The sequence below is a fragment of the Salvelinus namaycush genome, chromosome 29, assembly GCF_016432855.1.
Source record: "Salvelinus namaycush isolate Seneca chromosome 29, SaNama_1.0, whole genome shotgun sequence".
NCBI lineage: Eukaryota > Metazoa > Chordata > Actinopteri > Salmoniformes > Salmonidae > Salvelinus > Salvelinus namaycush.
The window spans coordinates 22,579,183-22,867,540 of NC_052335.1; the positions used below are offsets into that span (position 1 = coordinate 22,579,183).

At 43.9% G+C, this 288,358-nt stretch overlaps 2 protein-coding genes and 2 pseudogenes across 2 annotated transcripts in view; 3 read left to right on the top strand and 1 right to left on the bottom strand.

Moving 5' to 3' along the window:
- Nucleotides 1–1,930: 1,930 nt before the first annotated feature.
- Nucleotides 1,931–45,384, top strand: LOC120024033 (rho GTPase-activating protein 18-like). The gene is made up of 15 exons (XM_038968124.1): nucleotides 1,931–2,049; nucleotides 32,647–32,849; nucleotides 35,151–35,374; nucleotides 35,718–35,778; nucleotides 37,469–37,635; nucleotides 39,444–39,609; nucleotides 40,329–40,420; nucleotides 40,601–40,678; nucleotides 40,918–41,077; nucleotides 41,447–41,529; nucleotides 41,630–41,836; nucleotides 41,947–42,093; nucleotides 42,579–42,706; nucleotides 43,029–43,084; nucleotides 45,224–45,384. Exons 1-15 carry the CDS (start codon nucleotides 1,931–1,933, stop codon nucleotides 45,316–45,318), a joined length of 1,986 nt encoding a protein of 661 aa, XP_038824052.1. The 3' UTR covers nucleotides 45,319–45,384.
- An 11,074-nt stretch (nucleotides 45,385–56,458) lies between these two features.
- LOC120024008 lies at nucleotides 56,459–207,462 on the bottom strand (annotated as a pseudogene).
- Nucleotides 207,463–231,183: 23,721 nt separating this feature from the next.
- LOC120024010 lies at nucleotides 231,184–233,081 on the top strand (annotated as a pseudogene).
- Nucleotides 233,082–270,046: 36,965 nt separating this feature from the next.
- The window catches only part of LOC120024070 (receptor-type tyrosine-protein phosphatase kappa-like), a 196,268-nt gene continuing 177,956 nt past the window's right edge, over nucleotides 270,047–288,358 (top strand). The window contains exon 1 of the mRNA XM_038968181.1: nucleotides 270,047–270,218. Within this exon, the coding sequence (XP_038824109.1) occupies nucleotides 270,146–270,218 (73 nt within the window). The 5' untranslated portion in view covers nucleotides 270,047–270,145. The remainder of the gene's footprint in view (nucleotides 270,219–288,358) is intronic.

Sequence of the window (288,358 nt, forward strand, 5' to 3'; positions counted from 1 at the left end):
TTATTCATCTAATATCAAATTTATATAAGGGTTAAAGTCTTAAGTAACATGCCAAGAATATAAATGTTTCTGTTTAGTGAATTGACACAAGGTTTTGTTATATGCCTACTTGTATTTCAAACACTTGATCAGAGTAATAGTAGTATTAGTAGTACTTATTAGGATCCCCAGTTAGCTGCTGCTGAGGCAGCGGATACTCTTCCTGGGGTAAAAAAGGAATCAAAACATAACAAATAAAATACATAATATACATAATATACAGTACATAGCACTACATGGGCCAGGAGAGATAGAAATGCATGTTATTGACATTCGTCCTCTGTGTCCATCAAAGTGCAATACGTGCTGGTCTGTCCTGGAACAACTGAAATTTGCCTATGTCCTTCTTTGCCGCACCTGACCACATAACTGGGCAGTAGTCCAGATGCGACAAAACTTGGGCCTGTAGGACCTGTCTGCTTGACTTAGAAGTCAAGGAAGCAGAGCAACGCATTATAATGGACAGACCTCTTTACCAGCAGTAGATTTAGCAGTAGACTTACCATCAGATCCATTTTCTAATCTGACTATGACTATGAAGCCATGATAAACACAAAATACATGGCATAATTCGTAATCCGAAAGGTCAACTGCCTGACCAGTCCTAGCCAAACAGTCCATGTATGATGACTGGTACCAGAGGTATACACAGCCATTACCATGTAAAATTCAATACCAACAGTAACACTTAATTTAACCTACTGTGATATTATTTTAAGTTAGTTTGCTTAGTTTAGTGGCTATTAATTATTCAATTGCGATTAATACTGCCCACATTTTGTTCTATTCACTCCCACTGATAGGCGTTATCGCAGCAATGAACACAGATCGTTTTTGAGCATCATTACCAGTGATTCGAAAACAAAGGGATTTCCTCTGCTGCACCCAACAGACACAGAACATGTTGTAACCGAGCACCAGATGGCAGTATAGAGGTAGCCCACTAACTTACTGTATTATGGGAGACCTTTATTGTAATGGCCAAAGCTGCTCAGATGTCAAACCTATGAGGCGTGTTGGAGCTGGTCTGATAACTTATCACACCAGGAGAAAGGTCTTCCGATTCAGCCTGCTAGGCTAATACATATTTACTAATTGATTGGAACAGAATGCAACAGTTTGTAAGTGTAACATAATGGATTTTTCTTCTGGCACGCACAAGAGCCCCCACATAGTTTCTTAATCAAGATATTCTAATTGGAGATATGGACATTTACATAAATCACACAAAATACACAAATTAAATAACTGTTGTACTGCAGTTATTACAGCATTACAACACAGCTATAAGAGTAAGATAATGCAGGCTTAAAAGCCATGAATCCATAACACTAGGCAATAGTCACAGAGGACCTCAGATCAATATCAGGATCAGAATGGTGAATTCCAATTCACAAAGTACAGGTGAAATGAAAGGGAATACTTCATTATATAGCATTATAATGCATCCTGAATCATGATTAATATCAATGTAGGCCAAGGTTGAGCTATAACATACAGTAACTTGGAATATTAGAGCAGTAAAACATGATTGTGCTGTTTTCAGGTCAGTGCCCTGTTACTTGACAAATGAATTCCCCAGGTAGGATATTAGTAGTGCTGGGGCCAATTGCTGGTGGACCATATAAAGTAAGTAGATAAGATATAAGGCTGGGATAAGAAAAAAAGTGATCTTTCATAGGTTTATAGGAGTGGCTCAGCCCAAATTACACGACTCAGCAGTATTCTGGGCGGTGCTTTCAGGCAGCTGTTGATTATCCATGTTATCGGGGAGGCAGTGAGTGAGATCATTGAAACAGCTCCCCTCTCACACAGCGTTACTACCCCTAGAGCTGTGTACATTCTAAGTTACCTGCGAACTGCAACAATAATGCAGCATGAGCCGCGCAACATGAATCGCCAGCAGGACGCCAAGGGAGTAATCTTGACGGGGTATTTTAGCAATAGTGAAGTTTTACCTCCCGCCTCGGGTGTCAATAATGCCGAAGAGATCGAGTCTTCATCGTTGAGGTGAGCGGATAGTCTGTTATTGAACATAGCGTACTGTATGTAACATTGCCGCTTGAATAGTAACGAGAGGTGCAGTTGCCTAGCATATTCTCTTTTTAGTCAGATATGGCTACCAGTTGTCCAGCTTGTAATCTGACCTTTAACAGAAAATTTAGTAGCCGTCAAGCCACCGCTGACTTTTCCATGTGTTGATACATTGTTTTCTATGATGGATATTTTAAATCGAATGAGTTCATAGACTAAACAAGCAGTGAAGATACACCCGAGCGTATGACAAGGGAAGCAGTATAAATACCAAGTGTAGCCTAACATGCTGATCAGACCGGACACGTCGCGTGCGCGAGCGTCGCAAAATATATTTAGAAATCCATGTTATTCAATTATTGCACCCACACTGCTCGCGCGCGCCAACGAGCGTCTGCGACGCCAAGGGCTAAAATAAAAGTCTTTCCTATTTCTGACACAGATCTCGCTGCAAGTCCTGCCTCTCCCATCTCCTCATTGGTTTATAGAAGCAGGTACCCACTGGGTGATTGAAAGACGAACTGTTTTGCCGGTAGTCGTGGTAATACAATGAAAGTTTAGATGCGATCACCATATAAGTTAAACGATGAAAAAGCCTGGAAGGAGGAGAGATGACTAGAAACGATTCGGTTGGCCGTTTTATGTGTGGATTAATTGTCGGAGTAGAGGTCCTTGTGCATTTCAGGTAAAATAACAACTCAATGTTTATATCCGAGGACAAATTAGCTAGCAACAGCAAGCTAGCTAAATAGGACAAATTAACGTTAGCTATCAAGCGCAAGCTAACTAGCTAAATTACCATACTTGTTTAATGCTTTTCGACCTGTACCCAAATTAATGTCAATGGTTCAGAGTTTGTTTTGATATTTTAACCTGCGTGTTGTGATCGCGTTTGGTGTGGGGGGCAAAATACATTTATGCACGATAGCGCATGATGGCACACGAGCGCAGCCGGTTTGGGTTCCGTGTAAACTAGGCTACGTCATTATGCCAAAATTCGACTGTCCATAACCCCACTTTTTATTAGACTACAGAAAACTTTAGAGAAAGCCCTTACGGCTGGACATACTGCCAAATTCTCTAAAACGATGTTGGAGGCAGCTTATGGTAGAGAAATTAACATTACATTCTCTGGCAACAGCTCTGGTGGACATTCCTGCAGTCAGCATGCCAATTGCAAGCTCCCTCAAAACTTAAGACAACAGTGGCATTGTGTTGTGTGACAAAACTGCACATTTTACAGTGCGCTTTATTGTCCCCCGCACAAGGTTCACCTGTGTAATGATCATGCTGTTTAATCAGCTTCTTAATATACCACACCTGTCAGGTGGATGGATTACCTTGGCAAAAGAGAAATGCTCACTAACAGGGATGTAAACAAATTTGTGCACACAATTTGAGAGAAGTAAGATTTTGTGCGCATGGAACATTTCTGGGATCTTTTGTTTCAGCTCATGAAACGTCGGACCAACACTTTACATATTGTACATATTTTTGTTCAGTATAAAATACATATATTTTTGTTATACAAACATTGTTTGTTCTGCAAATGTTTAAATAACAATACCAAACCCCACACATAGGCTACAGAGGACATACACACACACACAAACCTAAACCTAACCCACATTTGTTTTTGCCCTTTTTCTCCACAATTTCGTGGTATCCAATTGGTAGTTACAGTCTTGTCTCATCGCTGCAACTCCCATACGGACTCGGGAGAGGCGAAGGTCGAGAGCCGTGCATCCTCCGAAACAAAACCCAACCCAACCAAGCCACACTGCTTCTTGACACAATGCCCATTTAACCCAGCTGTACCAATGTGTTGGAGGAAACATGTACACCTGGCAACCGTGTCAGTGTGCACTACGCCTGGCCTGCCACAGGAGGCGCTAGTGTGCAATGGGACAAGGACATCTGGCTGGCTGCAACAGAGTCTGGACTCAAACACAAAGTCTCCAGTGGCACAGGTAGCACTGAGATGCAGTGCCTTAGACCACTGCGCCACTCAGGAGGCCCCCCTAACCCTAATTCGAACCCTAAACCTAACCACTAAGCTCAAAAATAACCTCTGTACTCGTGGGGACGTGGGAAAGGTTTTTTATTTGTCATATGCACATGGTAAACACCATCCAATGAAATGCATACTTGCAGGTTCCTTCTCGACAATGCAACAACAATAAGAACTAATAAAATATAAGAATACGAACATAATGGCTCAGTAGAATAGAATAAGCATTTAAGCATAAGAATAATACACGAAAGCACACTTTATAGAACAATATTTACACGTGTCAAAGAAAGGGGAGATTGGGGGGACAAGTGTTTAAAGGCCCAGTGCAATCAAAAATGTGATTTCCTGGGTTTATACATATTTCCACTCTAAGAGGTTGGAATAATACTGTGAGATTATGAAAATGATGGGGATTTTAGTGTAAGAGCTGTTTGAGCTGTTTTGCTGGGATGGAGTTGTAGCCTGCCTGCTGACATCACCAATAAAAAAGAGAGTTTCAAACCTCTCTGCCAATAACAGCTAGTTTTAATTTTCACTTCCCCACTTACACCACTCCCACAGTCCCAGCAAAATTCTTGCTTGATAAATTGCTCTTTGCTAAGAAGCATTTTTTTTTTACCATTACTGTTGTTGTTATTATTATTAATAATAAATATATATTTTTTTTTAAATCACAGTAATGTACTTAATTGTTACCCAGAAATGATTTGATATTGAGATAAAAACGGCTGCATCGGACCTTTAAATTGTGCAGTATTAGCAATAGTAAATATGATTCTGGCAGCAGCAATTGTGATGTGTGTGTGTGTATATGTGTGCTAAGGTGTGGAGAGTCAGTGCAGGGGGTCAGTCCAGTTCAAGTGTTCAGCAGTCTGATGGCTTGTAGATAGAAACTGTGTCTGAGCCTGTTGGTATCAGACCTCAGTCAGTGTCTACCCCACGGTAATTGTCTGCCTGACGGCATGAACATGAACAGCTCATGGCTGGGGGGTCCTTGATGATTCTGCAGGACCATTGCAAGTAGATGCTCTGGATGAGTGGCAACACGGCCCCAATGATGAACTTGGCCATCTTTATCACCCGCTGTAGGGCCTTGCGGTCATGGACGGAGCAATTCCCGTACCAGGCTGTGATGAAACCAGGCAGGACGCTCTCGATGTTGTAGAGGTAGTATTTGGAGACCCGGTGGCATTCCACATTTCTTCAGCCGCCTTAGGAAGTAGAGACACTGTTGCGCCCTCTTGACAAGAGTGGTGGTGTAGTTGGTGCATGTCAAGTCCTCAGTGATGACAACGAGGAACTGAAAACTGCTGACTCTCTACTGCAGTCCCGTTGATGTGGATTGGGGTGTGTTCCCTTCTCTGCTTCCTGAAGTTATTTCAAATCAAATTACATTTTCACATGCGCCGAATACAACAGGTGTAGTAGACCTTACCGTGAAATGCTTACTTACAAGCCCTTAACCAACAATGCAGTTCAAGAAAGAGTTAAGAGAATATTTACTAAATAAACCAAAGTAAAAATAGTTAAATAACAATAATGAGGCTATATACAGGGGGTACCGGTACTGAGTCAATATGCGAGGGTACAGGTTAGTCAAGTTATTTTGTACATGTAGGTAGGGGTAAAGTGACTATGCATAGATAATAAACAGGGAGTAGCAGCAGTGTAAAAACAAAGGGACGGGGGGCGTGTCAATATAGATAGTCTGGGTGACAATTTGATTAATTGTTCAGCAGTCTTATGGCTTGGGGGTAGAAGCTGTTAAGGAGCCTTTTGGTCCTAGACTTGGCACTCCAGTACCGCTTGCCGTGTGTTAGAAGAGAGAACAGTCTATGACTTGGGTGACTGGAGTCTTTGACAATTGTTTGGGCTTTCCTCTGACACTGCCTAGTATATAGCTCCTGGATGGTAGGAAGTGATGTACTGGGCCGTACGCACTACCCTCTGTATTGCCTTACGGTCAGATGCCGAGCAGTTGCCATACCAGGCGGTGATGCAACCGTTTCAGGATGCTCTCGATGGTGCAGCTGTAGAAATATTTGAGGAAAGGTGTTGTCGTGCCCTCTTCACGACTGTCTTGGTGTGATTGGACCATGATAGTTTGTTGGGGATGTGGACACCAAGGAACTTGAAATTCTCGACCCGCTCCACTACAGCCCCGTCAATGTTGGTGGGGACCTGTTCGCACGCCCTTTCCTTTAGTTCACCATCAGCTCCTTTGTCTTGCTCACATTGAGGGAGAGGTTGTCTCTGACCTCCTCCCTATAGGCTGTCTCATCATTGTCGGTGATCAGGCTTACCACTATTGTGTCATCAGCAAACTTAATGATGGTGTTGGAGTCGTATTTGGCCACGCAGTCGTGGGTGATCAGGGAGTACTTGAGGAGACTAAGCACGCACCCCTGAAGGGCCCCAGTGTTGAGGATCAGCATGGCAGATGTGTTGTTGCCTACCCTTACCACCTGGGGGCGGCCCGTCAGGAAGTCCATAATCTAGTTGCAGAGGGAGGAGTTTAGTCCCAGGGTCCTTAGCTTAGTGATGAGCTTTGAGAACACTATGGTGTTGAACGCTGAGCTGTAGTCAATGAACAGCATTCTCACATAGGTGTTCCTTTTGTCCAGGTGGGAAAGGGCAGTGTGGAGTGCGATTGAGATTGCGTCATTTGTGGATCTGTTGGGGCGGTATGCGAATTGGAGTGTGTCTAGGGTTTCCGGGATGATGGTGTTGATGTGAGCCATGACCAGCCTTTCAAAGCACTTCGTGGCTACCGACGTGAGTGCTACGGGGCGGTAATCATTTAGGCAGGTTACCTTCACTTCCTTGGGCACAGGGACTATGGTGGTCTGCTTGAAACATGTAGGTGTTACAGACTCAGTCAGGGAGAGGTTGAAAATGTCAGTGAAGACACTTGCCAGTTGGTTCGCACATGCTTTGAGTATACGTCCTGGTAATCCATCTGGCCCTGTGGCTTTGTGAAGGTTGACCTGTTAAAAGGTCTTGCTCACGTCGGCTACCGAGAGCGTGATCACACAGTCGTCCGGAACGGTTGGTGCTCTCATGCATACTTGAGTGTTGCTTGCCTCGAAGCGAGCATAAAAGGCATTTAGCTCATCTGTTAGGCTCGCGTCACTGGGCAGCTCGCGTCTGGGTTTCCCTTTGTAGTCTGTAATAGTTTTCAAGCCCTGCCACATCCGATGAGTGTCAGAGCCAGTGTAGTAGGATTCAATCTTTGTCCTGTATTGACGCTTTGCCTGTGATGGTTTGTCTGAAGGTGTAGCGGGATTTCTTATAAGCGTCCGGATTAGTGTCCCGCTCCTTGAAAGCGGCAGCTCTAGCCTTTAGCTTGGTGCGGATGTTCCCTGTAATCCATGGCTTCTGGTTGGGATATGTAAATACGGTCGCTGTGGGGATGACGTCGTCGATGCACTTTTTGATGAAGCCGGTGACTGAGGTGATATACTCCTCAATGCCATTGGATGAATCCTGGAACATATTCCAGTCTGTGCTAGCAAAACAGTCCTGTAGCGTAGCATCCGCGTCATCTGACCACTTCCGCATTGAGCGAGGCAATTCGAGGATTTAAGTTTGATAGAGGATTTAAGTTGGCCTGCATTAAAGTCCCTGGCCACTAGGAGTGCTGCTTCTGGATGAGCATTTTCTTGTTTGCTTATGGCTTTATACAGCTTGTTGAGTGCGGTCTTAGTGCCAGCATCGGTTTGTGGTGGTAAATAGACGGCTACGAATAATATAGATGAGAACTCTCTTGGTAGATAGAGTACCTCATGATAAGCTGTAGACCACACTATCTCAGGCGAGCAATACCTCGAGACTTCTTTAATATTTGAAATCGCGCACCAGCTGTTATTTACAAATAGACACATACCCCCACCCCTCGTCTTACTAGACATGGCATGTCTGTCCTACTGATGCATGGAATACCCAACCAGCTCTATAGTATTCGTGCCGTCGTTCAGCCACGACTCAGTGAAACATAAGATATTACAGTTTTTAATGTCCCATTGGTTAGGATAGTCTTAATCGTAGATCATCCGTTTTATTTTCCAGTGATTGCACGTTGGCCAATAGTACGGATGATAGTGGAGATTTACTCACTCGCCTACGAATTCTCAGAAGTTAGCCTGTCCTCCGCTCCCTTTTTCTCTGTCTTTTCTTCACGCAAATGATGGGGGTTTGGGCCTGGTCTCGAGAAAGCAGTATATCCTTCGCGTCAGACTCGTTAAAGAAAAAATCTTCTTTGTCCAGTTTGAGGTGAGTAATCGTTGTTCTTATGTCCAGAAGCTCTTTTCAGTCATAGGAGACGGTAGCAGCAACATTATGTACAAAATAAGTTACAAACAACGCGAATAAAACAACAAAATAGCACAGTTGGTTAGGAGTCCGTAAAATGGAAGCCATCCCCTCCGGTGCCATTATTATTTTACTGACGTGGAGGGAGAGGTTTCTGTCTTGGCAACACAATGCCAATTCACTTACCTCCTCCTTATAGGCTGACTCGTCGTTGTTGGTTATCAGGCCTACAACCGGGATGTCATCAGCAAACGTCATTGAGTTGTTGTCGTGCAAAGCCATGCAGTTGTTGTCAGGGTGTACAGCAGAGGGCTGAGGACTCACCCCTGTGGGGACTCCTGTGTTAAGAGTCAGAATGGAGGAGGTGTTGTTGCCAATCCTTACAGCCTGTGGTCTGCCTGTCAGGAAGTCCAGGATCCAGTTGCAGAGGGTAGTGTCGTCCAGTAGTGATGCGTGCGTTGACTCATGGCTGGTTGAATAAAGAGAAAAGAATTGCATAAATGTATTATTCTTGCGCAATTTTATATCTATAGGCTACATTGAGGATTTTCTTTCATTATTTTAGGCTATCTGGCATTAGTGCGTAAGCCTAAGCTTTAGGGTCTAACTGTATGCGTGCCAAATAGCCTACATGCCAATCGCCAAAAGCTTTTGGAAATGGGCAGAAAAGGGTAACGTTGATCCAAGGGACAATGTCATAATTTAATTCAATAAGAGAAAAGCTGCAAAATGGAGAGTTGAAAATAAAGAGAAGGGAAGGACAGAGAAGTAATGTTTGGGAAAGATTTGGTGATATTGCATTTTCTCCCCGGTCCCTAAACATCTTTGCACCACGAAAGAAGCAGAGATGACGGATTGAACTTTACAGATGTCAACTAAATCAAATCACATTTTATTTGTCACGTACATATGTTTAGCAGATTATTGCGGGTGTAGAGAAATGCTTGTGTTTCTAGCTCCAACAGTGCAGTAATATCTAACAATTCACTACAATACACATAATACACACAACTTAAAAGTAAAAGAATGGAATTAAGGAATGTATAAATAAATAAATATTATGATGAGCAATGTCAGAGTGGCATAGACTAAATACAGTAGAATAGAATACAGTTTATACATATCAGGTGAGTAAAGCAAAAATATGTAAACATTATTAAAGTGACTAGGGATTTCAAGTCTATGTATATGGGGAAGCAGCCTCTAAGGTGCTGGGTTACGTAACCGGGTGGAAGTCGCCTAGTGATGGCTATATAACAGTCTGATGGCCTTGAGATAGAAGCTGTTTTTCAGTCTCTCAGTCCCAGCTTTGATGCACCTGTACTGACTTTGCCTTACTCATGGTAGCAGGGTGAACAGGCAGTGTCTCGGGTATTTGTTGTCCTTGATAATCTTCTTGGCCTTCCTGTGACATCGGTGTCCTGGAGGGCAGGTAGTTTTCTGCAGGTGATGCGTTGGGCAGACTACACCACCCTCTGGAGACTAGATTAAAGAAATCATTTTATTGATTTATGACATTCTGGTGAGCAAGGGTTTATTTAGTTTTCTGGGGCAACATATAATGACATAAGAGAAGCTGCATGTATCTAATTATAAAAAAGTTGACTAACAAATAGCCTACCAAAACATTGAAAATTATAAGCAGAAACATATCTAAATCAAGCAAAAAAAATCACGCACCTTCTATCAAAAAATATTTCAGCTGTTCTGACTGTAGCCTAAAGCACATTTTCTATATTTGCGGGTTAGGGTCAGGTTCGGGCCTCATATTTTCACTTTATCACTGGCCAGTAGCGGATGGGTTATTAGCAATTGCGGGCGGGTGCAGGTGAACAAACTGCTGACCCACGCACCACTAGTGTCCAGACCCAGGGCTCTGAGCTTGGAGGGAACAACAGTGTTGAACCGTAGTCAATGAACAGCATTCTCACATAGGTGTTTCTTTTGTCAAGATGTGTTAGGGCCGTGTAAATAGCGATTGAAATGGCATCTTCCGTGGATCGGTTGGAGCAGTAGGCAAATTGGAGTGTGTCCAGTGTGCCTGTCATGCTGTCATGCTGTCCTTGATGTGGGCCATGACCAGCCTCTCGACACACTTCATGATGACAGGGGTGAGTGCAGCGGGGCGATAGTCATTTGGGCGTGTCACCTTAGTTTTTCTTGGTCACTGGGACGATGGTGGTCTTCTTGAACCATGTGGGGACTACAGCCTGGGGACAAGTGGATGATGTCAGAGAAGACACCCACCAGCTGGTCACCGCACACTCTGAGGACGTGGCCAGGGATGCCACCTGGGCCGGTGGCTTTGTGAGTATTCACTCTTTTGAGAGTTTTCCCCACGTCTGCATCAGAGAGCAAATGCTGGTCATCCGGAGCAGTGAGAGCCTTTCTGGATGGCTTGTTATTATCTGCCTGGATGCGAGCATAGAATGTGTTAAGCTCGTCTGGGAGGGATGCTTCGGTGTGCACCACACAGCTAGATTTGCCTTTGTAGTCCGTGATAGCCTGTAGTCCTCGGCATCCATAATATTTTTTTGCGTAGCTTGTACCTGCTTGGGTTGTATGTGTCACAAGCCACCAAGTATCTAGTGTTCGTTCTGCTGACATTGAATGCCACAGTACAGGCTCTCAGCAAGGTACGGATTTCTCTGTTTATCCAATGTTTTTGTTTGCGGTACATTATGTCCGGATTGTTATTGTGGGTACAACATCAACACATTTCCTAATGAACCCTGTGACTGACAATGTATATTCCTCAATGTTGATGGATGAGTCCTGGTTGGATGAATCTTTGAACATATTCCTATCAGTATTCTCAAAACAGTCCTGAAGCATTGAGTCTGCCTCCTCTGTTCAGCGCCTCACTATTCTTTGTGTTGGTGGCTCCCTCTTGAGTTGCTGCTTGTAGGCGGGGAGTAGGAACAGAGATACATGATCTGGTTGGCCAAAGTGGGGGCAGGGGGCGGCTTTGTACGCGTCACGGATGTTTGCGTAGACATTGTCTAGCAACGTGTAGCCACGTGTAGGTAGCTGGTAAGACATGATTCTATAGATTACCACAGTATGACTCATACCCATAAAACCTTGCGGTCAAACAGGGAAATGGTTCCAATTGTTTTTCCACCATTAATTTTTCCCATAGGGGTTTTTAAAATCACTTACAATAAGGGTAGTGTTCTGTGTAGGCTTACCCTGGCGTGACGTTTTGATAACCGGGTAAATCTCTCTAGGACAAGATTAATTTTATCAATATATTCGCTTGTATTTACCCCCCCAAAATGAAATGCTAATTAGCTGCTAATATGGCTATCATAAAGAACTAAAAATGCCATGATGATCTGGACGAGACTGCCGAATCAAGGCAAAGGTAAGAATCTCTGTATTAACTCTTTATTAGCTAAATGTAGAAATTAACAAATTGGCTACATTTTTTAAATGGACAATTCTGTGAACTGTCTTGTGCAAGTTTTAAATTTACACAATACCTGTTAGCGAAGGTGTCAGCTAGAGATGACGTGCAGGAGCTTGCAGGGATTTGCATGATGTCTTGCATGATGTTTACTTGGATGCTAATTAGCATTTTCGAATAGAGCCAAATATATTGATAAGTCACTTTGTCCTAGAGAGACCTCTAGGTTTTATGGGTATTATGACACCTCCACTTTTGGGCTCTATAGAGAATACCAGAACACTGCAAATTCCTGGAGTGACAATCCATGACATTCTAGTAGGGATGCACAATATATCGGTGAACATATCGGAATCGGCTGATATTAGCTAAAAATGCCAACATCGACATGATGTCTAGTTTAACGCCGATGAGTAAAACCGATGTCAAAGCTGACGTGCATACCTATATAACATATATTTTTTTGCGCTACACGTGCAACACAGAATTCCTAACCTAGCCTACAATGTCTGCTGTGTGGATTGAGCAGTCAGCAAGTCGAGCAGTCATTTGAAAGAGTAAGACCATTTCAGCGAGACAACTCAAAGGCGAAATCCATTAACGCCAAGACAATGGAATTCATTGCCCTTGACAATCAACCGTTCTCTGCCGTGGGTGATGTTGGCTTTCGCCGACTGGTCGAGTACTGGTATACCAAGTCCGCTATTTTTCAGATGTTGCCCTACCGGCGTTACACAGTAATAGCGTCACTGCTATTAGCTTCACGACTGACATGTGGACCAGCGATATCAGCCCCATGAGCATGCTGAGTCTGACAGAACAGTGGATCGTCGAGGATTTCGTACTGAGGAAAGTCGTATTGCATGCTTATGAATATGCTGGATGTCATACCGCTGCTGCCATTTCAATGGCATTTGAGAACATGTTTGAAACTTGGAAATATGAACACACTAGCTAGCTCCATTCAATCAACTGACTTGAGAAATAAGCTCATCAACTGCGCCTGCAGCAGACGTGATATCCTGTCGCGGCATTGAAACGCCTGCTCAACATAACTGCCAACACAGGCTGTGAACAAGCGATTCAGTGGCATTCTCTCTTTACTGTGTCACTACCATGCTCGATGCTATGTACAAGGACCGCTTCTTCGATGCAGACAAGAAACAGGGTTTACGTGAAATGTTACATACACAGCTGGACAAGATGGAAATGGACACAGTGACAGTGCGCACTGAGGAAGAGAGGCCACAGACAAACAGAAATCCTGGTTGAGAATGAAACGACTAAACAAATGAACAACGAAACAGCACAGCAAGTAAGTGAAAGAAATAGGTTTTGATTATGTTTCAACAAAATGTAGTGATGTACGGTGGCCAGAATATTCGCATTTACCCGGACTACACTGCGACAGTCATGAAGAAGAGGTCAGCCTTCAACGAGGTGAGGGGGCTCCTACACCGCAGTCTGGACACCAAGTTCGGCATTCTTTACCCAGCTGTACTGAAGATCACTACTCCCTCCGGCGAGCAGAAGACATTCTTAGACCCAACCAAGGCCAAAGAATACATTGTCGCGCACCTACACTACCGTTCAAAGGTTTGGAGTTACTTAGAAATATCCTTGTTTTTGAAAGAAAAGCAATTTTTTTTGCCCATTATTAAAATAACATCAAATTGATCAGAAATACATTATTAATGTTGTAAATGACTATTGTAGCTGGAAATGGTAGATTTTTTTTATGGAATATCTATATAGGTGTACGAGGCCCATTATCAGCAACCATCACTCCTGATTTCCAATGGCACGTTGTGTTAGCTAATCCAAGTTTATCATTTTAAAAGGCTAGTTACAAAACCCTTTTGCAATTATGTTAGCACACCTGAAAACTGTTGTGCTGATTAAAGAAGCAATAGAACTGGCCTTCTTTAGACTAGTTGATTATCTGGAGCATCAGCATTTGTGAGTTCGATTACAGGCTCAAAATGGCCAGAAACAAATAACTTTTTTCTGAAACTCGTCAATCTATTCTTGTTCTGAGAAATGAAGGCTATTCCAAGCAAGAAACTGAAGATCTCGTACACCGCTGTGTTCTTCTCCCTTCACAGAACAGCGCAAACTGGCTCTAACCAGAATAGAAAGAGGAGTGGGAGGCCCTGGTACACAACTGAGCAAGAGGGCAAGTACATTAGACTGTCTAGTTTGAGAAACAGATGCCTCACATGTCTTCAACTGGCAAGCTTCATTTAATAGTACCCGCAAAACACCAGTCTCCAGTTTAAAGATACTGGAGGAGTGCTTGACACCATCTGTCAAGCATGGTGGAGGCAATGTGATGGTCTGGGGGTGCTGGTAAAGTGGGAGATTTGTACAGGGTGAAAGGGATCTTGAAGAAGGAAGGCAATCATTCCATTTTGCAACGCCATGCCATACCCTGTGGACGGCGCTTAATTGGAGCCAATTTCCTCCTACAACAGGACAATGACCCAAAGCACAGCTCCAAACTATGCAAGAACTATTTAGGGAAGAAGCAGTCAGCTGGTATTCTGTCTATAATGGAGTGGCCAGCACAGTCACCAGATCTCAACCCTATTGAGCTGTTGTGGGAGCAGCTTGACCGTATGGTATGTAAGAAGTGCCCATCAAGCCAATCCAACTAGTAGGAGGTGCTTCAGGAAGCAGGGGATGAAATTTCTTCATATTTCCTCAACAAATTGTCAACTAGAATACCAAAGGTCTGCAAGGCTGTAATTGCTGCAAATGGAGGATTCTTTGACGAAAGCAAAGTTTGAAGGACACTATTATTTCAATTAAAAATCATTATTTATAACCTTGTCAACGTCTTGACTATATTTCCTGTTAATTTTGCAACTAATTTCATGTATGTTTTCATGGAAAACAAGGACATTTCTAAGTGACCCCAAACTTTTGAACGGTAGTGTGTGTGTATATACGGTAGTGTGTGTGTGTGTGTAGTGTGTATATATATACACGTTTTAAGTCATCCCAAGTGGATGGTGTAAACTTGATTATGTTCGCCCTGAATAGAGTTATACTGAGGTTCAGTTTAACATGGTAGCATTTTGCTCTAGTTTAGGAGAGGTAGATGCAGCCTTCCAACAGGGGGAAGGCCAGCATAGGGGTCCAAGGTTTTAGTGTTCCTGTTGTATTCGGAGCATTTGACAAATAAATTGTGATTTTTTTCTTTATATTTTATTACTCTGACCTTTCAGCACAATGGCCATGTGATTATACTAACATTCATTTCTGATTACTATGACTATGATTACTATGGCTAATTCACATACTCTAGGCTCCACATGCTTAATCAGCTTGAACGTGAAAGGAATTAACCAGGTGGTCAAGTGTAGCCGAGTGTCATCTTAAGTCTTTAAGTCCGAACATTGTTTTTCTCCAAGAGTCCCATCTCTGGTCCAGCGACCATGATAAACTAAAGAGAGGATGGGTAGACCAAATATTTCACTCCAACTTTGGTGCTAAGGCCAGAGGGGCAGCCGTCCTTATCAGAAAAGGCACCCCGTTTGTCTCCTCCGAAGTAATTTCAGATACTAATGGAAGATATATTACAGTGATGGGGAAATGGTTTAGCACACAGGTTATTCTGGCTAACCTCTATGGTCCTAATTAGGATGACGCTCAATTTTTCTCTGACCTCATCGCAACACTTCCCAACCTTAATTCTCATCATCTGATATTGGGTGGAGATTTCAATTGTGTATTGCATCGAAGTCTAGACAGATCCAGACCGAAGCCCAACAATGTAATTTCAAAATCAGGCGCAGTAATAAACTACTTTCTAGAATCCTATAATTTGTCTGATCCATGGAGGAGGAGCAATTCCACTGCTAAACAGTACTCCTTTTTTTCTCCAGTCCACCTCTCATTCTCTAGAATTGACTTTTTCCTTTTGTAACTGATAGCCAATATCACAGCATCGTTATCTCAGACCATAGCCCTGTCCAGCTAGATATCCACTTTCCGGACAGTACTGTGTAACATGAAGTCCTATGAGTGTCATCTGATGAAGCTCATCAAAGGTTAGCGATTCATTTTATCTATATTTCTGCTTTTTGTGAATCCTCTCTTTGGCTGGAAAAATGGCTGTGTTATTCTGTGAATAGGCACTCACCTAACATAATCGTTTGGTTTGCTTTCGTCGTAAAGCCTTTTTGAAATCGGACACTGTGTATCGGCTGTCTAATGCCTCCTCCTCGGATGAGGAGGAGCATGGATCGGACCAATACGCAGCGAGGTATGCAGACATAAAGAATTTATTAACAAGACGAACACTGACACGAAATACACTTGAATAGAATACAAAAACAACAAAACGACGTAGACAGACCTGAACTTGAGAACTTACATAGACACGAAGAACGCACGAACAGGAAAGACTAGCCAAACGAACGAACAAACGAAACAGTCCCATGTGGTAGACACAGACACAGGAACAATCACCCACAAACAAACAGTGAGAACAGCCTACCTTAATATGGTTCTCAATCAGAGGAAACGTCAAACACCTGCCTCTAATTGAGAACCATATCAGGCAACACATTTAACCCAACATAGAAACACATAACATAGAATGCCCACCCCAACTCACGCCCTGACCAACTAAACACATACAAAAACAACAGAAAACAGGTCAGGAACGTGACACACTGTGGCTGGATTTACAACAAGTGTATCTTTAAAATGGTGTAAAATACATGTATGTTTGAGGAATTTTAATTTTGATTTCTGTTGTTTTGAATTTGGCGCCCTGCAGTTTCACTGGCTGTTGAAGAGGTGGGACGCTACTGTTTCACGTACCCTAGAGAGGTTAAACATAAACACTCCTGGTGCGCACTAAGCAGGATTTCATAAGGTGGTCGTCTCTTCCCATTTCATTAACAGGTTGCATTCATTCTGTTAAGATGACTGTACTGCCTAGGTTTTTGTACTTATTCCAAATGATTCCCATTTTTCTGCCAAAGTCGATGTTCAAACAACTGGACAGCTACATTTCCAGCTTCATTTGGAATAAGTGAAATCCACGAATGAGAAATGTATATCTAGAGAGACCTAACCCCGCAGGCGGGCTGGGCCTTCCCAATTTTTTACACTACTACTGGTCAGCAAATATATCTAAATGTGTTTATTGGGTTTCTATATTTGAAAACAAGGCCCAACTTGGGCCATCATGGAGTTACAGTCAAGCCTTCCAACTTCTCCGGTCTCACTCCTGTGCTTCCCAATGCCCATGAACCTTGGCACCATTGTTTTGAACCCCATTGTTAAGAACTCCCTTAAAATCTGGTCCCAATTCCGATGTCACTTTAGCCTTAAACAAGCAAGCGGCTTCTCTCCATTAACATCTAATCATCTCTTCCCAGCTTCGTAGATGGACACAACATTCCAGTTCTGGCATAGGAACGGTCTGGTGTTTTTTTGTGACCTATTTATTGATAACACATTCGTCTCATTCGATACTCTGAGGGTTCACCATAATATTCCCAATACCCACTTTTTTTAGATACCTGCAAACTCGCAGTTTTGCCAAAAAACATTTCCCTTCATTTCCACTCGAGTGTACTAAATGTCCAGTTCGAGAGGTGCTTAGATTTTAACCCTTATCTGAAGGGCACAATCTCCAGATTATACGACATAATACAGAACATTAATCCGACTTCCATTGCAAATACAAAATCTGCATGGGAGCAAGGCATAGGTGGCGAACTACAATATTATACATGTCAACAAACTATTGAGCTTATCCACACATCATCATTTTGCATAAGGCATGGGCTTATTCAGTTTATGGTTTTGCACCGTGTCCATCACTCAAATGACGGATTGGCAAAAATATACCCAAATGTTGACCCCAAGTGTTTGAGATGCAACTAGAGTCCACCGACTGTGGGACACATGTTTTGGTCATGCCAATCTTTGAGTGGCCTCTGGGACCCCATTTGAGGCATTCTCACATATGTGTAATACAACTGTTAGCCCCAACACGGTCACTGCCATTTTTGGGGTACTTCCCCTAGACCAGAATGCTCGCCGCATTGTCCTCTTTCACTGGAAGTCTGCAAAGGCGCCCTCCTTAATGCAGTGGGTTAAGGAGGTGATGTCATCTCTGCCTCTGGAGAAGGTTAGATACACTGTGCATGGGTCCCGACAAAAGTTTGACTTAACCTGGTCCCCATAAATACACTCAGCAAAAAAAGAAACATCCCTTTTTCAGGACCCTGTCTTTCAAAGATAATTCGTAAAAATCCAAATAACTTCACAGATCTTCATTGTAAAGGGTTTAAACACTGTTTCCCATGCTTGTTCAATGAACCATAAACAATTAATGAACATGCACCCGTGGAACGGTCATTAAGACACTAACAGCTTCCAGACGGTAGGCAATTAAGGTCAGTTATGAAAACTTAGGACACTAAAGAGGCCTTTCTACTGACTCTGACAAACACCAAAAGAAAGATGCCCAGGGTCCCTGCTCATCTGCGTGAACGTGCCTTAGGCATGCTGCAAGGAGGCACGATGACTGCAGATGTGGCCAGGGCAATACATTGCAATGTCTGTACTGTGAGACGCCTAAGACAGAGCTACAAGGAGACAGGACAGACAGCTGATTGTCCTCACAGTGGCAGACCATGTGTAACAACACCTGCACAGGATCGGTACATCCGAACATCACACCTGCGGGACAGGTACAGGATGGCAACAACAACTGCCTGAGTTACACCAGGAACGCACAATCCCTCCATCAGTGCTCAGACTGTCCGCAATAGGCTGAGAGAGGCTGGATTGAGGGCATGTAGGCCTGTTGTAAGGCAGGTTCTCACCAGACATCACCGGCAACAACGTTGCCTATGGGCACAAACCCACCGTCGCTGGACCAGACAGGACTAGCAAAAAGTGCTCTTCACTGACGAGTCACGGTTTTGATGGTTGGATTCGCGTTTATCGTCGAAGGAATGAGCGTTACACCGAGGCCTGTACTCTGGTCTGGGGCGGTGTGTCACACCATCATCGGACTGAGCTTGTTGTTATTGCAGGCAATCTCAACGCTGTGCATTACAGGGAAGACATCCTCCTCCATCATGTGGTACCCTTCCTGCAGGCTCATCCTGACATAACCCTCCAGCATGACAATGCCACCAGCCATACTGCTCATTCTGTGTGTGATTTTCTGTAAGACAGAAATGTCAGTGTTCTGCCATGGCCAGCGAAGAGCCCGGATCTCAATCCCATTGAGCAAGCCTGGGACCTGTTGGATCGGAGGGTGTGGGCTTGGGCCATTCCCCCCAGAAATGTCTGGGAACTTGCAGGTGCCTTGGTGGAAGAGTGGGGTAACATCTCAGCAAGAACTGGCAAATCTGGTGCAGTCCATGAGGAGGAGATACACTGCAGTACTTAATGCAGCTGGTGGCCACACCAGATACTGTTACTTTTGATTTTAACCCCCCCTTTGTTCAGGGACACATTATTCAATTTCTGTTAGTCACATCTCTGTGGAACTTGTTCAGTTAATGTCTCAGTTGTTGAATCTTATGTTCATACAAATATTTACACATGTTAAGTTTGCTGAAAATAAACGCAGTTGAGAGGACGTTTCTTTTTTTGCTGAGTTTACAATAAGTGGAGAGCCTGTCTTACTTAGTGTAACTTTGTATAGTTTGGTAAGCAGTCATGTCTGTCTAGTGGCCATTTGTGCTGATAAGAATTTTTATCTAACTTGTTTTCCATTGTTTTTGTTTCTATTACTTTTTGTTTCTGTTTTTCTTTCCTATTTAGCTTACTTTTATAGATGCCTTGGCGGGTGGGTGGAGGGAGTGAAGGGTTGGAGGGAGGGAGGTGATGGATGGATGGATGGATGGATGGGAGAATGAGGGTTTGGGGTTGTACTGTTTTTGTTGTTATATCTGAAAATCTATAAATAAAGTAAAAAAAACAAAAATAAAACTTTAAGGCTACCCAATCTCTCAATGTCTCGCTTCCGAAGCAATTTGAGCTACTACGTAGTTATACATGTTGTTATTTGCCAGAATGTTAATTTCTATGCTGCAGGGACCAATGGCCCTCCTGCCACAGCAGGAGCAATCAATGCTGTCTCTGAACCACTCGCCCCATTCATAGCCTCTGAAATAGTGATATTGGAGGATCTGAATCTCGATTGGCTTACACCCTCGTCTGATTGTCTTAAACCTTGTGTAGTCATGTGTAACATTCTGTATACTCCCCTTGGCCTTCACTAAACCCCTAAAATAAGCAGCTTAATTGAATTTTAAACCCAAAATCTATTTTGCATGAAGAAATAACCTGTCATTCATCACAAACTTTGTGAATATCTTGGTTTTCCCTCTTCACAATGCAGAAAGACTGCATTTAATCAGTGGACATCACTCGTTTTTATTACAACACACCTGTCATGATAGTTTTCTTTACTAAAGTAGAGCTCATCACTAAGCTAAGGAACCTGGGACTAAACACCTCCCTCTGCAACTGGATCCTGGACTTCCTGACGGGCCGCCCCCAAGTGGTGAGGGTAGGTAGCAACACATCTGCCACGCTGATCCTCAACACTGGAGCTCCCCAGGGGTGCGTGCTCAGTCCCCTCCTGTACTCCCTGTTCACCCACGACTGCATGGCCAGGCACGACTCCATCACCATCATTAAGTTTACAGACGACACAACAGTGGTAGGCCTGATCACCGACAATGACGAGACAGCCTATAGGGAGGTGGTCAGAGACTTGGCCGGGTGGTGCCAGAATAACAACCTATCCCTCAACATAACCAAGACTAAGGAGATGATTGTGGACTACAGGAAAAGGAGCACCGAGCACGCCCCCATTCTCATCGACGGGGCTGTAGTGGAGCAGATTGAGAGCTTCAAGTTCCTTGGTGTCCACATCAACAACAAACTAGAATGGTCCAAACACACCAAGACAGTCGTGAAGAGGGCACGACAATGCCTATTCCCCCTCAGGAAACTAAAAAGATTTGGCATGGGTCCTGAGATCCTTTAAAGGTTCTACAGCTGCAACATCGAGAGCATCATGACCGGTTGCATCACTGCCTGGTACGGCAATTGCTCGGCCTCCGACCCCAAGGCACTTCAGAGGGTAGTGCGCACGGCCCAGTACATCACAGGGGCAAAGCTGCCTGCCATCCAGGACCTCTACACCAGGCGGTGTCAGAGGAAGGTCCTAAAAATGGTCAAAGACCCCAGCCACCCCAGTCATAGACTGTTCTCTCTACTACCGCATGGTAAGCGGTACCGGAGTGCCAAGTCTAGGACAAAAAAGGCTTCTCAACAGTTTTTACCCCCAAGCCATAAGACTCCTGAACAAGTAACCAAATGGTTACCCGGACTATCTGCATTGTGTCCCACCACCTGCCAACCCCTCTTTTTACGCTACTGCTACTCTCTGTTCATCATATATGCATAGTCACTTTAACCATATCTAGATGTACATACTACCTCAATAAGCCTGACTAACCGGTGTCTGTATATAGCCTTGCTACTGTTATTTTCAAATGTCTTTTTACTGTTGTTTTATTTCTTTACTTACACACACACACACATACATTTTTTTTCGCACTATTGGTTAGAGCCTGTAAGTAAGCATTTCACTGTAAGATCTACACCTGTTGTATTCGGCGCACATGACAAATAAACTTTGATTTGGTTTATTATTATTATTATTATTGTTAAAGGTACTGCATAGGTGTAAACATAATTTGTTTAGCAAGAGATAGCACTTGTATAACCTAAGAAAGTAGCAGAAATGTGCAGAATATAGTTTTGAATGCATTTTATTGAAGGGAAACAATAACAGTCTTGAACTTTTTTGGCAACATAGTGATATATTCTTATATACTGTACAATGAGGAAATAAACTACAAAATACTAGTCTCCTCCTATTTTTAACCATTGCCCACACCCACAAGGTGTATAAACAACAATGAATAAGAATAAGATAATAGACACAAAACAAAAACATGAAGAACATAAATCAATCAACTCTAGTTAGCACATGTAGGACAGTATGCAAGTGTGTGTGCATGGACTTTGCAGATGTATTTCTCACATGTGCAGCACATAGTATTTGTTTTACAGTCCTTCTTTGGGTGGCAGAATTGGGATCTCCTCCTCTTGCCTGCCCCAGCTGCAGCCTCAGGTGGATCAGGACAAGATTCAGCCCCCTGAACAGCTTTCACAAGCGCTGCAGAGGCTGCTGTGCAGGGAAGGCACTCCCTTCTTTGAATGTGTGGGGTTACAAGTGCCTTTCTCAGCTGCTCCAGGAACACCCTCCTCTTGTTCCGTTTATCAGGCATCCAGGTAGGGTTGATCTTGTTCCATATCATGAAGGCATTGTATGAGGACACATCAATGATGTTATGGAAGATGACCAGGGGCCAGCGGGAAGTCATCCTCCTGCAGCTGTAAGTTCCAATCACTTTGTCCAGGTTGTCCGTGCCTCCTTTGTTGTGGTTGTAGTCCAGGATTATGGCGGGTTTCCTGTCCTCACGATCACTGATCTCAACCGTTTTGTGCAGTGTGCTTAGGAGAACCACATTCTTGTTCATCTTTGGAGGTAAGTAACTAGAGTGGTGGTGGGGGTGAAGGCAAACTTTGATGAGAAGGCCCCTCTCCCCCTTGCGAGGAGTGCAGGGGGGAGCTCAGGCTTGTTCTTTCTAACTGCCAACCATGGTGATCTTCCTCTTCAGGAGCTGCTGGCTGAGTTCATAAGAGGTGAAGAAATTGTCAGATGTGACATTGTGCCCCCTCAGTCTATCTGTCACATCAAGCACAACCCGCATCCCCTGGGTTTTCTCCGGGCCTCCACGGGTCGGCTTCCCTGTGTAGACTTGCATCTTCCAAGCATAGCTGAATTGTGTGTTACAGGCCACACATATCTTGATGCCATACTTTGCTGGCTTGCTGGGCATATACTGCCGGAAAGGACAGGGAACTTTTGACAAAAGAGATTACTATCAGTTATTAGTATCAGGGTCACAGAAAACAATCACATAAATCAATGATATTACAGCAATACATAATAAAATTAACAGTGGAAATCACTTATATTACAGATATGAAAATAAAAATGTACCTCTGAATGGAACCAGTTGCTCATCCACTGTTACTTCAGGCCCAGGGTTGTAGAGGTATGGCAGACGCTCCACCCACTTCTCCCAGACCTCTCTTATGGCCGCCAGTTTGTCTCTCACACGTCTTGCAGGTCTTGACTCACGGTTATCAAATCGTAGCATTCTTGAGAAAGTGTGAAAGACTTTCAGTGGCATCGTGGCACAAAGTGCCCTTCCACTCGCTGCATCCCAGAGACTACATGTAGCCTCGCCTTGGGACCTATACTCACCTGCTAAGATTAACAGCCCTATGTAGGCATGCGGGTCAATCTCATCCATCCTTTACCAGTTGTCTCCATATTTACGGAAATCCTCCAAATTTGTCATCTCCAGGGTGATTCTTTTAATGGCTGGTGTGATGAACATGTAGAATGTTGAGGCGATGTCCTGGGCATGGGCAACTGCATGTCTTGTGGGCCCTGGGGTCATCCGTATGACATTTTGTGCTGCCATCCTGCCCTGGTTGTCATATGGTGACAAGGACCATGTTATCCTCTTAGTGCGCAAATCCCTCTAGAGGGATCAAATTCGACAACATCTGGTGAAATCAGAGCGCGCCAAATTCAAAATACAAAATCGTAATATTAAACATTCATGAAAATACAAGTGTCGTACATCAGTAAAAAGCTTAACTTCTTGTTAATCCAGCCGCTTTGTCAGATTTCAAAAAGGCTTTACGGCGAAAGCATACCATGCGATTATCTGAGGACAGCGCCCCGCATACAAAAGCATTACAAACATTTTCCAAACAAGCAGAGGCGTCACAAAAGTCAGAAATAGCTATAAAATAAATCACTTCCCTTTTAAGATCTTACTCTGTTTGCAATCCCAAGGGTCCCAGCTACATAAAAATGGTCCTTTTGTTCGATAAAGTCCTTTATATCCCCAAAAAGTCAGTTTAGTTGTCGCGCTTGATTCAGTAATCCACCGGTTTCCCTCGTTCAAAATGCATACAAATGAATCTCAAAAGTTACCAATAAACTTCGTCCAAACAAGTCAAATAACGTTTCTAATCAATCCTCGGGTTCCCTAATATGTAAATAAAACGTTCAAATTTAAGACGGAGAATAGTATTGTTCATTACCGGAGATAAATAACGAAGTGCGCGCTCTCATCCATGCGCGCCACAATACTATAGCCAAAATGGGAGCCACCTAGAAAAACTACAAATTGAAGCTCATTTTTCAAAAAACAAGCCTGAAACTCTTTCTGAAGACTGTTGACATCTAACAGGAACTGCAATATGGGAGGTATTCCTTTGATATTCCCATAGACAGCCATTATAATGAGTAGTGAGCTCAAATAAAATAATTCCCGGATGGATTCTCCTCGGGTGTTCGCCTGTTATATAAGTTCTGTTATATATAAGTTTTGGAAACTTTAGAGTGTTTTCTATCCGATACTACAAATTATATGCATATCCTAGCTTCTGGGCCTGAGTAACAGGCAGTTTACTTTGGGCACGTCAGTCATCCGAAATACAGAATACTGCCACCGACCCTCAAGTTATTTTGCTGTTCTTTGACAAAAATGTCTCTTTCAGCTTGGGGGATTTCTTCTTCATCTTAAGATGATGCATCGTGCTCTGGGTTGTATTCTTTCCCATCTTCTTCTTCAGATACCTCCTCCTCTTCTAAGTCATTGTTCCTCCAGGACATCTGAAAAAATCAGATCTACTACCTGTTGGGCACTGAAACGTGCACTCATCGCTTCACCAAAGAGAGAAATTTGGGTACTGTTATCTGCAGCACCTTTTATAGCCTCTGACTGCATTCCCCATTAGTAAACAATGCCTTCAAGAAATGTTTATTTTATTTTCTGACATTTTGTTTATTTTGTCTGTGAACTTGAGTCGTGTGGGGTCATGGAGGGAAGAGGCTGCACATGCACAAGAAAGTTTTAGTTTTGTCTGAGTTCAATCAGTAGCACACAATCTCAGTGTGTGTGTGTGTGTGTGTGTGTGTGTGTGTGTGTGTGTGTGTGTGTGTGTGTGTGTGTGTGTGTGTGTGTGTGTGTGTGTGTGTGTGTGTGTGTGTGTGTCTTTGTGGTGTGTAAATTATTTTATAACTGCCGGGTCAAAAATGACCCTAAGACAATCTTTGTTCCCTGGTGGTGTACAGCTTTCATGGAAATATGAACAAAGGCGATGTTTCACTTTTTCTAATGTTGGGGTCACTCTAGGAAAAGTAATCAAATTTCAATGTGAAAAAATATCATTTAGGGGGTTTTCTCTGCTTTTAAACTTAGTGGCGGGTCATTTTGGACCCTTAAGACAACACAAGGGTTAATTCAGCATGTATTGATCTGAACTGATTTCAGAGCCCACTCATTTGAATGTAAAAGTCCTGCTAAATCAACTCTGAATGATCTCATACTTACAAATAACCCTCATAAATAGTCAACTAGTAGTGTTTTGATATGGACCTCAGTGATCACTGTCCCATAGTCTGTCAGAAACACAAGATGTCTAAAACTAAACCACGCCTTGTTATTAAAATAAACTTTAAACACTTCCATGAGCAAGGGTTCTTACATGACATTTACCATTCAGGCTTACTTAGTGTTAATGACAGTCCGGACTTGGAACTTGCCCTTTAACGATTCTCTAGTATGTTTATCTCTGCATCTGATAAACATGCTTCTATGAAGAGATTAAGAATTAAAGATAGAGCCAACCCTTGGTCAATGCCTGAACTTGCTGAGTTAATTCAGCTAAGGAAGAAAGCTTGGTCTGAAACAAGACACACTGGTAGCTCTGCTAACTGGCTCACCTTCAGACAACTTTAGCTTCCATAAAAAGGACTAAATCAATCTATTTCATTAATTCCATTCCTGACCCTTGTGACTATTCCGCTATGTTTTGGAAGGCTAATAAATTGCTAAAAAGAAGCAGCCACACCTCTCTGCCCAATGAGGTTCTATTTAACTCCAATACTATAACAGACAAAACTGAAATAACTGACGCTTAATAAATAAATAATTGATGTTTAACCAACATTTTATTGCAGCAGGCCAGTTATTTGAAAGGGGAAATAGCAGCAATAAGGACAACTCTGAAAAGACTGTTCATGATACAAGCTCATCTCTGATACACCCCTGTTTAATCACAGACTTGCCTGCTACTGTAAATGGTAACACTGTTCTCTTTTCTTCAAGTCACAACTAGGGAAGTTCTGGATGCTCTCTTAATTATTGATGTAAAAAAATCCTCTTGGGCAGACATGCTTGACCTGTGTCTTCTACGGCTTCCTGCACCTCTGATTGTGGAGCCTTTGACACATTTTGTATCAATCCATTCTCTTGGGTATTATTCCTAAGGTGTGGAAGGTGGCCCTTGTTCTCCCGCTCCACAAAGGTGGTGAGCCCTGCGATCTTAATAATTATCGCCCAATTTCTAAATGTTCATGTCTAGCGGAAATATTAGAACTCTTGATACGTTCTCAACTGCAGTCCTTTTTTAGATGGAAAATGTATTCTGAATGCTCACCAGTCAGGCTTTAGGCCAGGACACCAATGTCATAGTTATTAATAAATTACATATTTAACACACTATACAGGAAACAGCACTGCTCTGCCCTCTGATTCAGAGGGGTTGGGTTAAATGCGGAAGACACATTTCAGTTGAATACATTCAGATGGACAACTGACTAGGTATCCCCCTTTCCCTTTATATTGATATGTGGAAAACATTCAATACAGTTGATCATGCACTGTTGCTACGGAGACCATCCAACATTTTTCAAGACCAAGCGGCCTGCGGCTGGTTAAAGAAATTACCTGCACGACAGAAGTCAATGTACAGTATATCTGCTGATGGCGTTCTCTTAAAGGTCCCAAACAGTCATTCTGATTACCATGTAAAATTGCCTTTTGAGTGACTAAAATATCTCCCATAATATTTTATGGGGATAGAAAGGCATTTTGTAAATAGAAAAATTACTTTTCCTCTCATGGCTAACTACCAGGAAGTTTGAATAGATGGACATTCATCAGCTTGACGTGACTGACAACTCTTTGAAACGCCTATGTCAAGTAACTTGGTTGCAGCAAAATCATTTCAAGTAAATTTGGTAATGCACAAATCAAATCATCAAATCAAATGTTATTGGTCACATACACATGGTTAGCAGATGTTAATGCGAGTGTAGCGAAATGCTTGTGCTTCTAGTTCCGACCATGCAGTAATATCTAACAAGTAATCTAACAATTTCACAACAACTACCTTATAGGAATGAATAAGAACATGTACATATAAATATATGGATGAGCAATGGCCGAACGGCATAGGCAAGATGGTATAGAGTACAGTATATACATATGAGATGAGTAATGAAGGGTATGTAAACATTATATAAAGTGGCATTGTTTAAAGTGACTAGTGATACATTTATTACATCCAATTTGTAATTATTAAAGTGGCTAGAGATTTGAGTCAGTATGTTGGCAGCAGCCACTCAATGTTAGTGATGGCTGTTTAACAGTCTGATGGCCTTGAGATAGAAGCTGTTTTTCAGTCTCTCGGTTCCAGCTTTGATGCACCTGTACTGACCTCGCCTTCTGGATGATAGCGGGGGGAACAGGCAGTGGCTCGGGTGGTTGTTATCCTTGATGATCTTTTTGGCATTCCTATGACATCGGGTGGTGTAGGTGTCCTGGAGGTCAGGTAGTTTGCCCCCAGTGATGCGTTGTGCAGACCTCACTACCCACACCAGAAGAGTGTCATTGTCTCTTATATAGTTTTAATGGCTGGGAGTCTCTGACTACCAGAAGGGCCCAACATTGACTATTATTCGTATATAAAGCAGTTCTCCAGAATATCCCATACTACCTCACCTCACTTCTAAATTGGAAATCTAGTAATTATAAGACTCAATACTGGTTGGTACTAGAGGTTCATTAGGTCTCCTCTGAGTTAGGGAAGCCTGCTTTCAGTTACTATGCCCTTCAGTCCTGGAATGTCTGACTTGCCTGACTTGTTTGACTCATGTGCCAGTTCAGTTGGTCTTGCATCTGTGCTTCTGCATGGGAACAGAAAGAAAAGACAAAAGGACTGACTGCAAGGGGCGGCAGGTAGCCTAGTGGTTAGAGTGTTGGGCCAGTAACCGAAAGGTTGCTGGATCGAATCCCTTAACTGACAAGGTACAAATCTGTCGTTCTGCCCCTGAACAAGGCAGGTTCTGTTGATGGCCTACTGTTCCCCGGGAGGCCATCATTGTAAATAAGAATTTCTTCTTAACTGACTTGCCTAGTTAAATAAAAAGTTGTGGTCAATGAATGTTGTTCAGTTTGTTGGAATAATAGCCTACAGTTAAAAGTTCAACAAGAGACTTTGCCACCAGGTTACTGAGTCATTCTGGTCTTACAGTATGAACAAGTCATGTAGACCAATAGAAACGGCGGAGTACATCACTTTTAATTAGTTGATAACATAACAGTTCGTGTACACAAGTACAAAGAATGTGATATACAGATATGTGTTGGAGCTTTGTGTTATGGGGATGTGTGAAACTTGTGAAACTTACTACTCAGCCTGAACTGTCCCCATTTGCGCAGCTGAATGTTAACTTTTCAGTGGCGCCGACTGGTAAGACCGATGCTTCAGGAGAGCGTTCACATGTGCTAGCAAGGGAGAGGTCCTGGGTTTCGAGCCTTGTGGGAGCTGAATCAGGAGGAAGTGGTAGTCACTAAGCAAGCAGTGTGATGTCCTTTATATTTTTATTCTTACTGTATACATGTTCTATGGATGATGCATGAATCAATAATTGATCAAGTTCTTTGGAATTCTTTACATAATGTGGTGGGTCAGGTTATTATACCAAATCAAAGCCAGTATTATGTTAGCTGATAACTCCAATTGGAGTTTCTAATGTTCAAAACAGCAGGGTTAGTGGGTTCAAGTCAAGTGCCAATGAACAGCCTGTGTTATGATTATTTCCTTCGAATCAGGTGAGCATCTGAGTTTAAAATGAATGAGATATAATATTAACTCAGGGACCACCTGTCTTAAAATACCTCCAGCAATGTAAACATGAGTCAGTGCACAGAATCAACATGGGTTATCATCATGGTGTTAATGCCGCTGTTTGTGGTTTTATCGTTTTTACATTGACACAGCAGCACTCTCTTTACATTTCCTGTTGTTCCCTGGTGTTGGAGATTAGTAAAGATTATTGTTACTTGTATCTCTTTTTACATCCTTTAAAGGGGAAATCTGCAGTTCAACAATAAACAAAGCAGCCGCCCCACCACCTTTTTGGGTAAACTGCTTAGGGATGGGGCTGGAGGAATGTCTACTATTTACTAGTTAACAACAAATCATGTATGTTATATAAAATATATTCACCCCACCGAGTATTGTAATCAAAACTTACCAGAAAGCATGTAGTCCTTGGCTCAGACAGTATAGTTGTGTGGGCTCAATAGCATCTCATTAGTGTGCAAGATCTTGAGAATCAGCTGTACATGTGATGGAAGAGTGCACTGTGCATGCAGAGGGTTGCAATTCCATTGAATTGGTGATAGTTTAACCAAAATATGCCACAAGACCTAGAATTGCCTTATGTGTATCCCACAAAAAAAGGTTCACTGTTATAAGCTAACTTGTTTGATGAATTTAAGCAAAATTCCCCAAATTCCCAGGCTTAACTTCCCATAGAAAAGTTCTGGAAATTTACCGGAGTATCCGGCCCTTTTGAAACCCTAGTTTTAGCCATGTTTTGAAGGTTTACAGTGTTTGTTTACAATTTACAAAGAATGGAGTGTAACAACATAATATTTAATATTTCTGATGGGGTTAAACAGACTGTAATTAACTGCTACTGGTAGTGTTTGAGGAATACAATCAAGCAATTATTTTTACACAAAAGAACATACAGTATCTCAAAACCCAACCTCCCAAAACCCATCACTGGGGGCTTTCCCATGCAGTCTGTCCAATACAGCTTTGCCTCAATTCTTTGGAACTGTTTCCATGGTGCATCCATTCACTAGGTACTACAGTATTTGCCGCCACATGTTATCAGTAGTAAACCCAGCCAATTCTCCAGTCTTCTGGAAATTAGATGTTCTCTGAAAGTGTACACTACAGAAGAGTGGAGGGCCAGACAGATAGAACCCCAGCAGTAACATTCCATGTCTCTGTTGGGGTTGTCACAGTAACCAACAGGCATAGGCCCTTGTATTAACAGTAGTGGATGTTTGAAATGTGTATTATGAGTTAAGTGAAACTTGATTGCTAGTGCATGTGATTGATAGTACTGTAATTCCCTGTTTCTGTGCTAAAGCATGCATTTTCTGTCACTAGGTAGAAATACTTTTTTACTACACAGTCTCAGATTTAGTAAGCCTCGGAGGGGACAGTATACCTGTGTGCCCCTAACCTGACCTGTACTGTCAGATCTTCTGTATGACTGTATTACTATGGCTCCTCCCATTTGTGTCTGTATGCAAAATGACCAGGCAAAACTCTAGAGAAAGACTAAATTGTTTCCCTCTTTGTCCTTGTGCACTGGCAGTTTGTCAATCTTGGAAACAGCAAAATAGCTGACCTTTCAGTGGAATGGGGCTGGCTGTGGGATAACGTTGGTGCTGTTTGCATTGTTGGGATACTTGGTTTCCTTCCTGGTCATCTTGAGTGGCTGTGTTCAAACCTTGCATCATTTCTCCTAATGGGGGAGATGCCGTTTATAGTTCTGTCTTGGGATGGAATACTAACTAACAGTGAAACACTTTCCTCTTTCTCGCTGCATTTTCTGGTGGTTTCTGGTGTTTATTAAAATGCCCCTCTAAACCAAATATGTGTGCTGTGTTTTGGGTTGTTCCCCATAAAAGGTAATTACATGGCTGAACATTTGAATAAAAAACGTTACAGCACTTATTCTTTTAAAATTGAAACATGGTGGAAATATCAAAGAAAACTACAAAGAAAATAGACAGAGCAATTGCTTTGTGAGAGCATTTCCCCAACACTCCCTGAATTTCAGATTTGTGCAGGTATATTTATCCAGGGCCAGAAATGTCAGGTATTACTGATATCCTGTCCTGTGGTTAGGAGGGAGCTGATACTCATTTGACCACCTCCACAGACCTTTAGGTGAGACCTAACAGCCTTACAGGCCTGCAGCTCATTTGTCTTCCGTCCTGTGTATGACAATTCACTGCAAGAAAGACTGTATACCTCACAGCCGTGAAGAACACTAAACTGGAATTATCTTGGCTAATTTGTATTGAGGTCATCACATATTTCTCCTTGCATGCTGACACCTTGGTAGTGTAAAACAAACAAACCCAAACCTGTATTTAAGCCAAGGTGTAGCCTGGCATGACCCAGATTGACTGTGTTTAGTATCGAGTGTATAAAGCAGCAGCAGTGATTAAGGAATGTAAAACTGCTGAGGTTTGATAAAATATTTGCCACTCTAGGCGTCCCTTTAAGTGCAACCACCAGAGATTATAGGGGGAGGGGAGGTTAGCCGCTCTCTGATGCCCATCAGGAGTCCTCTTCAGTGTTTCCCCTTCAGTGTTTCCCCTAGGATTTTTTCAGCAGAGGTGGCAAAGTAAGCATGAGGAGCGTGGCCAATAGCGCGGTCTCCGACCAAACATTTTAGAGACCGTCCTCTAGGCCGCAGAGCCAAAAATGTTACAGTTTTGAAGCTAGTTTCTTACAATTATACACATTTGCCATGGGGCTGAGAGAAATAATGGCAGTTATAAAGCTAATTTCCTGCATTTCTACAAATTTTGAAGTTAAGAGGAATGGTTTTAGTTTTGCTGATGATCTTATTTTTTTTATATATAGCTCCATTATCTTTTCTACATACTTTATATCTGTTTTTAGACCTTTCATTTTACCATGAAAATGTTTCCCCTATATTCATTTTTTAAATCATATCTTTTGGCCCACCTCTGCTAAATGAATATAGAGGAAACATTGCCACTTCCTCTGGGTTTACTCCATAGATATAGAATGAAGTTCATTCTATTTCTATGATTTACTCACTCCCGGCATCTGGAGCAAGCCAAGCCTTCACCAAGTCATCACAAACAATCATGCAGTATCCTTAAAGATGGAATCCGCATTAGTGCGAATTAGCGCCACTGTCCGCCCCACGGTCGTTATTTAAAAAATATATATATATATATTTTGTATGTACTGTACTGTATACTGTACATACAGTATACTGCTTTTTTATTCAAATGAAAGTTTATTTGTCACGTGCGCCGAATACAACAGTAAGTGAAATGCTTATTGCATGTGCAATTTAAAAAAATACTGTGTTCGTTGTTTGCTGTAACTTTGTTAATATAGGGGCTGGTCCTGGGCCAGCTAACAAGCAGCTAACAGCAGGGGTGCACAGAACTACGTGTTTTAGTGTGACTCGGTCAGAGGAAAACTGTTCTGCATTGAATGACTGAAGTTAGTTAAATCTTCACGTTCATGCTAAACTAACTAACTTTGTGGAAAATACAACCATATGTGACAACACAACATTCATAGAGTTGCAATTAAAACATATTTACCGGACAACCACAGTTGGTTGTTTCATTAGAGTTCAGATTGGAAATTCAACACCTTGTTGTATGGTATGGCTTGTAGTATTCATAACTCACTTGAACCCTAATAAAATTCACACTGAACTAGTCCTCATACTTTGTCCCTCTTTCTTCCTCAGTCGCAGGACAGGCCGCTACAGTGTCCAGAGCCAGCCCACAAATGCCTCAGGAAAGCCCCCATACCACCGCTGTAACTCCCAGGACTCGCTGGACGAGCTGCTCATGGATGAATACTGGACGGAGGTGGAGAACATCACCCTTAGCGGCGAGGGAAAGGTGGATGTAGAGCCACAGGAGGAGGTGCAGCTGAAGGTGCCTGATGGTATGGAGCTCTACACTATAGCAGGAGTGTCAATTGAAGTAGAGATGAGATGGGGTTGTTATAGTGGAAGGTCTATATGCCCTGCTTATTCAAAGTAACATTTTAGACCAACCTGCTGAAACAAGACCGAATGAGAGTGATGAGCTGAGCAAGGGGGGCTCGAGCGGAGAAATAATAATAAATACATATTTTTTTCATTATGCCCAGCTTACGAGGCCACTTGATGCAATTGCCTCATCTGCCTAACGGTAAGTCCGCCAGTGAGTATGTACTATGTACATTAGAAATATAATGAATTCATTCTATTTCTATGGTACAGTATATGACTTGTGATTTACCTAGATCACTGTCTGAAAGGATTCTTTTAGTAGAGCACATTCAGTACACACTGGTCTGTTGTAATGTCATAATGATAACTAATTTCTTTCATCCACAAAATACAATAGCCTGGCTTGATCCTACAGGGTCAGGAAATGCCTATAAAAAGCACTGCTGAAGTTTGTTTATAAAGTCGAAATGCATTGTTTTGTCTGAAGCACTAAATGTAGGAACTTCCTTCTGTTATTTTTTATATCAAGAATGTTGGTGTATGACCGGTTAAGGCAGCGGTTCCCAAACTAAGGGTCACCTGATATGTAAATTGGGTCGCGAGAGAATTCCCCAAATTCTGAAAAACAACAACCCCCAAAAAATGATTATAATATAGTCTATCTCAAAATCATTGTAATGTGGTTAACCTTAAAAATCTAAATTAAAATTATTAAATTCAACCAGAGAGCGCTCTTAGATCATAGGAAAATGCTGCACTTGACCGTTGCACTTGAATCATTCCTACGGTGAATGGCTAGGCCTGTTACACTATGAAACCACACACTACTGCAGAGACTTTCATATTACCAGCCGCAATTGGTATGGTGAAAACAATGTGTGGGGAGACAGAGCCACACAAACTCACATCAATACCTTTGTCAGATAACATTGTTAAACAAATAATTGATGCTATTGCTAGCAATCAAGAGGAAACTCTGACTGAACGACTCAAAATCCCCAGTTTATGATCTCCAAATGGACGTTAGCTGTGAGGGCCGAGATGCCCATGGATTTACCTTTGTTCGCAATAAATGTTGGGGGATTTTTTGCATTGACAGAGGAACTGTCATTCACAATGGATGTAATGAAAATTAAATGTCTCCTTGCCTATGTAACCAACATACAGTATTTGGGAACGAACTGAACGCAAGCATGCAGGGAAAATACAAAAACATTCTACAGATGATCAGTGGATTCAGAGGAAAGAATTCTTATTGGAGAGAGAGTTTTTCGAAAGCGAACCATGCCCCCTTCCCTCAGCTGTGTATGTTTCTAACAGAAAACAGCATCAGTAAGTGTCCCACACGAGTGAACAATGCTCACCTCCAACGCTTGGAAGACCGCTTTGGGATTACTTCCCAATCCGTTTGAATGGCTCAGTTGACATGCCGTTAAGTGAAGTCGAACAGCTGATCGAGCTGTCATGTGACCGAATGCTGCAGACAACACATTCACGTGTCACTACGGAATAATTTTGGTTCCTGACTCAAAGGGAATATCCTGCTGTCTCCCGTTTAGCATTAAAACTCATGGTACCCTTCGCCAGCTCATATCTGTGTGAAGCTGGCTTCAGTGCTCTCGTCTGCGTTAAAACCAAATGTCGATCCAGGTTGAATGTGACCGCAGAGATGACGTGAGTACTGTCGACCGCGCCCCCTGACTTTGAGAAGCTCTGACAAAACAGTCATCAAGCACAACTATTTCATTAGTGGTGGTGAGATAAGACACATTACGTCAGACTAATTTGCAATTGACGGTCATAGCCCCACATTAAAAGTATGTGATGGTGAGTTGAAGACAATCAGAAATACTGTTAGAATGTTTTTTCAATTGACTGTCATAGCCCCCCCCCCCAATTTTTTTTTTTTTTACATTGGCTGTTAAATTACACATGGTTCACATGGGTTGCGAATTTTTTTAATCAAAATGGGGTCGTGGGACAAAAACGTTTTGGAACCCCTGGAGTAAGGGGTTAGGAGTGAGACATCCTTCCCTGTTTCATGTCCTTGTTTGTTTCTATTCCCACTCCTCGGTACAGAGAAATTGCATAATATAATAGTAATTACACAGAAATAATCTATGAATTAGTTTGTTTCTTTATTATTCAGTCTTTAGACCTAGACTTTACCATTAACATACTACAGCTCTTTTGGTTTATCATCAACTGATAAGACTCAACCTAACTGAACTTGTGCATCTGTCTGTCTGTAGAGGGGGAACAGGAGAAGGCATGGCTGACTGAGGCAGGGCTGGCCACTCTGTTTGACGAGTCGGCGTCGGACCCCGAGGACATGATGGGGCTGTTGTTCACACTGACGCGCACACAGGCTGCCGCCGTAGAGAAACGTTTTGAAACCATCAGGAAGAGGAACAAGCAGCACCACATACCTGACGTCAGAGACATCTTCAAACTCCCAGGCACACTGGAGTCAAAGGTCAGCCTACCACAGGTCCTGTTAACACGCACAAACCTGGTTTTAGAACTCAATCATGCCTGAGATGCTTCACTGCAGAAAGAACCCATTGACTTGTTTACCACAGTCAGTTAACATCATTACTAATCACATGGAGATTGTCTGTTAATGGACACCAGAATGTGAGGTAATAGGTAACTGGATATCTTATCCTAATGTTTATTCTGTTCACAATTGGTAATAGAAACATATTGACTTTCTACAATATCAGCAGTTACATAAACTTGTTTGATTCATTAATTGTGCAAAATAAGCTATATTGAATTCTGATGAGAGCCTGTTTTTGTTCTGTATTATGTTGCAGGAGGATGAAGCAAAGTCAACAGAGAGAAGTGAAAACAGAAAAAGGAATATTACGACAGATGGTGTGTACCACAAGTTCTAGTAGGCGCAAGGGTCAATTTCATCATGTAAAAACTGGCGCACTGGCAATATTTGAGGTGTGTCCTTAAAAACAAGCGCAGAAGTGAACATTTCATGCAGCACTAAAGGGAAGTTTTAAGACCTCCAAAAAGCAGGTCTTAACGGTAATGCAGTTGATAATGGCATTGATTTTGAGAGAGGCAGCGCAGCCTGTCCAGCCGTGACGCTCAGTGCCCATTGAAAGAGAGGTGTGCCTTTTTGTGCTGGTGAATCTCGTATTTTCTAAACATAAAAAACTATTGGTTTCCCCCATTTACACAATGATTGGAAGTCTATGAGTATCTGCTAGCATGCTAGTAGATACTCATAGACGTCCAGTCATCCACAAGTTCACCTGAGTCTGGGGAAATAGATAAAGGGACTCATTGCCAAAATCCCAAAGTATCCCTTTAATCAAGGCTGGTTTCACATAGGTGCATCTTTTTATTATGTTTTATTGTCACATACACCAGATAGGTGCAGTGAAATGTGTTGTTTTACGGGGTCAGTCATAGTTGTTCGGAGCAAATGAAGGTTAAATGCCTTGCTCAAGGACACATACACAGATTTTTATCCTTGTCGGCTCCGGGTATTCGAACCAGAGACCTTTCGGTTACTGACCCAACGGTCTAACTAGACTACCTGCCACTCCATTAGCCACGTTTTGAGTAAAGGGGTCTTAAATGGTCTACTGAGAGTGCCTTGAAATATTTTGGAGGTTTTTGCCCTCATGCTTTTTCATGATTCACAATTCACATACCTGCATACTTCATTTTGCTTGTTCAAGTAGACTATCCATCCCCATTTTCAAAAAGCACCCCTCATCCGATTACCAAAGGCGTGATCCTCCAAACTATTCAGTCCTATAATGCCATATCAACGGCAGATTATATTGAGAATGAATAGGCAACGATACAATTGACAGGAGCGTAGTATTTTGTAAAGACGTGTAAATGTTATGAGTAAAGACATTTAGGCCTACGTGTGCACACAGTGCCAAGAGATGCGATTTATGATATCATGCTTCTGACCCCATCCTATTTAGAAATGTTGTGTTTTAAAAAACAGATGGCTTGTTTTTCATTTGATTAAAAGCCAGTTATAGCCTCCCCTCAATGAAGGCTGTTTTTTTGTCATGCCAAATGCATTCGCCAAATAGCAGCATATCAATAAAGGGTTGAAATAAGACTGCTTTGAAATAAATATGAATCACCAAAGCTTTATCAAAAGATCAAGTTTGGAAGCAGCAAAACAGTGAGCGAACCTCCCCTTTTTATCATTATTTTAGCCTGCACTCGTTATTCATTTGGATGGTCGTAAAAGCCTCCATAGTCTACCTTAATATTATATGCCCACGGGGAGCAATTATGGTACCTGTAACGGTATTTTGACATAGTCTATATTAAAACAAGTTGTTGTTTCATTTTGATTCAAATTGTATTATAATTATTCACTCTCTTTTTTAAAAGTCTTATCAATAGTGAATTCAATCTAGCTTATTGACAACGTTTGGCATGTCCATGGCTCAGATTCATGTGTGTGTGTGTGTGTGTGTGTGTGTGTGTGTGTGTGTGTGTGTGTGTGTGTGTGTGTGTGTGTGTGTGTGTGTGTGTGTGTGTGTGTGTGTGTGTGTGTGTGTGTGTGTGTACACAGGTCAGGTGGTGGGGCAGGGGAATGGGGCTGGCCCTTCTGAGCAGAGTGTGTCTGAACCTGAGACTGACATCAACCTAGAGCTGTCCTTCTCTGATCAGGCCCTCGGCTATAAGGAGGGCTCAAAGGCCAGCAGTCAGGCTCTGACGGACACAGACGATAAGCTACCTGTGAGTAAACATTAACACCACCACACAGATTGACTGAGCCTCTGAGCTGGAGTAAAGTTTACATGTCAAAACAGGAAGTGTCACTCGTCAAAAATATAAACACAACATGTAAAGTGTTGGTCCCATGTTTCATGAGCTGAAATAAAAGATCCCAGAAATGTTCCGTATGTACAAAAAGCTTATTTCTCTCATATTTTGTGCACACATTTGTTTACATCCCTGTTAGTGAGCATTTCTCCTTTGCCAAGACAATCCATCCACCTGACGGGTGTGGCATATCAATAAGCTGATTAAACAGCATGATCATTACACCGGTGCATCCTGTAATGGGGACAATAAAAGGCCACTCTAAAATGTGCAGTTTTGTCACACAACACAATGCCAAAGATGTCTCAAGTTGAGGGAGCGTGCAATTGGCGTGCTGACTGCAGGAATGTACACCAGAGCTGTTGCCAGATCATTTTATGTTAATTTCTCTACCATAAGCCGCCTCCAACGTCGTTTTAGAGAATTTGACAGTACGTCCAACCGCCCTCACAACCGCAGACCAGTGTTTTACTTGCTATATTGTATTTACCTTTGTAAATTGTATTTAAGATTCAGTGTCTATTTCTTTTATCTGCCAATAGGTGCCCTTCTTTGTGTGGTATTGCAAAACCTCCCGGGTCTTTGTGGTTGAATCTGTGTTTGAAATTCACTGCTCGACTGAGGGACCTTACAGAAAATTGTATATGTGGGGGACAGAGAAGAGGTAGTCATTCAAAAATCATGTTAAGCACTATTATTACACACAGAATGAGTCCATGCAACTTATTATGTGACTTGTTAAGCGAATGTTTACTCCTGAACCTATTTAAGGTTGCCATAACAAAAAGGATGCATACTTATTGAATCAAGATATTTATTTTCATTTTTTATTAATTTGTAATTTATGTAATTTATAAATTTTTTAATTAATTTGTAAACATTTCTGAACAAAACATAATTCCACTTTGACATTATAGGGTATTGTGTGTAGGCCAGTGACAAAAAATATATATTTTAAATTCAGGATGTAGCACAACAAAATGTGGAAAAATACTTCCTGGAGGCATAGTATGTCGGCCTTACGCATCCGCGGTAGAAAGTGGCAGAGCTACAGCAGTGTTTGTCAGACCAGGAGACATCCTGAAAATCGGTCCTCTCACGAGAACGAATGTAGCGTCCCAACTAATATGACCACTGTATGGAAAGATGAGACTCCCACGAACACGATGGTGTTCTCCGTTTTGCCCATGACTCCCATGAGCCCCATGGGACTCATCTGAAGTCTGTACCGCCGATGTGCCAACTTCTGTCTGTAGCATCCGAACCGTTTGAGCTACAAACGAATTAAACCTCAGGAACAAGACGGTGTTCTCTGTTCTACTACCCTCACAGGCGTCACGGGAATCGTCTGAATGTAACCCGGTATTGGTTTAAAAAATGAATGGAACTATGGAAGTAGTTTTTTGCCCAAAGAAATGTCAACAACAAAAATCCTGAGCTTTCTTATATCTTGTTTCTTATATCCCCCCTGCTTGTGTACTAGTGTAAGTTTTATATGACATTGAATGCTGCCGTTTGCACAGATGATCAATCAGAACCTTTGAGTACTTTTTGTCTAATACATTTTACAGTACAAACTATTCTAGCAAATTGTGCATTTTAGTCTCTGGCTCTAGGGACACCTGGTGGTGACATTAAAGTATAACCACAGATACTAAAATTATGTCGGGTTTGCTAACTTGCCTATGTTAACCTCTGCTTCTCTCTTCTCTGTGTGACAGAACTTCAAGCTAAGCAGAGACAAGACTGGGCTGACCAAGATGGGGGACCTGTCCCCTCAGGATATGAAGAAGGTGCACCGCCTGGTACTGATAGAGATGACCGCTCTGTTTGACACGGCAGGCATCGACCTCAAGGCCCACAAAGCAGTCAAACTCAAGGTCAAAGGTGAGCCAGTATGCTACAACTGTTAGCATGGAAGTACTATATAACAGTATATCTAAGTGCCCTAATAACTATCCCTTTAACTATCCCATTTTGAGCTATAGTTCGAATCAGAGTTTGATTATTTGTTACATTGTATTTTTTTCATTTGGTCCGGTTGGTTTCACATTGCCAAATGTCAAACAAACTAAAATGCCTGAACAAAACCATGTGTTCATGCAGGTAATTTGTTTATTGGAGAAAAATGCTCACGTTAAATCCATCTACGATTATCAAGAAGCATAACTGTGTGTCCCAAACTTCATAGGCCTAGTACTTTCACTTTGGTTTTCCAACAACATATGGAGGGAAACAGCACAATAATCATAAATGCGCTGCTACTCACATAATGTTTCAGGTATATGAAGTTATTTAATCCAATGCTCGCATTCAAGCAACCAATAATACCTGTGGTTCTTTCCCTGTATTTGGTCCGGACTGTGTTCTCACCTGTAGCGAAATGCACCATGGTATGAATGGACCACCCTTTTTGAGCGAACCATGGTGTATTGTTTAGTGCGCTCCCGAGGGCGGATAGAGTGTTGACACCTGTCCAAACGAACCGAACTAAGGGGGAAAACACGCCAGGGTTTGGAAAAAATGCTCCAAACCAATTTGGTGTGAAAACCCTCTTAGTCTCAGGAAGCTCTGATGAAATTATGTTTGTTGTGTCTGTGTTCTAGAGTCTGGCCTGTTTGGAGTTCCCCTGGCCACCCTATTGGAGCAGGACCAGAGGAGACAGTCAGGGACCAAGGTGCCAATCATACTGCAGAGGGTGAGCAGCACAACCTCTCAGTAACAAAGTCAGGGATCCCGGTTCACTTTAATCATACAGTATGTCTAAATGTGTGCCTTGCAGTAGAAATCTCTGCAGTTTGCTGTAGTGGTGATGGTATTATCATATGTGCTGTTGATTTGGTGGTTAAAGCTTATAAGAGTGTTCTATTGTTTCCAGCTCATCTTTCACATAGAGGAAGAGGGTCTGGACACAGAGTGGCTTCTACGGATACCTGGATCAGCCACAAGAGTCAAGGTCATTGTTCATCATTGTTGATAGATGTTCTCATGGTTTATGCCTATACGGTGTCTGGGCAAGGATTTGCATGCTGTAAAATCAGCATAATGTAGCTATAGAGAAATTAACATTTGGCTAACGGAAGGGCTAGTGTGGTGACAGACTGTGTGGAATTTATGATGAGTGTTGTACTGTAGGCTTATGTGATGAAGCCTACAATGTATGTGTGTATATTAACATATGTGTCCTGCTGGCAGGCGGTGCATGTGGAGCTGGAGGGGAAGTTCTATGAGGGCCTGTTCTCATGGGAGAGTCTGAAGCAGCACGATGCAGCCAGCCTGCTCAAGCTCTTCATCAGGGAGCTGCCCCACCCACTGCTCACTGTGGAGTACCTCAGTACTTTCATGGCAGTGCTCAGTCAGTCCCATTATATACTGCACTACATTATGCACCAGACTTTCCTTATGCTACACACGTTCTCACAATGGTGCACTATATGTATACTCTACAGGAGGCTGCTGAGGGAAGAACGGCTCATAATAATAGCCGGAATGGCACAAATAGAATGGTATCAAACACCTGCATGTTGGATGTATTTGATACCATTCCACTAATTCCCCTCCAGCAATTACCACAAGCCCGTTCTCCCCAATTAAGGTGCCACCAACCTCCTGTGGTATACTCGTTCACAAATGTAGCTTGATTCACATTGAGTTTTATCATATGTTGAGTTATGCGTTAGTAAACCAATCCATTGTGGTTGTGATTTGCTTGCTTGCCTTACAGAACTGCCCACTAAGAAGCAACAGCTGCAGGCTCTCAACTTAGTGGTTCTGCTACTTCCAGAGTCCAGCCGTGATGTACTGAAGGTAGATAGAACTGCTTTCTCTGTGCTAGTTCTCTAGCCAATACAGTGTAGACTCATGGTGTCTGTTGGACACAATGTAATGTATCTTATGATGGTTTCAGTCACTGATGGAGTTCCTTCAGAGGGTCATAGACCACAAAGAGCAGAACAAGATGACCTTGAACAACATTGCCGTGGTGATGGCTCCAAACATCTTCATGTTTAAAGGCTTCCGCAACAAGATCAGTATGCAGCAGGAATTATCCATGGCCACAGAGACCGCCAACATCGTCCGACTGCTCATCCGATACCAAAACCTGCTCTGGACGGTACGCTCTAATCTTCTACCTTTTTATCATAGATACTTTATAGGCCTACTGTAGTTGAAATTGCACTTTGGTAGCATATTTGTAATGTTATTATACATTTTTCACTTCAGATTCCTAAATTCATAATGAACCAAGTCAGGAAACAAAACACGGAGAACCAGAAGAAAATTAGCAAAGACCGTGCCATGAGGAGACTCTTAAAGAAGATTGCTTACGACCGAGAGAAACCCGAAAAACAGGAGAAACCCCCCTCAGAGGTGAGAGCAGCAGAAAACAAAGGAGGACGTCTGTCTAGCACCTGTGTATGGTAAATGAAAAGCAGTTATGGCTGAGGGAACACCCATGCTCCTGAGTGAATCAAGAGGATAATATGTGAATGACTCAACTTAAATGCCTTCTGCACTTCCTGGTTCAACTGAGTTAAAAGGGAATGGCTCCCCTGTGACGCCTAGTGGACATATGTAGAACTGCAATGTTTTTGTTTGAAAAATTACTTAATAATGAAGAAACTGCATAATGTTTAATATGGATTTATGATGAAATTGAATAATTTAGCATAGAATTTGAATACCTTCAAAGTATATTGATATTGAAGTGCAATTTTCAAGAAACGCTTGATATGTTGAATAAGAATATTGCTGCTGTACAGTTTGTATTGGTGTAGTATGAAGTACAGTAGCTACACTATAGTGTGTACACTATTATGATGGTTGGAGGAGACATGTCTGTTGTCTATCCTTAGGTGGACAGTAGTTCTCAGGGCTTCATCAGGGTCCAGGCCCCTCAGTTCTCTAAGGTCTCCATGGCTGTCCAGTTGACTGAAGAGCTGCAGGCGTCTGACGTCCTCAGCCACTTCCTCAGCCAGAAGAGGTGAGACCAACACCCCTCCCTCTCCCCTGTCCCCGTCCTCCCTGGGGAACTACTGTCATGCCCGTCATACACCAAAGGATTGCATTCTGAGTCCAGCTAAATTACAGTACAGAGACATTTACACCCTGTGTGTGGTATAACTGAGCAGCCTATGGAGACTGTTATTTCTGCTCCAACTCAGTTGAGTGACACTGGCTCAGATTTCCCCACATCTGTTACATAAAACTAAAATGTCATAGCTCTGACATTGTATTGGAATGTCACTCTATATTTGTAACATGGGTTTTTATTTATCCCTCACTATGTCATCTGTGTGTTCTAGCTCTGTGTCTGTGAAGAGAGAAGACCTGTGCCTTTATGAAATAGGGGGCAATATCAGTAAGTTTTCCATGGTGGTGTGCAGTCATTCAACACAAAAACCATCTCAAATACACTGAGTGTACAGACTGACCAGGTGAACCCAGGTGAAAGCTAGGATCCCTTGTTGATGTCACTTGTTAAATCCACTTCAATCAGTGTAGATTAAGGGGAGGAGACAGGTTAAAGAAGGATTTTTAAGCTTGTAGATAATTGTGACATGGATTGAGTATGTGTGCCATTCAGAGGGTGAATGGGAAAGACAAAATATTTAAGTGCCTTTTGAATGGGGTATGGTAGTAGGTGCCAGACGCACAGGTTTGTGTCAAGAACTGCACCGCTGCTGGATTTTTCCCGCTCAACAGTTTCCTGTGTGTATCAAGAATGGTCTACCACCCAAAGGACATCCAGCCAACTTGACACAACTATGGGAAGCATTAGAGTCAACATGGGCCAGCATCCCTGTGGAACTTTTTCGACACCTTGTAGAGTCCATGCCCCGATGAATTGAAGCTGTTCTGAGGGCAAAAGGGGGTGCAACTCAATATTAGGAAGGTGTTCCTAATGTTTTGTACACTGTGTATTCTGTGGCATTAATATACAGTACCAGTCAAAAGTTTGGACGCACCTACTCATTCATGGGTTTTTCTTTATTTTTACTATTTTCTACATTGTAGAATAATAGTGAAGACATCAAAACTATGGAATCATGTAGTAACCAAAAAAGTGTTAAAACAAATCAAAATGTATTTGATATTTTAGATTATTCAAAGTAGCCACCGTTTGCCTTGATGACAGCTTTGCACACTCTTGGCATTCTCTCAACCAGCTTCACCTGGAATGCTTTTCCAACAGTCTTGAAGGAGTTCCCACATATGCTGAGCACTTGTTGGCTGCTTTTTCTTCACTCTGCGGTCCAACTCATCCCAAACCATCTCAATTGGATTGAGCTCGGGTGTTTGTGGAGACCAGGTCATCTGATGCAGCACTCCACCACTCTCCTTCTTGGTCAAATAGCCCTTACACAGCCTGGAGGTGTGTTGGGTCATTGCCCTGTTGAAAAACAAATGATAGTCCCACCAAGCTCAAACCAGATGGGATGGCGTATCACTGCAGAAAGCTGTTGTAGCCATGCTGTTTAAGTGTACCTTGAATTATAAATAAATCACATACAGTGTCACCAGCAAAGCACCCACACACCATCACACCTCCTCCTCCATGCTTCACGGTGGGAACCACACATTCGGAAATCATCCGTTCACCCGCTCTGCTTCTCACACAGACATGGTGGTTGGAACAAGATTTCCACCGGTCTAATGTCCATCGCTTGTGTTTCTTGACCCAAGCAAGTCTCTTCTTCATTTTGGTGTCCTTTAGTAGTTGTTTCTTTGCAGCAATTCGACCATGAAGGCCTGATTCACGCAGTCTCCTCTGAACAGTTGATGTTGAGATGCGTCTGTTACTTGAACTCTGTGAAGAATTTATTTGGGCTGCAATTTCTGAGGCTGGTAAGTAATGAACTTATCCTTTGCAGCAGAGGTAACTCTGGGTCTTCCTTTCCTGTGGCGGTCCTCATGAGAGCCAGTTTCACCATCCCCCTTGATGGTTGTTGCAACTGCACTTGAAGAAACTATCAAAGTTCTTGAAATTTTCCGGATTGACTGTCCTTCATGTCTTCAAGTAATGATGGACTGTCATTTCTCTTTGCTCATTTCAGCTGTTCTTGCCAGAATATGGACTTGGTCTTTAACCAAATAGGGCTACCTTGTCACAACACAACTGATTGGCTCAAAACGCATTAGAAGGAAAGAAATTCCACAAATGACCTTTTAACAAAGCCAAGAGCGTGCAAAGCTGTCATCAGGGCAAAGGGTGGCTACTTTGAAGAATCTCAAATGTAAAATATATTTTGACATGATTCCATATGTGTTATTTCATAGTTTTAATGTCTTCACTATTATTCTTCAATGCAGAAAATAACAAAATAATGAAAAATCCTGGAATGAGTAGGTGTGTCCAAACTATTGACTGGTACTTAAAAAAATTAAGATATGACAACATCCTACAGTAGACTGTATTCAGACCATATTCAAAGCGTCACCTTCCCAATATGTCAGACAGTACCTGATTAGTTCTTTGCTGTGTGTTGTTCCTGAACAGAGGAGCGCTGTCTGGATGAGGATACCTATATGAAAGACCTGTTGGAGCTGAACCCCAGTGCAAAGTGGGTCATCAAGTGGGTCATCCAGAGATAGATGCTCACACCCTGCCAGCCATGTCTTAAAGGTCCAATGCAGCCATTTTTATCTCAATATCAAATCATTTCTGGGTAACAAATAAAGTACCTTACTGTGATTGTTTTCCATTAAAATGGTAAAAAAGAAACAAAAATAGCTTATTTGCAAAGGGCAATTTCTCAAGCATGACTTTTGATAGGACTGTCGGGTCAGAGTGAGGGGCCTGATTGCACGAGCCTAATGGGAGGGATATGTAACCTGATAACTAGCTGTTATTGGCAGAGAGGTTTGAAACTTATACCGCCTCGTGATGTCGCTAGGCAGGCCTCACTCCATCCCACTGAAACAGGCTGACATTTCAGGCGGTCTTTTCAAACGGCTCTTACACTAAAAGGGCATTATCATAATTTTTACAATTTCACAGAATTATTCCAACCTCATAGTGTGGAAATATACATTCACTGTCCAGTTTATTAGGTACACCCATCTAGTACCTGGCCGGACCCCCCTTTGCTTCCAGAACAGCCTGAATTCTCTGTGGCCTGGTTTCTACAAGGTGTGGCATTCAAACGTTGCTCAATTGGTATCATGGGTCCTAATGTGTGCCAGGAAAACATTCACCACACCATTACACCACCGGCACCAGCCTGTACCGTTGACACCAGGCACGATGGGTCCATGAACTTATACTGCTAACGCCAAATCCTGATTCTGCCATCAGCATGATGCAACCGGAACCAGGATTCGTCAGAGCAGGCAATGTTTTTCCACTCCTCAATTGTCCACTGGAGCTGCTTTATGTTTTTAGCTAAATAGGCGTGGAACCCGATGTGGTCGTCTGCTGCAATAGCCCATCCGTGATAAGGACCGACGAGTTGTGAGTTCCGAGATGGCGTTCTGCACACCACTGTTGTACTGCACTGTTATTTGCCTGTTTGTGGCCCGCCTGCTTGCGCGATTCTTGCCATTCTCCTTCGACCTCTCTCATCAACGAGCTGTTTTCGCCCACAGGACTGCCGCTGACTGGATGATTTTTTCGCATCATTCTTGGTAAACCCTAGACACTGTCGTGCGTCAAAAGCCCAGGAGGCCGGCCGTTTCTGAGATACTGGAATCGGCGCGCGTGACACCGATGATCATACCATGCTCAAAGTCCCTTAGCTCACAAATGTTTCCCATCCTAACGTTCAATTGAACCGTAACTGAATGCCTCGATGACTTTCTGCCTGCTTTATATAGCAAGCCACGGCCACGTGTCTAATTGTCTATTGGTGCGATGCATCTTTGTGAACGGGGTGTTGTACCTAATAAACTGGCCAGTGAGTGTATATACAACACAGGAAAATCACGTTTTTGAGTGCACTGGGCCTTTAAAGGATAATGGACTGGGGTAACTTTAAGGCTGACTACTGGACCCAGCGGGACAGGTATTACAGAAGTGTTAAAGTTGTTGTCCTTTGTGGTGCTGTAGTTTAGAATACAGTTTAAGTAGATGAGGGCTCTTCCTCTGAAATGGATGCCCTGTGGTGTGTTAGGTCCACATGTGTACAGGGTACTTACTGTTTGGGATAAAGCACTCCCCTGATTGACATGTATGCTACTGGAAGTCCAACTGTCAAGAGCTTGAGTTAAGGAGAGCCACTGAACAATAATCTGTGGTGGTAATGATCAATACAGTAAATGCCCCAAACCAAGAAAACAACAGTTGAGGAAACAGTATATTGTAATGGATTGCTCTAAAAATTACGACAACAATGTTTTTACATTCAATGATAGACATTTAAGACATAATTGAAACACTAATAGGATTTTCTTTACTCTGCAGCTTATTCCCCATTTGTAAGATAATTAACACGTAGCATACAGGCCTCCCCAAACTACCAGGGTCAATTCTATTCTATTTCCGTTTCAGTCAATTCAGGAAGTACTCTGACATTCCAATTCTCTTCAATGCTTTTCAATTGGGAATAATTGGAATTGGAATTTGGTTTACTTTCTTAATGGACTATAATTTAAATGGAATTGACCTCAACCCTTCTAGCTAAAATTGTGTTAATATGAATATGTGTTGGGTAGATGTGTTGGGTAGAACCGGTTCTCAAGCTGTGGTCCTAAGCTAGCATTCCAGGTCGCTTCCTAATAACATTAACATGTGTAGTTCTCAAAAGGTACTTTCGATGGAGGGATCCGTTTTGAATAATGCAATGTATGTCCAATCATTTCAATTTAGAAAACATGAATAACATTATTTCAGATATGTACTGTATTTTATACACTTTATACACTCTACCTGCCCTTATGTTGTTCTTGGTACTGTGAATATGACTTGAAAGATGTCCCATTTCATGTTGTATACTGTATGTTATACTGCTTCTGAAATTACCACTAAACTTTTTGTAAATAAATGTGTAATTGCTCCTATTTAGTGTGTAATGTTCTCATTTATACACAATAAAATACATTAAAAACAACAATAATAGAAAATCAAAGGGAATATATTTTTCCCAAAGGAGAATATTGTGTTCTGTTTTGCTTGTGCCTACATGAGTAGTCCATGTTTCCTTTGATGGGCCTGTATCGTGGCCTGGAGGGCTTGGCTGTAGTGGTGGAAAGGGACTTGGACAAACTGAGGTGGCTGGTGCTGGCTAGACTTTACTAGGCCACACACAGAGGTCACCATGGCCTGCAGGGGACACACAGAGAGACATGACGCCACATGGTCATATTTTGAAAGTCAAAAGAAAATGTGTGCACTTGTGGGTTGGAGTGAGCTTTGTGCAGCATGCTAACCTTTACTGTTGTTTCTTTTCCACGGTGTCATCCAGAATACTTGTCATGTGATGTTCTTAAAAATAACAGATTTCTGTTGGAGAGCCAAAGAAAACAGAAATGTCAAGGGTATACTGTAAGCAAGGTTACGTTTAGTAGTCTACAATTTACAGGACAATTTGTGAATCATTGGAGATTATGTTGAACATGACAACAAATGTGAACTCTGCCTGGGGGGGTCATGCGCAAACATCTGAGGGAGCAAAGTACATACCGTAAGAGAATGTTGAATTTAAACACCTTTTTCTTGCAATCTAGAGACATAATAATTTTTCAAAATTCGATGTAATTTTTAAATATGCAGAAAAATATCTAAGCATACCTCCTGAGCTATCTGTATCCTCCTGACTGCCTCTGTCCTCCATGTATCTTTAAACAGAACCCCACCTAAACATTGCCACACAATGATGTCCACAACACAAATACAAGATTATAAGAGTACATGGCTATTTAGGCCAGATCGTTCTTCAAGACGTTCAAAGATGACCAGCAGGGTCAACAGTTCAACACCTCAGGAGTAAAATCAATTGGCTTTCATAGCTGAGCATTCAGAGGTAGAGAAAGAGAGCGGTCAAGAGAGAGAGAGTTGTTCTCACTTTGAGCTATGTTATCATGTGCGCTCCAGCTCGACTCCACACACATTTAAGACATCATACCTTACTTGACTGGGTCATGGTGATGTCCACGCTGTCTGTACACCAGTGCTGAGCTGGAGTGGAGCTGCCGTAGAGCTCCAGGGTGGTTCTCCTCTCTCTCTGCCCCAAGGAGAGCACTCTTTCCTGGGTCAGTCTGAACAGAGCCCTCATCATGACGACCGATACAGAGCAGTACAGGATGGATGAATCAGTTCTACTTCTACACTGGGATGTAGTGGTACACTCACTATAATCTCACTTCCTTAAACCTGATAGTCCTAATAGACTGGGAGGCTGAAGAAAGCGTGTGACCCGGCCGAGGTTGATCAGAACCCGACTTGTGTCCAGGTGGCATAACGCTGCGCCCCAAGGATCTCCTCTCTTGATCCAGAGGCATATTGAGGCTTTTTCAGCTGCCTTGATGTTGTTGCTGATGGCTCTCCTCCGCTGTTCCCATAGAGAGCGATGCTGCTAAAGCTTCTGGACAACCCCAGCCACCTTTGGAGATGGTTGCTGACATTCCTCTCCAAGTTCTTGACTGTGGAGATGGTGACTTCGTAGATGAGCGGAGGCCAGAGTATCCTCAGGAGGATGCCATGCTGATACATCCACGCCTTGAACTCTCCGGGCAGTCCTGACCGGTCAACCGCTCTCAGCCAGGTCTCCAGCTCCTGACAGGTGGACTGGATTGATGTTGTGTCCTCAGTCTGCTTTTAAACACCTTGCCAAGGCTCTTCACTGACTTTTTCGAGACTGTGGGGATTGGTGTTCCTGCGATGACGAAGCGGAATCTGTCTACGACCTTGACCTTCTTCAACAACATCAACCTCAATTTTGTTGGCTTGAAGCTCATTCTCGCCCATCCAATCAGCTTCTCCAACCATTACAGAATCCACTTGCTTCCTGGTAATGACTCTGTGGTGTCTGTCAGGTCGTCCATAACGGCTCTGATTGTTGTTGGTTGCACCCCAGCTTCAGCAGACTTCACGATCATGTTCATCGCCAGGGCAAACAGGATCACAGAGATGGTGCAGCCTGTGATGATTCCCACCTCCAGTCTGTACCACTGATGTTACTGACCCTGATGAGACTCTCATGCTGTGCCTGTTATAGTAGTCCAGGATGAGGTCTGCCACCGTCTGGGACATGGTGTTTTGTCATTGTAGTCTGCACCAGCTTAAGAGGGATCAATCTGTAGTAGTTGGCAAGGACAAGCTAGAGCACTGCCAAGTCACCCTTGTCCTCTTGCGCTTCTCTGATGAGCTGGGTCACCAAACCTGTGTGCTCCAGACACCTAGGACCCTTTTGGACCGATGTACCGATGTAGCCATTCTTAGAGAGGAAGTCTTCCAGCCGCCTGGCTACAATACTGAAGAAAATCTTCCCTTCGACACTTAGCAAGAAGATGGTCCTTAATTGGTTGATTCTCTCAGAATCCTATTTCTTTGGGATCCAACTCCTTCGGCGAATCTCTACTGCTGTACAACCTTGCCTCTCCTCCAGATGACCTTAATGATCTCCCAGAGCCGCTTGTGTAACAGAGGGCAGTACTTGTAGACCTTGTAAGGGACTCCACTTGGTCCAGGAGCTGAGCTAGACCTTGCACTCGTCACAACTTTCTGTACTTCTTTCAGGAGTAGCTCCCTGTTGTCAAACTCTGTGACCGGTGCTGGTGGGTGTATCAAGATGTTACACTGACCCAACTCCTGCTCCTTGTCGGGGTCACTGTATGTGCTCTGGATGTGCTGGTCAATCTCCTCTTTGGAACAAGCCAGGTTCGCACTGAGCTTCTATCCTAGTAGCTGCTTTGTGAAACCAAAGGGATTGGCTATAAAGGCAGTCCGCTTCCTGGCTCATTCTTTCCGCCATCTTCTATGCCATTCAGCCCTACGCATCTTTCTCAAGATGCTCCTCACTGGCTTCCTTGTGCTGTTTCTTTGTTTCTTGAGGACCTTCAGTTCCTGCCTGATCTTGTGGATTTTCGCAGCTCTCTAGTTCATGGTGTACGTTGTTCTCGTAGACTTCTGCTTCACTGCGCCAAACTTTTCCGCTGCTAGGCTGACTAAGATTGTTGTTATAGTTTGTAGCCTCCTGTCTGCGTCTCCCTTTGCTGTTGCGTCCAGCACCTTGTCTGTATTCTCGATGAACTGTTACCACACTTGTCTTGCAGGTTTGCGGCCACTTGATGCAAACCTTCTCTGATGATCTTTCAGGAGGGACTTGTTGCAATGCATGGAGGCTCTGGGCTCTGTGGGGTAACTCTGGGCCTGGCTCCTCCTACTTCTCACCAGGTTTGCTACCTGTGCGTTGTGTTGCTACTTTCCCCTCCAAACATTTAATCCAGATTTAATGAATCTTTAGGCCTTGGGCATTCCTGCAGACCTTTCCACATACACATTCCATGCTCGTAGTCGGTTCTCCGTTTCCATGCGTCGTTAGCCTTTGGTCCGTCAGATTGGGGAGCTCACCACCCCCCAGGGGTGTTTCCCAATACAGCTCATAAGAATGAAATTAATCAGAAACGGTAGTTGTTGTAGCACTGAAGACATTTGTAGAGCTGAATTAAGCTCATACATCATTCATACATCATGGTATTACAATAAAAAAATGCACTTCCCAATAAAATTACAAACATGTGTTGCTTAGCATTTTATTTTCACAATACTTCCCATTTCAGTCCAGTTCACTGTTTGCTGCATATATATTAGACATAGCCTACTGTAGAATATACATCAAATAAAGTGTGTGTACCAGAGTGACAGTAAGAGTTTCTTGCTTCAGAAGGTTAGGAAGAGCAGCAAACTAAGGCAGTTCCTTGTTGGAGGAAATGTTGCAAGACGAATCTATTGGATATGAAGCAGATGGAAATCCTCAAGATCCCAAGTGTAAGTTAAAGGCCATGGTTTGACATTGTAATAAAGACAATACAATTATTTGATTGCCTTCAAAGCATGTATTTCAAAATGCTGGTTGTTGTTAGAGTACAAATTCCAACCACAACATACATACGGTATGCTACATCACATGTAGTTTAGACAGACAGACACAGGAGGCTTAGTACATACAAGACAATATAAGAGGATCTATAGTCCTTTAAATGAACCATGATTTTATACTATGTCTTCCTAAAGTTTCCACTCACTTGTATTGTATACTTCACACTCTTAAAAGCAATCCAAACCCTTGGTCTAAAGCTGGTTGGCCCGCTGATCCAGAATGAGGGAGAAGTTACAGTCCTGTAAGTTGTGTTTCCATGTGTTTTGGTGCTGCTGCTGTACCTCTGGCAGTTTGACAGGCTTTGGTAGTCTGTGTTTAGGCTGCATTGGCTGGGCAGGTGAGGGGTTGAACCCCCTTGAACTCCAGGCCCTTGTTGAATTGAACCTCCAACACTTTAGATGCCTTTGTTATCTTCAGGTTGCGCATGCAGCCTTTGAATGAAGTGCTGGTAGTCAGGCCAAACTGCTTGAGCCCTTCTGGAAAAGAGATAAAAGACAACAGTTGATTTATGACTGTAATTTTCTGCCCCGTTAAACAAATTCATGATTCTATTTCATGAGTCAGGAAGCCGATGACTGCTGGAGGTTATAACTTTGATTATCTCCTGAGGTTTAGATAGGAAGTAAATCACAAACATCTTCAATGTTGTAGTGAAGCATGGTTTGGCACAACTTTAATGTCCCACACAGTATCCAGGGTCATGTTCAGGAGTGATTCCAGAGGCATGTCGGTTCTACATGATGTTCTACATCACATATGTCAGAGTCAAGGCCCGCGGGCCACATCCGGCCCGCGAGAAGGTTTTTTACGGCCCCTGGGATGATCTTGATTTATTATTAGAACCGGCCCGCAGACCGCAGCAAGCCGGCAGCCCGCAGATCTTTTACACGCACCAATACTACATTTCCCACAATGCAACGGTGACGCACCGAGCAGTAGGCTGCTTCATTTCAATATTTATTGGCACAGCAGTCGTCAGCATCACAGTAAAATTAACTTTCAGATACCCATCAAAAATGGCAAAACGGAAGGTGGACACTGAGAACCGGGGGTTTCAAACAAGGTGGGAGTCGGAGTATATGTTCACGGAGGTAGCTGGAAAACCTGTGTGTCTTCTGTGTGGAGAAAGTGTGGCGGTACTGAAAGAGTATAATCTGAGACGACATTATGAAACGAAACACGCGGACAAAAACAAGAATATGGACATGGAACAAAGGCTACAAAAGGCAGAGGAATTAAAACGAGGCCTCAAATCTCGACAGGCTCTGTTCAAAAAAGCCAAATCACAAGGCCAGGCTGCTGTCAAGGCCAGTTTTATTTTGGCAGAAGAGATCGCTAAATCAGCCCGGCCATTTACGGAGGGGGATTTCATCAAAAACTGCATGATTAAAGTTTGTGACGAAGTTTGCCCAGAAAAAAGGCAACTCTTTTTAAATGTGAGTCTGAGCAGAAACACCATTGCCGAGAGAGTAGACCAGTTGTCCATCAATCTAAAAGAGCAGCTTGTGAAAAAGGGAAAAGATTTCATTGCATATTCCTTGGCTGTGGATGAGAGCACCGACATTTCTGACATTGCCCAGTTGTCAATTTTCATCCGCGGAGTGGACTCCAGCCTAAGCGTGACAGAGGAGTTTTTGGCTTTACGTCCTATGCATGGCACAACTACGGGGCATGATTTGTATGAAGAGGTGTCAAGATGTGTAAATGAGATGGAGCTGCCTTGGGAAAAACTCGTGGGTTTGACAACCGACGGAGCACCTGCGATGTGTGGACACAGGAGCGGACTGGTGGCGAAGATACGGGAAAAGATGCAAGAGGAAAACGCGACAGGTGAGCTGACAGCTTATCATTGTATCATACACCAGGAAGCGTTGTGCGGTAAAGCCTTGAAAATGGAGCATGTAATGAGCATCATCACGCGCACAGTTAACTTTATCAGAGCCAAAGGTTTGAATCACCGCCAGTTCAAGGCATTTCTGACGGAGTTAGAAACGGAGCATGGTGATTTGCCTTATCACACAGAGGTGCGATGGCTAAGCCAGGGAAAGGTGCTTCAAAGATGTTTCGAGCTTCGTGAGGAGATTTGTCTGTTCTTGGACAGCAAAGGGAAAGACACAACACAACTCCGAGACGAAATGTTTCTGTGTGAAATGGCTTTTCTGTGTGACATTACGAGTCATCTGAATGCAATGAACTTGCAGCTGCAGGGTCGGGATCATGTCATCTCTGATATGTACAGTACAGTGAAGGCATTTAAAACCAAACTGACTCTGTGGGAGACGCAGATGCGGAAAGAAAATTTGAGCCACTTTCCCAGCTGCCAGACCATGAAAGAGAAGCTCTCTACCAGTGCGTTCCCGAGCGCACAGTTGGCTGATAAAATAGGTATGCTTGCCGCTGACTTTCGACGCCGATTTGCTGACTTTGAAGCACAAAAAAGCAGGTTGGAACTGCTCGGTAACCCATTTGCTGTTGACGTGGAAAGCTCACCACCAAACCTCCAAATGGAGTTGATTGACCTCCAATGCAATGATGCACTGAGGGCAAAATATGCGGCAGTGGGTGCTGCGGAGTTCGCCCGTTTCCTCCCCGACACAATGCCCCAGCTGCGCATCCAGGCTGCTCAAACGTTGTCTATGTTTGGCAGCACATACCTGTGTGAACAACTGTTTTCTTTGATGAACCTGAACAAAACATCACACAGAAGTCGACTTACTGCTGAACACCTCCACTCAATTCTGAGGATTTCCTCAGCTCAGAGCCTTACCCCGAACATTGATGAACTTGTGGAAAAGATGGGACACCACCAAGTATCACCCTCAACCTCAAACAAGTGAACATTACTGTGCAATCACATATTTAGAGTTTTTACTCAGTTCAAGTTTAAAAGTTAAAGTTTAATATTTGTTTTCACTGCATGTTACTTCTCCTTAAACAAAGTGTTGTTTTTGATTAATAGATTTTTGCACTTTATTTTATTGTATTTCAATCCAATTATATTTTAAAAATATTTCAGTTGAGTGGATGATAGAAAATTGCTATTATTGTTTTTTTCTTTGAAGTAAATTTAGCCCACTTTTGCTAAAATAGAAAATATAGGCTACTGATGGTGCCTTGAATACCGGTTTCTTTCATTTAATGTTCATGTTATGGGGATTTTTATATAAAGGAAATTTGTCTTTTGTGTCTGTTGAAAATTAAAGATTACTGACAGAGCCATAAGAAAATATTGCTTTATTTATCTGATCATATTGGAATATATTTGTTAGGTTTTCAGTAGGTTCAATTAGGTTCACTAGACTATATGCGTCATTTAAAAATTTTTCAATGAACATTCGAACAGTCCGGCCCTCGGCTTGTAGCTAAATTTTTTATTTGGCCCTCCGTCCATTTGACTTTGACACCCCTGTTCTACATGATACAGTTCTAACTGAATGTTTAATGTTCCACAACGGTACCTCTACTGAACACGTCCCAGGTGCCTCTACTGAACACGTCCCAGGTGCCTCTACTGAACACGTCCCAGGTGCCTCTACTGAACACGTCCCAGGTGCCTCTACTGAACACGTCCCAGGTGCCTCTACTGAACACGTCCCAGGTGCCTCTACTGAACACGTCCCAGGTGCCTCTCCTGAACACGTCCCAGGTGCCTCTCCTGAACACGTCCCAGGTGCCTCTCCTGAACACGTCCCAGGTGCCTCTCCTGAACACGTCCCAGGTGCCTCTACTGAACACGTCCCAGGTGCCTCTACTGAACACGTCCCAGGTGTGATATGCTTGGTGAGTGCTGTCGTATCATGTACCTGTCCCAGATATCAGTGGTGTTGGACCTGGCGTTGGGGCTCTCTGCTTCCTCCTTCCTGCCGTCCATCTATTTTTATTTCACCTTTATTTTGACAGGGAGTCATTATACTGTCATAAAAATTTGATCTGTGAAACTTGTGTACAAGGAGTTATTATATTCTGTGATTGATAGGATATATTGCATTGTGGGGTCAGGAGTTTTTCCTGACCAGGATCTTATAGTTATGTTACTATAGCCTGGTCAGGAAAACCCCAGGATCTTATAGTTATGTTACTATAGCCTGGTCAGGAAAACCCCAGGATCTTATAGTTATGTTACTATAGCCCGGTCAGGAAAACCCCAGGATCTTATAGTTATGTTACTATAGCCTGGTCAGGAAAACCCCAGGATCTTATAGTTATGTTACTATAGCCCGGTCAGGAAAACCCCAGGATCTTATAGTTATGTTACTATAGCCTGGTCAGGAAAACCCCAGGATCTTATAGTTATGTTACTATAGCCTGGTCAGGAAAACCCCAGGATCTTATAGTTATGTTACTATAGCCCGGTCAGGAAAACCCCAGGATCTTATAGTTATGTTACTATAGCCTGGTCAGGAAAACCCCAGGATCTTATAGTTATGTTACTATAGCCCGGTCAGGAAAACCCCAGGATCTTATAGTTATGTTACTATAGCCCGGTCAGGAAAACCCCAGGATCTTATAGTTATGTTACTATAGCCCGGTCAGGAAAACCCCAGGATCTTATAGTTATGTTACTATAGCCCGGTCAGGAAAACCCCAGGATCTTATAGTTATGTTACTATAGCCCGGTCAGGAAAACCCCAGGATCTTATAGGTATGTTACTACGGCCTGGAGTCTTTCCTATAGTTATAGTTCTATGTTTTGAGTGTCAGAACGTACCTGCTTTAACATATCCAGTGCCATCGAAGTAGGTTCTCTTCTCAGTGCTGATGAAACAGCTGCCCTCTTGGTGGTTGGAGGTGGGCGTGTCCATGTCCAACACAATACCCAGCATCTTAAAGTTCCTGATGCAGCCATTGATACTATACAAGACCTAGAAGAACACAACACACCTTTAACTATGCTTTAACATATGACTTAACACTGAGAAGTTTGATTTACTGTTGAATCTATCCCATAAATTGTAAATGATTACTTCTAACATCAACCCTTTCAACTGATCATATGTAAATACATACAATTACAGTAATACAGTGTATAAAGCTTTGTGTTTTACTTCCTACAAATGAAATGTGAGGAAGCGTGTATGAACGTACTGGTCCGATCCTCTTGGTGGTGTAGTTGACGGGCAGGCCACCTATGTACAGCATGCCAACCACATCCAGGATGTCAGCCTTCTTGGGGCTGGTGGTGTGCTTGGAGTAGCGATTGTCTATCACCAGTACACCTCTCTGTTTCTCTCTCACCACCCGGATCTGAGACAGCAGAAAGGGAAACATTCAGGGGTAAATAAGGACAATAACAATACATATCTTTAATACATGATGGAAATTAAAAAACTGTAGTTCCTGATTACTTTGCTTGCCTCCTGTTTTGGTCAATGAACTAGTCAAATAGAAAATTATGTGGTTTTGTAGTTGTGTCATTGTGACACAGTATTTAGCTGTCTGCTCTCACTATCTAAACTCACTCAGACAGTGAAATAGAACGGATGGTAACTGTCAACAGACTGTACACCCTGCTAAATTACTATTATGATTGTTTCCCCGACTGGCTCGAGAGGAACATTAGGTGATCCCAGACCTTGTGCCAGTGTCCGTCGTTGATAATGCGTGGCATGCTGACGGAGGTGTTGCCGTGGCCCAGGTCGTAGCCGAGGTGGGCCATGCCCTCCTTCACCTGAATGGTGGCGAAGTCAGCGTGGTTGATCCTCGGCATGTAGAACACCAAGCCTGACTCTGCTGTGATCTGCAGCTCAAATGATTAGCCTGTAAGCAAACAGATTCACAACAGTCAGTCCAATATGATATTTACAGAACTGACTATTACGCATGATCTAGAAAAGAAAGGTCTCATTGGGACTTTTCAAAGCAATGAAAACTCTATATACCTGTTCTTGACCTTTGTGTCATCAAATTCAAATGCAACATGGCTGATTTTGGAAAACCCAAACTGTTTGGCTTTTTCTAAGACCACTGGAGATTCCTCGGCAGCACGGGAGGCCTGTAGGGGACGGGGGAGTAGCAGTCATCTTAAACGATTCATATTAGCTAACATGATCTCATTCAAAGAGTGCATTAAAAACACAATGCAAACATTCATTTTAATATGAATATAGTTGACCTGCTTTCTGTTTCTAGATGAAGTGCTATTCTAACGTGCCAATAGATGGTGCTATTGAAAAAGACATGGATTTGCTTTTGAGACTATCAGAAAATGTACATTTGTTTTTGCAAGGCCAACATCTGAATCACTTATTTTGTTCTGTTCAGAACATGAAGACGTCCCTATTCCTCTGACCTTGCCTTATACAATCTCTGTCAATGTAGAATGGTCCTTTTTTTCTATATTCTTGTTGAGCCACGAAGGCTCCCATTGCTTAAAGAGACATTTATTTTACACTGCATACACTTATTTCACACTGCAAACGGTACAGCATATATCATATATAGCCTGTTTATAAAGCAGAACTACTACAACCATATTGATTTACTTAGAAAGAAATGATCTTCTAAGAAAATCCCTATTGAAAGTCAAATGTCTTCTGGCAATACTACAAATATGGACATGGAAAGTTTGTGCATGTATATTTCACGAGCAACACATCTTCACACAGGAGGCTTGGTGTTGAAGGTCTATGGCTGAAATCCATTAAAATGAAGGTTCCACAGACACACGTCTGATGTCACTGATGTCATGAATGGCGAAAGTCAGCACAGCCGGTAGCTAGAGGAACAGTGCTAAGAAAAAGATTACAGTATGATTACCGAAATGCACATCAGTTCTACAAGAAAATGTTGTACTACCAGTGGCAATACTGTAGCAATCTATTCATTTGCCTACAATGATACATACCATGGAGATATATCAAGAGAATATTTGAGGAAAATACAGGTGGTGTTGGCCAATGCAAGGCAGCTTGGTTAGCAAAGAATGAATGAGTCTGGAAGGATGGATGAGAGAGAGCGAGAGAGAGAGCGACAAACAGAGACAGAGCGAAGAGGACTGAGAGATCGAGACAGAGAGAGGACAGAAAGAGAGAGAGCGAGGAGGACAGAGACAGAGAGGAGGAAAGGGAGAGAGAGAGGAGGACAGAGAGACAGAAAGAGAGAGGAGGACAGAGCGAGGAGGACAGAGAGACAGAAAGAGAGAGAGAGCAAGGAGGACAGAGCAAGGACAGAGAGAGTACTGCTACAGTACCTCAGCTGTCAGCCAGAGAGGATAGATGGAGCAGCGGAGCTATGAGAAAGAGCCCTGTCAACACTGCAGCTTTACCTATAAAGCAGACCTAATGGATTGGAAAACGGCCCATTCTTTATTCCAGCCACATCAACCTCTCTGATGGTGTATTTAGACTCAGGGCCAACCGGTCTGTCTGGCTGAGCTGTGCTGGGGACAGATGACAGCTCTTTATGGGGATAATATATCACTCCATCATAGGCTGGGAACTTAGTCCTTTAATGTGACTTTTTTGTCTTTTACTCCCTGATACCCATAGGAGTGGGACCTATAGTGGGAGATGAGAGGGTCTGTCTGGTGTCGGGGTGGGTGGTGGAGCCTCAGGTTGGACCGTCTGGGACACGTCTTCTACCTTGGCCTTCTCTTCCTCATCAGGCTCCTTCTCTGGGAGGGGAAGCGGGGGAGGGGGAGGGGCCAGGTTTTTACACTGGCCGATCTCTGCGTTCTCAAAGGCCACGGGCTGGGAGAAGTCTGTGAGGCTGTAGGGCATGCACAAGCAAACAAACACACACATGGATGTGCACACACAAATACACACACACACAGAGAGAGAGAGAGAAAGAAAGTGTGTTAATGGGTGATGATGTGTAATCAGTTGAATTATGAACATAGTTATCACAGAGGATAGCCCCATTAAAGCCAACTAAATATGGGTTAACTGTGTTTAGTCCACTGGGAAGCGAGAGAGAGCCCTGAGCCCAATGATAGGAATGTATTATCATCCATAGACAAAAACAGTCAAAACAGGTCAAGGTGTCAAATGACTGCATTTACAACCTGTTTAACTGGGAGAAGCCAACGCACCATGAAACAGCTCACAAATACTTCACATGTACAACACTTCCCACATAGCCTTCCATTAATAACATCTACTAATAATGAGACAATATCTATGATCAGGATAATTAATCGTTATATGGAGATAATAGGCGCTGCTGAGAGATGTACATGGTATTGATCATGAGGTTCCAGATGCAGCCTTCGAAGGGGACGTTGGGTCTCTGGGAGCTGAACTCTACGTCAGCGGGGATATCCCCGATGAACAGTCTCTTGACGCCTATTAGCTGGTCGTTGGGAAGGGCCTGCTCCCTCTTCAGCTCCTCATCCACCTGGACTGCAAATGACCTGGACAGAGACACGCAGTACAGTGAGACATTTTGAGCCAGCTCTGTGTAGAAACAGCTAAAAACAAATGGCTTGAAACTAGTTCATTAAGACACAAGTTATTGTGCAATATGAGGCTGTTCAGTGTATAGCTGTGTGTGTGTGTGTGTGTGTGTGTGTGTGTGTGTGTGTGTGTGTGTGTGTGTGTGTGTGTGTGTGTGTGTGTGTGTGTGTGTGTGTGTGTGTGTGTGTGTGTGTGTGTGTGTGATCTTACCTGCCGCCCAATCTCTCAATGCGCAGGATGTGTTCTCTCCCGTCGTGCAGGATGCCCTGGTCAGGCTTGCGGACCACCTTGCGTGGGCTGTGGCTGCCTGTAAACACCAGCACCTCCAGGGCCCCTTGTTCAGCAACACAGCCAGGAAGGGCTGCAGGGGGCAGGGGAGAAGAGAGGGTGCGTGAGGGGGGACCACCCAATCTAAATGACCAACACCACCTCAGCACAGACTCAGGGACACAGGGTTATACAGAAAATCAATACATAAACACACTCAGTGCATAAAGCCATTGTTTAGAAGACACAATATGGAGCAAGTCAGGACAGGTTTCACACAATCTGGAGCAAGTCAGGACAGGCTTCACACAATCTGGAGCAAGTCAGGACAGGCTTCACACAATCTGGAGCAAGTCAGGACAGGCTTCACACAATATGGAGCAAGTCAGAATGGGCTTCATACAATATGGAGCAAGTCAGGACAGGCTTCACACAATCTGGAGCAAGTCAGGACGGGCTTCATACAATCTGGAGCAAGTCAGGACGGGCTTCATACAATATGGAGCAAGTCAGGACAGGCTTCACACAAACTGGAGCAAGTCAGGACAGGCTTCATACAATATGGAGCAAGTCAGGAAGGGCTTCATACAATATGGAGCAAGTCAGGACAGGCTTCACACAATCTGGAGCAAGTCAGGACAGGCTTCATACAATATGGAGCAAGTCAGGACAGGCTTCACACAATCTGGAGCAAGTCAGGACGGGCTTCATACAATATGGAGCAAGTCAGGACAGGCTTCATACAATATGGAGCAAGTCAGGACAGGCTTCACACAATCTGGAGCAAGTCAGGACGGGCTTCATACAATCTGGAGCATGTCAGGACGGGCTTCATACAATCTGGAGCAAGTCAGGACAGGCTTCATACAACCTGGAGCAAGTCAGGACAGGCTTCATACAATCTGGAGCAAGTCAGGACAGGCTTCATACAATCTGGAGCAAGTCAGGACAGGCTTCATACAATATGGAGCAAGTCAGGAAGGGCTTCATACAATATGGAGCAAGTCAGGACAGGCTTCACACAATCTGGAGCAAGTCAGGACAGGCTTCATACAATATGGAGCAAGTCAGGACAGGCTTCACACAATCTGGAGCAAGTCAGGACGGGCTTCATACAATATGGAGCAAGTCAGGACAGGCTTCATACAATATGGAGCAAGTCAGGACAGGCTTCACACAATCTGGAGCAAGTCAGGACGGGCTTCATACAATCTGGAGCATGTCAGGACGGGCTTCATACAATCTGGAGCAAGTCAGGACAGGCTTCATACAACCTGGAGCAAGTCAGGACAGGCTTCATACAATCTGGAGCAAGTCAGGACAGGCTTCATACAATCTGGAGCAAGTCAGGACAGGCTTCATACAATCTGGAGCAAGTCAGGACAGGCTTCATACAATCTGGAGCAAGTCAGGACAGGCTTCACACAATCTGGATCAAATCAGGACAGGCTTCACACAATATGGAGCAAGTCAGGACAGGCTTCATACAATCTGGAGCAAGTCAGGACAGGCTTCATACAATCTGGAGCAAGTTAGGACAGGCTTCATACAATCTGGAGCAAGTCAGGACAGGCTTCATACAATCTGGAGCCTTGAATGTTCAAAGACAATAAGAACTTTATGCCCAGAAACATTAAGAAAAATCTGTTCAATAATGATGAAACCTCAGATACTTTGAGAAAGGAAGTCAACTTTACATAATTGCATACCGATATGCTTTTCAACCCTGAGGGCCTGTAGCGTTTATGTAAGTCCTCCATTTTTCTACACGCCTTGATTGGATTCTGTTTGGGCAGAGCTTCAAAGAAAGCGCAGCCCTCTCTGAAACATACTAGACGAGAAGTAGATTGATTTAAGTGCCTCTTGTTATGATTAAATTCTCTGTAATCAGTCCAGCGAGATGGTGAGCACATCCCACCACAGTGTTGGAATTGCAGACTAGCATGCACAGAGGGAGTTTGCCTGGGGAGAGTGAGGGAGAGTGAGGGGAAGTGCTACTGATACAATAACTATGGTCTGATTCAGCACGCGTTCCTTCTGTCCCCTGCGCAAATTGACAGAATGAACGACGAGGACACAGAGACAGACGAGGCCGACGTGTACTCATTCGAAATGACACTCACTTAATTTACTAGGTCTAATGATTTTTAAAGGTGACGGTCTGGACCTTTACCAAGGGTCATCGTTAAATTGGACGTGATCCATCAGAGGGCTGTTGTATAATGTATTTCTTACTAACGACACTTGCAGGGAGAATGTTAGAGGTTAAACCCACTATCATTTCCTGCAGCCACAGGCACTAATTGATGTGGTGGTCTGCAGATGAAGAGAAGGAGAGAGAGATGAAGGGTGCCCTAACAGAGACGTAGAAAGTCATATTTTAATCAAAACTGTCATCGCAAATCTCCCAGCCTTTAGCCCTCTGTGAAAGATTATCAATTTTTGTTTGCTGTCGGGTGAAAGTATAATCATTAAACCTCACAGGCAATCCATCTCTTTTATAGTTCGTTTAATAAGGAGCCTCGCACACAGCAGGAGTTGATTATCAATGTGCTGTTAGTTTTTCAAAGCAACTCAGCCAGACAGCACAGTGCTCCTTATTCAATTACAGGAACCAAGAAACACCTCCAACAGCCATTCCAGTTCTACTGGGTAATAGGATCCAATGACTTATAAAGAACAAGGAGGTGACATTATAGAGGACTTGGTGCTGTGTTAGAATGCTTTGATAGTTGTAACACTGAAGTGAGTGTTTATATATATACATATATATATATGTGTGTGTGTATGTGTGTGTGTGTGTGTGTGTGTGTGTGTGTGTGTGTGTGTGTGTGTGTGTGTGTGTGTGTGTGTGTGTGTGTGTGTGTGTGTGTGTGTGTGTGTGTGTAGTGTATGTATGCGTGTGTGTACGAGTGTATGCATGTGTGTCTCTCATCCACCTCCTGTTACCTCCCTGTGTCTCCTCTTGGGGAGTTGGAACTGGGAGCTGGTTCCATTGGTGCCCCCACTGCCAAACAGGATGATGCCCTTGTCACTCTTGGTTGCGAAGGACAGGCTGATCTCCGTACCAGCGTCAAAGGACATGGACTTCAGTTCCACGTGGCCTGGCTTGGAGAAGCTCACTGTATGGAGGTTATGTTGGCGAGAGAGAGACCAGTCATGATGTTCATTCACAGCACAATCAATTGAAAGTCATCAGTAATTGGCAGAGTTCTTTTTATAATCTGAATACTGTATAATAGTACAATATAATATAACACTGTGTTGTTCTGTTTATAATGTCCATATCAATTTCAGAGTTATATCGAACATAATAATAAACCTTGTCTGTTAGAGTGGAGTTTGTTAGCACAGTATGCATTTTCAGATGCATCGTCAGACACAGGGTCCACAACAAATGGATATAGGCCTACTGAAGTGGTGGCGCACTGCTCCCGGGTGGCGCAGTGGTCTAGGGCACTGCATCGCAGTGCTAGCTGCGCCACCAGAGTCTCTGGGTTCGCGCCCAGGCTCTGTCGCAGCCGGCCGCAACCGGGAGGTCCGTGGGGCGACGCACAATTGGCATAGCGTCCGGGTTAGGGAGGGTTTCGCCGGTAGGGATATCCTTGTCTCAGTATGTAAAAAAAAAAAAAATGTAATAAAATGTATGCACTCTACTGTAAGTCGCTCTGGATAAGAGCGTCTGCTAAATGACTAAAATGTAAATGTAAAAAAAATGTAAATGTAAGTGATTGTGAAATCTTGCAAACATTTTACAAACACAACTGAACACAACTGAGACGTACAAACCAGCCGTTGCTGAATTAAAAATGACTTCTCCCACTCAATTCTTTGCTACACTCTTTTACATTCTGTGTCTGTGGTGTGAATGTGTGTATAAATATTCTCCCCTAACTAAAATAACAACTTCAGAAGCAGCGATTTCTCTGTTATTTATATGCCTCACTCGTTTTTATTATTCTTGTTTTTTTCCGCAAAATGTTTGGCCATATTTGATGAGTCTGCCTGTACCTCTGAATAATGAAAGGGGTGATGAAAAGAAGAGGGAGATGAAAGAGGAGGAGTGCTAAACTGACCTCTACAGAGCAGCCTTTGGTCAGGCCGGTGTAGTCGGCGCTGCTCAGCAGGTTACAGGGGGATCTGGAAACCTCAATGTCTCTCATACAGCCAGCATACCTCTTCTTGGCAACCTCTGACCTGTAAAGAGAAGAGAGAGTTGTCTCAATTGCAATTTGGACTTCCATTCTGTTCATTGTGGAAGCGCTGTCCTAGTTTTAGGAGCCAATGACTATGTGAGATAAACACCAAACTAAGACTGTATTCATTCTAAATTAATAAAGTCAGGTTTCTGTTTTAAGAACAATTATTTGGTATACCTTTAATCTGGCGTTATTCAAAAACTATGAACCTTTATCTGAACAATCAGACACTAGCTTCTGCGAAGCAGATATAAATCTTCAGATAGGGCCTCATTGTTAAAGGCTAATTTGAAAATGTCAGCAATTTACCAGTAAATTCCACAGCATGCAAGAGAAGTAGTGGGGTGACAATATAGCAGTAGCTACTGAATGAAAAGGAGTGGAAGCTGTAGCCTATTGGTCCCCAGAATATTGTACATTTGGACAAATATCTAAAACCATTGAGAAATGGAGGGTTGTTTACTGACTCAATTCTGCTGACCAGCGTATATTGCATTAAAGCATCTACAATATATATATATATATATATATATATATATATATATATATATATATATATATATATATATATATTTTAATTTAACCTTTATTTAACTAGGCAAGTCAGTTAAAACTTCTTATGGCTGCAGGGGCAGTATTGAGTAGCTTGGACGAAAAGGTGCCCAGAGGTGCCCAGAGTAAACTGCCTGCTCCTCAGTCCCAGTTGCTAATATATGCATATTATTATTAGTATAGGATAGAAAACACTCTGAAGTTTCTAAAACTGTTTGAATGATGTCTGTGAGTATAACATAACTCATATGGCAGGCAAAAACCTGAGAAAAAAACCCAACCAGGAAGTGGGAAATCTGAGGTTTGTAGGTTTTCAACTCATCGCCCATAGAATACACAGTGGGATATGGGTCAGTTTGCACTTCCTACGGCTTCCACTAGATGTCAACAGTCTGTAGAACCTTGTCTGATGCTTCTACTGTGAAGTGGGGCCGAAGGAGACGGGAATGAGTAAGGTCTATCATTAGCTGACCATGCGCGTTCACATGAGAGGGAGCTCTGTTCCATCTGAAGACAATGGAATTCTCCGGCTGGAACATTATTGAAGATTTATGTTAAAAACATCCTAAAGATTGATTCAATACATCATTTGACATGTTTCTACTGACTGTTACAGAACTGCCTGCTTTAAGTGAACGCGCTTCCTGACTTTGAATTTGTTTACCAAACACGCTAACAAAAATAGCTATTTGGACATAAATTATGGACATTACTGAATAAAACGAACATTTCTTGTGGAAGTGGGAGTCCTGGGAGTGCATTCCGACGAAGATCAGCAAAGGTAAGTGAAGATTTATAATGCTATTTATGAGTTTTGTTGACTGCACAATTTGGCGGGTAACTGTATGGCTTCCTTTTGTGGCTGAACGCTGTTCTCAGATGATTGAATATTGTGCTTTTGCCGTAAAGATTTTTTGAAATCTGACACAGCGGTTGCATTAAGAACAAGTGTATCATTAATTCTCTGTAAAACATGTATCTTTCATCAAAGTTTATGATGAGTATTTCTATTATTTGATGTGGCTCTCTGCAATTTCTCCGGATATTTTGGAGGCATTTCTGAACATGGCGCCAATGTAAACTGAGGTTTTTGGATATAAATATGAACTTTATCAAACAAAACATATATGTATTGTGTAACATGAAGTCCTATGAGTGTCATCTGATGAAGATCGTCAAAGGTTAGTGATTCATTTTATCTCTTTCTGCTTTTTGTGACTCCTGTCTTTGGCTGGAAAAATGGCTGTGTTTTTCTGTGATTTTGCAGTGAGCTAACATAATCGTTTGTGGTGCTTTCGCTGTAAAGCCTATTTGAAATCGGACACTGGTGGGATTAACAAGAAGTGTATCTTTGAAATGGTGTGAAATACTTGTATGCTTGAGGAATTTTAATTATGAGATTTCTGTTGTTTGAATTTGGCGCCCTGCACTTTCACTGGCTGTTGTCATATCGATCCCTTTAACGGGATTGCAGCCATAAAAAGTTTTAATATCAAATTCTTATTTAGAATGAGCTAAGTAAGCATACTTTTGTGAAGTAAATGCATGGTAACTTGTATTATAAAACCAAGGTACCAGGGATGCTTTAGAGAGTAATGGGCTATGCTAAGTACATGCAAAAGGTGATACAGTAAACTTTAACAGTACATATATTACCTTGCTTTAATACTGTAGGAGCAAAAGATACAAGTATATGCATATTAAGACAAGTATGACACACGTAGACAGAAACTTAAAAAGTATATTCAGTTCTCCATGTGTGATTTAAAAGGGTTACCACTTCTATAAGACATATAGAATATACTTCTCATACTGCCGAAGACTGTGAAGGTCATATCTACATAACCTATTGTTACTGTTTATGTGACAGTTCCAAAAGAGTTAACACCAGAGAGGCCAGCGACAATGTGACACTGACTCAAGGTCCGGCAGCAGACAGAGGTGTTCTAATGGACACTCAAGTCTTTGTTTGTTTGTCCGTCTGTTAATCTGGCTACCTATATGCCTTGTCAAAACCCTCAACTTTATGGCCAAACGTGACAATATGAGAAGAACAGGAACAAACACTAACAGAATGTACAGTACTGAGTGTCTGAGCAAAACACGGAGCAGAGGTGTAAACAAAAGCTATCCGAGGTATACTTTAGTTGAAGAAAGTTCCGAATGACCATATTGGGATTTCTTACAGACCTTTACACATGTTAACCCAAGTGAGATTGATGATCAAAGGTAGTGTTCAGTATGCAGACCCAGAGTGAAGTGTGTGTGTGTGTGTGTGTGTGTGTGTGTGTGTGTGTGTGTAAAAACTGAATTAGTAGTATTAAGCCCTACTGTGGAGGTGATTGACCTCCTACAGAGTACAGGACATACCTGTCATTTCCAATGGTTGGCAAACCACCAAAGTAAATCCTCTCATCTTCCTTGAGGTTGAGCCCAGTGGCAGAGCCTTGAGATGACAAAACCAGCTTCTCCTCTTCATTGGAGTATATGTTCACGATGGCCACCGTAGCTGGGGTGGGAGGAAACCAACAAGGGTAAAGGTATTACTTGCTTGTTCAACAATATCCTCCATTTGGCAAATCTGACCATAATTCTATCCTCCTGATTCCTGCTTACAAGCAAAAACTAAAGCAGAAAAAAAAAGTGACTCGGTCAATAAAAAAGTGGTCAGATGAAGCAGATGGTAAGCTACAGGACTGTTTGCTAGCACAGACTGGAATATGTTCCGGGATTCTTCCGATGGCATTGTGGAGTACACCACATCAGTCACTGGCATCATCAATAAGTGCATCGATGACGTCGTCCCCACAGTGAGTGTACGTACATACACCAACCAGAAGCCATGCATTACAGGCAACATCCACACTGAGCTAAAGGATAGAGCTGCCGCTTTCAAGGAGTGGGACTCTAACCCGGAAACGAATAAGAAATCCCTATGCCCGCCGACGAACCATCAAACAGGCAAAGCGTCAATACAGGGCTAAGATCGAATTGTACTACACCGGTTCCGGCGCATGTCGGATGTGGCAGGGCTTGCAAACTATTACAGACTACAAAGCGAAGCACAGCTGCGAGCTGCCAAGTGACACGAGCCTAACAGACGAGCTAAATTACCTCTATGCTCGCTTCGAGGCAAGTATCACTGAAACATGCATGAGAGTATCAGCTGTTCCGGATGACTGTGTGATCACGCTCTCTGTAGCCGATGTGAGTAAGACCTTTAAACAGGTCAACATTCACAAGGCCGCAGGGCCAGATGGATTACCAGGACGTGTACTCCGAGCATCCGCTGACCAACTGGCAAGTGTCTTCACTAACATTTTCAACCTCTCCCTGTCCGAGTCTGTAATACCAACATGTTTCAAGCAGACCACCATAGTCTCTGTGCCCAAGAACACTAAGGTAACCTGCCTAAATTACTACCGACCCGTAGCACTCACGTCTGTAGCCATGAAGTGCTTCGACAGGCTGGTCATGGCTCACATCATCACCATTATCCCAGAAACCCTAGACCCAATCCAATTTGCATACCTCCCCAACAGATCCACAGATTGCACTCCACACTGCCCTTTCACACCTGGACAAAAGGAACACCTATGTGAGAATGCTATTCATTGACTACAGCTCAGCGTTCAACATCATAGTGCCCTCAAAGCGTATCGCTAAGCTAAGGACCCTGGGACTAAACATCTCCCTCTGCAACCGGATCCTGGACATCCTTACGGGCCGTCCCCAGGTGATAAGGGTAGGTAACAACACATCCGCCATGCTGATCCTCGACACGGGGGCCCCTCAGATGTGCGTGCTCAGTCCCCTCCTGTACTCCCTGTTCACTCATGACTGCATGGCCAGGCATGACTCCAACACCATCATTAAGTTTGCTGATGACACAGCAGTGGTAGGCCTGATCACCAACAATGACGAGACAGCCTATAGGGAGGAGGTCAGAGACCTGGCCGTGTGGTGCCAGGACAACAACCTCTCCCTCAACGTGATCAAGACAAGAGATTGATTGTGGACTACAGGAAAAGGAGGACCGAGCATGCCCCACTCTCATCGACGGGGCTGTAGTGGAGCAGGTTGAGAGCTTCATGTTCCTTAGTGTCCACATCACCAACGAAGTAACATTGTCCAAGCACACAGTCGTGAAGAGGGCACGACAAAACCTATTCCCCCTCAGGAGACTGAAAAGGTTTGTCATGGGTCCTCAGATCCTCAAAAAGCTCTACAGCTGCCCCATCTAGAGCATCCTGACAGGTTGCGTCACTGCCTGATATGGCAACTGCTCGGCCTCTGACCACAAGGCACTACAGAGGGTAGTTTGTACGGCCCAGTACATCACTGGGACCAAGCTTCCTCCCATCCAGGACCTCTATACCAGGTGGTGTCAGAGGAAGGCCCTACAAATTTTCAAAGACTCCAGCCACCATAATCATAGACTGTTCTCTCTGCTACCGCAGAACAAAACATAAATGTATTGTATAACATGATGTTATAAGACTGTCATCTGATGAAGTTGTCCAAAGGTTAGTGATTAATTTTATATCTTTTGCTGGTTTTTGCGAAAGCTACCTTTGCGGTGAATAAATGTGTTTGTGTGTTTGGCTATTGTGGTAAGCTAATATAATTCTATATTGTGTTTTCGCTGTAAAACACTTAAAAAATCGGAAATATTGTCTGTATTCACAAGATGTTTATCTTTCATTTGCTGTACACCATGTATTTTTCATAAATGTTTTATGATGAGTATTTATGTATTTCACGTTGCTCTCTGTAATTATTCTGGCTGCTTTGGTGCTATTTTTGATGGTGGCTGCAATGTAAAACTATGATTTATACCTCAAATATGCACATTTTCGAACAAAACATAAATGTATTGTATAACATGTTATAAGACTGTCATCTGATGAAGTTGTTTCTTGGTTAGTGACTAATTATATCTCTATTTTGTCGGTTTTGTGAAAGCTACCCATGCGGTGGAAACATGGTGAAAATATGCGGTTGTGTGTTTGGCTATTGTGGTTAGCTAATAGAAATACATATTGTGTTTTCGCTGTAAAATATTTTAAAAATCGGAAATGATGGCTGGATTCACAAGATGTTTATCTTTCATTTGCTGTATTGGACTTGTGATTTCATGAAAATTATATTATATGATATCCCTGTCCCGTTAGGCTAGGCTATGCTAGTCAGCTTTTTTGATGAGGAGGGTCCCGGATCCGGGAGAGAGAAGCGGTAGAGGTTATTAAACTACACAGGCTCTAGAAACGTCAACTTGAGGGAAATGTTCTTTAAACTACACAGGCTCTAGAAAAGTCAACTTGAGGGAAATGTTTTTTAAAGTACACAGGCTCTAGAAACATCAACATGAGTAAAATGTTTTACTGTATGTATTATGATGAGTGTGAGTGTCATCTTGTTTCTTCATGCGGGCCACAGTGAAAGATTTCCACCTGCCGTCGTTGTCTCTTGATGCTGAAGACCGAGCGGATGCCTGCGCCCAGGTCAAAACTCACCTTCACACAACCATCACTCAACTCAGCACTCATAAAGTCCTTCTGTCTGAGAGAGCGGGAGAGAGGGGAAGAGAAAGTGAGAGAGCGAGAAAGCGAGAGAGAGAGAGACCGAGAGAGAGAGTATATTGATCAATATTGATAAATGCTTTATATGTAACACATATTTAATAGTCTTCATTACTACTGAAGTTCAACAATTTGCCAGTCCTCGTTAAGATACAGGTGTGTGTATATGAGTGAGGTTACCATATTCTTAGTGACAAAGTACATGAGCATGGAGTCGGTGGAGAAGGAGTGGAACTTGAACATGACGGTGGAGAAGTTGGGGTTCCATCTGGTGGGCTGGCTCACAGCAGCATAGCCCTCCCCATCAGACTGTACCGTCCCCTCCATGTCTGATGGCTGGGGGTGGTGCACACACACCCAAACACTCAGCAACAATCAAATCGAAATCAAATCAAATTTGATTTGTCACATGTGCCAAATACAACAGGTATAGTTCACCTTACCGTGAAATGCTTACTCACAAGCCTTTAACTAAAAATGCAGATCAAGAAATAGAGTTAAGAAAATATTTACTAAATAAACTAAAGTAAAAAATAAAGTAAAAAGTAACACAATAAAATAACGAGGCTATACACATGGAGGTACCAGAACCGAGTTAATGTGTGGGGGTACAGGTTAGTCGAGGAAGTTCACTTTTAGTACATCAAAGATTGTATAGTGAACTTTAGAGTGAAAGGTTTCTGAAAGTATATGAGATCTTTTAAAAAAGTGAATCAAGTCCATACACTATAAGAGTGTATTCAATGTGATATGATCATACAGACCAGACCTACTTAACCACACATCCTTTGCAGTCTCCTTCTCTCTCTCTGTAGTTCCACAGGCTGATAGGTTTGTTGTCCAGGTATGTCACTCCCATACACCGGGAGAAAGTAGTGGTTTTGACCGCGTCCATTTTCTACAGGACAAACAACGAAACGCATAGTGAATACAATTGCATCTACCAAAATAGAAACGGGTAAAAATGACTAAATGGCTCCGGGATAAACTACTGTATGACAAAGTGATATCAGCTACCTTCACACTGCCCAATATGCAACCGACAAACAGGTAGGCATTCTGGTCCACATCCAGGATAGTATAGCCTTCAGGGGAGGTGCCACTCTTAGAGGTGGGCATGATGCCAGCTCTGGGACCCTCCAGTGCATGGACAGAGATGGTGCCATTAATTCCATTCCTGGGACCAAAACAGAAAACATCAGACGAGAAGTCTGATTTTTGAATAAGAAGCTTACCTGGCACAATCAATGCTAAAATATGAATGAATTAATAAATAAACTGATAGACAAATCTCTCTATCCCTGTATAATCTTTGCTCTGAAAAATATCTGGTATAGAAAATCAATAACAATGGTATTCTACCGTGAGGCCTCGATGCGATGTCAGTTGCCGTAGTTTATAGTCATGTCAGGGTACTCCACGTTACCCATTCCGGGTAATGATGAGCCAATAAGATGCAGCACTGCAATCTCCTATCTGATAACATTACAGGTCCATTACTATTCTGTCTCTCTTGGTTGCTGTAGTGTAGTGTAGGTAGCACAGTGCAGGAGAACAGAGCAGGACACATTAGAATAAGATACTGGGGAAGAATCACAGGCAAATCAAGAGATGAACAACAGTAGTGTGATTTCCCCAGGGAAATCAGTGATGAAGACAGATTAAATAGTCCGGTTTGAACTGGCGGCTAATTGCTGTGGCTGCTGTTGCAGTACATAGAGGCAATATCACCTACTCTCTCCTGGGGATCACACAGGGAAACAAATAACCTTTTATTATTTTCTCTCTGACTTTAAGATAATTGGTATTTATCTAGTATGTTGGGAAGTAACCACTGGTGGAATGATTTCAAATGAATTGGCCAACAACCCATTACACATCCCAGAATAGAGATGAGCCAAATCTAAACACTAAATGGCCCTAATATGTTACGTTTCACACACATTATTTGTTGCCCTGAGGTTTCCCTTATTATGGTTCAGTGATTTACTGGGGGATTGTATCCACACACACACACACACACACACACACACACACACACACACACACACACACACACACACACACACACACACACACACACACACACACACACACACACACACACACAAAAGGTGACAAACATCCCAGTGTGGTGCTATGTCCTCTGACTCACATATTTGGCACTGCCCAGGTAGAAGAGTCGGTTATCAGGGGAGGTGGTCTTCACATTCACACTGATGGGGTTGTAGCGACCCTTCTTGATTTCTGGTCCATATGCATGGACACAGTCTCCCCGGGAGGACACAGTCTCCCCCGGAGGACACAGTCTCCCCCGGAGGACACAGACACTTTCATCTGTGGAGAGAGACATCACATAGATCACCAGACAGAGAGCACTTAAAAAGACCAAGGAACGCTCAGGGATTTTCTATTCGATGTGTCTATTTCCACTGAATCCATAGATGCCCGCTATTAGTCTGTGAGGTGGACGGAAGCTGAGCTACAGCGGTGTTTGTAACGTCTGTAAAGCAATGATTGTATGCTGTAAAGTCTGACTGATTTTAGCTACAAACTGTTATGATCCCATTCTGAAAATGTTACTCTCAGGAACACTGATATGTTTTCTTCTAGCATGCTCACAAGCTAATACCAACGACAAGGCCCAAGGAACACTCAGGAAAACACAATTGTGTAGTGACAGAAGTAAAATACAAGGTCCTTTAGAGGCAAGAGAATTTTTATTTTATTTTACACTTTTGTAAAAAAGAATTATAAAAAAAAGCCTTGACATTGATTGAATTTTTCTTTTTTGAACAGAGCCTTCACTCAAACGGTGGCAATGCATGTAAACCACAGGGTAAAGCTGGGTGGAGGGATTTACAGGGAGGTGACTTAATTTTCATCACTTTAGGAAGAACCAACTGTGTGTGACTGAACTCTCCTGGAAAGAGTTGTGAATCGTGATTTCTGTGATGACACAATGGCACAATTAGCAGAATGGCCATCTTAAAAGCCACTGATTACAGCCGTGAAAACAGGGGAAGTTGAGAACGAGAGAGAGGGATGGAGAGGAGGAGTGTGACTCACGGAGTTGGCCTGCTTGCGCGCCTGGTTGATCAACTCTTTAATCTGGGAGATATTTTTCTTCCGGTTGTCCGGTAGCTCCTGGATGGGCTTCAGTTCCTCCAGCAGTCTGTCTGCCTTGTCTTTCAGGTCCTTCACCTTGGGCCTCGCTGCATGGACTGATAGACACACACACGCAAGCACACACCCACACAGGCAGACAGAAACACACACACACACGAACAAACACACGCGCGTAAGGACGCACACGCCACACACACGCGCACACACACGCCACACACGCGCACACACACACACACACACACACACACACACACACACACACACACACACACACACACACACACACACACACACACACACACACACACACACACACACACACACACACACACCAGTCTAAAAACATCCCTCTTCCTTATTAACTACTGTAGCACGTTCACAGCCACTGCTTTCTGTGAGCCAGGCCTATTAGTCAGAGATCAGCGGAGAGATGTCGGCATCTTAATCACTTATTTAGAAGCATCAAAGGTAAAGAGCTAAAAGCTGTTATGAGAAGAAAGATTGCTATGCATTCAAGAAGGCCCTGACGAAGGCCATGCAGCCGAAACGCGTCAGATTTTTAAAACTTTGTTTCTATTGAACATGCCATACAAATAAAGGCATTTTAATGAATTATATAAAGAGTGCCTTGGTCCTCCTTTCTTATTGACATGCTTATAGCTGTTGGGTTTCAAAAGAAAAATGGGACAGAAAGAAAAGAATATGTGAGATACAGAATTATACAATGTCATTGTGTGAGACAAACGTGCCAGAGTAATACAGGTTTGCATTTTGAGTCAATCAGCTCATGATATGGCACAGACAATCATTTCATATATAGTAGATACTGTAGCTAAGGCTTGACTACCCTTAAGAACTACAACACCCAGAAGATCTCTTACTGTTTTTCCTCAGGATCCTGGATCATGTTGTTAGCCTTGTTAATCAAAGTCTTACTGTAAATCAGAGAGAGAACGGTAATCCAACATGGTACGGACTATTGAAGGTAGTCAGTCATACATGACTTACAGAAACCTTTCTGTGAACTGCTGCTCACCTTTCAGATGTTTCTACTGCACCCTACAGCCTTTCTGTCAGTTTCCTCAGTGACTGATACCTTCCCATATTTAACCTGGATTGTGCTGCTTCGACATCTGTCATGTTGGATCTATAAGCATTTCCCTACACCCGCAATAACATCTGTTAAACATGTAGACAGGTATGTGACCAATAACATCTGTTTAACACGTATACAGGTATGTGACCAATAACATCTGCTAAACACGTATACAGGTATGTGACCAATAACATCTGTTAAACACATATACAGGTATGTGACCAATAAAATGTGATTTGATTTGAGGATGTCCTCTAACCCAATACCTACACCACTATACTACTATCCATTCGCTCTGGTCCCACATCCTGGGCTCAGCCTGATACATTTCTCCAGCATCATCAATGAGAAATATTTAACTTCTTCCTTTAAAATAAAAGTCATTTTATAGTGTTGTTTGTGTGCTTACCATTGGGGATTGCATTCAGCTTCCCTAATGTATTGTCGAGATCTTTCAGCAAGCCCTTGTTCTTCAAGCCACCAGCTGTCACCCGGGCCTGGAGACTGTCCACCCTCTCAGCGTTCTCTGAAACACAAAGACCGCACCCTCCGCTTGGTTAGCAAACAGTCCTCAGAAAACACAGTTCCTTGAAATATTTCTGCCGTTTATCATCACAGTTGGTGGGTGTTGTATGGGGGGGGGAGGACTGGGTTTACCGTTCACATCGCTCCTTAACTTGTTGGCTTCGTTCCACAGTTGAACGCTCCTCTGAACAGAGTTCTTGGCGTTATTCTTCAAAGAGCCTTTAGGTCCTGAGGCCTGTGTGTGTGTGTGTGTGTGTGTGTGTGTGTGTGTGTGTGTGTGTGTGTGTGTGTGTGTGTGTGTGTGTGTGTGTGTGTGTGTGTGTGTGTGTGTGTGTGTGTGTGTGTGTGTGTGTGTGTGCACCAAGAATGTAAGTGTGATTATCAGAATAATGCATTCTACAGTGACGGAAGAAACATACAGTGGTACTACGTACATACGAACATACAGTGGTACTACGTACTCCTGGGTACTACACAATGTACAAACAGTACAAATGCTGATGAATATTCCTCATAGAGAGAACCCCAGGTAAATACGGCTCTGTTTCTTAGAGTATTCATCAGAACTGAATATATTAAAGTACATCAATTAATAAAAAAATACCAACACAGTTTGGAAAACGACCGTAGTCTTTTTCAACATTGTATTAATAATGTGTGGAGTATAAAGCAGTGTTTTTGAACAGAGGACACACGGGCTGAGGAGATTTTCCACAGAGGGGACCAATGTTCCCACTCAGACTTCTGAGCCTCTCCCTCTCTCCTTTAGAGAGAAGAAGAGAAGAAGAAAGAGAGGGGGGAAAGGTTTCTCTTCACCTCCGCTGGCTCCTGCTGCATGAGGGAGAGTCACGATAATAAGGACGACAGCGCTGGGACTTTGATCTCTACAGCGTGACAAATGGAAATGAATAAGGAAATGCAAAAACGTTTGAACGCCAAATCTCTGCTGCTCAGCACATTAGAGACAGAGGTTCCTCTTTGAATCCTTACACTCACGCACGCACACACATACACACACACACAGACAGGGTAAAGGGGTGATGTGTGTAGGTGTGTGTGTGTGTGCATGCTCTCACCAGCTGAAGGACCTCTGTCCCGCGTTTCCTGGCCTGCTTTGCCTCTGTCAGCCTCCTCGATGATGTTGCTGTATGCGTTGAACGCAGCCGCGGCGTTAAAGGACAGGTTCTTGGCTTCCGCCAGGATGCTGTGAGGAGGCAGCAAGAGACTTGGTTAGGACACCATCCAACACATGAACATAATATTCAAGAACAACAATTACATTCAATCCACCATATCATTATAACAGAGGTACAGCAAACAAAAGTACTACCCGTCTGATGTATGTGTGTCTGTCTGTGTGTCTGTCTGCCTGTCCCGTACCTGTCCAGGATGCCAGAGGACTCGTTGAGCTGGGCAGCATGGTTCTCAGCGTCCTGCAGCAGGTCAGTCAGGGTGTTGTCACTCAGGCCCTTGGTCAGACGGCTCACCCTGTAGTCCAGGTGCTCATGGAGAGAACCCAGCTCACACTCCATCTCCTACAGATCCTACACAGATAGAGAGAGAAAGAGGAGGAGAAAGAGAGAGAGACAGACAGAAAGACAAATAGAGCAGGAGAGCAACACAGACAGACAGAAAAACAAACAGAAAGAAAGAAAGAGGGAGAGAGATGAAGCTGAACCCCTGGCTTGATGCAGGTGGGACATATGTACAAATATGGCAAGGTCAAGTCCAATAGTGCTCCAGGCAACATCTGTCTGACATCATAAAAGCATTCCAACAGAGTAAAAGTGTGTCTTCCTCTCCCAATGACGGGGGCTTGACAGGCCTGACTGGAGTTTAAGATGCGTGTGTGTGTGTGGTGTCTAGAGACTACCTCAATCTCCTTATTGATGTTGTCTGAGAGCCCGTTGGCTTCAGCCAGAATGCGCTCTCCGTCTTCCAGCACGTCTTCAGTTCCTTTCTTCACTGAGCTCAAAGAATCCCTCTTTCTCTGCAAGCAGACCAGACAACACAATCAGCCCAGCTAACTTTACAGAAACTACAACACAAAACTGTGTGTATACCGTAACTGTGAATAGACACCGCTACCCATTATCAAAAGGGTGAAATGGGAGGAGTATGGTTGCGTGTGTGTGTGTATGTGTACAAGCTGCTGACCTCCAGGGCAGTGAGGTTGCGCTGGTTCTGTCCAGACAGGGCCCCAGCCTCCCTGCTCTTCCCCTGGGCATCCTTCAGCAGGGCCTGGGCCTCGTCCAGCTTGGCCCGGTGGTCACCCTTCTCTGTCACCTTGGCCTTCAGGTCCTCCGTAGCCTGGTGGGGGTCCCCAAAGAGACGCTTCACCTTCTGGTACAGGGCCTCTGCCAGTCTGGGGAGCGAGAATGGAGGGGTGGAATGAGAAGGATGGGAGAGAGGGAGAGAGAAAGAGAGAGGGAAGAAGAGAGGGAAAGAGAAGGGGGTGGAGAAAAAGAGACAGAGAGAGATAAAGAGAGAGCGATGGGGAAAGAGAAAGGGGAAGATCAGAGTACTGTATACCGTGAGGAGGAGAGGAACATGTTCTTTCTCTCTCTCTCCTTTCTTTCTTCTTCTCCTCCATCTGTGGATCAGACCAGCCACTAGATGTCCCTCTTTCTTTTTGCATGACTCATCCAGGCCTCAGCCAGAAGGAAACATGAGTAAACTGGTTTGATTAGAATGAATAATATTCCTCACACACACACCTCAGGCAACTTTTAATTAGTTCATTAAGGTTTCACATAAGAAAAGTAAACTTCCTTCATTCAGTTGAGATTTGCTTGGCCGCGAAATTATTTGTAGAATATTTAAAAAAAACAGTGAATCAATAAATATGCAAATTAAAAATTACTACAGTACACAAATATTTTTTAAATAGATCACCTCTTTGTTTACTATATGACAGCATTCATTTAGCTGTGATTAAAGTGGCCCAGGCAAAGCAGGGGATACCTTCCTAAAAATATGAGGTGTGTGGTGTGACCTGTGTGCTGCATATGTGGTGTGACCTGTGTGCTGCAGAGGAGGCTGTTGAGGGGAGGACGGCTCATAATAATGTCTGGAACGGAGCAAATGGAATGGCATCAAACACATATAATCCATGTTTGATACCATTACACTAATTCCGCGCCAGCCATTACCACAGGCCCGTCCTCCCCAATTAAGGTGCCACCAACCTCCTGTGGTATGCTGCTATGCTTGGATACACTAGTCCCATCCCTGTGTGAACCATAATAGACTGACATTATAGTCTGTGATCTGATGTTGACTAGAGGTTGGTATCTGGGGTTGACCAGTCATGCCTTACCCCAGCTCCTCCTCTGAGATGTGGTTCTTGCCTCCCAGCTGGCGTTTGCGGAGCTCGGCTACCATGGTCTCAATCTCCTGGTGCATCTCATTCAGGCTCTTCTCTGGAGCTCCGTTCCTGCCCAGAGTCTCATTCAGCTCTTTAGCCTTGACTTTCAGAGCTGGAGGATAGAGGACATGGGGAAGTCATTGTAATTTTTACACGAACGCAGGAACACGCACACACACTGCCGTAAGGCACAATTTTCTATCTCCTGACACTCTGTCCTATACTGTCACCTCTAGCTGAAAGGCTGAGAACAGATTGTGTTATAAATCAAACAGTGTTTGATACATGTCTCCTCTCATCAAAACCCAGGTTTTTATCCTGCTGCTGCCATGATGACCATTATAGAAAGAGAGAGAGAGAGAGGGGGAGAGAGAGAGAGAGGAGAGAGGAGAGAGAGGAGAGAGAGAGAGAGTGAGAGGGGAGAGAGAGAGAGCGAGAGAGAGAGAGGGGGAGAGAGGGAGAGAGAGAGAGAGAGGGAGAGAGAGAGAGAGCGAGAGCGAGAGGGGATCTGAGAGGGCTGTGCATCTGTTTGCTATGCTGCTAACGTAAAAAGAAACATGCCGAATCCACACTGGCCTCTAAACCACCCAAGGGCCAGTTAGTTAGTACAGGAAGTGTGTATTACTACACTACACTAGACGCCATCATCAGCAAAGTGCTCATCTTCGTATGCGTGTTATTTGCATGCAGCCAAGCCTTTGTATGTGTGTTCGTAGAGCACAGAGGGATGAGCTACAGAAGCAGCTAGCGAGCGCCCAGATTAGATGAGTTGCTCAAAGGCAAGGCAGAACAAAGTGGATCACAACAAAAGCACTTTTTACTTTCCATTCAATGGCGATGGAGGCTTCTTATAAGTTGATTCAAAGACATTCAAATTCTGCTTGGCAGACCAATGTACTGTAATCAAATGAATGTGGTCTTTGAAATCTAAACCCAATCAGTTCAAAGGAAACGGAGAGAGAAGTTGCTCCAATTGGGTTCTAATTTGAATATAAATCATCAAATTGAAAATGAGGCTTAATTAGATGCATTCCTTACATTCCTGAACAGTTCAAACGTAAACACTTAATGTGATTACAAAGACAAAATATATACCTATTAAAGGACTCCGGCGCGGAATAATTACATAGCATGTTTCAAAGGCAATTAAACACTTAAATGTTTGTTGGATTGCATAATCAGATTGTCTCCTTTACGAAGACATCAGCATGAAAAAACAGTCCAATCTCCTCCTTAATGCTTTTACAAGAAACTCTATGTGATCATGAATCTCTGTGGGGAAGTCAAGGGAGACATGCTCTGTGCATCCCACTTTGAGTGTGTTCTTTTTTGGAAATCTTTCAGAAAATACTATTTTTATGTAAACGAGGATGGCATCACTGAAGTCAGTCATTGCCTACAATCAGTAGACACGTAAATAGCCCATTTAAACCAATCCAATCCTCTAATGGGTTAGAGACTGTGTTTGAGGTTCAGTGAAAGTTTGTGTGTGTGTTTGCGTTCCTTTGACAGTGTGCGTGTTTGTGTGTGCATTCCTTTGAATGTGTGTGCATGTGTGCATGTGTATCTGCGCATGCGCGTGTCTGTGCCGTATGTTTCTGGCAGTGCCAGTCCCACCTGCATGTACAGTTGACGTCGGAAGTTTACATACACTTAGGTTGGAGTCATTAAAACTCGTTTTTCAACCACTCCACACATTTCCTGTTAACAAACTATAGATTTGGTATGTCGGTTAGGACATCTACTTTGTGCATGACACAAGTCATTTTTCCAACAATTGTTTACAGACAGATTATTTCACTTACAATTCACTGTATCACAATTCCAGTGGGTCAGAAGTTTACATACACTAAGTTGACTGTGGCTTTAAACAGCTTGGAAAATTCCAGAAAACGATGCCATGGCTTTAGAAGCTTCTGATAGGCTAATTGACATAATTTGAGTCAATTGGAGGTGTACCTGTGGATGTATTTCAAGGCCTACCTTCAAACTTAGTGCCTCTTGGCTTGACATCATGGGAAAATCAAAAGAAATCAGCCAAGACCCCAGAAAAAAACTTGTAGACCTCCACAAGTCTGGTTCATCCTTGGGAGAAATTTCCAAATGCCTGAAGGTACCATGTTCATCTCTACAAAGGATTGTACGCAACTATGAACACCATGTGACCACCAGCCGTCATACCGCTCAAAAAGGAGACGCGTTCTGTCTCCTAGAGATGAACGTACTTTGATGTGAAAAGTGCAAATCAATCCCAGAACAACAGCAAAGGACCTTGTGAAGATGCTGGAGGAAACAGGTACAAAAGTATCTATATTCACAGTAAAACAAGTCCTATATCGACATAACCTGAAAGGCCGCTCAGCAAGGAAGAAGCCGCTGCTCCAAAACCGCCATAAAAAAGCCAGACTACGGTTTGCAACTGCACATGGGGACAAAGATTGTACTTTTTGGAGACATTTTCTTTGGTCTGATGAAACAAAAATAGAGCTGTTTGGCCATAATGACCATCGTTATGTTTGGAGGAAAAGGGGGGACGCTTGCAATCCGAAGAACACCATCCCAACCGTGAAGCACGGGGGTGGCATTATCATGTTGTGGGGGTGCTTTGCTGCAGGAGGGACTGGTGCACTTCACAAAATAGATAGCATAATGAGGAATGAAAATGATGTGGATATATTGAAGCAACATCTCAAGACATCAGTCACGAAGTTAAAGTTTGGTCGCAAATGGGTCTTCCAAATGGTCAATGACCCCAAGCATACTCCCAAAGTTGTGGCAAAATGGCTTAAGGACAACAAAGTCAAGGTATTGGAGTGGCCATCACAAAGCCCTGACCTCAATCCTATAGATCATTTGTGGGCAGAACTGAAAAAACGTGTGCAAGCAAGGAGGCCTACAAATCTGACTCAGTTACACCAGCTCTGTCAGGAGGAATGGGCTAAAATTCACCCAACTTATTGTGGGAAGCTTGTGGGAGGCTAACCAAAACGTTTGACCCAAGTTAAATAATTTAATGGCAATGCTACCAAATACTAATTGAGTGTATGTAAACTTCTGACCCACTGGGAATGTGGTGAAAGAAATCAAAGCTGAAATAAATCATTCTCTCTGCTATTATTTTGACATTTCATATTCTTAAAATAAAGTGGTGATCCTAACTGACCTAAGACAGGGCATTTTTACTAGGATTAAATGTCAGGAATTGTGAAAAACTGATTTTAAATGTATTTGGCTAAGGTGTATGTAAACTTCTGACTTCAACTGTAGCAGGGATGGTCCATGTTGGCGAGGCTATGGGAGAAAGGTTCCCTGCTGACACTAATCATGTCACCCACGGTGAGAAGCCACAACGTGCCAGCCCACAACTGATTATACCGCCTTCTCCAGACCCCATCCTCCATCCCTATTAATTAGGCCTTTACATGGCAACACCGCTTCAGCGCTCTACACCGACCAGGCCCTTTATTAACAGAATCATCTTCCAATTTCAACCCAGTATAAAATGTTACAAAACAATGGCGTCTAATCACAGAGCAGAGGACACAGCACTGAGCCCAGACACTGATTTCCACAACATCCTGACGCTCTGGCCTTTATGACACTCAATCAGTGCTCTGCAGCATTACAGCAGGAATGTCATTTAGATGTACTAGTTTATGGGAGAATCTTATCTTATATGAATGTAGACAAATGTACTGTACCTTCTGCAGCCAGTAGGTTGTTCTTGACGAATAGTTCCAGGTCTTTGGCTCTTTTGTGGATTCTCTCAGCATCGTCGTCTGTTTGCTCGCCTGTTGTATTCGGCGCATGTGACTATTACAACTTGATTTTATTTTATTTGAAATTGTGACTAGTGTGTTAACTGCACGTTTCCAATACGGAATCCTGTGGCCCCCAATGGTCTAAGGGACAGCCTCAAAGTGACTGGTCCAAAAAATCTAGTTCATAACCAGCAGTCAGAGTTGATTTAGACCATTCATAAATGCTATATCAAGGTCATTAGCTAAGTACTGTTCCTGACTGTGTGTTCGAATCAAAAGAGACAACCTAGGACATACACAAAGAACCAATGTCAATGAAAATATATGGATTTCTTACAATAACCAAGGCTTCAAAAGAAAAGATAAATCTTTGTTTTGCAGCGAGGAACAAAACAACAAGGTCAGGACTATAGAATGAGTGAATCACAAAATGGACTAGCTGTGCTTACGTAACAGACTAGGACTAAATCAAACAACCTAACAGACTGGTCTTGATTAAATATCAATGTCAGAATGTGTTTTCTTGTCAGAGAAATGAGAAGTAGAGATGTCTTATGGACAGTGGATTGTTTTGGTAACAGAGCTTTATCCAAAGATCTTTCTGCAACAGAACATTCTACAGTACCAGTCAAAAGTTTGGACACACCTACTCATTCCAGGGTTTTTCTTTATTTTTACTATTTTCTACCTTGTAGAATAATAGTGAAGACTTCAAAACTATGAAATAACACATATGGAATCATGTAGTAACCAACAAAGTGTTAAACAAATCAAAATATATTTTATATATGAAATTCATCAAAGTAGCCACCCTTTGCCTTGATGACAGCTTTGCACACTCTTGGCATTCTCTCAACCAGCTTCATGAGGTAGTCACCTGGAATGCATTTCAATTAACAGGTGTGCCTTGTTAAAAGTTAATTTGTGGAATTTCTTTCCTTCTTGATGTGTTTGAGCCACTCAGTTGTGTTGTGACAAGGTAGGGGTGGTATACAGAAGATAGCTCTATTTGGTAAAAAAAAACAAGTCCATATTATGGCAAGAACAGCTCAAAGAAAGCAAAGAGAAACGACAGTCCATTATTTAAGACATGAAGGTCAGTAAATACGGAACATTCCAAGAACTTTGAAAGTTTCTTCAAATGCAGTCGCAAAACCCTCAAGCGCCATGATGATACTGGCTCTCATGAGGACCGCCACAGGAAAGGAAGACCCAGAGTTACCTGCAGAGGATAGGTTCATTAGAGTTAACTGCACCTCAGATTGCTGCCCAAATAAATGCTTCACAGAGTTCAAGTAAAAGACACATCTCAACATCAACTGTTCAGAGGAGACTGTGTGAATCAGGCCTTCATGGTCGAATTGCTGTAAAGAAACCACTACTAAAGGACACCAATAAGAAGAGACTTGCTTGGGCCAAGAAACACAACTAATGGACATTAGACCGGTGGAAATCTGTTCTTTGGTCTGATGAGTCCAAATTTTAGATTTTTGGTTCCAACCGCCGTGTCTTTGTGAGATGCAGAGTAGGTGAACGAATGATCTCTGCATGTGTGGTTCCCACCGTGAAGCACGGAGGAGTAGGTGTGATGATGTGGGGGTGCTTTGCTGGTGACACTGTCAGTGATTTATTTAGAATTCAAGGCACACTTAACCAGCATGGCTACCACAGCATTCTGCAGCGATATGCCATCCTATCTGGTTTGCGCTTATTGGGACTATCATTTGTTTTTTAACAGAACAATAACCCAAAACACACCTCCAGGCTGTGCAAGGGCTATTTGACCAGTAGGTTGTCACCAGGCTACCTAGGTTACTGCCGGCCAGCTGCAGGCGCCTCTCCAGCGAATTCTGTGGCGAGAGCATGTGCTGTGGGGGAGACACACACATACACACGCAGAGGGGAGAGAGTCAGAGTGGGGCACTGTGCCGAAAGGTCATCTACCATTAAATCACCACAGGTCTGGCAGGCGAGGTGTGTGTGAGCAGACCCTTGATTCCCTGTATTTAACTTGCACCCCAGCCCAATTCATCAGTGTTATGCCAGTGGTCCCCCTGCCATATATCTCCTCACAGACTTACAAGCAGCAGAGCACCAGCGACTGCGAAAGGGCATCTAGCTCAGTGGACTCTAAAAGCCCAGCCTGAGCCAATGATCTGGCTTTCCACAAGAGGGGAGCAATCAAGTGATGTCTTCATTGACCCCCCTCAGGATGCCCTTTAGTAATAATCTGCATCTTTGTTGTGTCTTATATCTCCAGTTCCATCTCCTCTGCTTTCCGAGGATTTGGGGAAAATTCACTCTTGTTATCAAAACCGCTTGTTATCAATACGTTTAAAGGCTGCTGTGTGTGTAATATATTACTGCTACAGACTGTGGTGATTGTGTCTTTGGTCTTGCAGGAGAGGGAGAGGTGGCTAAATGGAGTGGAGCTATGGTGTCGTCTGGAGGGGATTTGAGGAGTGTTTGAAGCCGCGGTGTGTTACGGGCTCTACATCTCCCACAGAGACACTAACAGCTGAGAGATATTAACCCAGCACCTTGTCCAGGTGGGTAACTTAATCACGACTGATTCTGTTCATCTTAGCAAAATCCAAGTCATTTAAAAAAAATATCAGCTTAGAATCTTTATCTTTAAAATCTAATAATCATATAATTGTTTTATATAGAAATAATGTAGTACTCTCTTTGGAGAGAACACTAAGGGAAGTGTTTGGGAGCCTTCTATTCACCTTGAGTTACTCTGTCATGTTCTCAAACTGGTAGAGGACTTTGTATGGCAGTGGTAGAGGGGTGGTGAGGTTGATACTGGTGATGATTTGATGCAATCTTTGCATATCACTAATGAGGAGCCCAGAACAGTCGTCATCGCATGCTATAACACACACACACACACACACACACACACACACACACACACACACACACACACACACACACACACACACACACACACACACACACACACACACACACACACACACACACACACATCACACCACCCTACTGGGGGTCAAGGGGTCAACCCCAAGGGCATGGGGGTGCTAATGGTAGCTTGTTGCCTGACAACATCTCTACCAGGGGGGCATTACTGTATTTACAAGGGTCGACTGTGTTGCCACCCTAGGAGGGGGCACAGCCTGAGAGAAGTGCTTTTCAATGTGAGGGACATGGTGGAATGGGTTGAGCCCCAGCTTCTTCCTCCTTCACCTTGTTTAGTTTAATTTCATACCATTCCCCCACACACACCAGTGCTCCCTCAAAAGACACAATCGCTCTTTGAAAACACTTCAAGATAGCCGTCCTTGGTCCTCTACTCTTTAGGCTTTGGAGAATCCTGGAGTTTTTTTGCTGGTTTGAGATTAAACAGGAGCCGCACCGGGTGAAGGGATCTCGAGCGTGAAATTTAACATAGAGTGTGAAACGGCTTTTGGCAACCCATTATGAGTGTTCAACATGCCACAAGCAATAGGAAAGCAAAACACACACTTGCGGGCACAGTACACACACACACACACACACACACACACACAAAACAAACCATGTGTAGACTTGTCATGTCCTTCCAGTTTCTCCTGAAGAAATAAACATGTTTTTTACAGACCCGCTGTTACAGAGGAAGGTCTGACAATCCACACAGAAAGAGGGCACACATCCTGCGAGTGTGAGAGTTTGTGATAAAACAGTCAAATGCACACGCTGCATGAAATACATGCACAAGATCACACACCAGTCCAATTCCTGTTACCATCCTCAAAGGTAAGACAACATGAGGCCAATCAGTTTCACTTGAATCATCTGACATGCAGTCTCAAACAAATTACAGTAATTAAAGAGCAAACAATGTTTAGTGAAACAAGGCTGCTACTTCTTTTTTTACAAATGAAGGTTTGACAGTGTTCTTTACTTCATCTTATTTTTTTACAGAAATAGTGTGGCTGCCATCTTTGTTTACTTTGTGGATTGGAGCTCCTTCGCATGCAGTTGGGGTATAATGTTTTGTCTGCCATGTTTTGGCCTTCTCCAGTGGCAAATGATCAGGGTATTTACAAGGGCTTTCCACAGATGGAAGGAGGAGTTGGTTAAAAGTATCTTTCATCTTTCCTTTTCTCCAGATCCACCGCAATCTTATTTTTGCAATGCTATCGAAATGTCGAATTTCCTGTGTCTCTTTTCCAGGGTCGTATTCATTAGTCGGATTACTCCAAAAAGAAAACATTTTGTAATAAAAACTAGAGTTTCTATTGGACGAATAGGTCCCTCCGTATTCTGTTCCGTTTGCTTCCTAGAGTAAACGGTATACGGGTTATTTTTTGCATCAGATGAAATGTTTTGCTACGGAATCCGACCTGCATCTCTCGAATATAGACCTACGTCTTCCAAATATAAACGTGGTCCTCGCAAATATTTAAAAAACGACTGATGCTGAGTACTTTTTTCCTCTTGTTAATAGTGACCATGGAGGGATTAACATGGAGTTTGAAGGAGTTGAAGAGAATGAGGATGAAGTATTAAATTAAGGAGCGGCATCGGTGTCTGAAAAGTGGGAAGACCTGTCCACGATGATTCTTTGTTGATTGAAGTACGGTTGAAGGGAAAAAAAGTAAATCATGGGGTTGTTTGACACGTATGATGTTTTGATTTGGAGTTTCTCCCTTCTCGGGCAATGTTATGATATGTTATCTACCCAGTTAAAGCATTCATGCCTACTGTGCTGCAGGGATTTCGCTGCCAGATATTTGGTCATGTAGCATCAGTTCGTAGGAAGGAGCAGCCTAGATGTGCCAGATGTGAGGCTTTTCATTTCGTGGAGACATGCCTGGAGGACAAACCCAGTCAGTGTAGTAACTCCAAAGGTAATCATGAAGCCAGGTCTTCAGAGTGCCCGGTAAAAGTGAAACAGATACAGGTAACTAGTACAGGTAACTAACTAGTAGTTTTTTTGGTTTCATCCAATATATATTTTTGTTCATCTGAGTGTGTCTTGCACTCATACAGTACCTGTGAAAGGCATCAATACACTTAAAAATCCACTAGAAGAAGAAGACTACTTTCACCCGCTATTGCGCCGCCACCCTAACAAGCAGCACACTTTTTGCGGCTTGCCTCGCACCAATCAAGGAAGGGAATGAGGCCTACCTAGCTAGCTAATTTCCCGCCGTTTGACGATGAACTCTTCACGACAAATTACGATAATATAATGTTCAGTAAAATGTTGCCATTAAAAATGATTTATTTTTCTCACCAATTTCAATCTTGACTCATCGCTGCAACTGCCCAAAGGGTAGGCGAAGGTCGAGTCATGCGTCCTCCGAAACATGACCCATCAAACTGTGCTTCTTAACACCCACCCTCTTGACCTGGAAGCCAGCCGCACCAATGTGTCGGAGGAAACAGTGTTCAACTGACGACCGAGGTCAGCCTGCAGGCGCCTGCCCGCCACAAGAGAGCGATGAGCCAAGTAAAGCCCCCCCAGCCAAACCCTCCCCTAACCCGGACGACACTGGGCCAATTGTGCGCTGCCCTAGGGTCTCCCAATCACGGCCGGTTGTGACACTCGGGAGGCCTGCCATTACATTTGGATAAACGGAAGGAGTTCCTGAGCAGTAATGTCGATTATCGACTTTAATTACAGTCCAAGAGTGTTGTTGTGGAGCACCATACAATCTGCATCCACCTCCAAAAGATGAGGCATGATCATTGAGGTATAAAAGAACTGGAGACTGCTTCCTAGATGGACGCCCGTTGTTTTTTAACGTAATCTACTCACGTTCACATACCCTGTTTCGTGGTCGCTGCCATCTGCTTTACAGAGCCGATAATGCCTGCGCACTAGCGCTCAGTGCGCACTGTAGCAAGCGCGAGCAGCGATGACATCGTCACGTCATCCAGAAGCATGGCAGACAAAAAAACGGCCTTGAAGACAATTACTGGAATAATTCAATGAATATTTTTGTCACAAAGGAATTTTTAAATTGTACTTCTCTGTGGGGCCATCTATGGGATTGTCCTTTTGGCCTCAGCTTCATCTAAATTGCAGTACCGAAAGTACAGTGGAAAGCGTGCTTCCAGGCCAGAACCCTGGCCCCCTGGGCATGATCCCTTCGGCTTTGGCTCAAAGGAAACCTTTGGAGGAAACCCCCAAAACAACTGTCATGACTGCACGTGAGGATCACAATGGGTCAGATCAGCTTGGCAATGGCTGACAATCACCAGACCCTCTCCCACCCACACACAAAGGGGGGGGGGGGGACAATGGGGGTTTTGACATCTTCACACTCTGGTCGTAAATTCTATGCAGCAGAGAACTCTTGCTCCTTAGTATCAACCAAAGGAATGTCTTCGTCTCCAGAAGACTTTTGCCGCCCAAAAACTCTAACGTTCAAAAAGTGGATAATGAAACAATAGTTCTATCATAAAGAATGTGGGAAATGGTCAGTGGGGAGATGTAGAAAACAAATGTCATATTGCTTTTCATGTTGTGATGTTATTAAAAACTGCATGGACCAAATACTGTAACTTGGAATGAATACCCCTTTTATATGTCACGTTTCCATCCAATACGTTGTGCATAGGATATGAAACATTATGAAGATATTTCTGTTAACCTGTCTGGCTCTGGCGTTCCGCTAGCGGAACTCCTCCCACATTCCACTGAAAAGGCAGAGCGCGAAATTCAAAAGATATTTTTTAGAAATATTTAACTTTCACACATTAACAAGTCCAATACAGCAAATGAAAGATACACATCTTGTGAATCCAGTCAACATGTCCAATTTTTAAAATGTTTTACAGCGAAAACACCACATATATTTATGTTAGCTCACCACCAAATACAAAAAAGGACAGACATTTTTCACAGCACAGGTAGCATGCACAAAGCCAACCTAACTAACCAAGAACCAACCAAACTAACCAAGAAACAACTTCATCAGATGACAGTCTTATAACATGTTATACAATAAATCTATGTTTTGTTCGAAAAATGTGCATATTTGAGGTATAAATCAGTTTTACATTGCAGCTACAATCACAGCTACCGTCAGAAATAGAACCGAAGCAGCCAGAGTAATTACAGACACCAACGTCAAATACCTAAATACTCATCATAAAACATTTCTGAAAAATCGATGGTGTACAGCAAATTAAAGACAAACATCTTGTGAATCCAGCCAATATTTCCGATTTTTTAAGTGTTTTACAGCGAAAACACAATATAGCATTATATTAGCTTACTACAATAGCCTACTACACTACCGCATTCATTCATCAAGGCACGTTAGCGATAGCAATAGGCACGTTAGCGATAGCGAATAAACCAGCAAGATATATAATTTTTGACTAACCTTGATAAGCTTCATCAGATGACAGTCCTATAACATCAGGTTATACATACACTTATGTTTTGTTCGAAAATGTGCATATTTAGAGCTGAAATCAGTGGTTATACATTGTGCTAACGTAGCATCTTTTTCCCACAATGTCCGGATATTTTTCTGACACTTTTTCTGACACACATATTCTGACCAAATAACTATTAATAAACATAACTAAAAAATACATGTTGTATAGGAAATGATAGATACACTAGTTCTTAATGCAATCGCCGTGTTAGAATTCTAAAAAATAACTTCATTACGATATGCAGTTTACGTTATGGCGAGAGCGTGCCCAAAACCTGGCCGCAAACTACTAGTTCACATGTACGACAGATATATGAAATAACATCATAAAATGGGTCCTACTTTTGCTGATCTTCCATCAGAATGTTGTACAAGGGGTCCTTTGTCCAGAACAATCGTTGTTTGGTTTTAGAACGGCAAATTTCCCTCTCGATTTAGCAAGTACACTTGCCAAGTGGCGCGAATCTCTCCATCGTCAACAAACTCAGAGAACGGAACAGGGCAAAACTCCCGAAAAAATTTCAATAATCTGATTAAACTATATTGAAAAAACATACTTTACGATGATATTGTCACATGTATCAAATAAAATCAAAGCCGGAGATATTAGTCGTCCATAACGACAGCTTATCAGAAGGCAAATCCAGGTCCCTTCACGCGCTCTCCAGAAAACAGGAAACTGGTGACACGTCATGCCGAGAGCTATTATTCGACCCCAGATCAAGTTACCCACTCCATTTCTTCTCTCACTGCCTGTCGACATCTAGTGGAAGACGTATGAAGTGCATCTAAACTAACAAATATCAAGGACTTTAATAGGCAGGCCCTAGAACAGTGCATTGATTTCAGATTTTCCACTTCCTGTCAGGAAGTTTGCTGCAAAAGGAGTTCTGTTTTACTCACAGATATAATTCAAACGGTTTTAGAAACTAGAGAGTGTTTTCTATCCAATAGTAATAATAATATGCATATTGTATGAGCAAGAATTGAGTACGAGGCCGTTTAAATTGGGCACGATTTTCCCCCAAAGTGAAAACAGCGCCCTCTGTCCTCAACAGGTTTTAAGATAGGAATGTGATTTTAGGAGTCATAAGAGATCACTTCTAATCATATCCTTTGCACATTAAGTAGCCACACCCCGAGTGAGGTCAGAAGAGCGTGTCAGACGGATGGAGCCGTCCCCTTTGGCCAGAGTGCTTAAAAGGGCCGGCTAAGAAGTAACATATTAGACCAGAAAGATGTGAGACCATGGTCCACATGTTGAAATGGTTAGAAACTCTGAAACTCTCAACACGAGGTGAAGAAAATGAACTTACCAGACCAGGACACCGCCAGTCTGCAAATGTGTGTGTAAAGTGGTTTGGAACTTTGACTATCTACCCAAGGAAGAGGAGAAGAAAACTCCCCTCTCAGACAATCACTGGTACGGCTGTTCCAGACAATCACTGGTACGGCTGTTCTCAGGAAACAGCCCATTGGACACTGGACAACTAAGAAGGACATTGTGACCTCTGGTGGACAATCAGAGCGTGTACTGTACAAGTGGCCCACAGGAAAGGCTCACCGAAACAATTTTCAAAGAGGGCTTGGTTCCGACCGAGATAAACGACGAACGAACGGCATTCAACGCGCAAATACATTCATTATTTTCTTATTCCAAACAGGTGGCGGTTTGTGTACAAAGTATATGATTAATGTGAGGACAGTCCTAGAATGTATCCACTATAAATGTCCCTTTTTCTCTATCTCTCTATTCTCACCACCCCATTCTCCATCGCTGTGTAAATAGCCGTCATATCTTGTCAGTACACTAGGAACCTTTGTCTCATGTAAGTGTGTATGTGTATTCTGTGTTATTATTTAGTTAGCTTGTAAATAATTAATTAAACACATTTTGTGTAGTGCTGAATCAAAAGTAAAGCTGGGGTTCTTGCGGGTCCAAGGAGTATTCGTTGTTCAGAATGAGACTGATATGAGGTAATGATTAATAAGTGACTGTTATCGATATATAACTTATATATCTTTTCGAGTTTATTCGGGAGATGGTAACCCGTTAAACAACTTCTTCCGTGGTGCCCCAAATCCTAATGAGTTAATTGTTACATAAATATTGTTAAATAAATAACAGTCATCAGATTAACGAAAGTCAAGTCACGACACAGCTAAACATGAAAAAACAATGATACGCAACATGCAACAATTTAAACGATTTTACTGAGCTATAGTTCATATAAGGAAATCAGTCAACTTAAATAAATAAATTAGGCCCTAATCTATGGATTTCATATGACTGGGAATACAGATATGCATCTGTTGGTCACAGATACCTTAAAAAAAATTGACCTCACAATGGGCCTCAGGATCTCGTCACGGTATCTCTGTGCATTCAAATTGCACTCTGTTTACAACATTGACATCAGCAAACCGCTCGCCCACACAACGCCATATATGTGGACTGCGGTTGTGAGGCTGTTTGGATGTATTGCCAAATTCTCTAAAACGACGTTGGAGGCGGCTTATGGTAGAGAAATTAACATTAAATTCTCTAGCATCACCTCTGGTGGACATTCCTGTATGCCAATTGCACGCTCCCTCAAAACTTGAGACATCTGTGGCATTGTGTTGTGTGACAAAACTACACATTTTGGTGGCTTTTTATTGTCCCCAGCACAAGGTGCACCTATGTAATGCTATCTGCTTCTTGATATGCCACACCTGTCAGGTGGATGGATTATCTTGGCAATGGAGAAAAATGCTCACCAACAGGGATGTTAACAAATTCGTGCACAACATTTGAGGGAAATAAGCATTTTGTGGAACATTTCTGGGAGCTTTTATTTCAGCTCATGAAACATGGAACCAACACTTTACAGTATGAGGTGAGTTCAGTTACAATACGATTCACAAAGATCCTTGTGGATTTTGTATGTTCAGTAGAGAGTTCTTACCTCTCACAGTACTTTCCCACATGGCCCTCAGGGCAGGCAGCACAATGGTAGTCATTCAATCCCTCTGTCACACAGGAAGGGCTGAAACTAAGAGAAAGAGAGCTCCATATGAGAACTGATTTTATTTCACAGTAGTAGAGCCATTCAACTGTGCCTCTGTGACTTACTTGTTCTCATGGTTGGTGAGGGAGCAGGCACAGGGCTTGCAGTCGCCGGGTCTGCCCCTCACTACATCATAGTATCCTGGGGCACAGCGCTCACACCTGTCCCCCTCTGTGTTGTGCTGGCAGTTCTGTAGAGAAGACACACTAATATCATATCCACATTCACAACCATTCACTCTGATGGATGATTTACTTAAAATGAATTCACAACTTCAGAATCTAACTAAACTAAACCCAGCGGTTGTCGGGGTGGAGGGTGGATGTGTCTTAACTGTTGTGTTGAAGTGAGGGCCCTTCCAGAGCCTGAGCTTGGGGCCCTCCCTGTCAGCCCAGGGCCGTTTTCCTTTCCTCTCCTCTATCCACCGCTCTGCTCTGAGAAAAAGTGCCAAACTGCCAATTCAGAGCAGTAACACTAATCAGTCAGCAGAAGTTGCGAACTACTGAGCCGGGGTATTCAAAAGACTTTCATTAACTTCCTGTGTACCTCAATTACCCACATTACGCTGTACAAACCCATTTAACATTTTCAATTTGCCGGCTCCGTAAAATGCAAATTATATTGTTATTAGCACAAATGCAAATGAAAGCTGGGATTGAGTTTCAGTTCCAGCCTATAACATGAGGCAGGACAGGCTCTAGGAGATGATTTGGGAAGCAGAGAATAAGGTTGGTTTTATCTTGACCAAAGGACCAAAGGACCTTATATCTGAAGGGCACATTATGCTCTGTATTAAACGACATGGACTGCTCTCTAGCGCTACATTCTTGTTAGTATTTACCAGTCAAATCTATTCCAGACGCTACACTATATTCTACTTCCTGGTGCCACTGGACTATGTAGCCTATCAGCTGGCTTCTGAACAAATGTGCAGATCCTCTACTCTTATGGGTGCAGTCACAGGGCAGCCTGCCAACTATTGCCAACGGCACCGTCCTCCTCAGGTCACAGGGACGTTGTAAAGCGCTTACCTGGCAGATGGATGTCTCCGGGTCACAGGCCTTACTGTGCCCGTTGCACTGGCACTGCACACAGCTCCCGATGTCCGTTCTGGAGGCCGCGCCACCGCTGCGGGCAGACAGAAGGTACAACCCGGCCACACATTCCTGCCGATGGGCGAAACACAGACAGACGGTTACCGGTTAGGCTGTTACACACACACACACACCCCCCCCCCCCCCCCCCCCCCCCCCCCCCGCGCGCGCTCGTGGGAGTCCCGGGCTCCAACAAGACATACTCACTGAGAATTAATCGGGTCAATTTGAGGCACCATCTGTTCCCCGCAAACACGTTAAACGCCTGTTTAAAAAAACTTTATTAACTATGTGGCAGCTTCAAATTATTGCCATCTGTCTGGTTTTCTTACAGCCGCCTTTATGAGGGATCCAGTAGGAGACACATCAGTAACACTCAGGTCTGGATGGAGGTTGTCGTAGTAACACAACAAGAGTTCATTAGGAGTGGAGTAGAGACGCACTAAAGAATGGGGGAGCATTCGAGGTGTCTGGACAGAGGTGTGAGAAATAGGGGGAGAGCTAGCAGTTTTGATGAGAAGGATGTGAACTGTTTCTAACAGGTGTTTCAGCCTGACTCCACGGCTGTGGCTCTGATTGGTCCGTGACTGACTCACAGCCGCACGCACGCACGCACGCACGCACGCACGCACGCACGCACGCACACACACAGCCCTCTCTGGTGGATGACCCTGTCGTCATGGCTGATGATCTGATGGGAGACACACACACAGCCCTCTCTGGTGGATGACCCTGTCGCCATGGCTGATGGTTTGATGGGAGACACACATACACAGCCCTCTCTGATGGATGACCCTGTCGCCATGGCTGATGGTCTGATGGGAGACACACACACACACAGCCCTATCTGATGGATGACCCTGTCGCCAGGGCTGATGGTCTGATGGGAGACACAGACACACACCAGGTGGTGTGGCTAGCTAGCCTACCTCGCAGGACAGGCCAGAGAAGCCCAGGGGGCAGTCACACTTCTCTATCTGGTGAGCCCACTCACTCTCCACGGACGGCCTTCCCTCCTCTGCCACCTCCATAGAAATCTCAGAGATCCTGGGTTTAGTGGAGAGAGAGAAAGGAAGAGAAAGGGAGAGAGAGACAGCCATGTGAGCCAATGGCAACAATCCAAAGCTTTTCCATGGACATTCTGCATTCTCTTCTCTATGCTTGAAATATGCTATTATGCTATTGCCCCTAGTTCATTACATGGATTGAACAGGTCAGTGTTGAAGGCAGAGAGTGATCTATGTTAACACGACATGATTAAGCTGACAGTGATACTGAAATGAAGAGTGTAGAGTAAACAGTCAATGCCTTAGCTCTCTATCAGTGGTTGTCTCAGTTTAGCCAATTATGTGTTCAGAGACAGAGAGGAGAGCTCACCTGCTATGTCTCATCATGTTCCCATGGGAACTCTTAATGAGGACGTGGTCAACATAAAACAGCACGTCCATGAAGTCCTCGCGTGTCATGGCATTCTTGTCTTCGTACTTCTACTCTTTTTGAAAAACAAAACATGTTCATAACATCACTTCAGTGTCAATTTATCATTACTGTATTATTAGAGGTTAAAATCTAGCTTTGAAAAGCTATTGGGAAAAAGACAAGAGATGCATTGGCATGGCATCCATCACAAAGGCCCATAATTGTTTTAACAACACAAGCGAGTTTCAGTGTCAAATAGATAATAACTGCATTTTAAGAGGTTAGGAAACAGTTATGACAATAAGAGATCCAGCATGTAATCCCAGGTCCTTACCTCTGTCATGTCGATTTCATAGCGGGTGGGTTGTCCAATCTGCAGTCCCTGCATGTGGCGGACCATCACCTTGTCTCTGTTGGACACTCCCTTTATGATGACCTGGGGTTCGTAGGAGGTGCGGCCTGTCTCGTCACCCCCCTTAAAGTAGATGGCTTACTTCAGCTTGCTTTAGTAGGCTGTGATCTAAAGAGGAGAAACCATCCAAGTAACTTGTTAGTACAATACTCATCTCTGAACAGAATATAGTCAACTGCTGATAAGTGCAAGTTGGATAGTGTTTTAAAGCAGCAATGTTCACCAGTTCTCAATTCAAACACATGAATCAGACCCAAGCAATTATACAGTATATGTCAGCGGTCGATTGTACACTTCTTATCAACTTGTTAAATCATTTTGAGAGGAGGGTGCCCTCACCATGGACGCCTGGAACTGTTCAGGCAGTCTCCAGTAGTAGGTTTTGGTCAACTTCTGGGTGACCAGGTCAGCGTTAGCGATGATCTCTGGGTGCTGGAAGGTCACTCCACGTGTGGTCTCCTGCTGGTTGTCTTTGTCCACTAGGGGCAGCTTGGTCTGCTCTGGTTTCAGGGACAACTGCAGCAACACAGAGACAACAAACAAACAGCATCACTTATAAATGTCACACAAAATACACAGATAATGGGTTGTATTTGAGAAGGTCTTTTCCAAGGATTTGAAGTGCTTATGTTGCAAGTGGATTATGCAAGGGTATTTTGAAAGAAAAACAGCCTCTGTGACATTGGACAACTCTATTCTCCAGTACCACACCAGGACTCAGCCTCTCATATAGTTGTAGATTAAAATGCATTTCACATCCTGAGGCCAGAGACATGTTTCACTGGGCAAATAGAGCAGGAATACCTTTAAGAAGCCACTCCTGTACAGTAGGCTATGCCTCTGAGGCCCCTGTTTTAAAGACGTCTTCCAGCGATTTGTGAACATTTACTGTTGAAAAGCGATATCCCAAGTATAAATACAGTCAAGAAAACACACTAAAGGGTAAAAAATAAATGTTTTGATCAAAATAGTGTTCTCTCCTTACCACTCCCATCTAAATATCCAGGGTAGGGCTCACTAAAGGCTCCAGAGGGGCTGGGCTGTGCCCCTCACCTCACCATGCAATCACACGACTCACTGACTTAGAGAAAATCTCCTGCCTTCCAATAAATGAGGGAGAGGATTCTCAACTGGCTCTCTTTTTACTCTTAGTCTTATAGCAAACAAACTTAGATTAACTTTGGGACGGCAACCTTTATTTAATTTGTTTGTCGTTTCCATTTATATGAAAGAAGGGTCCCTCTGCCAATGTCCTCAGCCACGGTCTCCATGGATACAGCAGACGGAGAGTTATCAGGTCTGTGGTGCTCTGGCAGGAAATCCTTATTAAAACAAACATGGAAGCTGCAGCTCCCATACTCTGCCTGCTTTCAAGCCCCCTATACCTCCCTGGTACCAGGCTAGCCTCCTGTTTGTGCCTGGTCCCCCTGGTTCTCTCTACGTCCCATAAATTACAAAATAAGATGAGGAATAAATACCTGGCCGGGAATGAAGAATGGAGGAGAACCACTCTCATGTAAATATAAATACAAACTGTTGCTTGAAAAGAAATGTTGTTTTATCATTACATTTTTTTCATTTAGCAGACGCTCTTATCCAGAGCGACTTACAGCAGTGAGTGTATACATTTTTGTACTGGTCCCGCTTGGGAATCAAACCCACAACCCTGGCGTTGCAAGCACCATTCTCTACCAACTGAGCCACACAGTACACATATTTCAAAATATGTGTGTGTGCACGCACGTGTGTGTGTGCGTGGTGCGTGATGTATTTAACTGTATGCTTGTGAACGAATACTGTACCTCAGTCTGTGCCTGTGAGTGGGTGGACTTGCATGTGATAGGGGATGCATGTGCCCACACGGTACATGTGTGCTGTGTGTACATTTCTGTCACATTTCTTCATGACTCGACTTACCCACATGCGGATGAGGCCCTGTGCCTCAGTGCAGTTGCTGGTCATACCGAAGCAGTAACACTGACTGCAGCCCAGTGGGTTCCTGGCGCTCAGGCCAAACATCACCAACTTACACTTGTCACACTTCAGACCCTGTATATTTGCCTGGGACACAACACACAGACACTCAGCAATAAGACTGCTATTTGCAGTACAAAATGGCTGGTCATTATTGCAAATACATAGCAGGTACAGTATTATTGCGGTTTTCAGTAGAGTACACATAAGACCTGAATACAAAACACATCTGAATAGATTTGCAAACATATTACAGGCCTAGGGAGATATCTGATTTAAGACAGAGCCAAGCTATAAATAACCGTGACAGTAATCTCTTGTTCTCTTCACCTTACCCTGCTCTACATTGATCAAAGACGATTTTATTCAGAAGAATACCAAGGCAGCCATTTGAATAGGTACAGTAGGTGCATTTCAAAGGGGCTCACATGTCACTGAGGAGGAATGATAAGGGGCATACCCCTACATATAGCAGACACAAACAGTGACAGTCCTGATAAGGGTGTATTTTATATGAAACGTTTCCCTTCGATCTTATCTGATACTTCCCTAGTTAGTACACTCCTAAAGCAGAGAGAACTGAGAAGCCACTTTCATAACAGACATTAAATGTAAAGATGTTTTGTTTACACACCAGTCTGTAAAGAGGATGCTATGGCAGGGGTGTAGAAACCCGTAGATGGCATGCCAGCAAAAATGTAGTTGGGCCAAAATTTGGCCACTCAAATTATAATTTAAACAAAGCCTACCATATAACCCACTGTAATAGATCGCACACAACAAACCATCTAACGTGTGATTTTGCATTACAGACCAAATAGTCTTGTAAGCCTACGTAAATCCATGACTCTTTAACATGCGACTCACATAGACCTACAATAATAATAAACCCTACCCCTATAATTAATAGACTAGAACATAATGCCCTGATATATCATTAATGATCACAGTAGACAACACTGGTCACCAACCTTTTCTTAGTCAAGATCACTTTGAGTCTAAATGCAAGCAGAGTGTAATTCTCTGCTGAGCGCGGGAGATCAAGTCCGCCTACAATGTATTGTGTGATATCAATTAAATGATCAATAGCATACAGGGCAAAGTGCTATTTCCAATTAAATTACATTCCTAAAAATGATAGGCTATTTACATTGACTAGATTTTTCTCCATGTAGGCTTACCCCTTATTATAAATAACGTAGAACCTTATATTTCAAAACTCGAGTCTCAAGTTTGGCTATATTAAAACCTCTAACACCTCCCAAACCCGGATCCGGGATCCCCCCCATCACAAAAGCTGACTAGCATAGCCTAGCCTAAAGCCACAGGGATATCATATAATAAAATGTTCATGAAATCACAAGTCCAAGACACCAAATGAAAGATACACATCTTGTGAATAAAGCCATCATTTTTGATTTTTAAAATGTTTTACAGGGAAGACAAAATATGTAAATCTATTAGCTAACCACGTTAGCAAAAGACACCACTCCCATACTCCACCATTTTCTTACTGCATCAGTAGCTATCACAAATTCGACCAAATAAAGATATAAATAGCCACTAACCAAGAAACAACCTCATCAGATGACAGTCTGATAACATATTTATTGTATAGCATAGGTTTTGTTAGAAAAATTTGCATATTTCAGGTATAAATCATAGTTTACAATTGCAGCCCCCATCACAACTCTCACTAAAATGACTAGAATAACTACAGAGACCATCGTGTATTAGCTAATTACTCATCATAAAACATTTCTTAAAAATACACAGCGTACAGCAATTGAAAGACACAGATCTTGTGAATCAAGACAATATTTCAGATTTTCTAAGTGTTTTACAGCGAAAACACAATATATCGTTATATTAGCTTACCACAATAGCAAACCAGACAACAGCATTGATTCCAGCCAAACATAGCGATAACGTATTCACCACCAAAATAAATTAATTTTTCACTAACCTTCTCAGAATTCTTCAGATGACAGTCCTGTAACATCATATTACACAATCCATATAGGTTTTGTTTGAAAATGTGCATATTTAGCAGCACAAATCGTGGTTATACAATGTGATCAGTGGCAACAGGTCATGCATTCTGGCCGGCGCCATCTTGGAAAGGCACCTAATCTAATCAATAAATAATCGTAAACTTGACAAAAAAATACAGGTTGGACATCAAATGAAAGATGCATTAGTTATTAATGCAACCGCTGAGTTCGATTTTTAAAATTAACGTTACTAGACATACAGTGTGCGTTACAGCCAGACTAGTGCCGCAATAATGGCGGACAAATCCGTTTACATTTTTCCACATAAATACGGAATAACATCATAAATAGCTCTTACTTTTGGACGAGCTTCCATCAGAATCTTGGCCAAGTGGTCCTTTGTCCAAAAGAATCGTTGCTTGGTTGTAAAACGTCGTCTTCAACTTCGGAATTAGCAGCTACCAATAGCTATGTGGCTTCAACATGCCCAAATCCTCAAAACTCAATACTAAGGAAATTCCGAAAATAGCAATATACTCGCATAAACTGATATAACTCGGTTTAAAATAACTTCGTTATGATGTTTCTAACACCCATATCGAATTAAATTACAGACGGATATATCTAAGGTCGATAACTGAGCGTTTCAAAATGCCATCCTGAGGTCCTGCTTTGCGTAAAGACGAACGTCGAAAAGAGAGCTCCCCTCGTTCCTTGGCCTTTTATAAACTCTGAGAACTACGTAGACACTCCATTCCACTTCTCATTGGTTACTGACATCCAGGGGAAGGCGGGTGCAGTTCATGTCGACCCATAGGATACATACAGAGCTTTAAACTGATCTGAGAACAGAGCTTCGTTTTCAGACCTTCGCAGTTCCTGTCATGGATTTCGCTGCAGAAAGAGTTCTGTTTCACCCACAGACATAATTCAAACGGTTTTAGAAACTAGAGAGTGTTTTCTATCCAATGGTAATAATAATATGCATATTGTACGAGCAAGAATTGAGTACGAGGCAGTTTAATTTGGATACGAATTTGTGCTATGTCGAAATGGCACCCCCCTAGTGGCAAGAAGTTTTAAAACACTGGTAATAGGCCAGTTGTTGTAGCCTGTTACTTGCGAGGCACATCAGAGCAGACATTTGAATTTGCACTGATGGACTGATGATGATGTCTCAGTGGAGGGACCGAGAGAGTGTGAGTCGAAGTGGAGAAGCGTGTTTCATGATTTCTAAAAGTGTTGAATAAAAACAGTGTTGTGGTGCTGGTCCTTGTCTCTGAATGTACTGAAACACTTTTTTAAGGCCCTCCATTAGATCAATATAATCACAGATTGAGGGCGAAATCTCTGATTTCAAATAACTCTTTCTTCTACACACAAAGAAAAAAGTATCTTAAAATAATTTAACAGTGAGCTTTGTTTGGCCATTTTACTTATTTTTGCTGGCCAAGTTGGCTAATGAGTCTTAGCTAGCTAGATAACGATGAGTAGCCTACAAAAAGGAGCCTACCCTACACAGCGATAGCTACTGTTTAATGCACATGGTATCAGTGCATGTGCCAGAACCAGCCCATTATTTTGATATTGATAAGTTATTATAATTTTTTTGGGTGGGTTAATATTCAAGTATAATTCAAATTCATTACATAGGCCTATTATGAAATAGATTTTATAAACAGCACTAGATTGTATGTGTGATGTCCTTAAGTATCCTGAAAGACATCTGCCAAATAAAATGTATTATTATTATTATTATCGTCAATATACACTGAGTGTACAAACATTAAGAACACCTTCCTAATATTGAGTTGCACCCCCTGCTTTTCCCCTCAGAACAGCCTCAATTTGCTGGGGCAGGGACTCTACAAGGTGTCGAAGCGTTCCACAGGGATGCTGGCCCATGTTGACTCAAATGCTTCCCATAGTTGTGTTAAGTTGGCTGGATGTCCCTGTTCAAAGGCACTTAAATCTTTTGTTCCCCATTCAAAGGAACTTAAATCTTTTGTTTTGCCCATTCACTCTATGAATAGCACATACAGTTGAAGGTGGAAGTTTACATACACTTAGGTTGGAGTCATTAAAACTCGTTTTTCAACAACTCCACAAATATCTTGTTAACAAACTATAGTTTTGGCAAGTAGGTTAGGACATCTACTTTGTGCATGACACAAGTAATTTTTCCAACAATTGTTTACAGACAGATTATTTCACTTACAAATCACTGTATCACAATTCCAGTGGGTCAGAAGTTTACTAAGTTGACTGTGCCTTTAAACAGCTTGGAAAATTCCAGAAAATAATGTCATGGCTTTAGAAGCTTCTGATAGGCTAATTGACATCATTTGAGTCAATTGGAGGTGTACCTGTGGATGTATTTCAAGGCTTACCTTCAAACTCAGTGCCTCTTTGCTTGACATCATGGGAAAATCAAAAGAAATCAGCCAAGACCTCAGAAAAAAACTTGTAGACCTCCACAAGTCTGGTTCATCCTTGGGAGCAATTTACAAAGGCATGAAGGTACCACGTTCATCTGTACAAACAATAGTACGCAAGTATAAACACCATGGGACCACGCAGCCATCATACCGCTCAGGAAGAAGACGCGTTCTGTCTCCTAGAGATGAACGTACGTTGGTGCGAAAAGTGTAAATCAATCCCAGAACAACAGCAAAGGACCTTGTGAAGATGCTGGAGGAAACAGGTACAAAAGTATCTATATCCACAGTAAAACAAGTCCTATATCGACATAACCTGAAAGGCCGCTCAGCAAGGAAGAAGCCACTGCTCCAAAACTGCCATAAAAAAGCCAGACTACGGTTTGCAACTGCACATGGGGACAAAGATCGTACTTTTTGGAGAAATTTCCTCTGGTCTGATGAAACAAAAAAAGAACTGTTTGGCCATAATGACTATCGTTATGTTTGGAGGAAAAAGGGGGATGCTTGCAAGCCGAAGAACACCATACCAACCGTGATGCACGAGGGTGGCAGCATCATGTTGTGGGGTGCTTTGCTGCACTGGTGCACTTCACAAAATAGATGGCATCATTAGGAGGGAAAATTATGTGGATATATTGAAGCAACATCTCAAGACATCAGTCAGGAAGTTAATTCTTGGTTGCAAATGGGTCTTCCAAATGGCCAATGACCCCAAGCATATTTCCAAAGTTATGGCTTGAGGACAAAAAAGTCTAAGTATTGGCCATCACAAAGCCCTGACCTCAATCCTATAGAACATTTGTGGGCAGAACTGAAAAAGCGTGTGCAAGCAAGGAGGCCTACAAACCTGACTCAGTTACACCAGCTCTGTCAGGAGGAATGGGCCAAAATTGACCTAACTTATTGTGGGAAGCTTGTGGAAGGCTATCCGAAACATTTGACCTAAGTTAAACAATTTAAAGGCAATGCTACCAAATACAAAACTTCTGACCCACTTGGAATGTGGCGAAAGAAATCAAAGCTGAAAAAAATAATTCTCTCTACTATTATTCTGACATTTCACATTCTTAAAATAAAGTGGTGATCCTAACTGACCTAAGACAGAGATTTTTTACTTGGATTTGTCACGACTTCTACCGAAGTCGTTGCCTCTCCTTGTTCGGGCGATGTTCGGCGGTCGACGTCACCGGTCTTCTAGCCATCATTGATCCATTTTTCATTTTTCCATTGGTTTTGTCTTGTCTTCTCACACACCTGTTTCCAATCCCATCCATTACATGTTGTGTATTTAACCCTCTGTTTCTCCTCATGTCTTTGTCAGAGATTGTTTCTTGTTAGTGTTGTTTTTTATGTGTATAGGTGCGCGACGGGTCTTCGGACCCATATTTGTTTATGTCCGTTTCTTATTAGTGTTATGGAGCATGTACTTGGACATTCATTAAAAGACTCCATTTTACACTCCGTTTGACACTCCTGCGCCTGACTTCCCTGCCACCTATACACACGACTCTGTCAGGAATTGTGAAAAACGGAGTTTAAATATATTTGGCTAAGGTGTATGTAAACTTCCGACTTCAACTGTATACACAATCCATGTCTCAATTGTCTCAAGGCTTAAAAATCCTTCTTTAACCTGTCTCCTCCCCTTCATCTACACTGATTGAAGTGGATTTAACAAGTGACATCAATACGGGATCATAGCTTTCACCTAGATTCACCTGGTCATTCTATGTCATGGAAGGATGTACACTTAGTGTGTATCCCTTTAGTTGTCCCACCCCTTCCTTACTGCTTGCTATGAATTCTATCTGATGGTGTATGCATGTTTAGGCCAGTGCTTGACTTGGACTGAAATAGGTACTCATTTTGGCTGCCGGTACCATTTACATTTAGGTCCAGGAACTCCTCAATACTTTTGAGTTAATATTCTATAGGAGATGCAGGAACTCAAGCAGAAGAACATTTGAGGTGCCAGTACTCTGTTCTGGTGAGCTCCTGCCCAAGTCAAGTACTGTGCTAAGGTAAAAAGACAAATATTGTCCCGTTTGAAACACTGACATTTACAGCAAATCAAATAAATATATATTATATTCTTGGGCCTCAATCTGATTAGGTGAGCCTGGTTCCCCAGTGGGTGGACATGCGCTAAGGATGCCAGCAATTCTATTGCTATGGCTTCATGTAACACACAGAGCCATGCCACCCCTACAGCCACAGTTGTCCATCTATCCGTCCATCACCGTGACCTTCACTAACGTCCCCCAGACACCATCAAGCTCTTCCCTCTATCCCTCCATCCCTCCATCCCAGTAGTCTAAAATAAACAGTCAGCAAGGAAAGACACACACACACACACACACACACACACACACACACACACACACACACACACACACACACACACACACACACACACACACACACACACACACACACACACACTAAACAGCACAACAAGAGACCCAACAACACACAGTCTTCTCCTCTTCAAATGTCACTTTTACTTCAGAGTCGAAAGTAGCTTTTTAAATCTCTCTGTCTGTCTCTCTCTCTCTGTTAATGAGGGTCATCACCTCCCATCGCTGGCACTGTGTGACAGCCTGTCACTGCACTGTCACCCTGAGACAGGGAGCTGGGGATGGCAACGCCTGCCTGCCTGGTGCTAGCTGATCTGAATGCCCCCCCCACGTCAGGTCTATTTCCATCTCACACACCCTCCCACACACAGACGCTGCGCTGCCTGTCAAAACCTGGCGACAGGCCCCGTGCTGAGCCCAGATAGGAAAGGTACTAGGTAGATGTGGAGAGCTAGAGTGCTGCTGTTGAGATATAGGCTATATGGAGAAATCGGCTATAGTCACGCTAATGTGACATTAACAGGTAATTGCAGTTAGAGGCTTAAAAACACGCCTAGTAATGCTATATAACTCCAACTTCAAAAACAGATAATATTATTTCAGTGCTGGCTAGACATCAGGGAGATGCCAGGAGAGCTGGCTTTGGTTTCTTTTGGGATAATTTCATTGTAGGTGATTGCTGTCACTTATTTGGAAAACTCTGATGCAATCACCTGACACAGCATCCTGTGATGAATATTCTAAGTGATCGATAGATAGAAAATAGAGTAGACTACAATCAACTGATGGTTGTGGATTACCTTGCAGCTGCATTGTCCAGTCCTGTCTACACAGGCACAAACATCCTGGTCTGCATCACAGGTTTGGATGTCCGAACCAGCCACATTGCAGTTGCAGGAAATGCATTGAGGGAAGTCCCGGTAGCCCAGCCTACACTCACTGCACTTCTTTCCGTGAGACTGTTCACGGTACAAGCAGCAGCCTGTGTTGGGGTTACACTGCTGGGTCATTGAGCACACCTGGTTACAGCCACAGGCCTGTGGAGGAGAGTGTCAGGTATTCATAATCAATATACCATTAGATGAATCAATATCCAGTCACAAAGGGTTAATCCATCAGCTTCATATGTTAAACATTCCACAAACTTTCCACAAATCCAGACCGAACCAGTGTGGAGGCGGGCAGGTGAGATAAGGTGAGGTAAATTTAGGGCTGTGGCGGTCATGACATTTTGTCAGCCAGTTATTGTCATGCAAAATGCTGCCAGTCTTATTGTAATTGACCGTTAATTAACATAAACACGTTTAGCATCTCCAGGCCTCCACACGTACAAGCCGCTGATGCATCCCTTTGGAACATCGACATTTTAAAAAGTCTATTAAATCAATTTAATATACACCATCACTATAAATCCATTACTTATTTTAGTCAGGTCTAAAGAAACATGAAGAAAATGTATTTCAGAAGATCAGAAAACGAGTTTGTCTACTGTAGGCCTATGTTATCTGGCTATGCTCCATGCCATAGGCTGCAGATTGGTTCATTTAGCTGACAATATATGCTTATAAGTCCTGTGCCATTATTTAATTTTATAATAAGAAGAATATAATTGAACGATAAAATAGAAAGGATAGTTTTCCCATTATGGAGAGAGTGCTCATATGAAGTGTGTAACGGCTGTCTAATGCCTCCTCCTCGGATGAGGAGGAGGAGTAAGGGTCGGACCAAAATGCAGCGTTGAATGTAGACATAATGAATTTATTAACTGAAAGACGAAACACGAAGAACACTTGAATTGATTACAAAATAACAAACGACGTAGACTGACCTGAACAAGAACTTACATAAACACGAAGAACGCATGAAACAGGAACAGACTACCTAAAACGAACGAACAAACGAAACAGTCCCGTGTGGTGCAAACAGACACAGACACAGGAACAATCACCCACAAACAAACAGTGAGAACAGCCTACCTTAATATGGTTCTCAATCAGAGGAAACGTCAAACACCTGCCTCTAATTGAGAACCATATCAGGCAACACATTCAACCCAACATAGAAACACATAACATAGACTACCCACCCAGCTCACGTCCTGACCAACTAAACAAAGTAAAACAAAGGCAAATAAGGTCAGGAACGTGACAGTACCCCCCCCCCCCCAAGATGCGGACTCCGGCCGCAAAACTGAACCTCAAGGGGAGGGTCTGGGTGGGCATCTGTCCACGGTGGCGGCTCCGGCGCAGGACGAGGATACCACTCCACCATTGTCTTTGTCCCCCTCCTTAGCGTCCTTTGAGTGGCGATCCTCGCCCCCGACCCTGGTCTAGGAACCTTAACACCGGTCCCCCCTAGATAACTCAGGACATAGAGGTAGCTCAGGACAGAGAGGTAGCTCAGGACAGAGAGGTAGCTCAGGACAGAGAGGTAACTCAGGACAGAGGGGCAACTCAGGACAGAGGGGCAACTCTGGACTACTGGCAGCTCCGGGCTGAGGGGCAGCTCTGGGCTGAGGGGCAGTTCCGGGCTGAAGGCCAGCTCCGGACTGAGGGGCAGCACCGGACTGGCTGGCGGATCCTGGCTGGCTGGCTCTGGCGGATCCTGGCTGGCTGGCTCTGGCGGATCCTGGCTGGCTGGCTCTGGCGGATCCTGGCTGGCTGGCTCTGGCGGATCCTGGCTGGCTGGCTCTGGCGGATCCTGGCTGGCTGGCGGATCCTGGCTGGCTGGCTCTGGCGGATCCTGGCCGGCTGGCTCTGGCTGCTCATGGCTGGCTGGCGGCTCTGGCTGCTCATGGCTGGCTGGCGGCTCTGGCTGCTCATGGCTGGCTGGCGGCTCTGGCTGCTCATGGCTGGCTGGCGGCTCTGGCTGCTCATGGCTGGCTGGCGGCTCTGGCTGCTCATGGCTGGCTGGCGGCTCTGGCTGCTCATGGCTGGCTGGCGGCTCTGGCTGCTCATGGCTGGCTGGCGGCTCTGGCTGCTCATGTCTGGCGGAAGGCTCTGGCTGCTCCTGTCTGGCGGAAGGCTCTGGCTGCTCCTGTCTGGCGGAAGGCTCTGGCTGCTCCTGTCTGGCGGAAGGCTCTGGCTGCTCCTGTCTGGCGGAAGGCTCTGGCTGCTCCTGTCTGGCGGAAGGCTCTGGCTGCTCCTGTCTGGCGGAAGGCTCTGGCTGCTCCTGTCTGGCGGAAGGCTCTAGCGGCTCCTGTCTGGCGGACGGCTCTAGCGGCTCCTGTCTGGCTGGCGGCTCTGGCTGCTCATGGCTGGCTGGCGGCTCTGGCTGCTCATGGCTGGCTGGCGGCTCTGGCTGCTCATGGCTGGCTGGCGGCTCTGGCTGCTCATGGCTGGCTGGCGGCTCTGGCTGCTCATGGCTGGCTGGCGGCTCTGGCTGCTCATGGCTGGCTGGCGGCTCTGGCTGCTCATGTCTGGCGGAAGGCTCTGGCTGCTCCTGTCTGGCGGAAGGCTCTGGCTGCTCCTGTCTGGCGGAAGGCTCTGGCTGCTCCTGTCTGGCGGAAGGCTCTGGCTGCTCCTGTCTGGCGGAAGGCTCTGGCTGCTCCTGTCTGGCGGAAGGCTCTGGCTGCTCCTGTCTGGCGGAAGGCTCTGGCTGCTCCTGTCTGGCGGAAGGCTCTAGCGGCTCCTGTCTGGCGGACGGCTCTAGCGGCTCCTGTCTGGTGGACGGCTCTAGCGGCTCCTGTCTGGCAGATGGCTCTGAAGGCTCATGACAGACGGGCGGCTTTGAAGGCTCAGTACAGACGGGCGGCTTTGCAGGCTCAGTACAGACGGGCGGCTTTGAAGGCTCAGTACAGACAGGCAGTTCATGCGGCGCTTGGCAGACGGACAGTTCAGACGGCGTTGGGCAGACGGGCAGTTCAGGCGCCGTTGGGCAGACGGGCAGTTCAGGCGCCGCTGGGCAGACGGCAGACTCTGGCCGGCTGAGGCGCACTCTAGGCCTGGTGCGTGGTGCCGGAACTGGAGGTACCGGGCTAAGGACACGCACCTTCAGGCTAGTGCGGGGAGCAGGAACAGGGCACACTGGTTTCTCAAAGCGCACTATAGGCCTGGTGCGTGGTGCCGGAACTGGTGGTACCGGACTGAGGGCACGCACCTCAGGGTGAGTGCGGGGAGAAGGAACAGTGCGTACAGGGCTCTGGAGACGCACATTAGGCCTAGTGCGTGGTGCCGGAACTGGTGGTACCGGGCTGGGGACACGCATCTCAGGGCTAGTGTGGGAAACAGCAACAGGACTCTGGAGACGCACAGGAGGCTTGGTGCGTGGTGTAGGCACTGGTGGTAGTAGGCAGGAGACACGCACCATAGGGCTAGTGCGTGGAGGAGGAACAGGGCTCTGGAGACGCACAGGAGGTCTTGAGAGCAGGGCTGGCACCATCCGCCCTGGCTGGATCTTCACCCTAGCCCGGCAGATGTGGGGAGCTGAGATGTTGCGCACCGGGCTAAGCACACGCACCGGGGACACCGTGCGCTCCACCGTATAACACGGTGCCTGCCCGGGACGACGCCCTCTCTCTCCACTGGAAGCACGGTTGGGGGAGCTGTAGCGGCGAGCTGGCAGAGGACGTGCAGGGCTAGGAAGGCACACAGGAGGCCTGGTGCGTGAGGCTGGCACAGTCTTAACCAGACGGCTAGCACGCACCTCAGGACGAGTATGGAGAGCTGTTCCCGGTGACATCAACTCACCGACACGTTCAGTCGGACGGATGTCGTGCCTCATGCACCAAACCAGTACCTCCCTCATAACTCTCTCCTCCAATTTCCCCATTAACTCCTTCACTGTCTCTGCGTCACTCACCTCCAATTCCGCCCTCACCGGCTCCTTACGGTAAGCAGGGGGAGTTGGCTCAGGTCTGACTCCTGACTCTGCCACACTCCCCGTGTGCCCCCCCCAAGACATTTTTGGGGCTGCCTCTCGGGCCTCCAGCCGCTCTGCCGTGCTAGCGCCTCATAATAGCGCCTCTCCGCCTTCGCTGCCTCCAGCTCTTCTTTGGGGCGGCGATATTCCCCTGGCTCTGCCCAGGGTCCTTTGACGTCTAGGTCGTCCTCCCATGTCCATTTCTCCAAATAGTGCAGCCTCTCCTGCTGCCGCTGCTTGGTCCGGGTTTGGTGGGTGATTCTGTAACGGCTGTCTAATGCCTCCTCCTCGGATGAGGAGGAGGAGTAAGGGTCGGACCAAAATGCAGCGTTGAATGTAGACATAATGAATTTATTAACTGAAAGACGAAACACGAAGAACACTTGAATTGATTTCAAAATAACAAACGACGTAGACTGACCTGAACAAGAACTTACATAAACACGAAGAACGCATGAAACAGGAACAGACTACCTAAAACGAACGAACAAACGAAACAGTCCCGTGTGGTGCAAACAGACACAGACACAGGAACAATCACCCACAAACAAACAGTGAGAACAGCCTACCTTAATATGGTTCTCAATCAGAGGAAACGTCAAACACCTGCCTCTAATTGAGAACCATATCAGGCAACACATTCAACCCAACATAGAAACACATAACATAGACTACCCACCCAGCTCACGTCCTGACCAACTAAACAAAGTAAAACAAAGGCAAATAAGGTCAGGAACGTGACAAAGTGGCTATTTTGAGAGTAAAAGTGATCATTTGAAACAGGTTCTAAATACTAGATTTAGAGTTATTTGGCAACTTTAGTTGTGAATGATACAAACCTTATAATGTCTTAGAAATCAATACGTATATGGTCTGCATGATGCGACTGTAGGGTATTGATGATTTGAGAAAGTACCAAAGAAAGCTTGCTCTGTTCCTTGCCTCAGGCTGCACAGCTGTTGTCTCACCAAGTGATCATATTTTCACCCATCAGACTATTCTCAATTTAATCTCCTCTTTACTAATATGTAAACTTAGTTTAGATTTAGAATGGCCCATTAATCAAATGGGCAAGAACAGAGGCAGGGGAAGAAGACGTCATCTTTATGCACTGGAATAGCTAATGGAGGCCACACGTTTTGCAGGCTATTTCGGTTTTATAGCAGAGCATGTGCCTAATATGAGCAGCTGAGAAATAAATATAAGGACACTTTTTTCAATCCATGCATCAACCACTGTTTGAGAAGCATGCTCTCGCTGCCCCGAAAGGTGATATTCTGCCCAAACTCTGTATGCCATGGGCTCTCCAACCTTGTTCCTGCAGTTACCCAGTGCTTCATTTGGGAAACCAAGTGAAATCTGTTCGGGAACATGGATAGTAACATGTTCTCATTAAACTGATGACAGCCTCTCTGTATGCTGGAGAAAGGAACAAAGGAGCGAGAGGAGGAGATGGATACACATGGTGGTGAGATATTCTGTATAGCTAAAGATAACAGGTCACCCAATGAATTATGAAAATATATAATATGCCTTATTACTAGGCTATTCAAAATCAAATTCACTAACTGTAGGCTAACTGTAAGCTACACTGCACAATCAATAAACCAACAGCATCGCCTAGGGTTATACATTCTCTCCCAGACTCATGGATGTACATTTTGGAGCGTAGCATAAGGTAACTAGTCCATCGAGTATGCATAATAATGCCGTCCACAATTACTCTAATTTGTTTAATTTCGGAGTATAGGCTAGACCAATTATGTACCAACGACATTTTAAATCAGTTTTATATTGTGTTTTTCTGCCATGCCTAATATGTGGTAGGCTACGTATTGTCAGGCTTGGGCTCATAAAACTATTGCATATACATAAGATCTAATATGCAAATGTATTGTTTTGAATTAAAGTGCTGTCCATTTTGTTGTTAGGCTTTGAAACAACATCCACAAGAACCATATTTTACAGTGTTTCAACCTGCTGTTGAACTTCTTTCTTCAAATTGATCATCACAGTGAGGTGAGTTTTAAACGTACTATAGGCCTACAGTTGACGATATGTGTTCGATGTGATTTCCGATGGCATTTGCATTGATGTCAGAGTGGTTAGAGGGACAATGTAGCTTTTTACACCACCTCTAGATCAAAGAATTTCAAAAGGAGCCCTGAGTACCAGGTCATTAAGACTTGATATTTGTTAGCAAGTTGTACACTATCTAAGCATGTCCAGAGTGCATAAAATGAGAATACCATGACTCAACGGTCACGTAGAATTTTACTGCGGTCATGACTCATGGCTGCCAATGTGGCGGGAATATGGTCACTGCAACAGCATACCACTGATTTCAATGCCTGGCACTTTTATAATAGGGCAAAATCGTCCCCGACTGCAGTTCCTAGGGCTTCCACTAGATGTCAACAGTCTTTAGAAAGAGTTTCAGGCTGGTTTTTGGAAAAATGAGGGAGAAGTTGTCATTTTTCTAAGTGGCTCCCATTTTGGCTGTAGTGTTTCCAAGCGCATGGCCCGAGAGAGCGCGTTCTTTTTGTTTATCTCCGGGTAAAGACAATAACAATTCTCCATCTTAAATTGTATTGTTTATTTGCGTATTAGGGTACCTAAGGATTGATTATAAACGTTGATTGACTTGTTTGGATAAGTTTATTGGTAACGTTTGGGATTCATTTTGTATGCATTTTGACGGAGGGAAACCGAGTGGATTATTGACTGAAGCGCACCAGCTAAACTGAGTTTTTATGGATATAAAGAAGGAATTTATCGAACAAAATGACCATTTGTAATGTAACTGAGACCTTTTGGAATGCCAATAGAAGAAGATCTTCAAAGGTAAGGCATATATTATATCGCTATTTCTGACTTTCGTGTCGCAACTCCCTGGTTGAAAATGATTTGTTATGTGTGCTCAGATAATCGCATGGTTTGCTTTCACCGTAAAGCCTTTTTGAAATCTGACACCTTGGCTGGATTAACAACAAGTTAAGCTTTATTTTGATGTATTGCACTTGTGATTTCATGAAAGTTTAATATTTATAGTAATTTAATTTGAATTTGGCGCTCTGCCATTTCACCGGATGTTGGCCAGGTGGGTCGCTAGCAAAACGCCTGCGCCAGAAAGGTTAAACAGTTTAAAATCACATTACATAATTTCAAAAATAGTTTCATCTTTACTCATTCATTTTATACAACAATTAGATGCAAGCCTCACAACTGAGACTCTTGTATAAACAGAGTTATGGTAATGTGGCTGTAATGTCTCTCATGAGTTTTACAAACATTAAACGAAATGGACCGTTCGTAGCTGGATTCTCCCCCGACCGTGTACACATTCTCCAAAACATGGTCATTGTTCAGTTCTCAAGTTCTATGATGGAGAAGAGGTTCCGTTGTTCTCCTGTGAAACCTCTCTATACTGCCTGGCCATGAGGAGAGAGACTCCTCTAGGAATTTAGGACATGCGATAATGGAGCCTGGGTGTAGGGGGAAGAGAGACGTGGTGAGAGAGGGGGATAGTGCTCGCTATACCCAAAGAGGGCCACGTCATGACAGTTCATACTGCAAAAGCTTTGATTGGTTGGAGGTCGTCCTCCGGACGGGATCATAATTACCATGTAGGTCTATGGGAGGGGGTGAGGCCTACGAGCCTCCTAGGTTTTGTATTGAAGTCAATGTAACCAGAGGCGGACAGAAGCTAGCTGTCTGGCTACACCATGGTGCTACCCCAGAGAGTGCTGTTGATGTTACTGTAGACCTTCATTGCAAAACAGTGTGTTTTAATGAAGGAAACTCCACAGACATTGATCTGGCGTCATGGGACAGCCCTTTCCTACTGTTCTGGATATAACCCCCACCTTGGGAATTTCCCAGGAGACCAAGCTTACCTTGATTACCGAGAGGGCTAAGGTTTGAGTAGAGACCATAAACCTGAGTATAAGCTAAGGTTGTAATGGTTGTTGAAACTCTGAGACTATCGATACCGACAGAATAAGAGCAAATCTTCGATACTAATTACTAGTCTGCAGCTAGGAATTGTGTACCATTGAATGCGAAGGCCGACAACCGCCAAAACATCTATTCTATAAGAACATTTCTGAATGGGACTCTGAAGTATCCATTCTAACCACGAAAGACGAGCAGATGAACTTCCAACAGAAAGAAGGACGATTCCAACAGAGATCACGACAACACACTGAGCGTAAATATATATATTGATTGCAAATGTTCCCGAATGAGTGAGCGTTCATGTGCAAAGGATTAGCATTTCAATTGTTATAATTATCAACTGTGTAGTATCTTTTGTCTTTCGTGCCCTTCTCAGTCACTTTGTCTACCAAGCCACCATACCGGTTTAGCCCACTAGGGCACATGCAATATAATTTCCTTGTAACCATATCTATTTGTTTGTTTGTTTGTGCATTTCTGTGATTATTTAGTTAGTTAAAAAATAAACACTATCATTGTCAACTCTCTCCTGACATGAACTGAATCCATGTTTCATGTGCCCTCTCATCCACTGGCAAATTGAATGTTTCCTCTTCAAGTACCCCTATCAATTTTATTTAATTACTGTATGTAGAGTCAATCACATACACAATCACATTATTACACATCAATGGTTTTACTTCTTGCTTGGACTAACTCTTTTTTTTAGCTCTTTTGCCTAACTGTGTAGTGTGTTATGTTATTGTTAATTGTCTTCCCAGTCAAATCCTGTCCTGCACTGAAGTCAAGCCTCTGAACAACTCAACTCATGCCTCATACCTTCATTCAATTACTGCTGTGATCCCTTCCCAACACTGTGTAAGTAGCCCTCTCATTCCCATTCCCCCTAATATTGTACAATACATGCCTTTATTAACTGCTTTAGGTTAAAATAATTTGTCTTTGACAATTTTTGAAACACACTTTGTCGTCTCCGTGCGTTCCACGCCTATACCGTGGGTCTCCCATCCTCCACCATTTTTCAAGTCACCAGCCTCCACTGAGACTAAGGTGAAATAACTGAACTTTTAAATACGAGTCACATTATTACGTAAGGTAGACTGAATTATTAATTATCACAGCGTAAAGGGCAAGTCTTGATTATGAAGATCCAAATGCCATGCTAAGGTCTTATTTGTTGATTTTGCCTCAGCTTTTATTAATACAATCCAGCCCTCCAACTTGGCTCAGAGACTGATATACACTTTCTCATTAGATGGAGGCCTGGTGCTGTGGATCCTTGATTTCCTTAGCAAAGGGAGACAGCAGGTCAAGATGGGATAGTAGATGTTGGACAAGTGCACCACTAGCCATGGGATCTCCTCAAGACTGTGTACTTTCTCCTCTGTTGTACATCTTGTACACTAATGTCTGTAAAACCTCCTACCCTGGTAAACCCCTGGTAACGTTTGCAGACGACACAGCACTGGTCATCCTTCAGGGTGATGAAGAGGAGCACGGGCCAGTCTTGGAGGACTTTTTGACGTGGTGTGACAACTCTCACTTAGTGCTCAATTTAAAAAAGATCAAAGAGATGCTCATCGACTTTAGGAAAAAACTTCCCCACAGAATGTTGTCAAGGGGCAAGACATAAAGGTAGTGGAGGAGCAAGGGTGCAACTTTCACTGTTGAGCACCTTCAATTCTGACATTGCATTTTTGGCCCCCTTAGTTTTATTTTTGGAATCTGATACAAAACGAGGCAACGGTGTGCTTTAGGACCATACGGACGCCTCCGAGCGGTCGGTTAGGCTGTTTGGAGTGTTTATCCGACTGAAAAAATAAAAATAATAATAATAATAATTATGTCCCTCCCACTTCTAAAACCAAAGTTGCGTTGAGTATAAATATCTGGGTGTTGTACTTGACCATAGGCTACAATGGGGAAAGTGTACTAAGAAAGGACAGCAAAAACTATTTTAATGTTGATCGTTGTCACTGTTTTATCATCTGCTGGTACGGAAATGCTCATGTCTCTCTGAGAAATATGTTAAGATTTTTTTTTAGCTCTGCCAGTAGGGTGCTAGGGGTCAAGCAGATGGGGCTGGAGGTAATTTATGATATTAGAGCCTTCACAAAAGCCCACAAGGTACTGATGGACCCCAGACATCCTCTTTACCAGGAATTTGAGCTTCTCTCCTCGGGGCGACGTTATAGCGTACAAGGGCACCAAACAATAGGGCCAAACTATCCTTTGTCCCAGTGGCAGTAAGGCTACTGAATGTTTAAAACCACAAATAGGACCAGCGGGCTGGCCTACAGCTAACATTGTAGTTGACAGAGTGTTTTGTTGTTTATAGTGTATGTAGTGTACAGATGATCATTGATCGCTCATGAACATAACTTTTTCTACCAGTATTTACTGTCTGTATATGTTCTTTGTCTATCTTCCATTATGTGTTGTTATGTATGCACAGAGCCACAACAAATTTCCCCATTGGGATAATAAAGTCATTGTCTATTATCACATCGATTGAAGGGTCTTGTGGGGGCTGGATATTTCCAAGAATCCTCTATCACCTCTCTAGAATGTAGATTACAGTATGGCTGTGTTAACACAGGCAGCCCAATTCTAATCTTTTCTTCAACTAATTGGTCTTTTGACCAATTAGATCAGTAAAACATGTGATGTGAAAAGATCTGATGTGATTGGTCAAAATACCAATTAGTGGAAAAAAGATCCGAATTGGGCTGCCTGTGTAAACACAGCCTAAGTGAATGGGTCACATTGTGCATTCAAGTGTTTGTTCAATGCCTCAATGATTTACAATTACATTTAGATGTACAGTCTAAAGAATGCTGTTCTACATTCACACCTAACTGCATGTACATTCGTGGCCAAAAGTTTTGAGAATGACACAAATATTAATTTCCACAAAGTTTGCTGCTTCAGTGTCTTTAGATATTTTTGTCAGATGTTACTATGGAATACTGAAGTATAATTACAAACATTTCATACGTGTCAACGGCTTTTATTGACAATTACATGAAGTTGATGCAAAGAGTCAATATTTGCAGTGTTGACCCTTCTTTTTCAAGACCTCTGCAATCCACCCTGGCAAGCTGTCAATTCACTTCTGGGCCACATCCTGACTGATGGCATCCCATTCTTGCATAATCAATGCTTGGAGTTTGTCAGAATTTGTGGGGTTTTGTTTGTCCACCCGCCTCTTGAGGATTGACCACACGTTCTCAATGGGATTAAGGTCTGGGGAGTTTCCTGGCCATGGACCCAAAATATTGATATTTTGTTCCCCGAGCCACTTAGTTATCACCTTTGCCTTATCGCAAGGTGTTCCATCATGCTGGAAAAGGCATTGTTCGTCACCAAACTGTTCCTGGATGTTTGGGAGAAGTTGCTCTTGGAGGATGTGTTGGTACTATTCTTTATTCATGGCTGTGTTCTTAGGCAAAATTGTGAGTGAGCCCACTCCCTTGGCTGAGAAGCAACCCCACACATGAATGGTCTCAGGATGCTTTACTGTTGGCATAACAGGACTAATGGTAGCGCTCACCTTGTCTTCTCCAGACAAGCTTTTTTTACAGATGCCCCAAACAATCGGAAAGGGAATTCATCAGAGAAAATGACTTTACCCCAGTCCTCAGCAGTCCAATCCCTGTACCTTTTGCAGAATATCAGTCTGTCCCTGATGTTTTTCCTGGAGAGAAGTGGCTTCTTTGCTGCCCTTCTTGACACCAGGCCATCCTCCAGAAGTCTTCGCCTCACTGTGCGTGCAGATGCACTCACACCTGCCTGCTGCCATTCCTGAGCAAGCTCTGTGCTGGTGGTGCCCCGATCCCGCAGCTCAATCAACTTTAGGAGATGGTCCTGGCGCTTGCTGGACTTTCTTGGGCACCCTGAAGCATTCTTCACAACAATTGAACCGCTCTCCTTGAATTTCTTGATGATCCGATAAATGGTTGATTGAGGTGCAATCTTACTGGCAGCAATATCCTTGCCTGTGAAGCCCTTTTTGTGCAAAGCAATGATGATGGCACGTGTTTCCTTGCAGGTAACCATGGTTGACAGAGGAACAACAATGATTCCAAGCACCACCCTCCTTTTGAAGCTTCCAGTCTGTTATTCGAGCTCAATCAGCATGACAGAGTGATCTCCAGCCTTGTCCTCGTCAACACTCACACCTGTGTTAATGAGAGAATCACTGACACGATGTCAGCTGGTCCTTTTGTGGCAGGGCTGAAATGCAGTGGAAATGTTTTTTTTGTGATTCAGTTCATTTGCATGGCAAATAGGAACTTTGCAATTAATTGCAATTAATCTGATCACTCTTAATAACATTCTGGAGTATATGCAAATTGCCATCATACAAACTGAGGAAGAAGACTTTGTGAAAATTTATATTTGTGTCATTCTCAAAACTTTTGGCCACGACTGTATATGTACAGGTCAGTTGAGGCTGATGAGGGGAGGACGGTTCATAATAATGGCAGGAACGGCAGGAACGGCCTGAATGGCAGGATACCATTCAACCTATTCCGCTCCAGCCGTTACCATGAGCCCGTCCTCCCCAATTAAGGTACCACTAACCTCCTGTGGTACAGGTAACTGCCAAAATAAAGAATACAAATTATATTGAAAGCAGCTGCTTCGACACAGGTATGGTTCCTGAGTTAATTAAGCAATTAGCATCCCATCATGATAAGGGTCATGTATAAAAATGCTGGGCAGGGCATTATTTTGGTTACCATGGCTATGCCCCCATAGGATGACAATGCCCCCATCCACAGGGCACGAGTGGTCCCTCAGTGTTTTGATTATGTAACCCATATGCCATTGCCGTCTCAGTCACCAGAGCTCAACCCAATAGATCTCTTATGGGAGATTCTGTAGCGGCGCCTGAAACAGCATTTTACACCACCATCAATAAAACAACAAATTATGCTTCAGGATATCTACTTCCCCAGAGACGGATGAACTCGTGTATACCATTTTTATGTCTCTGCGTGAAGTTTGAAGGAAGTTTCTAACTAGCGCAGATACCTATAGACTTTACATCAAATCAAATGTTATTGGTCACATACACGTGTTTAAGCAGATGTTATTGTGGGTGTAGCAAAATGCTTGTTTCTAGCTCTAACAATGCAGTAATATCTAACAAGTAATATCTAACAATTTCACAACAATACACACAATACACACAAATCTAGTAAAGGAATGGAATTAAGAATATATCAATATTTGGACGAGCAATGTCAGAGCGGCATAGACTAAGATACTGCACAGTAGAACAGAATACAGTATATATATTATTAGATGAGTGTCACGATCGTTGTTGTAAGAATCGGGCCAAAATGCAGCGTGGTTTGGGTTCATCATCTTTATTACGTGAACCGGCAAAAAACAATAAAGAACAAAACGAACGTGAAGCTATGCAGTGCTCAAGGCAACTATACACAAACAAGATCCCACAAAAACCCAGTGGGAAAAGGCTGCCTAAATATGATCCCCAATCAGAGACAACGATAGACAGCTGCCTCTGATTGGGAACCATACCAGGCCAACATAGAAATAACAAAACTAGAGTACCCACCCTAGTCACACCCCGACCTACCCCAATTTGAGAATAAAAGGCTCTCTAAGGTCAGGGCGTGACAATGAGTAATGCAAAATATGTAAACATTATTAAAGTGACTAGTGCTCCAATTATTATTAAGTGTCCAGTGATTTCAAGTCTATGTATATAGGGCAGCAGCCTCTAATGTGCTAGTGATGGCCATTTAACAGTCTGATGGCCTTGAGATAGAGTGTAGAGTGTAGAGCTGTCACAACGTGTCCTGGAAAGATGACAACCTTCGCACGGCAAGTGCGGGGACCTGGTACAGGACGTACCGGGCTGTGGAGGCGCACTGGAGACACAGTGCGTAGAACCGGCACACATTGTACAGGAACGATAACATGCTCCTCAAGGCGAGTGCGGAGAGCTGGCACAGGACGTACTGGGCTGTGGAGGCGCACTGGAGACCTGGTGCGTGGAGCTGGCACAGATGGTACCGGACAGATGACACGCTCCTCAGGACGAATACGGGGAGCTGACACAGATGGCATCGGACGGCTAACACGCTCCTCAGGGCGACTGTCTTGCCTTTCCAGCCAAACCAACAGCTCTTCCGCTTCACTCTCTTCACATTTCGCCAACCACTCCTCGAAGGTCTCTATCTCACCCCTCCGTTTACTCTCTCTCAATCTATCCAACGCTTCCTCCATGGTCTCTGACTCACCCCTCAGCGTCGCCGACCACCCCGTGTGCCCCCCCAAAAATCTTTTTGAGGCTGCTTCTTGGGCCTACGTCGTGGCCGCGAACCCCGGCGTCATCGCTGTCCCTCCTTCGCTGCTTCCGCCTGCTTCCCCGGCAGGCTTTCGTGTCTTGCCAAGACTTCCTCCCAAGTCCAGGATATTCTCTCATCGACCTCCTCCAAAGACCAGGATGCCATCTCCTCCCGGGCACGCTGCTTGGTCCAGTTGTGGTGGGATCTTCTGTCACGAACGTTGTTGTAAGAATCGGACCAAAATGCAGCGTGGTTTGGGTTCATCATCTTTATTACGTGAACCGGCAAAAAACAATAAAGAACAAAACGAACGTGAAGCTATGCAGTGCTCAAGGCAACTATACACAAACAAGATCCCACAAAAACCCAGTGGGAAAAGGCTGCCTAAATATGATCCCCAATCAGAGACAACGATAGACAGCTGCCTCTGATTGGGAACCATACCAGGCCAACATAGAAATAACAAAACTAGAGTACCCACCCTAGTCACACCCCGACCTAACCCAATTTGAGAATAAAAGGCTCTCTAAGGTCAGGGCGTGACAATGAGTAATGCAAAATATGTAAACATTATTAAAGTGACTAGTGCTCCAATTATTATTAAGTGTCCAGTGATTTCAAGTCTATGTATATAGGGCAGCAGCCTGTAATGTGCTAGTGATGGCCATTTAACAGTCTGATGGCCTTGAGATAGAAGCTGTTTTTCAGTCTCTTCGGTCCAAGCTTTGATGCACCTGTACTGACATTGCCTTCTGGATGATAACGGGGTGAACAGGCAGTGGCTCAGGTGGTTGTTGTCCTTGATTATATTTTTGGCCTTCCTGTAACATCAGATGCTGTAGGTGTCCTGGAGGGCAGGTAGTTTGCCCCCGGTGATGCGTTCGGCAGACCGCACCACCCTCTGGAGAGCCCTGCTGTTGTGGGCGGTGCATTTGCCATACCAGGCGGTGATACAGCTCAACTGTCGTGTCGTGACTGTCATGTCGTCTGCAATCGTGATGATTGAGTTGGAAGTGTACGTGGCCAGGCAGTCATGGGTGAACAGGGAGTACAGGAGGGGACTGAGCACACACCCTTGTGTGGCCCCAGTGTTGAGTATCAGCGAAGTGGAGGTGTTGTTTCCTACCTTCACCACCTGGGGGCGGCTCAGTTGCACAGGTTAGGGTTCAGACCCAGGGCCTCAAGCTTAGTGATGAGCTTGGAGTGTACTATGGTGTTGAAGGCTGAGCTATAGTCAATGAACAGCATTCTTACATAGGCATTCCTCTTGTCCAGACAGGATAGGGCAGTGTGCAGTGCGATCGAGATTGCATTGTCTGTGGATTTTTTGGGGCGGTAAGCAAATTGAAGTGGGTCTAGGGTGTCAGGTAAGGTAATGGTGATATGATCCTTGACTAGTTTCTCAAAGCACTTCATGATGACAGAAGTGAGTGCTATGGGGCGATAGTCATTTAGTTCAGTTACCTTTGCTTTCTTGGGTGCAGGAACAATGGTGGCCATCTTGAAGCATGTGGGGACAGAAGACTAGGATAGGGAGAGATTGAATATATCCGTAAGCACTCCAGCCAGCTCGTCTGCGCATGCTCCGAGGACGCGGCTAGGTTGCTGTCTGGGCCGGCAGCCTTACGAGGGTTAACATGCTTAAATGTCTTACTCATGTCGGCTACGGAGAAGGAGAGTCCACAGTCCTAGGTAGCGGGCCGCGTCGGTGGCACTGTGTTCTCCTCAAAGTGGGCAAAGAAGGTGTATATCTTGTCTGGAAGCAAGACGGCGATGTCCGCGATGTCGCTGGTTTTCCCTTTGTAGTCCGTGATTGTCCGTAGACCCTGCCACATATGTTTTGTGTCTGAGCCATTGGATTTTGACTCCAATTTGTTTCTATACTGACATATTGCCTGTTTGATTGCCTCAAGGAGGGAATAACTACACTGTTTTTATTCGGCCATATTCCCAGTCACCTTGCCATGGTTAAATGCGATGGTTCGATCTTTCAGTTTTGCACGAATGCTGCCATCTATCCACAGTTTGCGCTAATGCTAGTTAGCATTGGCTCACGAAACTACCTCTACCTTCCTTCATACTGGACACAGAGACATAAAATGGTATCCACAAATTCATCTGACTATGGGGAAGAAGATAAAGGGCCTCATTGCCAAAATCCCAAAGTATCCTCTTAAGAGCTTTGGGCCACTAACCAAAAGGTCGCTGGTTCGAATCACCGAGCCAACTAGGTAAAAAATATGTCGATGTGACCTTGAGCAAAGACCTTAACCCTAACTGCTCCTGAAATTCTGCTAAATGATGTAAATGTGAAATGTAGATTCTGGAGTGGTTCCTGAGACAGCATTTTCCATCAACAAAACACCAAAAGATGGAATTTCTTGTTGAAGAATGGTGTTGCGTACCTCCGATAGGGTTCCAAACACAGAATCTATTCAAAGGCACATTGAAGCTGTTCTGGCGGCACGTGATGGCCCAACGTCTTATTAAAAACTTCTTGTCAATAGGGGGGCACTATTTTCACTTTGGAAAAAATCGTGCCCAAATTAAACGGCCTCGTACTCTATTCTAGATCATACAATATGCATATTATTATTACTATTGGATAGAAAACACTCTCAAGTTTCTAAAACTGTTTGAATTATATCTGTGAGTAAAACAGAACTCATTTGGCAGCAAACTTCCAGACAGGAAGTGAAAATTCTGAAAATGGGGCTCTGTTTCAGGACCTACCTATTCAATTGCCTTATATTTATCGATATGCATGCACTTCATACGCCTTCCACTAGATGTCAACAGGCAGTGGAAGGTGGAATGGGGTGTCTAGCTTGATCTGAGGTCGAACAAGAGCTTTTGGAGTGGCAGGTCAGGAATTTCCTTTCTCTACCAAGGCGCGAGGCTGAGCTCGACATTAGCTTCTGAAAAGCTTTCGGTTTACACGGCGAATATCTCCGGCTCTGATTTTATTTGATACATGTGATAATATAATCGTAAAGTAGGTTTTTTCAACCCAGTTTTATCAGTTTATTCAACGTTTATTGGGACTTTTGGAGTTTTCCATTCTTTGCGTCAAGAGAGGGTGGGAACGTTATCAACCTTGGCTAGCATTTTTGGCGCGAATTCGACAGAAGAAAAGGACATTCTAAAACCAAACAACGATTTATTCTGGACCAAGGACTCCTTGTACAAGATTCTGATGGAAGCTCAGCAAAAGAAAGAACAATTTATGATGTTATTTCGTATTTCTGTGGAAAATGTTGATTCCTATTTTCTGCCGTTTTGGCGAGCGCTGTCTCGCAATAACGCAAGCTGTTTGTTATGGTAAAGTTATTTTTAAAAATCTAACACGGCGGTTGCATTAAGAACCAGTGTATCTTTCATTTGCCATACAACAAGTATTTTTATGTAAAGTTTATGATGAGTTCTTTGGTCAGATTAGGTGAGTGTACAAAATATCTCTGGAGATTCTGGTGAATCGATGCTACGTATTCACAATGTATAATCAGGATTTGTAGCTCTAAATATGCACATTTTCGAACAAAACATAAGTGTATTGTATAACCTGATGTTATAAGACTGTCATCTGATGAAGTTATTCAAGGTTAGTGATTAATTTTATATCTTTTGCTGGTTTTTGCGATAGCTACCTTTTGCGGTGAATAAATGCATTTGTGTGTTTGGCTATTGTGGTAAGCTAATATAATTCTATATTGTGTTTTCGCTGTAAAACACTTAAAAAAATCGGAAATATTGGCTGGATTCACAAGATGTTTATCTTTCATTTGCTGTACACCATGTATTTTTCATAAATGTTTTATGATGAGTATTTAGGTATTTCACGTTGCTCTCTGTAATTATTCTGGCTGCTTCGGTGCTATTTGTGATGGTAGCTGCAATGTAAAACTATGATTTATACCTCAAATATGCACATTTTTCGAACAAAACATAAATGTATTGTATAACATGTTATAAGACTGTCATCTGATGAAGTTGTTTCTTGGTTAGTGACTAATTATATCTCTATTTTGTTGGTTTTGTGAAAGCTACCTATGCGGTAGAAACATGGTGAAAATATGCGGTTGAGTCTTTGGCTATTGTGGTTAGCTAATAGAAATACATATTGTGTTTTCGCTGTAAAACATTTTAAAAATCGGAAATGATGGCTGGATTCACAAGATGTTTATCTTTCATTTGCTGTATTGGACTTGTGATTTCATGAAAATTATATTATATGATATCCCTGTCCCGTTAAGCTAGGCTATGCTAGTCAGCTTTTTTGATGAGGAGGATCCCGGATCCGGGAGAGAGAAGTGGTAGAGGTTTCAAGACACTTTATGTTGCCGTTTCTTTTATTTTGGCAGTTACCTATACATATTGTACATAATAATGAATATACATTCATACAGTAGCCTTATAGCTAGCTCATATATGTATATAGGACTAGCTCATTTCAAATATATGTTATTATGTACTGGGAGTCTCTATGGGGGTGCCACAGGGTTCTCGGGCCGACTCTTTTCTCTGTATACATCAATGATGTCGCTCTTGCTGCTGGTGATTCTCTGATCCACCTCTACACAAACGACACCATTCTGTATACTTCTGGCCCTTCTTTGGACATTGTGTTAACAAACCTCCAGACGAGCTTCAATGCCATACAACTCTCCTTCCGTGGCCTTCAACTGCTCTTAAAAGCAAGTAAATGTAATGTTCGTCGTCGGGAGAAGGAGAGGAGGACCAAGGTGCAGCGTCGTAAGTGTTCATTATTTTAATTAAACAACTGAACACTGAACAAACAACAAAAACGACAAAGAACAGTCCTGTAAGGTGACGAAAAACACTAAACAGAAAATAATCCCCCACAACTCAAAGTGGGAAAACAGGCTACCTAAATATGGTTCTCAATCAGAGACAACGATAGACAGCTGCCTCTGATTGAGAACCACACACGGCCAAACACAAAGAAATAGACAACATAGACATACAAACATAGAATGCCCACCCACATCACACCCTGACCAAACAAAAAATAGAAACATACAAAGAAATCTATGGTCAGGGCGTGACAGTAAAACTAAATGCATGCTCCTCAACCGATCGCTGCCCGCACCTGCCCGCCTGTCTAGCATCACTACTCTGGACGGTTCTGACTGAGAATATGTGTACAACTACAAATACCTAGGTGTCTGGTTAGACTGTAAACTCTCCTTCCAGACTCACATTAAGCATCTCCAATCCAAAATGAAATGTAGAATCGGCTTGCTATTTCGCAACAAAGCATCCTTCACTCATGCTGCCAAACATACCCTCGTAAAACTGACCATCCTACCGATCCTTGACTTTGGTGATGTCATTTACAATATTTTGACAGTTTTGGAAACTTTGGAGTATTTTCTATCCTAATCTGTAAATTATATGCATATTCTACTATCTGGACCTGAGAAATAGTCCGTTTACCTTGGGAACGTTATTTAAAAAAAATTTTTTATCTGACCCATAGCGTCAAGAGGTGTTAAATAGAAATAAATACATGTACAGTCTATCACATATGGCTATTCAGTAACAGGCGCAGGTAAAACCTAGTCTTGCTAACACCGGCCTCTCTACGTCCTTGACTTGAGACACAGCTCTCTGTAAAATCAGGTTTGGCAAAATCAGGTCAGAAAGCAAGTCTATGGATATCTGCTAGCACAATCCCCAGCTGCTTCAAGATGTCCACTATCATCCCAGTGCCCAAGTAAGGGAAAGTAACTGAACTGAATGACTACCGACCCGTAGCACTCACCTCCGTCATCATGAAGTGCTTCGAGAAGCTAGTCAAAGATCACATCACCTCCTCCCTCCCTGACACACTCGACCCTCTCAAATTCACCTACCGCCCTGACAGATCCACTGATGACACAATTGCCATTGTACACTGCACACTGCCCTCAGCCATCTGGACAAAAGGAATGCACATGTGAGGATGCTGTTCATCGACTACAGCTCAGCCTTCAATACCATAGTGCCCTCTAAGCTCAACACAAAGCTCACGGCCCTGAGTCTGAACTCACGGCCCTGGGCCCTGGACTTCCTGTGCAAGGATGACATGGGTCCCATTATGCCTGTCGAAAACCAAACACTGCATTCCACAGTAAGAACCTCATACCAATGGTCAAGCATGTTGGATGTCGTGTGATGTTTTGGGATGCTTTGCTGCCTCAGGACCTGGACGACTTTAATAGAAGGAACCATGAATTCTGCTCTGTATCAGAGAATTCTACAGGAGAATGTCAGGCCATCCGTCAGTGAGCTGAAGCTGAAGTGCTACTGGGTCATGCAGCAAGACAATGATCCAAAACACACAATCAAGTCTACATAAAAATGGTTAAAAAGCAACACATTTCAAGTTTTAGAATGGCCTAGTCAAAGTCAGGATCTAATCCCAATTGAGATGTTGTGGCAAGACTTGAAAGAGCAGTTCCTGCTTGAAAACCCACAAATGTCACTGAGTTAAAGCAGTTCTGCGTTGTGACGCTGGCACCCTGCAGACAGACGAGAGGAGGAGGGGAGGAGATGGGTTGGATATTATCAGATTTAAAAAGGAACAGTCTAAGTTCAGCCCCAGCCAAGTCCTCTCAGATAAAGCTAAAGGTACAGTACAACCATGTCCTCTTCTGTCCTATTCCTGTGTTGTACTACTGTCTACTATCCTCAACTCATACATAGTATGCAAATCCAACAGCTTGCAGATTGCTAGACATAGGAACACATTTGCATTGTATAACTGGCTCATTATTTACTTGAAAAAGTCCTAGTGATCTGCAGAGAAAACGCAAGCACAGATGGTTTCCTATAGGACTGGTTAGCGGGGACATCACAGATGGTTTCCTGTAGGACTGGTTGGAGGGGACATCACAGATGGTTTCCTGTAGGACTGGTTGGAGGGGACATCACAGATGGTTTCCTGTAGGACTGGTTGGAGGGGACATCACAGATGGTTTCCTATAGGACTGGTTGGAGGGGACATCACAGATGGTTTCCTATAGGACTGGTTGGAGGGGACCTCACAGATGGTTTCCTGTAGGACTGGTTGGAGGGGACATCACAGATGGTTTCCTGTAGGACTGGTTGGAGGGGACATCACAGATGGTTTCCTGTAGGACTGGTTGGAGGGGACATCACAGATGGTTTCCTGTAGGACTGGTTGGAGGGGACATCACAGATGGTTTCCTATAGGACTGGTTGGAGGGGACCTCACAGATGGTTTCCTGTAGGACTGGTTGGAGGGGACAGCACAGATGGTTTCCTATAGGACTGGTTGGAGGGGACAGCACAGATGGTTTCCTATAGGACTGGTTGGAGGGGACAGCACAGATGGTTTCCTATAGGACTGGTTGGAGGGGACAGCACAGATGGTTTCCTATAGGACTGGTTGGAGGGGACATCACAGATGGTTTCCTATAGGACTGGTTGGAGGGGACATCACAGATGGTTTCCTATAGGACTGGTTGAAGGGGACATCACAGATGGTTTCCTATAGGACTGGTTGGAGGGGACATCACAGATGGTTTCCTATAGGACTGGTTGGAGGGGACATCACAGATGGTTTCCAATAGGACTGGTTGGCGGGGACATCAGATGGTTTATTATAGGACTGGTTGGCGTGGACATCAAAGATGGTTTCCTATAGGACTGGTTGGTGGGGACATCAGCTGGTTTCCTATAGGACTGGTTTGCGGGGACATCACAGATAGTTTCCTATAGGACTGGTTGGAGGAGACAGCTGCTTTTTTCCTTTCCTTCTTTCTCCTCATTCTGACAGCATGGAGTCCAGATGGGATCTAGGATGGGTCAAGTTTTTAATTGTGGCTGTCAGAGAGAGAGAGAGAGAGAGAGAGAGAGAACGGGTCAGGTTGATGGTTTCATCACACACTGAAATCAACATCAAGATCACACTGTGCGTCAGCCACATTATGTCGCAGCGATCTGTGACAATGATCATCAACTTGTTTTTAATGAAACACTACGAGCAGTTTCCCTGTCACCATTATAGTGTCGGCAATTTGCACCAACTGCGGCCCTGTTTCTGCATTCCTAATGTTGATTACTCCATCTCCGCCCCATGCCTCACCACCACCACTTGAATCAGTTAGGACTGCCAGACTATTTCAGAGAAAATGTACTTCTTCTCACCAACCTCGATAGATTTCATTCAAATGGAAGTAGTGTTTTTTGCTGCAGAGCTTTTAACCATGCAGATGATGGCAGCCATTCCATTCTCTTGAAGAATTCCTTTAGGCATTAGGCCTAACTGCATGTTTAGCTTTTGAGCTCTACCTTGTCTCTAGTTTTCATATACTATCAATAACTATCAATACCTCTATATTTTCTCTATATGAATCATCTTATTGTATTGCATGTGTATATGTCACGTTTTGACCTTAGTTCCTTTTTTATGTCTTTATTTTGGTTTGGTCGGGGCGTGAGTTGGGGTGGGCATTCTATGTTCTATATTCTATGTTTTGTTCTATGTGTTGTATTTCTGTGTTTGGCCTAGTATGGTTCCCAATCAGAAGCAGCTGTCAATCGTTGTCTCTGATTGAGAACCATACTTAGGTAGCCTGTTCCCACCTGTGTTTGTGGGTAGTTGTTTCCTGTTTTTGTGTTTGTTTCACCATTCAGGACTGTTTCGATTTTTGTTGTCATTCACTTTGTTATTTTTTGTCTTTTTCCCGTGTTCAGTTAATAAATGTAACATGGACACTTACCACGCTGCATTTTGGTCCGATCCTTCATATTCCTCATTGGAAGAAGAAGAGAATCGTTACAGTATATCGAGTTATATATCAATAACCCATTTGGCTATAAGCTGTAATGTATTTTTAATTAACTTGGCATTATAGTGAAATGGGATATTTTGGTAAACGGAGACTAATTAGTTATCTTCAGACATAATCAACAGAGCAGACTGCACTGCAGAGAACGGAGAGGCAGATGAATGATAAACTGTTATGGGCCAGGCATTGAAGTTTGTGATTCAACACAGGTTGTTTATGTGGATTTACACAGACAGTCACCACCTGCACATCTCAGTCTTCTCTCTCTCTCCATCCTAATTTATCTTCTCAAAGCCAAACATTCTCAAACACACTGGTACATCTGGCATACAGGCTGTCTGGCAGGCGGGCAGCGCTCCATAACATAAAGCAACACCCCGCTCTTCACAGGAGACTCAGACAGTCAGGCAGGAACAGGGGTTTTAATGCACTGCAGGCTCTGATACTCATGTACCTCTTATACTCACGTTGGCAGGTGTCGCAGGTGGTTCCCCCGTAGAACCCCTACACCTCAGACAGGAGCCGGTGATGGGGTCGCAGCTCCGCGGTGAGGCCAGGTTCAGGTTACCGTTACACTGGCAGGGCTGGCACAAGTCCCCCTTAACCACCGGCTGACCAAAGTAGCCATTGGTGTATCTACAGTGACCAGAGAGGGAGCGGGAAATCAAGACTGGTGGCTAGGACCCTGAGTGTTTCCTTACCATACTGTATGAGATGACCAGGAGAACATCTGGGCCCTAGTTCTAGGTAAGGAGGGAACAGGGTGAGGTTTTTGTTTCTGACCAGGAATAACTGCAGACCGTTGTTATAGTATAGCTCATTCATGACTAATTTGAGCAGGAAGGAGTGACTGCACTGTACAGTATTGGACTGAATGATCACTGCTCAGCTGGGGAGAATGTGTTTCCCATAAGTAGAGTTAAAGTATAATGACGGAAATCAACATATGACCACCATGCCTCTGCTCCTTTTCAAGTCTGTAGTGAAACTGGATAATGAGCAACCACATCAAGCATGCACAGCTTTATATGACTGCCGCTCAGTGTTTCACTTAGATGGCTTCAGTCATGAAACAGTAGGCAGTTTCATTGGCAGTCAAAACAGAGAAACAATCTGAAAAGGCAAACGTGTGAAGCCACAGACAATATCAATATTCCCCCTACCAACTCTTATCTGCACTGTCCTGCTTTTCCCGCCATATACTGTATCTCCTCAGAAGTCAGTCATGTTCTGTACTGATAAAGATATACATTCCATCTATTGCCTCCTTGTTAAATGGTTTCTACAACTCTTATCTCCACACCGCCATTCTATCTGCATGATACCAAATGGGAAAAGTAATCATTCAATATCATGCGCAGCGGATTCCTTTAGTCGCGGAAGACTTATTAATTTAATATGTTATTGCTTCCGAATGTCTTATGTGAGAAGGAGCCATTGGCGTGGAACAGTGAGTACGTGTCTGTAATTTCATTTGAACCATCATGCGGGTGTCTTGGGGAGTAGACAGCACTAACGCAGATATCATGGCCAAACATGGGTCCGGACTAAATGGGATACCAGGCACTTTTAGTGTCCTGCTGACTGGGCAATGGACTGCTGTAAACTATACAGCACTACCAGTTGAATATGAAGACATCTAGGTCAAAGCTAGGATAACTCTGTTCTCTGTATGGGGAAGCACACACTTAAAAGGAAACCTGTCCTCATACAGAGTGAGTCCTGATCAACATATTTCATGCATCCTAGTCTGGGTGCCGAGATTCTATGCATGCAAAATGTACACTACACATATAAACGCCCCTTTTTCAGGACCCTGTCTTTCAAAGATAATTCGTGAAAATCCAAATAACTTCACAGATCTTCATTGTAAAGGGTTTAAACACTGTTTCCCATGCTTGTTCAATGAACCATAAACAATTAATGAACATGCACCTGTGGAACGGTCATTAAGACACTAACAGCTTACAGACGGTAGGCAATTAAGGTCACAGTTATGAAAACTTAGGACACTAAAGAGGCCTTTCTACTGACTCTGACAAACACCAAAAGAAAGATGCCCAGGGTCCCTGCTCATCTGCGTGAACGTGCCTTAGGCATGCTGCAAAGAAGCATGAGGACTGCAGATGTGGCCAGGGCAATAAATTGCAATGTCTGTACTGTGAGACGCCTAACACAGCGCTACAGGGAGACAGGACGGACAGCTGATCGTCCTCGCAGTGGCAGACCACGTGTAACAACACCTGCACAGGATCGGTACATCTGTACATCACACCTGCGGGACAGGTACAGGATGGCAACAACAACTGCCCGAGTTACACCAGGAACGCACAATCCCTCCAACAGTTCTGACTGTCCGCAATAAAAAATAAATAAAAAATAACATTTATTTAACCAGGTAGGCCAGTTGAGAACAAGTTCTCATTTACAACTGTGACCTGGCCAAGATAAAGCAAAGCAGTGCAACAAAACCAACAACACAGAGTTGGGATAAACAAACGTACAGTCAATAACACAATAGTAAAATCTGTATACAGTGTGTGCAAATGAAGTAAGGAGGTAAGGCAATAAATAGGCCAATAGTGGTGAAGTAAGTACAATTTAGCAATTTACACTAGAGTGATATATGTGCAGATGAGGATGTGCAAGTAGAAATACTGGTGTGCAAAAGAGCAGAAAAACAAAAACAAATATGGGGATGAAGTAGGTAGTTGGTTGGATGGGTTATTTACAGATGGGCTGTGTACAGCTGCAGCGATCGTTAAGCTGCTCTGACAGTTGACCCTTAAAGTGGAGATATAAGTCTCCAACTTCAGTGATTTTTGCAATAAGTTCCAGTCATTGGCAGCAGAGAACTGTAAGGAAAGGCGGCCAAAGGAGGTGTTGGCTTTGGGGATGACCAGTGACACATACCTGCTGGAGTGTGTGTTACGGGTGGGTGTTGCTATGGTGACCAGTGAGCTGAGATAAGGCGGAGCTATACCTAGCAAAGACTTATAGATGACCTGGAGCCAGTGGGTTTGGCGACAAATATGTAGCGAGGACCAGGTAACGAAAACATACAGGTCGCAGTGCTGGGTAGTATATGGGGCGTTGGTGACAAAACGGATGGCACTGTGATAGACTGCATCCAATTTGCTGAGTAGAGTGTTGGAGGCTAATTTGTAAATTACATCGCCGAAGTCAAGGATCGGTAGGATAGTCAGTTTTACGAGGGTAAGTTTGGCAGCATGAGAGAAGGAGGCTTTGTTTTTGCGAAATAGGAAGTCAGAATCGTCCAGAGTAGTGATGCTAGTGGGTGGGTGCGGGCAGCAATCGGTTGAAGAGCATGCATTTAGTTTTACTAGAATTAGAGAGCAGTTGGAGGCCACGGAAAGAGTGTTGTATGGCGTTGAAGCTCCTTTGGAGGTTTGTTAACACAGTGTTCAAAGAAGGGCCAGATGTATACAGAATGGTGTCGCCTGCGTAGAGGTGAATCAAAGAATCACCCGCAGCAAGAGTGACATCATTGATATATACAGAGAAAAGAGTAGGCCCGAGAATTGAACCCTGTAGCACCCCCATAGAGACTGCCAGAGATCCGGACAACAGGCCCTCCGATTGGACACACTGAACTCTATCTGAGAAGTAGTTAGTGAACCAGGCGAAGGGGTGAATTTGAGAAACCTGTTGAGAAAGGCTGTTGAGTCTGCTTGTCTCCGAGAGCTCAGAGACTCAGACAGAGAAGAGGCACAGGTTTGGAGGTCTGTGTCTATGTATCGAAAGCAGTGTCTATATATCTTTCCGACTGCCAAGATACTGTTGTGTATTCTCATCGACAGCTTCCATGTGTTCTCCTGCCCACTCAGATTAGCTTCCCAAAAATTTCCCTGCTCTCTGGATAGACTTTTCCCCCCAAAATCAATAACCTTATTACTGGCAACTCTGCACTTGACTGAATGTACTCCTGGCCCCTGCAGTATGGCCTCCCAGCGGGGTAGAGACCTCTTCACACGCCTCTTTTAGCTTCGACTGACAATTTGTTTTCAGGGATTGCAGTAGTCTGACGGTGCTGAGGTGATAGCTATTATTACCAACTAACCCTCCTTGGTCCTGCAGCAGAGCGTCCCTTGTTATCAGGCAGACAGTGCTCCACTTCCAGGGATCAGTTCACTCTCACTATACTAGAGAGAGGTACTGTAGGTCCAGGCGTGAAGAGGGACATTCTGAGAGCACGCCTCTGTAACGTCCTTCACTTCACCGGCTCTCTCAGAGACCCGGGCCCCAGGCCCCCTGTTTAAGGCAGCCATGATAGATGAGGCCCCATCCTGTCTGTCAGCAGCCTAAATGGGCTTGTGTCCCCACATATGAGCCGCAGAACCCAAATCCCTCCTTGCCCCACCTGGACTCTCTCGCTTTATAGATCAAGAGCAGAGCAGTGCAGGCATCTGCCAGGCAGCGTGGCACAGGGATGGCAAGCGTGCCCACAGCAGCCTGTCTCCATCTGTCAGAGAGCATGGGTCATAAAGAGGGGTGCCTCTCACCCCCATCTCAGCCCTGCAGCAGCAAACCCACTCCCACCACACAGCAATTAGAAATACTGCACCAACCATCCATCCCTCTGTCCCCACAGAGTATGAGATAGAGAGAGGGAGAGAGAGAAAAATAGAGAAAGAGAGGCAGAGAAATTTATGTATTTATGATGCAAATGAAATCAAGAGACCTCAGAACAGATATGTGGGCATCGACTACAAAGTGATCAATCTTCCCGCTGCTCCAGAGAGGATGGTCCTTTGTCTACTGAGGCCTCTGGGAAAGATCCCAGCGTTTTGAAACATCAACTGAACCCCTCTGCAGCCTCTACGCTTTTATGAGTGGCTTTCATAGCCACACAGTACCATATGGCAACTGAAATCAACAGACAAACCAGAAAAGACCACAGTGGCATATGGGTCTGCTATTGACATGCATGTGTAATGAATAACTATAAAATCCACTAGCCACCAGTGACAGACCAATACATAATCTAAAACTGCCAATAGTCATGAGCATAATCAACTCAGAAGTGATCCATATATAATTACATTAAATATGATTTAGACAAATTTAGGTCTATCTATAACCTATTGACATGGCTTTCTGTTTGGTTTTGATTTAGCAGAGCATAAAATAGGCCTACATACAGGTAACTGCCAAAATAAAGGAAACACTAACATAAAGTGTCTTAATAAGACATTGGGCACCACGAGCCAGAACAGCTTCAATGCTCCTTGGCATAGATTCTACAAGTGTCTGGAACTCTATTGGAGGGATGCAACTCCATTCTTCTACGAGAAATAAATTCCATAATTTGGTGATTTGTAGGTATAGGAAAACGCAGTCTCAGGCACCGTTCCAGAATCTCCCATTAGCATTCAATTGGGTTGAGATCTGGTGACTAAGACGGCCATGGCATATGGTTACATCGTTTTCATGCTCATCAAACCATTCAGTGACCACTCATGCCCTGTGGATGGGGGCATCGTCATCCTATGGGAGCATAGCCATGGTAACCAAAATAATGTCTTGCCCAGCATTTTTATACATGACCCTAAGCATGATGGGATGTTAATTGACTCAGGACCTTAATTAACACAGGAACCACACCTGTGTGGATGCACCTGCTTTAAATATACTTCATATCCCTCATTTACTCAAGTGTTTTCCTTTATAACCTATATACAGACATACAGAAAGATGCTTAGACATTCCCATTTAATTTCTAAGTGAGAAACGATTACAACCCATTGGAAAAGCAGGTTATCTACCAATGCGAAACAGCAGCACAAAGCTAACAAAAGGTCCCTGAACGGCTCAAGTCAACTGGATTAAGGCTGTGATATAATTGTGTCTACAAGGGTTAACTCCCTTTGTCTGTGGGTACAGAGGCCTGGGCCACTCACCTGTCACAGTGTGCTCCCGTGTACCCCAGCTGCCATCGGTCACATATCAGCTCCCCTCGCGGGTCCACATGGCAGGTGGGGCTGAAACGACAATGTTTTTCAGCAATAGAAACAGGAAGTAGAAGAAAAAGAAAAGAAGCTCGTATCAACAAACCCATCGTCCCACCCCCACAAACACAACAGCATCACTGAGTTGAAAAAGAGGGAGAGTCCAGCTCCTGTCCTCCTCCTGATCCCAAAGATAGAGAGACGAGTTGAGCTGGCTGGGCTGGCTGTTGGGTCAGGTTCCAGGTTCCTGACCGAGATCTGATTGAATGAGTGGCCGGTCTATTTCATACAGCACTGGATCCCAGGACCAGGAACAATGGGGTAGCACTGCCCTTTGAGAATGTCGGGGGGGGGGGGGGGGGGGGGGTAGTTTTACCGCTGTGGCCTAGTGTAGAGGAATGCTAAGCTGCTCCAGTCCTGGCACGGGGCGTGCCGCCCCACTTTGACCACCAGGGGATTACCACCCATTACCAGTGCCTGACTAAAGCGATTGTCTCTGGCCCTGTTCGCAAGTCAGCGACCTCAACATTGTGGAAAAACAACAGAGCTAGTCGACAGCACCATCAGCCCTAAATAAAACATTAAAGTGACTAAGGATTAGAATCGTGATGAGAAAATAAAAGCTATTATGCGACGATAATGCATTATAGATAGAGGTCAGTGTGGCTAGATAAGGGTTCTGATTAAGTGCCGTATTAAATTAAGTGCCGTATTAAATTCCATATGACAAGTGATGACATACTTGTTGGACGGGATGTTGAGGGGGCAGGCGCAGGGCTGGCAGTCATTCGGCGTTCCCTTGTTAGCTTCCCCATGTAATCCAGGGATACATTCATCACAGTGGAATCCGGTGGTGTGGTCAGTACAGCCCTGGGAATGTACAGTAGGTTATTTAGGTTTATAGGGTTAACATACAGCAAATTAATGAATCCATTCTTTAAAGGGCCAATCCGCAGATGCTACATACATTTCCTGACTTATAAATTAATGATATGTACCCATTGGTTCTTGAAGAATATATCTTATAAAAGCCTCATGAGCTTAGTTTAACTATTGTACCCCATCAGAACCCAAAATATAAACTTGTTTTACTCCAATGTTTGTAAAGAACATAAATGTGTAACAAACACTATATAGCCACATATAAATCTCTGTGATACGATGGATGGCCAGTCCTTGTATCCATAGATCTGGCTAGGATTTTGAGAGTGGTTACATTTCTCCAGCCCCATCCATAAGCTTTTTACCAAAACAGTGGTGGGGTGTCCGCTTTGTTATTGTTTCAACTGCACTTTGGCCGTTTATTTCTAGAACAATACCAATACATAAATACATCCACTGTAAACTAGCTTTTCCAAGTAATAATCTGGTGTATTGTCATAATTAGTTTGAATAGCAGCTGTACTTGATTGGCAATGCAGCAAACCTGGATGAACAATTAACAAAATTTGAGTAAAATCTACAAAGAAACCCAAAGTTTTGGCTGTCTCCTCTCCATAGTGTCTGTCTGACAGGGATGGTCCGGTGAATAATTGACCGAGACTTTGTGAGTCTGATGTTGCCAAATTAAACGTAATGCATTTCCCCACAGATTGGCATTAACCCAAACTCTGGTAATGCATCGCTAATAAAATAAGAGCTGTTTTTTTCAGCTCCACGCTTCGTCAGCCCCAATAAAGACTAAACGCTCTTGAGTCAATTGCAGATGTCTACTCAGCATAATCACCAGCATAGAGAAGATTTCTTGATTACGGGGGGAGGGGTGGGCACGTAGTTTAGTGTGTGCGCACGTACAAGTGTGTGTGTGTGTGTGTGTTTTAGTTTGTAAATGTGTGAGTTTGTGTATTGGCTCTACTTGCTTGGCACAGAGCCGTAGAGCCTATCTCCGTTAAAATGACCAATCTCTTGTGGGATAAATCCTGAGAGCCTTTATAAATGCCAGTCAGAAAGGCACACTCTACCTAGCAGGAGGAAAGCACACTCTACCTAGCAGGAGGAGGGCACTCTACCTTGCAGGAGCAGGGCACTCTACCTAGCAGGAGGAGGGCACTCTACCTTGCAGTAGGAGGGCACTCTACCTAGCAGGAGCAGGGCACTCTACCTAGCAGGAGGAGGGCACACTCTACCTAGCAGGAGGAAAGCACACTCTACCTAGCAGGAGAAAGCACACTCTACCTAGCAGGAGGAAAGCACACTCTACCTAGCAGGAGAAAGCACACTCTACCTAGCAGGAGGAAGGGCACACTCTACCTAGCAGGAGGAAAGCACACTCTACCTAGCAGGAGGAAGGAGCACTCTACCTAGTAGGAGGAAAGCACACTCTACCTAGCAGGAGAAAGCAGAGTCTACCTAGCAGGAGGAAGGGCACACTCTACCTACAGTAGCAGGAGGAGGGCACACTCTACCTGCAGTAGCAGGAGGAGGGCACACTCTACCTTGCAGGAGGAGGGCACACTTTACCTACAGTAGCAGGAGAAGGGCACACTCTACCTAGCAGAAGGAGGGCACTCTACCTAGCAGGGGGAGGGCACACTCTACCTAGCAGGAGGAGGGCACTCTACCTTGCAGGAGGAGGGCACACTACCTAGCAGGAGCAAGGCCCACTACCTACAAGGAGGAGGGCACTCTACCTAGCAGGAGGAGGGCACACTACCTAGCAGGAGGAGTGCACTCTACCTAGCAGGAGCAGGGCACTCTACCTAGCAGGAGGAGGGCACTCTACCTTGCAGGAGGAGGGAACTCTACATAGCAGGAGCAGGGCACTCTACCTAGTAGGTGGAAAGCACACTCTACCTAGCAGGAGGAGGGCACACTACCTAGCAGGAGGAGTGCACTCTACCTAGCAGGAGCAGGGCACTCTACCTAGCAGGAGGAGGGCACTCTACCTTGCAGGAAGAGGGAACTCTACATAGCAGGAGCAGGGCACTCTACCTAGTAGGTGGAAAGCACACTCTACCTAGCAGGAGGAAGGAGCACTCTACCTAGTAGGAGGAAAGCACACTCTACCTAGCAGGAGGAAGGGCACACTCTACCTAGCAGGAGGAAAGCACACTCTACCTAGCAGGAGGAGGGCACTCTACCTTGCAGGAGGAGGGCACTCTACCTTGCAGGAGGAGGGCACTCTACCTAGCAGGAGCAGGGCACTCTACCTAGCAGGAGGAGGGAACTCTACCTAGCAGGAGGAGGGCACTCTACCTTGCAGTAGGAGGGCACTCTACCTAGCAGGAGCAGGGCACTCTACCTAGCAGGAGCAGGGCACTCTACCTAGCAGGAGGAGGGCACTCTACCTAGCAGGAGGAGGGCACACTCTACCTAGCAGGAGGAAAGCACACTCTACCTAGCAGGAGAAAGCACACTCTACCTAGTAGGAGGAAGGAGCACTCTACCTAGCAGGAGGAAGGGCACACTCTACCTAGCAGGAGGAGAGCACACTCTACCTAGCAGGAGGAAGGGCACACTCTACCTACAGTAGCAGGAGGAGGGCACACTCTACCTGCAGTAGCAGGAGGAGGGCACTACCTAGAAGGAGGAGGGCACTCTACCTAGCAGGAAGAGGGCACACTCTACCTAGTAGGAGGAAGGAGCACTCTACCTAGCAGGAGGAAGGAGCACTCTACCTAGCAGGAGGAAGGAGCACTCTACCTAGTAGGAGGAAGGAGCACTCTACCTAGCAGGAGGAAGGACCACTCTACCTAGTAGGAGGAAGGAGCACTCTACCTAGCAGGAGAAAGGAGCACTCTACCTAGTAGGAGGAAGGAGCACTCTACCTAGCAGGAGGAAAGCATACTCTACCTAGCAGGAGAAAGCACACTCTACCTAGCAGGAGGAAGGAGCACTCTACCTAGTAGGAGGAAAGCACACTCTACCTAGCAGGAGGAAGGGCACACTCAACCTAGCAGGAGAAAAGCACACTCTACCTAGCAGGAGGAAGGGCACACTCTACCTACAGTAGCAGGAGGGGGCACACTCTACCTGCAGTAGCAGGAGGAGGTTACTCTACATAGCAGAAGGAGGGCACACTACCTAGCAGGGGGAGGGCACACTCTACCTAGCAGGAGGAGGGCACACTCTACCTACAGTAGCAGGAGGGGGGCACACTCTACCTGCAGTAGCAGGAGGAGGTTACTCTACCTAGCAGAAGGAGGTTACTCTACCTAGCAGGGGGAGGGCACTCTACCTTGCAGGAGGAAGGGCACACTCTACCTACAGTAGCAGGAGGGGGGCACACTCTACCTGCAGTAGCAGGAGGAGGTTACTCTACCTAGCAGAAGGAGGGCACACTACCTAGCAGGGGGAGGGCACACTCTACCTAGCAGGAGGAGGGCACTCTACCTTGCAGGAGGAGGGCACACTACCTAGCAGGAGCAAGGCCCACTACCTACCAGGAGGAGGGCACTACCTTGCAGGAGGAGGGCACACTACCTAGCAGGAGGAGTGCACTCTACCTAGCAGGAGCAGGGCACTCTACCTAGCAGGAGGAGGGCACTCTACCTTGCAGGAGGAGGGAACTCTACATAGCAGGACCAGGGCACTCTACCTAGTAGGTGGAAAGCACACTCTACCTAGCAGGAGCAGGGCACTCTACCTAGCAGGAGCAGGGCACTCTACCTAGCAGGAGCAGGGCACTCTACCTAGCAGGAGGAAGGAGCACTCTACCTAGCAGGAAGAGGGCACTCTACCTAGCAGGAGGAAAGCACACTCTACCTAGCAGGAGAAAGCACACTCTACCTAGCAGGAGGAAGGGCACACTCTACCTATTAGAAGGAAGGAGCACTCTACCTAGCAGGAGCAGGGCACTCTACCTAGCAGGAGCAGGGCACTCTACCTAGCAGGAGGAGGGCACTCTACCTAGCAGGAGCAGGGCACTCTACCTAGCAGGAGCAGGGCACTCTACCTAGCAGGAGGAGGGCACTCAACCTAGCAGGAGCAGGGCACTCTACCTAGCAGGAGCAGGACACTCTACCTAGCAGGATGAGGGCACTCTACCTTGCAGTAGGAGAGCACTATACCTAGCAGGAGCAGGGCACTCTACCTAGCAGGAGCAGGGCACTCTACCTAGCAGGAGCAGGGCACTCTACCTAGCAGGAGCAGGGCACTCTACCTAGCAGGAAGAGGGCACTCTACCTAGCAGGAGGAAAGCACACTCTCCCTAGCAGGAGGAGGGCACTCTACCTTGCAGGAGGAGGGCACTCTACCTAGCAGGAGCAGGGCACTCTACCTAGCAGGATGAGGGCACTCTACCTTGCAGTAGGAGGGCACTCTACCTAGCAGGAGCAGGGCACTCTACCTAGCAGGAGCAGGGCACTCTACCTAGCAGGAGCAGGGCACTCTACCTAGCAGGAAGAGGGCACTCTACCTAGCAAGACCAGGGCACTCTACCTAGCAGGAGCAGGGCACTCTACCTAGCAGGAAGAGGGCACTCTACCTAGCAGGAGGAGGGCACTCTACCTAGTAGGAGGAAGGAACTCTACATAGCAGGACCAGGGCACTCTACCTAGTAGGTGGAAAGCACACTCTACCTAGCAGGAGCAGGGCACTCTACCTAGCAGGAGCAGGGCACTCTACCTAGCAGGAGCAGGGCACTCTACCTAGCAGGAGGAAGGAGCACTCTACCTAGCAGGAGGAAGGAGCACTCTACCTAGCAGGAGGAAAGCACACTCTACCTAGCAGGAGGAGGGCACTCTACCTAGCAGGAGGAGGGCACTCTACCTAGCAGGAGGAGGGCACTCTACCTAGCAGGAGCAGGGCACTCTACCTAGCAGGAGCAGGGCACTCTACCTAGCAGGAGCAGGGCACTCTACCTAGCAGGAGAAAGCACTCTACCTAGCAGGAGCAGGGCACTCTACCTAGCAGGAGCAGGACACTCTACCTAGCAGGATGAGGGCACTCTACCTTGCAGTAGGAGAGCACTATACCTAGCAGGAGCAGGGCACTCTACCTAGCAGGAGCAGGGCACTCTACCTAGCAGGAGCAGGGCACTCTACCTAGCAGGAAGAGGGCACTCTACCTAGCAGGAGGAAAGCACACTCTCCCTAGCAGGATGAGGGCACTCTACCTAGCAGGATGAGGGCACTCTACCTTGCAGTAGGAGGGCACTCTACCTAGCAGGAGCAGGGCACTCTACCTAGCAGGAGCAGGGCACTCTACCTAGCAGGAAGAGGGCACTCTACCTAGCAAGACCAGGGCACTCTACCTAGCAGGAGCAGGGCACTCTACCTAGCAGGAAGAGGGCACTCTACCTAGCAGGAAGAGGGCACTCTACCTAGCAGGAGGAGGGCACTCTACCTAGTAGGAGGAAGGAGCACTCTACCTAGTAGGAGGAAGGAGCACTCTACCTAGCAGGAGGAAAGCACACTCTACCTAGCAGGAGGAAGGAGCACTCTACCTAGTAGGAGGAAGGAGCACTCTACCTAGCAGGAGGAAAGCACACTCTACCTAGCAGGAGGAAAGCACACTCTACCTAGCAGGAGGAAGGGCACACTCTACCTAGCAGGAGGAAGGGCACATTCTACCTAGCAGGAGGAGGGCACACTCAACCTAGCAGGAGGAGGGACAACTCTACCTACAGTAGCAGGAGGAGAGCAAACTCTACCTACAGGAGGAGGGCAAACTCTACCTGCAGTAGCAGGAGGAGGGCACACTCTACCTTCAGTAGCAGGAGGAGGGCACACTCTACCTAAAGTAGCAGGAGAAGGGCACACGCTACCTGCAGTAGCAGGAGGAGGGCACACTACCTACAGTAGAAGGAGGAGGGCACACTCTACCTACAGTAGCAGGAGGAGGGCACACTCTACCTACAGTAGCAGGAGGAAGGCACACTCTACCTAGCAGGGGGAAGGCACTCTACCTTGCAGGAGGAGGGCACACTCTACCTGCAGTAGCAAGAGGAGGGCACACTCTACCTGCAGGGTGAGGGCACACTACCTTGCAGGAGGAGGGCACACTCTACCTACAGTAGCAGGAGAAGGGCACACTCTACCTACAGTAGCAGGAGAAGGGCACACTCTACCTACAGTAGCAGGAGGAGGGCACACTCTACCTAGCAGGGGGAGGGCACTCTACCTTGCAGGAGGAGGGCACACTACCTAGCAGGAGCAGGGCACACTTCACCTACAGTAGCAGGAGAAGGGCACACTCTACCTAGCAGGAGGAGGGCACCACACTCTACCTAGCAGAAGGGGGGGGGGGGCACTCTACCTTGCAGGCGGACGGCACACTCTACCTAGCAGGAGGAAGGGCACATTATACCTAGCAGGAGGAGGGCACACTCAACCTAGCAGGAGGAGGGGAAACTCTACCTACAGTAGCAGGAGAAGGGCAAACTCTACCTACAGGAGGAGGGCACACTCTACCTAAAGTAGCAGGAGGAGGGCACACTCTACCTTCAGTAGCAGGAGGAGGGCACACTCTACCTTCAGTAGCAGGAGGAGGGCACACTCTACCTTCAGTAGCAGGAGGAGGGCACACTCTACCTACAGTAGAAGGAGGAGGGCACACTCTACCTGCAGTAGCAGGAGGAGTGCACACTCTACCTGCAGTAGCAGGAGAAGGGCACACTCTACCTGCAGTAGCAGGAGGAGGGCACACTCTACCTACAGTAGCAGGAGGAAGGCACACTCTACCTAGCAGGGGGAAGGCACTCTACCTTGCAGGAGGAGGGCACACTCTACCTGCAATAGCAGGAGGAGGGCACACTCTACCTGCAGGGTGAGGGCACACTACCTTGCAGGAGGAGGGCACACTCTACCTACAGTAGCAGGAGAAGGGCACACTCTACCTACAGTAGCAGGAGAAGGGCACACTCTACCTACAGTAGCAGGAGAAGGGCACACTCTACCTAGCAGGAGGAGGGCACACTCTACCTAGCAGAGGGGGGGGGCACTCTACCTTGCAGGAGGACGGCACACCACCTAGCAGGAGCAGGGCACACTTTACCTACAGTAGCAGGTGAAGGGCACACTCTACCTAGCAGGAGGAGGGCACACTCTACCTAGCAGGAGGAGGGCACACTCTACCTAGCAGGGGGAGGGCACACTCTACCTAGCAGGGGGAGGGCACACTCTACCTAGCAGGGGGAGGGCACACTCTACCTAGCAGGGGGAGGGCACTCTACCTTGCAGGAGGAAGGCACACTACCTACCAGGAGGAAGGCACTCTACCTAGCAGGAGCAGTGCACACTACCTAGCTGGAGGAGGGCACTCTACCTAGCAGTAGGAGGGCTCTCTACCCAGCAGGAGCAGTGCACACTACCTAGCTGGAGGAGGGCACTCTACCTAGCAGGAGGAGGGCATTCTCGACCAGGGTTTAACTCAACATCATGGCATCATTCACAGGCACCAACCGGCCTTTGGAGGAGACAGCGGTAGGTCTCAGGGGATTAGTCGATCATAGACACCACACCTGACACAGTAACGCTCCTAACCTACAGAAGTACCGAATACCTTACGCATTCACAGGAATGGCTAACTATTGAAATTCCTTCTGTCCTATCGGTTTAGGTAAAACAGCCCTTAGTTTTTATGCGCTGCATACTTGTGGTACATTTCTGAATTTCCTACGATTGGACTAGTGCCTTTCTGTATTTTAGCTTATTGATAAATCTTTTCAGGCGAATGTATGTGTTTTTTATCGTTTGTATTTTTGTATTGTTGTATTTCTCATGTTCATGCCTATATTTGTGTAATTTGTATCACTGCTTCCTTATCATTTATGTATTTTGAATTTGGTGCATTTTTGTGAAATACAGACTTTTGTCTCAATGGGACTTCCCTGCTTAAATAATGGTTTAAATAAATAAATAAAAATAAATAAATAAATAAACATCCCATCAACATCTCCCTTCCAATTGCTCATAGCCTATATATAATAAAACATCCCATCACTGTTCTAGCAGAATGTCTGTTTTATACTGAAGCAGGTCTAGTCTGATGTCTGAAGGTAGCGTCGAGGGGGAAGCTGAGAGAGGTGAGGGTGTACAGAGGTCAGAGAGTGCTAGCTAGCTGTCAGGATGTGGACAGACAGACAGCTGAGGCTGGCCTCCGGCCCCGGGGACACAGCCATCCACACAACTCAAGTCTATCTGAACACAGAGTCATGAAAAACTCCACAGGCTACAGGGTGAGATATGTCTCTACCTCTAAAGCCCTGATCATAACACAGGCTGAGATGAAAAGAGGGAGCAGAAAGTCAATACGATAGCAAAGTTGATCCTGGTTAGGGTCCAACCAGCAAGTCTCTTCAGGTGGGGGCCACAGCCTGATCTGTTTCACCTGTCTTTGTCCTTGTCTCCACCCCCCTCCAGGTGTCGCCCATCTTCCCTATTATCCCATGTGCATTATACCTGTGTTCTCTGTTTGTCTGTTGCCAATTCGTCTTGTCTTGTTAGGTCTTACCAGCGTGTTTTCCCGTCTTCCTGCTTTCTCAAGTTTCTGTTTCCTAGTTGCCCCGGTTCTGACCATTCTGCCTGCCCTGACCCCGAGCCTGGCTGCCGTTCTGTACCTACCTGACTCAATCAATCAATCAAGTTTATTTTATATAGCCCTTCGTACATCAGCTAATATCTCGAAGTGCTGTACAGAAACCCAGCCTAAAACCCCAAACAGCAAGCAATGCAGGTGTAGAAGCACGGTGGCTAGGAAAAACTCCCTCGAAAGGCCAAAACCTAGGAAGAAACCTAGAGAGGAACCAGGCTATGAGGGGTGGCCAGTCCTCTTCTGGCTGTGCCGGGTGGAGATTATAACAGAACATGGCCAAGATGTTCAAATGTTCATAAATGACCAACATGGTCAAATAATAATCAGGAGTAAATGTCAGTTGGCTTTTCATAGCCGATCATTAAGAGTATCTCTACCGCTCCTGCGGTCTCTAGAGAGTTGAAAACAGCAGGTCTGGGACAGGTAGCACGTCCGGTGGACAGGTCAGGGTTCCATAGCCGCAGGCAGAACAGTTGAAACTGGAACAGCAGCAAGGCCAGGTGGACTGGGGACAGCAAGGAGTCATCATGCCCGGTAGTCCTGACGCATGGTCCTAGGGCTCAGGTCCTCCGAGAGAGAGAGAGAAAGAGAGAAGGAGAGAATTAGAGAGAGCATACTTAAATTCACACAGGACACCGGATAAGACAGGAGAAGTACTCCAGATATAACCAACTGACCCTAGCCCCCCGACACATAAACTACTGCAGCATAAACTCAGACCCGATTACGAACCTCTGCCTGCCCTGACCCCGAGCCTGCCTGCTTTTCTGTACCATATTGACTCTGCCCTGGATTACGGACCTCTGCCTGCCCTTGACCTGTGTTTGCCTGCCCCCTGTTTGGGTCAATAAACATCTGTGATTCTAGCTGTCTGCGTCTGGGTCTTATCCTGAGTTCTGATATCCTCATTAAAACTTCTCTAGGATAGGGGGCAGTGTTTTCACTTTGGGAAAAATAGCGTGCCCAATTTCAACTTCGTTCTACTCATCCCCAGAATATAAGATATGCATATTATTAGTAGATTTGGATAGAAAACACTCTGAAGTTTCTAAAACTGTTTGAATCATATCTGTAAGTATAACAGAACTTATGTAGCAGGCAAAACCCTGAGGACTAACCATTATTATTTTATTTATTTTTTAAGTCACTGTCTGTTCAATGAGTTTTGGGAGGCCAGATTTCTAATCACTCTGTTCTCAGTTCCTACTGCTTCCACTGGATGTCACCAGTCTTGGGAAATAGGTTGAGGTTATTCATTTGTGCAATGAAGAAGAAGGCCCTCAGGAAGTAGAGTAACGTCTTGTGTACTGTTTGAGAGTTGCGCAAGACTAAAAAATTTAGCGTTTGTTTGTTGATCTCCTGTATTGAAAACAGATAGACCCGTCTTCAATTTGATCGATTATTAACGTTTACAAATACCTTAAGTTGTATTACAAAAGTACTTTGAAATGTTTTGGCAAAGTTTAGAGGTAATTTTTTAGATATTTTGTAGTGACTTTGCGCAAATTGGAAGCTGTTTTTTTCTGGATCCACCGCGCCAAATATATGGACAATTTGGATATATATGGACGGAATTAATCGAACAAAAGGACAATTTGTGATGTTTATGGGACATATTGGAGTGCCAACAAAATAATCTTGTCAAAGGTAATGCATGTTTTATATTTTATATCTGCGTTTTGAGTAGTACCGGCATGGTTGAAATATGCTACACTCTCTTTGTTGACATTGTGCTATCATCAGATAATAGCATCTTATGCTTTCGCCGAAAAGCCTTTTTGAAATCTGACACGTTGGCTGGATTCACAACGAGTGTAGCTTTAATTTGGTATCTTATATGTGTGATTTAATGAAAGTTTGATTTTATATAATTTTTTTGAATTTGGCGCTCTACATTTTCCCTGGCTATTGGCCAGGTGGGACACAAGCGTCCCGCTATCCCAGAGAGGTTAAAATCACTGCTATTAGGGTTTAACAGTGGTAATAGTACACTTACCAAGGGTGAGATTAACAACACTTGGAGCATTACACGTAAGAAAATAACATAATTATTATACATTTCCAAGTGGTGATATCAGGGGTTGTGTCCACTGGTAAAGAGGAAGGAAGGAACATGTTTAAGTAACTCAGTGGAATGCAGTTCTGAGATCTCAAACCCCTGTGCCTGAAAGGAACTAGTCCCTATGTGTTAGATAGTCAATGTAATATCAAAAAAAAATGAAATGTGAAAATACAGTGTAGAAGGTCCGATTTAGTGTTCATGTGAAGTCTCAACATCTTTCCTCATCCCCCCCCACCCCTACTTACTAAGCATTGTCCAGTGATGTCATACATTGTGTGGCATGGCCGTGGCAGTTGCAAGGTTCACAAACTCCTTTGAAAACACTGCTATTAACCCTGCAATGCCCAGACGAACACATCTGCAACACAAACAGTCACCAAGGCATATCATTGTTAGACAATGAAAATACGAGTACAGAATCTTGACAGTTTAAAGATACCAATTTGTAGATCAATAAAAAGCCAACAGTGTAAGAACAAATCAACTGTCTCCAAGCTACAGGGGAAAAACCAAATTAATAAATGAAAAAAAAAATTGCCAGTGAGTTTAATTGTCTCGCCTCATAAGTTGTTTACGGTTTGTAATTAGTCCTACAAAGACGTAATTAATACATCAATGTTGCTGAACTAAGTGCTTTCTGCAGTTGGAGCGAAAATTGTAACATCATTCTGTCAGTTTAGAAATGCATCAGGAATAGTAAGACTACATTTGAATTTGAAATGCTACATTCAGATCTTCAAAACAACTAATTTAAACACATCTTCAGTGAATTTTAAATGAATAGCATTAATTGGGGTAAGCAACTTGAGGTAAAACAATGACTGTTTTTATCTGAGTAGGTACACACACAAATCCAAAAGCAAAACATTAGTTTGAATTTCAAGTAGGAGAACGGGGGATGCACAAGCTTCACAATAGCATTGAAAATAAATGCCTTTCTCTGTCATTTTGTCAACTCTCCGTTGCTACTGTGTTGTTCAATGCTCTCGTGGACACAGATCGGACACACTGTCAGGCATCGCTCCAAAAATGCTCTCATAAGGCTAAAAACAACAAGACAGAGAATGACAACAATAACAAACATGCCCTGTTTTTCGTCTCGCTCTGCACTTTCCCTCTATACTGACTTTGTTGTTAACAAGAAGTGTTACCCTGTTATACCTCTGCAGAGAGGAAGAAAGAGAAGGGACAATGTAGGAGAAGGTGAAAACACTCACAATAATTAACTAAAGACTTGTTTAGTTAAAGCAATACCTACATACAGGAAGACTTGTTTAGTTAAAGCAATACCTACATACAGGAAGACTTGTTTAGTTGAAGCAACGCCTACATACAGGAAGACTTGTTTAGTTGAAGCAACGCCTACATACAGGAAGAGCACAATGGTGAGCATAGAACAGCCAGGATGTTTTTCTCAAAGGATAAGGACAGAGACAAAGCACAAGAGAAAAGTACGAAGGACCTAAAAACCAACACATACTATACTGTATAAATAGATAGATATTAGACCCCTGGGCATTGGGTGAAGAGAGTATAAAACAATCACCAATACGAATACTATGAGGATTTACCTCCGCTTTACCCTTTCTAGAAAGGTTATGCTGTTGGATTTTGGGATATGAAACCTCAAGCAGCATTTTTCTTAGTTCTCTGGGCGTTTAATGGTTTTGCTGAGGGAGAAAGGATTAGTACTGAGCCAGGAGCCCTGCACACTTCACAGAATGCCACCGCTGTTATTCATTGAGGTCACATCTAGCGCTCCCTCCCTCTCCATCGCCTATAAAGACTTGATGATAACCGTGCATTCTATTTCATTCCCCCTCTCCCTCCCCCGCACACACACATTTGCTTGAGTCAGCACAAAACGCCACATGCCGAAATCAATACCCATCGCTTTTTTAAATAGAAAATACCGTTTTTAACCGAGAGTACAGATTGCTGCAATAGCAAAAACTTCTTTGTATTTGTACCTGTACGCCAGCTTCTCTTTACACTTACAAGTCACCTACGGACACACTCGCGTAAGCATGCATACACACACACACATCCAAACCGACAAACCACACACACTTTACAATTAGCGGAAGTGACAACGACACACCAGCAGAGCCACTCTCACACAACCATTTTTCTCTTCATTTTTTTGCTGTCCTGAGGAAAACATTTTAAAAAACGAGTGAAATGAAAACTGTGATTTACTTCACAAGACGTTCTACCGTATCCTGGAGGACAGTGACACATCTACACGGCATTGGCCATCTTCTGGAAAACTCACTGGCCACCTCCAGACTGACAGAATGGAGCCTGGTCAGGACAGGATAGTCACACCAACAGCACAAAAGCATTATTAGAAAAGCGGTGGTTTATGGCAACATAAAAATAATCCAGTTCACACTAAATCAACCGTTGTAAAACATGACCACAGAACACAAAAACAAAGATCTAATAATGCCAAGCAATTCTTCAATATGTCATGCCAGACCTCATAACGATGCCCTCTTTAACATACAGATAACATCAACCACAGAAAACCCCAGCTGATTTTGGCTTCTTGTGCCAAAAAGCAGATGCAGTATCAGATCAGTGTGGAATAGAACAGAGGAGGGTGCAGTGTGTATGGTTACCTGTAGATGGCGACCCGCTCATTGCTGTGTGAGGCTCTGAGGAGGAGGCTGCTCACATTAGTTAGAGCCATCATGAAGTCCCTCATGCTGACAGGAGGCCTGTTTCCTGATTCTCAAAGTGGTCAGGGTAGAGCACAATCATCTTTGTGCTCTCCGAAAAAGGGTACACCAGCAGACTGAATCGACTGTCAATCATTTTTATCCCGCTGCCCTGCGAGAGATGAAAATGTTGGTCTTGTTGCTGAAATGTTTTTTATTGAACACACACAAGAAGGGTGTATAGGTACTGTCCCTTGTAGAAAATACCAGTATGCAATTATTTTATATACATAAAATAACTGACCGATACAAAAAGATCCAGAGTTACAGGTAAAAACATGAATGATACATGTCAGTTTTCTCTCTTTTTCCGCCCCTCATTTGAGAGACAGCATCCATGTTGGTGCATGTATTTTGTCGCCACATGCCAGAATGCTAAGTCTTGGCTCTGGCTGTCAATATTGGCCATAAATGAAGCATGGGTGTCACATATGAATAATATTCTATTCTGAGACACCATGAATAGATAAATTGTATAAAGAGTGACATTTCCTAATATGAAACTTGTCTTTGACCAGATTGCCCATCGACTCAATAAGTGTGTGAGTTATTGTCAATGTAAGCATAGTAATTTATGTGTAGGTGTGAGCTCAAAGGAAATAGAAAAATCTGTGTGTGTGTGTGTGTGTGTGTGTGTGTGTGTGAGTGAGTGAGTGAGTGAGTGAGTGAGTGAGTGAGTGAGTGAGTGAGTGAGTGAGTGAGTGAGTGAGTGAGTGAGTGAGTGAGTGAGTGAGTGAGTGAGTGAGTGAGTGAGTGAGTGAGTGAGTGAGTGAGTGAGTGAGTGAGTGAGTGAGTGAGTGAGTGAGTGAGTGAGTGAGTGAGTGAGTGAGTGAGTGAGTGAGTGAGTGAGTGTGTGTGTGTGAGAGAGAGAGAGAGAGAGAGAGAGAGAGAGAGAGAGAGAGAGAGAGAGAGAGAGAGAGAGAGAGAGAGAGAGAGAGAGAGAGAGAGAGAGAGAGAGAGAGAGAGAGAGAGAGAGAGAGAGAGAGAGAGAGAGAGAGAGAGAGAGAGAGAGAGAGAGAGAGAGAGAGAGAGAGAGAGAGAGAGAGAGAGAGAGAGAGAGAGAGAGAGAGTCTGCTGATAGAGTACAGCTAATGGAAGCATTGCCAGGTAAACTTTAAGGGTAAAGTCTTTAAACACAATGGTGTGAATCATCAGGGAGGATTATCAGATGTTATTCATCCCGCCTGCGTATTTACTATTCAAGTGGCTGTTGGGAAATTACAATTTATGGGCAACGGCCACTTTATTTGCACTGAATAATGTCTACATGCAAAGCAGTGTTTAACTATCAATAATGACCTGTCATACATCCAGGCTCCTCCCCCATCTCACATAGGACAAGTGCTCTCCTCTCTGCAATATATGAATAAAACCCAGTGACTAAGCTTAGGTGTCTGTCATCTGACACTAATGTGGCTGGCAATCGCTCCCTCAGACTCATAATTCAAACAGTCATGTGCGAACACCAGTATAACAAATACACACTGAAGCTGAAGAGGGATCTCTCTGACCCACCTCCTCAAAAATCATCCACCAAATCAGTAAACATAGCATATTTTGGATTGAAAAAGGTTGACATTGAGTTGTTAGAAGAGCATTTGATCACTGATTGCACTAGAGAGCAGGCTCTCTTGCTTATTCAGGATAAACTCAAAGGATGTAATCATGATCTGAGTTCTCCAGCTTTTGTAAAGAGGGCAAGAGGACATACATATCAATGTCACATCGCATTTGTGTGGCTGCGTCTGGGTTTTGAATGCCATCATCTGTATGTGTGTGTGTGTGTGTGTGTGTGTGTGTGTGTGTGTGTGTGTGTGTGTGTGTGTGTGTGTGTGTGTGTGTGTGTGTGTGTGTGTGTGTGTGTGTGTGTGTGTGTGTGTGTGTATCCCTTTATTAAGAGCACAGGGAGAAAACCTCAACACATTCCTCATGGATCACACACAGAAATAAAAGACAGCGAAGGAATCCTCTCACCGCACTCGGCTGACTGAAGATGAAAACGACGACAGATGAACCGCTGGTCCACGATGGAGGGTCAATAGAAGGACACCTCGCTAGCGTAATAGCCCAAGATGACAGAGAGAACGGACGACAGAGAGAACGGACGACAGAGAAAGAGTGCGTGTTGCGCATCACTCCCAAGGTCACCGCCGGTCATCTCCTCTATGTCAGGAATGACTAAACAACGCTAAAATAAATAATTGAATTGCTTCGCACACCGCTTCGACAAAGTTGTGTGAGCGACAATAAAACACAGTTATTGACCGTTTCACCAGTGAGGAGCAGATAATGAAGCAGGCCTTTTGTCAGAGAAGCGTGCGTTTGGGACCCCCATACCTATATTAATCAAATGAAACAAATCCTTTTTTGTGACAATCGGATAGGCATCAGAAAGCCTTTGTTGTGAGATACTTTTGTGTATATATAGTGTATGTGGACACCCCTTCAAATTAGTGGATTTGGCTATTTCAGCCACACCCGTTGCTGACAGGTGTATAAAATCGAGCACACAGCCATGCAATCTCCATAGACAATCATTGGCAGTAGAATGGTCTTACTGAAGAGCTCAGTGACTTTCAACGTGGCACTGTCATAGAATGCCACCTTTTCAACAAGTCAGTTTGTCAAATTTCGGCCCTGCTAGAGCTACCTCGGTCAACTGTAAGTGCTGTTATTATGAAATGGAAACGTCTAGCAGCAACGAAGACTTAGCCGTGAAGTGGTAGGCCACACAAGCACACAGAACGGGACAGCCGATTGCTAAAAATAACTACCGAGTTCCAAACTGCCTCTGGAAGCAACGTCAGCACAAGAACTGTTTCCATGGCCGAGCAGCCGCACAAAAGCCTAAGGTCACCATGTGCAATGCCAAGCGTCTGCTGGAGTGGTGTAAAGCTCGTCGCCATTGGACTCTGCAGCAGTGGAAACGCATTCTCTGGGGTGATGAATCAAGCTTCACCATCTGGTTTGGCGGATGCCAGGAGAACGCTACCTACCCCAATGCTAGGCCCCTTAGTTCCAGTGAAGGGAAATCTTAATGCTACAGCATACAATGACATTCTAGACGATTCTGTGCTTCCAACTTTGTGGCACCAGTTTGGGGAAGGCCCTTTCTTGTTTCAGCATGACTATGCCCCCGTGCACAAAGTGTCCATATAGAAATGGTTTGTCAAGATCGGTGTAGAAGAACTTGACTTGCCTGCACAGAACCCTGACCTCAACCCCATTGAACACCTTTGGGATGAATTGGAACGCCAACTGTGAGCCAGGCCTAACCTCCCAAAGTCAGTGCCCCGACCTCACTAATGCTCGTGGCTGAATGGAAGCAAGTCCCTGCAGCAATGTTCCAACATCTAGTGGAAAGCCTTCCCAGTAGAGTGGAGGCTGTTATAGCAACAAATGGGGGACCAACTCCATATTAATGCCCATGATTTTGGAATGAGATGTTGGAATGAGATGTTCGATGAGCAGATGTCCACATTTGATCATGTAGTTTATCTTCTGAGCGCTGCACAAATGAATGCAGAGGCATGGTATAGTATGGAGCTAGACCAACTGACTAGATGCAAACCTCTCTGGGGACCACTATATGTTCATGTTAATGAACAGTGTTTGTTATACGGTTATATTATAAAAAATATACATGCATCCATTGCTGTCATGTTGGATGATACAGCTTTGTCAACAGAGCACTTGTAAAAAGCATTAAAGACTACTCTGAGAAACATCCTCCATGCCTAATTTGATGAAGAATCGTCACTTCGAAGAACTCATTCTTGTCTTATTCTCAAGCTTGTATCGATTTCGGTAAACGACTTTGTAGATATCCAAACATACATTTTGTCTCGCACTATTCCACCCTAGCCTTCTTCTCTGAGTAACCTCTTCATTTAAGTTACCCTGTGTGAAAAAGATAGAGCTCTGCCATGGGGACCAGCAGGAATGTGTAAGACTGCATATGGGACACAAAAGACTGCAGCACTACTAATCTGAGCTCATTTTTGGAGGATCAGCTAATGACAGACAGATGCTGTCTAATACCTAGGAGCACATACAGACACAGAGATGTGTACGCACACACTGAACACACACACACACAAACACAATTTACAACACATAGTTTTGTGCCAAACCTTTTTTTCATGAAACCAGACATATCATTCAGACATGTCTGGTGTGAACTTCAACAAAAGATAAAAGGATCTTTAGAACTGCAGAGGGACATGTCTCATGATCAGTCTGGGCCAATCAGGTTGAACATTACTTGGACCAACATTCTCTATTTTAGCACTTGCTCTATGAATGAGTTCTTGTTGGCACCTAACCTAATGTACAGTGCCTTTGGAAAGTATTCAGATCCCTTGACCTTTCCACATTTAGTTACGTTACAGCCTTATTCTAAAAAGGATTCAATTGTTTTTTCCCCTGATCAAGCTACACACAATACCCATAATGACAAAACAAAAACAGTTAAAAAAAAAATAATTGCTATTTCATAAATGAACTAAAATGTCACATTTACATAAGTACTCAGACCCTTTACTCAGTACTTTGTTGAAGCACCTTTGGCAGCGATGACAGTCTTGAGTCTTCTTGGGTATGACGCTACAAGCTTGGCACACATTGCTCATGGCTTGGTTTCATTTTCAACCTCTCCCTGTCTGAGTCTGTAATACCAACATGTTTCAAGCAGACCACCATAGTCCCTGTGCCCTAGAACACTAAGGTAACCTGCCTAAATGACTACCGACCCGTAGCACTCACGTCTGTAGCCATGAAATGCTTTGAAAGGCTGGTCATGGCTCACATCAACACCATTATCCCAGAAACCCTAGACCCACTGCAATTTGCATACCGCAACAACTGATCCACAGATTATGCAATCTCTATTGCACTCCACACTGCCCTTTCCCACCTGGACAAAAGGAACACCTATGTGAGAATGCTATTCATTGTCCCCTCCCCCCTCCTGTACTCCCTGTTCACTCATGACTGCACGGCCAGGCACAACTCCAACACCATCATTAAGTCTGCTGATGACACAACAGTCAGCCTGATCACCGACAACGATGAGACAGCCTACAGGGAGGAGGTCAGAGACCTGACCGTGTGGTGCAAGGACAACAACCTCTCCCTCAGCGTGATCAAGATAAAGGAGATGACTGTGGACTACAGGAAAAGGAGGACCGAGCACACCCCCATTCTCATCGACAGGGCTGTAGTGGGGCAGGTTGAGAGCTTCAAGTTCTTTGGCGTCCACATCACCAACAAACTAACATGGTCCAAGCACACCAAGACAGTCGTGAAGAGGGCACGACAAAACCTATTGCCCCTCAGGAAACTGAAAAGATTTTGCATGGGTCCTCAGATCCTCAAAGGTTTCTACAGCTGCACCATCGAGAGCATCCTGACTGGTTGCATCACTGCCTGGTATGGCAACTTCTCGGTCTCCGACCACAAGGCACTACGGAGGGTAGTGCGCATGGCTCAGTACATCACTGGGGCCAAGCTTCCTGCCATCCAGGACCTCTATACCAGGCGGTGTCAGAGGAAGGCCCTAAAAATTGTCAAAGACTCCAGCCACCCTAGTCATAGACTTCTCTCTGCTACTGCACGGCAGTGGTACTGGAGTGTCAAGTCTAGGTCCAAGAGGCTTCTAAACAGCTTCTACCCCCAAGCCATAAGACTCCGGAACAGCTAATCAAATGGCTACCCAGACTATTTGCACCCCCCCCATGCTGCTGCTACTACTCTCTGTTATTATCTATGCATAGCCACTTTAATAACCCTACCTGCATGTACATATTTACCTCAATTACCTCGACACCGGTGCCCCCGCACATCGACACATTGAGTCTGTACAAGTATCCCCTATATATAGCCCCACTATTGTTATTTACTGCTGCTCTTTAATCATTTGTTTTTCTTATCTCTTACTTTTTTGGGGGGGTATTTTCTTAAAACTGCATTGTTGGTTAAGGGCTTGTAAGTAAGCATTTCACTGTAAGGTCTACACCACATGTATTTGCATGTGACAAATACAATTTGATTTGATTTGATTTGACACCAGTATTTGGGGACTTTCTCCAATTCTTCTCTGAAGATCCTCTCAAGCTCTGTCAGGTTGGATTGGAAGCGTTGCTACACAGCTATTTTCAGGTCTCTTCAGAGATGTTCGAATTAATTTAATGATAATTTCTCTACCATAAGCTGCCTCCAACATCGTTTTAGAGAATTTACGAGAATTAACGTCCAACCGCAGACCACATGTAACCATGCCAGCCCAGGACTCCACATCCGGCTTCTTAACCTGCAGGATCATCTGAGACCAGCCACCCAGACAGCTGATGAAACTGTGAGTTTGCACAACCAAATAATTTCTGCACAAACTGTCAGAAACTGTCTCAGGGAAGCTCATCTGCATGCTCGTTGTCTCTCTGGGCATATTTGACAAGGGTCTTGACCTGACTGCAGTTCGGTGTCGTAACCAACTTCAGTGGGCAAATGCTTACCTCCGATGGCCAATGGCACGCTGGAGAAGTGTGCTCTTCACGGATGATTTCCGGTTTCAACTGTACTGGGCAGATGGCAGATGGCAGACAGCATGTATAGCGTCGTATGGGCGAGTGGTCTGCTGATGTCAACGTTGTGAACAGAGTGCCCCATGGTGGCGGTGGGGTTATGGTATGGGCATGCATAAGCTACGGACAATGAACACAATTGCATTTTATCAATGGCAATTTGAATGCCCAGAGATACAGTGACGAGATCCTGAGGCCCATTGTCGTGCCATTCATCCGCTGCCATCACCCTGTGTTTCAGCATGATAATGCACAACTCCAAGGATCTGTCCTGGAATCTGAAAATGTCCCAGTTTTTCCATGGCCTGCATACTCACCAGACATTTCACCCATTGAGCATGTTTGGGATGCTCTGGGTCGACATTTACGACCGCACGTTCCAGTTCCCGTCAATATCCAGCAACTTCGCACAGCCATTGAAGAGGAGTGGGACAACATTCCACAGACTACAATAAGCAGCCTGATCAACTCTATGTGAAGGAGATGTGTCATGCTACTTGAGACAAATGGTGGTCACACCAGATAGTGACTGGTTTTCTGATCCACTCCCCTACCTTTTTTTAAGGTATCTGTGACCAACAGACGCATATATCTGTATTCCCAATCATGTGAAATCCATAGATTAGGGCCTAATGAATTCATTTCAATTGACTTATTTCCTTATATGAACTGTAACTAAGTAAAATATTTGAAATTGTTGCATGTTGCATTTATATTTTTGTTCAGTGTAGTTATATGTCCATACTTATGAGGCTACATACACTTACCCCTATGATGACATTAGGAGCAGAGTTAACCCTGATGTCCTGGTCTTTCTCCCCAACGTCATATGAAACTCATATCATATGAGACTTCCTCCATAGGCGGAGAGCTGTAAACAAACACAAGTCAACATTTTAAATAACCTGTCACATTATACATTACAATATGCTAACTTGCACTGCATAGAAGAAAAAGGGTTACCACCATCAAAGGAACGTTTACAATGTAATAGCATGTGAAGACAAGGACTGACATTAGGCATGCAGTGCGTGTATAGTGAGGGTTATAGGAGTTATTGTATTAGTAAACCGGGATATAAAGTTGAAAATGATCAAGAGTCCCCTTTAAATCTCAGTGGAGTATGAAATGACCCAACACCACCAACCAATCTCCACACCTCTTCGGTGACATTACGAGCGGTGTGTAATGAGCGTTAAGGGACAGGTTTTATAGTGGCACACTTCCATGCCTGGGAGTAATACTGAAGAGGCTGTACTAGCCAGATGCATTACAAACAGCTTTTAAACAAAGATCCTTAAAGATGGACACAGTTTTACAGGCACTGGGCTCTTGAAGATTAGGATGTCTAGTTGCCACAACTAGGAGTGTGTGATTGCTTCGAATGATGACTGCATTCCCAAAATGTCTGTCTGGTACAGTTGAGCACACATTCTCAGATCTAGGACAGCCTATCCTCCCCCGCCTCCTTTGGATTTGTCTATCTGTCTTTGTTCTCTCTCTATGTTTCCTATGTTCTACTCTGGCTGCTCCAGCTCCCCAAACAAAGCAGACATGTGTGTTGTGTTTTTCCTGCTAGAAAGGGGCCCTCTCATCTTGGTGCTATTGAGCCGCTCTATCTCCTGGCCCCCTGCTGAGGCTATAACAGGGAGCTCTGGGGGTGCTGATGTGTTCAATGAAAAGGCCCTGTTGTTTTCCGACCATGGAGAACCTTTGACTAAGACATGGAGGGCAAATCACTTCTCACACATCACTTATCAGAGGTGCCCCAAGTTTTCACTGACCATGTGACCTGCCTGGTCTGTAATAGTTTGTCCAGGTCAGATCATGTGACCTGCATAGTCTGTAACAGTTTGTCCAGGTCAGAGCATGTGACCTACCTAGGCTGTAACTCTGTCCGTAACAGTTTGTCCAGGTCAGATCATGTGGTCAGGGAAAACTCAGGGCCTTACCAGCACCATCATCCCCCTGGTTAGGAGACCAGCAACAGCAGTGGGCCACATGCACCAGAGCCAGAGCTCTTTTAATGTGTGTTTTGGCATCATGTGTTTTGGCATCATTGATGTCTATGCATGTGTTATTGTGATATGACTCATGCACAGCTGTGCAGACAACCAACATAGATTAATAAAAATGTTCCCGTTGTAACCAACCATGGTTCACTGGCAAAATGAATGCAGAGAAGCGTTGAAATACAGCATTATTTGTTTGTACACAGGAAGCGAGATAAACAAGGGCTAAAGTGAGTCATGTACAGACTGCAGGTCCTAATATAATGTCATGACAACCTCTTAACTCACATAAATCCAGTTCACACTGGAAACACCTCAACCTTTGTGGAACAAAGGGGCTGGTCTATGAAGGTGAAGTGCATTGTGGGTGGGAGGAGCAGGGAAAATCTAACCTTTTGTTAAGGAGCAACAACAAGCGTCAGACACACCACTAATGAGACAGATCTAATCCTCTTGTTAGTAGCATCAAAAACACTCCTATCAGGACACTCACATCAATAAACCATCTTCGTCGCAGTAGGATCTCTTTGTCCAGGATAAAATTGTATATCTCACAATCCTACTGGAGCACCATGGCTGATTCTGAACAATCATAAAAATGTGTTTTTTTGCTACATGAGGACACATTGAGTTATAGGACAAATAAAGAGAGGCCTGTGAAGAGAGGACTCTGGAGTTAGGATCCACTTTTATAGATCACAGGGGAGGCCGTGTTAGGACAGAGACAGAAAGCCAGAGCGGCTAGCCATCCCACACCAAATATGCCCAGAGAGACAGAGAGATAGAGAGTGGTAGAGAGAGCAAGCAGGGGGTGATCAGGGCCCAGATTTCAGAAAATAAACAACAGACCTTCGATCCATCCACTGGGTTCTTAAAACAAGTCTCACCATGACACCGGGATCCTCACATCTGCTCCCCTATTACGAGCCCTGGGCCCTAGCTCTGTTGACTTTAATATCCAGGAAGCATCAATGTGTGTTTTCCCACCGGCCACTCACAGGACAGCTACAAAGAGGGGGCTCTGCTCAGAGCCTCTGACTGCCTCCAAAATGGGGTCCTGTTTTGTTTGTGCATAGTGGGTGATGGTGGGGGTCCAAAACTAGGGCTTGGAAAAACTCACATCTGGGAAACACTTTTACTGGCCCGAATGAGATGGTCCAAAGTGAACACATCTGGGACAAAGGCTAATGCTGCCTCAAAAGCTGCACGAATTTCCCTGCTTGTTTGTCCATCTGTAACCGTGTGTTTATGTTGCTGTGCTTTATGGAAACATTTCCACCATGTTTTTGGGAAGTATTTGGGATAAATCATAAGAACTAAGAAATTCACTAAAACGGTTGGAGTATCATTCAAATATTTGTCAAGTACTGTATAAGCAAACACACAGCATCTGACAATTACATTTTTGTCATTTAGCAGACCCTCTTATCCAGAGCGACGTACAGTAGTGAGTGCATACATTTTAGTCATTTAGCAGACCCTCTTATCCAGAGCGACGTACAGTAGTGAGTGCATACATTTTTGTCCTGGTCCCCCGTGAGAATAAAACCTACAACCCTGGCGTGGCAAGCGCCATGCTCTACCAACTGAGCCACACAGGACTAAGTTGTTTCTAAGCAACCAATATGTTTATAATAGAGCTCTATCAAAGCTAAAAATGCTATATTTGTATTAACAAAAGATGATCTACGCCAGTATTCGCTGAATGAGGAGGAAACTTTGGAGGCTTCCTTGTTGCACTTCATTGGGCATTTACGTAAGTGGCCTAGCCTGGGAATAAGGCTGTGTGTGCCCTGCAGCCTCTCCCCCTGCAGAGTGGAGGGAATAGAGGCCCGATCACAGAGTGTTAACTACAGCATGCAGTCTGGAGCTACAGGCTGGGAGTGGCTAAATATCCTCCTCTCTACTTTCAAGTGGGACAGAGGAGCACAGTGTCTATTCAGAGCTCTGATAGCATCCTATAAGTGGCACTCTCTCAGTCTCTAGTCTATAGGTCCCCAGAAAAGACTACCTCGTACAACCAAGGAAGCCAAACACACATAGTAAATAAATACATTCATATGGGTAAAACAATCACTGGCACCCACCCATGCATATTCTCCTGTGCGCTGGTTCTCTCTGCGCAGGCTGCTCTGTCGGCCTTGTCAATCTGAAGACGAGTGGTAATGGCTCCGTTCCTCACTGGGAGAAAGTGCTGAAGTGTGTACTCAGGCAAGCGCTGTCGAGATGGGTTCATTTATCATCATAATAGTCTATTACCCGTGATAGGACACAACTCAGTGAAGAGGCAGCTGCAGTAATTGGTGCTATTTCTTTCACTTTGCTCGGCCAGGGAAGGCAAGGAGGCAGCCCTCGGCACCGGGGCAATAGTCAATCAACACGTGGAGATTTCTGAAGAGAAAAGTTCATCTGCGATTTTTATGCAGGTTTATGGGTTTTACTGTCTCCTGTAAATCTGTCAGCATCAGAGGTGGGCGTGGTCAGGAAGTACTTACAAAATTTGGCAACAATTAAGATTCAACTTTTTTGCTGATTGTCGAACAAGTGAATGTATACAGTGCTTTCAGAAAAGTATTCATACATGTAGCCCTTGATTTATTCCACATTTTGTTGTGTTACAGCCTGAATTCAAAATGGATTACATAGATTTTTTTTCTCACCCATCTACACAGTATACCCCATAATGACAAAGTATACATACAGAAATATCTCATTTACATAAGTATTCAAAATCCTGGGTCAATACATGTTAGAATCAATTTTGGCAGTGATTACAGCTGTGATTCTTTCTAGGTAAGTCTTTAAGAGCTTTGCACACCTGGATTGTAGAATATTTGTACATTATTCTTTTTTTTTAATTATTCAAGCTCTGTCAAGTTGGTTGTTGATCATTGCTAGACAGCCATGTTCAAGTCTTGCCATAGATTTGTAAGCCGATTTAAGTCAAAACTGTAACTAGGCCACTCAGTAACATTCAATGTCGTCTTGGTAAGCAACTCCAGTGTACATTTGACCTTGTGTTTTAGGTTATTGTCCTGCTGAAAGGTGAATTTGTCTCCCAGTGTCTGTGGGAAAGCAGACTGAACCAGGTTTTCTTTAGGATTTTGCCTGTGCTTAGCTCTGTTCCATTTCTTTTATCCTAAAAAACTCCCTAGTCCTAGCCAATGACAAACCCATAACATGATGCAGCCACCTCCATATTTGAACATATTAAAGAGTGGTACTCAGTGATGTGTTGTGTTGGATTTGCCCCAAACATAACGCTTTGTATTCAGGACACAAAGTGAATTACTTTGCCACATTTTTGCAGGTTACTTTAGTGCCTTATTGCAAACAGGATGCATGTTTTGGAATATTTTTTATTCTGTACAGGCTTCCTTCTTTTCACTATCTAATTTAGGTTAGTATTGTGGAGTAACTACAATGTTGTTGATCCATCGTCCATTTACTCCTATCACAGCCATTAAACTCTGTAACTGTGTTAAAGTCCTTCCTCTTCAGCAATGCCTGTATCTTTGTAGTGACTGGGTCTATTGATACACCATCCAAAGTGTAAGTAATAACTTCACCATGCTCAAAGGGACATTCAGATAATTGAATATGTGGGGTACAGAGATGAAGTAGTCATTCAAAAATCATGTTAACACTATTATTTCATACAAAGTCCATGAACTTATTATGTGACTTGTCAAGCACATTTTTACTCCTGAACTTATTTATGCTTGCTATAACGAGAGGGAAGGACATAGTAAACCGCAACAAGCCTCCCCCACATATATAAACCAAACATAAAGCCCAAAACTGTCAGTCATCCTTTGCCATGTCATACAGAATGAGACTCATGAGCAGTCATAGACTTTTGGTAGGAGCTGGAAGGAAATTCAACAATTTCTCTTTTTCATTAGAAATTAGTCACTTTTAATGCATGTCACAATGGTGATAATTCATGGGATGAAACATGGCACCACAGATGTACAGGAGTAATTGTGTTGGGCTTTGAGCGCCACGCTAGCATGAGATAATTCTCTGCTTCAGTGTCTGATCCTTTTACTGAAATCCTGCTCGACTGCCACACATACACGCACACACGTTAGTTCGCTACTGTGGACCCCTATATAAAGCTCATAATGACGTGCCTTTTGACATTAGGGAGAGCAGAGTAAACCCTGATGCCTGAAGACTTTTGTTAGAGAAAAATACCTTATTCCAGAGTTCATGGAGCGAAACATTGTTTTCCCCCAGAATGCACTGCGGGGGAATAGAATGTGTTAGAGACAATGGGATGGGAAGACATGCAAAGCCTATGAGGAGAAAAGATAAGAAACTAATATACAAACAATATACAAAAAGCCCTTGCATAAACTCCATAAATAAATAGTACAACTTCAGAGTACAAAAGTACATAATCTGTCAAAAGACACAATGAATGCAACAGAAGACCACAACAGCTGTGTTATACTTCAGTACAGCAGAGCCCAGAGCATCCTTGTATATTGACAATGTAAGACTGCACAATACAGTTGTGTGTGTGCCCGTTTGAGTGTATGTGAGAGAGAAAGAGGGCTGTTGTGTGCGGACCTTGTTGCCCAGGTACCCTCCAGGCGCGTTTCAGTAGTAGACAGCAGGAAGGTGTCTCCTGGACTCCTGGTTATTAATGCTGAGTGTCTGGGGGCAGTCTCTGCTTGGGGTGGGCCACACCTTCCCCTCCCCATCCGCCTCTGTCAGGGACCAGCCAGCCATGGATGTCTCCTGAACAGAATCACACCAGATAGGATTTAAATATTCATCAATGCACACAGAGAGCTTGTGACTGGTTATGACATATGTTATGTCCTTGTTATGACAGTGTTACGTAGCCATTACTCTATTTATTTAACCTTTATTTAACCAGGAAAAGCCCATTAAGACACCAAGTCTCTTTTGCACAGGAGAGCTGGCCAAGAAGGAAGCAGCATATAATGGAGGATGAAGTGTAGTATAGTATCCCTCAAAAGGTTACGGAATTATCCCTTCAAATATTGAAACATTCTGCTTCTAGTTTTACAATGCAGTAGGACAGATTGCCATCAACTGTTCTTAAAACAATGCCAATCTCAAAACACTCATTTGCCATTTTTTCCCCTCCAATGAACACAGAGATGACTCTTCCTGGGTTGAGATAAATATAGAAAAAGAAATTCCACAGTCAGATTTTGGTTGAGATATTTTTCTGTGATTTATATTCTATGTGCGAGGCAGAGGGAAATACATCATGGTTTGACACACCTCGTGTTCCCTCTTCCTTAAATCACCATGAACACTCCTGTCTGGCAGCCTGCGATTTATACTAGACATTTCCCCTTGCCAGCGTATGATCATGTTTTTTTTTTTTTAACATGTTTTTTCTCTTCCCTCTCATTTTTTTTCTAGATCTGCCAAGTGAATATCCTAAACCGTAGAATGAAGTACATTTGCTGCCTTGTTGCCTTGTTTTCTAGATTAACCTTGTAAATATTTTAGAAAGTGGATTATGTGGTCCTGCCAATTATCTCTCTCTCTGTGTGTGTGTGTGTGTGTGTGTGTGTGTGTGTGTGTGTGTGTGTGTGTGTGTGTGTGTGTGTGTGTGTGTGTGTGTGTGTGTGTGTGTGTGAGTGAGGATGTAGAGGTACAGGTTCATTAGGATAGAGAGGTACAGGTTCATTAGGATGGAGAGGTACAGGTTCATTAGGATAAATAGGTACAGATTCATTAGGATAAATAGGTACAGATTCATTAGGATAAAGATGTAGTGGTTCATTAGGATAAATGGGTACAAATTCATTAGGATAAAGATGTAGTGGTTCATTAGGATAAAGAGGTACAGATTCATTAGGATAAAGATGTAGTGGTTCATTAGGATAAATAGGTACAAATTCATTAGGATAAAGATGTAGTGGTTCATTAGGATAAAGAGGTACAGATTCATTAGGAAAAAGATGTAGTCGTTCATTAGGATAAATAGGTACAAATTCATTAGGATAAAGATGTAGTGGTTCATTAGGATAAAGAGGTACAGATTCATTAGGAAAAAGATGTAGTCGTTCATTAGGATAAAGAGGTACAGATTCATTGGGATAAAGATGTAGTGGTTCATTAGGGTAAATAGGTACAGGTTCATTGAGGGCCCAGGCTGATTAACTGTTCCACTGATAATGACGATGGCTGATTCCTTTGTGTCATTACAGGTTGAAGATGGTCTTTTCCACAAACAGATTAAATTTACACCCTTATACACACCTCCCCACCCCACATCTACACACAGTGATTAAAGCAAATGGTGGATTGAAGGGAGAACTCAAGGTCAGGTTAATTGCAGAGACAGATGCCTAGCTGTCTGTCACATGCAGTATTACACAGTAAATCAGGCCCTGTAATCCAGTGACAGGCCTGTCTTTACTGCCCTCCCCCATTTTTTTTTACAATTTAGTAATTTAGCAGGCACTCTTGTCCAGAGAGACTTACAGGAGCAACTAGGGTTAAATGCTTTGCTCATGGGCACATCAACATATTTTGTTCACCTTGTCGGCTCGGGATTCAAACCGGAGACATTTCGATTACTGTCCCAACACTCTAACTGCTAGGCTACATGCCGCCCCCTTGCTTGTCTACACCCATACACCCCCAGCACCCCCTGTTTATCCACAATCCCCCTCTGCAGATCATCACCCTCTGACCCTCGCCCACCTAATCCTGTCAACGTGTCAGAGTTTGCTGTGCAGTATAAATCAGCCTGTATTTATGGATGTGTGGGGGGGGGGGGGGGGGGCTATGCCTCGTTCCTCCACCTGCACTCCACCTTGTCATCAGCCCAGCCCTCAGCACCCTGATTTAATAAGGCCGGCTAGGAGAGACTTAACTCGGCAGGCAGCGCAACACCAGGCAGGAGGCACTAATGAGTTGTGTTAGTGGGGGGAAATGAGAGAGTGAGGCCTGGCGTTGTCTTTTACATTACTGTAGGTCCAGTGGGAGTCGGAGCAGTTGCTAGCTACGCCGGAACAGTTGCACTTCTCGCAGCCGCGGAGACGCTCACCCAGGAGATGGTGGAAACCCAGCTTGCAGTGGTCACAGTTTTCCCCCGCCACGTTTTCCTGGAAGATGTACACACACAAGCACAAACACACACACACACACACACACACACACACACACACACACACACACACACACACACACACACACACACACACACACACACACACACACACACACACACAGAGAGAGCATCTGGATGAGGAGGATGTGCTATACAGGCACTCACACACTGTGACAGCCCACACACCCCTGGGACAGACGTTCCCTCTCTCCCAATATCACATAGTAGATAAAAGCAATTAAAATAATAACTAATGTGAAAACATTGAGCTGATGCCGTTAACATTTCATAAAGTATGACTAACACACATTGAGAGAAACTCTCCTAACAAACATAATCTGTAACAACTGGTGGTGATTGTTGTTTTCTGGTTGAATCTTACATTATTAATCATTGCATGCACTGACAGATAAACACTTGGCAAAATCAACACTTTTAAATGCCATCATCCTGATCTTCTGTCAACAAATCACAACGGGCATTCATTTTGCATGCCCACACAGCCAAAGCCAGGTTTCCGTAGCCTTGAGTGGCTAGATACTTTATCTCACCTGGGGAAAAGAGGACATGAAAGCATTACCCATTACAGGGCCAATTCAAATCCCTTATGGATTGCATTTTATTCTTACCATGTTTGTGTATTGTAAATAGTGTCTTCATGTGTCATAGTCAGTCTTTTATTGCAGTGGTTCCCAAACTGTGGGGCCGCGAGGGGTCGGCTTTCAACTTGGAACCTTGTCATGGTAGTTATTGCATACCTTACAGAGCTTGTCAAAAATGTCCAGATAGCTATTGTTGTAATTTTTTTGTCACTCAAATATCACATGATAATGCCACCGACGGATATGGCTGCCGTGCTTCAAGCTCTTAGGAAACTTTGCAGTATTTCGTTTTTGTGTGAGTTATAAGTGATCTGATATCTGATACTTTTGGATATCAGATATCAGAGCGACGATAACTCACCAGGATTACCAGCATTACGACCAGGAATACGACTTTCCCAAACCAGATCCTTTGTTCGTATCCCCCAGGGCAATTGAACTGATTCCAGAGGCTGTTCCAAAACTCAGCCGACGGAAAAGGGGCACTCGGAGTAGACTTTTAGTCCGACTCAAGAGGTGCGCACACCACCCACTGCTTGTTCTCAGTCTCTGGATAATAAAGTGGACGAGTTCAGGGAAAATATTTCCATCCAGAGAGACATCAGGGATTGTAACATACTCTGTTTCATGGAAACATGGCTTTCTCGGGATATACTGTCTGAGTCCGTTCAGCCAGTTGGGTTCTCAGTTCATCACACAGACAGGAATAAATATCTCTCTGGGAAGAAGAAGGGTGGGGGTGTATGTTTCATTGTGACAACATACAGGAACTCATGTCCTTTTGTTCACCCGAACTAGAATACCTGACAATCAAATGCCAACCGTATTATCTCCCAAGAGAATTCTCTTCGGTTATAGTCACGGCCGTGTATATTCCCCCTCAAGCCGATACCATGATGGCCCTCAAATAACTTCACTGGACTTTATGTAAACTGGAAACCACATATATCCTGAGGCCGCATTTATTGTAGCTGTGGATTTTTACAAAGGAAATTTGAGGAAAACATTAGCGAAGTCTATCAACACATTGACTGTAGTACTCATGCTGCTAAAACACTCGACCATTGCTACTCCTACTTCCAGGATGCCTACAAGGCCCTCCCCCGCCCTCCCTTTGGCCAATCTGCTCTAACCTCGATTTTGCTCCTCCCTTCCTATAGGCAGAAAATCAAACAGGAAGTACCAGTGCTAAGGACTATTCAACGCTGGTCTGACCAATCGGAATCCACGCTTCAAGATTGTTTTGATCACGCGGACTGGGATATGTGCCGGGTAGCCTCCAAGCACAAAATAGACAAATATACTGATATGGTGACAGAGTATATCAGGAAGTGTATAGGAAAAATTGTACCCACTGTAACTGTTAAAACCTACCCTAACCAGAAACCGTGAATAGATGGCAGCATTCGCGCAAAACTGAAAGCGCAAACCATCGCATTTAACCATGGCAAGGTGACTTGGAATATAGCAGAATACAAACAGTGTAGTTATTCCCTCAGTAAGGCAATCAAACAGGCAAAACGTCAGTATACAGACAAAGTGGACTCGCAATTTATCGGCTCAGACACGAGACGTATGTGGCAGGGTCTACAGACAATCACAGACTACAAAGGGAAAACCAGCCACGTCGCGGACACCGACGTCTTGCTTCCGGACAAGCTAAACACCTTCTTCGCTTTGAGAATAACACAGTGCCACCGACGCAGCCCACTACCAAGGACTATGTGCTCTCCTTCTCTGTGGCCGGCTTGAGTAAGACATTTAATCGTGTTAACCCTCGCAAGGCTGCCAGCCCAGACAGCAACCCAGCCGCGTCCTTAGAGCATGCGCAGACCAGCTGGCCGGAGTGTATACGGACATATTCAATCTCTCCCTATCCCAGTCTGTTGTCCCCACATGCTTCAAGATGTCCACCATTGTTCCTGTACCCAAGAAAGCAAAGGTAACTGACCTAAATGACTATCGCCCCATAGCACTCACTTCTGTCATCATGAAGTGCTTTGAGAGACTAGTAAGGGATCATATCACCTCTACCTTACCTGACACCCTAGACCCACTTCAATTTGCTTACCGCCCCAACAGATCCACAGACGAAGCAATCGCCATCGCACTGCACACTGCCCTATCCCATCTGGACAAGAGGAATACCTATATAAGAATGCTGTTCATTGACTATAGCTCAGCATTCACGACCATAGTACCCCCCAAGCTCATCATTAAGCTTGAGGCCCTGGGTCTGTACCCCGCCCTGTGCAACTGGGTTCTGGACAGCCCCATGGTGCTGAAGTTAAAAAAAACACCACTTCGCTGATCCTCAACACTGGGGCCCCACAAGGATGTGTGCTCAGCCCCCTCCTGTACTCCCTGTTCACCCATGACTGCTTGGCCACGCACACCTCCAACTCAGTCATCAAGTTTGCAGACGACACAACAGTAGTAGGCCTGATTACCAACAATGACGAGACAGCCTACAGGTAGGAGGTGAGGGCCCTGGGAGTGTGGTGCCAGGAAAATAACCTCTCACCCAACGTCAACAAAACAAAAGGAGTTGATCATGGACTTCAGGAAACAGCAGAGGAGCACCCCGCTATCCACATTGACACAGTGGAGAAGGTGGAAAGCTTCAAGTTTGGCGTACATATCACTAACAAACTGAAATGGTCCCCCACACAGACAGTGTGGTGAAGAAGGCACAACAGAGCCTCTTCAACCTCAAGAGGCTGAAGAAATGTGGCTTGTCACCTAAAACCCTCACAAAATTTTACAGATGCACAATTGAGAGCATCCTGTCGGGCTGTATCACCGCCAGGTACGGCAACTGCACCGCCCGCAACTGCGGGCTCTTCAGAGGGTGGTGCGGTCTGCCCAACGCATCATAGGAAGCAAACTATCTGCCCTCCAAGACACCTACAGCACCCAATGTCACAGGAAGGCCAAAAATATCACCAAGGAAAACAAACACCCAAGCCACTGCCTGTTCACCCCGCTATCATCAAGAAGCCGAGGTCAGTACAGGTGCATCTAAGCTACTGAAAAACAGCTTCTGTCTCAAGGACATCAGACTGTTAAATAGCCATCACTGGCACATTAGAGGCTGCTGCCCTATACTTAGAATTGATATCACTGGCCACTTTAATAATTGGAACACTAGTCACTTTAATAATGTGTACATATTTTGCATTACTCATCTCATACTGTATACTGTATTCTGTATCTTAGTCTATGCCGCTCTTGAAATATAATTTCCAAATGTTTTATTCCATTTGTTTAAATGCAGAAGGGGTAAACAGGCTGTGGCTCGGATGGCTGATGTCCTTGATTATCTTCATGGCCTTCCTGTAACACCAGGTGCTGTAGATGTCCTGAAGGGCAGGCCGTGTACCCCCGATGATATGTTGGGCTGACAGTACTACCTTCGGGAGAGCCCTGCGGTTGCGGACGGTGCAATGGCCGTTCCAAGCAGTGATACCGCCCGACAGGTTGCTCTCAATGGTGCATCTGTAGAAGTTTGAGGGTCTTCAGCCTCCTGAGATTGAAGAGGCGCCGTTGCTTCTTCTTCACCACACTGTCTGTGTAAAGGGACCTACTTTTGATCTCTCCACTGCGGCCCCGTCGATGTGGATGGGGGAGTGCTCTCTCTGCTGTCTTCTGTAGCTCATGATCAGTTCCTTCATTTTGTTGACGTTGAGGGAGAGGTTAGTTTCCAGGCACCACTCCGCCAAGGCTCTCACCTCCTCCCTGTAGGCCGTCTCGTCATTGTTGGTAATTAAGATGTTAAAATATGTCGAAGATAAATACACAACACAGAGACAGAGGATGAGTGGTGAAGAGGACAAGAGTCAATAGAGTACTAAGGATCAATGGAAATTGTGTTTTTTCTGTAATAGGGAATTATTGATCAATGGTTCTGTAACAGCTTTCGTTGGTGGAAGGAGAGGAGGACCAAAATGCAGCGTGGTACGTATCCATAATATCATTTAATAGAGAATGAATACAAAATACAAAAGAACAAGAGAATAAATGAAAACCGAAACAGTACCGTATGGTGCTAACACAGGAAACAATCACCCACAAAACACAATGAAAAACAGGCTACCTAAATATGGCTCCCAATCAGAGACAACGACTGACACCTGCCTCTGATTGAGAACCATATTAGGCCAAACACATAGAAATATAACATACAGAACAAAACATAGAAAAACAACATAGAATGCCCACCCCAACTCACGCCCTGACCAAACTAAAATAAAGACATAAAAAAGGAACTAAGGTCAGAACGTGACAGGTTCAGAGACATTGGAGGAATATGTCTTCTGAAGTAGGATACTTGTTATTTGGCCATTGGCTCGTTTTATTGCAAGGAATTCTAATTGGTCAACCACAGGCTAGGGCTGGGTTATAAAACGACATGCTGTTCCTTTGTTCTGTGGAGAGAGAACCATTGAGAGAATCACTAGGAGAGCATCACTGAGGACAGTGGAGAATGACCATCTACCTCCCTCCTCTTCGAATTAACCTATTTTCCTCCCCCTGATTTGCTTTGGGGTTTGTGTTATTGAAGAGTAACATAAATTGCTAATCAATCAGTTCTTTATTCTCCAGGCTCCGCTTTGTCATCAAAATCGACAACCTTGCAATGAGTGACATGTATCCATCGTGATTTTCCCTGGACTTTTACTGCTGACCTTGTTATAAGCAAACTTGATAAGGGCCTTCCCATTTTGTTCCTAATGTGACTCTATAAACCCATCAGAGAGCTGATCCAAAACAACTCACAACAGTCGTGTTCAGGTAATGTGGTATCTGTAGGATACATCAGAGTAGCTGGATTACATGGTGTCTTTTCAACTATAGCCATGTCCCATAGATCTTTAATCACTACTTTAGAGCGTCCTTAGCTTCCTTGCTAATGGGATATAGTTTTGTGCAAGGTGAGGCAACACCTGTCAAGCACACTGGTTTCATATCCAAAGTTCCACACTCATTTTTCTTCGTAGTCCAAAGAGAATAGTTCTGAACTGTAGATCCTTGCAGTTACCTAATTTGCCACGTCACCTTTCCTTCAGAAATGTTCAATGTAGAGTCAAGTTGCATAATAACATCGAGGCCTAAAATAGGTTGTTCAAATGAGGCTATCCACACCCCTGCATCAATCTTTATTGGGCCAGTAGAAATTGATAATGATTTGGTTTGTTTCATATCTGTCTCCCTCCCACTCCTGTTGCTCTCATCGTCTTGCCCGTGTACTGAGGACATATATGTTTTGCATAAGATATGGGTAATACAGTGACTTCAGCACCCATATCTACAAAAAAATAGACAGAAAAGTTGTTAACATTTCATGTTCACATATATTCCATCCGATTTCGTACGTACACTAGCTGAGATGGGACGTAAGAGGGGTCTATTAGTTTCCCTCCACAGCATCTAGCAAACTCTGCTGCTGAGCCGGAGAGAGCCTCTTATATTTCTGCATCAGCATTGTGTCGTTGGGACTGTTGTCTTGATTCCATTTTTCCTTAGACGGACCCTGCTTCTCCTGGCCATTCCTCGTAACAACACATTTTCTTTTCCGACAATCTCGTTGCCAGTGACCAGAAATCCCGCAATAATGACATACAGCAGGTTTCTACTCTGCTGAACAAATAATGTTGTTGTTTTCACTCGGAACCTGCACAACTCTGATAACAGACGGTTTATTATGTTGATTGATGTCTCTGTACAGTAGTGACAACCTGTCGAGGATGTCACCGTAGTTTTGTTCTTCCCAGTCATTAGTTTTTTGCAAATCACCATGTATGGATTGCATCGGCTGATGAGTGACTGCCCCAGTTTTGGAGGAATTAAGTATATCTCATCTTCCATGTCGGGTAAGCCACTGTGTCTAACCTCTGCTCTAAATCTTTCTTCAATTCAACAAACGGTTCTTTCGGTTTTTGAACACATTTGGTTATCTCTCCCCAGTTGGTGGTTGCATTGGTCAGACCCTTAAGGACAACATGTATGGCTCTCCATCCATCGGCCACATCTTGCTCTTCACCACCCACAGCTCTATAAACCTTTTCTTCAAGTGCACCATGTTCACTGATGTTCAAAACAAAGTCTAATAACTGTAACCCATCATAAGGACGTAATTTGTAGAGTTTTATATAACACTTCAAATGGTCCGTTTTCATACCCACTTCTCTGGGATGTTTCAAAGTTTTCGACCATTCATCCACCTGTTTTGGAGATGCTGATTTATGTGTCATTACGGTCACCGGAGGTTTGTCTTTACCACCTTTTACAGCCTGTGTTCTGATTGGCCTAAGACATCGTTCGTCACAGCTGTCAGTATCTATTGACTCAAAGCCAGCCAGTGCTAACCAGATGCTTGAAACCCAATCATCCTTGCGCAACTCAGCCTGCGGGTAAGGGTCCTCCACATGTTGGAGCCAAGTTTGGTTTTACGACCCTTGCCTGTAATTGTTGAATCTCTTCTTTCAAGGTTTTGATTTTTACACCAAGAGCTTTCAAACGTTCTTTATCTCTCTGCAATGTCCTGTCATGATTCTCCAGAAGGAATTTCTCATCCAGTTTTCTTACTTCGGCTAATACAGTTAAAGACCATTGTGTCTTTGTCAAGGAATTAGACATGACTGTAATTTTTCGTAAAAAAAAAAAAAGATCTCTTGCCTACACTTCTCTACTTTGAAATGGTTCATCATAACAGTAGACAGTGAATTTAAATAATTTTCATGCTCACATCTGGAGGAGCTGTCACGCCTTTTTCCAGAGTTGTTTTCTCACTTAAGAATGGCATTATATTAAGTTCAAAAGTTGTATAATATATATCTCTATGTTTATATACAGTTGAAGTCAGAAGTTTACATACACTTAGGTTGGAGTCATTAAAACTCGTCAGGCCGGACAAAGATGAGCATGGCAAAATTTGCATTGCAAAACTGCTACCTCGACACTTCTTGTGTCAGATTTCAATCGCTAACTAAACATGGGCAGGTATGATTTATGGATGCTTGATGCCCTCAGTGAGACTCTCTCCGTCTGCATACATACCACTCAGATACAGTATTTGGGTAAATTCCACATGTTTATTACAGCTGAAATCGGAAGTCTACATACACTTAGGTTGGAGTCATTAAAACTCGTTTTTTAACCACTCCACAAATGTCTTGTTAACAAACTATAGTTTTGGGGCAAGTCGGTTAGGACATCTACTTTGTGCATGACACAAGTAATTTTTCCAACAATTGTTTACAGACAGATTATTTCACTTATAACTCACAGTATCACAATTCCAGTGGGTCAGAAGTTTACATACACAAAGTTGACTGTGCCTTTAAACAGCTTGGAAAATTCCAGATAATTATGTCCTGGCTTTAGAAGCTTCTGATAGGCTAATTGACACAATTTGAGTCAATTGGAGGTGTACCTAAGAATGTATTTCAAGGCCTACCTTCAAACCCAGTGGCTCTTTGCTTGACATCATGGGAAATCAAAAGAAATCTGCCAAGACCTCAGAAAACATCTTGTAGACCTCCACAAGTCTGGTTAATCCTTGGGAGCAATTTACAAACGCCTGAAGGTACCACGTTCATCTGTACAAACAATAGTACACAAGTATAAACACCATGGGACGACACAGCCGTCATACCGCTCAGGAAGGAGACGCCTAGAGATGAACGTACTTTGGTGCGAAAAGTGCAAATCAATCCCAGAACAACAGCAAAGAGGAAACAGGTACAAAAGTATCTATATCCACAGTAAAACAAGTCCTATATCGACATAACCTGAAAGGCCGCTCAGCAAGGAAGTAGCCACTGCTCCAAAACCGCCATAAAAAGCCAGACTTCGGTTTGCGACTGCAAATGTGGACAAAGATCGTACTTCTTGGAGAAATGTCCTCTGGTCTGATGAAACAAAAATATAACTGTTTGGTCATAATGACCATCGTTATGTTTGGAGGAAAAAGGGGGAGGCTTGCAAGCCGAAGAACACCATCTCAACCGTGAAGCACGGGGGTGGCAGCATCATGTTATGGGTGTGCTTTGCTGCAGGAGGGACTGGTGCACTTCACAAAATAGATGGCATAATGAGGTCTGAAAATGATGTGGATATATTGAAGCAACATCTCAAGACATCAGTCAGGAAGTTAAAGCTTGGTCGCAAATGGGTCTTCCAAATGGACAATGACCCCAAGCATACTTCCAAAGTTGTGGCAAAATGGGTTAAGGACAACAAAGGCAAGGTATTGGCGTGGTCATCACAAAGCCCTGACCTCAATCCTAGAGAACATTTGTGGGCAGAACTAAAAAAGCGTGTGTGAGCAAGGAGGCCTTCAAACCTGACTCAGTTACACCAGCTCTGTCAGGAGGAATGGGCCAAAATTCACCCAACTTATTGTGGGAAGCTTGTGGAAGGATAACTGAAACGTTTGACCCAAGTTAAACAATTGAAAGGCAATGCTACCAAATACTAATTGAGTGTATGTAAACTTCTGAGCTACTACGAATGTGATGAAAGAAATAAAAGCTGAAATAAATCATTCTCTCTACTATTATTCTGACATTTCACATTCTTAAAATAAAGTGGTGATCCTAACTGATCTAAGACATGTAATTTTTACTAGGATTAAATGTCAGGAATTGTGAAAAACTGAGTTTAAATGTATTTGGCTAAGGTGTATGCAAACTTCCGACTTCAACTGTATTTATTTAAACCCAATATATATATATATATATATATATAAATATATAAATATATATATATATATATTTATATATATATATTTTAAGGACTATTTTAAAGACTCAAACCTTTTCTGGATCACAAATTGTCTCTGTAGGGCCTGGCTACCCATAAAACATATGTTCACTTCAAGAAGCTTGTTCAAGACTTACATTAACCATACATTTAAAAAATTGCTACTCAACTAGCAATTCACTTCTACGCAACAAGAAGGTTCCATAAAAAGAAAGAACTCTAACCTTTTAATAGAGGACTTGAACCCCTATAATAGAGAACAAAGACCAAGGCATCAAACCTTTTCATGGAGAACAAAGGAAGTCTGTAATAGAACAAAGGACATACATCACAGATACATATCACTCATTGCATGCACCTATTTTAACCTGATTTGGTTATTTTAAAATTATATTGGTCTAGACCCAGCAATTATGCCATCAATCAGGAGATTAAGAGTTGACTCCCTTGTGGGTTGCACTCAGCCTTCTCTCTTAATTCTGGATAAACACACAGTTGATATGTTTTCGGGTCACGGCACCAAATGTTAGCAATTTATGTTACTCTTCAATAACACAAACCCCAAAGCAAATCAGGGGGAGGAGAATAGGTTTATTTGAAGAGGACAAATCATAAAGGGAGGTAGATGGTCTCCACTGTCCTCGGTGATGCTCTCTCAGTGATTCTCTCCTGTGGTTCTCTCCAGTGAATCTCTCTCCACAGAACAAAGAAACAGCATGTAGTTTTATAACCCAGCCCTAGCCTGTGGTTGACCAATTAGAATTCCTTGCAATAAAACGAGCCAATGGCCAAATAACAAGTATCCTATTTCAGAAGACATATTCCTCCCATGACTCTAAACCATTAATCAATAATTCCCTATTACAGAAAAAACACCATTTCCATTGATCGTTAGTACTCTATTGACCCTCGTCCTCTTTACCTCTCGTACTCTGTCTCTGCATTGTGTATTTATCTTTGACATATTCTTACAAAGCCTACCACTTAATTATTGAGTTGGAGACGTGCATGGCCACGTAGTCATGGGTGAACAGTACAGGAGGGGGCCCCCGCACCCCTGTGGGGCCCCCGTGTTGATAATCACGTGGCGGAGGTGTTGTTGCTGTCCTTCACCACTTGGGGTAAGCCCATCAGGAAGTCCAGGACCCAGTTGCACAGGGAGGGGTTCAGACCCAGGGCCCCGAGCTTAGTGATGAGCTTGGAGGGCACTATGGTTTTGAAGGCTGCTGTCACGTTCCTGACCTGTTTTCTGTTGTTTTGTATGTGTTTAGTTGGTCAGGGCGTGAGTTGGGGTGGGTATTCTATGTTGTGTGTCTAGTTCGTCTGTTTCTGTGTTCAGCCTAATATGGTTCTCAATCAGAGACAGCTGTCAATCGTTGTCCCTGATTGAGAATCATATATAGGTGGCTTGTTTTGTGTTGGGGATTGTGGGTGGTTGTTTCCTGTCTCTGTGTTTGTGTTCTGCACCAGATAGGACTGTCTCGGCTTTCACGTTTGTTGTTTTGTAATGTTTGTTAATGTTCATCGTTTATTGTTTAATTAAACATGTTGAACACTAACTGCGCTGCATTTTGGTCCTCTCCTTCATCCCAGGAAGAAAGCCGTAACAGAACCACCCACCAAACCCGGATCAAGCAGCGGGTTAACGGGCAACAGCGACAGCAGCAGTGGTTCAAGGAGGAATGGACATGGGAGGAGATTCTGGACGGAGAAGGACCCTGGGCAGAGCCAGAGGAGTGTCGCCGCCCAAAAGCGGAGCTAGAGGCATCTAAAGCGGAGAGGCGGCATTATGAGGCGCTAGCAAGGCAGAGCGGCTGGAAGCCCGAGAGGCTCACCCAAAAATGTATTGGGGGGGGGGGGGCTAAAGGGTAGTGTGGCGAAGTCAGGTAGGAGACCTGCGCCAACTTCCCGGGCTTACCGTGGAGAGCGAGAGTACGGGCAGACACCGTGTTACGCAGTAGAGCGCATGGTGTCTCCTGTACGTGTTCATAGCCCGGTGCGGGTTATTCCACCTCCCCGCACTAGCCGGGCTAGAGTGAGCATTGAGCCAAGTGCCATGAAGCCGGCTCAACATATCTAGCCTCCAGTACGTCTCCTCGGGCCGGTGTACATGGCACCAGCCTTACGCATGGTGTCCCCGGTTCGCCAACACAGCCCAGTGCGGGTTATTCCACCTCCCCGCACTGGACGGGCTACGGGGAGCATGCAACCAGGTAAGGTTGGGCAGGCTCAGTGCTCAAGGGAGCCAGTACGCCTGCACGGTCCGGTATATCCGGCGCCACCTTCCCGCCCCAGCCCAGTACCACCAGTGCCTACACCACGCACCAGGCTTCCAGTGCGTCTCCAGAGCCCTGTTCCTCCTCCACGCTCTCTCCCTGTGGTGCGTGTCTCCAGCCCAGTACCACCAGTTCCGGCACCACGCACCAAGCCTCCTGTGCGTCTCCAGAGCCCTGTACGCACTGTTCCTTCTCCCCGCACTCGCCCTGAGGTGCGTGCCCTCAGCCCGGTACCTCCAGTTCCGGTACCACGCACCAGGCCTATAGTGCGCATCGAGAGTCCAGTGTGCTCTGTTCCTGCTCCCTGCACTAGCCTTGAGGTGCGTGTCTCCAGTCCGGTACCACCAGTTCCGGCACCACGCACCAGGCCTACTGTGCGCCTCAGCAGGTCAGAGTCGGCCGTCTGCCCAACGCCGCCTGTACTGCTCGTCTGCCCAGCGCCGTCTGAGCTGCCTGCACTGCTCGTCTGCCCAGCGCCGTCTGAGCTGCCTGCACTGCTCGTCTGCCCAGCACCGTCTCAGCTGCCTGTCTGCCCAGCGCCGTCTGAGCCATCCGTCTGCCCAGCGCCGTCTGAGCCATCCGTCTGCCCAGCGCCGTCTGAGCCATCCGTCTGCCACGAGCCTTCAGAGCCGCCCGTCTGTCCCGAGCCTTCAGAGCCATCCGTCAGTCAGGAGCCGCTAGAGCCGTCCGTCAGTCAGGAGCCGCCAGAGCCGCCAGCCAGTCAGGAGCCGCCAGAGCCGCCAGCCAGTCAGGAGCCGCCAGAGCCGCCAGCCAGTCAGGAGCCGCCAGAGCCGCCAGCCAGTCAGGAGCTGCCAGAGCCGCCAGCCAGTCAGGAGCTGCCAGAGCCGCCAGCCAGTCAGGAGCTGCCAGAGCCGCCAGCCAGTCAGGAGCTGCCAGAGCTGCCCTACAGTCATGAGCTGCCCTCCAGTCATGAGCTGCCCTCCAGTCATGAGCTGCCCTCCAGTCATGAGCTGCCCTCCAGTCATGAGCTGCCACCCAGTCATGAGCTGCCACCCAGTCATGAGCTGCCACCCAGTCCGGAGCTGCCACCCAGTCCGGAGCTGCCACTCAGTCCGGAGCTGCCACTCAGTCCGGAGCTGCCACTCAGTCCGGAGCTGCCATTCAGTCCGGAGCTGCCATTCAGTCCGGAGCTGCCATTCGTCCTGAGCTGCCTCTCTGTCCGGAGTTGCCCCTCTGTCCTGAGCTACCTCTCTGTCCTGAGCTACCTCTCTGTCCTGAGCTACCTCTCTGTCCTGAGCTACCTCTCTGTCCTGAGCTACCTCTCTGTCCTGAGCTACCTCCTAAATCATGTGGGGGCCTTGGGGAGGATTCTTAGGCCAAGGTCGTGGGCGAGGGTCGCCACTCAAAGGACGCTAAGGAGGGGGACAAAGACAGTGGTGGATTGGTGTCCTCGTCCACCGCCGGAGCCGCCACCGCGGACAGATGCCCACCCAGACCCTCCCCTTGAGTTTTAGGGGTGCGCCCGGAGTTCGCACCTTGAGGGGGGGGTTCTGTCACGTTCCTGACCTGTTTTCTGTTGTTTTGTATGTGTTTAGTTGGTCAGGGCGTGAGTTGGGGTGGGTATTCTATGTTGTGTGTCTAGTTCGTCTGTTTCTGTGTTCAGCCTAATATGGTTCTCAATCAGAGACAGCTGTCAATCGTTGTCCCTGATTGAGAATCATATATAGGTGGCTTGTTTTGTGTTGGGGATTGTGGGTGGTTGTTTCCTGTCTCTGTGTTTGTGTTCTGCACCAGATAGGACTGTCTCGGCTTTCACGTTTGTTGTTTTGTAATGTTTGTTAATGTTCATCGTTTATTGTTTAATTAAACATGTTGAACACTAACTGCGCTGCATTTTGGTCCTCTCCTTCATCCCAGGAAGAAAGCCGTAACAGCTGCGCTATAGTTGATGAACAGCATTCTTACATAGGTATTGCTCTTGTCCAGGTGGGATAGAGCAGTGTGCAGTGCAATGGCGATTGTGTCATCCATGGATCTGTTGGGGTGGTATGCAAATTGTAGTGGGTCTAGGTTGTCGGGTAAGGTGGAGGTGATATGGTCCTTAACACGCCTCTCAAAGCACTTCATGATGACAGAAGTGAGTGCTATGGGGCGAGAGTCATTTAGTTCAGTTACCTTTGCTTTCTTGGGTACAGGAGCAATGGTGGACATATTGATGCAAGTGGGGACAACATACTGGGATAGGGAGAGATTGAATATGTCCGTAAACACTCCAGCCAGCTGGTCTGCACATGTTCTGAGGACACGGCTTGGGATGGCGTCTGGGCCGGCGGCCTAACGAGGGTTAACACACTTAAATTCCTTAATCATGTCAGCCACAGAGAACGAGAGCACACAGACCTCGTGAGCGGAGGGGGCCCGCTTCGGCGGCTCAATGTTGTTTTCCTTGAAGCGGGCGACGAAAGTGTTCAGCTGATCCGGGCGTGAGGTGTCGGTGTCCGCGACATGGTGGGCTTTCTCTTTATAATCCGTGATTGTTTGGAGTCCCAGCCACAGAAATCAATTTAATATACACCATCACAATAAATCAATTATTTATTTTAGCCAGGTCTAAAGAAACATGATATGATTTTTATTTTCTTCAGAAGAACATAATATGATTTGGCCTACTGTATTTTATCTGGCTATGCGCCATGTCATTGGCTGCAGGCTTGTTCATTTAGCAGACAAGTACTGGTACTCGAACTCCCTGTATATACAGTGCGGAAAGTTCGGAAAGTATTCAGACCCCTTGACATTTTCCACATTTTGTAACGTTACAGCCTTATTCTAAAATTTATTAAATAGTTTTTTCCCCTCACCAATCTACACACAATACCCCAGAATGTCAAAACAAAGACAGGTTTTTATATTTTGTTGCAAATTTATTTAAAAAAACAACAGAAATATCACATTTAAATAAGTTTATTTTATTATTAACCCTTATTTTACCAGGTAAGTTGACTGAGAACACATTCTCATTTACAGCAACGACCTGGGGAATAGTTACAGGGGAGAGGGATGAATGAGCCAATTGGAAGCTGGGGATGATTAGGTGGCCCTGATGGTATGGGGGCCAGATTGGGAATTTATCCAGGACACTGGGCTTTACACCCCTATTCTTACAATAAGTGCCATGGGATATTTAGTGACCACAGAGAGTCAGGACACCCATTTAACATCCCATCCGAAAGACAGTACCCTACACAGGGCAATGTCCCCAATCATTGCCCTGGGGCATTGGGATATTTAGACCAGAGGAAAGGATGCCTCCTACTGGCCCTCCAACACCACCTCCAGTAGTATCTTGTCTCCCATCCAGGGACCAACCAGGACCAACCCTGCTTAGCTTCAGAAGCAAGCAAGCAGTGGGATGCAGTGTGGTATGCTGCTGGTGCCGTAAGAATTCAGATCCTTTACTCAGTACTTTGTTGAAGCACCTTTCGCAGTGATTACAGCCTCAAGTCTTCTTGGGTACAATGCTACAAGCTTGGCACACCTGTATTTGGGGAGTTTCTCCCATTCTTCTCTGCAGATCCTCTCAAGCTCTGCCAGGTTAGATGGGGAGCGTTGCTGCACAGCTATTTTCAGATCTCTCTGGAGAGGTTAGATCGGGTTCAAGTCCTGGCTTTGGCTGGGCCACTCAAGGAACTTTCAGAGACTTGTCCCGAAACCACTCCTGTGTTGTCTTGGCTGTGTGCTTAGGGTCGTTGTCCTGATGGAAGGTAAACCTTCGCCCCAGTCTGAGGTCCTGAGTGGTTTGGAGTAGGTTATCATCAAGGATCTCTCTGTACTTTGCTCCGTTCATCTTTCCCTCGATCCTGACTAGTCTCCCAGTCCCTGCCACTGAAAAACATCCCCACAGCATGATGCTGCCACCACCATGCTTCATCGTAGGGATGGTGACAAGTTTCCTCCAGATGTGATGCTTGGCATTCAGACCAGAGTTCAATCTCGGTTTCATCAGACCAGAGAATTTTGTTTCAATGGGCCCAGTCCTTTAGGTGTCTTTTGGTAAACTCCAAGCGGGCTGTCATGTGCCTTTTACTGAGGAGTGTCTTCTGTCTGGCCACTCTACCATAAAGGCCTGATTGGTGGACTGCTGCAGAGATAGCTGTCCTTCTCAAAGGTTCTCCAATCTCCACAGAGGAACTCTCAACACCCGTTGAATATGGCGTCAGTAAACGTTGGAAATAAAAGCGTAAATTGTTGCCAGCAGCACAGTTGCAGCCCCCACACTCTGGATAACATAAAAACAGCCTAATCAGCTCTGCTAGGGTGAGTAAAATGGTCAGTGTGCTGTTCTCTCATTTGTGTCTGGAAGTAGCTAGCCAAAGTTAGCCAGTTAGCTTGGGTGCTTGACTGCTGTTGTTAGGACAGAACGCTCGGATCAACCCTTAAAGAGATGGGTGGAAAAGCTTAAGAGGGTGTGAACGATGTTGAATATGTGTAGACAAAGAAGAGCTCTCCAGTAGGTACCAAAACATTGAAAGGCCATTTTCTCAAAGGTGAGGTTACAAGTTTATCAACTTTCTAAGCAGCATTACTTCCCCATTGTTTTGCCAGAAGTTGTTTGTGTTTATGGACTCCTCAATTAGTGTCAGCTGCTTGCTGTTGTACTGTGCTTTTTTGGTTCTGAGTGTACATTTATAGAGTTTTAAAGTCTCACTGTAACGAAGCCACAATTCACCATTATTTGGGCCTCTGTGCTTTTGGATATTGTTCTAAGTTTTTTCTTTATAATTTTACAATCTGCATCAAACCAGTTGTCATCTGTGGTCTTTTTTTTCTTCTTTAAAAAAAATCAATTTCAGATGTGTGTCTTTTGCTGTTTGCCTGAATATATAGTTGATGTTTTTACTGCTGGATTGATGCCTTCTTTACTGTGAGTGAATGTGGTATCCAGAAAGTTATCTAAGAGCGTTTGGATATTTTTGTTACCGGTTGCTTTCTGGTATTCTTCTGTGCTGTTTTGGGCCCATCTGTATGAATTCCGGATGTTGTACAGCTTACTGGGCTGTAAATGTGTGGTTGTTTCCATGTCTGTTCTTTTGAGGAACAAGGCAATTTGGCTGTGATCAGACAGAGGTGTTAGTGGCTTGACAGTGAATGAGCTGAGAGAGAAAGTGTCAATGTCTGTAATCATATGTAATCACTGTGCTGTGGCCAAGAGGTGAGCAGTAGGTGAATCTTCCCAAAGAGTAACCTACCATTGACAAAGTACAGACCCAGGCTTCAACAGAGCTGCAACAGATCCCTTCCGTTTTTGTTGATGGTGCTGTCACTGTTGTTTCTATGGGGGAGATTAAAGCAGTTAGAAACAGTATGGCCTGTAATAAAGCTGTCCCCTCTTGTGGTCGTTAGATCAGGTAGTGTTCCTGTGCGCGCATTTGTGTCCCCACAGATGAGAATATTTCCCTGGGCCTGGAAATGGCACGTCTCTTCCTCAAGGGTGAGGAAGATCTCCTCTGAGTAATATGGGGATTCTGAGGGGGATATATATATTGCGCTAAGGAACACATCTTATTCTGTCAGTACAAGTTATTTTTTCAGTTTTAACCAAATGTGATATTTAACAATTTTGAGGGGATCAATTAGATTTTGTAGCTCGGATTTGTATCAAATGATCAATCCTCCAGAGTCTCTGCCTCTATGACAGAGCTGTGTTTCTGTGATGGCACAAATACCTCTTTGTAGCCTGTGGGACAGTGAATAACAATGTCTGCCTTACACCATGTCTCCTGCAGAATGATGATGTCAACATCTTTAAGGTTTTTGTTGAACTCCAGTGCTAAACTCTTCAGTCTAAAGGTTGATGAGTTTAGGCCCTGAATGTTACACGCTAACTGATAGCGATTTCATGTAGCAAAAAGAAAGAATAGCACAGTCAGAAATACAGTAACTACTAACTATTAAGTTGTTAAGAGTGAGATAAAAAGGATAACAGCAAAATAAATTATGTTCTCTCTCTCTCTATATATATATATATATATATATATATACTGTATATATATATATTCCCCATTGAACAAGTAAACGTTTAGTACAATAGGTGTGTGTGTGTGCATGCATGGGTCCGTGTGTGTGTGTGTGCGTGTTTAGTGCAGATGTATTGGAGGAGCTGTTTAATCTCACTCAATCCTACAGGGTTTTCCTGTCCTCTGACGACCTCTGCGTAGCTGCGCTGGTTCTGCTGTTGGGCCCTGTGGAGTGGAGGGGGGCCAGGTCGGGCCGGGGGGGCTTCCTCTCTGGTCTGGTAGAGGTGGTGGTCTGGGGTTGTAGGCTGGGTGGGGCCTGTGGGTCTTTGGTGGTGCAATGGTCTGGTAGGGGTCTCTGGGTGGTCCTCTGTCCAGTGCGGCATGGGGTGTTTGTCTACCAAGTCCTTTAGAGACTTGGCAAACATCCCTACTGTCTGCTTCCTCAGGTGGGAGTGGTTGTGCAGATGCTCTGGGGTGATGAGCAACGTGCACGTTTGGGAGTAGGCTACACCCCCTGGTGATGTCAGCGTTGACACTCACTCCAGAGTTCTCGTTCTCTCTCTCTCTCTCTCTCTCTCTCTCTCTCTCTCTCTCTCTCTCTCTCTCTCTCTCTCTCTCTCTCTCTCTCTCTCTCTCTCTCTCTCTCTCTCTCTCTCTCTCTCTCTCTCTCTCTCTCTCTCTCTCTCTCTCTCTCTCTCTCTCTCTCTCTCTCTCTCTCTCTCTCTCTCTCTCTCTCTCTCTCATTAAGTGGGAGAAAAGTTTCAGTAGCATCTGACTCAGCTGGAGACACAACGAAATGCAATATTTGACTGCACATCCTCCCCCCAGCTCAATAATTAGACCAATAGAGAGCAAAGTTCACCAGTGCTCCTTGACATCCCTGCGGTGAGATGGTATAATTGGCTAGTGAAAGAGTGAAACTTGCCCAGGGTATGACATGTGTATGACATGAGTGTGCACAATAGCAGTGGAGGAAGTAGCCGGCTAACTTGAACACAAAATGATAAGTCAAATTCTATGCTGGAGCAATTAGTGAGAAGAACTTGAGGGGACTCGGAGCTGTTGGCCCTACGAAGGCATAAAGCATCGCGCTGATGTGTCCACCCCTGACACTGAATGGATTGGTTCTGGTGGTGTGGGAGGATAGGAAGAAGGGAGGATTATTATTGTTTTTAAACATGTGCATGCTTTTCCCTCAGACAAAACAAAAGCTGATTCAAAAGGGGTGTGGCAGATTTTTTAACTCTTCCTGTCACGATCGTCAATGGGAGAGAGTGAGGACCAAAATGCAGCGTGTGGAAAGTACATCTTCTTTATTTAAGAAAGAAGACGAAAACGAAACGAACACTATACAAAACAACAAAACAGACGACCGTGAAGCTATTCAAACATAAGTGCTGACACTAAACACTTAGACATAGACATACCTAGAAACATTCACTCAACACAAACTCATACACTACACCCACACCCCCTTTACCATATAACCACCCAAAACGACAAAACACAAACATTCCCCATGTCACACCCTGACCTAACTAAAAATAATAAAGAAAACAAAGAATACTAAGGCCAGGGCGTTACATAACCCCCCCCCCCCTTAAGGTGCGAACTCCGGGCGCACCAGCATAAAGTCTAAGGGAGGGTCTGGGTGGGCGTCTGTCCACGGTGGCGGCTCTGGCACTGGTCGTGGTCCCCACCCCACCATAGTCACTACCCGCTTTCGTAGCCTCCTCCAAATGGCCACCCTCCACATTAACCCCACTGGATTAAGGGGCATCACCGGACTAAGGGGCAGCACCGGACTAAGGGGCAGCACCGGACTAAGGGGCAGCACCGGACTAAGGGGCAGCACCAGGATAAGGGGCAGCACCAGAATAAGGGGCAGCACCAGGATAAGGGGCAGCTCCGGACTGAGGGACGGCAGCTCCGGACTGAGGGACGGATCCTGGCTGGATGACGGCTCTGGCGGATCCTGGCTGGACGGCTCTGGCGGATCCTGGCTGGACGGCTCATGGCTGGCTGACGGATCTGGCTGCTCATGGCTGGCTGACGGATCTGGCTGCTCATGGCTGGCTGACGGATATGGCTGCTCATGGCTGGCTGACGGATCTGGCTGCTCATGGCTGGCTGACGGATCTGGCTGCTCATGGCTGGCTGACGGCTCTGGACGCTCATGGCTGGCTGACGGCTCTGGACGCTCATGTCTGGTTGGCGGCTCTGGCAGATCCTGTCTGGTTGGCGGCTCTGGCAGATCCTGTCTGGTTGGCGGCTCTGGCAGATCCTGTCTGGTTGGCGGCTCTGGCAGATCCTGTCTGGTTGGCGGCTCTGGCAGATCCTGTCTGGTTGGCGGCTCTGGCAGATCCTGTCTGGTTGGCGGCTCTGGCAGATCCTGACTGACGAATGGCTCTAGCGGCTCCTGACTGACTAACGGCTCTGACGGCTCGGGACAGACGGGCGGCTCTAATGGCTCGGGACAGACGGATGGCTCAGACGGCACTGGGCAGACGGATGGCTCAGATGGCGCTGGGGAGACGGATGGCTCAGATGGCGCTGGGGAGACGGATGGCTCAGATGGCGCTGGGGAGACGGATGGCTCAGATGGCGCTGGGGAGACGGATGGCTCAGATGGCACTGGGCAGACGGATGGCTCTGGCCGGATGAGGCGCACTGTAGGCCTGGTGCGTGGTGCCGGAACTGGAGGCACCGGGCTAAGGACACGCACCTTCAGGCTAGTGCGGGGAGAAGGAACAGGGCATACTGGACCCTGGGGACGCACATTAGGCCTAGTGCGTGGTGCCGGAACTGGTGGTACCGGGCTGGGGACACGCATCTCAGGGCTAGTGCGGGGAGCAGCATCAGGATGCACAGGACTCTGGAGACGCACAGGAGGCTTGGTGCGTGGTGCCGGAATTGGTGGTACCGGGCTGGAGACACGCACCATAGGGCGAGTGCGTGGAGGAGGAACAGGGCTCTGGAGACACACTGGAAGCCTGTTGCGTGGTGTAGGCACTGGTGGAACTGGACTGGGGCGGGGAGGTGGCGCCGGAAATACCGGACCGTGCAGGCGTACTGGCTCCCTTGAGCACCGAGCCTGCCCAACCTTACCTGGTTGAATGCTCCCCGTCGCCCGACCAGTGCGGGGAGGTGGAATAACCCGCACCGGGCTATGTAGGCGAATCGGGGACACCATGCGTAAGGCTGGTGCCATGTATGCCGGCCCGAGGAGACGCACTGGAGACCAGACGCGTTGAGCCGGCTTCATGGCACCTGGCTCAATGCCCAATCTAGCCCTACCAGTGCGGGGAGGTGGAATAACCCGCACCGGGCTATGAACACGTACAGGAGACACCGTGCGCTCTACTGCGTAACACGGTGTTCGCCCGTACTCCCGCTCTCCACGGTTAGCCTGGGAAGCGGGCGCAGGTCTCCTACCTGCCCTCGGCCCACTACCTCTAAGCCCCCCCCCAAGAATTTTTTTGGGCTGACTCACAGGCTTCCTACCGCGTCGTCGTGCTGTCTCCATTCGCCGGTATCTATCCTCGCACTGCGCCAGAGAATCCCATTGCCATTCCTCCTTGCGCTGCTCCTGTTGCTCATTATCACGCTGCTTGATCCCGCATTGGTGGGTAATTCTGTCACGATCGTCAATGGGAGAGAGTGAGGACCAAAATGCAGCGTGTGGAAAGTACATCTTCTTTATTTAAGAAAGAAGACGAAAACGAAACGAACACTATACAAAACAACAAAACAGACGACCGTGAAGCTATTCAAACATAAGTGCTGACACTAAACACTTAGACATAGACATACCTAGAAACATTCACTCAACACAAACTCATACACTACACCCAACACCCCCTTTACCATATAACCACCCAAAACGACAAAACACAAACATTCCCCATGTCACACCCTGACCTAACTAAAAATAATAAAGAAAACAAAGAATACTAAGGCCAGGGCGTTACACTTCCGCGAGGGACTCAAGTAGGATACGGAAGACTATCCTCGATGAAAGGTGGCTATCGAGGAAGGGAAGACACTGTTCCGTTCGCCTACCAACAAATTGACATTTCCTCAACCACTCATCGGTTTCCGGGTAACAGAGGAGTGAAGACAGAGGAGAGAGGGTGGAGGATGGACTTTTGCCCTAATGAGAAAAGGCCAGAGAGATGGGGGTGGAGGAGGAGAGAGTGACCTACCTTGCAGACACAGGGCAGATGGCAGGGGTCCTTGTTTAGGCTTCCATCTAGACTGCAGTTACAGCGGACACAGTTGGGGTAGCCACTGTAGCCGAAAGCACACCTGTCACACTGTTGTCCCCCATAACCCTGCTTACAGTGGCAGGATCCAGCCGTGAGGTCTGTGGGACCAGACAGGGGGAGAGGCTTCAGCAATAAACATATGGCAGCTAGATCAGCGTAGAGAGGAGAACTGTTCTGGGTGGTTAAGTAGTAGCATACCTCCTTCAGCCTGGGACTGTTCTGGGACACATGCTGGGGAGCCTGCTGGGTCACAGGAGCAGGGCTGACACGGGTCTAAGCTATCTGGACTCACCTGGAGGGAACAGGGGAGCAGGAGACTCAGGCCAGGAAAGACTTTCAACCCTAGTCACGATACAAAGCTATAGATACAAAGTGAGATCGCTATTTAGTATTCACTAATATGCGCTTCAGTCATTGCTTGGATCCTAGTCAACTGGGATCAACAGTACCAGTACATACCCCAGTGGTTCTGTAGTAGCCATCAGCACAGGTCTGGCATATACCACGGCTATGACAAAAATGTATTTTTACTGCTCTAATTAGGTTGGAAACCTGTTTATAATAGCAATAAGGCACCTCAGGGGTTTGTGGTATATGGCCAATATACCACAACTAAGGCCTGTATCGAGAACAGCCATGCCCTTAGCTGTGGTATATTGGCCATATACCACACCCCCCCGGGCCTTAATGCTTAAGTTAATCACTGTGTGGTCTTACTCTCACAGGCGTGATGAGTTAGGAAGGTCCCAGCCATCCAGGGTTTTTGCTTGTAGCGGGGGCAACAGCGGTCACAGCTCTCCCCACACGTGTTGTGTTCACACTCACAACTGAATTTCTGACAGTGGATCAAATGAAGCCATGTTACAGTGTCATCGTCACTGAAGGAAAGACTCAGATATTTTCACCCAAGAGACAACTGGAGCACACTTCACATGAGGGCTGCAGGTTAAAAAGTATTGTGTTTCCCTTTGATATTACTATCAAACGGTACATGAACTGTGCCCATGGAGAGAAAATCTAGCTCACTGTATGATTACAATGTAGAGAAGGGGCCATAGAGAATGTAAGTTGACTGACATACCTTGGTCTAGTTGTTCAGGGGACAGGCTTTAGCATGATCATAGCAGTTACACATCCCTCCAACTGAAATGTCTTTGATAGAGTAGTAATACTGGAAATACAAACAAAAAGGAAACAAGTTGAGAAAAATGGAGATCACTGGCATGAATATTTCTATCATATACTGGCTACTTCTACAAAGCTACAGCACAGCCTAGTTTATTCAAAGACACTCATTGGTATTCAGTGTTTATTTCTGAGAGTGAGAGATAATTTCATCCACAATTTCATAATTTATGTCCCTTTGGTATGACTAAATTGAACAGTATTTTGTAAATGATAAATTCCTCGCTCAATATAAGCCCTGCAATCTGTCCGGTAATTATGTGTCACACAGGAGCTCACTGGGTGACTGATTGTGTAGGCCAAAGTCAACACATGATGAGGTGGATGTTGCTCAGAAAGGAACAGATTTCTTAATTATAGCCATTTTTAATTAAGACCCATCTGTCTGGTGAGCGCAATGTAATCAACATGCCGCCATGGCCATTTCACCAATGGTGCTGGGTAGAAAGGAATACAGTAGCGGCTCACAGATGGAATACATGATGCTATATGAAAGTGATCGTGATGCGTGGTCATCAACACGTTGCTTCTTTCTTACCCGCCTGGTCACGATTGGGTCGACATCGCGGGGATCGTTTAAGGCCAGGGTCATGAGGTTGGCATTGAGGGTTCTGATTCGCTGGAACTGTAGGCGGATGTAGCGTGCAGAGGTGAAGTTCAGTAAGGTCGGGGAGGAGTCATCGGCACTCGGCCTTCCATTGATCAGAGAGGTGTGGATCTATGCCCCAGGTGCAAATTGTGAGAAACAAAGCACCGAATGGTATGGATTCTTCGTAAGTTATACAGGAAATGGGAGATCTTTAGTGACCTCTATTCAAGCTTTTCCTACACATATTTAACAAATACTGAATTCAATCTCTACTCAGCAAATCCATAAAACAGCCCCATAACAACATTTACAGCACTCCATTGCTGTGGTAAGAATTAAATACATTATTAATGGACCTAGTAAGAAAAAAAGTGATTTGGTTGCAGCTATGAAGGGTTAACCGTGTCTGGTTGCTAATTAAGGCTGTGTGGTTAGCTTGGTTGTTTTTGAAGATGTCGGAGAGAGTGACATTTCAATATAAGATCTGCGATGCTTTGACACCCGCCTACGACTCATTAGGATTTCGCTGTGATCACGCTTTACACTTTCTGTCACTATCTAAAAGGAGCCGGCTGACAGGAGCTCCTGATTGTCTGAGCAGAGCTGGGGGTGCGGGTGGGGGAGGGGGGGGGAGGTTGGTGGCTATGGACTGTACTGCTTCATTACTGTCAGTGAGAGCAGACTGTGCGATCAGTTCTCACAATTAAAAGGAGTTGCTCCGATACACAGCTGATCAAGGCAATGTTGCTGTTTGTGGAGTGAGCGTGTGTTGATGTGTGTGTATGCATTTGTGTATTCTTATTTGTGTGAGGTAGGCTTTCCTTATCCAAATCCTCAATGAAAACAAATATGGAAACCAGCACACCAGGAAATAAAACGTGCCATGTGCCTAGACTGTATGCCTAACTTGTAAACAAGATGTATAATGTTAAGGCAGCTGTGTTGATCACAACTTAAATCACGAAATGTACATTTCATTGTGAGAAGCTGGTGAGTGACTTCAAAGCTGACTGATGTAATTTAATTAAACCACCACAGCACTTAAATACTAATGTAGCTGGCAATCAAATGTTAGCAGCAAATGGCTTCCATACATGTCCATTGAAGCAAGTGAATAAATGTGCTGGTGGTCTTATTTCATGTGGGCCATGGTTGAATCTAATATACTACAGTTAAATGGAATCAAAGTTTTATGTTGTACAATTGAATTGAAATTGGATTGCAATTTGAAGTGTTCAACAAACATAATCATATCTACTTTAAAAATGAGTCCCTGTAGCTCCCGAGTGGCGCAGCGGTCTAAGGCATTGCATCTAGAGGCGTCACTACAGACCCTTGTTCGATTCCGGGCTGTATCACAATCGACCTTGATTGGGAGTCCCATAGGGCAGCGCACAATTAGCCCAGCGTCGTCCGGGGTAAGGATTTGGCCGGGATAGGCTGTCATTGTAAATAAGAATTTGTTCTTAACTGACTTGCCTAGTTAAATAAAGGATAAATAAAAGTAGCTGTTACGCCACTGCTGACCCCTATGCCCTTTCAGTGATGCTATATGCTGACCCTTGACCCCTCCATTCTCCAGGGGTTGGATTTTGGAGTAGAAAGAGGTGCAGATGACCTCATCGTCGCGGGTGTAAGATGGCGGTCCGGTGCATGGCAGAATGTTGAAGCGGGTGAGGCACTTGGTGTCCGTGATGGCGTAGTACTGCCAAGGGGGTAAAGGTCACCCCGTCCAGAGAACGCTCCAGCGCCCAGTTACCTGGCCTGGGGGAGTTGGCAGCCTTCAGGATCATATATGCTATCTGGTACACCTTAGAGGGAAATAGAATTCAGATATAACTCAGAAACTTAGCTTAAAAAATTAATTGAATCTTGAAAGTCCATCCATTTTTTTGGTATTCTTTTTTGTAACATTCTTTTGTAAATATTTATATCTTATTTTAAATATATAAATATATTTTTATTGTTTATTATTTTCTTTTGAAAGTCCTTCCTTTGTGTCCTGTGAATGTATTGACCCCGAGATTCATATGATAAGTTTCATATTCAGGTTAAGAAAACACATCTGCTCGTTCAATACGACACTGACACATTCATAGACAAGTGTAAGTCAGCTCAGTCATGTTTGATAGGAAAACCAGAGACACTAAAATAAACAATCCTGTCAGGGAGCATGGTCAAGATTATCCTTATGAAGTCTCCACTCCTGTACGTATTCTCTACAATATGGAGTCCTTTCTTTGACGTTTCGAATGGAAAAACTTATGTACATGCTTTATCTCCGTACTGGTACATTCAGAGACCCTCTGGTCTGCCCTCAGGTACTCCACCACTGAATAGCTGAAAAGAACACTAGAACATGGAAATAAAAGACTGGATCATGGGAATACGTACAGTACTGTACCCTCGAAGGACACGTGAATTTCATCAAGCAGTAAATGACAGCTCCTCAAGAAAAACAGGAAGCACAGGGGAAAGGTGACATTCTACCTTATTTGACAAAACACACAGCTCTTTTGTCGCTGACTTCTTCAAGTTAACATGTCTCCCAATGACTCAGAAAAATAAACGACCATGGCACAATCAACATAAAAAATTACTCACGGTTTGCCTTTCATCTACAGTAGATAACGGTGTAGCGTTTTGGTGTTTACAATAGAGAGAGCGCCACTCAACCCAGTACTCATCCCCTGCACTGAAACCCAATAGGATTCTGTCCAGGTAGCAGGGGAAATCTCATAAAGCCTCATTGTTTCCTTGATTCAGATGAAGCAGGAAAACAGGAAGGCTGGCTGATGGTGTCCTCACACAGCGTAGGGGGTAGGTAGGGGGGATGTTTTCCTTAATGTGATGATTAAAGGGGAGCAGTGGAGTCTGGAGAGAAGGAGAAACGAGAGCTCTTAAGTTTGCAGGGCAGAGCGTGACCTGTTAACCACGGTCTAAAACGAAAGTGTTGGAGTCACAACATGACCGTGTGGATTCCAAGCCAGGACTAGTTTTGAGCTACCAGCCCGGTGACATCAGTGACAATAGAGTCAACGCCTGCTTGGCTGTAATTCTTTGCTCCTACTTACTAAGCTCTAAGCATTAGTCACATTGACAGCCTTTGAAACAGTTGTGGGTAATTTTAAACACAGCAACAACAACAACAAAAATCGGCCGATTTGGGAGATATTTGTTTGTTTGCACATATTCTTTGTTTTGATCAAAAATTAAGTCAGAGGAGGTTTGCTGTTCCTAAAAATCTGCAGTCGCTATAAAGAATCTGAATGTAGAGCATACATGACAAGGGAATACCAGTAGTGTGTAAAGTAAAGTAGAAGTAAAACTTGGAAAACAGCAAAATAGAAAGGTCAGGTCTTTGTTCAGTGATAGATAACCTGCAAACGTCAACCATTTAAATGACTTTGCCGGGTTAAAGAATAGAACGAAGATAACTGAGCGTAGGTAGGCTATCTATTTTCCACGTATCACAGAAGTGATAAAGAATATCTGTTAAACCATCTCTTTAATTACTTTGAAATGAGGCCTATGATGCCAGAGAATTTTGAGGCGATATCTATACTGTAGGTCCATTTTTATTTAAATCCACAAAGATGTAGGCTAGCTTTAGCTACAGATAAAGCTAGGTCGCATCACTGACATTCTCAACAGGAGGTTGAGGTGCCAGAGGTCCATGGTGTGGGTTTGTTCTGTGTGCCCAAAGGTGCAAAGAATAATCCCTACAATACATAGCTAACACCTGATTTGTATTGCTAACCCGGTCTGCTAACTGCTAGCTTGCCAGCCCCGGTCTGCTAACTGCTAGCTTGTTTAGCCCCGGCCTACTAACTGTTAGCTTATTAGCATCGGCCTGCTAACTGTCTGAATCGCCGTGTCCCCACTCAGCCCAACCACTCACTGGACCCATATGTTCACTTGGCTACGCATGCCTCTCTCTAATATCAATATGCCTCGTCCATTACTGTCCTGGTTAGTGATTACTGTCTTATTTCACTGTAGAGCCTCTAGCCCTGCTCAATATGCCTTAACCAACCATGTTGTTCCACCTCCTACATATGCGATGACACCTGGTTTAAACGTCTCTAGAGACTATATCTCTCTCATTATTACTCAATGCCTAGGTTTACCTCCAATGTACTCACATCCTACCTTACCTTTGTCTGTACACTATGCCTTGAATCTATGCTATCGTGCCCAGAAACCTGCTCCTTTTACTCTCTGTTCCGAACGTGCTAGACGGCCAGTTCGTATAGCATTTAGCCGTACCCTTATCCTACTTCTCCTCTGTTCCTCTGGTGATGTAGAGGTTAATCTAGGTCCTGCAGTGCCTAGCTCCACTCCCACTCCCCAGGTGCTCTCATTTGTTGACTTCTGTAACCGTAAAAGCCTTGGTTTCGTGCATGTCAACATTAGAAGCCTACTCCCTAAGTTTGTTTTACTCACTGCTTTAGCACACTCTGCCAACCCGGATGTCTTAGCTGTGTCTGAAACCTGGCTTAGGAAAACCACCAAAAACCCTGAAATCTCCATCGCTAACTATAACATTTTCCGACAAGATAGAACTGCCAAAGGGGGCGGTGTTGCAATCTACTGCAAAGATAGCCTGCAGAGTTCTGTGTTACTATCCAAGTCTGTACCCAAACAATTCGAGCTTCTACTTCTAAAAATTCACCTTTCCAGAAACAAGTCTCTCACTGTTGCCGCTTGCTGTAGACCTCCCTCTGCCCCCAGCTGTGACCTCGATACCATATGTGAATTGATTGCCCCCCATCTATCTTCTGAGCTCGTGCTACTAGGTGACCTAAACTGGGACATGCTTAACACCCCGGCCATCCTACAATCTAAGCTTGATGCCCTCAATCTCACACAAATTATCAATGAACCTACCAGGTACAACTCCAAATTCGAAAACACGGGCACCCTCATAGATATCATCCTAACTAACTCACCCTCCAAATACACCTCTGCTGTTTTCAATCAAGATCTCAGCGATCGCTGCCTCATTGCCTGCATCCGTAATGGGTCTGCGACCAAACGACCACCCCTCATCGCTGTCAAACGCTCCCTAAAACACTTCTGTACCCAAACAATTCGAGCTTCTACTTCTAAAAATTCACCTTTCCAGAAACAAGTCTCTCACTGTTGCCGCTTGCTGTAGACCTCCCTCTGCCCCCAGCTGTGACCTCGATACCATATGTGAATTGATTGCCCCCCATCTATCTTCTGAGCTCGTGCTACTAGGTGACCTAAACTGGGACATGCTTAACACCCCGGCCATCCTACAATCTAAGCTTGATGCCCTCAATCTCACACAAATTATCAATGAACCTACCAGGTACAACTCCAAATTCGAAAACACGGGCACCCTCATAGATATCATCCTAACTAACTCACCCTCCAAATACACCTCTGCTGTTTTCAATCAAGATCTCAGCGATCGCTGCCTCATTGCCTGCATCCGTAATGGGTCTGCGACCAAACGACCACCCCTCATCGCTGTCAAACGCTCCCTAAAACACTAATGCGAGCAGGCCTTTCTAATCGACCTGGCCGGGGTATCATGGAATGACATTGACCTCATCCCGTCAGTAGATGATGCCTAGCTATTCTTTAAAAGTGCCTTCCTCACCATCTTAAATAAGCATGCCCCATTAAAACATTTTAGAACTAGGAATAGATATAGTCCTTGGTTCACTCCAGACCTGTCTGCCCTTGACCAGCACAAAACATCCTGTGTTGTTCTGCATTAGCATCGAATAGCCCCCGTGATATGCAACTTTTCAGGGAAGTTAGGAATAAATATACACAGGCAGTTAGGAAAGCTAAGGCTATCTTTTTCAAACAGAAATTTGCATCCTGTAGTACTAACTCAAAAAAGTTCTGGGACACTGTAAAGTCCATGGAGAATAAGAGCACCCCCTCCCAGCTGCCAGCTGCTCTGAGGCTAGGAAACACTGTCACCACCGATAAATCCACTATAATTGAGAATTTCAATAAGCATTTCTCTACGGCTGGCCATGCTTTCCACCTGGCTACCCCTACCCCGGTCAACTGCCCGGCACCCTCCACAGCAACCCGCCAAAGCCTCCACCATTTCTCCTTCACCCAAATCCAGATAGCTGATGTTCTGAAAGAGCTGCAAAATCTGGACCCCTACAAATCAACCGGGCTAGACAATCTGTACCCTCTCTTTCTAAAATTATCTGCCGAAATTGTTGCAACCCCTATTACTAGCCTGTTCAACCTCTCTTTTGTATCGTCTGAGATTCCCAAAGGTTGGAAAGCTGCCGCGGTCATCCCCCTCTTGGAAAGGGGGTGACACTCTAGACCCAAACTGCTACAGACCTACAGTATATCTATCCTACCCTGTCTTTCTAAGCTCTTCGAAAGCCAAGTTAACCTGTTGAGGACAGAGGGCGCTGTTTTCACTTTGGGGGAAAAACGTGCCCAATTTAAACGGCCTCGTACTCAATTCTTGCTCGTACAATATGCATATTATTATTACTATTGGATAGAAAACACTCTCTAGTTTCTAAAACCGTTTGAATTATATCTGTGAGTAAAACAGAACTCATTTGGCACAAACTTCCTGACCAGGAAGTGGAAAATCTGAAATCGATGCTCTCTTCTAGGTCCTGCCTATAAATGGGCATGATATGTATTAGTATACATGCACGTCATACACCTTCCCCTGGATGTCAAGAGGCAGTGAGAGAAGAAATGGGGTGTTTATCTTGGTCTGAGATGGAATAAATCCTCTTGGCATGACGTGTCACCAGTTTCCTGTTTTCAGGAAGGCGCAAGGTTGGACCTGGAATTGCCTTCTGAAAAGCTTTCGTTATAGGCGACTACTATCTCCGGCTTTGATTTTATTTGATACATGTGACAATATCATCGTAAAGTATGTTTTTTCAATATAGTTTTATTAGATTTTTGAAATTTATTCGGGACGTTAGGCGTGTTGCGTTGTGTGCCTTTGTTCAGAAAGGAGAGCTTCGCGCCACTTGGCTAGTGCGCTTGCTAATTCAAGAGGGAAAAAGGACGTTCTAAATCCAAACAACGATTGTTCTTGACAAAGGACACCTTGTACAACATTCTGATGGAAGATCAGCAAAAGTAGGACCCATTTTATGATGCTATTTCATATATCTGTCGAACTGTGTACTATTAGTTTTGCGCCCAGGTTTTGGGCACTCGGTCGCCATAACGTAAGCCTTATGTCGCAATGAAGTTATTTTTAGAATTCTAACACGGCGATTGCATTAAGAACTAGTGTATCTATCATTTCCTATACAACATGTATTTTTTAGTTATGTTTATGAATAGCTATTTGGTCAGAATATGTGTGTCAGAAAAAGTGTCAGAAAAAAATCCGGACGTTGTGGGAAAAAGTAGCTACGTTAGCACAATGTATAACCACTGATTTCAGCTCTAAATATGCACATTTTCGAACAAAACATAAGTGTATGTATAACCTGATGTTATAGGACTGTCATCTGATGAACCTTATCAAGGTTAGTCAAAAATTATATATCTTTTACTGGTTTGTTACGATCGCTAACTTTTGCTGCTGGGAAATGGCTTGTGTTTCTGGCTATTGTGGTAAGCTAATATAACGCTATATTGTGTTTTCGCTGTAAAACACTTAATAAATCGGAAATATTGGCTGGAATCACAAGATGCCTGTCTTTCATTTGCTGTACACTATGTATTTTTCAGAAATGTTTTATGATGAGTATTTAGGTATTTGGCGTTGGTGTCTGTAATTATTCTGTCTGCTTCGGTGCAATTTCTGATTGTAGCTGCAATGTAAACTATGATTTATACCTGAAATATGCACATTTTTCGAACAAAACATAGATTTATTGAATAACATGTTATAAGACTGTCATCTGATGAAGTTGTTTGTTGGTTAGTTTGGTTGGTTCTTGGTTAGTTAGGTTGGCTTTGTGCATGCTACCTGTGCTGTGAAAAATGTCTGTCCTTTTTTGTATTTGGTGGTGAGCTAACATAAATATACGTGCTGTTTTCGCTGTAAAACATTTTAAAAATTGGACATGTTGGCTGGATTCAGAAGATGTGTACCTTTCATTTGCTGTATTGGACTTGTTAATGTGTGAAAGTTAAATATTTCTAAAAAATATATTTTGAATTTCGCGCTCTGCCTTTTCAGTGGAATGTGGGAGGAGTTCAGCAGTACAGGTTAACAAACAGATTACCGACCATTTCGAATCCCACCGTACCTTCTCCGCTATGCAATCTGGTTTCAGAGCTGGTCATGGGTGCACCTCAGCCACGCTCAAGGTCCTAAACAACATCATAACCGCCCTCGATAAGAGACATTACTGCGCAGCCATATTCATCGACCTGGCCAAGGCTTTCGACTCTGTCAATCACCACATTCTTATTGGCAGACTCGACAGCCTTGGTTTCTCAAATGATTGCCTCGCCTGGTTTACCAACTACTTCTCTGATCGAGTTCATTGTGTCAAATCGGAGGGCCTGTTGTCCGGACATCTGGCAGTCTCTATGGGGGTGCCACAGGGTTCAACCCTCGGGCCGACTCTCTTCTCTGTATACATCAATGATGTTGCTCTTGCTGCTGGTGATTCTCTGATACACCTCTACACAGACGACACCATTCTGTATACTTCTGGCCCCTCTTTGGACACTGTGTTAACTAACCTCCAGACGAGCTTCAATGCCATACAACTCTCCTTCCGTGGCCTCCAACTGCTCTTAAACGCAAGTAAAACTAAATGCATGCTATTCAACCGATCACTGCCTGCACCTGCTCGCCCGTCCAGCATCACTACTCTGGACGGCTCTGACTTAGAATACGTGGACAACTACAAATACCTAGGTTTCTGGTTAGACTGTAAACTCTCCTTCCAGACTCACATTAAGCATCTCCAATCCAAAATTAAATCTAGAATCGGCTTCCTGTATCGCAACAAAGCATCCTCGACTTCGGTGATGTCATCTATAAAATAACCTCCAACACTCTACTCAACAAACTGGATGCAGTCTATCACAGTGCCATCCGTTTTGTCACCAAAGCCCCATACACTACCCACCATTGTGACCTGTATGCTCTCGTTGGTTGGCCCTCGCTTCATACTTGGCGCCAAACCCACTGGCTACAGGTTATCTACAAGTCTCTGCTAGGTAAAGCCCCGCCTTATCTCAGCTCACTGGTCACCATAGCAGCACCCACTCGTAGCACGCGCTCCAGCAGGTATACCTCACTGGTCACCCCCAAAGCCAATTCCTCCTTTGGTCGTCTTTCCTTCCAGTTCTCTGCTGCCAATGACTGGAACGAACTGCATAAATCTCTGAAGCTGGAAACACTTATCTCCCTCACTAGATTTAAGCACCAGCTGTCAGAGCAGCTCACAGATTACTGCACCTGTACATAGCCCATCTATAATTTAGCCCAAACAACTACCCTCTTCCCCAACTGTATTTATTTATTTTGCTCCTTTGCACCCCATTATTTATATTTCTACTTTGCACATTCTTCCACTGCCATCTACCATTCCAGTGTTTTACTTGCTATATTGTATTTACCTCGCCACCATAGCCTTATCTTTTTTGCCTTATCTCACCTCATTTGCTCACATTGTATATAGACTTATTTTTCTACTGTATTATTGACTGTATGTTTTCTTTACTCCATGTGTAACTCTGTGTTGTTGTATGTGTCGAATTGCTATGCTTTATCTTGGCCAGGTCGCAGTTGCAAATGAGAACTTGTTCTCAACTAGCCTACCTGGTTAAATAAAGGTGAAATAAATGTTTAAAAAATCTAACTAAGTCCAGAGCCACTCACTGACAAAACACCTCCATGTCTACAAATAGCATACCAAGTATCTGTCATGTAGAGTATGTGATTAGTTAGCTGTCATATATAATAGAATTCAAACATGACCTCTGTGCTCACGTCCTGTGTATGAATAACACATTTTTTCTCTGACTTAGACATACAGCATGATTGAAGGATGTCTATGTGGATTTCATATTTTTTATTCGGGTTTTTTCATATTATCGCCATATTATCAAGTGGCCCCGACGCCAAGACACACACACACACACACACACACACACACACACACACACACACACACACACACACACACACACACACACACACACACACACACACACACACACACACCTCCAACAGTGTCTGTCATTATTCAGATTTCCACTCCAGCAGGGGCTCCTGGATAACGAGGGGGAAATGAGAGCGCTGATGTCACGGGCGATAACGATACGTTCACACACATCACCAACAGCGCCAGCAGCACAGACTCATTTACCGCAGGAGATGACAGCAAGCACAGTGACTGGCCGCCGGGGAAATGTGCCTGAATGGAGCACAAATCGGATTACATTTTACAGGACACTGATGGCGAAAACACTTTGCATACAGGGCCATGGACAAAGCTAGCCCAACCATGAGGGAGGGAGTGACAGAACTTAATGGAGTTGTTCCTTGCCACTGTGCTTCTGCTTGCTTGCCCTTGTGGGCTCTAGGCCGGGTTACTGTAAAGACCTTTGTGACAAATGTTGTTGTAAAAAGGGCCATAAAGGCAAAACACAAATTGGATGTTGGGTGTTTACTGTTGGCATCAGTGGATATCAATTAAATTATTCTCAATCAATTTCTGCTGCATGCAACTACTGATTAATCCATATTCATGGTGAATTAGCAATAGTAGAACCTTGGTATATAAACCTCATTATAAACTGGGTGGTTCAAGCCCTGAATGATGATTGACTAAATGCTGTGGTATATCAGACCATATACCATTTGTATTTACTGGTCTAATTATGTTGGTAACCAGTTTATAATAGCAATAAGACAACTTGAGGGTTTGTGGTACAGTATATGGTCAATATACCATGGCTAAGGGCTGTATCCAGGTACTCCGCGTAGCGTTGTGCACTTAGCCATGGTATATTGGCCATATACCACATCTCCTCGGGCCTTATTGCTTAAATATGCCATTATATAAAAAATTGTTGAACAGATGGATTTGCTGAGGAGGGAAAGCTTTTTCCAAGAAGTAGGCCTATTATCACTGCAATTGTTTACTCTTAATGTCATATGGGACATTACATAATTGTTTTACTTAAATCTAATCTCCTTGAAACTCCCTAATCTGCCAAACAGCTTGAGCTGGGACAATGTGTATAGTTAAAGTGATTCCATCACTGCGGTGACAGGCTGGACAGAGATGAGCATGGCAAAATTTGCATTGCAAAATTGCTACCTCGACACTTCTTGTGTCAGATTTCAATCGCTAACTAAACATGGGCAGGTATGATTTATGGATGCTTGATGCCCTCAGTGAGACTCTCTCCCTCTGCATACTTACCACTCAGATACAGTATTTGGGTAAATTCCACATGTTTATTACAGTTGAAGTCAGAAGTTTACATACACTTAGGTTGGAGTCATTAAAACTCGTTTTCAACCACTCCACACATTTCTTGTTAACAATAGTTTTGGCAAGTCGGTTAGGACATCTACTTTGTGCATGGCACAAGTAATTTTTCCAACAATTGTTTACAGACAGATTATTTCACTTATAATTCACTGTATCACAATTCCAGTGGGTCAGAAGTTTACATACACTAAGTTGACTGTGCCTTTAAACAGCTTGGAAAAATCCAGAAAATTATGTCATGGCTTTAGAAGCTTCTGATAGGCTAATTGACATAATTTGAGTCAATTGGAGGTGTACCTGTGGATGTATTTCAAGGCCTACCTTCAAACTCAGTGCTTCTTTGCTTAAAATCATGGGAAAATCGAAAGAAATTGCAGACCTCCACAAGTCTGGTTCATCCTTGGGAGCAATTTCCAAACGTCTGAAGGTACCACGTTCATCTGTACAAACAATAGTACACAAGTATAAACACCATAGGACAACGCAGACGTCATACCGCTCAGGATGGAGACACGTTCTGTCTCCTAGAAATGAACGTACTTTGGTGCGAAAAGTGCAAATCAATCCCAGAACAACAGCAAAGGACCTTGTGAAGATGCTGGAGGAAACAGGTACAAAAGTATCTATATCTACAGTAAAACGAGTCCTATATCGACATAACCTGAAAGGCCGCTCAGCAAGGAAGTAGCCACTGCTCCAAAACCGCCATAAAAAAAGCCAGACTACGGTTTGCAACTGCACATGGGGACAAAGATCGTACTTTTTGGAGAAATGTCCTCTGGTCTGATGAAGCAAAAATAGAACTGTTTGGCCAGAATGACCATCGTTATGTGTGGAGGAAAAAGGGAGAGGCTTGCAAGCCGAAGAACACCATCCCAACCGTGAAGCACGGGGGTGGCAGCATCATGTTGTGGGGGTGCTTTGCTGCAGGAGGGACTGGTGCACTTCACAAAATAGATGGCATCACGAGGTAGGAAAATTATGTGGGTATATTGAAGCAACATCTCAAGACATCAGTCAGGAAGTTAAACTTTGGTCGCAAATGAGTCTTCCAAATGGACAATGACCCCAAGCATACTTCCAAAGTTGTGGCAAAATGGCTTAAGGACAATAAAGTCAAGGTATTGGAGTGGCCATCACAAAGCCCTGACCTCAATCCCATAGAAAATTTGTGGGCAGAACTGAAAAAAGCATGTGCGAGCAAGAAGGCCTACAAACCTGACTCAGTTACACCAGCTCTGTCAGGAGGAATGGGCCAAAATTCACCCAACTTATTGTGGGAAGCTTGTGGAAGGCTACCCGAAACGTTTGAACCCAAGTTAAACAATTTAAAGGCAATGCTACCAAATACTAATTGAATGCATGTAAACTTCTGACCCACTGGGAATGTGATGAAATAAATAAAAGCTTAAATAAATAATTCTCTCTGCTATTATTCTGACATTTCACATTCTTAAAATAAAGTGGTGATCCTAACTGACCTAAAACAGGGAATTTTTACCTGGATTAAATGTCAGGAATTGTGAAAAACTGAGTTTAAATGTATTTGGCTAAGGTGTATGTAAACTTCCGACTTCAACTGTATGTGCATTAAATTAAATTACCTACTTTTCTCTACTGTTCATATTCTAGTTGCTATATTACGCATTCAGTCTTTGGTTGCTTGCTTACTCCTGGTAGTATAACCAATGATAGGCTCACTGGGCTGTGCTGGAGTTAGCGAGGAGATTTTTTCCACATAATCTGATCCCTTTCATCCATCTCTATTTTTTTTTTATTCCAGGGTCCCAACTTTGTTTCATTGTATATTTAATTCAACAGTGTAAGTGACACAGTCATTAATTCCGGAGTAACCCTGCTCTCGTCTCCTGTGTAATATGACAGGCTGATGAAGGAGACATGTTTGCATGTCTATTTCCTGGAAGGGAAAGAGACAGACACAGACAGGGACCCTTTGCCTGCGTCTGCTGAGAGCCACACTCTGACCCTAAGCATAATAACTCAGCCAGGGACAAACTCCCATGAATCACCAGCCGTGGAGGCGCTGGGAGCGGGGCCACGTCTTCACGCTCACCCCTGATCATATCATAGGCCTTGGGAGGAAGGCTGAGTTACCATACCCCCTACCAAACTAATCACAATCTAGCCTCAGGATCCCCCCTCTTTTTGTTCCTCTCTCTCTCTTGCTCTCTCACACGCAAGCACACACACACATGAACAGACGCACACGCACACAGACACACACACGCACACACACACAGACAGACAGACACACACGCACACACACACACACTACCAGCCCTTGAACCCAGAAGTCACAGAGATCCAGCACACTGCTGTATTGTATTCAGAGAGTCTCCATTGGTTTGAATAATTTCCTGTTGTAGGTCAATAGTAGGGGAGTCATTACAGAGATATCAGGTATATCATGCTGATATGAGGAAGTACAGTCTCTTACGGAACACACATGCTTGAAGGGTACATAAAGGGTACATAAACACAACTACCTTCATGCTATGTTTCCGCTAGGGTTCATCTCAAACTGTTCTAAGGATGGCTGCACTCTTAGTCTGAATCCCATTGCAACTGAGATATTGTGTTGAGCAAAAAGAAGTGGGCAGGTTGCTGGTAAGAAAAAATTATCAATTTTAGAAAGTGATAGCTGTAGTGTCAGTGTCCAAGAAAATATTTGTATGAAACTTTTCATTTATTTTTCATTTCAAGTAATTGACAGAGGGAATATGGAAACAAAACTAATGTTGGTGTGATTCAGTGGTACTGTTCCTCTCCTGAGAGAGCTTGGTATCCATAACTGTTTTTTCAGATAGTCACACAGCCATTGGGGTTACACAGAGTTCAACTACAACAACCCTCTTCCCAGCCACTTGTGTATCTCACATGATGAGTTACACATAATATCTCATAGCATTTCAAAGTCTACAGCCAGCATCTTTACAAACACTCTATCCAAACCAGACTAAACAAACGTGTGAGTATGTGTCACATAAGGCTGCCAAGTAAATTAGCCTACACTGTGGACCGGGTCTGGGAACTTGGCTGACAAGTGGCTTTACAATTTCAATAGGATTTACAGTGAGCCTGGTCCCAGATATGTTTGTGCCATCTTGCCAACTCCTATGGTTATTGTCATGCCAGACAACGACCAGAGGAGTTAGCTATACAGCACTAACAGATCTGGGCCTACCTGCTGTAAATCCAGAGTGATAGTGATGTAAAGGTAGTCCATGCCGTTCTTAATGCTGGGGCTCTGCCATCATCGGTTAGTCCCATCGATGGCATATTCAATCGGGTGGTGCTCTAGGAATAACAATGAGATGAAACAAAGCATTATAATTAAGGAGACAGTGTTTGAAGATAGCAGCAATGAGTTAGCGTGTGACTTGTCACTTAAGAGCTGCTGGATATCAGATGATTGAACACTCTCAATCATAGGCTACTTATTTCTGACATTTCAGTGCTAGTTAGAAACCATGGAAACTGTAAGGAGCCTGCTAATGAAGAAACGTTGCTTATGGAGCATTAAATGATTAAAGTTGCCCTCTTGATTATGCAGTTTAATAGTTTTTCTACCATTTATGAGAGAAATCATTCATTCAAAGCATTTCCAATTGATTCACAATAAGGAGTACGAATCTGCTTATAACATGGTCATGTTCAGGCCTATTCTTACATGCTAATTATTCACCAGGCATGCAGTTGTAAGATGTGGATGAGGAAAATATGGACTCAAACATTGTCTCTCCCTAATGGCGTACTATTATGGTGGGAATGTAAATGTAAATTAACAAAAATGCCCTTTCAGTCAGACCTGAAATTACCAGAAAAATGAAAGTCTCATTATGGAACGATGAGACAAAATAAATGATGACGAGTCCATTTCTTCTCTTTTCTTCCAGACAGGAGGTCCTCTTCGCCGATAATTATTGTCTAAAAGCATTTACAGAGCAATGACCTTTCGGAGAGACTTGTATAATTACTGAACAAGGTCTGTCTGTCTGTCTGGCCCGTCAGTCTCTCTGATATCTGTGCTGCCTGCTCCCTGGACTCTAGCCTACACTGCTTAGTTGGTTCATGGAGGCCTGAGATGCGTCCCGAATGGCCCCTTATTCCCTACATAGTGCTCTGCATTTGACCAGAACCCTATGGGTCCTGTTCAAAAGTAGTGCACTATGAAAGGAATAGGGAGATATTTGGGACACATCTCAGGCCTCCATGAACCAACTAAGCAGTGTAGGCTAGAGTCCAGGGAGCAGGCAGCACAGATATCAGAGAGACTGACGGACCAGACAGACAGACAGACAGACCTCACCACTTTATTTTAAGAATGTGAAATGTCAGAATAATAGTAGAGAATGATCTATTTAAGCTTTTATTTATTTCATCACATTCCCAGTGGGTTTACATGCACTCAATTAGTATTTGGTAGCATTGCCTTTCAATTGTTTAACTTGGGTCAAACGTTTCAGGTAGCCTTCCACAAGCTTCCCACAATAAGTTGGGTGAATTTTGTCTCATTCCTCCTGACAGAGCTGGTGTAACTGAGTCAGGTTTGTAGGCCTCCTTGCTCACACACGCTTTTTTAGTTCTGCCCACAAATTTTCTATAGGATTGAGGTCAGGGCTTTGTGATGACCACTCCAATACCTTGACTTTGTTGTCCTTAAGCCATTTTGCCACAACTTTGGAAGTATGCTTGGGGTCATTGTCCATTTGGAATACCCATTTGCGACCAAGCTTTAACTTCCTGACTGATGTCTTGAGATGTTGCTTCAATATATCCACATAATTTTCCTACCTCATGATGCCATCTATTTTGTGAAGTGCACCAGTCCCTCCTGCAGCAAAGCACCCCCACAACATGATGCTGCCACCCCCGTGCTTCACGGTTGGGATGATGTTCTTCGGCTTGCAAGCCTTCCTCTTTTTCCTCGATACATAACGATGGTCATTTTGGCCAAACAGTTATATTTTTGTTTCATCAGACTAGAGGACATTTCTCCAAAAAGTACAATCTTTGTCCCCATGTGCAGTTGCAAACCGTAGTCTGGCTTTTTTTCTCGGTTTTGGAACAGTGGCTTCTTCCTTGCTGAGCGGCCTTTCAGGTTATGTCAATATAGGACTCGTTTTACTATGGATATAGATACTTTTGTACCTGTTTCCTCCAGCATCTTCACAAGGTCCTTTGCTGTTGTTCTGGGATTGATTTGCACTTTTCCCACCAAAGTACATTCATCTCTAGGAGACAGAACGCGTCTCCATCCTGAGCGGTATGACGGCTGCGTCGTCCCATGGTGTTTATACTTGCGTACTATTGTTTGTACAGATGAACGTGGTACCTTCAGACATTTGTAAATTGCTCCCTAGGATGAACCAGACTTGTGGAGGTCTACAATTTTTTTTCTGAGGTCTTGGCTGATTTCTTTCGATTTTCCCATGATGTCAAGCAAAGAGGCACTGAGTTTGAAGGTAGGCCTTGAAATACATCCACAGGTACACCTCCAATTGACTCAAATTATGTCAAATAGCCTATCAGAAGCTTCTAAAGCCATGACATAATTTTCTGAAATTTTCCAAGCTGTTTAAAGGCACAGTCAACTTAGTGTATGTAAACTTCTGACCCACTGGAATTGTGATACAGTGAATTATAAGTGAAATAATCTGTCCAAATTGTTGGAAAAATGACTTGTGTCTTGCACAAAGTAGATGTCCTAACTGACTTGCCAAAACTATAGTTTGTTCACAAGAAATGTGTGGAGTGGTTGAAAAACGAGTTTTAATGACTCCAATATAAGTGTATGTAAACTTCTGACTTCAACTGTATTGAGGATACTTGTTTCCTGAAAAAAATGTATTATATTTTAGGATATATTTACAAAGTTTATCTGCACCAGTTCATCTGACTGAATTTCTCTATCAGATAGTAATTACAACTCACAGCCTAAGGCAAAAGTGGCTGTGAGAAGATGAAGCATGGCTCCTCTCTGTGTACACACAGCACACTGTTGTGATTTACACAGTAAGATGTGTCCTCAGGTAGATAGTGAGATATGCTCACCAACGCAGGCTGTGCTTACAGAACCACAAGTCAGAGCTCTTCAAAAGTCCCTCCTCAGCAATCTCAGGCCACTTATATTTCATAGGCTGAGCCCATTGATTTTGGAATAGATAAATGATGATTGCAGTGATGCGCTTTGATGAGGGCAATGTGCAAATTGATTCTCTAAATCTTTGCTGAACGTGGTGGTACACAGTATTCCACACTCCTAATCCTACTGTACAGTATGAATAATGCTGATACAGTACAAAGTGGAGTTGTACTGTATGCAGTAGGTACAGTATAATAGTGATAGTTACCAAATGGTCTCTCGCTGTTGTTTTTGCAGATGAGGCACTGGGTGTTCCTGACTTGCTGTCCGGGGACGTGCTCCACTAGTTTGCAGTACATCTCTGGTCCTGTCTCTCCACAGGTGGCGTTGTTGCGGATCTCCACCATTGGAGGCCAGGTTCAGTACAGCTGGGAACAGACCTGAGGGAAGAGGTTTGGGAAACATAATCTACTTAATAATATTACACTATACATACAGTAGCTATATCTATCTGTAACATTGACAAAGCAATACTATCAGAGCCATATTGTAAATATAGCTGTTATATAGACAATACAAGGCTATCTGACCAATTGTATAAACATTTTGTGGCTTCTTTCACTACCGTTGTTGTAGTCCTATGGTGAATAGGCACCAGTGGGTTAGTGCTATCCAGAATCCTTGGGACATCCATACCACAAACTCTAAACTTAACCCTTACCCTAACCTTAACCTTAACCTTAACCCTTACCTAACCCTAACATTAAGCATTTAAATTTCCACGTCAAATGGGGAGTTGTATGAGTTGGACGTCCCAAAGATACCGGACAGCAAGGACCCAGGCCAGTGTGACAGGTCTGACTCAGAGTTCACCGAGAGGAAAATGAGACTCAGCCGGTATGAGAATACATAGTAGAGCCACGGTCCATCAGGTTTATACCCACAGTCTCCCCTAGCTCATAGTACTGTAGAGGGAGGGAGGGAGGGACAGCATCCTTCATACATACAGAACTGTTGATGTCAAGCATTGGCAGAAATACGACCCCAACGGTAGAGATTTCCAATCTGGCAATGGTAGGAATAGCTGAGACATCATGTCACAATCAAGGCCGGTGTTTGATGCATCTCTGCCACTCCATAAAAAAAAGACATAAACCGCCACAACGGTTTCAGCTTTCAAATTAAATACAGTATGGGGCCGTTAGTTCAGAGGAGTTTCAATGGGAGCGTAGATGAAAAATATCCACGGGGGAGTGGATAAAAGGGAGCCGTGCTTGGTTCTGAGAGAGCGAGAGCGAGAGCGAGAGCGAGAGAGAGAGAGAGAGAGAGAGAGCGAGAGCGAGAGAGAGCGAGAGAGATTCATGTTGTCCCCTGTTCTGTTATGCATCTGTATGGAAAGTGAACACTGACTGAGTCTATATCAAAGACTGGGCCCATAGCTCCAAAATAGGTCCCAGCTGTTCCTCCAGATGTCCAGGCCAGATGAACTGTGAAGAACATCTGAAATCCAAGTCAAGCTGCAGAAAATAAAGTTTTACGGATGCCTATGAGGAACTCCATGGCGCGAATAACATTGACATTCACCGACCGATGAAGGTCTAATAACACTGGCCAGATTATAAAGTAGTATGGTACCGTACAACCTCAAAAAAATACACCGTATCCCATGACTTCTTGAACTGGAAGCAATATTTGGTTAAAGTCCGTCCGCATCTTTATACTGTGAGTTTTCTCCTCACTCACCAAGCCAATAACCCAGTCTGTTTAATAAACAGTGTCTAGCTCCATTTGCAGAACCACATTCAACACAGCAGGGACTATTAGCTGGTAATTAGAGCTGAGCGGTTGTCTAAAAGCATAGGAGTGAATATTAGTAAAGAAGCAAGGCATTTGACTAGGATTAAAGAGACATGAACTCATTGCTTTTATGAGGCTGATACTTACATGGGGACCTTAGAAGATACAACAGAGCTCTGAATATGGAAGGTTAATACAGAAAGACTCCCATACATTCTATTTTTTATTTTTTTATTTGCTCTGTACTGGGGTCAAGATTTCAAATTCTCATCAGAGGCACAGAGGGAGGAACAATCAAGGAATAAGAAAGTACTATCATCAGCTATTATCATACTTTACATTATTACTGGATAATGACCCATCTTTAGAAACCCCAAAATGAGTGTTACGAAAATGTCTATGTAATGCTAAGTACCTCATACGGGTATTGCACTGGCCTTTTTAACTGGCACAAGGTGTGTTTGAGGCATAAATGTTCAGACAGTTGTGTCCCAAATACAGATGTTGGATCTCAATTTGATCACTCTTTTGTTGCTGAGAATTTTCTTGCAAACTTGTAGTATATTAGAGTTTTAAAAAGGCTTCTTAAGATTGTAATTTACATTTAGAAATTTCAGACTGGGTTTCCTTAACAAAAAATTGATCAACCCCTACAAAAATGTCCATTAATTATAATCCACATAATAATTCACATTTCCTGTTGCTGCAGGAATATCTTCCTGCTGTATCAAACTAGCTCAAATTAAGATCCTACGTCTGTACTGCTTCTCTATTTATTTCTAATATTGCTAAGCCAAACAGGCTGTGTGTACTACAAGAATATCTGCTGCTGCTATTGTATACACATATTTTATTGAATAAGGAGGGGGGGGTGTTTTGACTGTGGGCCTGTGTTTGGTATGGGAAGTATGGATGGCAAGGCTGGGTTCATTCTTTCTCTCTGTGCTTTCTCCAGCCTCCAATCAATACTACTGTGGATGCCGCTCCCATTCATACAGTGGGGTGGCTGACTAAATACAAAAAAGTATTTAGTCAGCCACCAATTGTGCAAGTTCTCCCACTTAAAAAGATGAGAGAGGCCTGTAATTTTCATCATAGGTACACTTCAACTATGACAGACAAAATTAGATTTTTTTTTCTCCAGAAAATCACATTGTAGGATTTTTAATGAATTTATTTGCAAATTATGGTGGAAAATAAATATTTGGTCACCTACAAACAAGCAAGATTTCTGGCTCTCACAGACCTGTAACTTCTTCTTTAAGAGGCTCCTCTGTCCTCCACTCGTTACCTGTATTAATGGCACCTGTTTGAACTTGTTATCAGTATAAAAGACACCTGTCCACAACCTCAAACAGTCACACTCCAAACTCCACTATGGCCAAGACCAAAGAGCTGTCAAAGGACACCAGAAACAAAATTGTAGACCTGCACCAGGCTGGGAAGACTGAATCTGCAATAGGTAAGCAGCTTGGTTTGAAGAAATCAACTGTGGGAGCAATTATTAGGAAATGGAAGACATACAAGACCACTGATAATCTCCCTCGATCTGGGGCTCCACGCAAGATCTCACCCCGTGGGGTCAAAATGATCACAAGACTGGTGAGCAAAAATCCCAGAACCACACGGGGGGACCTAGTGAATGACCTGCAGAGAGCTGGGACCAAAGTAACAAAGCCTACCATCAGTAACACACTACGCCGCCTGGGACTCAAATCCTGCAGTGCCAGATGTGTCCCCCTGCTTAAGCCAGTACATGTCCAGGCCTGTCTGAAGTTTGCTAGAGAGCATTTGGGTGATCCAGAAGAAGATTGGGAGAATGTCATATGGTCAGATGAAACCAAAATATAACTTTTTGGTAAAAACTCAACTCGTCGTGTTTGGAGGACAAAGAATGCTGAGTTGCATCCAAAGAACACCATACCTACTGTGAAGCATGGGGGTGGAAACATCATGCTTTGGGGCTGTTTTTCTGCAAAGGGACCAGGACGACTGATCCGTGTAAAGGAAAGAATGAATGGGGCCATGTATCGTGAGATTTTGAGTGAAAACCTCCTTCCATCAGCAAGGGCATTGAAGATGAAACGTGGCTGGGTCTTTCAGCATGACAATGATCCCAAACACACCGCCCGGGCAACGAAGGAGTGGCTTCGTAAGAAGCATTTCAAGGTCCTGGAGTGGCCTAGCCAGTCTCCAGATCTCAACCCCATAGAACATTTTTGGAGGGAGTTGAAAGTCTGTGTTGCCCAGCAACAGCCCCAAAACATCACTGCTCTAGAGGAGATCTGCATGGAGGAATGGGCCAAAATACCAGCAACAGTGTGTGAAAACCTTGTGAAGACTTACAGAAAACGTTTGACCTCTGTCATTGCCAACAAAGGGTATATAACAAAGTATTGAGATAAACTTTTGTTATTGACCAAATACTTATTTTCCACCATAATTTGCAAATAAATTCATAAAAAATCCTACAATGTGATTTTCTGGAATTCTTTTTCTCATTTTGTCTGTCATAGTTGAAGTGTACCTATGATGAAAATTACAGGCCTCTCTCATCTTTTTAAGTGGGAGAACTTGCACAATTGGTGGCTGACTAAATACTTTTTTGCCCCACTGTATTATGCGTCTGATGATTGTTCATTCAAGTTGATAAAACTAATTCATGCAAACTCCTCAGCCAGGGTTGTCTGCAGTCATGTCCCAGATTCTTAGAAAGAGATGGATCTTTCTCTCCTATCAGCTAACAGTTTTCCCAGTGTGGTTCCTTTCCCTGCATTCAAAATGAATGTCTGTCTGGCCTACATGTTCAGAACTCTGACAGCCCCAATGTCAAAAATAAACAAGCATACAGCACTATCGGTGTATTTGAAAGATCCCAGTTTGTTATGAAACATCTGCTTCACATTTAGAATACTCATTTGATATATGCAACATTACTTGCTTATAATGCCTCATAAACATAGTTAATGTCATCTCGTCATTTCATCCAGTATACAAGGAAAATACACAGTATATAACAACATATAAGCTTAGGCCTATAGGCTACTTCGGGTCTCCTGCTCTCCAAGATAGTGAGTAGTTGAAACTCATGGAACAGTGATGAAGGCCCTGCTCTGACATATGCCAGCAGACAGTTTAGTTTTCCTTGAGATCCGTGTTCACATTAGAGACTTTAATCCTGATGCTTAATGTGTCTGGCAAAAAAATAGACAGTGTGCATCTTAAAGAGGTCACGCAGCAGCCCATTGAATGATACAGCAACATTTATTTTTCATCTTGCCTGTATTCATCATCATGGCAGGGTGCACCTTTAGACGCTACATTATATCTGCTCAATGCCAAAGCCCAGTGGTACTCAATCACTCCTCTAGGTGGGTCACCTGTCTAGCCCTGCAACAGCTAGTCTCAAACGTGTGTGTGTGTGTGTGTGTGTGTGTGTGTGTGTGTGTGTGTGTGTGTGTGTGTGTGTGTGTGTGTGTGTGTGTGTGTGTGTGTGTGTGTGTGTGTGTGTGTGTGTACTCTCCAACACGCATCAGTCCCACATTGCACGCATACTGCAGGAGATCGATACAGGCCTGACACCAGGACAGCATCACCACGACAGCCCCAAAGATGGATACATATTCTCAAATAGGAATCCAACTAAAACAGCCATCCATAACATGAAATACAAATTTGAGCATGAATGGTGATGGCTTGCAAAGCCCACTGTGACATATGGATTAATGCAACTAAAAGTGCCTACCGGTAAGTAACCTTGTTTTTTTGTTGAAACTATTGTTAAAAAAACATTCCATTAGCTATTGTTTATCCCTTTCTTCTTTTTTAAGGGCTGGAAGTGTATTCACGCCCCACATGCGGTGATGAGGGATTGAGAACCACCAGACAATTATGGAACAGTTAAGACCTCTGTAATGCAATCTTAAGAGGGAGGAGAGGGGGTTAGAGCCCCCACCACTGACTAGCAGGCTTTAATGAAACAACATGCCGTTTCCCTAGTAACTACATCTGTGGACATGCACTAAGAAATGAATGACTTCCTTAATAGAGGATAATGATACTTGTAATTTGCAATTTTTTTCATTTTAGCAATCAGTAATTCATTAGCGTCTTAAAAAGCTGGGTTCAGACAGAGACGTCAAGAGTGGGAGAGAAAATATGAGGCGGACAGTCAGACAGACAGGAAGCCTGACAGAGCATGATGTTATACTGTAGAAGCCACTTCCACATGTCCTGAAGTATTCTAGGATTACACTGAAAACACAGATCCTGTCTGTTCCTAGACTATCAACGAGCAGAAAACACATTGTATTCTTCTTCATCATCATCATCATCTAAATTATCATTATTTCAACATAGAGTATCTGTAATAGCCAAAATAAATTCAGTTCACAAGACATTCTATGATCTGAATTGCTGTTTGATTCTAAAAATGAATTTAATATTATTTTTTTTTTTAAGACAACATGAATCCAACATGGTATCAATGAAGGTGAGCTGCCTGAACCGTGAGTGACATCTGAGGGCCTTTCAAATGCCTGCTGCACTTCAAGAAGAAAATCCACTCATGGTGCCTTCAATCAATGTTTGATTCACTGCCTTGAACAATGCACTGTCACCGGATCTAAGATTCATCATAGTCAAAGTTGCATCATAACACAACATAAACATCAATCACCGGCCAGTCAAATAAACCCACTCATCTTCTAGGAATACAAATAGAAAAGGACAGAGCACTCAGAGATGTCTTTATTGAACAGGTATTTAACTGTTTTAGAATCATTTCTCTCTCTCTAAATGGAGTCATTGTAATCATGAGCATAGCAGAATGTTGTTGTGTTTGCAGATGTAGGATTTTAATTTGATCACCCTGTTGCAGGAGAACTTTGCTGAAAGTTTTTTATTCTTAAGTTTGTTATTTGCACTTTGAAATGTCAGACTTGATTTTTCCTTACAACCTCTACAAAAATGTAAATGAATTACAATCCACATTTCCTGTTGCTGCAAACTGGCTCAATTTAAGATACTGCATCTATAACCACTCATTAGCTACATTCCTTTACAGGTGTTGTGTAGGTGGGACTGGTTAGAGCATTTTTTCACAAAATGTCCTCATCCTCAGATAGAACAAACTAATGTATAAAAAGTTGAATTGTCCTATCTTTATGCAGGCAAACATGTGTTGTCTAGCAACATTTTCAAGTTCACATCAGACCATAAATTGATCATTACTACTTATTTCAAATAAAACAAATGTTGTATGGAAGTGTGAGTGTTTATGTCCATGATACATATAGACCCAGACCAAATGTTTTGCTGATGAGGTTCACAAGCTAACCTCAGACTTATAAACAGGAAAGCAACTGGTTTAGACCTTAATCTAGGAGAAAACATGCAGTCCAAGCAGGTCAAGACTGTTCATGAGACTGCAAAAGACCCTCAGGGCAGACAAATGGACAACACACACACACATCCATAGCACTTGTGCACTCGCTCACACATGCAACCACACACAAACATCTCAGTATGATCCCAATGTACAGTGTTGGAGAGGGTACAACTGGGAAGCTCCATTTGAGTTGTTTCAGTGGGTTCTCGTGGTCATTACTTTTAATCCGCTCTTTCGCTAAATGAAACATAATTCTCTTAAATTACACACTGTCATTTTATTTCATTTGATATCAAATAAAGAGGAGCAGTCAACCTGTAACACTGCCGTCATTTGTCAATATGATAAGTAATTTCACTTGACATTGACGGAAGCACAGAGTAATTTCTGTTAAATTGGCACTGCTCAAATACCATGAGAAAAAAACATTCAGGTTATTCAGCGAAATCTAGAGTGTGCTCAGAGCTGAAAAATCACGATTTCCTTTAAATCAAACCATACCAAAAAATCACAAAGGATTTGTCAGACCCAAGTCCACACCACACAGCTAAATATATCTATTTGAAATTCATGCCATTTCAAAGATTTTAATATGGATCTTAAGACAGAGCTAGAGCATATTTGAGCTCTCAAATGCTGAAATGCTCCCCCTCCTACGGACCTGAAACAAAATATCAAGATCCTGATGGAAGATTAAGACTAGTCTTATAATACAGTCTTATTTTATACACAGTGACAGGCATTTTTTACAAATCAAATCCTCTTGAATTAGATAAAAACAGAGATTTCAAGGAAACAACTAATAAACCAGTGCAACAAAATTATTTGATATGAGCTCATAATAGAAAGTCATAAGCAAGGGCCCGGTGACAATCCAAACAACGCAGACATTTTCCCAGTCCCCCCTATTCCCGATCGCCCATCAAGACTGGGGCCCACTGGAATGTCCTGACAGATGTGTATTTTCCCAACAGCCCTGAGACAACACTACCCACAGTCCTTGTCAGTAACACCACAATCCTAAAATCCTCTGAATGCCTTATCTCCCTCACCCACTAGTATTGGACAATACTAAAACAGGTAGGTCACCCACGTCCCTCCCTCCATCCCTCCTCTTGGTACCTTGCCCTAGCTGCTCCTCTCCTCTCCATCCCTGTCCCCTCCACAGTAAGTGGTCACTGTGATTCAGCGTGGTGCGGCCCAGTCACCGGTAAATCTCCCGTGAAGCAGCCTGATGTGTCCGGCTGTAGGATCCCCAGGGTGATTTAACATGGTAACCATCCCAGTTTCATTTGGACTGAAGCACTTCCTCATGACCAGCCCAGCCAAGGCCAAAACATGCCAATGCTCCTTACATGTTTATAAAAGGGGATAATTCTCCCTTTGCTGATTTACAATGTAACAAACACATAGATATGACCCAAACATCTTCATTCATTCCAATGGATGTTCGTTTTTTTGTTTTTTTATTCATTTCAAATGAGAGGGATCGTACTTACATACAAATGCTAATGGAATATGTTATTATACATGAAAAATAACAAATAGGCACACGTTTTCAATCCCCAACCAAATTTATACACTACAGTAGCCCTACATGCCAAATGAGAAAGATTGTGCAGAAATTCCTAGGCCACTCAACCCGCAGTCTCTGCTGCTCTGTTCTGGAGAGCTCGTTTCCCACTGCAGTTTGGTGCATTTTCCTGATGGAAATTAACAATATGCTGTAAACTGCAATAAAGTGCTGGTTTAACTGCAAGTGGAGATGCTGCGAGTCACAATTCACATATTTCATTTGACAGTTTTTTTGTAAATTTGGATTGGTTTCTGCCCATAAAATGTTTTAGTTCATAAAAGCGACCAGACAGCCTTTATGGCAAGTTCTTCTCATTAAATATTAGAATAGAACATCTCATCTCTCTAAATACCATTTAGTTTAAAGCGTTGAACACTGAAGTTAAATGACTGACTCCTAGCTACTTGACTGTATTGCTTCCAGAGCAGTGTGCATGGACCTGCAGCAGCTCGATGGCCCAGCCTTGTGCTCCGATGCTTTGAGGTGGAGGGTTCGGGCCCCTGGATGGAACACCTGCCAAAGTGCACTTAAGTGAGGATGATCCCCACCCCACCTCCAGCTCTTGCCCAGTGAAAGTCCAGATGTCTAAACGGGAAACAGAATGTGTAGGAATATGCCTTCGCTCCTCGTCCCTGGTTAGGCCATAGATAATAATGCCAAATTCCCAGACACATACATTATATATATATACACATACATCTCACACTCTCACACTCTCACAAAGTTAGGGTGGAAGAGGACATAGTTTTAGTTTCCTGGGGATTGGTCGGTGTGGTGTGCGCGATGGCTTCTCAGCCTAGCGTGGAGGAGACGCTGTCATTACGGCATGGATTCAGGTGTGTTCCTGAGAATGGAGTTAAGGTGGAGGAGGTTCTACTGGGTAGGCTCATTGCTAGTGAGATATTTGTAAGGGGTGTGTTGGTGCCAATTGCTCCTCTTTCCCTTTGACCAAGGTGGTAGTCGCAAATGTGCCTCCGTTTATTACGGATGATCAAATCAGGAAAGAGCTGAGTCGTTTTGATAAGTTTGCTAGCGGTTTTCGTGTACTGTCGGCAGGTTCAGGCAGATGCCTTTAAGCATGTTGTTTCGTTCAGGAGGCAAGTGTTCAAGTTTCTGAATAACAATGAGCAACACCTAAATGTGCATTTTAAAGTGATACATAGTTAGGGGCTCTAAGCAGGTTTTATCAGCACATATAGTCTACTGTGTTTTGAGTGTGGGGATTTGGGGCATAAGAGCTTTGCGTGCAGACATAAAGGCCATAGACAAGGTGAGGGTACAAGCGCCAGTGGGGGAAATTGAGGTCAATGTGCAGGGGGCAATGAGACGCAGGCAGCAGAGGCTGGGCCTAGTCATGCCAGGGAGGGTGGTGTAGATGAGGCTGGGCCTAGTCAGGCTAGAGATGGTGGAGTTGCTAAGGCTGGGCCTAGTCAGGCTAGAGATGGTGGTGTAGATGAGGCTGGGCCTTGTCAGGTTATGGATGGTGGTGTAGATGAGGCTGGGCCTAGTCAGGTTATGCTAGTGGATGAGGAGAGTATAGTGGGGAAGTGTAAGAGACTAGGAGGGAGAAGGAGGGTGTCAAGCGGAAAAGGAAAAGGGGGAGAAGAAAGAAGTTGGGAGGGGAGAGGCTGGTGTGGTCAAAGGCACCAAGGAACCTTTGCCTGGTGCTGGGGGGAGACCCTGACCACAGAGGAAGGGCAGGTGGTCAGGATGGGAGATGGAGATGAGGAGGAGGAAAGTGAGGCTGAGGAAGAGGATGATGAGGAGGCCTTTTTTCAGACTCCTCCTCAATGTGTCCGGAGCTGACAGCCAGTCAAGAAGAGGGGTCAAAGTATACGTTGAGGGAACTGACAAGGTTCCTGAATGAGACCAAGGGGGAAAAAGTTAATCTTGAGGCTTTTTATTCTCATCCGAGAAAGTTTGTAAGGTCAGTACAACATGCAATGAAAAATGAGGGGCATGGTGTCCTCTCACCCAGGAAACGGTTTAGGTTTAGGTCACAACAGTGCGTAAAGGTCTACCTTCAGACACCGTTTAGATTAATCGTTTCTTTCTGGCACTGGAGCTTTTTGAGCATTGCTATTGGTCTCTTTCTTTGTTGGCTTTTCTCCCACTTCTTATGGAGACTCTTTGGGTAGGCTCGCTTAATATAAATGGAGCCAGAGATGCGGGAAAGAGGAGTGTGTTGGGTGAATATGTAAAGAAAAAAAAGTACAGGTGTTGTTTCTGCAGGAGACGCATAGTGATGTGGTGAATGAAGTTGATTGGGGGTTCTGGTGGAAAGAGGCAAGTGTGTTGAGCCATGGGACAAATTTTAGTGCAGGGGTGGCAGTCGTTTTTGTACCAGGTCTGTCTGTACAAAATGTGCTCCTCAAAGGAGGTGTGTAGGGGTAGGCTGCTTGTTGTGAAAGCAGAAATTAACAACATGGGGTTTGTCTTTAGATATGTGTATGCGCCTAACACACTTAGAGAGAGGGGTGTTCTATTTGGGTGTTTTAGACAGGAACTCTCACAGGTAGCGCCTGAGGAGACGCTGGTGGTTGGCGTGGACTGGATCTGTACAATGGATTTTACAAAAGACAGAAATGGGGAGGAGCCTCATTCAGGGTCAGTGGGAGTGTTAAGGGACATCATTAATCAGTTCGACCTAGTGGATGTTTGGAGAACTAAACTTCCTGACACAACACAGTATACATGGGTGAAGGTCTTTGGGGCTAAGGTGAGTGCAGCCCGACTTGATCGCTTTTACATATCCAGGAATCAGAGCAATAGACTGTTGGGCGCTACCATTCTCTCGGTGGGTTTTTCGGATCACCACATAATCATGGCTCGGCTGTCTATTTCACCAGGGCCTCGGCATGCATCCTATTGGAAGTTTAATGTAAAGCTCTTACAAGATGCCCATTTTTGCTCAGGTTTCCAGATTTTCTGGGAAAGGTGGAGGCAGCAAAGAGAGGAATATGAGTCTGAGTCAATGGTGGGATGTGGGGAAAGTCCAAATTCGGCTTTACTGTCGACAGTATACAGCTCTCTCATCCTCAGAGGCAAGGAGAGTATTGGCGGAACTCAAGCGTAGTATTAGTGAGATGGAGGTGTCGGGTTAGGTTCCTTGTTCCTTGTCAATCATTGGCTTATTGGTGAAATCAGCAGTCAGACAATATCTCCTTTAAAAACTTCTTGTCAATATGGGGGCGCTATTTCCACTTTGTAAAAAATTGTGCCCAAATTAAACTGCCTCGTGCTCTATTCTAGATCGTACAATATGCATATTATTATTACTATTGGATAGAAAACACTCTCAAGTTTCTAAAACCGTTTGAATTATATCTGTGAGTAAAACAGAACTCATTTTGCAGCAAACTTCCTGACAGGAAGTGAAAAATCTGAAATCGAGGCTCTGTTCCAGGACCTTCCTATTCAATTGCTTGAAATCTATGGATATACATGCACTTCATACGCCTTCCACTAGATGTCAACAGGTAGTGGGAGGTGAAATGGGGTGTCTAGCTTGATCTGAGGTCGAACAAGAGCTCTTGGAATGACGTGACCACTATTTCCTTTGTCTACCAAGGCGCGGGAAGGACATCAGCATTGGCTTCTGAAAAGCGTTCGGTATAGACGGCTAATATCTCCAGCTTTGATTTTATTTGATACATGTGATAATATCATCGTAAAGTATGTTTTTTCAATATAGTTTTATCAGATTATTCAACGTTTATCGGGAGTTTTGGAGTTTTCCGTTCTCTGCGTTAGGTGAAGATGGACATCTTCGCGCCACTTGGCTAGCTAAGGTTGCTAATTCGACAGGAAAAGAGGACATTCTAAAACCAAACAACGATTTATTCTGGACAAAGGACTCCTTGTACAAGATTCTGATGGAAGCTCAGCAAAAGTAAGAACCATTTATGATGTTATTTCGTATTTCTGTGGAAAATGTTTAGTCCTATTTTCCTTCCTTTTTGCGGGCGCTGTCTCGCTATAACGTAAGCTGTTTGTTATGGTAAAGTTATTTTTAAAAATCTAACACGGCGATTGCATTAAGAACTAGTGTATCTTTCATTTGCTGTCCAACATGTATTTTTTAGTAACGTTTATGATGAGTTCTTTGATTAGATTAGGTGACTGTCCAAAATTTCTCCGGAGATTCTGGTGAATCGATGCTACATATTCACAATGTATAACCACGGTTTGCATCTCAAAATATGCACATTTTCGAACAAAACATAAGTGTATTGTATAACCTGATGTTATAGGACTGTCATCTGATGAAGTTGGTCAAGGTTAGTGATTAATTTGATATCTTTTGCTGTTTTTTTGCGATCGCTACCTTTGCGGTGAATGAATGCGGTTGTGTGTTTGGCTATTGTGGTAAGCTAATATAATGCTATATTGTGTTTTCGCTGTAAAACACTTAAAAAAATCGGAAATATTGGCTGGATTCACAAGATATTTATCTTTCATTTGCTGTACACCATGTATTTTTCATAAATGTTTTATGATGAGTATTTAGGTATTTCACGTTGCTCTCTGTAATTATTGGCTGGCAGCTTTGGTGATATTTTTGATGGTAGCTGCAATGTAAAACTATGATTTATACCTTAAATATGCACATTTTCGAACAAAACATAGATTTATTGTATAACATGTTATAAGACTGTCATCTGATGAAGTTGTTTCTCGGTTAGTGACTAATTATATCTCTATTTGGTCGGTTTTGTGATAGTTACCTATGCGGTAATTATTTTTTGAAAATATGCGGTTGAGTCTTTTGCTATTGTGGTTAGCTAATAGAAATACATATTGTGTTTTCGCTGTAAAACATTTTAAAAATCGGAAATGATGGCTGGATTCACAAGATGTTTATCTTTCATTTGCTGTATTGGACTTGTGATTTCATGAAAATTATATTATATGATATCCCTGTGGCGTTAGGCTAGGCTACGCTAGTCAGCTTTTTTGATGAGGATGCTCCCGGATCCGGGATGGGTAGCAATGAAAAGTAAATCAATCAAGCCTTTATTAATGCAATTGCAGACAGAAGTTAACAATGGAAACACAGTTGAAGTCGGAAGTTTACATACACCTTAACAATCGTTGGAAAAATTGGTAGAGGTCCTAACCGACTTGCCAAAATTATAGTTTGTTAACAAGAAATTTGTGGAGTGGTTGAAAACGAGTTTTAATGACTCCAACGTAAGTGTATGTAAACTTCCGACTTCAACTGTGTCTCAGAGTAAGCTCTCCGACCAAGCAAAGGGTGCAGCTGATTATATACCTGTGATCACTCCCTGGTGGTGAGTTGAGGTTACATTAATGCAGATACCTAGAACAGTAGCTTCTCTAAATTCTAAGTATCATCAGCATTTTCCACTGTCGCACGAGATCAAAGTGGCCAAGTGTTTACTTCTCAGCTCTTTACCTAGTTCCGGTCTGTCTCTCCCAGCCTGCAGGCATGTTCTTGCAACAGCTAGGGTGTAACCTAGACATACATATAGCAACATTATGATAGTGAGGCCTGCTATTATAAGGCCTGTAGCAAGCATATAAGTCTTAATCAATAATGGGGAAGGTCTTTGGGACCCTTCCCCTACAGGAGGTAGAGATGGTGGGGCAAGGTAATGTAGGGCTCCAGGCTAATTTAGCTGAATTACGTAGGGACCTGGGCAGTTTTTTCCAGGTTAAAGCAAAGGGAGCACTTGTAAGAGCTAGGTTCTCCATGCTCAAGGAGACGGACGCTCTCAGCTCCTTCTTCTTTGGTTTGGAAAGACAGAGCGGTGAAACCAAGGATATGCATTGTCTACAGCTGTCTGATGGGCGAGTGACCTCTGTGGTGGGGGAGATGCGGGAGCGGACTGTGGAGTTTTATACTAAGTTGTATAGGGCAGAACTGTGTGATCCTATGTGTGCTCAGGTCTTGTTTGCAGAACTCCCTAAGCTCTCTCTGGCACAGAGGGATGAAATGGACATTCCTCTGTTGTCCTGTGAACTGGCTAAAGTCGTAACCCAGATGTCCCCTGGCCGTGCACCGGGGGTCGATAGACTCCCAGTGGAGTTTTACAAAAAAATTCAGGGGAATAATTGGACTTGACTTCTTTTGCGTGTTGCGTGAATGCGTCGGGGTAGGAGAGTTGCCAATGAGCTGCCGCCGGGCGGCTCTGACTCTCCTGCCCAAAAAAGGGGACTTGTGTGAACTTAAGAACTGGAGGCCTGTGGAATTGCTCTGTGCGTACTACAAGATATTTGCCAAGGTCCTCTCTAACAGACTGAAGTCCCATCTGGACTCTATAGTACACAAGGACCAAACATATTGTGTACTGGGACGCTCAATCACGGACAACTTGTTCTTAATCAGGGACATGTTGGACTTGTCGAGAGGTTCTAATGTGAACTTTGGACTGGTCTCTTTAGATCAAGAGAAGGCTTTTGATAGAGTGGACCATTAGTATCTGTTTAATGTAATGTCTGTTTTGGAGTTTGGGGAAAGGTTTTTGGCCAGTGTGAAGAGGTTATATGCTGGGGCGTCATGTATGGTCAAGGTGGGAGGGGGGCTCAGTAGACCAGTCTGGGTGAGACGGGGCATTAGACAAGGATGCAGTTATATACACTAGCCATTGAGCCTTTTTTGGGCCTGCTACGCAAGAGACTGCAAGGAGAGTGCTGGACAGGCATGGGTGTGTTGACAGGCATAGCAGTGTCAGCGTATGCAGATTACGTTTTTGTGATGGTCAGGGATGGTCAGGATATGCAGGCACTAGAGACTAGTCTGAAGGTGTATGAGGGAGCTTCGTCAGCTAAGGTAAACTGGGGCAAGAGCAAAGCCCTGTTATGTGTGGCATGGGGGGATAGGGCCCCTCTGCTTCCAGGGGGATTGCTATGGGGTTGTGAAGGTCTTGAAATGTTGGGGGTGTACCTGGGCTGGGCTCGCAGACCTGTAACGCAAGCTGGTGGACTTTTTCAGGTCGAGCCATCACTGGCTGAGGGCGGCAGTGTTGTACATGACCGTCAACGAAGGAGGACAGGGCCTGGTGGAACTGGAGAGCAGGGTGGCTGCTTTCCGACTAAAGGCATTACAGAGACTGCTGTACCATACTGATGTCGGCTGGAGGGAACCAGCATGCGCGCTGCTGAGGAGAGCTGGTGGATTAGGGTTGGACCGGCAGCTGTTCCTCATGAAGCTGGAGAGGCTGAGTACAGCAGGTCTCTCAGACTTTTACTCTGCAGTGCTGAGGGCCTGGCAGCTGCTAAGGCCCACACAAGAAGGGGGTGTGGAGCCTGGGCTGTGGGAGGAGCCTATCTTCCACAACCCAGCCATCCTTTTGAGATCGGTTCAGTCGACCACCCTGCAGAGGCAACTGATGGCAGCGGGTTTACTAAGGCTGGGTGACCTGCGACTGCTGGGAGAGGAGGGGTGGAAAACCCCAGAAGTCCTGCCACAACAAACAGGAATAATGTCTCTTAGGCTGCTGGAAAGATTCCTGGAGGAGGTCCAGGAGTTACTGTCTGAGCCAGTAAGGGGGGTGTTTGAGCGGGAAAAGGGGGAGGGGCCACCAATGTTTCCACCACTGCAGATGACGGCAGAGACTGGGGACTGGCAAGGGGGTCTGGAGGACTTGTTAGATTTTAACACTCCGAGCCTGGGGGAGTTTGAAGGGGTGGGAGGTAAAGCCATCTACAACCTCTGCATTAAGGTAAGGAACATTAGGAGCCTAACAGGAGTGAAGGCACATCAGTGGCAGAGGGTGTGTGGGGTGGTGAGTATGGTTGGTTTTAGATGGAGTACCAAGGAGGTCAGGGGACCTCCAGTGGAGAGTTCTACATGGAGCCCTGGCCACTAACAGCTGGTAGGCACGGGTCGTCCCAGGAGTTGGGCAGGGGTGCCCTTTCTGTGTTATGAGAGAAACTGTGATTCATGTGTTTTCTGTGTGCACCAGGTTAATGCCATTAATGTTTTTGTTGGAATATCTGTGTGAGAAGTTGGGGGTGGTTTTTACTGTTGGGATGTTTATAATGTGGTACAGGTATTCAAATAAGGGAAAGGCCAAATGTGTTTAGTTGAATTTTCTGTTTGCTCAGGCGAAGTTGGCTATTTGGCTAACAGAGAGGAACAGGGTCAACGGTGAGGGAAACAGACCCTTTACTATTATTTAATGCGATGGTCTCTGCTCGCGTTCTATAAAATGATAAAAAGTGTGGAGATGTTTCAGGAGATATGGTGTGTTGGGGTGCTGTCTGTATAGCTGGGGAAGATGTTTTGGATATACGGTTGTAGAAGTAGTGAGGTTTTGGTTGTTTTTTATCATGTGGTAGAGGGCAAGGTGAGTATGGTACATGTATGCTGTATAGGATATATTTTGGTGTTTTATTTTAAGGGGGGGGGGGTTGAATGAAATGAGAATGTTTCATTAAAGAAAGACAAAAAGTCAAATCTCTCTCTCTCAGGTATTGAGTGGAGATGGGGGAGAATAATTTTTTTAATCAATTTTGAATTCAGGCTGTAACACAACAAAATGTGGAATTAGTCAAGGGATATGAATACTTTTTGAAGGCACTGTACCTGTACCTTAAGGCCTTGTTTGTAATTGAGTCATATTATACCATTACTAGTTAATTGGATATTTTTTTATTATCAAACATTAGTGTCAAATTGACAAGTCGGTGGCGTTTTCTGTGTACAATAATAGTGTGTGTAGTATGCTGTTGATAGGTAGACGCATATTAATGCTGAAATTGTACTGTTTCCAGTAAAGGGACATTGAACAAGACAAAGTCATTTCTTAAATTAGTTTTAGATTACAAGGAGCCCACAGAATAGGATAAAGCATGACGGTGTAGTTAAAGACAGACTGCCTGCTATCATGTGGGTGGTGCTATTGCATCGTCTTGTTGAGCGTAGTCTGCGTCCCAAATGGCACTCCTAGGGCTCTGGTCAAAAGATGGCCACTATATAAGAAATAGGATGTCATTTGGGACGCATACATAGATTCAATTAAGACCAAACTAAAGTGAGAAATAAGCATGAAAGGACAGTGTTCTAAGTGAACAGCCTATAATCAAAGACTGCTTTCAGATCAACACAGATACATTTTCGTCTCATAGCTCCGGAATATCAAATAACAACTAATCCAATAATTACAGCAGTAATGGATGTTTTTAAGGTTAGAATATCACAACTCTAGAATGATTAAACATTTAACCAGTTTAAATGCATGGTGTCAGTCTAAATAGTCTAAATAGTCAACAGTTGAGTTGTTAGCAGAGAAATAAGGCTTAACACGCTGTCACAAAAAGGCATCCCGTTGGTAAATGTGTAAGTTTGCTTGTTTCTCAAATACTTATTTAATCCTGGCAATCATGTAAATGTGATATTTATAGCTTTCCCAAAAGAAATACGACTGGCGATATTTTAAAGCTCTAAATCACAGGAATGTGAAGCCAAAAAGGAATGGCTATGATTCAATGCCATGCGTTACCTAATGGCAGCACTCATTAAAAATATAGGAAGACATTTTTATATTCAATTGGCTGCTAGGGAAAGATTCCTGCTGAAGCCCTTCCTCCTATTACAAATTAAGGCAGCGTGAGAATGGGGCCCCGCGGTGCAATGCATGTTATAAATATGTTAAAAGCCCATTCCACTTGTCAAGGTGCTATTTGTTTCCAATGAATCATAGCTAAGCACCTTCAACTGACATCTCAATAACACCTTATTTGCTGGTTCAGCAATACGTATAATGGGAAACAAATGGAAATGGGATTCAAGCATGCCCTGGAGGAGAGGGTTCGCCCGTGCTCACAGTCGCACCTCTCAGACGACAGGCTCAGGGAAGCCAAATAGCCATTAGTTTGGGGGGCTGATGTGGGACTTAAGGCATCAGCATGCTTCAGTTCAGCTGGCACCTAGCCAAACTCGGGTAGCCGAACCAAATGGGTGTGCTCGCATACTCCCTGAAAAGAGCCACTTGAAAAAAAGCGGCAATAGTAATGTTTGTCCATTTTGAGACGCCGTAGCCATTATACACTTCGTCAAAATAGTAAGGATTCATTTTTACTGAAGAGATCTTATTTGCACAATTTCAATTTTTTTTCTGTGAAAACAATGGGGGAAAAATCCCTACCGTTGACCAATCACAGCCAAAGCGAGCGTAGACTTCGGCTCCGAACTTCAGCTTGCGAGCAGAACATTTTTGTGTGAGCCCGAAAAGCCCCCCAAAAACTCACCGAACTCCAAAAACATCACAAAATGTTGTAATAATATATGCAGAAAGTCTACCGAACTGTTTCGGCTGGGAAGCATGCGGACGCCTTTAATCTCCTCTGCACAGAGGAAACACAGGCAGGCCAGTGTGGGAACGAATCCAAATACAGAAAGGAGGAGGAGGAGAGGAAGAGACTACATACAGACCTCTGGCTAAATCAAGGATCTCTGTGATACTTCAGTATACTTCCTCATGACATTGTCTGTACAATATGTTGTGGGTTCTGCTCTCATATTTATCACAGTGTGCTTTCAGCTGGAGTCATTTTTCAAAGGACCAAAAGTCTACATAGAGCCCATTGAAAGGAGGCGTGAAGGAGATCCCATTTTGCTTACAGTTGGGACAACTTAATGCACACATTAGCTATATAAGCCTAGCTTGATGGTGTAATACCACTGTGTGTAATATTTCCCCTGAGACACAGCTAGCTATGGGGGTAGGCTGATGCATGGGAACTATGGGTCTGATATCAGAGAGTCCACAATGCCAGTACACAAGGAAGAAGAAAATGATGATGCAGATATGTCTGTATAATGCACCTTGTGACAGATAAAGGATAACACATGGTATCGCAGGGATTGTGTACACTGTTAGAAAAAAGGGTTCTTTGTCCCCATTGGATATCCTTTTTTGGTTACAGGTAGAACCCTTTTGAGTTCCATGTAGAAAGGGTTCTACATGGAACCAAATAGGTTTCTTCAAAGGGTTCTCTGATGGGGACACCTGAAGAACCCTTTTAGGTTCTAGATAGCAACTTTTTTTCTAAAAGTGTATTCATCTACTTTTAAAGTAAGATATGTTAATAAATGTGAATTGAAATACAGACTATAACATGGTTTAGACTAGTACACCAGATGACTAAGTACTGACTTAGCAAAATCACATTGCACATAGTTTGAAAAAGTTTTTTGAGAAAGTGAATTGAGGAAAATGAGTACAGACAGTCCTAAAATCAAAACCCCTTCTGAAGTACAGAGTTAAGAGTTAGTTGGTGACTGCTGGCAATACTTTGTGAAGTTGCTCTCTAAACAAGCTGCCCACGGGTTTCAAATGTGACAAGAGAATCCATTTAGTGCAATACAAATGGTCAAGTAATTGGAAGTTGAGAAAACATCTGAGGAATCTCCTGTTCAAGCTTCCTAGAAGTGCGAGAATTGACTTTGTCTATCATGCACATTTAGAAAGGAATACACATTTTCAACTTCATTAGGCTAAATGATGTGGAGGAAATGAGGAACTGCAGGCTCAATTGGTAGCCTTGCCAATAACAAACCCCCATCTCCCTTCTGTAGCTTCTGACACCAGAAACGTAGGTATTAAATCCAATAGACCAATAGAAGACTAGGATGCTGTCATTACTGAAGCAATTAGATAATGGATAAGTCATGACGACTAGCGTCTGCTGATGCAGGATTCAAGGGGATGTTGAGTGGAACGTCTCAGTCTCACACTTCCCTTTTAATGAACGTTCTTCCTATGTACGGTGGCTTCAGAAAGTATTCATACCCCTTGACTTATTCCACATTTTGTTTTGTTACAGCTTGAATTCAAAATCTATTTTAAAAAAACAAAACAAAAACACAATACCCCATAATGACAAAGTGAAAACATTTTTTTTTAGAAAGTTTGGCAAATTTATTGAAAATGAAATACTATCACGCGTTAAACTCTGTTAAACACATTAAACTCACTATTGGCCTCATGGTGAAACCCCTGAGCGGTTTCCTTCCTCTCCGGCAACGGAGTTAGGAAGGACGCTTGTATCTTTGTAGTGACTTACAGAGTAAGTCTATGCAACTTATGTGACTTGTTAAGCAAATTTTTACTCCTGAAGTTATTTAGGCTTGCTTTAACAACGGGGTTGAATACTTATTGACTCAAGACATTTCAGCTTAAAATGTTGAATTCATTTGTAAACATTTCTAAAAACACAATTCCACCTTGACATTATGGGGTATTGTGTGTAGGCCAGTCACACAAAATCTCCAATTTTAAATGCAGGCTGTAGCACAACAAAATGTGGAAAAAGTCAAGGGTTTGAATACTGTACCTCCTGTCTGGTCACAGCCAGGCCTGAGAATGTCACCAGTGAATAATTTACTCTCAAGACATCATCCAATCATATCCTAGCCTCATATATCTATTTCAGGGGGTGTGAATGGTCAGACCCCTTCACCAAAAGAACATATCCGCTCCACAGTCCACACAGACACTATTCATATTTCATTCATATTTCATTTGCTCCTGCATGGTAATATTTACTCTGTAGCCTGCTCCAGTGTGGCTCACCCAGCATATGTATAATGGAAAATACGACACCCAACACAATAAGAATTAAATGTTTACCAAACATTTCTTGTGTCCCATCTGTCTTGTGATGCATTATGAATTCAATCATGTTGGCTGTGGCTTTGTTTGTAATGTAGTAATCTTAGAGGTGAGTGTGGCTGCCTGGCTGGTCAGACGTGCAGAGCTTTGTGGTGTTTTCACAAAGTAAAGACACACAGTGTGTACTGGATAGGCCCTGGATTGAGCTGTTAGGGGTCATGGCCACGATTTATGCATATAGGGGAAACAGAGAGAGAGTAAGGGACGAAGGTAGAGGTACAAACAAATGGAGAGAGAGTGACAGAGAGATGAAGAACAGAGAGAGTGATAGAGCGAGAGAGCGAGAGAGCGAGAGAGCGCGAGAGCGAGAGCGCTGGCAGGCCTCCTGCAGAGACCAAAGGGTGCAACGAGAGGTCGACCTTCCATCACTTAGTCAGGACAGACAGGCCAACATCACATGAGAGCAGTGTCTCAGTGCAGCTGCTGAGTGGGGAGTATGCCATGAGGATAAGAGAAGAAATCCCTCAGCTCTCTGAAGGGCTGCATACGGGGCCCATGCGTGAGGCAGTAGTAGCCAAAAGGTTATAGGTTCAAGTCCTGGCTACAGGTCCTGTGATGTGTTTAGTAGTGTCCTTCTGCAAGTTTAATAATCTGACTTGTTTACCATACAGAGCTCTATTGGATGCGACTCTGGGACACAGAATTTTCAGCATGCATGAAGATCTATACACATATGCAAATGTTTTAAACAAAACAACCGTTGAAACAGTCAGACTATTGTAAATACATGATAAACATGTTTTATAGTCTCATTACCAGGCAATTTACACTCACAATGATTTTGTCGTTAACAATAGCTCTATGTCTAGAAATATACAGTGCCGTTTCATGAACAAGGCCCTTCTTCCTACGCATTTGTTCTTTTGCTATATTATGCTCCAAACATTTTGTCCTCAAACCAAATGGACAGCCATTCATGTTTCTGATAGACACAGCAATTTCAAATGAATGCCAAAGCACCCACAGCTATTTTATTAGCATCCTTTCATCTATATTTACTAAGACTAAGTCAGACTAGAGTTGGCCCCAGTTTTCATTGTTGTTGTGGCAGAATTAAGTATTGATTTTATACTCAAAGTATTCCACACAGTTTGGAAACACAGCTCTGCAGAGCCATGTACATAATGACCACAAAAATACATTTCTATTTCACCAGTAAACATTATATTTTTTAGTCATAATGGAAAAGAAGACAAACAAACAGAAAAAGTTAAAAGTAGTCCCAGTGACATTATTCTACTGCTGGTGGCCAATAAAAATATGTTTTATTGTCACATACACCAGATAGGTGCAGTGAAATGTGTTGTTTTTACAGCGTCAGCCATAGTAATACAGCTCCCCCAGAACAAATTGCCTTGCTCGAAGGCACATCAACAGAGTTGTCACCTTAGGTATTCAAACCAGCAACCTTTCAGTCATTGGCCCAACGCTCTTAACGCTAGGCTACCTGCCACTCTAAGAAGCTACACTATCACAGAGTAGCACAGGCCTGAGAAACCTTACATATCTGTTTCAGTAGCTTCTCTCCCTCCTGTTGAAGGGGCTTATGTTGTTGTTTTGCATATCATCATCCATCCAGTATTACCATCTGGACAGTCATGGAGACCCCACTAAACATCTGTTGGGCTGAGTTGGTGATGCTCAAAATGACCACAGCATTGGAAGAGAGACACACCTCAGTCTGATTAGCTCTGTTATAAAATACTCCTGACAAATGGGATTATCATGATGATGACACACATCCATATAATGTCTTCTCCTTCCTGTGCCCATCTTTAGAATACAGGACGACATAGCACTATTTTTGCTTATCACCTGCCTAAATTTAGAGTCCCCCCCCTGCTTTGGATTCTGTTAACAGACATGTGTCCCATGCCTTTGACAGGAAAGGATACAGATCCTGCCTATCACTGACCTGGAAAAAAAGCCACTGAACAAAGCTCTATGTGATAAAGAAGAGGGACAAATCTCAGTCATACACTGACACAAGGCACAAACCTACAGTGACAGGGAATGATTACATTTCAACACAACACCCTTAGTGACAGACTAAAAAAGAAAATGGTTTGTAAGTAGACAGCATCAATTTCCTATCAAAGCTGAAATGAGGGAAAAGCTCTAACTTCAGAGGGGATCTTTACAATCCATCTCTAAACTTAGATGACACCAACTGATATCTCTGATATAATCCCTTTCTGTTTTGACAGCCATTTCTGTGGGCTCACAGCTGGCAGCTGCCCAAACATGAATATTCTAGAGGGATTCTAGAATTATTCTTTACACGGTTATTCTAAGAAATGTTTCAGAGAAGACTAATTGGAAAAGGATAAGTATCTTCTCATAATTTCCTATTATTCTCTGCCAATACCAATATTTTCAGGTAATTTATTAAAATGATTTTAATTTGTCTGCTTTATGAAAGGACTAGAATAAACTCTACATAAACGGCCAATCTTGGCAAGGAAAATGTGTGTACTAACGACGGAGAAGAAAATCAATCAATCAAATGTATTTATAAAGCCCTTTTTACATCAGCCGATGTCACAAAGTTGTAATGAATACTCAGGGAGAAAAAGGTGTAGATTCACGCGCAGAGCGTGGCAGGTGTTAATTTCGCCTTCCCAGAAGGCAGGAATTGTGGTCAATGGTCATACACAGGTAGGCAAACAGGTAGGTGAATCAAATCTAAGACTGACGGCTTGTCACGTTCTGACCTTAGTTCCTTTTTTATGTCTTTGTGTTAGGTTGGTCAGGGTGTGAGTTGGGGTGGGTAGTCTATGTTCTTTTTTCTATGTTATTGTATTTCTGTGTTTGGCCTGGTATGGTTCTCAATCAGAGGCAGCTGTCGATCATTGTCTCTGATTGAGAATCATACTTAGGTAGCCTGTTTTCCCCATTTTGGTTGTGGGTATTTATTTTCTGTTTTAGTGTCTGTTCACCTTGCAGAACTGTTTCGTTTTCTCCTCGTTGTTATTTTTGTGTAGTGTTCAGTTTCTATTAAATTATGACGAACACTTACCACGCTGCATTTTGGTCCTCTTCTCCTTCACCAGACGAGAATCGTTACATGGCTATAACTGGTTCTCACAAACGAGCTAGGAAAAGGCTTAGTAGACTCAAAACGATCAATACCTCACAAAGGCACAAACGGAATGAACTGAACTAAATAAGGAGCTGATGGGACCAGTTGAGTAACTAACACAGGGGAAATCAATGAACAAAAATGAAAGACAGGGCTATGTTCAAGAACACAAAGAAACAGAACACAAGGTTGACTAAGAAAAAAAACACAGAATCTTACAAAAGTGCTGTACAGAAACCCAGCCTAAAACCCCAAACAGCAAGCAATGCAGATGTAGAAGCACAAAAAATAAAATAAAAGTATTGGACCAGCCTAAAACAAATTCACAAGTCACAAAGAAATATCTTAGATTGTGAGTAAAGCGATTACTTGGCAAATGATCCACTCACCTATTTACTGCGCTCGGCTGCATTGCCATAGCAACGCTATGGGTAGAAAAAGCACCCCTTGTTGGGAACCACTGATCTAATGTTCTCTCAGGTGTTAAGTCTAACTGCCATAGTTGAACCAAGGTTAGCTATTTGAGTTGCAACAAATGTAAGTTATTTGCCCAAAAACACTCAACTATTATCATATCTTGTTGTTTAAAAATTGAAATTACAGCTTACAAATTCAGTGGGACCCTATCAGGCCCTCTGCAGAGGCGCCAGACATTCATTGCACAATGGACTAATTATTCACCTTAAAAGCCGGAAGGGATTATCCTTTGTAACAGCCTGTCAATAGCCCTCATAATGTCTCACCTGTTAGACCATTTAAATGTGAGGGAGAGCCAATTTAGCCTCTCAGGTTCATGTTGAGTGCAGTGGTCAAAATCACCACCTGGGAGGCGGGATGGAACGTGACCAATGCCAATCAGGTAACCTAGATTTTAGACTTCTCACCTTAGGAAAGATGCTTCTCTATCTTTATGTTTTATGTGTTTTTCCCACTCTCAAGAAATGTTTGTGGAAGATAATGAATGTTAGAAAGTGCACTGTATGAGCATTACCGGTATTGCGTTGTTGTTGTTGTGCCTAGAGGATGCATTGGGAATATATTTAATGGAAGAAACAGAAGAGCTGAGAATAATCCTGTGTAAAATGTTTGACAACAAGGCCATTTTAATAACTACAGCATCATTTTAGTATGTAAGTAAATGTGCATTTCAGCAGTTTTTCCCCTATTCGTATTTCTATGCCAGAGTATGATTCTTGAAAAGCTGTTCACAACTTCATCTGTTCAGATATTACCTTGTCATACGATCATCATAATCCTCAACACCATGTACTTTTCCAACAACACTAATTACCCTGTGTCCTACTGTCTGTCCTGACTCTATCTATGTAGTGCATCTACACATTTACTCAGAATCACATTATAAACAGAGTTTGTTTACTTAGCTACATTGTTCTGCATTGCGATTTGACTGGAAGCCAGATTGTGCTCAGACTATCCAATTAGGAGTTTGTTGCCAGATTAGATTGTTGTGTTAATGTTGTGTACTGATTAGTCTAGAGTACATGAAGAAATCCTCCTCTAATGTGTGTCAGTTTTCAAACAATCGTGTCTCTGGCAAAGATCTGTAATTTACACTCTCCTTGGTGATGACTCACACTTTATTAGAACAATCACTGCATGTTCCCACTCTACCTGTTGTTCATTTGTTTTTTCCTTTCTCCTAGGGTATGTTTGTTCTGGGGCTGCCTTACGCTCTCCTTCAGAGTGGCTACCAAGGATTGCTTCTGTTCCTTCTCGCTGCAGTCATCTACAACTACACGGGTAAGATCCTTGTATCCTGCCTTTATGAGGACAATGAGGAGTGCCAGCCCATACGAGTGCAGGACACCTACGAGGACACCACCCGGCCGCCTGCTGGGCAGTCGGGTGGTGAACGCAACACAGGTCGTTGAGCTGATGATGTATCCTCTACCTGGTGTGTCACAGCATCATGTGTCACTGCTTCTCCTTCCTACCCCTGCTCCTGCCGCCTGGTCCGTGGTGAACTTCCTGACCTTGGTGCCCTGCATGCTGATACGGGACCTGAGGGTGGTCATGGTCTCCAGACTCAGACTGCTTTGCTCCCTGGCCCAGTTCCTCATCACCTTCATTGTGGTGGCCTACTGCCTGAACCAAGCCCACTGCTGGTCCTGGAGGAGGATGGTCCTCTTGGTGGACTTTGAGAGGTTCCTGGTGACTGTGGAGGTCATCATCTTCAGCTACACCTCCCAGATCTCCCTGCCCACCCTGGAGGGAAGCATGGAGGACAAGGGGGACTTCGCCTACATGATGAGCTGGACACACTCCCTGGCTTGTGTGTTGAAGACCACCATCTCCGTGCTGGCCTTCCTCACCTGGGGGCGAAGATATCAAAGAGGTGATAACTGATAACCTTCCCACTGGAGTACGCATAGTGGTCAACCTGTGTCTCCTGGTTAAGGCCCTCTTTTCATACCCCCTACCCTTCTACACTGTGGCTGAGGTCCTCCAGAGCAGTGTTCTGAGGCTGGAAGTGGCGCCAGGCAGTGTGGAGACAGGGACTCTGGTTCTGCAGGGCTGTCTCCTGTTGACCATCCTCATGGCTCTCTACATGCCCCACTTCTCCCTGCTCATGGAGCTGACGAGCAGCGTGATGGGGCGGCCATGACCTTCATCCTGGTATCTCTCTTCCACCTGCAGCTCAAATGGACTACCATGACTACCACTTATTGATGGTCCCCTACTTAATTTCCCTGTATCAATGTTCTGGAACCTGCAAGTACATCTAAGGCACAGATATTATATGTATGATAGTATGATACCAAGCCATTGTTTGTGTGTTTCACTTTAATTGTGTTGTTTTTAGTGATTGACACCAAGGCATCTTGTAAAATAAAGACGTGATTGGAAATGGTGTTAAACGATCTAGTGTGAGCAGCAGAAGAGGCTAGTGGAAGGAGCTATAGGAAGACAGGCTCATTGTAATGGCTGGAATGGAATGAATGGAATGCTATCAAACACATCAAACACATGGAAACCACATGTTTGACTCTGTTCCATTTATTCCATTCCAGCCATTACAATGAGCTCTCAGATACTGTAGCTCTTCCGACCAGCCTCCTCTGGTGAGCAGATGTTTGCTCTACTGCTTATCATGGCAAGTCATTATGATTCCTCACTTACTAGTTTTGTTGTCTATAGCATAATTCACAATCGGTTGTTAATTACTATTACACTTGAAAGTAAAAGGTACGGCAATGAATATTAAGTACTTGTGTAGGAAAATATATATTTACAACAGTATCTCAGACTATTAGAATGTTTTTATTTATCTGTTTTACAGACAATATGGAAAATACTGTAATTGCATTGTAAAGACACATTTCTAATTGATAAGATATTAAATGTAACAGTTTTCGCAAGGATTTGCAGAAATACAATACAATACATTTTAAAGGATATTAAATGTAATCTAAGCCTTTAATCCAAAGAGACCGGCATGTGGAAATCAAAGTAATCAATAATGGTGAGCACAAATATAGGCCTATTTTCTGTCAAACGGACAGCTCATCAATGTCAGTTGCAGCCGACCAATCAAAACTGTTGCTTAAGTTATGTTTAGACATTTTGTGTTTACCAGTTAGCTAGCTATATTATGCTAATGTTATCTTGCTATCATCTCTAGCTTGGTAGAGGAGTGCATGCAATTAGTAGCCTAGACATCACTTGTTGCTGATATTGAAGCATTTCGGGCAGTTAGTGTAGATTTTATCTTTGGGGGTTTCAAAAGCTTTGTTTTACCTGGGTTGTATTCATTTGTCACAGAAGGTAGCACTAGAAAAACCTTTAACCTTTTACGGGGGCAGCCCGACACCGGTACACTTATGACAACATCCAGCTCAAAGTGCAGGGCGCGAAATTCAAAATCTATTTTTTTTTAATATTTAACTTTCACACATTAACAAGTCCAAGACACCAGATGAAAGGTGCACATCTTGTGAATCAAGCCAACATGTCCGATTTTTAAAATGTTTTACAGGGAAGACAAAATATGTAAATCTATTAGCTAACCACGTTAGCAAAAGACACAACTTTTCTAACTCCATCAGTTTCTTACTCCATCAGGTGCTATCACAAATTCGACCAAATAAAGATATAAATAGCCACTAACCAAGAAACAAATTCATCAGATGACAGTCTGATAACATATTTATTGTATAGCATATGTTTTGTTCGAAAAATTTGCATATTTCATGTATAAACCATAGTTTACATTTCAGCTACAATCCGAAATTGCACCGAAAGCAGCCATAATATTTACAGACACCAACGTCAAATAGCTAATTACTCATCATAAAACATTTCTGAAAAATACATAGTCTGCAGCAATTGAAAGACAGGCATCTTGTGATTCCAAACAATATTTCCGATTTATTAAATGTTTTACAGCGAAAACAAAATGTATCGCTATATTAGCGTAGCTACAATAGACAGACACAATTGGGCGCCCACGGCCAGTTCACATGCACGACAGATATATGAAATAACATCATAAAATGGGTCTTACTTTTGCTGATCTTTCATCAGAATGTTGAAGAAGGTGTCCTCTGTCCAGATGAGTCGTTGTTTCGATTCAGAATGGCAAATTTCCCTCTTCAATTAGCATTGGCACTAGCCGAGTGGCATAAATTTCTCCAACGTAAACACAGTCAGAGGACGGAACACGGCAAAACTCCCGAATAAAGTTTCAATAATCTGATTAAACTATATTGAAAAAACATACATTACGATGATATGGTCACATGTATCAAAAAAAATTCGAGCCGGAGATGTTAGCCGTTCGTTACGAAGGCAAAACAGAAGTCAGTCCCACTTCCTTCAGAGTACCGGAAGTGGACGGTCACGTCAAAGAAATAGGTTTTTTTCCACCACAGAACAAGATGAGCACAAAAATTTCTTCTCTGACATCCTCTTTACACCAATAGGAAGGCGTATAGAGTGTCAGCAGACTCCTAAGTGTCAAGACCATGTATAGGCATCAAGTTGAAAAGAGCATCGATTTCTGACATTTCACTTCCTGGTCAGGAAAAGTGCTGCAGAAGGACTTCTGTTTCACTCAGAGAAATAATTCCAACTGTTTTAGAAACTAGAAAGTGTTTTCTATCCAAAAAGAATAATAATATTCATATTGTACGAGCAAGATTTGAGTAGGAGGCCGTTTGAAATGGGCACGATTTCACTGGCTACTCAACACTTTGCCTTGCAGCCATAAGAAGTTTTTAACCTGTTGCAAAACATTTTGCAACTGAAACCTTTTTTATCGTTAACTCTAGGAACCAATCGGAAGCAAACAAAACAGGGAAGGACCTACATGAATTTGTCCAATAGAAACTCAGAGATGATGTGTCTTGTGTTTTGTGGGGAAAGCGCCCCCTGTGGCCACGGCCCCTAATGTGTATGAAAAGATATCGATATCAAATGGAAAAATGTTAATTGTATCAATAGGATCTTTCCATATCAGTGCACATCACAACTAAATAGTATAATTAATATGTACTTAGCATGCATAACAACCATGATCTCATCTTAGTAAATAGTTGGAGGACTGGAAAAACATGATTCTAGTTTCTAGCGTTTCCATACTTTCACGCTCTATATATGAAGCATAATTATGCTGTTGGAGCATAATTATATATGTTGTTTAACTGTTGTTTATCTCTGTTTGTGGTGGAGAAGATCACCTCATCTTAAACCAAGTGAAGTGAAATATATGTCTCATCATTATAATTATCTCATGGCATAATTCTGTGAGTATGTGCATACCTCTAATGTGTTGTCTATACTATATTTGATTCCAATCGAGAGATACCTATGGGTACTAATTCTACTCTGCTCTCTAAAGTCCTGAGTCTTGATTTCTAAAAATATTTAAAAACTAGAGCAATTGGTGTTTAACGTTTCTAGGACAAACGTTCCGCTAGCGGAACCCCTGAAAAGGCAGCGCGGGAAATTCAAAAATATTTTTTTGAAACATGTAACTTTCACACATTAACAAGTCCAATACAGCAAATGAAAGATAAACATCTTGTTAATCTACCCATCGTGTCCGATTTTAAAAATGCTTTACAGCGAAAACACAACAGATGATTATGTTAGATCACCGCCAAGTCCAAAAAACACACAGCCATTTTCCCAGCCAAAGATAGGAGTCACAAAAAGCAGAAATAGAGATAAAATTAATCACTAACCTTTGATGATCTTCATCAGATGACACTCATAGGACATCATGTTACACAATACATGTATTTCTTGTTCGATAATGTGCATATTTATATCCAAAAATCTCTGTTTACATTGGCGCCATGTTCAGAAATGCCTCCAAAATACCTGGAGAAATTGCAAAGAACCACATCAAATAACAGAAATACTGTGCAATAATCTGAGACGGCGCTCAGATAGAAACAACATTTCTCCGCATTGTTGGAGTCAACAGAAATACGAAATCACATGATAAATATTCCCTTACCTTTGATGATCTTCATCAGAATGCACTCCCAGGAATCCTAGTTCCACAATAAATTGTTGTTTTGTTCGATAATATCCATTATTTATGTCCAAGTAGCTACTTTTGTTAGCACGTTTAGTACGCATATCCAAAACGCTCGTGCAGGTCCAGGCGAACTTCGGACGAAAACTTCAAAAAGTTATATTACAGGTCGAATAAACTTGTCAAACTAAGTATAGAATCAATCTTTAGGATGTTGTTATCATAAATATTCAATAACGTTCCAACCGGAGAATTCCTTTGTGTCTATAGAAGTAATGGAACGCAAGTCGATATCATGTGGAATGCGTGTGACCAGGACCTGGCACTCTGCCAGACCATTGACTCAAACAGCTCTCATCAGGCTCAACATCACAGTAGAAGCTTCATTCAACGTTCTACAGACTGTTGACATCTAGTGGAAGGCGTAGGAAGTGCAAACAGATCCATATCCCACTGGGATTTCAATAGGCGATGAGTTGAAAATTGACCAGCCTTAGAATTCTCACTTCCTGTTTGGATTTTTTCTTAGGTTTTTGCCTGCCATATGAGTTCTGTTATACTCACAGACATCATTCAAACAGTTTTAGAAACTTCAGAGTGTTTTATATCCAATAGTAATAGTAATATGCATATATTAGCATCTGGGACAGAGTAGGAGGCAGTTCACTCTGGGCACGCTATTCATCCAAATTGAAAATGCTGCCCCCAATCCCTAAAAAGTTTTAAGGCGTATTGTCTGAGAGCTGAGAGGAAATCTGAATAATAACAGACTATTCCTGCCAGTCCTCCGCTCCCAGACTTGTTTCGTCTTGGTGCACTTCTCCAAGGACCGTGCTTGGCAGACACAGGGAGATTCCAGTAGACCTTAATGTTACTGTTACCCACATAACACATAAGTCAAAGCTTAAAACACAGGGTCCTTTTCATACAAGAGGGAAATCCAGGGTTTCAGTAAGAATTATTAAAACATACCGTACGTACTGCATTTCTACATTGAACTTGACAAAGTTTAAGTGTAAAATGTGTAATAAATATGAGGTAGGCCAAGCTTTCTTTTGAAATCTAATATATTTAATATATAATACACTTTACATAAGCACTCATGTTCTGGTCAATCTAGGCTAATCCCTGCCCAGCACTAAATTAAGTTAGGTGGAAGGCAGATTTAATCTACAGTACTTTCACATTTACTTTGTCTTGAAATACTCGAAGATCGTTGTGAATTGTGTCTCTGTGAACCATTAAAGATGGGAAATGCAGAAATGTGACAGAGAAAAACACTATTCTTGCTGTGTTGTTGCTTAGAGCTGTGGTGGTCTTTCCACCTTCTTACTGCTTATTTAATTCCTTCAGATTTCTGTAGGTAACCTTTTGATCCATGCAATTTCATTTCAGTCTATTTGCATGAACATTAGCAAGTGCTGCCACTCAATAGCATGACATGAAGCAAAGGGATACTCAAACTTGGATGGACAATTTATAACATAAGTCTATACAATCATGTTCCATGTTGTCTGCATGATTTGTTTCCCACCTCCCTCTCTTCCACCCACTATTTCTTCACAGTTTGTGTCTGTTGAATCCCATCCTCTGCTAAGTCTGTCACTCAATCACTTCCTTTTCCAGAGAAAAGAGAAGAGACAGAACTCTTCTGATATGCTGAACAAAATAAAATACATTTCTAGAATTGTATCTATTTGAAACAATGAACAATGAACATTGGATAATGTGTAGGGTTGTTTTGTTGTTTGAGTTAGTCCAGTTATTTAAATGGGTATATAAATATGAGTTGAGAGTTTCTCCATAAGGTTTTGGCTCAGTAGTGTTTGGTCAGTTTTCCTGTAATAACATTATCATCATCAATCCAGGGCAATTCATCTGGCCCTTTGAATGTATATCATCCTAAACCAATATGTGCAGAAATGCTCAGACAGATTTGCAACATTGGCAGACAGCTCCAGGGCTCTTGCTGGAGACAAATCTACAGCACTAAATTCAATGTGCTTTGGTTTACATGGCAAAGTGCCTGAAGGCCTACATCCACTGCTTTTGATTTGAGTTTTTTGCCCTTCCACCACAGTACCTCCACCGGGCTGCCCACACAGTGGTGCCATTAAATGCCAGACAGGTTACCAAATTATCCTTGCATCCATGTGATGTGGTGTGATTAGGGGAGCCACCCGGTTATGGAGGGCTCTGCCGAGGGAGATTAGGGGACCTGTGAAGCAGGAAGAAATGTCAAGAAGTAGCTTGTTGGAGCTGCCACGTCTCAGCTGCTCTCAGAGCTGCGATTTATTCCTAAAGCTGTCTGAAAGGCCCCTCACCCAGCGTGGCTATAGGCTTTAATCGATGTTAAAAATAAACGAATAATGATCAAAAAGAACTTGAAAACTAAATGTACAAAATGTATATCATTAATAGTTATTTGCTGGCTATATGGGTACAAGAAATTTGAATGCTTCAGAGTATTATGTATTGTTTGTTTTCTTGTTGCTGTGACAACAGCGTGGACCACCAAATCAATATTTTTCTGTCTTATTAACTCAAAGTTGCTCAAGTCCGTATGAAGAGACATTCGATTAGGCTATTACTATTATAATTACTGAGCAAACTTCCATAGCGTAACACATGAATTATACTAAACATGTAACTCACAAACCCATGATTCAGAGTGTTTTCCTGAGAAGCAGAGAATTTCAAAGATATGGTCAGATTTTTAAGGAAAACCATTTTACTATTAGTGAGTAAAGGCAACAAATTATAATAATGTAATAATGGCCTCTAAAATATGTCCATATAGCAATGTAGGATACGTCGTAAACAATGGTTTTCCATTAACATTCTGCATGTTGCCTTGTGAAAAACAGAACTGTGAGCAGCGTCGTTAATCGATTAGTTAGGCATTGGTTTCTGTATAACCTGGAGAGGTCTCCGAGGACTGGAAATGATGACAGGCTTGTGTGTGCTGGCATTGTTTTGTCCTGATACACTGGCCTTTCCCAAAGAGTTGGTACAGCTGGCATAACAGCAACTATTGAAAACAACTATTGAAAACAGCTCAACGAAACATGAGATTTCACCAAGTGCTTCTGAACATGGATCCTTGTCAAGAGGAGTAGAAATGAGATCTTGGGACCGACACTCCAACAGAGGGTACCGAGCCTCATTGTAACTCCAGTCCAATACCCCTCACTATGCACACACTGTGAACAAATTATCTGGATGTGCAGTTTAGAGCAAATTAATAGTATGTTTTCAAGAGACTGCATTAACCCAGTTGTAAGGTATCGATTGGGGTCCCTGACCAAAGAAAAGGGGAGAGCATGGGAGTGCTGTTTTCAATTCACCCCCTCTTGGCTGCATCTCTTTCAATTCCGCTTCAATCTGCAGCCGTAATGAGGCCATTAAGGGCCGTCAACTCCACGGCCCACACTATTGTTTTCTCATTGGACAATGCTTTTAGAGCAGGATGTCTTTCAGTTGGGCCCTGAACCTGTAGGAGCTCTGTCTGTTCTGAACTAATCTAACATAGCTGGCGTAAAAGAAAAGCCTGAAACTAAATCCCATACATACTGGTCTTGACGAGAAGGAAAAAAACTGTTATCTTCTGCACTGTTCAACTAATCCAGTAAACATGGAGGAGGAGTTAAGATGTATCGTCTTGTTAACGTCCAAAAGCGGATGTCGCTTCACAGGCTCTCTTTCCATTTCCCCTGAAAACTGGAACATCCAGTTGTCGGGAATTCGGCAAAGGCTAGTTCTGAACCAGATATTGGATTTTTTTCATCATCTGGTATGTAATAAAAGGGGCCAGCGAAAGGCAGAGGTGATCTGAAACCACATAATCAACATCTGTCGGTCTGGCGTGTCTGAATCCAGCCGGTCGGTCATTCCCCTGAACACCCAATCTAAGTGAAAAATTAAGTCAAGAGTAATGCATACATTGAGCAATAGGTTTGATACCATCAAAAAACATCTCAAAATGTATCTGACACAGATCTGATGACGCTATATTTTTCAGGGTCTTTGTATATTTGAGCCAATTCTGCAATTAGAGATATTGGAAGCAGCAGATGTCAGAGGTGTGTTGGAGCATGGTGGAGCCTAACACCCTGGTGTCACAGCAGGACCAGGAGGGACACATGTGGCCCGTCTGTCTGAGGGCTGCAGTGGGTCTGCGTCCCAAATTGCACCCCAAAGGACCATAAGGCTCCAGTCAAAGTAATGCACTACTGTATATAGGGAATAGGGTGCCATTTGAGATGCATCCCAGGTCTCCACTGCAGCTCAGTGACCCTGAGGTGATTATCCTCTCTCTGTGCCAGCCAGGAGGATGGGCTGGGTGGCTCCAACCCTGCCAGGGGTTTTCTACATTGGCACAGTCAGACACGGCTGCTGCTGTACCCGCTCAGCCTGCACTCCTACCATGACATCCTAATAATACCTCACAGTGGCGATGATAATACTAACTGTATATTGTCATGGACTTTAATAAAGTTAAAATAGTACTGTGATGTAATGTCTCTGCCATTATTGGTAAGAGGGCTTACTCACGGATATTTGAATTCTACATCCAATATAATATTCAAAAGGATCAGTACTGCGCTAATGGTAATAGATTCTTCCTGATTCAGCACTTTCAGTTATTCGTATAACTGCAATAATACACTGAGTATACCAAACATTAGGAACACCTTCCTAATATTGAGTTGCACCAGCCCTTTTGCCCTCAGAACAGCTTCAATTCGTCGGGGCATGGAGTCTACAAGGTGTCGAAAGGGTTCCACCGGGATGCTGGACCATGTCGACTCCAATGCTTCCCACAGTTGTGTCAAGTTGGCTGGATGTCTTTTGGGCGGTGGACCATTCTTGATACAGACAGGAAACAGTTGAGCGTGAAAAACCCAGCAGCGTTGCAGTTCTTGACACAAACCGGTGCACCTGCCACCTACTACCATAACCCGTTCAAAGGCACTTAAATATGTTATCTTGCCCATTCACCCTCTGAATGACACACATATACAATCCATGTCTCAATTGTCTCAAGGCTTAAAAATCCTTCTTTAACCTGTCTCCTCCCCTTCATCTACACTGATTGAAGTGGATTTAACAAGTGACATCAATAAGGGATCATACTGTAGCTTTCACCTGGATTGATCTGGTCAGTCTATGTCATGGAAAGAGCTGGTGTCCTTAATGTTTTGTATCAATCCATCAACCCAGGCCATACTGTATATTCTCTTAACAGCACACATGCAGATTACAGGGCCCTTAAAGGATCATTCAAAAAGTAACTGTCCTATCCAAATGTTATTTGCCGTTTAGACCAACAAGTTAAACCGCAGTATTTGACTAACTGAAATGCCAACCAGGAAAACAGGGCTTGTACTCACTCCAATAATGCCCTCCGCTGAGAGACATGGCGGCTAGAGCTCATATCACGATCAAACCTGGGGCGTATTGTGTGAAACAGAAGATAACCCAAGGGGGAGAAACATTAATGATGCCAAGATGAATCCCTGTAATGTTTGATGAGAATGAAAAACAAACAATTATTCAATGGAGAAAAAAAACCTACAGCTTGAAATCATGTGACAGAGTATTTCACAGTGTTTGGGATTGCTGAGTTATTCCAGAGTGTTGAGTGGAAAATAAACAATAGATGCATTCTGGTGCTGAAAACAAAAGCCTTTCAGCTGTAAACCTTCCGTTTTGTTCATTTCACCAGAGCAAATTGCTAGGCATGGAGCAGATTTCACTGCTATTCAACCTCTTAACTAAGGCATTTTAGTATGTGTGAGTATAATTAAGGAGAAATGACTGATTATGATTAATTCTGTTATGATGGTAGCAAAATGCTGGCTCCCACTCTGTTTGTAAATATGCATTGGTGGAGTATAAACACTTTGTTTCTATTGAACTCCCTTTTTATGCACTTTTCTCACTACACGTATTCTGGTCTCGAACTTAACATGCTATTCACTCGCTATTCATTTGAGGTGGAGATCAAAGAAATGAAGGTGTGTCTACAGATATGCCGTATTCTGACTTTGACTTAATCCCCTCTCAATTCCAACACCTTTACCCGTGAGGAAACCATGAAAAAGCTTGAGCGTTCCAAGTTGAAAAATCTTCTTAATTTTTTCTGATAGAAATAACCGCATTCTCCATGTACTGTAATTTATAAATCGATAAGAGCTATTGATAAGAGCTAGGTAAATAAGTCATCCATTTGGAGAAGGGGATTGTAAATACAAAGAGCAATTGTTTTAGATGATTTTTCCTTATGATCCCTGGAGAATGTGAAACCAGTCATGTGGAAACAAACATGTATTGCGGCCCCCTTTCCACAGGGATGTAGGCTATAAGTATAGCTGTGTCGTTATATATATATTTTATTGTTTGGCAACTTTCAGGATGAATCAAACCACTGTCATTTTTATTCATCAATATATTTAGTGCGTAAAGGCTCTCCAAACCAATTTTTTATGAGTCATACATACTTTCCGAACCCTAATATGAGCCTAAATAATCTACAAGATCAGAGTATTTTTCAAATCCTTTGGTGCTGAAACTGAGAAAAATATGCATATCTTTAGATGGCTTCCTTTCATTGATCCCGAATATTCTGAAGCCTTTCTCTTCATGTATTCTAGTGAGTCTGTCGTCAACATTCTAATTAAAGTTACACCGTATTTAAAGGGATGGCTTAAGATAAATGTACTGAAAACACTGTTGAATGAAAACTCCACAAGAAAATATGTTGGCCAGCAAGCGGGAGGGTTTTCATATTGAATTACATGTATTCAGCCTGCACAAAGGAATCGCTCCTGCATAAGGTAAGTTTGAATATGAGAAGCTCCTGCATAAGGTAAGTCTGAATATGAGAAGCGCATGCATAAGGTAAGTCTGAATATGAGAAGCGCCTGCATAAGGTATGTCTGAATATGAGAAGCGCATGCATAAGGTAAGTCTGAATATGAGAAGAGCCTGCATAAGGTAAGTCTGAATATGAGAAGTGCGTAGGAAAGGCGTGTGTAAGAAAGACATACATTTCTGAAGTCTGAATCGGCCCCCATATGCAAGCTATTCCATGCAACTACAGTGCTGGGAATATGCATTCCCTCCCTATTGTGCTAATGTAGCTATTCCCTGTCATTTATATTATACTACACTATCATGTAGTCTTTGTGTTACAGTAACAGAAAACTATTGAATACCAATCACCTTGTGGGGTTTCAACTTTAATTTAATGTTATGTGATGTTGTCTTGAACTGTAGGGCCTGCAAGTTTTATAAAGAGAAAATAGGTACAGTCGCATGGATTTTCAGAACATGCCAAATCCATTTGGTATGAAGTTTCTATATGTTGAAGAACACATGTTGTATCACCTAAAGCAAACCCAACCTGCCACTGGATGATAATCTGATATTAAAAGGTTACATGCACTCTACTCACTAGCTTCAGATAAGAGACTGTAAAAGAAGAATAGGAGACAGAAATAACACTTTAATTTGTTACTTTAAAGGGCTTTTCATTATCACCTTCATTAGACACACACTCATTTTATCGTCATTATAGTTTCTGGGATGATAATAGAATGACTTGTCAATTATTACAAAATCAAAAGAGAATAGGGCAAATTACATTTCAAAGTATGATTAAAACAGGAAACCTGCCCCTGGATTCAGCCTTGAGAACACAGTTGGCACAAAGGTTATGTGGGCATTGGGCATTTTTCCAGTGTGCTCTCAGCCCTTAAATATGCCCCATGGCATTCCTAGTTAATGATTTGCCAAGCGTTGGAGCCACTATCCTGCTTATTTTCATTGAAATTCAGTTTGATCATGTTTGTTATTCCTGTGTTCAGGAATTACTAGGCACCGTTTTTAATTTACTGAACAAGCAATCTGATAAAGGAAGGCAGCAATAAGCGGCAATCTTATTAACATGACTGTGTAGCTTTATCGTAATCGAATTATGAACACAGCCTAACCAATCATACTCACAAATGGAATTAGCAGAGTTTAAATGTTGATATAATTGGATTGTGATTTCAACTTTCTGTTGCCAACCTTTTAATCAATAAGCAATCTGACATTTTGTCACAACTCATTAAAATGGGGATCCCATAATAATTAGGCTACTATACCATCAACAGAAAAAAAAGAAAATAATGGATAAATAATCAACCTATGAAATGCCCAGCAGATCCTTTAACTGACAATGTTACAGTAGACATACAGTGCATTCGGAAAAGTATTCAGACCCCTTGACTTTTTACCCATTTTGTTACATCACAGCCTTATTCGAAAACTGATGAAATTGTTAATTTCCCCCTCATCAATCTACACACAATAACCCATAATGACAAGGCAAAAATAGGTTTTTAGAAATGTTTGCAAATGTATATAAAAACAAAAAAATGAAATATCCTATTTACATAAGTATTCAGACCCTTTATAAGTATTCAGTACTTTGTTGAAGCACCTTTGGCATCGATTACAGCCTCGAGTCTTCTTGGGTATGATGCTGCAAGCTTGGCACACCTGTATTTGTGGAGTTTCTCCCGTTCTTCTCTGCAGATCCTCTCAAGCTCTGTTAGGTTGGATGGGGACCGTCGCTGCACAGCTATTTTCAGGTCTCCAAAGATGTTCAATCGGGTTCAAGTTGGCTCAGGCTGGACCACTCGAGGACATTCAGAGACTTGTCCTGAAGCCACTCCTGCGTTGGCTTACAGTTGTTGTCCTGTTGGAAGGTGAACCTTCCCCCAGTCTGAGGTCCTGAGCTCTCAGGAGCAGGTTTTCATCAAGGATCTCTCTGTACTTTGCGCCGTTCATCTTTCCCTCGATCCTGACTAGTCTCTCAGTCCCTGCAGCTGAAAAACATCCCCACAGCATGCTGCCAACATGCTTCACTGTAGGGATGTTGCCAGGTTTTCTCCAGACATGACGCTTGACATTCAGGCCAAAGACTTGAATCTTGGTTTCATCAGACCAGAGAATCTTGTTTCTCATGGTCTGAGAATCCTTTAGGTGAATTTTGGCAAACTTCAAGTCGGCTGTCATGTGCCTTTTACTGTGGAGTGGCTTCGTCTGGCCACTCTACCATAAAGGCCTGATTGGTGAAGTGCTGCAGAGATGGTTGTCCTTCTGGAAGGTTCTCCTATCTCCACAGAGGAACTCTGGAGCTCTGTCAGAGTGATCATCGGGTTCTTGGTCACCTCCCTGACCAAGGCCCTTCTCCCCCGATTGCTTAGTTTGCCCAGGCGGCCAGCTCTAGGAAGAGTCTTGGTGGTTCCAATCTTCTTCTATTTAAGAATAATGGAGGCCGCTGTGTTCTTGGGGACCTTCAATGCTGCATAAATGTTTTGGTACCCTTCCCCAGATCTGTGCCACGACACAATCCTGTCTCGGAGCTCTACGGACAATTCCTTCGACCTCATGACTTGGTTTTGGAAACAGGATTCACCTGAACTCAAATTTTGAATCTCATAGCAAAGGGTCTGAATACTTACGTAAATAAGGTATTTATGTTATTTAATTTTATTACATTTGCTAAAATTTCGAAAATCCTGTTTTCACTTTTATTAATTTTAGAATAAGTCTGCAAAGTATCAAAATGTGGAAAAAGGGAAGGGGTCTGAATACTTTCTGAATGCACTGCACAGATCAACCAAGGACATATAATTCCTTTGATTTCATTAGGAACAATTAATTAATATTCACATCGAATAGAGAATAGACAGGATGCATTCTGTATTTAGAAGTGTTGTAGTACTCGATCGAGACCATATATTGAGTGTCTCGGTCTTGTCTCGTTGTCGGATACATTTGTACTTTGTACTTGGTCTTGATTAGGTCTCAGAGAGTGAGGACTCCTAATTTTTCCGAGACCAGCTGAGTAAAAAACTCATAATTATCAGCTTTCATTCAGTCAGCGCATGAAACTGCTTCTCCAGGCCAGATAATCTTGAAACATTAATACAGTATTTTAACAGCCTGTCACGCCCTAACCATAGAGAGCTTTTATTCTCCATGTTGGTTAGGTCGGGGTGCGATTAAGGGTGGGTTATCTAGGTGAATTATATTTCTATGTTGGCCTGGTATGGGTCCCAATCAGAGGCAGCTGTTTATCGTTGTCTCTGATTGGGGATCATATTTAGGTAGCCATTTCCCCATTGCTTTGTGGGATCTTTGTGGGATCTTGTCTAGGTATAGTTGCCTGCGAGCACTACTCTGAGCGTCACGTTTTTTTTGTTCGCTTTATTGTTTTTGTTCTTTAAGTTTCTCTTCCAAATAAAAGGATGGAAACATACCACGCTGCATCTTGGTCCACTCCTTATAACGATCGTGACACAGCCTTTATATCTATTATATACATGTTTGTGCAGTGGTGAAGCTATAGGCCTTCACTGTGTGACAGGTTTGTGATTCTGAAAGGACAGCAACCATACAACACAAAGAGACAGTGGTGTAGTGAAGGCTATGCGTAGGTATAAACCGTATAACCACTTTTCTTTTCAGTGGGCATTGCTTATACTCACTTCTGAATCCCATGAGTGTCGTGGAGGTATAGGATTTATCAATTATGGAAGACAATAGAGAAATCATGCACAAAGTAGCCTACACAATCGCAAAGCACGTGAAACATATTCACATGCGCGCTGCACACATAGTTTCAAAGGAATATAATCTGCAAGCAGCAAGAGTGTGCAGCTTTCAACTGGTTTTGGCATGGAGCAGCTCACAGAAGAATGACATCGGCCGTCATTCAGGGCAGGTGAGAGCTCCACCTGTTCAGCTAAAAAAAATATATACACTACCTTTCAAAAGTTTGGGGTTACTTAGAAGTTTCCTTGAAGAGACAATTTTTTGTCCATTAAAATAACATCAAATTGACCAGAAATACAGTGTATGTCACGACTCCGACCGAGGGTGACTCCCCTTCCCGTTCGGGCGGGGCTCTGCGGTCGTCGTCACCGGTCTACTAGCTGCCACTGACTCTTTTTCCTCCCCCTCCTTATGTGTTTATTTGGTACACCTGTGTTGAGGTGATTTATAATTAGTGGGGCTTTATTAGTCAGCCAGCCCGTAAGGTTCTTTGTGCGGGATTGTTCAGCTGTATGTTAGATTCCGGAGTAGATGAACGTTTGTTTGTTTCGTTTCATCAATTGTATTTTGGACTGGGTTTTTTGTCCTCCGTGTAGGGGACATTTGTTTGTTGCACCCAGTGTTAATTCGTGTGGACATTGTTTGCCAGTTGTGCATTAAAAGCACCATATTTGAACTGTCTGTTGTTCCTGCGCTTGACTTCACACCCCCCGACACCCAGAGCGTTACAGAATCCCGCACCTGCAGAAATGGAGTCAGCAGGAGCAGCAGCCAACCCTCTCCCCTCGATGGAGGAACGGGTTCTCCACCACACCACCGTCCTCCATCGGATCGGATCAGCCATGGACCAAATGATGGAGAGAATGGACCGATGGGAGAGGAGTGGGTTCCTCTCTCCACCTTCGGTTTCCCCTCCTCAGGACTCTCCATCTCCCGGCTCCAGCGCGCTCCGTCTTACGCTCCCGAGGGATTATGATGGAGCGGCGGCGGGGTGTCAGGGGTTCTTACTCCAACTGGAACTATACCTGGCCACCGTTAGCCCCACACCCTCGGGAGCGGAGAGGGTGAGTGTCCTCGTCTCCTGCCTAACGGGTCGTGCTCTGGAGTGGGCAAACGCAGTCTGGAATGGCCCAGACTCAGCGAAGGAGCACTACCCAGAGTTTACCCGCCGTTTTCGTGCCGTGTTTGACCACCCCCCAGAGGGCCGAGCGGCGGGTGAAAGACTATTCCATCTCAGGCAGGAGAAGAGGAGCGCACAGGATTACGCGCTGGAGTTCCGGACCTTGGCCGCGGGATCAGGGTGGAACGACAGGGCCCTTATTGACCACTATCGGTGTAGTCTCCGGGAGGACGTCCGCAGGGAGCTAGCGTGTCGGGACACCGCTCTTTCCCTTGATGAGCTAATTGACATGTCCATCCGACTGGACAATCTGCTGGCTACCCGCGGGCGTTCGGAGAGGGTCCTGTGCGTTCCACCACCCAGCACCCCGGCTCCCATCCCGATGGAGTTGGGAGGGACCGCGCCTAGGGGTACCGGAGGAGGAGGCTCCCCCTGCACCAGCTGTGGTCGGAGAGGACACACGGCCGATCGGTGCTGGGGGGTCCCGTCTGGGAGTCGAGATGGCAGGCGGAACACTTCTCGATCACCCCAGGTGAGTCAGCACCAGACTCACCCAGAACCCCCTGTTGGTCACATGTTTGTCTTGATTTTTTTTCTTAAATTTTTTCCCTCTTCCCAGCATAGGGCGCTAGTCGATTCAGGTGCAGCTGGGAACTTTATGGATCGCGGACTCGCCCGTAAGTTGGGCATTCCGCTTGTGCCGATAGATTCTCCCTTTCCCGTGCACTCCCTAGATAGCCGGCCATTAGGGTCAGGGGTGGTCAGGGAGGCCACAGTTCCACTGGACATGGTGACGCAGGGGAATCATAGGGAACGGATCAGTCTCTATATTATTGATTCGCCTGCGTTTCCAGTGGTGCTGGGAATTCCCTGGCTGGCCCGGCACAATCCCAGTATTTCGTGGAGACAGGGGGTTCTCCAGGGGTGGTCAGAGGAGTGTTCTAGAAGGTGTCTGGGAGTTTCCATCGGTGCTACGTCGGTGGAGAGTCCAGACCAGGTTTCCCCGGTGTGCATTCCCCCCGAGTATGCCGATTTGGCAATCGCTTTCTGTAAAAAGAAAGCGACGAAATTACCACCCCATCGACCGGGAAGGGATTGTGCGATAGATCTCCAGGTAAACGCTGCGCTTCCCAAGAGTCACGTGTACCCCTTGTCCCAAGAGGAGACGTTGGCTATGGAGACATATGTCACGGAGTCTCTGGGACAGGGGTACATTCGGCCCTCCATCTCACCCGTCTCCTCGAGTTTCTTTTTTGTGAAGAAAAAGGGGGGAGGTTTGCGTCCGTGTATTGATTATAGAGGTCTAAATGCCATCACAGTGGGGTTTAGTTACCCACTACCTCTCATCGCTTCGGCGGTGGAATCATTTCACGGAGCGCAGTTCTTTACAAAACTGGACCTCAGGAGCGCGTACAGTCTGGTGCGTATTCGGAAAGGAGACGAGTGGAAAACCGCATTTAGTACCACATCGGGCCACTATGAGTACTGCGTCATGCCGTATGGGTTAAAGAATGCTCCAGCCGTTTTTCAATCCTTTGTAGACGAGATTCTCAGGGACCTGCACGTGCAGGGGGTGGTTGTGTATATCGATGACATTCTGATCTACTCAGCTACTCACGCCGCGCATGTATCTCTGGTACGCAAGGTGCTTGGCAGACTGCTGGAGCATGACCTATACGTCAAGGCTGAGAAGTGTGTGTTCTCCAAACGAGCCGTCTCCTTCCTGGGTTATCGCATTTCCACCTCGGGGGTGGTGGTGGAGAGTGACCGCATTAAGGCCGTGCGTAATTGGCCGACTCCGACCACGGTAAAGGAGGTGCAGCGGTTTTTGGGTTTTGCCAACTACTACCGGAGATTTATCCGGGGTTTTGGCCAGGTAGCGGCTCCCATTACCTCACTGCTAAAGGGGGGCCCGGTGCGGTTGCGGTGGTCAGCAGCGGCGGACGGAGCTTTCAACAGGTTGAAGGTTCTGTTCACGGATGCGCCCGTGTTGGCGCATCCGGACCCCTCTTTAGCATTCATAGTGGAGGTGGACGCGTCCGAGGCTGGGGTGGGTGCCGTGCTATCACAGCGCTCGGGTACGCCACCAAAACTCCGCCCCTGCGCTTTCTTCTCTAGGAAGCTCAGCCCAGCGGAGCGTAACTATGATGTGGGGAACCGGGAGTTGTTAGCGGTGGTCAGGGCTCTGAAGGTGTGGAGACACTGGCTTGAGGGGGCTAAGCACCCCTTTCTCATCTGGACCGACCACCAGAATCTGGAGTATATTCGGGCAGCTAGGAGACTGAACCCACGTCAGGCAAGGTGGGCCATGTTCTTCACCCGGTTCCGGTTTACCTTATCCTATAGACCAGGCTCCCAAAACGTAAAGGCTGACGCACTGTCTCGCCTTTACGACACGGAGGATAGGTCCACCGAACCCACTCCTATCCTTCCCGCCTCGAGGCTGATAGCGCCAGTGGTATGGGAGGTGGACTCGGACATCGAGCGGGCGCTACGGGCGGAACCCGCGCCTCCTCAGTGTCCGGCGGGGCGGAAGTACGTGCCGCTTGGTGTTCGGGACCAACTGATTCGGTGGGCTCACGTCCTACCCTCCTCGGGACACCCTGGGGTGGCGAGGACAGTGGGGAGCCTTCGGGGGAGGTATTGGTGGCCTACCTTAGCTCGGGACGTTAGGGTTTATGTCTCCTCCTGTTCGGTATGCGCCCAGAGTAAGGCTCCTAGGCACCTTCCTAGAGGGAAGTTGCAACCCCTCCCCGTTCCACAACGGCCATGGTCTCATCTGTCCGTAGATTTCCTGACCGATCTTCCCCCGTCTCAGGGAAACACTACGGTTCTGGTGATTGTGGATCGGTTTTCTAAGTCCTGCCGTCTCCTCCCGTTGCCCGGTATCCCTACAGCCCTACAGACTGCGGAGGCCTTATTCACCCACGTCTTCCGGCACTACGGGGTGCCGGAGGACATCGTTTCTGATCGGGGCCCCCAGTTCACGTCCCGAGTATGGAGGACGTTCATGGAGCGTCTGGGGGTCTCGGTCAGCCTGACTTCCGGGTATCACCCCGAGAGTAATGGGCAGGTGGAGAGAGTGAACCAGGAGGTGGGTAGGTTTCTGCGGTCGTATTGCCAGGACCGGCCAGGGGAGTGGGCGAGATACATTCCCTGGGCCGAGATGGCCCAGAACTCACTACGCCACTCCTCTACTAACGTATCCCCCTTTCAGTGCGTGTTGGGGTACCAGCCGGTCCTGGCACCATGGCATTCGAGCCAGACCGAGGCTCCTGCGGTGGAGGAATGGGTACAGCGCTCTAAGGAGACCTGGAGGGCCGTCCAGGAGTCCCTCCAACAAGCTGGGAGAAGGCAGAAGAGGAGCGCTGACCGCCACCGCAGTGAGGCCCCCGTGTTTGTACCGGGGGACAGGGTCTGGCTCTCGACCCGAAACCTGCCCCTCCGCTTGCCCTGCCGGAAGCTGGGTCCGCAGTGTGTAGGGCCATTCAAAGTCCTGAGGAGAATAAACGAGGTGTGTTATCGATTACAACTCCCTTCCTATTATCGTATTAACCCCTCGTTTCATGTGTCTCTCCTCAGGCCGGTGGTAGCTGGTCCCCTGCAGGACGGTGAGGTGCCGGAGGTCCCTCCTCCCCCTCTGGACATCGAGGGGTCCCCGGCGTATACGATACGGGCCATTCTGGACTCGAGACGCCGGGTGAGGGGCCTGCAGTACGTCGTGGACTGGGAGGGGTACGGTCCGGAGGAGAGGTGCTGGGTACCGGTGGGGGACATTTTGGATCCGTCAATGTTGAGGGATTTCCATCGCCTCCATCCGGATCGCCCTGCGCCTCGCCCTCCGGGTCGACCTCGAGGCCGGTGTCGGCGCGCTGCGGGAGCCGCGCGTCAGAGGGGGGGTACTGTCACGACTCCGACCGAGGGTGACTCCCCTTCCCATTCGGGCGGGGCTCGGCGGTCGTCGTCACCGGCCTACTAGCTGCCACTGACTCTTTTTCCTCCCCCTCCTTATGTGTTTATTTGGTACACCTGTGTTGAGGTGATTTATAATTAGTGGGGCTTTATTAGTCAGCCAGCCCGTACGGTTCTTTGTGCGGGATTGTTCAGCTGTATGTTAGATTCGGGAGTAGATGAACGTTTGTTTGTTTCGTTTCATCAATTGTATTTTGGACTGGGTTTTTTGTCCTCCGTGTAGGGGACATTTGTTTGTTGCACCCAGTGTTAATTCGTGTGGACATTGTTTGCCAGTTGTGCATTAACTTCTTATGGCTGCAAGGGGCAGTATTGAGTAGCCAGTTAAATCGTGCCCATTTCAAACGGCCTCGTACTCAATTCTTGCTCGTACAATATGCATATTATTATTATTATTGGATAGAAAACACTCTCTAGTTTCTATAACCGTTGGAATTATGTCTCTGAGTGAAACAGAACTCATTCTACAGCACTTTTCCTGACAGGGAGTGAGATTTCAGAAATCTTGGCCCCTGTTCCCAGGTCAGTTTTAAGGTCCCTGTGAATGCTATGAGGATACAAACACTGCCTACGCCTTCCTCTAGATGTCAGTAAGAGGTGACAATTTGAATGGAGTCGATTGCGCAATCAGGGCCTGTATAAAAGACCACAAGGCGGAAGTAGCTTTCTTTTCTTCCTGCGCCTGACGCACGATGGACGTCGGACTGGCCTCCTTCCAAGCTTTGGTTTAGGCACTTCTATATCGCCGGTCATGTTTTTACTCGTTATAGGTGTTAAAAACATCATAAGGTAGTTAATTTAAACCGTTTTATAGCAATTTATATCCATTTAGTGCGATTTTGAGGCATTTCTTTGTGACGCACTTTGAAGAGCTGGGCACGTTTCCAGTACCGGTCGAACGTTAGTGGCCTTTTCGACAGGACAAGAGGACATCTTTCGACCAAAAGACGATTAGACCGGAGAAAGGATACATTGCCCAAGATTCTGATGGAAGATCAGCTCATAGTAAGAACTATTTATGATGATAAATCGTTGTTCTGTTGAAAAATGTTAAACGCATAAGCCGCCATTTTTTTTTGGGTAGCTTCGCTTTGGCGAACCCTGTATTGCACAGTAAGGATAATTTTAGAAATGTAATTCAGCGATTGCATTAAGAACTAATTTGTCTTTCGATTGCTGTCCACCCTGTATTTTTTAGTAAAGTTTATGATTAGTTATTCATTAGACTAGATCACTGTCCAAGATGGCGCCCGACATTTTCGGCCCAGTTTGGCTACTATTCTCATTGTATAACCACGGTTTTTTGTGGCTAAATATGCACATTTTCGAACAAACTCTATATGTATGTTGTAATATGATGTTACAGGAGTGTCATCGGAAGAATTCTGAGAAGGTTAGTGAAAAAATTAATATATTTTGGCGATGATAACGTTATCGCTCTCTTTGGCTTGAATCAATGCTCGGGTAACGTTTGCACATGTGGTATGCTAATATAACGATTTATTGTGTTTTCGCTGTAAAACACTTAGAAAATCTGAAATGTTGTCTGAATTCACAAGATCTGTGTCTTTCCATTGCTATGCGCTGTGTATTTTTAAGAAATGTTTTATGATGAGTAAATTGGTAATACACGTTGCTCTCTGTATTTATTCTAGTCGCTTTGGTGAGATTTGTGATGGTGGCTGCAATGGCAAACTATGATTTATACCTGAAATATGCACATTTTTCTAACAAAACCTATGCTATACAATAAATATGTTATCAGACTGGCATCTGATGAAGTTTTTTCTTGGTTAGTGGCTATTTATATCTTTATTTGGTCGAATTTGTGATAGCACCTGATGGAGTAAAACTGATGGAGTTAGAAAAGTGGTGTCTTTTGCTAACGTGGTTAGCTAATAGATTTACATATTTTGTCTTCCCTGTAAAACATTTTAAAAATCGGACATGTTGGCTTGATTCACAAGATGTGTACCTTTCATATGCTGTATTGGACTTGTTAATGTGTGAAAGTTAAATATTTTAAAAAAATATTTTTTTGAATTTCGCGCCCTGCACTTTGAGCTGGATGTTGTCATAGGTGTACCGACCTCGGGCTTGCAGCCCAAACAGGTTAAAAGCACCATATTTGAACTGTCTGTTGTTCCTGCGCTTGACTTCACACCCCCCGACACCCAGAGCGTTACAGTGTAGTCATTGTTAATATTGTAAATTACTATTGTAGCTGGAAACGGCAGATGTTTTATGGAATATCGACATAGGCGTACAGAGGCCCATTATCAGCAACAATCACTCCTGTGTTCCAATGGCACATTGTGTTTGCTAATCCAAGTTTATCATTTTAAAAGGCTAATTGATCATTAGAAAACCCTTTCGCAATTATGTTAGCACAGCTGAAAACTGTTGTCCAGATTAAAGAAGCAATACAACTGTCCTTCTTTAAACTAGTTGAGTATCTGGAGCATCAGCATTTGTGGGTTCGATTACAGGCTCAAAATGGCCAGAAACAAAGAACTTTCTTCTGAAACTCATCAGTCTATTCTTGTTCTGAGAAATGAAGGCTATTCCATGCGAGAAATTGCCAAGAAACTGAAGATCTCGTACAACACTGTGTATTACTCCCTTCACAGAACAGCGCAAACTGGCTCTAACCAGAATAGAAAGAGGAGTGGGAGGCACCGGTGCACAACTGAACAAGAGGACAAGTACATTAGTGTCTAGTTTGAGAAACAGACGCCTCACAAGTCCTCAACTGTCAGCTTCATTAAATAGTATCCGCAAAACACCAGTCTCAACGTCAACAGTGAAGTTGTGACTCCTGGATGCTGGCCTTCTGGGCAGAGTTCCTCTGTCCAGTGTCTGTGTTCTTTTCCCCATCTTAATCTTTTCTTTATATTGGCCAGTCTGAGATATGGCTTTTTCTTTGCAACACTACCTAGAAGGCCAGCATCCCAGAGTCGCCTCTTCAGCCCTCTTTCTAGAGCTCTGACCTGAAGATCACTGACGTCGTGATTCAACCTTGTTTTTTTCTGAGTTCCTAGTTGTCTTAAAAGCACCGTAAATCCAAAGAATGCCAGACTTTGATGACAAAGTTTGATGACAAAATTTGCCCACAGGGACCGCCGCCCCACCTTCCTGTTCAAGGGAGAAGAGCACAATAAGATGGGTCCTAAAATGTATTGTATGCTGCTGTATAAATGATGTAATATGCCAGGGAGATGTGTATACTGTAGCTAAGAAAGTAATACTAAGTGTATGTTGTGTAGTAAGCTGTTACTAGCCCATGTGCCTCTCCCTAATAATAATAGATAGCTAGCTAGCTAGCTGCTAGGAGGATGTCATGTCATGCCATTCGAGGAGTGGGTTAGTGACTGACTTTTCCCCCTCATATCGTTTTTTGGTGGCTATACACAGCAAGAGATGCAGGTGTCATTTGGTTAGCTAGCAAGAACTTGACTGTTATCCAGTTGGCATATCTCTTGCATTCGCAGATTCACTCCGGCTATATACTCACATTTCAGAGCACTCTCATCTGTGTGCTTGAGTGCAGAACAACTGATGAGTTTACGAAAGCGCAACACTGAATATGACCGGTGTCAATAAATGTAGAGAAAAAAAGTAAGAGTTAGTCAAGAGCGCTCTAGATAACATGTAAACAGCCTAACCAGCTCTACTACGGTGAGTAAAATTGTCAGAGTGAGGTGTTGTCTCATTTGTGTCTGGAAGTTGCTAGCTAGCAAACTAGACAACTTTAGCCCACATAGCTTGGGTGCTTTGTTGGGACTAGCATGCATTGGCAGGCAAGCTGCAGAAGGACAAGTAAACTACAATTGCCCATCGTTTATCAGTGCAATTTTTACGGCCAACTAGCTGAAAAAGTTTGAGAGGGTTTATCTAATGTTCCTTTGTTAGATTTGAGCTTATCTTGCCCTGGCTAGCATTAGTTGTTGATCTTGGTATTGTTGATGTGCATAACTGAAGGAAATATGTTTGTTTGATAAATAGGACTGTAAAGTTCCTAAATGTAAGAGGACTTCCGTGGTGTTTACATATTTGCAGAAATCTATTCAGGAGTATTTTGTGGCTTTTGGTGAATGCGTTCTAATGATCTAAAGTCGCACTGTTGCAACTGCCTGTAAACACACAGTCCAGTTCAAAGTGAATGATGGCAGGCCCATGTGGCAAATGGCTTGTTTGTATAAAGGCCTACCCAGCTAGCACAGTGGATCTGGGCCGATTCCGGCTGAGAGTCGGGGCGCTCGGCTGAGAGTCAGACTCGGCCGATGTCGTGTGGCCCGAGTCTGGGCCGCCTTAGGAAGTATTACTTATGGCTAGGATGAGCTCGTACCGATTCCGGTGTGAGTTATCTGGCCCAAATGTACTACTTGGAGATCAGGCCGGTTCCGGTGAGTTATCTGGCCCAAATGTATTACTTGGGTCTCGGGGCGATTGGGGCTACTCTCTGGCAGATGATTAAATGGGCTGCTTTATAAAATTAACATTTCATTATTTATTTATTTTTCCATGTTTTGTCATTGTTTCTGTGATCAAAAAATACAAATAACATTTAAATTAATTTCTTTAAGAGTTCTGTTTAAGTAGTATTTTAGTATTTTGATACTTTGTGCAAGGCAATTGATAAGCATTAAAAACTTTATGGATGGCGCTTCCCAAGTGGCGCAGCGGTCTAAAACACTGCATCGTTGCTACAGATGCTAGTTCGATACCCGTGCCGGCCGTGACCGGGAGACCCATGAGGCGACACACAATTGGCCCAGCGTCGTCCGAGTTAGGGGAGGGTTTGGCCGGCCAGGATGTCCTTGTCCCATCACGCTGTAGTGACTCCTGTGGCGGGCCAGGCCATGCACGCTGACACGTGGTCACCAGGTGTACCGTGTTTCCTCTGACATAACATTTTTTGGGGTGGATGGGTATAATTTGTATGAATAAAATGTATAATAGTAATATTCAAAATTACTAAATCGGGTAATTTTGCATAGATTTATTAAAATTTGCATCGGGCCAAATTTTGGTAAAGCCGGCAAAGTCGGCTGAATTCCGGTAGACGGAAACAACCCGATGTACTTGGGCCGATTCTGGGCAGTCATTCATTTTGATTCCAGGCCGAGTCCGACACCCGGAAGAGGGCTGTACCATTTCCTCATTGCTAGCTGGGTACTGAAGCTCTGATTGGTTATCTTCTAGTTCCTCCCAAACCCGGATCCGGGAGCACCCCCACCAGTAAAAAAGCTGACTAGCATAGCCTAGCATAGCGTCACAAGTAAATACTAGCATCTAAATATCATTAAATCACAAGTCCAAGACACCAGATGAAAGATACACATCTTGTGAATCCAGACATCATTTCTGATTTTTAAAATGTTTTACAGGGAAGACACAATGTGTAAATCTATTAGCTAACCACGTTAGCAAAAGACACCATTTTTTTTACTCCACCAGTTTTTTACTCCATCAGTAGCTATCACAAATTCGACCAAATAAAGATATAAATAGCCACTAACCAAGAAACAAATTCATCAGATGACAGTCTGATAACATATTTATTGTATAGCATATGTTTTGTTAGAAAAATGTGCATATTTCAGGTATAAATCATAGTTTACCATTGCAGCCACCATCACAACTCGACTAGAATAACTACAGAGAGCAACGTGTATTACCTAATTACTCATCATAAAACATTTCTTAAAAATACACAGCGTACAGCAATTGAAAGACACAGATCTTGTGAATCCAGACAATATTTCAGATTTTCTAAGTGTTTTACAGCGAAAACACAATATAGCGTTATATTAGCTTAGCACATGTGCAAACATCACCCCAGCATTGATTCAAGGCAAAAAGAGCGATAACGTATAAACCACCAAAAGATATTAATTTTTTCACTAACCTTCTCAGAATTCTTCAGATGACAGTCCTATAACATCATATTACACAATGCATATAGAGTTTGTTCGAAAATGTGCATATTTAGCGGCACAAATCGTGGTTATACAATGAGAAAAGTAGCAAAGCTGCCCAGAAAATGGCAGGAGAAATCTTTGAAGAGGCACCTAATATAATCAGTAACTATTCCAAAACTTGACTAAAAAATACAGGTTGGACAGCAATTGAAAGACAAATTAGTTCTTAATGCAATCGCTGAATTACATTTTTAAAATTAACGTTACTTCAAGCATACAGCGTGCGCTAAAGCAAGACCGCACCATAATTCATGGCGGAATTATTATCTGACATTTGTCAACATAAGTACGAATTAACAGCATAAAGACTGCTTACTATTAGCTGAGCTTCCATCAGAATCTTGGGCAAGGTGTCCTTTCTCCAGAACAATCGTCTTTGGGTTGAAAGATGTCCTCTTGTCCGGTCGAAATAGCCGCTAATGTTAGCCGCCAACTGGAGTGGTGTCCAACTCGTGAAAGCGCATGGCAAAGAAATCCCAGAAAATCGCAATAAACTGCTATAAACTGCTATAAGTCGGTTTAAATTAACTACCTTATGTCTTTAACACCTATAACGAATAAAAACATGACCGGAGATATAGAACTACTAAAACGAAAGCGTTTGCAGGACGCCATTGTGATGTCTTCATGCGTCAAGCGCACTGTTGAAAAGGACGGTCCTTCCGCTCCAGGGTCTTATATAGGGTCCCAGATTGCGCAATCCACTCCATTCAAATTCTCCCCGCTTACTGACATCTAGAGGAAGACGTATGCAGTGCATGTAGCCCCATAGCTTGCATGGGGACTTATAAACTGATCTCAGAACAGGGACCTCGATTTCTGAAATCTCACTCCCTGACAGGAAAAGTGCTGCAGAATGAGTTCTGTTTCACTCAGAGAAATAATTCAAACGGTTTTAGAAACTAGAGAGTGTTTTCTATCCAATAGTAATAATAATATGCATATTGTACGAGCAAGAATTGAGTACGAGGCAGTTTAATTTGGGAACACATTTTTCCAAAGTCGAAATAGCACTCCCCATAGGCTCAAGAGTTAATGCGCACCGGTCTGAGTAGACTCCAGTCCTGGACAAGACAGATGTTTTTATTTGGTTTTATTTCCTGCAGTGTCTATTAATTGTCCAAACGCACAGCCGCTTTCGAACTCTATATCACTATAGAATTTTCACAAATGCCTTAGTATACGTAATTCCCAAACATTCTAAGAATTTATGAAAACGTGAAAATGACCATATCTAAGTATTCGCTTGTCAGGTTTTTATTTTTAAAGTGTCATATTCTTCCTGGGAGTGTATATGAACAGATTGTAACAAGATTTCATGTTGCTAAAATGCTGTCAGTTCCACTTTAAATGCAACAATGTTTCACACACGTAAGTTATTTTCAAAGAGATGGCTAACAACAGTAAGCATGCTGCAATAAAAAACACAGTTCCACTCACCAGATTATGATAATTTAAAACGTAACTTGTTGAAAATTATTATTGAAAAGGGAGAAGCTAACAAATTAGTGACAACATCCTATTTGATAACACCTGCTGCAGCCGCTGCAAACTAGCCAACAAAAAAAGCTAGCTAGCAAGACCGTGGGGAAACTACTGCTTGCTATTGCGCAGTGAACTGTTGGCCTTCAAGAAGGCAGAAGTTTCCATATGTTTTTGTAAAAATGGTCCTTCCCAGTCGCGGTCTTGACTCGGACTCTGTATGCGACCAATAAAATTTCATTTGATTTGATTCGATTTGCTCCATTCTTGGTCTTGAATCAGTCTCACTTTAAGTGGTCTCGAACACAACACTGGTATTTACATTATTATAGTGAGGGACAAAGTGTAAACTATATATGTGCAGTGTTGTGCTTCTTACTGTAACGGCTGTCAATGTCGTTCTCCTCCTCAGACGAGGAGGAGCATGGATCGGACCAAGATGCGGATTGGTAAGTATTCATGATTTAATGGCAAACCAACAAACACTACAAATTAACAAAACAACAAACGTGACTAACCTGACACAGTCCTGTGTGGCCCAAACGCTGACACAGGAACAAACACCCACAAAACACAAGTGAAACCCAGGCTGCCTTAGTATGATTCTCAATCAGGGACAACGATAGACACCTGTCTCTGATTGAGAATCATACCAGGCCGAACACAAAATCCCAACATAGAAATAGAAAACATAGACTGCCCACCCAAAACTCACGCCCTGACCAATAAACACATACAAAACAAGAGAAAACAGGTCAGGAACGTGACATAACCCCCCCCCTTAAGGTGCGAACTCCGGGCGCACCAGCACAAAGTCTAGGGGAGGGTCTGGGTGGGCATCTGACCACGGTGGTGGCTCAGGCTCTGGGCGAGGTCCCCACCCCACCATAGTCACTCCCCGCTTCCGTATCCCCCTCCCAATGACCACCCTCCAACTAAACCCACTTAAATGAAGGGGCAGCAGCTCCGGGATAAGGGGCAGCAGCTCCGGGCTGAGGGACTCTGGCGGGTCCTGGCTGAGGGACTCTGGCGGGTCCTGGCTGAGGGACTCTGGCGGGTCCTGGCTGAGGGACTCTGGCGGGTCCTGGCTGAGGGACTCTGGCGGGTCCTGGCTGAGGGACTCTGGCGGGTCCTGGCTGAGGGACTCTGGCGGGTCCTGGCTGAGGGACTCTGGCGGGTCCTGGCTGGCGGCTGGCTCTGGCGGATCCTGGCTGGCGGCTGGCTCTGGCGGATCCTGGCTGGCGGCTGGCTCTGGCGGATCCTGGCTGGCGGCTGGCTCTGGCGGATCCTGGCTGGCGGCTGGCTCTGGCGGATCCTGGCTGGCGGCTGGCTCTGGCGGATCCTGGCTGGCGGCTGGCTCTGGCGGATCCTGGCTGGCGGCTGGCTCTGGCGGATCCTGGCTGGCGGCTGGCTCTGGCGGATCCTGGCTGGCGGCTGGCTCTGGCGGATCCTGGCTGGCGGCTGGCTCTGGCGGATCCTGGCTGGCGGCTGGCTCTGGCGGATCCTGGCTGGCGGCTGGCTCTGGCGGATCCTGGCTGGCGGCTGGCTCTGGCGGATCCTGGCTGGCGGCTGGCTCTGGCGGATCCTGGCTGGCGGCTGGCTCTGGCGGATCCTGGCTGGCGGAAGGCTCTGGCGGATCCTGGCTGGCGGAAGGCTCTGGCGGATCCTGGCTGGCGGAAGGCTCTGGCGGATCCTGGCTGGCTGGCTCCGGCAGCTCCTGACTGGCTGGCAGCTCCTGGCTGGACGGCTCTGGCTGGTCCTGGCTGGACGGCTCTGGCTGGTCCTGGCTGGACGGCTCTGGCTGGTCCTGGCTGGACGGCTCTGGCTGGTCCTGGCTGGACGGCTCTGGCTGGTCCTGGCTGGACGGCTCTGGCTGGTCCTGGCTGGACGGCTCTGAAGGCTCGGGACAGACGGGCAGCGCTGGGCAGGCAGACAGTTCAGACCACGCTGGGCAGGCAGGCAGTTCAGACAGCGCTGGGAAGGCAGACAGTTCGGGCAGCGCTGAGCAGGCAAGCAGCGCAGGCGGCGTTGGGCAGACGGCCGACTCTGACCTGCTGAGGCGCACAGTAGGCCTGGTGCGTGGTGCCGGAACTGGAGGCACTGGGCTGGAGACACGCACCACAGGGAGAGTGCGTGGAGGAGGAACAGGGCTCTGGAAACGCACTGGAAGCCTGGTGCGTGGTGTCGGCACTGATGGTACTGGGCTGGGGTGGGAAGGTGGCGCCGGATCTACCGGACCGTGAAGGAGGACACGCGCTCTTGAGCACCGAGCCTCCCCAACCTTACCAGGTTGAATGGTCCCCGTGGCCCTGCCAGTGCGGCGAGGTGGAATAGCCCGCACTGGGCTATGCAGGCGAACCGGGGACACCACCTGTAAGGCTGGTGCCATGTACGCCGGCCCGAGGAGACGTACTGGAGGCCAGATACGTTGGGCCGGCTTCATGACATCCGGCTCGATGCCCAACCTAGCCCTCCCAGTGCGGCAAGGTGGAATAGCCCGCACTGGGCTAAGCACGCGTACTGGGGACACCGTGCGCTTTACCGCATAACACGGTGTCTGACCAGTACGACGCCCTCTCACTCCACGGTAAGCCCGGGGAGTTGGCTCAGGTAACCAACCCGGCTTCGCTACACTCCCCTTTAGCCCCCCCCCCCCAAGAAATTTTTGGGTGAGCCTCTCGGGCTTCCAGCCGCTCTGCCTTGCTTTAGCCTCATACAACCTCCTCTCCGCTTTCGCTGCCTCCAGCTCCGCTTTGGGGCGGCGACACTCCACTGGCTCTGCCCAGGGTCCTTTACCGTCTAGGATCTCCTCCCATGTCCATTCCTCTTCTCTCCATTGCTTTTGTTCTTGCCGTCCTTCTCCAATCCGCTTGGTCCTGGTTTGGTGGGTGTTTCTGTAACGGCTGTCAATGTCGTTCTCCTCCTCAGACGAGGAGGAGCATGGATCGGACCAAGATGCGGATTGGTAAGTATTCATGATTTAATGGCAAACCAACAAACACTACAAATTAACAAAACAACAAACGTGACTAACCTGACACAGTCCTGTGTGGCCCAAACGCTGACACAGGAACAAACACCCACAAAACACAAGTGAAACCCAGGCTGCCTTAGTATGATTCTCAATCAGGGACAACGATAGACACCTGTCTCTGATTGAGAATCATACCAGGCCGAACACAAAATCCCAACATAGAAATAGAAAACATAGACTGCCCACCCAAAACTCACGCCCTGACCAATAAACACATACAAAACAAGAGAAAACAGGTCAGGAACGTGACACTTACTTACCTTAATGAAGGTCATTGAGAATTTATTGTAGTAGTTCTTACACTCTTTTAGAGGCTTGTGGTTGATATTTGGAGTGATCTGTATTCCAATTATGCAGGATAGGAAATAGAGCTGGCCATTTTTTGTGTAAGATCACTCTCACTGCTATTACTCAATTTGTTTTTCTGGCATTATTAATTGCACAGGTCACACTCCACCAATTCCATGTGAATGGTCTCATTCCTGGTATGTGGTCATGGTGATGAAACTCTAATTTAGGAACAGTTATATTCTTGAATATTAGAATATAGAAGCTGCATTTAAAAGAGAATCAGCTACAGCTTTTGAAAGGACAGGTTGAGATCATTAACAATGTGAACATGAGAAGTGTGGACAGTTGGACTGCCTCTTATAGAGAGACATTGTAGGAAACCTTGGACTCTTCCACTATAATGTGAGATCTCTTCTGGAAGAACACAATCTTTCTGGGTGCTGCACTGGACTGGGGTAATGAGCGTTAGCTGTTGCTATGGTCAGGTTTATAGATGCAAAAGCATATTCTAGTGTGACTCCTTCACACAGTTTGATTATCTGAGCAGCATTTATATTCTCTGTAAAGTAATGCTGTTTAATGAATTCTGTATGATTAAAGGTTTGGTAATGAAGTGTGCTATCTGTGACGCTGTCCACTGTAGATGGAAATCAATACAAGAGCAGAGAGCTAACAACTTATCTCAGCATCAAATTACCTGCCAATGCTGTAGGCCCGTCTTTGTCAATTCCTTCAGTCCTCCGTGCTGTAGATTGTGTGGAGATATCCCACTGGGCACACACTGGTTGAATCAACGTTGTTCCCACGTCATTTCAACAAAATTAAGTGGAACCAACTTGAAATACATGTTGAATTGACGTCTGTGCTCAGTGGGATAGGAACACATTGTAATGTATATAAGCATCGTGATAATGTTATTTCAGGCAATTCGTCTGAGCATCATCACAGACACACCCATTACAAGATCAGCAGGTCATTGTTATTCACAATCAGCTGTGCTAATTGGCAGATAGGATACAGGAACTGGATTTCTCTTATGACACCATTCTGCATCAGAGAGATTGACACCGCTGACATAAAAGAATTACAGAAAAGGAACTACAAAGGACAAGTTAACTTTCCCAACTTTTGGAATGCTAGATCAATATCAATGCAATTAAAAGGCAAACTAAAAAGAGACAAAGCACATTACACACACCAATAAATCAAGGGTAGAGCAAAGAGTATGCTTTGTCTAGTTTTATAAATGGTATACAATAAAGTCAAGGGCATATAGGCCTAGTAAGATCATGTATTTTTGGAAGTCGAAAGGAATTTTGGCCAGGAATTCCATTGTTGCCGTAAAGTCTGGTACCAGTACAGGCGAGCGCATTTACGACTGTTTTAATAACTCTTGTTTAAAATTTTTTTTTTAGCACATTTATGCCGCCACAATCATTTCTGAGAATGTTAGATTATGCTTTAGCGATACAAATTAATTTAGATCTGAGCTAGGGTTGCAATCACAGGGTCATACCACAGCTCCATTAATTACATTGATAAAGGAAAGCTTGACACAGAGACATAAAGCTACACAACAGGCCTTTGTGTTCCTACTCTCTTTTCGCTTCTGTGACACTGTTAGTCTTCTTTATTACTCCTATGTGTACCTGTCAGTCAGGTCTCCTCCTGGGGGTTCTTGGAGACTTGGATCAAGTGTGATTGATGAAACATACAGTGGCTTGGTTTTCATTACGAGCCAGAGAGGTGGGTGAAGTCATTTCAGGAGACCTGCCATTGAGGACATGAGGTCGTCCACTCATACGTGGTGTACATTGCTAGAAGTGAAGGAGAGAGGCTTCACAAAAATGTTGGTTAAATTAATAAATGTTCCATGATCCTATATCCAATTACATATTTATAAGTCTAACTAATTACTCACTTGACAGCACTGAGTAACACTCCACATCAGAAAAATGTATTCTAAGACAATAAACACATATAGTACTTTTCTGTAATAACCAGCGACGGTTGGAGATTTAATTGAGAGGGCTTGGTTTTTGCTGTAGCACCTGGCTACCACAGTGTCTGATTCCCAGTTTCTATGCCTGTGTTATTTCCTCCAGGGCTCTGTTGTGGGGGATATAACTCTGTTCCTGGTCCAACTTCGCCCCAAGGCCCCCTGTCTGTGGCCACGACTGTGCACACCACACTTAGCCAACACCAAGGGGCTTTACTACACCTCCAACAGCAGGATGTTTTCTCCATTCCCCTGGGTGATTAAATGCACTATACACACCTACAGTTTACATACACCTTAGCCAAATACATTTAAACTCAGTTTTTCCACAATTCCTGACATTTAATCCTAGTAAAAATTCCCTGTCTTAGGTCAGTTAGGATCACCACTTTATTTTAAGAATGTGTAACGTCAGAATAATAGTAGAGATAATGATTTATTTCAGATTTAGTTTCTTTCATCATATTCCCAGAGGATGAGAAGTTTACATACACTCCATTAGTATTTGGTAGCATTGCCTTTAAATGGTTTAACTTGGGTCAAACGTTTCGTGTAGCCTTCCACAAGCTTCGCATAATAAGTTGGGTGCATTTTGTCCCATTCCTCCTGACAGAGCTGGTGTAACTGAGTCAGGTTTGTAGGTCTCTTTGCTCGCAGCCGCTTTTTCAGTTCTGCCCACAAATTTTCTATGGGATTGAGGTCAGGGCTTTGTGATGGCCACTCCAATACCTTGACTTTGTTGTCCTTAAGCCATTTTGCCACAACTTTGGAAGTATGCTTGGGGTCATTGTCCATTTGGAAGACCCATTTGCGACCATGCTTTAACTTCCTGACTGATGTCTTGAGATGTTGCTTCAATATATCCACATCATTTTCAGACCTCATTATGCCATCTATTTTGTGAAGTGCACCAGTCCCTCCTGCAGCAAAGCACCCCCACAACATGATGCTGCCACCCCCATGCTTCACGTTTGGGATGGTGTTCTTCGACTTGCAAGCCCCCCCCTTTTCCCTCCAAACATAACAATGGTCATTATGGCCAAACAGTCATATTTTTGTTTCATCAGACCAGAGGACATTTCTCCAAAAAGTATGATCTTTGTCCCCATGTGCAGTTGCAAACCGTAGTCTGGCTTTTTTATGCCGGTTTTGGAGCAGTGGCTTCTTCCTTGCTGAGCGGCCTTTCAGGTTATGTCGATATAGGACCCGTTTTACTGTGGATATAGATACTTTTGTACCTGTTTTCTCCAGCATCTTCACAAGGTCCTTTGCTGTTGTTCTGGGATTGATTTGCACTTTTTGCACCAAAGTATGTTAATCTCTAGGAGACAGAATGTGTCTCCTTCCTGAGCAGTTTGACAGCTGCGTGGTCCCATGGTGTTTATACTTGCGCACTATTGTTTGTACAGGTGAACGTGGTACCTCCAGGCGTTTGGAAATTGCTCCCAAGGATGAACCAGACTTGTGGAGGTCTACAAGTTTTTTTCTGAGGTCTTGGCTGATTTCTTTTGATTTTCACATGATGTCACGCAAAGAGGCACTGAGTTTGAAGGTAAGCCTTGAAATACATCCACAGGTACACCTTCAATTGACTCAAATTATGTCAATTAGCCTATCAGAAGCTTCTAAAGCCATGACATATTTTCTGGAATTTTACAAGCTGTTTAAAGGCACAGTCAACTTAATGTATATAAACTTCAGACCCACTGGAATTGTGATACAGTGAATTATAAGTGAAATAATCTGTCTGTTAACAATTGTTGGAAAAATGACTTGTGTCATGCACAAAGTAGATGTCCTAACCGACTTGCCAAAACTGTAGTTTGTTAACAAGAAATTTGTGGAGTGGTTGAAAAACGAGTTTTAATGATTCCAACCTAAGTGTATGTAAACTTCAGACTTCAACTGTAAGTGTAGACTTCTTTAGAAATTCAACAGCACCGTGTTGTTAAGATAAACATCTTGATCCTTTGATTAGTGTATGTTCATTGCCTCAAAACATTATCTTATGTTGCTGTGAAAACATTTTACATATCTGTGACATCCTCCTTGGATGTCTGAACACACCAGTCAGTCACTGTAATAGAACATTAACATACTTGTCCAGCAAGTCTATGGGGAGTAATTATTCATCCCTATGCTGTTTACATGTATACACCTTTTAAGACATTTGTCATTTTTATGTACATACATTTACATTTAAGTCATTTAGCAGACGCTCTTATCCAGAGCGACTTACAAATTGGTGCATTCACCTTATGATATCCAGTGGAACAACCACTTTACATGTTCATTCAATCGTTGTGAAGTTTGTGCCTGCATGCATACGCTAGCGTGTCTGTGTGTGGGTGCTGTCTCAACCACTATGTCATCCTTAAAATGCAAATACTTGGTCATAGTGCTTACCTGCCACGTAATCATAAGGATTGGGTATGAAAGCATCAGAATGTAAACAAAAGCAATGTAAAAAGACAACAAACACAGATATGAAACAAGATTACTTTAGAGATGAAACAAACACGACAAACGACAAAAGGAAATGAATATGATTAAGATTGATGTTGAGAAAATGGTTGGCATTGACATGTCTTTTCTTCATAAACATTGCTGTTATTGCTGGGAGTATTTATGTTTCCGTGTCAAAGTCTTACAGCTGGACTGCTTTGGTGCGACTCTGGAGGCTCCGGTTTCTAATCAGTTCAGTCACATTATTGTTTATTATTTATTGTTATATAAAAGGAATTTTACTTTACTCCAAATTATCATAAATACAATACAACAAATGTATACATTCAACTCATTGTCAACTCATTGATGATGTGCTGAAATGCCTTGTGGTATTTCAGGCGGAGAATTCTATGATACTGTATTGTGTTGTGTATAACATATTGTGACGTTCTGAAGGGTGTGGTCTGTTGTGCTCATCCAGCCATGCATTCTTTACACATCATGCTTAAAAACAGTGGTTCAAATAGCCATGAGCCTGCATATCAGTCTGGGAAATAAAACAGGGCCATTGAAATGCACCATGTGATGTCAAACAAAGCAGTAACCATCCAAATCTCATGAATATCGTCACAGAAATAAAGTAGCCTGCCCATATTTGCTGTTCTTCAGCTAGTCTTGAGGCTACCGTACAGCTGAACTACCTGTAAATACTCATTACTACCGTCTTATTACTAATTATTTCATGTCAATTAATTGATTGAAAAGTCAAACATTAGCCTATATTTGCTTGCTGACTGGATGTGAAATCATTTAATCTATGACTGCTCGTCTGAATTTTCCTAGTGAGGAAAATAGCAATTTTAATGAGCATGGCCTACCTACAGCCCTCTAGAACTCTACACTCTTTCTATCAAAAGGGATGTTTGAAGAGTTGGTTTATGTTTCTTTCCCTTTTATTTAGCGAATACCGAGGCCTGACCTGCAACCTTGAGCACCGTTAACACATTCACTGTGTTGTCTGCTTGGCTCTTTCTTTCTTTTCCCCGTTCTTTCAAACTTTGTCTCGATTCGTCAATCCAAATAGTTTTCCTCTGTGTGTTTCAGAAAGAGCAAAGCAGGGTTATTTGGTAAGTGTTGCAAGAGCAGAGCTGACTATGCTGTCCAAACATTTTTGACACCTGAGTTTGGCACCTTCCAAAGGCTCTTTGGCCCACCCACCCTTCGCAGGGAGATGCAGAAGCAGTTTGATCTCAGCTGTTTACATGGCAGCCAGGCCTGCTTCTCAAACCCTCACTGAAGAGTCAGTGAGTCTCATTGGAGCAGAGCTGAACTGAGCATCAAGTATGGTAAGCCTAGTCTGACAGACTCACAGACTCACTGTCCATGGTGTATAATTATAAGCCCAGATGAAATACAATCAGGTTACATTTCCTCTCTCCTTACATCTCTCTATCATGTCACTATCAGACTGACTTGACACCCATGAAGGCATGAAGGCAGCAAATTGTCAGCAGTCATCCTCAAGTCTCCTAAAAGGGACCAATACATAGAGATAAGTACTTCCTATGAATTAATGGGAGAGTAAAGTAAATTGCTGCTGTTGCGTGATTGGTATGCTACTGTAATCAGGGATTTCGAGGTTTGATATCTGCTTAATCTGCAACGCATATTTACAATTCAAATCAAGTCCCTATAGTGTCTACAGAGGGATTCTACTGAGTTATTACAAGTAAACTACCCGTCCAATAACAAAACAGCTCACTCTGCAACTTTAATTCCTCCCCTTTTCTTTTCATGAGACACATCTATGATTCCCCCCTCCAGTAAACAGGTGGAACATAGTGCCACTCGTGCACCACTCTCTATGAATTATATATTGGTGATAAGTGACACTGTCCTTGTGGATGGGTCACAAGTGATGTTCAGTTTTTACTGAATGCATTTCTTGGAGCTACTATTCCATAGGCAACATACTCATTAAAATCAGGTTAATCAACAATTTAATGCAACCGAAATTCAACTGGACACACTTTATGTTCCGTTGGAGAGAAAAAGACGCATGCAACCTAAGCGGTTATAGCGCTTTGCCGACATTAGGGGGAGCCTGCAGTCGATCTCAGAGCACCTAGTCTGAGCAGAACCGTTTGAATAGGGGACAATACTGACGTCATGGACTTTCTTTCCACTCACGGAGAAACAAAGTAGGCTGTCCGCGAGAGTGAAGCGGTGAGAATGGAGCGCTGGAATCCACAGGAATAATTCGCGTCTCGAACTGCTTTAAAACTTAAAAAACTCTGTAAACAAACATGGATACGTGTAGACTTGGCTTCATACTACTCTACTTTTCAATTCTAAGCGTTGGGGCTCAATTTACGACAGGTAAGGATCTTTAAACCTTTATGTGAAAGAAACTATAGACGCGGAGCAGAGGAAAGTTGGTGGTAATGTTTGAGTTGGAGTAATCTAAATCAAGGTGTGCGTTGTTACATTTTGTTGATCCGGAAAAAAAGTTATATGCAAAATATACCTTTGCAAATTATGTTAATCTTTCTGAGAATGTTTCTCGAATCAATACTCCTAAATCGGGTCCGATTCCTGCCGTGGCTTTATTGCAGATAGACTAATAGAGAGCAAATTTGCGTTCAAAATATACGGTTACGTCCCAGAATGTTGACTGGTCCTTGAACGAAAGTATTTGAGACCATCCTTTCGTGGTTGCATGCATCCGTATGTAGCATATTTGAGAAGTTCTCGGATCCATGATTTCTGCTTGATCACAACATTGAATTGGTCTGTATGGACACTTCGATCATGTTACCTGAAATATGGCATGGTATGGTTGTACAGTAATGAGCAACAATAAAAACGGAGATGGAACCATACAATACAGAATTACAAAGTTACTCTCAGGTTTACATTTCTTTTTGTATTCCTCGCAATGCTTTTCACCTTCATTGACAAAACTGTTGTTCTTCAATAAGTTCTTCAAATAAACAACCAGTTTTAATGGTTAAACCACTAATTCAAACGACTTATTTCTTGTAGTCTAATGTATACGCTTACTACTAGACTATTTGGAATGGTCAAACATATTATTTTTTTCTCTTGTGTAAATGAAATCCGATACTGTTGACGTCTCCTCTCATACCTTGTCCCAGGGGCCTTGGAAAAACAGCAGGAGGTGGAGTCCTGTTGTCTATAAACATTTAAATTGCTAATTCCAACCAAACCTGTGAAATGCTATCTGTCATTTTAAATATATGTAAATTCAATTTCCTCGAAGTCCCAATCACTTCGGATTTATTTTTAATAATTGATCTCTCATCTGCATTGCAATCTGTCTCTCTTAGTTTTGAAAGAATTAGCACGTTTTTGAAATACCCATTCCATGCAGTCTTTTAAAAATTGTATCATCATGGTATGTCTAATAAATGACTGTGTTCATGAAAATAACTAAAACATTTTAAAATGTATTTCCCTGAGCCTCCTTTTGCCATTAAAAAAAATGAAGCTCAGTCTGATCTTGTTGGCCTGTTAATACATATTTTTATTTATTTACTTACATAGCCCTGATTGGCAGATAGGATCGTCTAGAGCCTACCCGCTTACACCTTCATAGTAGGAAGATACATATGCAAATAAAATATGACTAGTCATGATTAACTAGATCTGATTGTGAGGTCATGATCTGGGCCAAAAACTCCATTCCACCTAAACAGGATGAAATTCCAGGATTTCCCCCCCAAACAGCTCTTACAGAAAATGGGGGATTTTAATAATCATTTTCACAATTTCAGAGTGTTATTTCGACTTCATAGTGTGGAAGTGGTGGCAGGTAGCCTAGTGGTTAGAGCATTGGGTAATTAACCGAAAGGTTGCTGGATCGAATCCCCGAGCTGACAAGGTAAAAATCTGTCGTTCACACCTGAACAAGGCAGTTAACCCACTGTTCCCCGGTAGTCCGTCATTGTAAATAAGAATGTGTTCTTAACTGACTTGCCTAGTTAAATAAAGGTTAAATAAAAAAGTATCATAAAGTGAAACTGTAAAATCTCATGCACTGCCCCTTTAAGAATCTGATTTGTTCAGATATTTAGCCCATAATCATTAGCCACTGCCTCTATACCCCTTTTTATTGCTGATTAACAGAGGGCCTCTATAAGTCTTTCTCTACAAAGCGCATACACACATTCCTTACCTGCATCATCAGATTAATTCACCACGGGGGGGGGGTACAGCTGTTTATATTCATCAGAAAGTCTTAACCATGGATTAATACATTAGAGTAATCAAAAAACAGGATGACAAATGGGCAAATTACACATTTTGGAGATTGAATCGTAAATTATGTGATTATGAAATGAACTAGAAGATCACTTTACATTTCATAAAGCAATGCTGCTCTGCGATGAAAAGACACAAATCGGTGTGCTAATCCACTTATATATTTTCTGTTGCTTCCATCTGGCCGCAGCGCAAATGGGACAACCGGTGAAGGGTGAGTTACTAAGCTGTGCTGTCATTCGACAGGAGCCCCTGTCCTGATTCAATGTGACCTGATGACTCCTGGCTGTTGTACTATGCCACCTTGAATGCGCAATATGGTCTCTGTGCAGCTGTCTCACTGTAGCTCTGTTAATGGCCCTTTCTCCAGAAAAGGCTAGTTCTGCTCTCACACGATTTGGGACAATAAACCACTGCATGTAAGAGGTTAACTCGATTCTTTCTTGTAAAATAGACACTTTTCAAACCTTTGCTGGCTACAGTTCACATGAAGTTGGCCAAATACCACACATTCATTTAGTTGTGATGTGTGTGTGCAATAACATGAAATAACTCCAGTTGTTACAGAGTCTTTTTAAATTATATTTATCTGCAGTTACCATTTAGTATTTGCTTTGTAATATCTCTGTGGTTGCCTAAGTAACAGAGTAGCAAACTCATTTATTTGCTCACCTATCAGAAAATCAGGTGCGAATGACTCTTGGGAGAGATGGCCATTAACCAAAAGGTAGACGCTGCAGGAGAGGAACAGCTGTTACTGGGTGAGATGTATTCAAAATGGACCCCTAATTAGAAGAACACTATTCAGGCTTTCATATGGTCAGTCAGCACAAGCAAGAACAAGCCTAACCTCAGTCTTATTGGTTGATCTGACAAACAATTAATTGTAATACTTTTATTTCCAGTACCTTTTGTCTTTGATCTTTGTGACTTGGGCACAGGAGAGTGAGTATTTTCAGTTGCTCCAAGGCCTAATGGGGTATCCTTCACTACATCTCAGCTTCCAGTTTTTCATGCACACAACTTTTCCCAAGAACATGTTTACTGCATGCTTTGTCCAGTGTTTCCATCTTGGTCTGGTTTAAAAAAGGCAACATGGTTTTGTAAAATGACCATGCCCCCTCAGTAAAACATAGGTCATGGTAGACCATGGTCTAGTGAGTGAGGCAATACAGAGGAACATCTACCCCCTTCTATTCAATAACAATAAGACTCCTCTAAGAGCGGAAGTTGCTGACGACTCAGAGCAGCACAAGGAGTCTTATATCTTAGTTTTATTAGACTACAGGTTAGGCGACAGTGAGAGAAGTTGCTTATCTTAGCACCTGTGAGAGAAATGTATGTTTTTTTTATGTGTAGCCTCAACAAAATCTATTTGCAGCCAGGTATTGTTCCCTTCATTTTCTGAAGCTTTAGATTATGCATGGTGAATCAATACCTGACAAAATGTGTCAAGTGATTTTGCAACGGTATGGATTTTAAATGTAGTTTTCCTCAAAATCAGCAGCCTCCGTATCATTTATCTTATTTATTTATTTATTCAGACTTGCACTTGTAAATGTTTTGTCAGCATGTTATCCGTCTGCCAGTTTTTCCCGGGATTACGAATTAATAAGCACGTTTGTTCTTGTTTTAAACCCGACAGATGTGTTAAACACAGGCCTACCTCCTTGAATAACGCATCCAATGACCCTTTTACCATACAGCATCAAATGTCTGTGGTTTTTTCAAGGCCCTGGGCTCTAAGTGTTTATTTGGCCCCAGGAGGTGCCCACTCAGACAGATGTATTCTGAACTGGACTAATAGGAGCATTTCATTCCTGTTCAGGCCCACTACAACACGGGCTCTAGGCCCTTTGTAACACGCAAGACAAGAAAGGCCTCGTGGAGTTGCACTTGAAGCTCTGCATGGGAGGACAGTGTGTCTCTGCTCTGAGCATGCATCATGCTCCTGTCTACTTGGTATTTGGGACATGGAGAGATGTTCTGCAATTGTTTGTGTTCCGGGCCCCAGTGAATGTCTCAGACCCCAGTTATCCCCAGTCTTTGTCATCACAGCATTTTGGAGATTAAATCCGTAATGGCATTTCTGGTGGTCTATTCTGATGCCTGCCCTTAAGCTTCTTTTGAAAGCTGACTGGACTTTTTCTGAGAGGAGAGTGGGAGAGAAAACGAAACCTCTGATAGATTAGATTTTTGGTATTTTGGCTTTTTTTGTTCTGGTTGGAGTGTTTAAGGAGATCTAGTACTGCTACCGAGTCAATGTACAAGGTGGTTGAGGTGATATGTACATGTAGGTTGGGGTAAAATGTATTAGGCATTCAGGATTGATAATAAATAGAGTAGCAGCAGTGAAAGTGTGTGTGTGGCGTCAATATGCATGTGTGTGAGCGTATGCAGTCTGTGTGTGTTGGAGTATCAGTGTAGTGTTGGAGTATCAGTGTAGTATGTGTGAGTGTCTAGGTAGAGTTCAGTGAGTGTGCATAGAGCTGGTGCAAGAAAGTCAGTGCAAATAAAAAGGGGGTCAATGCAAATAGTCAGGGTAGCCATTTGATGAACTGTTCAGCAGTCTTGGGGTTAGAAGCTGTTCAGGAGCCTTTTGGACCCAAACTTGGCGCTCCGGTACCGCTTGCCTTGCAGTAGCAGAGAGAACAGTCTATGACTTGTGTGGCCCTGTGATAATGAGTCGGTGAACATATCTAATAGTCATGGGCTGAGTTGATCAGATTTTTTCAAATGAAAATCAACAGGGAAGCCATCAGGGCCTGGGGCCTTGCCACTTTGCATTAACTTTAGACCCTTTGTTATCTCATCAAGTTGCAGAGAACTTTACTCATGTCCAGAACTTTACTCATGTCCATATCAATGGATGGGATATCCAAGTTATCTAAAAAGTTGTCCATAGCCGTATTATCTGATGGGGGTTCGGATTTGTAGAGGTTCGAATAAAATGACATGAAAGTTGAATTAATATTAGAGGGATCACTTGTACAATTATGGGAGGAGTCATATACCTGAGAGAGAAGATGAGATGCGGACTGGCGTTTAAATTGGTGTGACAAAAGGCGACTGGCCTTGTCACCATATTCGTAGTACGTGGGAAGAAGATTAAATTGAGTTTGAAGTTTCAGCCTCTCTGCGTATAGTTCAGGGGATGGTAAAGTTGAATATTGCCGGTCTTTTTCCAAGATTGAGTCCACCAATTCCTGATGTTTCAGTTTTTTTTGTTTGACATAATGAGCGTTGTAAGAAATTATCTTTCCCCATAACACAGCCTTGAAACTTTCCCAAAGAATAGAAGGGGAGGTGTCATCATTTTTATTTGTTTGAATGAATACATCTATATTGGTCGAAATAAAGTCACAGAATTCTTTGTTAGACAATAGAGTTGTGTTAAATCTCCAATTTGACTGTTTTTTTGCATTCGGAGTAAGTGCTAAGTCCAGAATGTGGGGGGAATGGTCTGAAATCACTATCACAGAATATTCTGTAGTTTCAATTGAGGGGAGAAGGGCTCTATCTAAAAAAGTAGTCTATGCGTGAGTAGGCTTGATGAACATGAGAAAAGTAGGTATTTTGTGACCGGTGGAGGAAGTGCCATGGATCAACACAACCCATTTGGGTCATGAATGTAGAAAGAACTTTTGCCATCCCGCAAGGAGTAAGTGTTCTGAGATTAGACCGGTCAAGTCTTGGTTCAATAACCCAGTTAAGGTCCCCGCCGAAGATGAGGCGGTGGGTGTCAAGATTAGGGAGAGAGGCTAAAAGAGATGTCATAAATCTAGTGTCATCCCAGTTAGGGGAGCAAACATTCGCAAGTACTACAGGGTTTTGGAAGAGGGTGCTACTAACTATTGTATAACGTCCTCCAGGATCTGAAATTATCTGTGAGGGTGAAAACTGTACTCGTTTGTGAATCACTATTGCTGTTCCCCTGGCTTTTCTGTTAAAATTAGAATGAAAAACCTGTCGAACCCATGCTTTACGCAACCTAGTATGGTTGTTAACACATAGGTGCGTTTCTTGAAGAAATGCGATATCAGTATTCAGGCTCTTCAGATGTGAAAATACTCTGGAGCGCTTAATTTGTCCCCCATAACCGCAAATGGTCCATGTCACCAGTCTGATTGGAAGCCCTAAAGTACCATCTTGACTTGTTGTTGAACTAGACATTAATCCGTATAAGAGGAGAAATCAAATGAAAAAGAGATTGAGAGAGGGGCAGCATGAACAAAACATCTGAATAAAAAATTATAAACCCCCCCCCCCCCAAAAGTACCCCTCCCCACCATCCCAAACATAAATTAAAATGATAGTACAACACCCGTCAAAAAATAAAAAGGGAAAAATACAAATCCTAAACTCGTCACTATGAACGAGATGAGCAGCAGGAATTCTCTCTTACTCAGCATTCGTTGATTACCCTACATTTTTTTTTTTTTTTTTTTTTCACCTTTATTTAACCAGGTAGGCTAGTTGAGAACAAGTTCTCATTTGCAACTTCGACCTGGCCAAGATATAGCATAGCAGTGTGAACAGACAACAACACAGAGTTACACATGGAGTAAACAATAAACAAGTCAATAACATGGTAGAAAAAAGAGAATCTATATACAATGTGTGCAAAAGGCATGAGGAGGTAGGCAATAAATCGAATAATTACAATTTAGCAGATTAACACTGGAGTGATAAATCATCAGATGATCATGTGCAAGTAGAGATACTGGTGTGCAAAAGAGCAGAAAAGTAAATAAATAAAAGCAGTATGGGGGGTGAGGTAGGTAAATTGGGTGGGCTATATACCGATGGACTATGTACAGCTGCAGCGATCGGTTAGCTGCTCGGATAGCAGATGTTTAAAGTTGTTGAGGGAGATAAAAGTCGCCAACTTCAGAGATTTTTGCAATTCGTTCCAGTCGCAGGCAGCAGAGAACTGGAAGGAAAGGCGTCCAAATGAGGTTTTGGCTTTAGGGATGATCAGTGAGATACACCTGCTGGAGCGCGTGCTACGGGTGGGTGTAGCAATCGTGACCAGTGAACTGAGATAAGGCGGCACTTTACCTAGCATAGCCTTGTAGATGACCTGGAGCCAGTGGGTCTGACGACGAACATGTAGCGAGGGCCAGCCGACTAGGGCATACAGGTCGCAGTGGTGGGTCGTATAAGGTGCTTTAGTAACAAAACGGATGGCACTGTGATAAACTGCATCCAGTTTGCTGAGTAGAGTATTGGAAGCTATTTTGTAGATGACATCGCCGAAGTTGAGGATCGGTAGGATAGTCAGTTTTACTAGGGTAAGTTTGGCGGCGTGAGTGAAGGAGGCTTTGTTGCGAAATAGAAAGCCGACTCTAGATTTGATTTTGGATTGGAGATGTTTGATATGAGTCTGGAAGGAGAGTTTGCAGTCTAGCCAGACACCTAGGTACTTATAGATGTCCACATATTCTAGGTCGGAACCGTCCAGGGTGGTGATGCTAGTCGGGCGTGCGGGTGCAGGCAGCGAACGGTTGAAAAGCATGCATTTGGTTTTACTAGCGTTTAAGAGCAGTTGGAGGCCACGGAAGGAGTGTTGTATGGCATTGAAGCTCGTTTGGAGGTTAGATAGCACAGTGTCCAAGGAAGGGCCAGAAGTATACAGAATGGTGTCGTCTGCGTAGAGGTGGATCAGGGAATCGCCCGCAGCAAGAGCAACATCATTGATATATACAGAGAAAAGAGTCGGCCCGAGAATTGAACCCTGAGGTACCCCCATAGAGACTGCCAGAGGACCGGACAGCATGCCCTCCGATTTGACACACTGAACTCTGTCTGCAAAGTAGTTGGTGAACCAGGCAAGGCAGTCATTAGAAAAACCGAGGCTACTGAGTCTGCCGATAAGAATATGGTGATTGACAGAGTCGAAAGCCTTGGCCAGGTCGATGAATATGGCTGCGCAGTAATGTCTCTTATCGAGGGCGGTTATGATATCGTTTAGTACCTTGAGCGTGGCTGAGGTGCACCCGTGACCGGCTCGGAAACCGGATTGCACAGCGGAGAAGGTACGGTGGGATTCGAGATGGTCAGTGATCTGTTTGTTGACTTGGCTTTCGAAGACCTTAGATAGGCAGGGCAGGATGGATATAGGTCTGTAACAGTTTGGGTCCAGGGTGTCTCCCCCTTTGAAGAGGGGGATGACCGCGGCAGCTTTCCAATCCTTGGGGATCTCAGATGATACGAAGGAGAGGTTGAACAGGCTGGTAATAGGGGGTGCGACAATGGCGGGCGGACAGTTTCAGAAATAGGGGGTCCAGATTGTCAAGCCCAGCTGATTTGTATGGGTCCAGGTTTTGCAGCTCTTTCAGAACATCTGCTATCTGGATTTGGGTAAAGGAGAAGCTGGGGAGGCTTGGGCGAGTAGCAGCGGGGGGGGGGCGGGGCTGTTGGCCAAGGTTGGAGTCGCCAGGAGGAAGGCATGGCCAGCCGTTGAGAAATGCTTGTTGAAGTTTTCGATTATCACGGATTTATCGGTGGTGACCGTGTTGCCTAGCCTCAGTGCAGTGGGCAGCTGGGAGGAGGTGCTCTTGTTCTCCATGGACTTTACAGTATCCCAGAACTTTTTGGAGTTAGAGCTACAGGATGCAAATTTCTGCTTGAAAAAGCTGGCCTTTGCTTTCCTGACTGACTGCGTGTATTGGTTCCTGACTTCCCTGAACAGTTGCATATCGCGGGGGCTCTTCGATGCTATTGCAGTTCGCCACAGGATGTTTTTGTGCTGGTCGAGGGCAGTCAGGTCTGGACTGAACCAAGGGCTATATCTGTTCTTAGTTCTGCATTTTTTGAACGGAGCATGCTTGTCTAATATGGGGAGGAAGTAACTTTTAAAGAATGACCAGGCATCCTCAACTGACGGGATGAGGTCAATATCCTTCCAGGGTACCCGGGCCAGGTCGATTAGAAAGGCCTGCTTGCAGAAGTGTTTTAGGGAGCGTTTGACAGTGATGAGGGGTGGTCGTTTGACCGCGGACCCGTAGTGGATACAGGCAATGAGGCAGTGATCGCTGAGATCTTGATTGAAGACAGCAGAGGTGTATTTGGAGGGCAAGTTGGTCAGGATAATATCTATGAGGGTGCCCATGTTTACGGATTTAGGGTTGTACCTGGTGGGTTCCTTGATGATTTGTGTGAGATTGAGGGCATCTAGCTTAGATTGTAGGACTGCCGGGGTGTTAAGCATATCCCAGTTTAGGTCACCTAACAGAACAAACTCTGAAGCTAGATGGGGAGCGATCAATTCACAGATGGTGTCCAGGCCACAGCTGGGAGCTGAGGGGGGTCGGTAGCAGGCGGCAACAGTGAGAGACTTATTTCTGGAGAGATTAATTTTTAAAATTAGAAGTTCGAACTGTTTGGGCATAGACCTGGAAAGTATGACAGAACTTTGCAGGCTATCTCTGCAGTAGATTGCAACTCCTCCCCCTTTGGCAGTTCTATCTTGACGGAAAGTGTTATAGTTGGGTATGGAAATCTCAGAATTTTTGGTGGCCTTCCTAAGCCAGGATTCAGACACGGCAAGGACATCAGGGTTGGCAGAGTGTGCTAAAGCGGTGAGTAAGACAAACTTAGGGAGGAGGCTTCTGATGTTGACATGCATGAGGCCAAGGCTTTTTCGATCACAGAAGTCAACAAATGAGGGTGCCTGGGGACATGCAGGGCCTGGGTTTACCTCCACATCACCCGAGGAACAGAGGAGTAGTAGGATGAGGGTGCGGCTAAAGGCTATCAAAACTGGTCGCCTAGAGTTGGGGGCAAGGAATAAAAGGAGCAGATTTATGGGCGCGGTAGAATAGATTCTGGGCATAATGTGCAGACAGGGGTATGGTGGGGCACGGGTACAGCGGAGGCAAGCCCAGGCACTGGGTGATGATAAGAGAGGTTGTATCTCTGGACATGCTGGTCTCAATGGGTGAGGTCACCGCATGTGTGAGAGGCGGGACAAAGGAGGTATCAGAGGTACGGAGAGTGGAACTACGGGGTCCATTGCAAACCAAAACAATGATAACTAGCCTGAACAACAGTATACAAGACATATTGATATTTGAGAGAGACATACAGTAAGGCATAAAGTGATTGCAGGTCTTGATTGGGAGAGCTAGCTAAAACAACAGGTGAGATAACAGCAGCTAGTCAGCTAACACAGCAACAGCAGGTAAAAATGGCGACGACTAGGCAGAGAGGGTCGGATTAACTACACACAGAGCCTGAGTTAAAACACAGAGCCGACAGATAAAACACAAATAAACAGAATGGAGTACCGTGAATTAATGGACAGTCCGGCAGGCATCAGCTATGTAGCCAAGTGATCATAGTGTCCAGGGGGCAGCCGTAGATGGAGCAGGGAAGCCGCCACTACGCTAGCACGCGGCGTTTAAAGTTAGTAGCCCGGGGGGTGGTCTGCTCAGACGGAGGGGTCTGCTCAGACGGAGGCCGGTTGAGGGCACAGCGGATGGGGTATTCGTCTGCAGACCAGACGTGGTCGTGTCGACAGAGAATCCAAGCCGGATGGCGATGGCGAAAGAGGTATTGTAGAATTGTGTTTGCTAACTGGTGCTAGCTTCGTGGCAGTGGCCCTAGCTGCAAGCTAGCTGTGAGGATCAGAAGTAGTGGCTCAGGGATTACGGCAGGAATCCGGCGTTGTTGTGGAGAGACAGTCCGATGTTGGTAAATTGGTGAGTAATATCCAGGCTAATAACAGGGCTGGTGTCTGTGCAGAAGGTAAAAGCTGCTAGCAGCGGCTAAAAATGACTAAATAGCTTGTAGCTGATTAGCTGGTTAGCTACTGGGGGTTCTTGAATGTTTTCCAAAGTTAAAAAATAATAGCGATTCCGTATCACATTGGGTGAGGTAGGTTACCGGAAGGTATAATCGAATTAAAAATCGAAAAGAGATAGATTTTTTTTTTTTTATATATACAAGAAATACGAAAAATACAAACGTACACGAGAGGACGAAACAAAAACACGTCTACACTGCTACGCCATCTTGGAATCAATTGTGCAGTGATGTCAAACCGGCCTAGGAAAGAAGTGACATACGCCCTTGAAATTTAAAAAAATTAAATATGTCAATAGGCAAGTGTACATTTTGGGTTTCGGTCACACTTTAAACAACGAGTATAAACTTCAGCTTCAGTTATTGAAAAATGTTAACAGCGATCGGTGGCATTTCAATGGCCATAAAATGAATGTAGTCCGCTAGGTGTTGCCACAGGGCTGAGTAATGAGAAACGTTTTAAATTAACCAGTAGGCTATGAAAAGTGTCAGTCCCTGTATTGGTAAATTGTTAAACGTTGTTAGGAGGAAACAATTCAATAAAAGTATACAAATGGACAACTAGCATTTTGGATATGTACAATTAAGCAAACGAACCATGGGTCTAAACTCTTCAGCTAGTGCAACTAACTAACTAGTGCAATTAAACAAGAGTACAATTTGGAAGAGAGGAGTGATAGTATTAAGACTCCAATGTCGTAGTGGAGTCCAAGATAAAGTGAATGTAACTCAGGACCTGTCAGTGACCAACATCACCAATCATGGCCAACATAAACCACGGTAGTTCAGAGTATCCATAAAAATAAAGAGTAAAAAATACAATTCAAAAATTGTATATATCAAGCAGATCCCAAATGAAAAATGTATATACACAAATATTGGTGGACAGGATCGGTGTCTAACTAGCTAGTAACATTGGTATCCAAAATGACCTAAAGGATGCCAAACTGCAATGTAGGCTGTAGATTGCCATTAGTGGAGCAGCAAGTTCAAAGCCTTAGTAAAATGAAAGAAATCAAAATGCTGCGCTTTTAACAGCGATTGTCTTTGATGAAGAAACTAAACAAGATCCACTATAAGTTTAAAGAGCAGTGAGATAGTATAGTATGTCATTGTCAATAACAGAAACGAGTTATGTGCTGCTTCAAACATACCTACTGTAGCTAGCATGCTTTAGCATAGGATTGTTTAACGAGAAATGGATCGATAGATGGGCATAGATGTATGTAGCCTAGTGTCCACACGGTCACCAGAACTAACATTACTCACATAATACAGGCAGGTGAGAAATAATCCCAATTCAGGCATTCAATGTATGCGCTGTCGGTAGAAAGACTCAGCTTCTTCAGGATTTTCAAAAAAATGGACCTCGCCATTAAAGGTGACATGGAGTCGGGCAGGATAAAGCGGAAACCCTTCTTGTACAGAGTGGACTTGATGTTGTTGAATGCAGCCTGTTTCTTCGCCAAGCTAGAATTGAAATCCTGGTAGAACTTGATCTTGTGGCCTTGGAAAGTGATGTCGCCATGTTCCCTTGCCCACCGAAGAACGAGCTCCTTTTCTTTGTATCAATGATGGGACGCGGTTGGCATTATGATGGGACGCGGTTGGCCACCCGGGCAAGGTTTCGGTGCAAGGCTGCGGTGGGCTCTATCGAGTTCAGGGAGATTGGGAAAAGCCTCATTGCCCAAAACTTCCTTGAACTGCTCCGCCATGAACTGGGTTGGATATCCTGTCTCAGAATCCTCTGGCAGTCCAATCACGTGCATATTCTGGCGTTTTGAACATGAAATCAAATCTTCCACTTGTAGCTGCAGAGACTTGTTTGCGGCGGCCACATCGTCAAGCCTGGTTTCCAGCGTAGTGAGTTGGTCATTGTGGCCTGAGAGCCCGGCCTCAACTTCGGCCAGTGTGGTAGCGTAAGATGCCACAGAACGCTGGATGGTTTCCATGGTTGCCTGAATTGGAGCCAGTGCAGCCAGCCATACGGCCTAACTTTCACATGATTTCGCCAGCTCTCTGACAAGGATCTCCAGTGTTATCGGGTTAACCGTATCGCCTTCAGTGAAGATAGGGTGGTAGCCATTTTAGCTGAAGTTGATTTGGTGGAATGTGACGTTGTTTCCGTTGATTTTCCAAAGCGTGTGACTTGTTTGCTCATGCTAACTTAGGTACACGCTTACTGGGTAATAAAAATGACTTTTGAGGTCATGAGAAGTATGAATTTAGGCGAAATTGAGGATTATTTACAAAAGTTGTTGGAGAAGAGACCTTGTGCGACTTCTTTCTACATTGCTCAACCGGACGCCTCTGGTATATAGGTTCTGGATGCCAGGGAGCTCAGCCCCAGTGATGTACTGGGCTGTACGCACTACCCTCTGTAGCACCTTTATGGTCAGTTGCCATACCAAGCGGTGATGCAGCCAGTCAATGTGCTCTCAGTGGTGCAACTGTAGAACCTTTTGAGGATCTGTGTGCGGAAACCACTGGCACACCCTGTTTAAATCACTTAAAATTATTCTCATTGACTCCACATACAATTTGGACGAAGTGTATTCCATGCATGGTCTTAAACTCTACTGGGTTATAGTGTTTTATACTGGCCTGTGTTTCTCAGACAGCATGCCGTGCAAGAGGTGCATCTGACAGGTTTCACAGACATGCTGGTGAGAAAGAACAACGTTATTCCACAGTCAGTGTCTGATGATTCAAAACAGACATTCAGCCTGTCCTACCTCACACTTTCACTTCGAGTCAGGACTGCAGTATACAGGCAACCAACATATATATATGCCCATCGTCTAAAATTTGGCATTTAGTGGGGCGAACAACAAAATGCTTCACAGTTGACTAGTTAATTCAAATGCTTATAGCTAAAGTGTAGGAGACTATTTGTGGCAGTGTGGAAAAGACGGTCCAATAATTGACTGTGATCAGATTACTTTATAGCCATTTGGAGATATTGAATTACTGAATATGACCTACATACAAGCTCAGTACCTCAGATTGCAAATGCTCATTCCTATTGAATGCCATGCCGTCTGCTCCTTGTGAATGACTTTTCTTTCTGTAGACATGTCTGTAGTTAATGGTTGAGTGTGTGTAGTCGACATGCTTCTACAGCATGGAGCTGCTGTGTGTGATTGACACACAGTGATCTACCCCACCACCACTTCCGTCCTCCTATCTGTCTCTCAGGTGGAGTCAAATTTCAATAAGTCAATCAATCAGTAGTCTGAATATCATGTGCATTTTAACGGCTCTATACCTGTGTCTGAAACCTCCTGAGGAATGAAGTCTTAACCTCATATTAAAGTGGAATTCTCCCACAGCCAAATCAGCTCAGGGCTGAAAACAGATAACCAAAGAACACTGTTGCCTTTTCTGTCTGAGAGGCTTCATGTTTACCCCTCAGTACATGTCTGTCTGGCACTATAATTGTCTGGATTGTTTTACAAAAGTAAAGTTAACAGTACAAACCAATTGTAATTTATTATGTAGCATTTGATATTTGACAGTTCTTCATCTTTATTTCCTCAATGTATCATTATTTCCAAGAAAATAAATAGCGTTGTTAATATACTTAATCTGTTTACTGTCATTTGTAAAACCAGACAACAAAGCTTTAAGCTACACATGATCCTCATGATCACTTTTGTTGTGTTATTTGTTGAATTTAATAGGGAGGCTTTTCAGAAAAGAGGATTTGGTTGTTAAGGCAGCGCAAATTAATGTTAATGATATAGATTTGAATCATAACCCCTGTGGCCCCTCCCACCTCCCCCAGTCTTTTTTCTGCGTTGATGTTAAGCAGACCCCCCCCCCCCCCCCCCCCAGGACACCCCCAGCACTTTCCTTACCCACACACTTACTTATGGAGCATTGCCTAGATTAGCCCACTCACCCACTCATAGCTGTATACAGAAAGTCCTTTTTTTAATGGACTTTTTCAAGTTTTGCCTCAAGGCAAATGTTATGATAGATCTTGGTAAATGATGTGCACAGTTAGTCAGAAGCAGTAAACTGGACAAGGAAGAATGTGCTCTTGATGTAGATTAAGTTAAGATAGTCTGTCTTGGTGAGTTATGTCCAGAAGAGATATGCTTACTGTATGAATAACAGAGCCCATGGGATGTTTGTGTCCTAGGCCTCAGTTTATTTTTCCCCCTCTTGTGTGGTATATTTGACGACGTTCGAGAAAAGTAGTTCCCCCACACTTCTCTCCATGCAACTCCTAACAGGCCCCCAACTGATTCCAGTATTTGTGTTCCCAAGGTCCACTCAGGACTTCCCCCCCCCACATGTGGTTTAGGTTAACCAGCTCTGTGAGTTTGAACTGAAATTAACAGGATCATTTGGGTAAAGCCAGCCATTTTGAAGGACCGAACACTGTATATTTCTGGGATAGACTAACCTTTATTCTGGAGACATGACAACTTGATTGTAGATACAATAAGGTGGAAAAAATAGAGGTTCCTAGCCCATACATGTACATTATCCTCATCTGACATAACATGGGACTGAATTTGAAGCTGTCAGACGCACCTTGGCTTAAAGCCTCATTAGTATTCTGAATGGAGGTGCGGGTGCTGGAAGTTCATCCCTTGTTTGTCAGTGACATCATTTACATCCAGCTGAGAACTTTGATAGGGTCAAGGTAACCCAGCAGGTTAACATTATCTCATGGCAGTCCATCTCTAATGAAGAAATGTGAACATCTACAGCAGCCTAGAGATGAGGGTTAAATAGCTGTGATTCTGCTGCTTGGGAGAAGCCCAATCGGATTACCCAATCAGAATTATGTCGCTTGGAAAACAATGGCTCTACCACGCTTAATGCAATGTTTCAAAGGTAGCTCATACTGTGTGTGTCGATGATGATGGAATAAAAAATTATTATTTTCACAGCTCTATTTGAAATATAATCCTGAAAGCAGTGTATTTTTTTCTAGCTCTGTTTGTATGTTAATTCTTGAAAGCCTTTTCCAATGGGGTGTTTCTTCTCCATGGATAACATTGGACTGTTGTTTCTCCTACCCCTCCTAAAGGCTGAAAACAAGCAACAGAGGAGCTGAGAAGCAGAGAAGGGAATATTTCATGTATATTGTTTCAATTCAGCATACCTCTTTGTGGACTGCCAATTCACCAATCCTTTTGACCTTGCTCCTTTGTTCTGTGTGTGGAAATAGGATTTTTTTTACTTTCAAGGCATTCCAAGTCATCTTTAAAAAAACAACAGTTTTTAGGTATTTCTCAGAGGCTGTCTTTATCCTTGTTTTTTGTCTGTGAGAGTTTGTCTTCTCTGTCAGGGTCTTTTATTAAGAGGTTAAAACATTAGTGCAGAAAAAAATTTGAGGTAGAGAAATGGAAAGCATCAAACTGTTTTAAGAAGGTGATAAATTAGAGCAAAGTTCAGAGAAGTAATGCTCCAGGGTCCTGGCATTTCTGTGCCTGGGCCTCCACTCTCTATTAACATTGGCCCACATTTAACCTCGGAGTGTCATTAGGAAAATCACTCACTGTTCACTGACTTGCCCTCCTCAGAGTACTTTTGCACTAGATTAATCAGGAAATTGGCTTCTTCCTTTTCTCATTCTCTGTCTGGGCAACGTCAAGCTTGAAGGTAAGGTTTGTTGCTCAAACCGTATTGTTTGCGCCAGTTTGAGTTGTGTCAAACACATAAAACAAATGCCAAGAAAAGTCCAAAGTGAGCCAATGCTTTTCTAACGTCATTGCTGGTTCAAAATGTTTACTTGTCACGGAGCTTAAAACTGAAAACCACTAATGCTTGACATACAGTGCATTCTGGAAGTATTTCGACCCCTTAACTTTTTCCAGATGTTGTTATGTTACAGCCTTATTCTTAAATAGATTAAATGAATGTTCTTCCTCATCAATATGCACACAAAACCCCATAATGACAAAGTAAAAAATGATTTGTAGAAATGTTTGCAAATTTCTAAAAGAAAAATTACTGAAATGTCACATTTACATAAATATTCAGACCCTTTACTCAGTACTTTTGCTGAAGCACCTTCAACAGCGATTACAGCCTTGAGTCTTCTTCGAACTTGAGCTCAGGTGCATCCTGTTTCCATTGATCATCCTTGAGATGTTTCTACAACTTGATTGGAGTCCACCTGTGGTAAATTCAATTGATTGGACATGATTTAGAAAGGCACAAACCTGTCTAAATAAGGTCCCACTGTTGACAGTGCATGTCAGAGCAAAAACCAACCCATGAGGTTGAAGGAATTGTCCTAGAGCTCCGAGACTGATTGTGGCGTGGCACCGTTCTTGGGAAGGGTACCAAAACATTTCTGAAGCATTGAAGTTCCCCAAGAACACAGTGGCCTCCATCATTCTTAAATGGAAGAAGTTTGGAACCACCAAGACTCGCCCTAGAGCTGGCCGCCTGGCCAAACTGAGGAATTGGGGGAGATGGGCCTTGGTCAGGGAGGTGACCAAGAACCCGATGGTCACTCTGATAGAGCTCCAGAGTTCCTCTGTGGAGATGGGAGAACCTTCCAGAAGGACAACCATCTCTGCAGCACTCCACCAATCAGGCCTTTATGGTAGAATGACCAGACGAGTCCACTCCTCAGGACAGGCACAGGACAGCCCGCTTTGAGTTTCCCAAAAGGCACCTAAAGGACTCTCAGACCATGAGAAACAATATTCTCTAGTTTGATGAAACCAGATTTAACTCCTTGGCCTGAATGCCAAGTGTCATGTCTGGAGGAAACTTGGCACCATCCCTACAGTGAAGCATCATTGCTGAAAACCTGCTCCAGAGTGCTCAGGACCTCAGACTGGAGGGAAGGTTCACCTTCCAACAGGACAACGACCCTAAGCACATAGCCAAGACAACGCAGGACCGTCTTCAGGACAAGTTTCTGAATGTCCTTGAATGGCCCAGCCAGAACCCGATCAAACATCTGTGGAGAGACCTGAAAAGAGCTGTGCAGCGACACTCCCCATCCAACCTGACAAAGCTTGAGAGGATCTGCAGAGAAGAATGGCTGAAACTCCCCAAATAAAGGTGTGCCAAGCTTGCAGCATGATACTCAAGAAGACTTGAGGCTGTAATCGCTGCCAAAGCTGCTTCAACAAAGTACTGATTAAAGGGTCTGAATACTTATGTAAATATGATATTTCAGTTTTTTTCTAAAAACCTGTTTTTGCTTTGTCATTTTTGCTTTGTCATGGTATTGTTTGTACATTGAGGGGAAAAAACACAATTTAATCAATTTTAGAATAAGGATGTAACGTAACAAAATGTGGAAAAAGTCAAGGGGTCTGAATGAACTCCTATGTAAGTGGATGCGGCAGAGGACTTTGGTGACAGATTAAACTCTTTCTCAGATCCTTTGCAAGTAGCTTGGTTTTGGATGCCACCTGAACCTGTCAGTGCTGTGATCGTCTTGG

Excerpts from the sequence above, each read along its gene's own strand:
- LOC120024033 (XM_038968124.1), top strand. The coding sequence starts at position 1,931 with ATGAATCGCCAGCAGGACGCCAAGGGAGTAATCTTGACGGGGTATTTT. Across the intron at positions 41,078-41,446 it reads TACTTTCATGGCAGTGCTCA|AACTGCCCACTAAGAAGCAA; the intron begins GTCAGTCCCATT and ends CTTGCCTTACAG. Across the intron at positions 42,707-43,028 it reads CACTTCCTCAGCCAGAAGAG|CTCTGTGTCTGTGAAGAGAG; the intron begins GTGAGACCAACA and ends TGTGTGTTCTAG.